The 288,358-nt window shown below is 50.2% G+C and overlaps 1 protein-coding gene, 1 long non-coding RNA gene, 1 other non-coding gene and 1 pseudogene across 14 annotated transcripts; all 4 read left to right on the plus strand.

Annotated features, from left to right (window-relative positions):
• Positions 1–2,176: 2,176 nt before the first annotated feature.
• EIF4G1 (eukaryotic translation initiation factor 4 gamma 1) lies at positions 2,177–135,149 on the plus strand. 12 transcript variants are annotated; one of them, XM_061566333.1, is made up of 36 exons: positions 2,177–2,347; positions 2,507–2,683; positions 25,529–25,601; positions 54,464–54,586; positions 56,448–56,555; positions 62,425–62,457; positions 70,924–70,944; positions 74,313–74,528; positions 82,172–82,277; positions 94,203–94,387; positions 96,920–97,042; positions 98,868–98,991; positions 104,788–106,443; positions 107,377–107,453; positions 107,780–107,966; positions 108,342–108,475; positions 109,465–109,611; positions 110,602–110,838; positions 111,217–111,414; positions 114,377–114,523; positions 117,316–117,552; positions 118,189–118,293; positions 119,534–119,714; positions 120,166–120,263; positions 120,931–121,021; positions 121,748–121,862; positions 124,198–124,445; positions 125,028–125,143; positions 125,506–125,678; positions 126,510–126,635; positions 127,278–127,359; positions 128,264–128,362; positions 128,653–128,799; positions 131,190–131,268; positions 131,797–131,943; positions 133,009–135,149. In XM_061566333.1, the coding sequence occupies exons 2-36, from the start codon at positions 2,622–2,624 to the stop codon at positions 133,188–133,190; spliced, it is 6,183 nt and encodes a 2,060-aa protein (XP_061422317.1). In that variant the 5' UTR covers positions 2,177–2,347; positions 2,507–2,621; the 3' UTR covers positions 133,191–135,149. The 12 variants fall into 12 exon arrangements, with proteins under 12 accessions (XP_061422317.1, XP_061422316.1, XP_061422315.1 ...); XM_061566332.1 differs by having other exon boundaries at positions 108,345–108,475; positions 110,581–110,838; XM_061566331.1 differs by having other exon boundaries at positions 2,178–2,347; positions 110,581–110,838.
• On the plus strand, positions 20,977–21,115 carry LOC133351288 (small nucleolar RNA SNORA84). Its single transcript, XR_009756170.1, has one exon. It is a non-coding gene; the product is annotated as a small nucleolar RNA SNORA84 (small nucleolar RNA).
• Positions 135,150–172,153: 37,004 nt separating the features above from the next.
• On the plus strand, positions 172,154–205,709 carry LOC133351243 (transient receptor potential cation channel subfamily V member 5-like; annotated as a pseudogene).
• Positions 205,710–241,457: 35,748 nt separating this feature from the next.
• On the plus strand, positions 241,458–257,915 carry LOC133351282 (uncharacterized). Its single transcript, XR_009756167.1, has 3 exons — positions 241,458–241,741; positions 256,647–256,731; positions 257,729–257,915. It is a non-coding gene; the product is annotated as an uncharacterized LOC133351282 (long non-coding RNA).
• Positions 257,916–288,358: the final 30,443 nt, after the last annotated feature.

Here is a 288,358-nt window from a genome sequence, read left to right on the forward strand (position 1 = left end):
CCACGCTTCGCTATTAATGATTTATTATATGCCACCTGCGAATTGATGTTGAATCAGTGAGTCGACGAGGCTGGCCTATTCCACTAAACCTGTACCTATTCCCTATTTATCGGCTATGATTCTAATTCCCCTTCTTACTCACTGTTAAGTGTCCACGGCGGTCCGCGGATCCTTGTGTTAACCGCGTGCCTCGGTGCGTCGCACGGACGTTCGGGTCGCTGGCTCGAGCTGCGTCTGGTCGCCTGGCGCTGGAGTAAGAGAGCGATTTCCCCTCTGCGCTCCTCTATTTATCCTCCCTACCTCCAAAGGGGATGCTGCGCTGAACAATGGGCTCGTGCACCCCAAGCCCGCGCACGGCAGTCCCCAGGCGCTGTTGATATGCTAATCAGTGTGCTGCGTGCAAGGCGTAAATCCTAATTACTCCCTTACCCTTCCTAACAATGGGGCTTGCGCGCTCAAGCGCAATTATCCCAACCCTCCATGACTATGCGCAACAGCCCCTGTGACCCCGCTATTCATGCTGTCCCGTGCCTCCCCTGCTTGCCCCGTCGACTCGTGGGGGTGTGTGTGGGGGGAAATGCGCCTCAACCGCGGTGGCCGAATGCCCCACGCCGCGACCACACCATATTAAGGCCGGCAGCAGCGCCGCGGTACCACGTAGCACGGGGGAGGTCATCCAATTCCCTGATCGCCGGAAACCGTGAGAATTAATCCCGATAAGGGTCTCTCGGATAAAAACCGGTCGATCAGGTAACCTTCCCTTCCAGCTCTATGGGGGGGGGGGGGGGGGATGCGTGCGGGTGTGTGCTTATGTGGGGCGGGTGATTGGGGGCAGTGCGGTGGGGGAAGCCGGGCGGCTCCCTGGCTCGGCAGAGCGGCCCCGTCGCTGTGGCACCACACTTTCGTGATCAATATTATCCATAATAGTTTTTTTTGTTAGATCGGGTAAATGTGTCGTTAAACCCACCACCACCCGACAGCCAATTAGGAACATGCCAATTCGTCACTAGTACAGCACACCGGTGTGTTGGAGAGCAAATCCACAACATTTACAATCTGAGTACGACGTTTCGCCAGTAATTAAAACCGGCATGTTATGGATTGATGAGTTCCTCCAGTAATCTGCCATTTCCAGCCCTGACCACGCAGGCGACGAAAGACGGATCACTGAATCGCGGCACTGTTCATGACGGCGTGGGGAGGCCTTCATCCAGCGGTGGATACAACATGTACAGTAGAAACATCATCATTGGCATCGGTGTGAAGAACCTCTCTCCCCTGGATATAGGGAGAGGCCATCGCTGGGCTGTCTTCATTCTAAAGGGCCTAAATAAATTGGCCAATAAATTAGCTGAAAGATCAGTCAGTTCCTCTAACTCCCTCCAGTATCCTCAAACGTGCCTGATTATTCCCACTAAAAGAATCCATTTGCTACAACTTTTTTTGGTAGAAAGAAGTCTCTACACGATGCTGCTCCACGATTCTGGAACACCTCTTCTGCTCATCGACAGCTTGGTTACTTTCACCTGTGCCTACTTTTTTTCTGGTACCTCTTACTCAAATTATATTTGTTTTGTGTGCTGTCTTTTACGTACCGAGTTTGTTAGTTTGGCAATATTCCTTAAGCACCCTGCTGTGCTCGCTCTCGCAATGTCGACGTTTCTGTCTCTCTTGTTTTTATTGCTGCTGCTGTGCTCACGTGGCACCACGGATCTCCCGTGTAGAAAAAAATAACAGCCGGGAAAACTGGCTGAACAGGATCATCCGCGTGACAGAACGTGTACACTTGATCCCAATAACATCCTGTTCTGGACATCTGTGACAAAGAGCTTCATAGCTCACCGGATTCCTCCAGATTTTCATTCTGCTCTGGGAAACACCACGGGAGCAGAGTCGTAATACCGGCCACCGGCCGCTAGGCGGCAGTGGGAGCCCCGCCCCGAGCCCCCTTGCTCCCCCCCACCCCTTTTCCCGCTCCCCCCTTTCCCCCTCCCTTGCCCCCCCTTGCCCCCCCTTCCCCCTCCCTCCCTTGCCCCCCTTCCCCCACCCTCCCCCCTCTCCCCCCTTGCCTTCGCGCTCCCTCCTCCACGTGCTCGGACCCACGCGCAACCCCCCGGCCACGTGGTGCCGCCACGGGGGAGACGGGGACGGAGAGCCAGGGGCAAGGAAGCGGGCGGAGCACGTACCGGGAGTGGGCGGAGCACGTACCGGAAAAGGGGCGTTATGACCCCCTCCCACCCCCCTCCCCCCCGCACGCCGGCGCGGGGCAGACTGTGACCCCGGAACTCATCACCTCCGTTTCCGGCGCCCTCCGCGCCCGTCCGTTTAATGGACTCTCTATAGAGAGGTACGCCATGTTGGGGCGCCCGGGACAATCCGCAACCATCCGTCGCGCAGCTTTCTCCATTTCTGGCGCCGCGCGACGCGGTCGACGCGCGGGACCCCGGCGCTCGGCGCGGCTCACGAATGCGTGCTCGGTGCGGTGCTCTGTGCGTGTGGCGCGCAGGTGAACGCGAGGCCCTTTTCCCCCCTCGCGGGCAGAGTGAGCACGGAGCTGTTCCCCTGCCCCCGCGTCTACCCGAGGCCGCCGCCGTCATTTCCCCCTGCCCTCCCCGGCTGCGATGAGTTTACCGAAAGGACGCTCGCCCCCCGCCTCGCAGGTTCGCCCAGGACTCCCGCAACAGTATCCTTGGCGCGATCCGAGCGCGGCCCCGTGGCCACCCGAGTCGGACGCCGGGCGGTAAATGGCGGCGCGCGGCGGCCCATGTGCACGCCGAGAGGGCATCGTCCGCGCGGCCCTCGGCTCGTGCTCCGCCCTGGCCCCGCGGCTCCCCGTGTCCGCTCACCGCAGCAGCCACACGTATCGGGACAAGCGCGGCTTGCCGGCGAGTCGGGGTGTGACCGTGGGTGACTTTGGGTGGCCATGGGGTGATTGCGCGTGGCTCTGAGCCGCCGGCCTGTTAGCTGACCGTTGACCAGACGATTAGTTTAATGGTTATTGTCGGTGACTTGGGGGCTGAATCTGCGCCAGTGAATTGGCTGGGGAACTGGCTGACCGTGGGCGACTTTGGGTGGCCGTGGTTGCTTCTGGGTGGCGGTGCTGGTTGACCGCGTGTGACTTTGCGGTGGCTGTGGGTGACTCGGACTCAATTGGAGACTGGGCCGAAGTGGCTGACCCGTGGGTGACTTGGGCTAGCCGTGCTCGGTTTTGGGGTGACTGGTGAGCTGGTTGATCCAGGGTGACTGGATCAACCATGGTTTATTGTGGATGACTGGGTTCTTCACAAGTCACACGTCTTCTGTTGTGTTTGGCTCATGGGGGTGGGTGGTGGCACTCGTGTGTATGTGATGGTGTGATTTTATGGGTGCGTAGACAAATATGGTTGTGTGGCGTTTTAACCGTGTGGCTTGTACGTGTTTAGTGAAGTGTGGTTCGGGGTCTGGTGGTGAATGCTGATGTGGCCAGGGATATAATTATGCCAAGAGTGTAGCTGTGGTTGGGCATGCGTGGTTGTATGTTACATAATGGGTGTGTGGAGGTTGTGGTACAGTAGTGAGTGGTTGTGTGAAAGGAGTCGATGGTTGTTGTGGATTGACATATGGTTGTTTGGTTTACGTATGATAGTCCTCTGCGAATGTGTGGTGTGCACAGTTGTGTGGTCCGCGCGTGGTTATGGGAGGCTGATTGTACTGTGAACTTATTTCGCACCGTACGTAGCCAACTGTGCTAATCGGTTTGTGCGGATTAACTGCGCGAGTTTCAGTGTTGCTGTGCCGTGTGTCCATTGTACACATCTGGCTTATCGGCGAGCCCGTGTGTGAGTACGTGAGGATGGCTATTAATCATTGTCGTGGTTGTCCATGGCATTTCTACGGTATGTGTGTGTGGTTCTGCGAGTTGGATGGATGGTTGTTAACGCGCGTTTGTTTCTTGGTGTCGGCCTACCGGCCGGCGAAAAGCCGCCAGCAGCAGCAGCAGCAGCTGCGCCGCGTGGTGTGAATGCTGATGGCGGCGTGGGGGGCGGGGTAAGAAGCAGAGCGCGCTGGGTGTGCCCACGGTGGGCCTTCGGCTTTTTGAGGCTGGCTGCCTGATTTTCCTGAGTGGCTGCTGCTGCTGCTGCGTGGATGATCTGCTAGCCGCATGGTTAGTGAGACTGGTCCCTTTGGTTGCCCCCCCCCCTCCCTCCCCTGTGCCCTCTCATCCTGACCATGCTGTGTCACCCGCGTGCATGGCTGTTGGGTCTGAGGGCCCAAAATAGCGTGGTCTGGTGGGTGTTGGTGGTGGGGGCTGGCTGGCTGCGTGTTGTGGTGGTTTTCGTGTCCATCCTCGTGCCCAGCCCACGCTTGGAAACGTATGAGCGTCGTCGGCACTGTACGCGTGTGCGCAGGGAGCGTGCAAGTGTGCGTGGCAGTACGCGCGTGCCTGCTTTGTCCCCCGCGGTGGTATTGCCGTGCGTGTGCTGTGGGGGCACGTACATGGTAAGGTTGTGAGGGTGCGTGTGCGCTGTAAGAAGAGAGCCACAAGGGCTGGCCTTGTCTGTGTGTGGGGGGTGGGGCCATAGCCGTATGTGACACGTCTTCCGTGGAAAATGTCAATACCCCAGGACCGACGCAAGGAGGAGTGTAGTGCCTGTGTTTTCTAAAAAAAAAGGAAGCCGCCACACTTCCAAGAGAGCAGTCGTAAAAAACGTGCCCAAAAGTGTGCTTACATTCCATGCGATTGTACTACACTGCTGAATGTGCGTTTGGCCCCCAACGAGCATGCTTTAAATGGCACAGCAAATGACAATGGTCTGCTTTTCTGAAGCCATCGGAATGTTGGGGAGGAACTCGTGAGACCTTTTTTTATGTGCCGCCACAGCCACCCCGCATTCATCCAAGCTTCGTTTAGATAATCATTAACGCAGTGGTTTCACAATTTTTTTGCGAGTTGGACGAAAGTGCTGGCTTTGCATTTTGGCGTATGTGCACACCACCAGTCGGCCCATACTCGTACAATGCCCACCCAATTTCTGGCGCATCGTTATGTAAGCCCCTTTTGCAGCGGTTTGATCCAAAGCCTTTGGCGCTTACCTGCATTTTTAGCTACCTTTGCGTTCGGTATCGGTGCACACGCTCTTTCACGGCAGAAGTTCTTCGTTGTTTGTGTGCAGTGTCCTGTGGCATGAAAAGTATGCAGCTACTATCGTGTCCTCTCTTGGGAAGAAATAAATTGGTTACGTTTCACTGAACTGCCGCTTGTCAGCTTGTGTTCTGTCAACGTATTTGATTTCAAATTTTGGTTGAAACTAAACAATCCTCGTAGGTTTAAATGTTTTTAGCATCACCGTTGTCATGGCAGCGCACTCGCAATACCCAGGTAGGTCACTTAATGTATGCTCTACCTCACGGAGCAAACGGTCATCGGCGCCCAATGACGACGACTTTTGCCGATGCTGCTTTGGGTGTGTGCAGCAACAGGTTAATTCCGTTTGTTCGTTCCCACTAGATTTGGTCATTGTCTTTTGCTGTCAGGGAAGAGCCTGCCCAAATCCGTTTTGGCAGGACCAAAGTGATCTTCCTTCCTGGGGTTCTTATCATTTTTGTCCGACTAATTTCTTATCCTGCACTTGTATTGTTTGTGCATCTTTGATGTGTTTTTGCAGTGTGGCATTGTTTTTTTGCTCCATGTGATGGATACTTTGCATTCGTAACAGACAAATCCACGTTTGGTCTATTTTCTTCCCCCCCCATTGCTTTTTTTACGAACCGTCTTACACTGTGACCCAGTATAAATGTCACGTATCCCAGTTTGTCACTGGCCACCAGCAGCAGTGTCAGCTCTGACATGTTGCTCCCCTGCTCAATTTTGGTCTTGCTATAATTGTGGTCTCTGATGCGAAGGTTGATTTTTGTTCTTCGATACTGTGACTAGTCCTTGAAATGAAATAAAACTGATTTAGTGAAACAGATTTGAATGAAACCGTTATTAACCTAGAATAAAATGGTGCTGGATTATTTTTTTGCTGATTGGCCAATGTATGGCACAAACATTTAACTATGTTAACATGGTTTTGGTAATTCATTGATAATGACAATTTGGCAACAGTAAGATGGTTAATTTGCATGTTCTAAGCTTTACTTTAAAATATGGTAATTCATTATTAACCATTAAGTAGACCTGCATACACTGCAAAAAACGTATGGACAGAGTAAGCGGCTTAGCTTCAAAAGTAAATGCAGTTCCAGGGTTAATTGTTGTCAAGCGTATTGAATAATGACAATGGTTTAGAGCCAGAGTAATACATGTGAGGGGGGCAATTGAGCATTAAAAGTGTGAGGTCGTGGTGTGCTTATGAAATGATAATTTTACGTCCCACCAAAATGACATCATTTCTGCTCTTGAGATTTTGTACCTCCTGTTGATACCCTTGCATTCTTTGCCTCGAGAGAGAGTGGCAGTGCTGTGATGAACCCAAGAGGTGGCCGAGGAATGGTTTAATGCATTATTGTGTTGTGTGTAAGAGGGCATGAATTCCTGCAAATGCTGTACCCCAGTCTACCGCTCTACACACTGGTGACCTCTTGATACCTTCTTGCCTGCATAACTTGGTTGTAATGGGCTGATTACTCACCCAGGTTGGTTGAGGACAGGCTTATTGAAGCTCTCTGTACCTTTTTTTTAGTTACTTTGTTCACATGCCCAGCTGAATTACATAGATCACAACTCAGTCGGTGGGGAGAATTCCTTGCAAATAGCGTCTTGTCAACTTTTAAGTTAATTTCAGCCGGGGTTGATGTATTTTGTTTGTTATTGCAAGAGGAGAAGTTCAATCACGGATTTCACTTTTTAGAACTAGGCACGTAATGTCGGCTTTAAATCCACTTTTTTGTAGCCTTTATAACTGTACAAACCATTGGCTATTTAAAAATGTCGAAGATATTTGCAAGTATGTGAAAGATTTAAAAATGTATTTGTGCGGGAGAAAGTGTACATTCTGGCATTCAATGATGCCGAAAAGTAGCTAAATTTCTGAAAAAGTCGGCAACTTGTTAATTGAGATGGACATGGCTGAACTTTCTAATGAAGGGATATTTAGACCTCGCACCTGATGAACCTTTAATGAAATTGTAGCGTTGCTCTTTCAATCTGCAATGATGAAAAAAGCCTTCCTGTTAAATTCCAGCACCATTATGAATGAATTAAGGGGCACCAATGTGGCTTTTATATAAACGCAACAATTTATTTTATCTTATGGTACCCTATGAAGAAAACAATGATTATCAAGTGCAATCTTTACTTGTACCATAACCGTGGTGCACACTCCTGAAGATAAACTAAAATGTGAACAAATAGATTTCCCCACAATTTTTTGCACAAAATCCAATTGTGGTGATGTGCCTGTAGGTATTGGCTGGTCGTAGATGCCGCACATGGATTTTGGGTTCAAGCAAGTCGATTCCCTGCTAGGCGTCGGGTTTCTCCATCCACTGGTCGACAGATGCCCTGGTCATTTGACACAATTGCGCCACATGGCCACCGTCATAAGCCCCAAAGCTTTGGTGGCAGCAGTGCTCGGGGGCGAATGCCAGAAAATGCCTCAAACAAGAGATGATTTGGTGCTTTTGTGGCACTGCCAGCGAGGATGTGCACCGAACCGCTGCAAAGGCTTGAGCAGTGGCTTCAAAGTCTGTCGTCCGCGGTGCGCCGTGCATTGTTTCCACATTGAGAGCCTTATTCCCTTGGGACTGACCTCGCTTAGCGGGACAAGACGCGTACAGCTAGCTTCGAAGTAGCGGTCACTCGGCAGCTCTGGAGCCTTATTCTTGGGGCCAAAGAGCCGATGGACGTCACATGATGCACGTGATGCACATTCAGCGCATATCCAGGGAGCACGTGACCCCGATTCTCATAGCCGATTGGACTTGGGCTACAACGGGCGAGGTCGGCTTTTATTACCCGCGTGTGGCGTAGTGCGACGTGGCCGATTGCCCAGACATGCCTCCTCGTGCCGTCACGGGTGACGCATTGCCGCAGCTCCTGCTGTATACCAGTGCCCGCTTTCCTCTGTGGCAGGGCATTTGTGGGAAGGACGCATCTTCCTCTTGACACAGAATGTCGCGAGAGTGCAGTGCATCCGCGTCTGTTCATTTTGCACTTTTCGTGGTTGATGTGCCCAACGCGTGTGTCGCTGAAATCGGTGAAATACTCTGCACCACTGCAGGTGTGGCATTCACACCGAGCAAGGCTGTGCACTCGGGTTTCAAATGTCAATCGTATTGATTATTGGTATGCGAAATGGTGTTTTGCAGCTGTCTGAAAAACGTTGCTCGTAAAATGATCATTACAACAGTTTTTTGGAACGGCCTTGTGCCACTTGCCAGGGGAATGCTGCTCCCCAATGTGTGTGTGGAAGGTGGGGAAATATTTCCTCAATCGGTTTTGATTATGAGTTTAACGCCCCTTGACTTCACCGTTGTATAATTGATCCAGACTCCAAAGGAACTTTTGGAACGATAAGCTATCGTCAAAAAAACCTCTTAAACGACTTAACGGCTTTCGATCTTTTGCGCTGCTGTAAATTTCTTATGCCCACGGAGTAGCTTACTTAGGGTGTGTGCCCATGCTGTGCAATTGTGGATTGAAGGGAAAAATGGCAAGTGTCCATGTTTTGGTTTCTGCACCCCAAGTTCATCTATTACAGTAATCATGACCGTACGCCCACAGCGTATCTGCGGGCTTCACATCACAATTCATCGTGTTTTGTTGCTGCGAAAAAAACGAATTACATAGAACGGCACGTCAACCGTTTCCTTGCTCAGTGAGGTGGCATTTTCAGCTGCAGGTATTCCACATTCCTTTGATAGTGGTGTGTGCGCGTACGATTATCTCTTGATTTCCTGTAAAGCGCTGCTCATTTCATCCTCTGCAGAGAGATGTCCAGCCAAGTTGACCCTTGACCGGGAATTCGGCTAACAACTTTTGCACTTGTGAATAATGTGATGCAAATAGAGTAACATCTTGACACTCGTGATTCAACTCCTTCGGTGTGCAGCATCGCAAGTAAAACACACCTTGTAGCGATCTTCGTGTTATAGGGACTTTTGTGGTTCCACGTGCACGCATCACCTTCCTCATACATTAATTACGCGGTCCACATGGCCTGGGGAGGCCCTTTGACCACAAGTTGATTGACAAAGGGCTGTAAATTATACATTATTGTTACAGTATTGGCTCTGCAACAAGCTGAATGGGATCCCTGCCCCCCCATTCTGGAATACAGTGGTAATAGCTAAAAGTACATTTTCTTATTGATAACGTGAAAAGCATATGCCAATCTCTTCATGTAGGGGCATGTACTGGATCATCCAGATTGTGTGGTTAAAATCTGCTTGGGATTCACAGATGTCCTATTCAGCCCGCTATTGACCACAGCAAAAAAAACGCACACATGTATTGTTTTTGTATAAACTGGACGAGTTACAAAGGGGGGATTTTGTTGACTTGATAAAAAACTGATTTAAAAGCCAATTCAACAAGAGACTGGATTTTTATTTAAGAGCCGTTTGAGAAGATGTTTGCATCCAAATGTAGTGGCCCATTGTAACACATGTCAGTGAGGCTCGCGCATTGCTTTAAACGAGCTCATTGACATTCAGAGGAGGTTTCTACTTAACATAATTGGCTACGTTGAAGTACAATGGATGTCGTTTGATGAAATTCCCCACGGAGTTAATTGCCACCAGGGTTTTGCTATTTAACCTTCTGTACTCAGTGCTGTAATGGATGCTACGCGAGTGGATGTTATTGGCAAGATTATGCTTTTAAAAACTGGAATATTTTTTCTCGAACCAGTGTAGGCACTCGCTTTTTTAGGCAGTGCACGTGATGTCAATGCAGCACAATGAATGAAATTGTTGGCGAATGGGTCGCTTGCCATTTGTGATGTGGCTATACAATGGCAAACAAATGTAGACGTCTAAATATATCTGTTACATGATTACATCGCAGATAATACTTAGGCATTTTTAAAATGGTTTTGGCTAGTTTAATTGTGAGGCTTAACGTGGGATCAACTAAGCACGATTGTCTTTCCCAATACCTGTGGTTGACAGCGGGTGCAAGCGCGTTGCTTGCCCCCGGGTGCATTTGCTGGGGGAGATGTAGGGTCGGAAGCAGCTTTTCCGACTCCAGTCATGCTCTCCGCTCATGGCCACCACCGGTGTATCGGGTTCACTTTGCCATTTTGCGTCACATCCAGAGTGAGGGAGAAGGAAGAAAGCTTCATGGCCACACCAGAACCCGAAGCGGAGGTATCGAGTGGGACTGCTGCCTGCAAGCAGGTGTGACGAGAAAGCCTTGTGTGAGGTGGCCAGCATAATAGCCACAATTGTGCCGCAGGCGCCGCGGTGGCGAGATGTTGACCACCTCGCCTGTTATGCAGTAGGTCGTGGGTTTGATCCCGACCCCTGACGCCTGTATATTTGGAGTTTACATGTTCTCCCTGTGGTCGCGTGAAATTTTCTCCGGGTCCTCCGGCTTTTCCCTTCACATTTAGAAACATGCGCGTCAGCAGAGTATTTGGCTGCCATAAATTTTCCACGTGATAAGCCACTTTGTTGAGCCATCATTTGTGGCCAGGTCGCTTCTAAAAAAGAGCTATTTTCTCTGCCTGATGAAGACCGATTGTGTTGTGATCGAAACATTGTACACGCTTTTATTTAACTCGCTCTGTTGTTGTATCCTCAAATCTTGTAACTCAATTTTAACCCACTTCCCAATGTGGTATCGACTGCAAACTTGGTATACTTTTGTCATACTGATGACTACTTTCTTCTATCATAAAACAATCTATTTTTAAACATTCTTTTTTATATGTTATGTTTTGGCTTGGGTCTAATTGTCCACGGTCAACTGACGTTTGCTGTAATTGGCCACGGTCCCTTACCTTATGGCAAACTTCGGGGCCACTTCCTGGAGTCGTGGAGTTCTGCCATTACTAGTACATTTCATAAAAGCGTGTGTAAAATTTTTTTAAAAAAAATATTACTTATTGTTTTTATTATTTAAAAAACATTTTTTACCCGATTTTATTTTCTATTTATGTGACTTTACCGAAAGAACCAAGAATAAGAGCTATACAGCTCAGTGGGCCTTCTTACCTGGTAAAATAAAAAAAGTTCATTTAAATGATCATTAATCGAATATAGGAAATAAACGTGAAAAGCTTTATTTGTTACAAGACGATGAGAAGTTCACCTTTTTCACCCTAAAAACATAGTTTATAATATTTAAACACTCAATTTTAATAAAAGTTTAGAACATATTAAAACATTTATATTAATAGAAACATTGATCAATTAGGAATAAAGAGAATAAAAAAGTGCATCAAATGAGCATAAAATAAGAATTACGTTATTGATCTTGTTTAACTTTTAAGTTAAGATCGGCCAGTTACTCTCAAAACGCGCATAACAGGGCAGGTCGCTGATTGGCTGAGGTCTGCTTCCGAGTCCGCTTAGAAGCGCTCCGATTGGCCGAAGTTGGCGGGAACCGCCTGATATTGTAAACATAGTTAATTGAAAAATGTATCGTTAGTAGAAACAATGGGGCACCCTATGGGAAGTGGATCGCGAATTGGAATATCGTTGAATCTGTAACAGATGGCGTAAAGGAGGCACGCGGATCACTGACTGCTTATCTATATTTTATCACAGCTTGGAGCCTGGGATTCAAACCTAGGATATCGATGGTGCTGGCTCGGATGGGTTAAGTTAGGTGACTTATGCTCCTGAAGCCACCAGTCCACTGTGCTCATTACCTTCGACAGTAGAACAACACATTGTGACACAAAGCTATCTTGAAACTAGATACCACCCCTGACTTCTCCTTTGTGTCTTGTGAACACCTCTGAGCAGCATTAATACTGTAGCTGAGCATGGCACGCTTGTGTTCACATGTTACTTAATGGTGAGGATATATTTGTTATTGAAAAACTTTCATTGACGATGTTAACCAAGTTCTTCATAATTGTGTTACTTTAAATATAGGTGCATGTCTATGCAGGCTGCTTTTGGAACTCTTTATCACTGCAGCGCTACGTTAAGCAGATATTCAGCTCAGGCCGTGTGACTGCTTTTGCCCTCCAAACGTTTTGCCGTGTATTTTTTGCATGTGCCTTTTTACAAGTGGTATATATTCGCTTATCTGCCCTTGATGGCTGGGCACTTATGAGGGAGAGTACAAAACCACATTTTAAAAACAAATTTTCACAATCATTTGCGACCAGGCTGTTGGGGGTTAATGATCAACTTTCTGCGCCTAGCATTTTGGGGTGGTTGGTCGTGCACTGAGCTTGCCTGACTTTTAACGCCTGGAGATGTCACTTCTTGGTTCAGGTCGTGAATTATGGAGCTTGGTTAACGTGGAGTTTAATCTTGCAGTACGAGAACATTTTTTATTGCTGGGGGCTTCAATCCACAATCCCAGAAGTGTGCGGTGCACTCAGGCAGAGGGTTGTGTCCCTTTGGAGTATGTGAGCATCATCGCTTGCGTCCCCACGAATCTTAACAACTTGGAAACAATAATGCCACCAATTCTGGTGGAGCAAACTGGCTCCATCGAGCAGAGCCTGCAGACCATGATGTTACCCAAAAAGAACGTTTAGTATTTGCATACAGATTTCCACTTGAAACCACTGTTTACTGGGCGAGGCATGTTAAGGTCAGCCGGTGTCTTAATCCACATCATATATGAGGTTATCAAGCAGGGTTTAGCACATGTGGATGGGCTTCTCTCCGAGGAATCGCCACGTTGCTGAGAATGAGTGGCATCAGATGTTTAGTTCAGCCTGCTTGAATTCCTTCTTAAGAGTTTTTAAGCACGTTCTTTTAGAGGACACTGATGAAAAACATCGTTAGGATTAGTCATTATTGGAATAAATATTGATACTGGAGGAATCCGATGAGCTATAAAGCTCGTTTTCACACATGTCCAGTGGGGGTATATATGGACGTTACAACAACAAACACTACAAAAACGCAAGTGCAACGTCGAAGAAAGTTAAACAAATCGGCCAAACACATACAAATCAAACAACCATTCCCATGCTCCCAAACATTTTTTTCAAAGTTAGGTTTTTTAAAATCTGTTTTGGGATTCCACTGTGTGAAATGGTCACGTGTGGGGTGTTGGACACGGTAGAATCTCGCCAGACAGAGGTCTGCGATCGCAGTCTTGTAATAGACATGTGCTTCCCAGTGGTTTTGTCAGAGTGCTGTTGCTTCGTAACATAACGCCTGTTTGTCATTAATTCGGCACGTGCGAATTTTGAGGGTATTGTATAAAAGACTCATAGAATCTTGATTTTGAAGCTTTCGTGACTGCAGGAATCCATACTCTGGTTCTTTCGGTAAAGTCACGTAGGTATAAAATAAATTAAATCACACCCATTTCAAACCTTTTAAAACAGTCTGCCTCAGCAGCAGGCCATGCTTTCCCACCTGATGACGGACGCTTGTGTTGCGTCTGAAACGTCGTGATTTCTTTTATTTTATACCTACGTGACTTTACCAAAAGAACCAAAGAGTATAGACTCATAGAAGTTGAAAGTTGATAAAATTTTGGGGACGGTGTCTCGCGTTTGATGCATTAGGCCGTAGCACACCGCTGCGTGCTACCCCCCCCCCCCCCCCAATTGGCATTTCTTAAAGCTTGTGCGAGCACGTGGAAAATGATAAGCTTTTAATCTGATGAGCTATTTCGGTGAAAAGGGCTTGCCTGTCGAGGGAGACTCAAAAATGTGACTTGCGATGAATAACATTTTCTTCACCCTCCCCCCCCCACTATCACCATTCCGCGATTGGTGGAGGTGTGACGCATATACACCGGAGCGAATACATCGTTTTTCATGTGTTTAACATCGACTGCACGTTGGCTGCCACGGTGCAGAATATGCCTCGCTAGGTATACCTCTCCACAGAGGTGTGGACTCGAGTCATGTGACTTGGACTCGAGTCAGACTCGAGTCATGAATTTGATGACTTCAGACTCGACTTGGACTTGCATAACAATGACTTTGTCCCACCTCTGAGGTGTGGACTCGAGTCATGTGACTTGGACTCGAGTCAGACTCGAGTCATGAATTTGATGACTTCAGACTCGACTTGGACTTGCATAACAATGACTTTGTCCCACCTCTGCCTCTCCATGGCAATTTTTCGAATTAAGCAAACTTCCGACCGCGCCAGCTGCTGCTGCCCACGCCGTCGTCCTAGCAAACCGCCGGCCAGGGTGTGTCCTACAATTGGCTTGAAATGCGTGGGAAAGTGCCCCCCTCTAAGCCCCCTCCTGTCTTGGCCACACCCGAGAACTTGTGGGTTGGCATACGATGCCTTGAATGGAATGCAGCTTAGCTGAGCCTGTGTGTTTGTGCGCGTGCACGTTTGCTTTCACTCATTAATTACACTCGAAGGTTGTATATATATTTAATGCCTGCTTTTCTGCCTGGTATTTGTTTTTGTTGTTATACATTCCTCGTTGCTGATCAAGAAGATCACTTTGCCATTTAAGTAGAGAATGCTGTGTACAATTTGCAGATGGTGTCAGTGGCCCCTTCTGAAGAGCGGAGGTTACAGATGTAAGAAAGTTGAAGACGTTGGCACGTTTATATTTTGGTAATAGTACAGTCAGTGGCCACTTGTTTAGTCCGGTAAAACACGCTGCACCAGTTGGTTGCGAGTGAGGGTGGGCGGTGGTGGGGATATACCATTGTCGGGTTGCTGTGTTGTCGTCCGTCATCACCTTTGTTTACTGTTACTCTGCAGCTGTTGCAAATGCGGCTTTGAAACGTGAGCACAGTGTATTAGGGCTGCTCGTAAATGGCTTTTAGGGGAGAGAACAAAAACACGTTTGATTGTTGCAAAGTGGGGCACTTCCTTGGACACCCATTTTTATCCGCGTGGTGCAGACTGGCTGAATGTGATTGGTAGGAGCGGTGGGACACAGCACTTTGCGCACAGCCGCTACGAACCTGGTGGACCCGAGGTAAATTTGTGGCCACAATTAAGATCGGTGGTGAAAGTTATCTGAACCGGTCCTGGGTACCACCACCATCACGTACTGACTATCGTGGTGAAGTATGGTCAAACAGCCCCCACGAGCGTTACAGCCTGGGAAGGCCTCTGTGCAACAGTGGAATGACGCTGTTCCGCCATGTTCCAGTGGATCTTTCTCTTAAAATGGCCAGCAGCGAGAATTACTTTGTACCTGCACCGGTGAGGGGATATTACTATCATTAAATGTAGTTGCAGTATTTGGGAATAGATATTGTGATAATATTGATAGGTGCCGTAATCAAATATGTAATTTGGATTATGAATGGACATGTAGCGGTTTAGTGTCGTAAATGACCCTGTGTCGATTAGCATCTGCCCTGCAGTAGATGGGAAGTTTTGGTCGTGATGCGCGCACATTTCCCGGGTGGGTTTGTAACTCTGAACAATGGACTTTTTTTTTCCTCCTCCAGGGTACTGACCGATGTTGTTCACGATATGTCGAGATTGTCTGACATTGCCCCGGTTGTCGTTACGAGCTTCTTTGTTACTTTACACTGCGGTTGTGATGCATCATAGCATGTCGTCGTCTCCCCCCCCCCCCCCCCCCCCCCACGTACCGTTTCGGCCTGTTGAGTTTAAACTACATCCAAGTGTACATCTTGCTCTCTGTGAAACCAGTAGTTTGTGGTGTGCATTGCAAAACAGCTTGTTGAATATGGTTTATTATCTCTTTGAATACAATCTCCAGAAGTCCTATTATTTGTTTCAAATAATAATTCTAATTTATAATGCGCATTCCATCCTAGGATCCTAATGTGCAAAATATGGAAAGTTCCCTTTGCCTACTGCAGCATATGCGATTGCGAACACTGCCCAATAATCTCCTCGGCCAAACAGGGCATGGACAAACCTATCTGGCCAAACAGAAGCTGGTTGATAGTACGTGTGGACCCATCCGACCCATCTTGACCGGGTGGGATTATGCCAAGATTTTTCAAGGATATGTGAGCTTTTTGCAACATCAAGCTGGCGCTGGAGTTCTTGTAAATGGGTCCCCCATTTTGTAAGCATAAAGAAGAGCGAGGGCACAATCGTGATCGAGAGGACCCAGAGCTTGTGTTGAGTGACAGGCCAGGTAACTTCCACACAGCAGTCCCAAGCAGGAGCCCAGGGCCACCGAGGCAAAATTTTAACTACCTCACCTGGTATACAGGAAGTCGTAGGTTCGATTCCGACCCCCGACGCCTGCTGTATATTTGGAGTTTGCATGTTTTCCCCGTGGTTGCGTGGATTTTCCTCTGGGTCCTCCGGGTTTTCACTCTGCATTTAGCAACATGCGTTTAGAGTATTTGGCTGCTATAAATTTACACTTGGTAAGCCACTTCCTTGAGCTTTGATTTGTGGCCAGGTCGCTTCTGAAGAGCTATGTAGCAGCTCAGTGGGCCCTACCTTTAATAGTTTATAATAAAATATTTTTGAAGAGCGAGGACAGTGAGAGATGTCACTTGACACACGAGAGAGCAACATGAGAGGAACATAGAGACACGAGAGAGGTACAGAGGAGAGATGCACGGGACGAGCGATGGGGAGTGAGATGGACCTTGGACGACCCCTCTGCCCGATCTCCCCCCCCTCCCCCACTTGAGACACTCTGTGTCAGAGTACAGTTTTCTTGAATCCAGTGCAAAAGACATCATGGTCACTTCCTTGTCAAGGATGTGGAAGCTTCCAATAGGTTTTCTTTATTCACATTTGCTGCTCTAGAAGAAGATGTCTTTGTTCTGAAGCTTATCATTAACATCGACTCTTCTGACCCATCCGACAGATGCAGCACACTTGAGGCTTGAAAGCCTCTTGATGGAGGGTTTCCTTGTCTCTCCAACACACTGGCATGGCAACAGACATTCTTAATTGATAGGCTCGTGGCATTTTTAGGTGTGAGCGATGATGCATTAGCATTTAGCACCAGCCGTGATGTTCTGTGTGCCCGTAAAGTGGCCAAGTCTGATTGTGACTGCCAGATGTGGCTGTCGTGCTTTGTAACCTTTGCTACCGAGTTCAAGGAATAGGTCGTGCCGTGTGTTCACGCCCAATGTGCTAGACCAGTTTACTCTCTCTGGCAATTGTTTTTTGAAGTTATGCCAAAAATAGGCGTGCGTAGGCATTCGTTAAAATATGTAGACAATCGGAATACAGTGATCCCTCGTTTATCGCGGTTAATGGGGACCGGAACCCCTCGCGATAGGTGAAAATCCGCGAAGTAGGATTGGCCCCCTAGGAATTTCCGTATGTGTGTGTGGGTACCAGAATGTTTAAAATATGTATATTTATACTTTATATATATATTTTACTTAAATCTATTTAATTATAAAACCTTAATATTATACATTCACTCTCTCTCATACGATACGTATTATGGTGTTTTACACTCACCAATGACAGTAGTATCTTGAGACTTGACTCCAGTAATGACGACGACGATGACAATGACGATGACAATGACAGACCTGTGCAGTTTGATGAATGTGATTATGAATGATGATGATGATGGTGTTACTGCACAGGTATAATGAGGCCTTTAAATCAGTTCAAAAAATCCGCGATGCACTGAGGCCGCGAAACTTGAACCGCGAAGTGGCGAGGGATTACTGTACTATTTTCTAGCATTATCTCCTGGGAAATATTGTCCTGCACATGTCCTATTTTGACCCCAATCCAGACAATTTTGGTTTTTGCATCAAACGTTCCGAAATTAACTTTAACCCCCGTTGGTTAATGTAGACGTGAAATCACCTGTTGGAGGGCTGGCTCTTTCTTGCATTTATGAGCTTCCAAAGCAATCGGCTGTGCTATAAGCACAAATGCAAAGTAAAGACTTGTTGTCACTAAAAAGACACTGATATATGTTTGTTTCCCGTAGGGTAGACATTGGCTCTGAGGTATTATCAAAGGCCCTGCTTGATGGGACATTTTATTACTGGATGTGCTTTGCTCCAATATTTATTCAGAGACTGCTGCAACAAGTTGTCTGTCTCTTGTCATGGCAAATCTGGTGGTTTATTGCTGTTGTTTTGTAGTGGGTTTAGTGTAACATTGAGGCCCCGATTTGAATAGGATCCCCACACGTATCCTCGTGTGATTTCAGGCAAGTATATTTCATGCCTGGTTTGTGAATTTAAAACTATAATTTCAAAGACAGCCTCTTCAATATTAAATTCCAGGTCAAGAAACAGAAGAGCCAGTGTTAAAAATACATCCTCGCTTGGGTTTTTTTATGAAATACCGAAATGTTCTTGTTGATAGGTACAACACATTCAATAAATATGAGAATATGTTTTCCCCTTTTTTCTGGCAACAAAGACAATGCATATATTATTAGAGTACGTTTTTTGTTTGCATTCTGACAACAAGTATTGTGGTTAATGCAGACATGATACCTTGTAAAAGGTTTCAGTTTGGTGTTTTAACATCTTAACACCTGTTTTCTTGTCAGAAAGAAGGGGAAAAACCTATTATCATATTTTGGTACTGACAAAGGAGGTCCCATGATGTAGATTCAATAAATACTTGGATTTTACAAGGTCAAAGGAAATTCAGATTACATTTTCATATCCCGGTGTAGCATAGTGTAGTAGATGCTATGAGAGTTGTGCAGTTCCTACACAAAGTCTTGTCGTCTTTGAAACAGTCTTCCTGTGTCACGTCCAGAAATCCAGTCTCCTGAATAAATACATCTTACCAAGGAGCGGTCTGTTTGCAGAGCATTGCGGACCGCTTGGGTCACCCCTTTGCTTGAATGGGCACTTGGACAAGAATATCCGGGGAAGTGGTAACAAGCGATATGAGCCCTCCATGTACTTAAAATTTGCAAAGAACACTTTGCACCTTAAATCTGTACCGATTGTTCATTGCTTTCGAAGTTCAGTTTTTGCTGAATCGTGTTGGCAAGGGGGAACCTGCTGTATTTTCTCCACCAATGGGTGTGCTTACTTTGAACAATTGTTGTCAAAGAAAAGCAATAAAGCAGATGTTCATTCTCACAAATGGTGAGCCGAGCACTGCCACAGTCCCTTGGAGACTTGTGGAGTCACAGGTCCCATGCTGCATTGTGGCAGCCCCCCCCCCCCCCCCCACCTTGACAGCTGCTGTCCCTGTGTCACTAACGTGATACTATCGGGATGTGCTCACTTCTGTCGTGGTCATGCAAAGCCATTCCTGCACGGGCTCCTTTTATCATTTTCTAATTTCTCATTGCCTCGTGTAAGATGGAGCATAACAACAGACAGAGGCAATTGAGATGGTCAGGGCATCTGAATCGTATGGACGAGAACCGCGTTGCAAGGCAGGCAATGAGTGGAAATGTACTGAAAGGAACACTGCAGAGAGGGAGACGCCAAGAAAGATTTCCGGAGGCACGATAAACGACGATTTAGAAGTCATTGGAATATTGTGGGGAGATGTGGCTCCACTAGCCTGAAAACTTGCAAGTTGTGGCCAAAGCCGTGTCGCGGAACTGCCTGCGTTGCAGGTATAAAAGGGGCCTTGCGCCGAAGGTAATTTTGACCAGGCACTGACCTCAAGGGGCCAGTCCACACAACTGCTTCCGTGATGGATTTGTTTTGGAAGGGCGGCGCTCAGTGTTTGTGTGTGGAAAGGCTGTGGTATGTTTATTAAGTTCTGTTTTCCAAAAACTGCAGGCTGCCCTCGTCGACTTAATTGTTTCATTTGATCCAATTCTCTCAACAACTGTTCTTGGTTATACCTTGTGTTCCTGAAGATCAGTGGGAACAGAATATGGACCATATCGAGGCCAAAAAACCACATGAGCAAAATTGGTTTAGGAAAAGTTTATTTAGGGTGCCTCGGGGTGTAGTTCTTCCCCACATCAAGTAACATGAGTAAAGTGCATGTTATTAGGTGACACGCCTTAATCAGAGTTAATCACAGCAGCCATTTCCCAAAATAATGTGATTCATAAACAAAGTCAAACAAATGGAGAAATATCACCATGTGAAGAGTTTTTGACGGGTGGACTATATCATGCGAAGGAAATTAACTGCAGGAATGTTAGTATAACTTTATAAGTGATACTAAAGTGGGGCGCGAGAAGTACGAGCAAAGCAAAAGTGGTGTGCAACCACGCTTGTAACGACCCTTTGAGTAATCAACTTAATCTCCATGGAACTGCCGGTGACTGATAACTGCCCCGCCTGTTGCGTCTGGGGTTTGAGTGAACGACCTCGGTCCCTCGGGCGGCATGCAGACCCCAAAGACATTCAAGTTGTCCACCCCTCTTCCTAGTCCCTTGCTAGCTCCCGCCAAGATCATTTGGCTGCTAGAAATTACCACGTGATTAACCACTTGAGCTACCAGTGGTGGCCAGGCTGCTTCTGAAAAATAACTAATTGCTCAGTGGGCTTTACCTGGTAGAATAAAAATGGCTTGGGTCAAGTTTATTAATGTATTTTTAGTGATTCGCTTACCTTTCCTAGACTTAGCACTCCTATCGGTTTATTTTTGTATTTGCTGTAACTTTCTGGCAAGCCCCCCCCTCCTTACTGGTCATATTTTTAAAAAAGAGCTTCATAGCTCATCGGATTTCTCCAGTCTGAATAAAGATTCTGAGTTCTAAAAGTTCCAGAAACAATATTTGTGTTCGAACCAATGCCCTCATATTCTGTAGCGCACACTGACGGCGGGGCGATGGTTGCAATAAATATAATCGAGCCTGGTCGTGTCTTTTAAAAGTCAATGCCAACTCCGGGTGTTACAGCTCTCTCTCCTCTACCTCGCGTGGGGAGAAGCCAACAAGGGCTGATGGGAATTCTCCGGGTCCTCCGGTTTCTCTCTCCCCATTTAAAAACTTGCGTTTAGAGCATTTGGCTACAATACATTTCCACGTGATAAGGCCCTTCGTGCAGGGAGGGGTGGGTATGATGTGCCTTGTGGTTGCCGGGCTCCTCTGCCTGTGTGGAGACTTACGGTTTATTTTAACAATGGCACAGAGTAACATTCTGGGGCATAAGCGTGGCGTTTGTTGCAACGGTACAGACTTCACAGCCCGGTCCCAGATACACACGGTTTCACAGACTGATGCGCAAAATCGGGGAATGGTTTAAAAAAATTATGTTTTAGAAACATGTAGCCCCATTAAAAACTGTTGTGTACTATTGTTATCCACACGGGAATATGGCATTCTGAACGTTCGGCTCGGCTCATTGTGCCCATTAAGCATATTCAATATTGGTTCAAGCAAATATTATGCCTTGCACGGAGTGGGCAATTGGAAGCAAAGAGGGTTTCCTTCTTAATTGGACTTTGAGGCAGCTTGTTTGTAAGTGGCCCCGAATCAGCGGTGGACAGGTGGAAACGTTATACATGACTATTCCAGGGGCCTGCACTCTATAGGACTGTCGCTGAACAAGCTGTAGCCTCGCGAACCACGAAAGCCCCGGGCCCTTTGATGAGTCATGCGGCACGGCAGAAGGTGACACGAGGCAGCAAGAGGGCCACTAAATGCTTCTGTATGTGTGCAGTTATCCCCTCCCCCCGCCACCAGCCCCTGTCTAAGTAGGAAGGTTAAAAATAGGGCTCCCCGCTGCACGTTGCTTTGGCTTAGCTTTTTCACGTGGAGGCGCTATTTTTAGGGCGTGTGAGTGCTGCTGTTTTTCCGCTGCTGTTTTTCCCCCGGTGGCGGCGGCGGTGGCGGCGGTGGCGGCAGCAGCGCCGCTGCGCGTGTGGTGGCATTGCCTCGTGTCTGGGCTGGGGGGGAGGGAGTTCCGCACGCCACCCGTCCTTGCTTCGTGTTGAGCTGCACGCTTTAGCACGGCGGTTTTGCAGCAAACTCTTTACAATACTCATGTCGTGTGGAATTCTGTGTGCTCTGATATCGCTCGCCACTGTTAACCTTGGCCTGGGAATCAAACTCTTAATGGCCCGAGTTTGTGCCAAACACTACCACCGCTAATCTGTGTGAGGAATGGAGTCGACATGGTTTTGGCCTGCCCGAAGATGTGTATGTTGACCATCGTATACCAAGAGTCTACTTTTAATTGTTCTTTTAGGCTACGTTTTTAGATGGAGTTTTTTGAGTGAAATGCTCCGGGGAAGGTATGTGTGGGTGGTTCCGTGAGTGCAAGCGTTGTTTTCTCTCGCGGAGCACTTTCCCCAACCCTTCTAGATGCGAATTCAAAAGACAATGTGTAGTTTTTGATTTCGCGCCCTACACGTGCTTTGCTTTAAATCGCGTCTCCACACATTTTAAAGGGCACCCCCAGTGGCGGCTGTCCCTGTGCAGCACATGGTGACTCGGCACCTGGCCCACATGGGCATCAGTCTGCCAGTAGAGGTCAATGATTGCTCTATAATCCCAATTGAATAAATTGCGGTGTAATTTTCGAATTTGGCGAATTTGGACCCTGACGCCCGGCACACGATGGGCCTACTCTTGTGAATGCCATTGGGGGAACTTTAACATCCACTGTGAAGCAGACTGCTTGTTACGTTTATTACATCCCGCGGTAATAATCGGGGGGCGTCCACCAGATTTGAACTAGGAACCTCTGCAACAGTCGGCAAATGCCCTACCGCAGCAAGCAAAGTCGTGTCACCACTCCCGTGGAAAGTCTCATTGGCAATTGTGGCATGGGTGTTGTTGATCCATCCTGGATTCAAATACATTGAAGGTGATGAACTTTTGATCGACTTCAATACAGACCATATCTAAACATTTAATCGTAAAAACCTAAAGCCTCCTATGGAATGTGAAAGTCTGACCAAGTTAATATTTTGGCTTCCTGTCTGCGTGTCTCATCCTGGGTCTGGTCCAATTTTTCACGTTTTTCTCCGGACAACAACATTGTTACCCTTTTCTGGCCTCCAACTTTGCTGGTTGGAAAATACTGGTTGATACGTGCAGATGGACAGATAGCCGTCCTTCTCACTGGCCTGGGGTCGAGTGTGTGAAGCTCTCTTGTCTTTTAGTGTGGTGTGGGTGGCCGCCTAGGCAGGTGTACACAGTGCTGTGTTTACCCAGCTGGGAAAATATTTCTCCTTCTCTTCCCGTGTTCTTTTACCCAGCAATAAATCCTGTGTCGTCTTTAGCCCTAAATTCCCATCTTGGAAGGGAGTAATTAGATATACGGGCAGACCTCAACCCGTCGATTTGTTCGTATCTCGGAACTCAATATTTAATCGTGCATACGGTCATTGTCACAAAATGTGTTGTGGTTCAACATCAAAGGGAAACATTGTTAAACTCATACATAGGAAGAAAGTGTACATTTTCATATCCTGTAATACATATTGTGTAGCAAATGAAACAAAGTAACATCAAAAGAAAATACATTTCATTTTCACTTGCCTTGAGTTGAACAGTTCACTGCCGTTGTGCATCACGCAGGATTCTGGTGGAGGATCGCTCCGCCGAACAAAATTGTTTCGCGGGTTCGGTTTGTAAGTACGAGCGAACGTTCGCAAGTCGGATGGTTACAAATAATATCTTATGGGCGGTTCGTTCGTAAGTGCACAATGATCGGCAGTTGGACGTTCGTATTTCGGGGACTGTTGACGAATTACATTTTCATGGCCACTGTAAAAAAAAACATTGTTGCGTTAACAATTATTTTCTAGGCAAGTGAGAGGGTGTTGAGATCCATATCAACTTTTTCCAGGGAGGTTTAGATTATCACTTGTGCGGTATTCTGCTCTTTGTGATTAGTTTGTTGTCCATGCTCCACACGTCCGATCAGCACGGTTGGCTACGTATGGTGCAAAATAAGTTCAACATACATACAACAGGAATGTCTGTGTAGCATTAGAAGCGGATCCTACGGTGATCGGCTCTGCTTTTTCTATGTTTGCTTGTCAGTATCAAGATGTGTTGAAAAAAAGGGAAGTTTGAGTCATTGTTGTAACTGCCTACAGATGTCCCCAAGCACACAGCTTGCGTAATGCCAAGTCTGCATTCAGCTTTAGGGTCAACTTGTGGTGAAACACGTGGCTGTTTACTCCCTCTCGTGTTTCCATACAGAAAATACACCAACTTAGTAGTTTACAAGAAGCCGACATGGCAGCATTAAAGCATTGTGGAAGCATGAAAATGATTCCCTTAAGCAAAGTACATTGGACAGCTTCAACTCGGAACGTCGTGTTGCTGTTATAAAAGTCTTACTCTTTGGTTCTTTCGGTAAAGTCACGTAGGTAGAAAAAAAAATAATAAAAAATTCACGACGTTTTGATCGCCACACAAGCAATCGTCATCAGGTGGGAGAGAGAAACAGACGGCTGAAACAAGTCCTTCTATATAGAGCCGGAGGGAGGGGGGGTTGCCACATCGGGCAAGAGGGTGGGGGCTAGAGATTGTGCCTAAACGAGTGGGAAATCCAAAGATGGGAACCGAGATGGGGGGGAAGGGGGGGTTGATGCACCTCCACAAAGAGCTGAGGTGGCAATTGTATTGTGAGAGATTAGCATGGCGATGTGTAGTGACAGTATGTCCACCACTAGGGGGATAGAGCGCTGAACAGGGCGAAGGAAAGGCAGCGCTGAACAGGGTGAAGGAGAGGAGCGCTGAACAGAGTGATGGAAAGGCGCAGAGATGATCGAGGGTCGAGTGCAACGACGGTTTATCAGCCACTAGGGGGATAGAGCATGCAACATGAGACGCACACAGAGAGAGAGACACACACAAAGTGACACAGAGAGACATACACACAAAGAGACAGAGGGAGACATACAGGTAGATGCACACAGAGACACACACAAACCGAGAGACACACATAGAGACACAACAACATCACAGCCAGTTATAGTCTGGTATAAAACCGCCACATCGAGGGAAAGGAGGCAACGTTGGCTTTGTCATTGAGACATTTATCCCGTTAAAGTAAAGACATTTAACTTGGTAATGTAACTCAGAGTCGGAAATAACTGCTGACAATGGCAGGTAGGATGGAAACATCGAACAACCAGTTAGGGCTTTATCTGGTTAATAACGTCCTTCCAATGATTTCTGCGTGGGGAGCGTGCTGCGTAGGGCTAGTGCTGCGTGGGGGAGCGTGCTGTGTGGGGGAGCGTGCTGCGTGGGGGAGCGTGCTGCGTGGGGCTAGTGCTGCGTGGGGCTAGTGCTGCGTGGGGGAGCGTGCTGCGTGGGGGAGCGTGCTGCGTGGGGCTAGTGCTGCGTGGGGGAGCGTGCTGCGTGGGGCTCGTGCTGCGTGGGGGAGCGTGCTGCGTGGGGCTAGTGCTGCGTGGGGGAGCGTGCTGCGTGGGGGAGCGTGCTGCGTGGGGGAGCGTGCTGCGTGGGGCTAGTGCTGCGTGGGGGAGCGTGCTGCGTGGGGCTAGTGCTGCGTGGGGGAGCGTGCCTCGGGGGGAGCGTGCTGCATTGGGCTAGTGCTGCGTGGGCCGCGGTGCTTTGCGTGGCGCTGCGGGTGTCTCTTAAGGCGATGCCGAGTGCGGCAAGCGACGTTTTCCTTGACGGCGCAAACCCCCGCAGGTCGCTGCCACGAGGACCCTCCCCGCAGACGAGAGACGACCGCATTTACAGCACATCTGTAGCACAGTACGCAGTGAGTACCGCCTGCACACACACACAGTCAAGCTGTTGCACTGTATTGTGAATGCACTCCCTACACACAGCCAAGCTTTTGCACGGTGCACAGTGAATGCACTGGATACACAGCCAAGCTGTTGCATGGCATTCGGTAAGAGTACCCTCTTTACGCATGTATTCAAGCTATTCAGTACATGGCGAGTACACCTTGTAAACACAGTCTGTTCCACAGTACTCGGTGAATGCCTTCTACACCACAAAGGCAAAGATCCCCCATATAGCCTTTAACAGACTGTTGGGGCAAGTGCTGTTAGTGAGCAACTATGAATGCCGGCACGGGGCATGAGCAGGTGGGTTACCAAGATCGCGGCTACTCTGTCTCACTCACTTAAATTGTCACAACCTTAACTCATCGACCAGTACACCTTGACCCTCGTTCATTTAATGTGGTATTGTCTTGAAATGTTGATATTTTGTGAATTCACCACTCAAAAAACATCACTGAATTTGGTGCGTTTATATTTAATGACACCTTCAAACTGCCGCTGTGTTCAGTTGATTCAAACGTTGTTACATTGACGAATGTAAAACATGCGAAAAGAACTATGTAATTTCTTTTTCTTTTTTAAATTACCAACAACAACCAAATATACAACGTGTCAGGGACTTGCCACTGCAGATTATCTTCTGACTGGTGCTTGGTCAATCTTTAGTAGGAAGCCGTGGCATTGCAGATGCTTGCAGACGCGATCACCAGTGGGCTAGGCAGCACACAACTTTTAGTGCGAGTGATGGTGTGGCACAAGGTGAGTTCATACAGCCACTAAATTTCTTCACCCAGTATTCATGAGTGGTGCATATATATAATATATTTACACACGTCATATATATTTTCTGAAAACCAGACCAAAGTGTGCTTGTGTTTTGTCAATGGGGGGTCCACGAACCAGAATAAGGCACCGTTAGAATGTGTTTTTATTCACTGCTAGCGAGCATAATTCAGAAACTCCAGGTTATGGCACCCTTGGGCTTTCCCCTAAATGCACTACACTAAGTATTGAACCAGGGTTAGCTGTAGCTTTAAATTTAAAACCCACCCCGTCACGAGAACAGCTGGCCTGCCAGCTAACAACCGACAGACTGACAGACAATTGAAGGTACTTGTAGTGTAGGTGAGCACTGAGAACTGGGGAACCAAACTTGAAATGCAAGACCACATCTGTGGGTTTTGTTCATTCTTTCTTCCCCGTCATGTTCTCATCGGCAACAAAGGAATTCGCATTTGTGTGTGTGTGTGTGCGTGTGTCAGTCAACCCATGGCACCTGGGTTTATGTCGTGACCTGCCAGCGAGTGTTCGACACATCACGTGGCCTTAAAGTGCACTTATCCTGGCACTAGTGTCATGGTGACGTCACCGCCACTTAGTGGTGAATGGCGGTTGTTGTAAATGAGGAGCGGTGACGCGGTGGTTAGCGCGCTGCACCACAAACCCGGCGACCCAAGTTTTCAATTCCCACTCATGGCCACCAACATCAGTGACGATTATTTGAACCAGTCCTGGGCCTCTCCAAGATCGTCTCCACTTCAAATGGGTACCTGGTGCTGTGTAAACATTGTCACTGGAGAGACGAAGGCGGCCGGGCATGGTGCTGGCTGCCCTCTACGCCCTCATGTGCCGTGCTCGCTTAACAGTAACTAGCCCTGAAAGTCTGTTATATAGGGGAGTCTGTCTTTGTGTGTTGAATAAACGCAAACGTTAATTCAATATTCTAAATAGCTTGGTGAACAGTGTGCTGGCCCCCCACCGCTCTTCCACAATTGATTACTTGTTGCACCCGCCTTCTAAGACGGCGACTGCGATACCACTTGCCGTGGGGTCGTGTGGGGGGCCATGCCACCCACTCGTGTTGCCTTCGACATGCCGTTTTCCCATTGCGGGGAGGCGTGTAAGGGATTGGGCCTAAAACTGGCCCTGCCGCCATATGACTAACTATAGTGGGGTTGGCACAAGCTCTCTCCGATGACAGGTGGATATTATTGGTCCCAACGGGCGATACAATTGTCAGTCTTGCGTGTGTGTGCGGCGTTTTGAAAATGTCGTGTTGGGCTCGTTCGTGCACACGGCCGCAGCTAAATTAATTGATGTGCCTATTAAGCATGTGATAAAAAGGCGTTGAACGGCTTGGCGTCTTTTATCGATGGTTCAATGACTGCACTCAGGGTTGTTCCTGTATTTGAAGGTTGGATGGGACGTGAGTGGGAACGATCACATTTTCGTGAATTGCATCCTTTGCTCGCCGACAGGAACTGTGTTGGCTGGAGTGAAAAGTGTTGTCGCCTACTGAGTATCTGCCAGCGTTGGATGTGGCCCCCAAGCAAATGTTGTCGATGAAATGAGACCATTCAGGACCGAGGGGGAGGTTGGCGCAGCGGGTTAGACACGAGAGGCGTCCTGTCCCGTGCATGCCTCGCGTGGTCATCGACGTTTGTGCGTGCGTCACTTGATCCCGCGATCGAGAGCGTTTGTAGAGAACATTGCCCTGGTTCCAGCTGCTGCTGCTACATGGCCATCGGATACCGATGGTACAGTTTGTACATATGGTCGGTCCTTGGACCTACCTCCTACAAAAGGTTCCGTAAGTCGAGGACCGCCTGTACGTTGTTAATTCTGTTACCGCCACTGCCCCCAGTGAGTTTTTTTACAGCCAATCGCCACCCGTTCCAGGACTCTGGAGTTATAATTGAGTGAGCCACTTTGAGTTTGCTTAATTTAAAATCCCAGTTAAAAAAAAAACATTTAAAAGTCACCATCGTAAAAGAAAATGTATCTGATTTGAGAACTTTTCTGGTTTAATGAAGGACTCTCATGTTTTAACCTAGCCCTATGAACGTAACTAGAGATTTTACAGGGTGCCGAATCAAATTGATATATTTTTTGTCGCAATCTCTCTGTTACTTTTTTAGAGAAGTGAAATGAAAGCTGAACGAAAGTGGGCAAAGTCTGCTGCGAGTTACTGGTTCAGTGTATGTTTCTAATTTGCCATACTCAAAAGCTGCTTGTGATTTTTGGCATGTCCACCGACATGTAATTTTATCTTTGTCATCACAATTATTTAGTTAGACGCCACGGTGGCGATATTAACTCCAATGCCTGGTATACATGAGGTCGTGGGTTCAATCCCAACCCTTCACTCCTGTATTTTTTGAGTTTGCATTTTCTCCCCATTGTTGCATGGACTTTTCTCCGGGTCCTCTGTTTTTTTCCCTCCACGCTTAGAATTAATGTGCATTTAAGAGTATTTGGCTGCTTTAAATTTCCATGTGATAATCCACTTCGTTGAGCTATCATCTGTGGCCAAGTCGCTTGTGAAAAAAGCTATTTGCAACTCATCCATAAGTGCTTTTTTTTGTTAGATTGCGTAAATATATTGTGTCTTTAAAACCCGCCGCCACCCGACAGCCAAACTCGTAAGGGTTGTCATGTAAACAGAACATGCCAATTCGTTACTAGTACACAATATTTACAAACTGGGTACGACGTTTCGCCAATAATTACAACTAGCTTCATCAGGCGACAGCCAGATTTGTGAAGTCTTACTGTTTCGTTCCTTATATAGAGGCGTAGATGTGTTGACCACCTTTCTGCGCTATTGCACAATGTGGGGGCGGGGGGGATTACTGAGGCAACGTACATTATGCGTGCGCATTATGCGAGTTCTTTGAACTTATCCTTCCTGTCTATTGTGTTTATTAAAATAGCCCTGCCAACGGTAATCCCTATTGAAGTACGCTGCCCTTTGTAGGCATGCATTTAAATAATGTATTATTTGATGATTCGCTTCTACGCAGCACTAAGGCGGTAGCTATCCGAACGGTTAAAGTTATTTTGATTACTTTCAATTTCGATGGCTTCTCTAATTAGGCTTGGCCAGTAGTAGCTAGTTTTGCACAGAACTTCAACATTATCAGAATCAATTGAGTATCTATGTTGGTACGCGTGTTCTGCTACTGTTGACAGTTGCATTTGGGAGAATTTAATATTTCTCTGATGTTCTTTTTGTCTTGTGCTGATGATTCGCCCTGTTTGCCCAACAAAACATGTAGCACAATCCTGTACACCTTCTGTTGATAGCTTCGGTAATATATCTTTTGTACCAGATATTAAACCTCTACTATGGATGATATTGGTTGCGAAAGCCTACGTGTTAAACTGATTTGCAACTCAATTGGGCTTACCTGTTAAAATAAAATGTTTTTTAATAAATTGCATTCTCTGCTGTAATTGCATAAAGAGGGCCTTAATGGGCACACAATCCCCTCAATATGTGGCCAAGCTTGATGAGAAAGCAATTAGGTGTGTCCAGTCTATGGAAACTGGCGCTTGGTTGCAGGCTTGCATGGTGGATGAGCCGCACTCGGTTTCATGGTCTGCCTCCAAGCTTTGCTTGTGTCACCCACCGTATAAGTCTGAGCTATCGACAGTGAAATACACGTTTGCTCAGGCCTCGGATATCCTGGCTTTGAAGGCAGGCGTGTTTGCTAACACGCGTGTAGGCATGTGGTGCACAGCTTTGCGGAGGCGCAATGTGATTATGATTCCACACTGTAAAAATTAACCCGTAAAAACAAAGTTTTTCACCTATGGGTCAGATGATTGTCTGGCAGCATTAAACAATTGGTAATTAAATATTTAAATTTTTTTCCCTAAACTGTCAAATTTTTGAATTTTTTTTCTCACGAAAATGCATTGTCACGCACAACGAGTCTGTGTGCAAAATGTCAGCTCGATTGGATCACGGGAAGTAGGTTAAAAAACGACCAAAAGATTTGCACGGTCCTAAGCAAGCAAGCGAACTTAATATAAAGGATTTAAAAGATGAATAAAAGTTTACCGCGTGAAATACTGTCGCATGGAAAACTAACAGTTCATTTGCTTCTTTGGCCGGAGAGTTTTCGCGTCTATGGTGTTCCCTAACGGCAGACTTGGAGGAGAGAGGCCTGCTATTAAAATAGTTGATGTAAAAAGTACAATAGGTGAGCATCGAAGCGCAAAATACTAACACACAACAGTTGTTTCACGAGATTGAGTGTGCAAGGTGTATGTGCTTAATGTATTAAATCCTGTGCTTAAAAATGTATTAATATCGTTTTGCACCTTCAGTTATGTTTATCCCCTTTTAAAACCATGTACAAGTTCTCAGATGTAGCCCATCGGGCAAACATTACACAGTCTGGTTTCTACAGCTTTAATATAAAAAACAAATTCAAAATCGTTGAGTTATAAAGCACCACTCAGATGCGTCTCATTTACCTGGTTGTCTTAACCCTTTTTGAGCAATAAATTATTGCAGCAGAGAGTTTGATTCTCTTGGATTAGGGCTGGGACACCGTCATTTACAACTTGGTGCTAATTTAATATTTCCGCACAATTCAGGTTGTGTGTGTATGTGGCGTTCATGACCTCAATTTCAAGGCTCACAGCTCACCCCACGGGTTCCATTGCTATTGACACTCTCAGCACAAGATGTGCTAAAAGTTGTCCCAGTTTAAGACTGCACGTCATGTGCACATGCGTGCTGTTATTAGTTAACTGTACTTTAAAAAAACCCCACTGACAAGCCAGTCTCCTAAAGGGAGACGCAGCTCACAAAACAAATTGGGTGACATTTAATTTTGTTACCAAAACAACATTGATCCGCAGCAGTATGGCATTCCCTGTGAATCTGCTCCTTTAAGTAATAGTTAAACTACTGCACTTGCACCTCTCTCAAGGCCCCCCCATGCTTTCGCCTCCCAGTGCGAGTGCCACATCTAATGTTCTCAGAGTGTGCGCCCCGCTGCGGGGGTCGCGACACAGCTGCCTCCTGCCATGCGTCGCTAAGTTTTTTCCAACGATTTTAACAGTATAGTTATTGTTCTCAGTGATACTGTCAACCAACTGCCGTGTCATAGGCACTGACTGCGTTCGCGCGCGCTCTGCATGTCGGACACGGCCGCATCGGCGTCTGGCTGCAGTACCGGATACCGATGCCTCCAAATAAGGCGACTGACATTTGGTTTAAGGGTGTATTTACTTCTCAAGCTATTCCATTGTTAATCAAATTTCCACTTACATTTTTGGGATATTTTTGGTTTGTTTTTCACGTGATGCCTTCAATTATAGACTCTTAATATTAAATTCATGTAAATATGTTTACTCCCCCAGGGCCATATATATTTTTAATCAATGGATGCAGATTTGCTTGGGCTAGCAAAGGCAGTGTGCAACTACACGGCTAAATCCTTGTGCCAATAGCACTGCACCTGGGTGTCATATGGTTTGAGTTAGTGGCTTGCAGATTTTGACGGTGCCGGGGGCCTCGTAGGGGGGGCGGTGATCTTGCTGTGAGCTCTGCTGTCTCTGCACGCCAAATCCCACTCCCACCAGTGCAAGGAAAGACCGGCATTCACTACTTTGGCTTCCTGTTTTGAGAGCTTTCTCTTCTATTTAGTATTTTATTTTATGTTACCAGGTAAGGCCCCACTGAACTACGTAGCTCTTTTTCAGAAGTAACTTAGTCACAAATGATAGCTCAATGAACTGGTTTATTACGTGAAAATTTATACCAGCCAAAATTCTCTAAACGCATGTTTCTAAATGTGGAGAGAAAAGCCGGAGGACCCGGAGAAAAATCCATGGCCGTGGGGAGAACATGCAAACTCGAAATATACAGCAGGCGTCAGGTTTGGGATCGAACCTATGCCCTCCTATATACCAGGCGAGGTAGTTAACACATCTCCACTCTGAACTACCTTCTCGTTTGCCTTGGTGCGACCGTGTTCTCGGCACCTTCCATCTCATGTGGTGTTCCTCTTTGTGTCGTGTATTCGCGTTTCCAACTGCAATCCAGCGTTCAAATGATTACACTAATAGGTGTTTCCGCTTCATCCACATCTTGAACATCTGTCGTGTAGCATCTGTGTAGAAGCGAAGGTCATGGACTGATAATTCAGAATCTTTATCTTGGAGAAATCCGGTCAGCTATGAAGTCTACATATATACTGTAGGGAAAGCCACTTCGGCACGTGGCTTTTGAAGCAGCCTGTGCTCTCTCGTTATGGTGAAGTATGCCAGACGCACGTGGGAGAACCGTGGGAGATCTGGTAGTACTGACTCCGCATGGCCAATGGTTCCACACAAAGTGTTGCACCACAGCTGCATTTCCTGGCAACATTTCTCAAAGAGCTAAAAGGGGTTTGTGAAACTGTATTAGTATAATTTGTGTGAAAAGGAGAGTTAAAAATTTACACGGCTGTGGTTTTTGCAGAGGAACTGCTCCTTATTCTTGACGATGTGTGGAAACCCCTGAAATAATTTCGAAGATATGAATCTTTCCCCTTCATGTCTGGGAGCAAAACGTTAAAACTCTTCTTCTCTCTGACTCTTCAATGATTTGTGGACAGTAGGATACAGTATACCTCGACTTGACAGGCTACTTTTGCAGGTAACAGGTTGATTTTGTCTGACGTTCGTGCTGAATGTCATCGACCGTTTCGCCACGGCGGGCAACCGCCATATCTGGCTGCTCTGCACTATTAGCACAGTTGGCTAAGTACGGTGCAAAATAATTTGTACGTTATGGGGACCTCATTTGCCAGTAAAAATATGATAATTGGTTCTTTACCCTTCTATCTGGCAGCCCAGACGCACTGGCGGTGGATGCGTTCACAATGTAGTGGGCCAAAGGCAATCCGTATGCCTTTCCTACTTGGGTGGTGCCCCCTTATCTCCAGGGTCGTAGCCAAGATCAAGATGGACCGACCTTCAGTTATACTGATCGCCCCCTCCACTAGTCTCGGAGACATTGGTTCTCCAACGTGTAGGACTTGCTATGCCAGCCAGCTTGGATGCTGTCAACTTCCTGGGAGAACAATTTGCAACAGCAGGGCATCTTATGTCCCGATGTCAAACATTTTCTGTGGATTGCATGGATGTCGAGGGTGAGACTCTCACCGTCAAGGGTTCTTCTTACGTTTAGACACCACCGGAAGTCTAGGAGGTATTCCACGGGGCAAGGTGTGTACTCGTTGCATTGGAACGTTCTAACCCATTGGTGCTTCCGAGCAGGCATGGACTTCCTGTCTTTGGACCTGTGGGAGCCACGGTGGTGAAATGTTAACAGCCTTGCCTGGTATACAGGAGGTCTTGGTTCGATTCCCGACCCTGACGCTTGTATATTTTGAGTTTGGATGTCTCTCCCCATGGTCGTGTTTTATTTTTCTCCGGGTCCTCCAGTTTTACCCTCCACATTTAGAATCAACATCACGCGTTTAGAGTATTTGGCCGCTAACGTGGCATCTACGTTCCACTTGGAGCTGCACATACCAACTTGGTGCTCCGTGCCCTCTGCAACGTTTGCAGCGGTGTGACTGCTATTTTAAAGGCGATTACGCGGTCTTATTTTTTGCTCTTTCTGCGCTTTGTTCTAAACGTTTGCATGGCGTTCTCGTAATAGCAATCGCTGTAAGGTTTATTTGTGAGCTTGTGAGTATCCTGATGAAGAGCTATTTTAGTGCGGCGTTATGCTGCGAAGGGGGGGGGGGGGTAGATTCCCTCTCCTTGATGCGTGTTCTCTGTGCGCTCGTGCTTAGGCTCTGCAGCTGGAACGCAAGCAACGTCCAGTGGCAATTGCTCTTAAAACATGCACGTGGTGGCATTGTTACCTTACAAGTGGAAACGTATGAATTTAGCAGTTGGGTGCTTAAAAAGTGAAGAACCAATGCAGAGCTTTTAAGCTTTCACCCAAACTGTGAGCCCTGCAGGAGGATGGCTTGGGGAAACGCACCGCCTTTAAAGCCGGCGCCGGGTTCTGCTGCCGGTGCCGGTTTACGCTGCGGTGCTACAGCAACGTCCCTTGGCTTTGACCGGAGTCCAATGCCTGTGCCACTGGAGGGGACTCCCTTGAAGCCAAGCAACATCCATAAATCCCCACACCCCTCCCTGCCCCCCAGTGCTTTTACAGGTGAGCGACAGCCTCGATATTGATGTGATTCCCCCCCAAATGGAGCTCGTACATTTTGACCCAGTGGGGTTTGACCCTCGGCCAATTTAGATGAGATCCTGACAATTCGACTCGCCCAGCAGCGTGGCAAGATTCCCAGTAATCCACCGTGATATGGGGGGGAGAGATCATTTTGCTGATTCCGGATTCTGCGCCGCACCGCAGAGGTTAGTCCCGGAATATGGGGGAGAAACAAACAAAGTGCTGGTGCGGTGTGCTACGGGATATAGGAGCAATTGGCCACTCCTGGAAGAAAATCGGCGATTTTTTTCATGGATTTCAGAATCGGCGGTTCGGTGGATTTTGGCAGAAGTCGCAAACTGTGTTATCCGTGATGTAAAGGAGATTGCGGATTATTGGAGCGATCTGCCTGCAGTTTCTGTATACCATCCATTTGTTTTATATGCAGTTGTCAGTGATAGTCTCATTCTTGTAGTTTACAACATGCATTTTATTAAGTTAATATCTCTTCAGCCATTTACTCTGGCATCATCCAGTCATGATGCAACATCACCGTCATCCACGCTTTAATGACATGATGAAAATAGTGCTTTGGGGACTGATGTTTAGTGAAATTTGTTGTTTCTATGGTAACGGTCGTACGAGTAAAATATGCCCTGCGTGCGGCAGGTGGGTGCTACATGCATGCATGTTGAACTTCTTTCGCACCGTACGTCGCCAACCGTACTAATTGGAGGTGGGAAGCCAAGATGTGGCCAGTGGAAGGGGGTAAACAAGGATGAGCATTGCTCTCATGGGGTTGTATGACCATTGGTTTTGCATGATGCGCGTTTTAATGACCCAGCAGTCATGCAAGAAGAGTAAACACATATTTCCTAATTCATGGCAATACATTTGTAGGTTGAGTTCAGCTGAAAGTACACTGTCCGGTTCAAGTACCAGGACATGTAATTAATTGGCCGGGCGTGCCACGCCGCTGTGATAGTGGTGCGTTGATTTTGAAGATTGAACGGGGTCTGCTATTCAGTTAATGATAATCGTGCAGTGGATGATGCCAGCTGTTGGACCTAAGAACAGCCACTTGATGCCACAAGCTGCCCTTGCAGAAATTGGAAAATTGCTTTGTAATGTAACAGGTGCTTATCTATATGATGTAGTAACCCAGTGTTTTTGTTGCTTTCATTTATACAGGATGCAATTTAGCTAATAACCATATTCGGGCACTGATGATAATTGAATGCCACATTGCATTGCCCGACAGCCATTGGAAGAAGTCGCTGTGGAGTGTTAGTGTCTTTTGCTGAATGGCAATCAATTTCCATAACACCAACGACTCGTAATATTACCACCTGTCTTTGCCTTCTACCAATGTTCCTGCTTGAATCGCGTGTCCTCAGAGCGACCAATGCCCACCATCGCCAAGCTCGTTCAGCCAGTGGCTTTTTTTTGTACCATTTCAAGCGACTTCTCCTCACAACGCCTCATTTGTTTGGCCGCCACTATGGCAACGAGCCGCACACGCCACTGAATGGGATGAATGGGGCAGCTCCCCCCCCCCCCACGTGCTCGCTCGCTCTGGCACCAGTGCTGCCTGCTCGCTTGTGCATTCACCGTGTCCACCGTTCTTAGCCACTGGCGGCTACCGTTCTCACGCCCGCGTAGCCGGCTTTGCATCGCCGTGCAGAAGAGGCTCCTCTTGTGCCCCTCGGTAAAACCGTACCGAGTAAATGTTGTGGGTGCCATTTTTTACTTAGACGAACCTCGGCAGTCATGGTGGAGGTTGCCCTATTTTCTCACGTCTTGGTGTGGTAAACACAGGCCGTGAATTCGGGCAGTGTCCACCGCACATCTACAGTTGACATGGCTACATCTCGCCACCAGGGTGCATGGTGGCGAGATGTTAATTACCTCACCTGGTATGCAGGAGGACGTGGGTTCGATCCTGACCCGTACGCCTGTATATTTGGAGTTTGCATGTTCTCCCCGTGGTTGCGTGGATTTCTCTCCGTGTCCTCCGGTTTTTTCCTCCGCATTTAGAATCAACATCGCGCGTTCAGAGTATTTAGCTGTTATACATTTCCACGTGATAAGCCACTTCGTTGCGCTGTCATTTGTCAGGTCGGTTCTGAAAAAGAGCTTTGTAGCTTGGTGGGTCTTACCTGTTACATTTTTTTTCATAGTTTTTTTTTCATCTTGGTAATTTATAAAGCGCTTTTGCCACGGCATGTTCTCCCCATGGTGCTTTACATTACAAAGGCACATCAATGTAATGATGAATGTAATCTTGATTTGAAGCTTTCGTGACTGCAGGAATCCATACTCTTTTGTTCTTTCGATATGAATGTAATATCGACAAACCTGTGCGCGATATGTTAAATGTGACATCTAACAGGTTTCATGTTTTAGCATCAGATTTCACTTTCCCCCGCCTTCCTTCATCCCTATCAGAGTACAAACTCTTGAAAATAACAGCATTATGCATATTCTTTGGGTCTTTTGGTGAAGTCACGTAGATAGAACAATAAAAAAATGAAATAAAAACACAAGCAATGATAATTGCTTGTGTTGTGATCGAAACGTCATGATATTTTTAAAATAACTTTTTATTCACCTTATTTTCATTTTTATTATTTTTCATTATTTTATTGTTCTATCTACGTGACTTTACCGAAAGACCCAAAGAACATGAATTCCTGCAGTCACGAAAGCTTTAAGTCAAGCATTATGCACTCATTGGTTTTTCAACGATATTTATGTGCATTGGCTGCACCATTGTATGTACTGTCTGTAGCCAACCGTGATAATCGGAGGTGCGGGGGTAAGGACAGCAAACTAAACACAAAGCAGTTAAGAAATGAGTTTTCAATCTTGATTTAAAGGTGCATAGCTCCAGTGGCTTCCTAACATTGGAAGGAAGACCGTTTCCAGACGTCCGCAGAAGCGCATCTGAAAGTGCGCGTGATGCCGTCTTTGTTCGATGGCTATCCAAAGGCCGCTGCGAGGATGACCGGAGTTTGCGTGATGGTTTATGCTCCTTGACGAGATCGGCAAGTTAAATACTCATACGACAGACCCATATTCCGTGGGCTGCTTGTCTACTGAGCGAGTTATTTGTTTAGAATGATCGAGTAGCTCGACCTTGTGCAGAAATGATTGGCCAGTGCAGTCACGGATGAAGCGCTAAATAGCTCAATGACTTTGAACCTGGAGATTTAATTTTAGTGTTCAGCTTATAATGGATGTTTTCTCTGATGGATCTAGTCATTGAGAGCCGAAGTGGAAATATGTCTCTGTAACATCTCAATGGAATTGTAGTCGGATTAGTCTCTTCGTAAGACAACATATCTAAATTCTCACACACTGCTGCATTAGCTAGCGTTGGTTATTTCAACTGAACACAGAGGGACGATTGTCTGACTTGACTCCAGCTGAGATTCAAATTCATGATCGTGTGAAATGGAAATCTGCTGTATGCTCAAGTGGGATGTCTCCCCATCTGGCCACTTGCTCAGCAGCACAGCGAGTGGCTCGCAGTTGAGTTCAAATCCTGGTTTTGGGTCGTTTAAGCCCATCATCCTCCTGGGGTTGATAAATTCGTACCACTTTGTGGGTAGGTCAAAAGTGTGTCCGGTGGATAGACGCTCCCAAGATAGGAGTGTGTGGAATATTTTTACACTGACTCAGGCCTCTAACCAAGATAACTACTGGGCATCAGTGAAACTACTGGACATTTGTGAAAAAGAGCTCTACAGCTCATCGGATGATTCCGATCAGCCGATGCTCATTTGAGCGGGAAATCACTGATATTTTTTAAGGCCAGGCAGGAACCCGGGAGTAGTCTCATTGAGCACTCGCCAGAATTCGTATTGGCTCGGCAAACACCATGAGGCCGCCATGCCAAGAGTGTCGCTTGCTGGCACTGAGCCTCATGGGCAGGGACTGCTGCTGCTACGTGTTGCCTGTAACCTCGGCGTGCCCTGCTGAGTAAACCCAGCCCTGCTCCCCTACCCAGGGGGCTCCGCATTCACCACCCCCATCTCCTGGACCCACCATTCACCATGCGTGCAGTTCACATTCCAGCCATTTGGGTGGAGTTGGCATCCCAGCCCGTCCGAGGGTCTTTGTTTACTTAACTATTTTTATGTTTCCAGGTAGGGCGCACTGAGCTGTATCGCTATTTTACAGAAGCGACCTGGCTATCACAAATGATAGCTCAACGAAGTAGATAATGTGGAAATTTATAGCAGCCAAATCATCTAAAATGCACGTTTCTGAATGTGGAGGGGAAAAAGCGGAGTATTCGGAGGAAAATCCACGTGACCACGGCAAGAGAGATATGCAAACTCAAAAATATACAGACGTCAGGGTCAGGATCAAACCCACGACCTCCTGCATACATGACTGCAGGCATCAGTTCAGTGGGCCTCTTAGCTGATTTTTTGTATTTAGTGTTATATATTGTGATTGTTTTACCCAGGAAGACCACACAGAGTCTCATGACTTCTAAGGTTTTTGCCGTAAGGGTCTATGTTGCTGCTGCACATGTAATCCCAATGGAGTAATTTGCAGGCAATTTTTCAGCATTGGGACGTTTGGTCAATGCCAGTTGCATTGTGCGTTTTTAGCGTTCTGTTCTGCCTGCAGCAGTGGTAGCAGCAGAGGCTCTCGATGGGGGTGAGAGGGGGAATGAGATGATGTCATGGTGCCTCAGACGCCGCGTGCCAGTGCGAGGTTGACGAGTCCATAGCACGCGTTGTCCGCTCGTGCGTGTCGCCCCTTCGTTGGCCGTCGTCAATTGTCTCCGTGTTACGACGTGACCAGCAGCCCGGCGTTGCAGATGAAATAAATATTGAAACGCTCCGGCTGGCTCTAAAGTCCACCTCATGGTGGTGAGACTGTATGAGAGTGCACGGTTAACTGCGGGTTTTCAGTGCGTCATTGTATGCGGACTCCGTGCACATAACCAAATGAACAATTCTTGACAAATTTTAACGGCTCTGAACAAAATGCCTGATGGTGGGGGGGGTGGGGGTGCGGTGTGGAGAATCGGGGGAGGAGGGGAGGGTGCTGGCCTGGGTGGGTTCCCGCGCGTTTGTTGGTCCCCGTAGTCACAGCGACGTGAGTGCCCGTCTCTTCGCTCTGAAAATAAATCTCCCGGCGCACACGTGCCCGGGGGGCTGTCTTTCTCGACCGAAGTCGGCTGCAGCAAAATTGTCACGAAGGGGAGAGCGATGACCTCGGAACAGGAGGCGCATCTTCTCCAGGCAAGCTGTACAGGCTTGTCAAGACGCGACTGCAGTGACGCTGCTGCTCCTCGTTTCTAAATTGGGGGGTTGCTAGGAAATCTTTGTTATCAAAGCGGGGGATGATTTAAAAACAGGCAGCCCCTGGGTTACGGAAGACCCGACTTATGGATATCCCACTTTACGGAAATAGTCCCACAAATCATGTAAAAAGTGCCAATGAACTCTATGATTAAATGTTTGTTAGTTAGTAGCGCAACGCAGTGAGGTTGCGGATGAATACAGTGGAGCGAGGCGTCAGGCGGGGCCGTATCTTCCCCACGCTGTTACATTGTTACCGCGAGTACACTGTACCCGCCACATCGTGGTATTCGTAAACAATTGGATACAGTACAGTATATGTTCCATTAGTTTAATTATGGGTAGTGTTAGGGTAGATATTCGATCAAATGAAAGAATCGTAGCAAGTGCAGAGCGTATGTACAGCCATACGATATAGCTAGCGATAGAAAACAGACGACAGCACGGTACAGTACGGAGAGAAAACGAACCTAGTAATCAGGTAGCGGAGGCACAACTATTTTCTGTTATGGAATTTTATTGTTGATTTTGGGGGGAAAATTGTTCAGTTTCCGACATACGGAAAATCGGGTTACGGATATTTCTCGGGAACCCTAACCCTTTCTGTGACCCAGGGATTGCCTGTATCTATGAAACCAAAATGTATTTGTTCCAGTGCATTTATCAGAGCGTTCAAACGTAGGTCATCCCACTCAACAAAGATTAACCATTTTGATCCCGAGCCGCACTTTATGCAACCCTTAATCTGGGGAGAATCGAACTCTTAAATGACTGGACCAAGTTCGAATGGTTAACACGTGCCGAAAGTGCCCTAAGGGCAAGCCCGTTTGTCTAGATGGAGAAATTGCTTCGTAAATTTACCGCTAGAATAGGTCACTGTCACTGTGCCAGTCCTGTGACCAATTTCTATAACTTTTATTAATGTCTCTTTCCAAAATGCTGTCTCGCTGTCCCCATGCCATTATTGTAAAGTTTATATTTGCATATAGATGTTAGCGACGCCGCGCTTGATGATATGTGGCGCAAAACAACTCGTGACATTTCTTGACACAGCGGCCGCCGACACGCTCACGACTGCATTGCACGTGAACTCCATCCTTTGTGCGTGGTACCCCGAGTGCTGCAAACATCACGTTTCTCTTCAATAACCCGGAGTGTGGGCTTCAGGGCCTCTTCCCCCCCCTCCCCGGACTCCAGTGTGGGCTGTATCACACGCCCGAGTTATGAAAGTTAAATGTGATGTTTGTAGTTTTCTGGATGCGAGCTTGGAGTTCACATGTGATGGGATGCCCTCGGGAGTGTTTCTGTTTGACCACCTTTTGTAAAACGGCATTTCACGAAAGAGCTAAAGTCCCTGCTGTTCAAAAAAACGTTCTCAAAAGCAGGGAAGTGGTGTCCATTTTACCCTTGGATCTAAGCCAAAGGGGTTAAGTGGAACTAGTATTATTGGGCTTTGTTCGTGGGCTGTTATCAGTGATGAATTTAATGCATTTCTTTTTACATGCCCGGTAAACTCCACATGCTTAGGTGATGTAGTCTTTGGGTTAGGGGAGATTCTGGTTTAACTCATCCTGTCCCTTGTGGAGGCATCGTAAAGGACAATTAGGCCGCCCAGTTTCCTGTGTTTTAAGCCATAACGGTCCGTGTCAAAATTGGGTATTTATGCGAACAAAAGTAATTGGAGGAAAGCAGCATCGAGTTTTGTTTCTGAAATGGAGCCCCCACCTCGTCCGGCAGGTATTGACCAAAGGCCTCCACTATGACCTACGCCTGCACACGGCAGATTATGGTCTGAGAGTGAACAGGCATGCCGTATGAATACTAAGCTTAACTATGAACTAAACTCTTTTTATTTGACCAGGTAAGGCCCACTGAGCCATGTAGCACTTTTTCAGAAACGACCTGGCAATCACAAATGAAAGCTCAACGAAGTGGCTTATCACGTGGAAATTTATTGTAGCCAATTACTCTTAAATGCATGTTTTTAAATGTGGAGGGACAAACTGGAGGACCCGGAGAAAGATGAATGCGGCCACAGGGTTAATTACAAACATACAGCAGGCGTCGGGATCGGAATTGAACCCACGACCACCTACATACCAGTTATCATTTCGCCACCGTGGCTTCTCACGAGTTTTTATTTATTTATGCAAATGAAGCGCGCTTTTTCCTATTAATGTGCCACTTAAAATATGAAGGAGTGACGTGTCAATGTATGTCTAACTACTGTGCATGAAAAGGATGAGTGAATAAGGTGAAAGGTAAAATGATTTTGTTACAGAGGAAATTGAATTCCATTTCGCATGCTTTAAAAATAAGTAAATTAAATTGTGAAATTTTATCGCCAAGTGCATGCCTTTTCTTGGCAAGAAGCCTAGACTCGTGGACTTAGTGTCAACACGGAGTTTAAGCAGCAGCGGCGCAGATGGCATGACGCACCTTGATGCTCTTCTGTCACGCAACGCAGACGTCTTCCTGGCCGAGAGTTCACCGTGTCGTCCCGTGGGGCTCGAAGCACAGCCGACATGGGCTTCAAATGCCCCTCTCGTGGTCTCGGGCCATGCAGCTGAATCACAAGCAGACCAACGTCACACACAGTAACCGTAAAATCATAGCAATTCATTCGCAGCATTTTTTAAAGATATTTAATCACAATAGCTGGGAACTGTGGCCCCAAGGCGCAACATGCCGAGCTACGTGCAGCATGGCTAAAGTTGTAAAGGATAAAGAGTTAACACCTTTCTTAAGCCTAGTAAGCTGTACACACTTGAGATAAGAAATGGAGGGAATTCGAAAGTGGAGCATTGCGAGGGAAGCAGGTTTAACTCATCCGTGGATAACATGAAAGCTCGGCACCCCCGATTAGCGTGGTTGGCTCTGTGCGGTGCAAAAAGTTCTACATACATACATGACACAGTCGAAGTAGGCCGAGCCCTCGACATGTAACATGTCTACACATACAGCCTGGCCATTGACGCTGTTGTGACAGAGAGAGCGAAAGTGCTTGCCTCGTGATTAGGTGGTCGTGAATTCAAATCCCATGTTTGCAGCAGACTTGGTCCATCAGTCCTCGAGGCGGTCGGTAAAAGGGATACCTTTATATCTTTTCCAGAAGTAGTCCTTGGAAGAGAGCCTGGCTCCCCACCATAGAAATGTGGAATTTTCACCACCGATTCAGTCACCTACAAAGGTTGAGTGCTGCATCTTGGCACGTTTGTCATAGGAGGAAACTTGAAATTGACTACAGTGGCATGTATGTTTAACTTATTCTTTTGTGCTGTACATAGCCAACCTTTCCGATTGGGAGGGACAACAAACTAAACACAAAAAGCTGTTTCTAAATAGTGCTAACAAGTACAATTTCATAATTCACACCCTTGTCACCTCGATCACAGTTCGTGGGTGGGGTGTGCACGGAGTCACTTGACCTTGCACCAATGATGGATGACTGGAAAACTTGGGATATTTCACCTCGTACTGTAATCAGGCTGTCATTTACAGCCTCCCACAGCTGCTCGCTCCCCTATGTCTCCAATCACCATTCATGCAAACATTTTTCTTTGTTTACTCCTGCAAACCAGACCTTTTAGTTCAGTGGGGCTCGAATCTGGTTCTTTTTAAAATTCTAAATACGATGTAGATTTGAAGGTTGTAGAACTAAAGATATAATGCAGTTTTTACCGGTTACATTTTTGAAGGCCACGGTGAAAATTACATTTTGTAGTTAAGGGGGTAGCTGCCCATGTGTGAGAATAATTTGGAGTACGAAGGTTTTTTTTTTAATTCTCCCGGTATAAGCAGGAAATCACCCCCCCCTCAATGAAATGTCACCAAGAGTCGACAGAGGCTGGATCGAAGCGAAATGCGAGCACACTCACGGTCGGCCCCCCGGCTTGACAAAAGTCAACGATGCCCCCCGTCACCGTTGTTGCCCCCCCCCCCCCGCACCGCCTTCCGATTGGCACGGTTGGCTACGTACGGTGCGAAAGAAGTTCACCCTTGCCGTTTTGTCCCATTGGCGTTGGCACATTTTGTTCTGTGAATTGGACGAAAATTCATATTGGCCATCGCTTGAATCTGGCGCCGTTTTGTATAACTAGGCCTGGGGTGGAGGTGGGTACGTTATATTACAAGCCTGTTTTGTCAGCTTGTAATACGGCGAGTGGTTTGAATGAATCCCTGAGCATTGCCAAAACACTTTGTATGACTTGCACGGTGGACATTGTTTGTGGTGTATTCGCCCAAATCCATTATTAAAAAATGATCCTCATGCATGAGGAAATAATGCTGAAGAGGATTATTTAATTGCGCAGCCAAGTAGCCTTTCCTTGAAAAATGCGTCGCATCTGAAGTTTACCTCACTTTGTCCTGAACAGAGAAGTATTCATCATTAGCAGTGGAAATTGGTAAACCTGTTAATTTGAATCCTTTTGAAATGTCCAATTGCATTCTAGCATGATGCCCATAAACAGCACAAAGTCCTCCAGGATTTTAGAATAGATCACTCGGGTCTTTAGCAGTCCCAGACTGGACTCCAGCCTTTGGCTGTGTGGTGGCTGATTAACAGAGAAGCCTTAAATTACCCCGAAGATAAGAGCGCTTTTAAGGAATCGGTGCCCAGCAGAGCAGTGTGTCACGGATAGCACTGCCCTCTCGTGTGGTTGTGCCACCGCTCCCTCTCACTGCTCATCCTGTCCAGCCTCTGTCCGATGTCCTCGCGTGACACCACGCAACACCGGTCCTGCTCTCTCCCTGCTTGTTGTCGTTGTCGGTGTTCACCGGCAGGCCACATGTTTGCCAGTCAACTCACGTCGGTAAACTAACGATGGCAATAGCAGTTCCAATTATGTATATAGCGGCTTAATGCAACTCCTCATCTCCAGACACTCACATTAGGGGGAAGGAGGTGAAATGAGTGTGAGGCGGTTAGCGAGTGCAGGGACACATGGGAGAGACAGAGCAGCACTGGCTTGGTCCGAGAACATCAAGGCCACATGCCAAGGGTTGAACCTCGAGTGATATTAGAGGGGGGGATGAGAAATGCAGTTTGAGAAACACTTTGTTGCCGTACCTCCTGACACTGCGCGCTCGCTCTGGCATTTGTTTTAAGGTCTCTTTTGAAATCACCGTATTGTGTGGTGACGCTGCTGGGCAGTGCGTTCAGTTAAAAAAATCGAAGGTCACAAGTTCAATTCCTGGTCCTGCAGGCAACTTGCCCCATAAATCCTGCCACGGGTGAAAACATGATGAATTTGTGGGAATTCTAGATTTTAAGCTTTCGTGATTGCAAGGATTCATACTCTTAGGTTTTTTTGGTAAAGTCACGTTGGTAAAAAATAATACAATTATAGAAATAATAATAGAAATAAAATAATAAATCACGACGTTTCGGAGGCAACACAAGTCTCCGTCATCAGGTGGGACCGTCACAGCTAAATTTACTGTATCAAGTGAGGAAAAATCCAAGAGACAAGCTCTTAAATACAAGTTAAGGGGGAGGGGGGGCTTATCTGAATGTGGTAGCCAGGGAATGGCATTGCGTTTCATTGAAATGTAAAGACAGCAGTGCATATTGCAATATTTCGCAAGAAGCCTAAGAGCGCATGCAGGCTGATGACGAAGATTTGTGTTGCCTCCGAAACGTCGTGATTTATTATTTAATTTCTATTATTTATTTTTACCTACGTGGCTTTACCGAAAAAACCCAAGAGTAATTTGTGGGAAGTTAACAGTTGATAGCTTGAGGAATGTGCACCATTGCCTTGTGACCACCGAAATAGATGACCCACTGCCAAATGATCATTTCGGCATTGAGATGCTAATTCTTACTCTGGTTCTTTTGGTAAAGTCACGTAGATAGAATTTTTTTTTATAAAGAAAACACGACGTTTCGGTCGCAACACAAGCGTCTGTCTTCAGGTGAGAAAAATTATCTGCTGTTGTGGCTTTATATAGGCACGGATGGGGGGGGGGAGTTTGGCTGTAGGAGTTTACAGGGGAGAGGGGGGGAGGGATGTGCAGGGACAATGTGAAACTAACAACTTTTTGTGGAATTTAGTATAGAAACTTTGCATTAGAGCCAAGTAAGTTAATCTTGCGTTTCATTGAAATGTAAAGACAGCAGTGCATATTGCAATATTTCGCAAGAAGCCTAGAGCGCATGCAGGCTGAGAGAACGCGTGCGTTGTGGCTCTAAGAAAGGGGAGAGAGGGGGCGAGCCCTTCGTGGTAAGCCAGCCACGGGTTCGGCTCAAAGCAAAATGTTTCCATCTGCTGCTGCTGCTCCCAGCCGCTGCAGGGACCGCCGCTGCGCGAGTTCGCCACCTGGTGGACTGAGTCCGCGCTGCACCCATCGCGCTCCATCTGCCATCAGCCGAGCGCTTGGGGCTGGCAGGGGTCCTGGGATGCACTGGTTGTTCGTGGGGCTGAGCTCCGCGTCCGACGCGGCCCAGCGCAGACGGTCGGCACGCTTCTGCTCGTGCCGCCGCCGCTTGAGTATCCGCTGCTGTGGCACTCGCCGAGTGAGACTGCCCGCGTGGACAGTCTCACTCGGCGGGCTGTGACTTAGTTGTCTTCACTGTTTCCGTTTGGAAATTTACAAAGCTCTTCACACAAAGCAATCAGTGGGTGGCTGTTTGAGACTTTGTCCTTTGGACAGAACACAGAGGCTGCGTGTGTTTGTTGACATATTTATAAAATGAAAACGTTTTACCAATAGTATACGTGCAGACTAATTGGGCTCTGCAATTGGGGAGTTTATGTAATTAATAAGGAAGTCTATATTTTTTTAAAGATAATGGCCACATTCATTTGCACAGGTTTACGGATGACATGTAGTAATTTCCAGTCCAGCTGAGCTGGCACAGAAATGAGAAACCCAGTGATGTGCTGTGCCAATATAAGCGATCCTACCCATAGCTACTTGCTGTGTTGTGGGGTGGTTCTTGTGGTTGGTTGAATTTTTTGAGTGAGGACCAGACTTGGAAATGGATTCTGAGTGAGCCTCACGGTACAGTTACAGGAGTGAGTTTTATATTTCACCTCTGCGTGAATTCTTGAGATGTTGCCTAGAAAACAAATGCAGAAAGTGAGCACTTATTTTTCGTACATCATTTACCACCTAAGGCCTGTTAACATGTGCGCCAAGTGACGTGGCAAGTTATAGGAGAGGCGAGGGATTTGCCATAGGTGATGGAGGATAAGTAGGTCCAGAACAGAGTAGGTCGTGAGTTTAGATTCACACTGAGGGACAGCACTTCCCAGTTGTTTTAACAGCTGGGGCAGCATAGAAAAAGTAGAGCAGGGATTGTGATTATTTAAGTAATTAATTACTCTGATAATTATAGGTTCGATTACCCAACTAAATGAATGTCATGAAAATTGTTGAAAACATCACCTCCTGATTTAAAGCTTTCGTGACTGCAGGGATTCATATTCTTGGTTTCTTCAGTAAAGTCACGTAGAAGGGAAATAATAAAATAATACAAATATAAAACAATAAAATTCTCACAAAAATATGGAACGCTTCACGAATTTGCGTGCCATTACAAATTTGTGAAGCGTTCCATATTTTTGTTGCGAATTTGATTGTTTGATACTTTTATTATTTTATTATTTACCTTCTACGTGACTTTACCGAAAGAACCAAGAATAAAACATCACCTCCATTCGCACGTGGTGCAACTGGACGAGGGCTGATGGGTCGTGCTCGGTGAAGTTATTGGCATCGTCAGCCACGGCAGACTCGGACTATTTATTTATACTGGAGGAATCCAATAAGCTATAAAGCTCTCTTTCACACATGTCCAGTAGGGGCAGATTAGAACGTTACAACAACAATCAATACAAAAATACGACAGGAGTGCAAATCACAAGAAAGGTAAACATCACCCAAAAACATACAAATAAAACTGAACCCTCCCCATCTTACCAAGCAAAACGCACTGAGGTATTCACTTATTTTTCAGAAGCTACCTGGCCACATATGATAGTTCAACAAAGTGGCTTATGTGGAAATCTAAAACGGCTAAATTATTTAATCTAAATGCAGGATTGCAGGGTGGACACCATTTTTTTTAATGACCGAGTAATTAAGCACAAAAGAAGTAGTCCCTTTATGATTTATAGTGTGAATCGAATGAATCGGCTCATCTTCCCTTCTCGCAAAATGAGTGACCGCTTGCTGCGCCCTGAGATTGCTAATTTGAAAGGTGCTTTGTAAAACTGAGTTTATTGTTGAAGAGAAGAGAGGGCAGTGTTTTCTGGGGCGGACGGTGTGTTTGGGAGATGGTAAAGATCGATGAGGTCTGGTGGTAGGAATCGGTGACACTTTGAAGAATTGTTAATGGAGCAATCTTGGAGTAGCGGATGGACGATAGGACGCAATTCGGTGCCGTTTATCGATCATTTCAACGCAGGTGTTGCTCTTGGGGTGTTTTATGGTCATGATTGTCAGGTAGAGGAAAGGTGTCCATCCGTGTGGCCCTAGTGGTTGGAATATTATATAATTTCGATTAGTAGTCAACCAAAACGTTTTATTTTACCAGTTAAGGCCCAATGAGTTGTATAGCTCTCATTCAGAAGTCACCCTGCCTACAAATGATATCTCAACAAAGGGGTTTGTCACGTGGAAATGTATTGCAGTCAAATAATCCAATCGCATAGTTCTAATATGGAGGAAAAAAGCAGAGGACCCGGAGAAAAATCCACGCGATCATTGGGGGAGAGACACGCAAACTCCAAATATACAGACGTCAGGGTCGGGATCGAACCCAAGCGTCCTGTATACCAGGCGAGGTAGTTAACATCTCACCACAGTGGCGAGATGTTAAATACCTGGTAACGTCACCAGAAGACTTTAATGTTATTGCCCACAATGTTAACGGTTTTAACGAGTGTTGGCATCCTTCTGTTGAAGGAAATTGTGTTTTTTCACACCATTACAGCTTCCTGCAGGGTTTTATTAAACAACTTATTTTGGCAGGTAGGGGAAATGTGCGGTGTTTTATTTCTGCTGAAAGCCAAAACGTGTAGATGGCATTTTCTCCATGGCCGTCACTTAATACACTGTGAGCTGTCTTTACACTTAATGTGCTGTGGACAATTAGTGGGAATATTCACGTAAATGTTTATAGTGTGCTGTAATCCACGTGGTACAGATGAACCACGGCCTGATATGTTAAAAAAGTTTTGGTTGCAATGTGGAGCAAAAGGGTGTCATGCCCGAATACCGTGGGCCAAAACTGCTTGTGTGGAAACTTGTTTTACGCTCTCGTATACAGTGTGGTTTGCACCCATTGCTACTACACCTTTGTCACCTTTATCTGTCTTTACTTCCTTTGAAATGTTGAAGAAATATCCTGGCAGCAAAGAGATCATTCCATTGCAAATTTTGGGCGAACCCAAGTGAAGGGCCGGCAAAATTCGGCTACACCCACGTGAAAGGCGTGAAATCTGTCGGTTGTCTCCCGGTGGGCCTGGTTCTCCAACTTGCCGAGCCTCTGCCAATGGGACTGGTCCAGTATCACGCACTTGTACGTGCATTTGGCATGAATCTTGTCTTCCCTTTGGGGAAGGGTCAGAGCTGGAAGTTGACAAACAACACTCGATAGTGCGCACGAGGCATTTGCGACAGAAGCCACTGTGGTTCCTGGGCTTGGTTGAACTCGTCTGGTGTCAGAAACAAACTCGGGAGGCAGGGAAACATCCCTTCGCCAAGGTAAGAAGTGGGACCCTAGACGTTTCGGACGCATTGCACGCACACTGAGGCCAAGCTGCTGCCATTATTTTCGAAGCCATTTCCTGAATATATTACGAAATTTATTTTAGATTTAGGAATATGTCAAATGAGTTAAATAATTGTTTTTCTACAAACTCGGGTGTTGACTTAATTACTCTAGGATGTTCTATTTCCATTAATATGAACACTGATTCTTGTATCTATTTATGTACGGCCCTTATGCAGCCACAAGCGTGTTGTTCAGCTAAACTCGCACCTGCTCCTCGCAGTCACGGGGATGAGTTTATATTTTTTGTTTTTAGTTTTCTCTCCTCCAACCCACCCCTACCACCTCCCCCCCATGTATATTCTAGTTGCTGCCATTCTCGTACGTTGGGGTTGATAAAATAGTTACCACTTTGTGGAGTTGAGTAGTTGTCGTGCAAAGTGAATGGCCCTAACAATAGCAGTGTTAATTTACACCTCTTGCTCAAGAGTCGTACAACATTAGGACCGGCCCACACTATTTTCAGTGTGGAAACATTTCAAATATTAAAAAAATATTCATAAAATACTCAAACATTTTGTCATTTTTGAGTCCCTGTTGATTATAGTTGGTGGAAATATTGCTGCCATTTGACACATTACTGCAGACGTGGCAAGATCGCAAATCCTTGCAATCCTCAAAAACGCTAAGACACCTATTAGCAACATCAGTAAAGATGAGCGCTTTGAGCTTTTACAATTAAAAAAGAGAGATGACATCGTCATCCTCTCAGCCGACAAGGGCAATGCCACAGTTATCATGGACAAAACCACATACAATAACAAAATTCAGGACCTACTTAATGATGGTAGCTATTCCAAAATTAAGAGATCCCACCAACCGCCTTGTTACGAAAACCAACAATATCATCACTGATTCGACATCTTTGATCGAACCAACCAAGCGGTTTTCCTTAAAACCCTCTTCTGCTAGACCACCCAGATTGTTTGGCTCACCAACAATCCATAAAGATGGGACACCTTCGTCCTATCATCTCCACCATTGACTCACTCGTCTACAAACTGGCCGATTTCTGTCTGAGACCTTACAACCATTCACTGGTAAGACCACCTCAGCTGTACTCAACTCGGCTCACCTGGTATCGTTAATTAAGGACATCTCCCTATCTCCAGGTGATTTGCTCGTTACTTTCGATGTCATATCTTTGTTTACCAAAGTTCCTGTGCCTGACACCATTGCAATAATTGAAGATTTGGTCCACCAAGGACTGAATGCTGATGTATCGGCCCTGGTGAGACACTGCCTCACCAACACTTACTTCACCTGGAATGGAACATTCTACGAACAAGTGGAAGGTACCCAAATGGGGTTCTCCCTTATCTCTAGTTGTAGCCAATGTTTTCATGGAAAGATTTGAGACAGATGCCATCCAGGCATCCACTCTACGTCCGTCCTTGTGGAAGAGATACGTAGATGACACGTTCGTCATCTGGCCACATGGCCTACCAGCTCTGAACCAATTCCTCAACCACATCAATTCCACACACCCAGCCATCTAATTCACCATGGAAGTGGAAAAGGATGGCAAGTTACCATTCTTGGATGTTTTAATCAAAAAGAGACCAGATGGCTCAATGGGACACTCTGTCTACAGGTAAGCCACTCATACGGAAGCCTATCTAAAACCTGACTTCCACCACCATCCATCCCAGAAGAATTCCCTCATCAAAACTCTACACCATAGAGCTCGATTTATTTCCGACCGTCATCACCTAGCCAGTGAACTGGAACACGTACACCAAGCTCTCAAGATGAATGGATATTCAGACTACACAATCTGTAAAGTTATCACCCTAACCATTGGGAAATAACCATCTTGAGGACCCAATCAAAACCATCACCTTGCCATACAGAGCAGGGGTCACTAATAAGATTTCCAAAATCATGAGCAAACATAACATCCAGGCTCTATTTAACACAGTACATAAAATGCGTGATCTGATCCCATCTGTGAAAGATGTGATCCCTGACATGCAATACCCCGGCGTCTACAAACTAAGCTGTGTCTGCGGCAGTAGTTGATTTGGGGAAACTAAGTGACATGTCTCGGACCGTGTTCATGAACATAAGGCAGATCTGAAACATGGTAGGACCAATACCTCGACCGTGGCTGATCATTGTTTGAATGCGGTGGGCTCACGCGAAATTGATTTCTCTTAGATGAAGGTACTTGCAAACCCACTGGCTATCAACAAAGATTCGTTCATGAAGCCATCTACTTATAGACAGACACAATTGCAACCGAGAAGATGGGTACAAACTGAACACTCATTGGAAGTACATTATCAACCAGTTTTAGGCAGAATTGGCTATGATGTTCCCATCCTACCACCTTCCAACCACAGTCGGGTTGGCTGCCCAACACTTACATTATCATTGGCTGCTGACATTTGGGCTACGCCTGTTTCAAACCCCTATAAACAGTTTGCCTTGGAAGCTAACCCCCCTTTTTCTGAAGACGACCGCTTGTGTTGCGATCGAAACGTCATAGTTGTTATTTTCTTTGAACCTATCTACGTGACTTTACCGAAAGAGCCAAGAATATGAATATAATAATACAAATTATACTCATGCTACTTAAAAAAATACGTAATGTCAATAAACAACTTAATTCAGCCAAGAGCATCTGAAGGACCCTCAGTGATGATGTCATGGTGGCCATCATGAATGGGGACTTCATGGTGGCCTTGTTGCCTGAGGGTTGTTTCCTGCCAGCTGATTGTCTTGTGTAGTAGCAGCGATGACACAATCCCTGGCAACCACTGCCCCGTGCCCAGCGTTGCGATCTCACTGGGATGGGCACAAATACTGTCTGCTTTTCACCTACGCTGTTTCGGAGCCGAAGCCAATGGCTGCCTGGTGTATTTTACGCATATTTTCTGTACTCAGGCCCCAGGTTATCTCGAGTGCTTACGATGAACGGGTCCCGTTAGAGTTCTCAACAATGACAAGTGGGACTTTGAGACCTCTATTAGCGAGCTGCTGTACGTTGTTATATTTCTAGAAGAGACCCCCCCCGCCTTGCCTCATGTAGGGGAGCACAGGACCGGCTGAAAATAGGTGCTGTTGATGTAAAATAATAATTCCGTGCCTCAATCAATTGGTTTACTTGTTATGTAATGCAGACGTCATAATAACTTTCCAGATGCCTCCGATGAGACAGATTGGTGTGATGTTGCTGTCCTTTGCGTCTGCCCCATCTTCATGGGGTAAAACTGCACGCCCCACGTGATGCCACATGCTTGGCACACTGGGGGGTGGATACCATCCTATATGGTTGTTTTTTAGCACCCGTGTGTGTGTGTATGCATGTGTGATAGCACTTTATTGCTGGAAATTAAGATTTTTTTCTGGTCCATTATCATGTCAAGATAATGTCTGGGTGAATGAATGGGAGGGGGATGGCCCACAAAATAGAGGGATACTGCTAAATATTAAAATTGGGATATTTACAAAATCTATTGTTTACCTGCATAGCATTGGGAGAGAATATGTAAAACGTAAATCTACATGGCAGTGCAGAAAGTCACGTGCGTCTAGTAAATTATCATGCACTGGAAAAAGCAAACAATTTCAAGTTTATCTTCTTGGTTCTTTCGGTAAAGTCACGTAAAAGGGAAGTAATAAAATAATAAAAATAAAACATAATAAAATAAAATAATTCTCACGACGTTTCGGCCACAACGCAAGCAGCCGTCCTCAGGTGAAGAATGAAACCACCAAGCTTGGAGCGTATATTTAAGCTGGTTTGGAGGGGGGGGAGGTGGGAAGAAGAGCGCCTTGACAAAATAATTTGCATATCAAGAGGAATTTAGCATATGGAAAATGCGTAGGAGGTGGGCGGGGGGGTTCAAATTAATATTATGCCCGTGCATTATGCAGGATTAGCAGCATCAAAGGGAGGGGGAAGGGGGGTAGCATTAACAAAGGAAAGGAATGTTAATAGTATGTAGCTGCAGTTACTAAACAACCACGTAGAAAACTAAAGTATTAACTACATAAACAACTAAAGTATAAACTACATAGCAGTGAAATTTGCCGAGTCATTGTCCCTCAGAGTGAGCAGCAGCCAATAATAGATCCGGCACACCCACAAAATAGTTGTATCATTATTCATTATTTTTATATTTCCGCATGGATAGTTAATTCATAACCCAGATACAATGTCCACGGATAATCAAGCGTCATCTGTATCCATTCACTAATGGAACCCTTGCAAGGATTCTTCCATAAAATGACTCGTCGATTAAAATCCCATAATTTTCTTGGTTCCAAGGATTGAATCGCAGTTTGAGGAGAGGGATGCAGGAAATCGTCGTTGACACGAACGGGGAGATTTCGTGACGATCGGCTATTGTCACGGGGGTGGGGGTAGGAAGGGGTAGTGGAGCGGTTAGCGCGCTGCACTACGAACCCGCTATAAACCCGAGGTTCGATTCCCACTCGTGGCCACCACTAGTGACAACTTTGAACCGGTCCAGAGCCTCCCCTGGTCGACGCGGCCTGAAATGAGTACCTGGTGCGGTGTGTTGTAAACATCCCCACTGGGGAGACAAAAGCGGCTGGTCGCAGTGCTGACCACCCCACTCCCCTCGTGTGCCGTGCCGTCCTTCGTAGGCGCTCGCTTAACAGCACTTGTCCCAACAGTCTGTGAAGGCTATACGGGGGATCTTTGTCTTTTGGGGTGAGGGTGGGGTGGTGTAGAGCACGAGCGGTGAGTTGGATTGCTCCCCGTGTGCCTCACCGCCGCTTGTGAATGTCGCGCAGGTTTCCAGGCAGCAGGGGCCACCTCAGGCCTCATATGGTGCAGCCCATGATATGAGCAAGGCAGCCCAGCCCCTGGCCCCGACGCAGCAGCCCCCACACGCACCCTCACCCGGCCTGCAGCAGGTGTGTACCAGTGTTCTACGCGTGTGCTCACTTATGTAATATACACATGCGCACGTTTGTGTGGGTGCGGAGAGCGGTATGCGCTCCACTACGAACCCGGCGTCCCGAGTTAATTTCCCGCTCGCGGCCAACGTCGGTGACGAATATCTGAACCGGTGCTGGGCCCACCCGAGGTCATAACGCCCTCAAGTGAGCCGTTGGCACATTGTGTGTAAACATTGCCACTAGGGAGACAAATGCGGCCAGGCGTGGTGCTGGCCACCCCTGACACCGTTAGTGTGGCATGCCGGCCTTTATAGGTTGATACTCCTCGCTAACAGCACATGTAGTGGATCTTTTGTCATTCTGGGGAGCGTTAACCACTACAAGCCTCGTTCTCCAGCTTTCACTTTTAGTAATGGCGAGTTATATCTGAATCGGTTAACTCTGGGGAGATGAAGTTAGCTTGTTGTGGTGCTGCCTGCCTTAGTTAGAATCTGAATATTTGTACTGGAGGAATCCGATGCGCTATAAAGCTATTTTTCACAGATGTTCAGTAGGGGCAGGTCAGAACATTAGAATAATACAAAAACACGGTAAGAGTGTAAAGTATAGGAAATGAAAGCAAATAGAGAAATAAAACTAACCAATTTTTTATCTTAGCAGATAAAGTTCACTGAGCTATTAGCTTTTTTTCAAAAGTAACAGAGGGAGATCTCATATTTTGTGGCACTGTGGAGAGCTCTGACACTGGCGAAATTAAGTTATATTCCTGGCCGTGTACAATAACAGTGGCAATTGTTATTTTTACCTGGAGTGCGACTCCCTTTAGTCAGCTCAACTCCACCAGGTGGGGGGGGGGGTATTAGTGTCTGCCACGGGACTAGCCAAGACATCCCTCTGCATGCCGTGTGCTTGCTGGAACGGTCTTTTATGCTAAACAGAGGCCCCCTTTGTGTAGTGGGTGGTAGGAGCACGGTGGGTGGACAACTGGGCCATGATCCCAGCAGTGATCTTAAATGCCTCCGTATCGTTCACAAGTGGGTCGTGTTCTTCCCTTGGAGCTTCTGTATAACGCCCTCTTGTGCAGTGTGAATGTTAACGGCAATTGCCTCTGCAGTCTACCTAGGCTAACGAATGTATCTTTTTGTTGTAATTGTGTGCGCATATCATTACGTGTCTGCTATATAGGCTTGGCACATTTCACTCTGATGGCGAGGTCTCTATGTCGGGGTTTTTTATGTGCACCATTACGAACGCACACCTGTGCAACATCAGCACAGTGTCATTTTACATGTGATGCGGCAAAGATAAAGATCCCCTTTATAGCCTTTGACAGACGGTTAGGGCAAGTGATGAAGGCCGCCACGGTACACAAGGGGGTGAGTGGCCAGCAACACGTTCGACTGCTTTTCTCTCCCCAGTGGCACTCATTTGAGACTGAGTCGACCTAATGTGGTGAGGCAGACGTACTGCCATCTACAAAAGATTAACCTCTTTCGGAAATTGGCTTACAAGCATACCTTCCTTTTGTGGGGAGCGGTCGTGTAGTGGTTAGCGCGCTGCGCTATGAACCCGGCTACCTGAGTTTGATTCCCGCTCATGGCCAACACCAGTGACAATTATTAGAACTGGTTCTGGGCCTCCCCTAAGTAGACTCGGCCTCAAATTAGTACCTGGGGCGTTGTGTAAAATATCGCCACTTGGGAGACGAAGGCGGCCGGGCGTGGTGTTGGTCACCTACCCCCTCGTGTGCCATGTTGGCCTTCATCGGTGCTCGCTAACATCAATTGCCCCAACAGTCTAAGGCTATACGGGGGGGTCTTTGTCTTTGTTTTGTGTGTACGTGTGTCAACCCGTGTGTGTGCGTGCGTGTGTGCAGCACCCGTACACAGCCAGTCAAGCTGGCCCTCCGTCCTTAGTGTTCCAGGCTGCCCCGCCGACACAGCAGCCGCCCCCCATGAATACGCAGGCTCCCCAAACGCGGCAGGTAACGTTGCTCCCCACGCTTCCTACACCCCCCCCCCCCACGCTGCCGCCCGACCGGCAGACTCCCGCGCCTCCACACGTCTTCGTTTTTGCTTTTCGAGTCTGGAGGGTTCAGGGGACAGGGTGCCGGAAACCCAAAATAACAAAGATCCATTTTCTTAGAATTCGGTAAAAAAAATTCGAAAGCCGCAATGCGTGCGAATACAAGACGGTACTGTATGAATAACATCAAACCGTACGTTTTGTAACCCCTATTTTAAGAATGGCACATGCACAGTGATTTGTAATGACGCATTACAAATAATTGTTGGCTTTTTTACGTTCACCGCTTATGTAAAATAATTAGGAGGGGTTTTTCACTTGGAAATGATGGTGTCGGGAGCCACAGAGCAGTCCTTAAAGAGCCCCGCGTATGGCTCCGGAGCCGCACGGTGCCGCCCCTTGTCCCCATGGAGTGTTCCCTCGCGAGTGTGACACCGCTCCCTCCTCTTTTAATGCTCCGTGTGTGCTTTCAGAAGCCATTCCTATTCATGCATGTAGGCACCAACACTCATTCTCTCTGGCTTATCAGCTGAGGTCCACTCTGCTGCCTCATTGTTTCTTCCCCCCCCCCCAAATCTTGGGAAAGTTGTGAATGGTGTTAACTCTGGTGTGGAGGGGTGTGACACGGTCGTGTGCTCCTCCGCTGTGGACGTGATTGAGACGCTTGTTTTGCAGCAAAGCCTGGAGGAGACGTGCAGAGCTAACGCATTCTGGGCAATGACTGCTTCACGAAAAAATGAGGAAGACTGACTTGCCACGCTCAGACTCCCCCCACATCCCCTCAGGGCCCAAACCAGCGTGGTGATGATAGCGCTTGAGGCTAAACTGAGCTTACCCCGAGGCCTGTAAGTAAAGCTCTCGCTGAATCTCGACAATCATACCTGAACTGTCACTGATTATCTTCCGGGTCGATGCTAGACCAGAGAGTAGCCACAGGCGTGTCGAGTAGCCAGAGACGGCGAGAGGTTCCTGGCTGCTCTTGAGTTGCCGATTCCGACGGACTCGGCTGAAATGTATCCCTGACCTCAATTGTAGTAGAGTAAGGGGTTTAGTGATAAAAAGAAACACAGCGAATTAACGGTTGTCTTGATGAGGAGTCCACAATTACTTTAGTCTTATCCACCTTTCGATCCCAATGGGTTGTTGTTGCCATCGATACTTGCTTCTAGGATGCTCCGGAAAGTCTGGTGCACCCTAAACTTATGGGCGATGTGACTAAAGTTGGAAAAATCCGCTAGAATACAAAGTTAAGTTATGAGACCCGTCCCTAACGTGAGCTTTAAATTCACAGTAAAAAGTGTCATGTGGAGAAAAAATATATAAATTTTCGAACCTGTAAAGCCAATGTGAATGCCCATTCAGTATAATGCCACCCGTACACGTGTGTATAAGCGCACTGGGTGTACTGTGACGTACATACCGTGTGTTCTCATCAATGCAGTTCATTTCAATGGGAGGCATCCCACCTGCGCATTCGGATACTCTGCGTGGCATTCAGAACGATGGCCCAGTTTCCACCTAGCCATCTCGTCGCAAGTGCCCAACAATCCAACCTCCCTTGCTCTGCAGTATTCCCTGAGTATTGCTGAACAAGGCTACAGTTCTGGATGCTTGCAGGGGATGCTTTGATTACTCGGGTGGGGGTTGGAAGGGGTGTGGCATGTAAACAAATTCCAGTCCCAAGCAGGAATGTGTGTAATGTGAATCATCTGTTGGCAGTAGAGACATTTGGTTTGATCCCTGCCCCACACACACAGCAGGGAGGCTCAAGCAGCTTGGTGCCTGTCCTGATGTCTTGTAATCGGAACTAAAACTATGAAAACTGCTATATAGCTCTTTCAGAAGCGATGTGGCCATCACAAATTATAGCTCAACAAAGTGATAGCGCCCAAATGCTCCCAACGCATGTTTACTAAATATGGAGGGAAAAACCGGAGGACCTGGAGAAATATCCACGCGACCAAGGAGAGAGACACGCAAACTCCAAATATACAGGTGTCTTGTCGGGATTGAACCCACAACCTCCTGTATACCAGGTGAGGTAGTTAACATCTCGCCATCGTGGTGCCCCAGATGGCACGGACTTCACGGTATTTCCATTTGGCCACATTAAGTCTACAGCCACGAATTACACCGTGCTCCTTCAACCTTGCCCTGAATTTGCGAGACCTGCCTTCAAACGCACGGAGCCTGCTTCTGCTCGTCTTATCTCCTTGAAATGAGGCACCTTGGCCGATTACGCATTGCGTAAGACGTCAGGGGGAATGGGAGCCACGAGAACGCTCATGGTAGGGGCGTGATTAAGACATGTCGGGGATTATTCTCAGGACGGCGCTTATAATAAGTGGATGCGGGTGACAAGGGTACAGTCGTCGTCACGATGCGGGAGCGCGTGTCTCATTTAATATTCTGCGGTGGCTCTGGCCAGCCAGACCTCCTCGTTATTGTGATGGATACACGTGTTAAAAGGTTGTACTTGATACGGTGTGTGTGCTCTTTTAGTTGATATTTGGGGTGCGTAACCTGAAGTGTTGTCGCTTTAGTGGCTTCTGGTTTAGAATGCAGATGGTTCCTCAAGCGTTTTGGGAGTTCTAAATGTGCTTTGGTGTTCTCTCCTTAATGGTTTGTGTGGATTAAATGTTGAACAAAATGCAACACTTCAGGAACGAATGCATAAACTCATAAACAGATGACACGTCGTTTGATGGCTTGGGAAACTCTTGCCCAGTGGCGTAGCACTGAGCCCCCCCCCCAGCATTGCAAAGAGCACGAGTGCGAATCGAGAGAGCCACATGGTAGTGGTTATACAGTGCTAAACAATCAGGCAGTCGACGGAGCATGAGAGAGTGCCACATAGCGGTGGGGTAGGTGATGTTCGTTGGTTTCCGCTGGGACCTAAACGTGTGGACACATGGCTGCTGACTTGCGTTCCAGAAACCAGTCTCCATCAACTTATTCTCTTGACCGGATATAAACATCGCTGTATTCTGACAACAACCGTTAAAATGTAAACCATATTGAGAATTAGAAAATAATTAAATCCCGCTTAAAATCAACATTAAATATTTAAAATACTAATCCACGTCTGAACGTTGAAAAATGCAGCAATTACCCATTGTTAATTAGCGGCGTGTTCCATGTTGACTCTCAAATATTTTCTTAACACTCCCCCAAGTGCATTCCAAGTGTCCCGTGGAGTAACAGCTGTGGGCGGCGGCAGTGGCTTTCCCTGTCGCAGGCTGTGGCACGACACGGATGGATTCCCGTAAACCATGCGGCGTCGATGACCAAATGAGATGACAGAAGCAAAGCAATCTTGTGCGTGGTGGTCGCCCATGCGAGCGCTTTCCAGGCTAAAGATTTTGCTTAGCTTATGTCGAAAAAACTAAGTCCACTGAGCTATATAGCTCTTTTTCAGTGACGCAAAGTCTGAAGGCTTGGGCACCCGATTCACAAGGGGTTTCAGTAGCCGTGAGCAGCGTGGTGTTTTCCCCAAACCTATCCTCCTGGATCGTGCACATCTTGACGCCGCCGAAGTCGAGTTGAATGAGCCTGGTGGTTTTGGCTGTTGCGGTGGAGAGACGATGGTGCCGATTTAGGTTAGTGCCAATCCCCTGAAGACTGGGTGGGTAGCAGGGCAAGGTGTGATGACCCTCACCCTGGCCGAATGAGCTCGCACGCGCACATTCCTGGGGCATTGTGCGCGATTGATTGAGCGACCGGGGCGTTGCCGTTTGTCCGGGCGCCGCATTGCAGCAGTGTGGGTGTGCGAAGCAGCAGCGCGTGATGGTGAAAAGGATTCTGTTCAAGATGGATTCCACACCCGTGCGAGGAATGTCACGTGGTGGATGGGGGCCGTTTCTAATTGGGAGATGTAGAGGGAATTGTTTTAACGTTGCAGTCCGCAGATGAGAATTATGCACATGGAGGTGTGGGGATTATTATCGAGGCATGCGTGACTGAGCAACTTGGTGTATGTAGCAAGACTCCACTAATTTAGACTTTCAATCACTGTAGCGGAGGCCAAGTCCTGTGACCCCTGGTGTCACGTACATTCACGCGACCCACCTACTGCCCCTAGTTTGGCTCTCCATTGTGCATCCCTAGCACCCAGAAGGTAATCTCTTTAGTGAGCTGCTGCACCTGAACCAATAAGCATAGATATTTTTGTTGAAAAATAGTGACACACCAGGGGCTGATGCCGTCTGTATGGAGCACGCTTGTAAGGCGACTTCTGCAATTTGCTTTTTGTTACCGTGCGGTGATCTCGCTGCACGGAGAGCGAGCGTCGCAACCGTCAAGGTGAAGGTCCAAATGCGGCTCTGTGCCAGCAGGATCCCGTGCCTGCTACTCGCAGCGGCTTCCCTGTCGCGAGCAGTGGCACAACACGGACGGATTCCCTAAACCGTGCGGCGCCGATGACCAAATCGCCGAAAATGCACTCAGTCTTAATCAGATAACAAAAGTTGGTCAAGCTTGAGAATAGGTTTTCCCCTTTTTTCTGGCAACAAAACAGGTGTTAAAACACCAAACTAAAACCTTTTACAAGGAATCATTTTCTGCATTAACCACAATACTTGTGGTCAGAATGCAAACAAAAAACATACTCTGAATATATATGCATTCTTTGAAACTGATTGGTCCATACCAGAGACAGCTTTCTTTCGAGCATAGTCTTGAACGGTGTTGGACCAGAGGACGCCAAAAGGCGTTCCTTGTGAAAGGTTTCAGTTTGGTGTTTTAACATCTCAACACCTTTTTTGTTGCCAGGAAAAGGTGAAAACCTATTCTCATATTTTGATACTGGCAAAGGATGATGTTAGTCAAGCTTGTGCGTGGTGGTCGCCCATGTGAGTGCTATCCAGGCTCAAGTTTGCTTAGTTTCTGTGTTTAGAAGTGACCTGGTCACAATAGATAGCTACAATGAAGTATCTTATCACGTGGACATTTATAGCAGCCAAATACTATAAATGCATGGAGATTCTAAATGTGGAGGGAAAAACCGTAGGACCCGGACAAAAATCCAAGCGGCCACGAGGAGAACATGCAAACTACAAATATACAGCAGGCGTCAGGGTCGGAATCGAACCCACAGCCTCCTGTATACCAGGTGAGGTATTTAACATCTCGCCATCGTGGCGCACACGGTGGTAAGATGTTACTCGCCCCGGAGTTACCATCGGGCTGCAGGCCTTCGTGGTGGACAGCAGAGGGCACTGCAGGAAATTCCACTGTTGTGCTGTACTTGGCTTCCCATGTCCGCCATGTTCACTGACCAGCGTGGTGAAGTATGTCAACTAACACCCACGGTGCGGGAAGGCCCTCAGCTAGCAGCGAATTGACAAAGTGGGTGCGCACGTACGTGTCATGTAACGAGCTCATGGGGCCGGAGAGATGACTGGCTCGATCTAAGCTCCGCTGTTTAAGGCTCCCCCTGATGGCTTGCCCGGTCTCTGCCGCAACCAGAAACCCAGTCGCATGAATCCAGGTCTGAGAGCGAGAAGTGGCTTTGTCTTTTCCACAGGTTAAAACGGTGTTATGGCATTGTAATGGCGTCACAGCGACATTATGGTTTGATCCAAACGGGATTTGCCGTCGTCGCGGCGTTCCCACAGGTGTGCGTACGGTGTGGTTGTGATGCGCTGCGTAACTAACCTGCTCTCTCGAGCGCTTCCAAGAGGTTTGTGACAAGTGGTTTAAATCCTGTTCCCACCTGTTCCACCCCCTTCTGTCCTCCTACCTGTGGTGTTCTCTTGCCCTTGTCGTTACCCTGGCTCCTCTGCTCTCTCCCCCACCTGCCCCCACCCCTTGTGCTCCCTGGAATAAAGCTCCCACATGGTTCCCGTGCGCTGCACCACCAGGTACTAATAACCCTCCCTCTGACCCTCCTCATCCCGCACCACCCTATCGAAGCACCCAGCTGCCTCTTAAACCTGCTGAATGCTGCGATGGTGTAGGCATGATGCGACCATGACCGTACGCTCAGGTAATGGGGAGAAGGAAAGGCTGGCTGAGTTGGCAAGCAAAGGCCTCCTTCAGAAACTCAGAAACAGGAAGGGGGTGAGGCAGTGAAACCTTTGGCCTTTTGCTCGGAGAGCATCCCTTGATTTGAAAGTGGGGGTTTCTCATCAAAGACCCACGTGGTTGTTGTGCACTGGCTGACTGCCTGTGTGGGTGGACGTCTGTCGGCACCCTTTTGTGCGGTGCGAGCTGCGTCTCGTCGGTGACTGGGGAAGCGGTTCAAATCAAACAATTGAATAAAAACTGAAGTGAGCGATCGCGGTCGTTGAAATTCTAGAGCCCCCCACTGCCCATGAATACAAAACCCCGTTGCCGAGCGGTAGCATTTCTCGCTCGCCAAGTGTCCCAATTTGAACGTGGACCACGGGCCGTAAGGCTGCACATACCATGCGATGTTGTTTACCGGCCGCCTGCTGAAGCCAATGCCCACGTTAGCATGGCAGCATGATCAGGGCAAGTGTTTAGGACTGCAATGCGTTATTAACTCTCTACTTTATCCCCGGACACATGATTTTTTTTATATAAATGAGATTTCTCTACAAACCCCAATTTTTACGGCTGAAATATCTATTAAGACCACTAATGCTGACTGATCGCTTGAGGTTAGGTTGCGTTAATGATCACCTGTGAGCACCCGTTGTTTTTGCTGAGTGTGGCTTTTGAGTAAGTGGGTGTTTGGACGAGTCTCTCAGCTGTGATGGCCTCAGCATGAGAAGCAGGTAAGCTCTCTCAAAGCCGAGGATTCCTCTCTCCCGATTACCGCTAGTCAATGTACACGTGACTTTTGTTTAATTTGGGTTGATGAATTAGTTTACATTCACATTTTTCTCTCTGGGCATGACACCATCGCCAAGCTCGTATTAGCCAATGTGTTAAGCGTGTGTTAGAGTTTCTGTGCGTACAGTGTATATATAATATGATGACAGATGGTGTATATTTTTTAGAATGCCCTGTGTTTGTGGGAAATGGGGGGAGACCTCTTTGTGAACGCTCGAACCAAGCTGAGCTTTTAATTGGTAAAATAAAAGCTGGGGCTGTTAGGGGTCCGGTGTGGGCGATGGAGCGAGAGAGAGGTGATTGAGCGAGAGAGAGGGGCTTTCCCCTGTGGGATCGGCTGCTGTAGGCCAAGATGACAATAATCCTCAGGGGGAGATTAATTGCACCAGTTGTCTGAAAGGAAATTAATTTGGGGCCTTCCTTTGTGAGCCACCCATCTAGATCTTCACAGGGGCTAGAAGCTCCCTGTGATGTAGCAACCTAAGAAGGCCACTTGAGCACTTATGGGAAATGCGTGTGAATAAAAATTAAATGCAATTTGCAACGTGTCACCGTTATGTACTCTGGAGGTTAAGGATACGGTGTAAAGGCTCTTATGGCATTAATATTTAGTCATGGTTATTTAAGTCCGCGGCATTTTCTCTTTTGCCCATGTCCACAAATGAGCTGTGAATGAATGGTGAAATTATTATCAGATGAAATGACGAGTATTGAATAGGTTTTCATTTGTGCGAGATCTTAACATGGGACTATAATTATTTAATCAAAGGGTCATTTGTCATAGATGTTGAATCGTTTAACCATCAGCAATAAAGTTAACATTTATACTGCATCCAACACGTGCTTTGAAAGGCTTGGTGAGGTGATTTTGTTTAACATCTTCCTCATCTGGTATTCAGGAGGTTGTGGGTTCGATCCCGACCCTGATGCATGTCTATTTGGATTTTGCTTGTTCTTGCCGTGGTTGCGTGGACTTTCTCTGGGTCCTCCAGGTTTTTCCCTCCATTTCGAATGTGATGGCCTTGTCGCTTCTGAGAAAGCTATGAAGCTCTGGGCCTTACCTGGTAAAATTAAAATAGATTCGTTTTATTTGATTGGCACATGAGCCCACGTGAGCTTTTTCTGGTCACCACCACCACGGGTGCTGTGTGTTGTATGGAGGAGGAGGAACACGTGGATACTGCTGCAGCCAGGTGTGGCGAGGTTGCTGCTCCAGAGGCGTCTTGGCTCGGCATTGCCCTAAATATAATTTGGTTAATTCTTCATTATAGGAATGAGTCGGTGGAGGGATCAACGCATCACAGGCTCCACTTTGTTCATTCGTCAAATGTTTTAGAATCAGAATCTTTATTTATACTGGAAGAATCCAATGAGCTATGACGCTCTTTTTCACAGATGTCAAGTAGGGGCAAGTCAGAAAGTGACAAGAACAAACGAGACAAACACAACAGTAAAAAGTATAGGGAAGCTCAGCCATTCACCAAATTGAAATTAAAAAAAGCCAAAAATGATTGTGATTAACTCGGTTTGGTATTGTATACATTTGTTATGCAGCCAGCAGGTGGCTGATTTTATTTGTTGTGTTTTGTTGGATTGCTTTTAAAAGCGCGCACCTCTGGCAATCCAACATATCAAATTGATAGTGCATTCGGGCGTGAGTTCGGTACCGCCTGTAGGCAGTTTTTAGTTCCCACGGAGCCTTGTGAGTAGCGTGGGGACATCTCCGTGGTGATGACATCAGAAGTAAGCATTGGCTCGTGTTGCTGTTTCTGCATCGCTTGGGCTTGTGTCATCAGGCTTTCATGAATATGTTTTGGATTCAACCGAGTCGCAGACGTACTCTTTGGAGGCAAAACATTTATTACTACTATTTTGTTCTTTAGGTAAAGTCACGTAGGTATAAAATAAAATAGATCACGACGTTTCGAGCGCAACACAAGCGTCCGTCATCAGGTGGGAAAACATGGTCTGCTGCTGATGCAGACTGTTGCAGACTTTTAAAACAGTATGCATCAGCAGCAGACCATGCTTTCCCACCTGATGACGGACGCTTGTGTTGCGCCAAAACGTTGTGGTCTATTTTATTTAATTTTCTACCTACGTGACTTTACCGAAAGAACCAAAGACTGGATTCCTGCAGTCACGAAAGCTTCAAATCAACATTTATTAATGCCTCTGGCGTGGCTGGCTCCACCCTTGGCCACGACCACCTTCCAGAATCTTCTAGCAGGATCTCGGACCTGACACGTGACCACCCCTCGCCCCCACTTGGGGGCCCTGTGTAGACTTTACCAATCACGTGTCCTTCGCGGTCAACCAGAGTGCAATGGCCCTTAGTTTAACCCCATTCCCATGGCCGGCACTCTTACGACCTGTCCTGTAGGGGTCGGCACTGCACGCAGAGCGTGGTGCCATCCAGCGCTGTCAGTCAGCACTCACCGAGCCCCTCCAGGGCCGGTACTGCACCCACATACGTGGTGCCCGCGATGTCAATACATCGCACGCCGTGCCTCTCTCGGGCCGGCATTACACAGTGACGTCCGCGATGTCACTACAAATGTATAACATTTAGTGAGCGTTTAGCAAATAGTTAACCCTGCAGTGATGTCTCATCACACCCTATGTGGGGCCTAAGAGGAAGATTGGCCCAGCTAATGATTACTTTCTTGTTTGGCACTGCCATCTAACTTGTTTACATGTTTAGCGCCGAATAAAACACCATGATGCGTTTCTCAAGTCTATTTTGACCACCCAAGGTATGACACGCCACATCGTTTATATTTCCAACGGACTTGTGTTTGACAAGCCGCTAGCCGTGTGGAGCCCCCACGGTATTAACGCTGCTAAGGTTGGTTACCACTCTAATATCCAGACTGCACACGTGTTTGGAAATGTCAACGTTGCTTTTAAGCGGCATCTGTTGAGGTCTGTCCTACACTCCATGTGAACACGATCATACAGTGTGCATATTCGCTCCCATTTTGTACGGTAGCCAGGCCCGTGTGAAAATATGCAACGCGTGCTCGTGTGTGCGAGCACGTGTGTGCGTGCGCGTGCAAACGCACGACAACCTAATCTCTTGCCAGCTCTAAATGACATGGTGCCAAATAATTACGGAGGCAGACACGGCTTTAGTCACGGTCTATGTCGGCAATTGTTTAGTAATCGTACAATTTTACAGGCGTTAGAAAGATTACGTGACCGCCGAAAAGGCCAGCGGTGCATTGTAATCAAGTGACCAAGGGTTTCGAGTTGAATCGCCGTTTGCTCGCAGCTCTTGTGATCCAGACAAAGATTTGCAATTCTCCTAGCTTGGCAGTGTGCGCATGTCTTGTGCAAAGCTGTCGGCCGTTGGGTGAGAAGCTGGCTCTGTGACCCTCGTTCCCTCCACACATGGTCTGTGCTGTGAGATTATTTGAGACTTTTTCGCACACGTGTACATGTTTTCGCAGGACAAAACTGCTACGGTGAGACACATGATTTGTATTAGTTTTTTTGGTACTACTTGTTTACCTGGGAAATCCTCAAGACTCTCTCTAAGGGAGGGTGCTGCCAGGTGTTTGCAGTAGAGGGCAATGTTGCTGTGTGTAATCCAAGTTTAGGACATTTTCAGCTAAATTTTCAACATTGGGGATGTTTGGCCAAGACCAGTGGACATTATGGTTTATTTTAGCAATTGGAGGAAACGTACATGCAGTGTTTATGTATGTACAGCCCTTTGTCAATCCACTGGATGATGAGGTCCCCCTCACACCATGCGGCTCACGCAGGATATTTGACTTAACGTTGGACAGTGTGGGTTGGTGAAAGCGGTTGGGAGAGGGCGGGGGGGATACATGCGAGCTTAGAAGTACAGTACAACAAGTGGAGGACAAGAGTGGTGTTTGCTGCGCTGCCCCTCTTGATTCTCACCAAGCAAAACAGTTGTTGTTGTTGTGAGTGGTCCAGTCTCCCCAGCTGTTTAAACGTGGCCATGCCTGTTCCGAGCGATGCTGATGCATTAGGCACAAGCTTCCAATTTGGGAACGATGTCACTGCATTTTTAAATGTCCGTATATAACTTTAAAGCTTTTGACGATTTCCAAATGGTGTTTAAGCGTATTGATGTCAGAACTGGATAATGCTGACATTTTGTAGCTTGAAAGGCACCGAAGGGAATAATTTGGGATGGAGTTGAGTTCATTAAGGGTTGCAGATTATTGGTATCTACAGCGGGCATGTGAAGCAGTGGAGAAGGGGTTTCTTGGCATTGAGTGTCGAGGACTCGTGGAGCATTGGAATGAGGGTATGCATGTTGAACTTCTTTGTCACCGTATGTAGCCAACACTGTGGTGGTGATTGTGGTCATGATGGTGGTGGTCATGATGATGATGGGGGGTGGTGGTAATTTTGATGGTAATGCACTCGCACGATCTATTGGCATGCGTAAAATCGTGTGAATGACCGTGAATTATTATTCAAGCAACATTTCACTTCACCAGGTGGGAGCCAGCGTGCACCGTGGGTTGAGATGCTCGGGCTCCCTCTCCAACCGTTTCCAGCCATTAAAAGGCAATCCCTCCGTGAAGCTCTTGAGTGCTGCCCCCCCCCCAGTGTGCCCCCCCCCCCCCCCCCAGTGCTGCAGGGTTTGCGTTTCCCTCGATATAACTAGAGCGGTGTTTGTCCTCCGCTTGCACCTGTGTTCCGTTTCGGCACCCTGCGTGTCCCACCCACTTGCACATTGTGACCCATGCGTCTCGATTTCTATCGTGCCCTCTGGTCCACTTGCCCTGCCTCCATTGGTCCCCCCGTGTAATACCACGTGCGCATTCCCCTTTCCCCGGCTTCCACTCTTCGCATTATGCCATTTATGCAGCCTCTCAAAGGAGATTTTCTTCAGAAAATCCGGATGCTTGGACAGAAAATATAATTGCACCATGGGTTGTGAACAAATGTTGATGTTAAGGTGGTTTGTTTTAAAGGTTCCCGTGTCACTGCCAGAAATCTGGGTTCAAACCCAGGAAGCTGCTCATGTTTAGAACAGATTGTCAAGTGCATTGAGTTAGTGTTTTATTATTATATTCATGCATTTTTATTTTACCAGGTAAGGCCCACTGAGCTATATAGTTATTTTTCAGAAGCGACTTGGCCACAAATGATAGCTCAACAAAGTGGATCGAATCCACGACCCACTCTATACTAGGCCAGGTAGTTGACATCTCGTGACAGGACAATGTTTCTATCGTGTAAACACTTGATTTTTTCTTAATTAGCCTAGCATATGACCCGAGAGCTAAGATGGGACTCGGCCCATCAGGATGTGTTGAGCCACTCTGTGGGACACAGTAGCGCCACCTGCTGAGTTGACTGCAAATGCCATTTCCTTGGAGTCCATGCCACGGAGTTTCTGCGTTGTCACGATGCTGATGACTGCAGTAGCTCCAGAAGTGATCGGTCTCCACAAGGCACCGTAGCACGAGTATATGAGCTCGGTTGGCTCCGTACGGTGCGAAATAAGTTCGGCATGCATACATTAGACACGTGTTTGTTATCGGCCTGTGTCATGAGTCAAGTTGGGTGGGGTAAGTGGGGCAGAGTGTCGCACGGCCCCGGCGGGACGGCCCACCGGTTGGCCTGTCCTTGAGCAAGCGAGCTGTGGCCAGGAATGCCGCGTTGCAGCTGCACGTGACAAATCCTCGGGATTAACGGCGAGTGAGGTGTCGTGTCCCATGCTTCCCTTTCACGCCGATTGATGCGTCAGCCCAGGTGGCGCAATGCAGCTCTACTCTGCTTGAGTCGGCGGGGAGCGGCTGAGGCGAGCAGTCAAATGCACGAGCCATCAGCCGGTGTTAAATTCGTTAACGATGAGTGCACCGAATCCACCAATATACCATTGTGTGGTCAGGAAGGTGGCTCGTCAAATCAAATGTTTAGTCCTGTCTGAAATGCAGCTCCCGTCTCTCTCGCTCTTTGTTTCAGCTGCCCAAGATCCCCGATGCATCACGAGACTCCCATTGATTCTGTAGGTTGGCAATAGTCTTGCCAGTTCTTTAGCCCCGAATGCAACGACAGTAACTCAACCGTTCGTAATGTTGGTGTATTTGTCTTCGAGCATGAAAATGTCTAAACCCTAGCAAAATGTGTATCTCTCCCTGTTATGCAAGACTTGAAGCAAGGGTGCAATAGTCCAGCAGCTCTGTGATTTGGTATCGCGATGCACTGGCACCCCAAGGTTGCTGCAGTAGTAATGGCAGTTATGTATTGTAAGTGATAGACATTATTATCATTGGATACAAATTATAAAAGTGTGACACCTACAGTAAAGGCTTTGGAAGCCAGACGGGAGAAAAATAATTCGGGTTTAGCTGGAGATAGGCCGTTGAAATACATACCCAGGGAAAAAAAATAAGGCCTGTGAACAGCGTACATGTGCCTAACAACTAGGCCTTGTGCACATAACGTGCAGGTCTAGAGTTAAACTGTGGGAAATGAAGTCCAAACCAAAAGAAATAATATTCTAGATTAGTGGGAGGTTGTGCGTATGTTGAACTTTCGCACTGTCCGTAGCCAACCGTGCGAATTGGAGGTGCAGTTAGTTTTTTTATCATTGTGGGCAGGGCTACCATGGCAGCGAGTGAGGCAATGAGTAGCTAATTGCATCTGAATGAGTTTGTTGGCTGAGCCGTCGTTTAAGTTGGTGTGGAACGTGAGTCTAGTCGAGACACCATGCAGAATAAGAATATACTGCAGGAATCCAATGAGCTTTCAAGCTCTTTTTCACTGATATCCAGTATGGGCGGGTAAGAACGCTACAACAGCAAACAGTACAAAAACATGAGAGTGCAAAGTACATGCAAGCTCCAAATATACAGCAGGCATCAGTCGGGATTGAACCCACGACCTCCTCTTGCATGTTGCGCGAGGTGACGTTTTGGAGAGGAGACGTTTGGGCAGTGTCTTAAGAGGAAGAAACTCGGCTTTGTGATTTATTTTCCACGTCACCCTCCACTGGTGGTGCAATTGGAAACGTTTTTGTCAAAGCAGGCAGACCAAAATCACGATTGTGTTTGGCCACCGCTGTGGCTGACCATGCTGCATTGCAAAAGGGGCTGTTGTGAGCAATGCTTTGGGAATTTCACTTTTTTCCAGCGTAAGGAATCGTTTGGTGAATACTCGGTCCCAGTGAGGGTGCTGCTGCCCCTTATGCTTTTTTTTCCCAAAACAACCTCGCTGAGACCCCTTTTTGTCAGGAGAAGGTCCTGCCAAGTGTTTTTGTATTCGGAGGTGCGGGGCAATGTTGCTGCTGTTTGTAATCTCAATCGAGTGATTTGGAAGGTGTTTTTGTAGCTATGAGAGGGGAACCCAGTGCCCTTGTTGCCAGGATTTCAACCCGCTGCGCCACGCTGCCGCGTGCTGTGCGTTGCTTCGCTGTTTGTGTGTGCGGTGCTTGGGTCTCATTGTGGCTTCTCTTTCCTGTCTGTCCTCTCCTTTGCCGTGTGACCCCCTGCCCCCCACCCTCCTCCCCACACCTGCCTGCTCTTCTCTCAAAGGGAGGATTCAGGCCAATCCAGGTAATGACCCTTTATTAATTAACACTTTGCTTATCCTCAGGAGTATATATATAATTGTATTTGTTGACTATGGGAGTGTCTCAATGTTGTCTGAATTTTTGGCACCCACCTGGGTCAGATGTAGCACTTGTCCAAATCTTGCTTTGCTTCTTGTGAGGTGCATTGAGGTGGTATTGCTGAAGTGTTATTTTTTTACATGATCCCATATTTTAAAAAGGTTTTATTTTATTTTGTTCACATCCTCCCCCCCCCCTCATAACAACCACCACCACCATTCCTGTTCCATCTTCATATTCTCATGATGTGATCATTCATTCACCTTTCATTCAATCCTTTAATCATCGTCATCATCCTTCAACAATTTCACTTTCACCGAATTCACACAGATTCGCCCCATTGCTTCCTCTCCTCTATTTAATTCACCTCATCTCTACCATTACATTCGCACACATTGTACCATTCTTAATTCTCTGAAGCGCCTTGGTTAAGGCGCCTATATAAATTCCGTTAAGATAAGATGCGTTTGTTAGATATTCCATTATGATGCTTGTTTACCCAGAAAAGCCTCAACTTGTGGCATCGGGTCCTAACCAAGTTGTCACAGTGGGGCGACATTGCTACGTGTAGTCCCAATTGAGTAGTCACTTGTGGGTAATATTTCGGCATTGGGATGTTTTGGCCAATACCATTTACTTTGTGTATGTGTGTTTGCGCGTTTTAGGGTGGATAGGTAGTGTAGCGGTTGGCGCGCTGCGCTATGAACCCAGCGACTCGAGTTCGATTCCCGCTCACGACCAACACTGGTCCTGGGACTCCCCTAGGTCGACTCAACCTCAAATGAGTACCTGGTGCGATGTGTAAACATCGTAACTCGGGACACAAAGGCGGCCGTGCGTGGTGTTGGCCACCCACCCCCTCTTTGGCCGTGCCGGCCTTCAAAGGTGCTGCTCACTAACAGCACTCGTCCAAGCAGTCTGTTAAGGCTACACGAGGGATCTTTGTTTTTGCTATGGGAAGAAACTGGAGAACGCAGAGAAGTGAGGGGGATATACCTATGCAGAAACAGGAAATATAAACTCGACACAGAAAGGCACCCGAGGTGATGAATCGAACCCAGGCCCTTCTTGCTGAGGCACGAGCGGCTACTACTATGCACCACTCTGCCACCCATATGCCGAGTGAGCAATACATTTTCAATAAAGCGAAATAATACCCTATTACGAGCTGGAGTTTCTTGAGACTTGCAGATGATTGCATAGCCTTGATAAGTTCCCTGGTAGTTCTGTTTCCTGTCCATTGATTAAAACTATTCTGCATTTGCTTCTCCTGTTTCTACGTACTCCATTAGGTTTATCATGTGATTTTGTGTATATAGACACAGTACTTGATATTGACTTATGAGAAAATATTTGAAAATCTCAAACTGTAAATCTGTGACAGCGTAATTATTTTTTCCCCAAGATATATAAATTGATTTTCTGAATGGTAAAAATCACGAATGTGATGAGGTTGATAATCTCGAATGCATCCTTCTCTGGGATTTGTCATGTATGGATGGGTGCACTTGCACGAGTGTGCAAATGTCCCAAACGCTGTGGCAGCAAATTTTAAACATTGGTTTGCGAACTAGCACGGCTGGCTGTCGTGGGCTGGGAGCCTTGCGGCAGCTCGAAGTGGCGCGTCGGCCACGAGTCGGCACCACGCTTGCCCCGTTTGCCGTACGAGGGAGCCTCGTGCAAGCGGTCGCATCTCACGAGTGCTGGTGCGGCGTTTTTTTGCGCGCGTTTGTCCCTGTCAATTTTGCGGTGCGGCGTCGCGACGGGCGACCGTTTCACGGCACTCCGCTCTCTGGGGCGGCCGTCCATGCGGCACGAGTGGAGTTTTTTTTTTATTTGTCGCCAAGTACTTTTTCCGAAACGCTCGGCTGCCGGCCCTGCCGCTCTCTGAAAAAGAGGTTTCCTCGTAGAACTTTTTGGCTCTTAAGAGATCGCATGCTGCTCGACGAGAGGGATCGGGCTAATTTGCAGGTGCTTTGCGCGAGCGTGGCGCTGTCGCCGAGAGTGCTGACACGCTGACAGCAGCTTGGAGTTTTGGTGGCCTTTGTGTGGCACCCAAGTGAAACGCCACATGACTGAAGTGGGGCGGGGGGGGGAGGTATTTAGAATGATAGAACTAATTCCAGGGTGGTCAGAGTATAGAGCTTGAGCTGTGGCCAGAATTTTGATGCGAGCATTTAAACGTTGCCGATTGTGACTTAGGATAGTCGGCGTTCTTGTCAGAATGAGTCTATTAATTTTCCTCGTTTGACATTTATTTTTACTTCATTTGAATGTCGTGGTTGAAATGAAATATGGCAGTTAGAGATTACTTTTTTGTATCAAAAGGCCAAGGTATATGAACCGTAGTCATGTTTTAAAAATATATCTCCGTTATGGCTGCACACGTGTATATACGATTGTTTAGCCGGACTGATAGGTCGCTTTTGGCAGCATATACTGGGTACCCCATTGGCCTGTGTGGCAGAGTAAAACAGACTCCCCTCATTGGATGGGGAATGCCTCAACTGGCAGTGACGAGGACTACGTGGAGGTGAATGCACACGTTCCGATAAGGTAATAACGTTCACGTGGTTGTGTATTCGGACGGGCACATTTGCTTCTCTGCGATTGGTGAAGCGAGACTATGGGAGTCGTAAGGATTATACCGTGGGAAAGACTTCTATTTGGAACAACTTCCTGAGAAGCCACGTTGAAAGTTTTTGGACCCCACATTCATCACAGTTCTACAGTTGGGCAAGGCGTAGACCGTGTGCCTGCTGTTAGACTACCTCTCAGCCTTGGCACCTTTTGTCATGGAGTTTTTATTGCAGTTTACAATCGCTGATTGATGCGTAGGTTTACCGACTCGGAGCAATCGCCCCTCTACTGTAGACCAACCCCCCCCCTCGCCTTTCCTCGTGCATCGCAACACCTTGGCCCAAATTGTCTGCAATTGCAGCAGGAACAGTGCTGTCCTCCCCGTCCTGCATAGCGCACGGAAGCGGTTACACGTCGGCCATTTTGAGCGGAGGGCCTGTGCAGATCGAGTCAACAAAGCAGCTGCTCTTCTACTCGCACACGAAGCTGTATACCCTGCTCTCCTTGTAAATGGGTGGATTCCGAAACGAACTCACGCTTTGGAAATGCGCCTTGAGAGAGCTCGACGCCTCTCCCACCCACCCGTTCATTGTAGGCCTTGCACGGGGTCGAAGGTGCAGTGTCGCCAAGAGAGGGGGCGCCGTGTTAAGTCGGTGTGTCTGTGCACGCGTGTCCCGACCCCCTCTCTCTCCCCGTGCTACCCCCCCCTCCCCATGCCGCCCCCCACCACAGTTCATGCAGCCGAGGCCCGTGAGCCAAAACAGCGGACCCCGCGTGGCCGGCAGCCAGCCCAACATGCGCAGCATGGCCCCGGCGCCCGCACCCGGCATGTACCAGCCCGGCACGCAACAGGCTGCACCCACCATGATCAACCCGCTGTCGTACAGCATGCAGTACTCGCAGGCCACCGGCACGGGGCCCCAGTACTACTTCACCACACAGAACCAGGTGCGTGCCGTCTCCGCAGCGCACCCCCTCCTCCTGTTCTCCCCTGCATAGTCCCGCGCTTGGCTCACCCTCGGCGCCGGCACACGGGTGCCATTCCTCGTGGAGCCTGGCGGGTAAGTGTGCGTGACGGAACGATGGAGAGTTCAAACAGCCCAATTGGGGGACTGCAGATGGTGCAGATACATCAAAAGTTGGGGATTTGGAACATAGCCACACCGTATCATTGTGTTTTATATATGTATTTTTTTTATTATGTGAGCGTGCATGACTTTACCGAAAGACCCAGAGAATATGAATTCCTGCAGTCACGAAAGCGTTAAGTCAAGAATAAACAAAGTCTTCATTTCAAATCGTTATCATCCCAAATCGTTATCATCCCACGTAAATTGTATAATTGCTGTAAAGCGCCTTAAAGGCACTTTTAAAACTAGACCAGATAAAGACAGCAGGCGCAGGCAACCGCACTCGTGCGATCAGTCAGGGGGTGAAGTCGTCGTGATCTCCGCATTGTTAATGGATAACGCCGAGGTGTTTTGTGTCAACGCATGGCCCCTGCCAGAGGGTAACCCGTGGGTTCTAAATCGGCCCTCTGTTGAAAGGTAGAAGTTCCCCCACCCCTGGGAGGCTGAAGCGGCGGTAGGCTTCAATGACTTGGCAAGAATGTCGCTTGGTTTTATAAGAGTCCTGCCCAAGCGTGGTCACAGGTCCCTGGTAAGGCCAAAGCGTTGCTCTGGCACCGAGGCGTATACCGGCGCCGGGAGCGGGCCCAACTGCCTTAAAGATGGTGCTTTCTTCACGGCCTCGGCCAGGATGTTCAGCACAGGTGACACGGAGAGCGATATTCTTTTTGCACAAAGGGGTTACATGGGCCTGGAGGGAACTGTCAATGTAATGGAAGCCAATGCAATGGAAGTCGCACTATAGAGAAATAAATCAAACCTGGCCCACTGGGATTGTAACACAAAAGCCACTGTGTGGGTTTGTAAAGCAGCTTCCTCTTAGAGAAATCAATTTCGTGAGCCAACCGCATTAAAACAATGATCAGCCACAGCTGAGGTATTGGTCCTACCGTGTTTCAGATCTGCCTTATGTTCATGAACACGGACCGAGACATGTTGCTTAGTTTCCCCAATGTAACTACTGCTGCAGACACAGCGTAGTTTGCAGAGTCATAACTGTCTGTAATGTTTACACTTTAGACCTGGCAGCCCTTTAATTAGGGGAAGCCCACCACCATCACTACCCACTACGACCATCACCTCTAGCAGCAACATACCTGACATTAACATTAGCTACCCTGCCCGTTTTAAACCTTTATAAACAGTTTGCCTTTAGAGGCTAACCCCTTTTTCCTGATGACGATCGCTTCTGTTGCGATTGAAACGTCGTGCTTTTTTGTTATTTTCTTTGAAGCTATTTACGTGAACGTACCAGAAGACCCAAATAATACTTTGTTTATTGTAAGCGGTGGTGTAGTTTTGATTACGGTAGAGCAAGAGGGATTGATAGGGAGTGGTTGGGATAGGCCCTTGTGGTCGTAGCTCCGGGTGGGGGGGGTTGTTCCGTAGTGGGGGGGGGGGCGTGACAGAGTTGGCGGAGGGGGTGAATGGGTTACTGGAGGCGGGGGGGGGGACAGGCTTACCCGTTGCGGAGGGGGTGAATGGGTTACTGGAGGCGGGGGGGGACAGGGTTACGCCTCCCCCACCCACCCATGACAGTGCCACCACGAGGCCCCCCCCCCACATGGCGAATGACACGCATGCAGGCAGCACAGCTGGTAAACATATCTGCGGGCCACGGTGCCGCCCCCCCCCGGCCACCATGGGACGCTGTCGATCGCTTGTTTACGCGAACATTTGTTTTGTGAACAAATTGGTCGAGATTCCAATTGGTCATGATACAGGTGACCCCCCCCCCCACGCACCTACGACCGAATTGGTTCCTGGACAACGGTCGTAAGTCGAGCCCTCATCTCCCATAGGTACAATATTATACATTGGGGTTCCGTTCCTGGAAAGCCATTTCATACCATAAAAACACTAAAATTGACCACGAAAATGAATAAAAATAACCCTAACAAACATCTATTGTAGCTTAAAATAACTTTTTCAAACATTTAAGTAAACACAAACACATTTGAAAATCCTTTAGTACTTTTCTGCTCGTGCATCACATTTCCTCTTCTAAGACAAAGCGATAGGCAAATCTTTGAAAATGTGAAGAAAATTTGCTAAAAAGTGAAGGGCGTTGCGAAAGATATGCGTTCGCTCAAGGCGCAGCTTCAGACAGATGGGCTATACTGTACATATGCATACGTTGGAAATACAAAGCAGTGCCATCTGGCGACGAGCGTGGCGATGCTTAGCACATGACATGTGCAGACTCGTCAGTAGCAGCCGTTAGCGGTAGTAGATACGAGTAGGGGATCGCAAGTCGAGCCGTCATAAGTCGGGGATCACCTGGATAGCGAATTCTCGTTAAATCGTACATTTTTGTAGTAAGAGTGCTCGTTAAGTGAGACGCACCTCGAGTTAGCGGATGTTGCCTCCAGAGGCTCCCGAGCAAGGGGCGTCGGGAGCAGCGCTCGAGTGAGTCGTGTGTGCGCACGGGCGAGGATTGCGTCATGGAAAGGCAATTGGGGATAACAGGTTTGCGGGGAGGTCGATCCTGATGTAGTTATGGAGTACCGTGTCTGTGTGTGGGGAGCAGCAGTGTGTAACGGTTAGCGCCCTGCGCTCGGAACCCAGCGATCCGAGGTAGATTTCTACTCACGGCCAACACCAATGACGATTATCTACCCTAGGTCGACTCTGCCTCCAATGAGTACCTGGTGTGGTGCGTGAACATCACCACTGGGGAGACAAAGGTGGCCGGGCGTGGTGCTGTCCACCCCCCACTCCCGTGTGTGCTGTCGGCCTTCATAGATGCTCGGTAACAGCACTTTCCCCAACAGTCTGTTATAGGCGATACGGGGGGGTCTTTGTTTTGGGAAAACACACCTGTAGTGACCAAAACACTCGACAGGGTTATATACAGCAAGCGTCTTCAGTTACTGGATGCAGCCCGAGGAATCTTAGAAGCCCAAAATTGACATTAGATGAAATAGAGGATCAGGCCATTCATCGGCTCTGCTCCTGTGTCAGGGGGGGGTGACGTTTGGCAAGATGAGAGCAAGTGTCGCTGGGGTTTCAGGGACACTTTTCAAGCGTGGTGTGAACCAAAGTTTATCCGTGTTGCAGACCCGAATGCAAACTTTTACTTCCCCGGTGCCGTGTGTTACCCGGGCCGACGTAGACGACACCTTTGTTTCCAGCAAAAACAATTGCAGTAAAATTTCACCATTTAAAGTCGACTTTGGCTGTCATCCAATAGCAATGTGTGTTCATTAATAGGTCACCATCAACAATATAAAACCACACAGCCACCATGGAATTGATCAGATAAAGTTCTGCTGTATATAGCATTTTTGACTCGTTTCAAATTTTCATCAACGTCTCTTGAAAATGTTTTTCCATTCCCACCCCACCCCCCGTCTATATATGGTTACCATCTTAATCTATAGTCGGGAGGAAGAGTTTTTTTTTAAATAGCCGCCTATCGATTCCCTTTATTTTTATCCTCTTAAAAATATATTTTATCGATTGACCTGTGAAAAAAGAGTTAAGGGCCACCTCTTTCCAGCCTCTCCTCCCCCGTTAAGCAGGTGAGACGCTTCCCACAAGAACCCTTCTATGTATAGCCGTGCCTAAGATTCCCCCGTGCCCACCAGACGATCTTGGGTGAGGCCTGGAAAGGACGCGGCAAATGCGCAAGGTACTGTGGTGCACGTTAATAATAAAGCTGCTTAACACGTAGGAGGCTTTCATGACCAATATTATTCATAACAAAGGTTTTTTTTTGGGTTAGATGGCTTAAATATAAATATGACGTGAAACCCTTCACCCGACAGCCAGTTAGAAAGGTTTATCACGTGCACAAAACGTGCCAATTAGTTACTAGTTCAGCACACTTGTGTGTTGGAGAGTAATCCCACAACATTTACGATTCGAGTACCATGAAGTTTTGCTGGTGATCCTGGTAGAAGCTGGTTGTAATCAGAAACATGCGTTTAGAGAATTTGACTGCTATACATTTCCACGTGATAAGCCACTTTGTTGAGCTATCATTTGTGGCCAGGTGGCTTCTGAAAAAGAGTTTATGTAGCTCGGTGAGCCTTACCTGGCAACATGAAAAATAGTGACGCATGGCCTACTGTTTCTGAATATCGCTGTACGGGATCTTTAACGTCCGCTGTGAAGCGGGCGGCGTGGATCTTTGATAATGTCTCTGCAGGACGAGCCAGGGAACTCTTCATTTCTCGAAGAACCCAAATCAGACCAAGTATTAATACCACCTTGGGTACTTGTATAATAATGTTACGATTTGCATTTATGTGGCGCTTAATTGCCCCAGCAACTGAAAAGCGCCTCGCGTCGCATCGTGTCTCGCACACTCGGAGGACGCTTACCCCCTGGTGTAAACTGCTCGTGTGGCACAACGCAACTGAAAGCCAGCTTGTGAGTGGGGAGTGAGTCTGGCAGTGAGGGGCGATGATTTTGCTTTGTGCCATCTCAAATCGAGGAGCATCCCTGAACCGCGCCACTCCCTAATGTAGAGGTGGGGCGGTGGGTATAAAAAAATAAACCTCCAGGTTAATTGAGCCGTAGGAATTTAAACTCGTAAACAAGGAGCAACATCATCATTGGTTTAGTAATGCAAGCTGGCCGCTTCTGGTAAACCTATAAGTAGGAGCGGTTGCCGTGCTCTCAGCTGACGAAGTTTGCTGCGTTTGGTTGACGTTGCCTGGTGTCGCGTCGTCGTGGCTCGGGAGGGACGGGGCGTTGGGTTTCGCAGTTGAGCCGTGCGGCACCGAGGTGCTCTGTCGACTTCTGCGGCGTGGCCACCGAAAGCAACTTCTGGATGTCTTCTACTCGGCTGCGGTGTCAGCTGGTCGAGTAACGTTTTAATTGCTCGATTCCAACTTGTTTGGACTTCTTTGCCGCCTCCTGTGTTGACCGACCCTGCTTTTCACTCGCGGATGGCGGATGTTAACGGTGTTTTTGTTTCTGAGCGTGGAGTTACCTCAATTGAGTTACTGAAAAGAACGAGGTCCTGTCGACGATGCTGGAGACCTGACAGTTGTGTGGCACTCTTCATTCGGAACGTGCTTGTTGACCTTGGTGTCCCATCAGCCCCCACCCCCCCAGCAAAGTTAAACGAGAACCACTGCTCTCTCCAAATCACCCGGGCACCTCCAATTTGTTAAATATATTGTTCCCATGTGAAAGTCATCCATCCATGCAAATAGGACGCGCACATCAGAGGAAGGCCTCGTGTAGTAATCCCTCATGGGCTCCACCTTAGATCCCACTTTATATTTCAATGGAGAGTGGAGCACATCCTGTGGATGGGGGTATGTCCGTCCCCCGCACGTCCGATTAGCACAGGTGGCTACGTATGCTGTGAAAGACGTTCTACATACATTCCTGATCTGCAACAGATACTTGTCACACACGCCCGCCACTTGCCTGCCCCACTGACAAAGGGAGTGTCTGCCCACAGAGATTGGCCTGCCGCTGGTACTGGTATAGCCAGTGGCATTGCACGGACTCGGTAGCACACTTTGTCCAGCAGACGGCACTCAAGTGATGGTGCGTTAGCATGCAGCGACACTTTATCTGACCTGAGGTCAAAGGTCATAGATGCCTCGGTGAAATACCTCGGTGCCCCTAAATTCTTAAGGTAAGAATGAGGCCTCGCTGGACGCTGTACGATGGGACTTGCAACTAGATTCTGTGAAAGTTGGACGGACGGTGAGAGATTAACAAAGTTGTGCGTGTCTGTGAGATCAATATGTGGGGGAGTGGAAGTGTAGTGGTTAGTGTGCCGTGCTATGAACCTGGTGACCCGAGTTCGATTCCTGCTCACGGACACCAACACCAATGACGATTATTGGAACCGGTTCTGGGCCTCCCCTAGGTCCACTCAGCCATTTTAAACGTGACACTTCATGTAAGTGGCCATTTATTGCTCAGTGGTTCTGTTTTTTTGCTATTTTATTAAATTGTGAAGAGTGAGCACATTTTTGTGAATTAACTTAATTGGGAGAAACAACACTTACGTTCTTAATCGCAAACTCAAGTTGACGGTAGAATAGTTGAATGTTAAGTTTTGTTAAGGCACAGCATATGGAAGGGATCGTGCAAAACGGACATTGTGATTTCAGTGCTGCACGCCAACCTTCCAGAGTGCTTTCCACACAGACTGTACAGAATAATCCCGATGAATGAATAACCAGTTGGGGAAATGCGGTAGAATTACCTCACTGGGCAACACTCATTCACTAATCCGTGGGCTGTGTTGATATTAATTGCGTGAATCGCTCCAATTAACACGGTTGGCTATGTACGGTGCGAAAGACGTTCAACATACGTACGAGAAGGGAGCTTTGTCGAGCTGCGTGCCTGCGCTCTGGTGTGTGTGGACCTTTGCTCAATGTGTCGCTATCGGTGGTTTTGCGACACGTCTCTCTCCGTGCGCTCTCGCGGCCGCCACGGTGGTACAATACAATGCGGTGCCACAATACTACAATGCTATCTCCGTTCACTGCAAGGCGACCCAGAATAAACATTGTTTGGGCAAAATAATAACGGTAATTAATTCGATGTTGATATAAAATATAAGTCGGTGTAGATTATGGTGCAATGCAACGACATGAAGCATTTTTGGGTGTGTAGCATTCGGTCTCGTCCCAGTCGAGTGGTCGAGTTGTATTCACTGGCCAACTAGATACCACAGCAGGGAACAAAACCTCTGATCGAGCAGAGGTTGGTGAGCGATTGCAAAAGAGAGGGTAGTTCTATTTGCGGCACGGATGTGCGGATTGCAGGGGGAGGAATTTGTAAAAGCATAGATGGGAAGTAAGACGCAGGGCTGTGACCACCATTAGAGATATAATTGAATATCAAGGGAGTGCAAGGTAACAGTTGCCTGAGAATGGGAGATCCAGACACCCGGGCTGTGCCGTGAGAATCTGTCTCCCTGCGGCACATTGCGTCCCATGCGGAGAAAGCCAAGGCTCTTGCAGGCACTCCTCCATCAGGGTCCCGGGCAGCTCTCCCGGCCGCAGAGTGCGGACCCCACGGACACGCGCCACTTCACCCGTTCCGATGATGTGCGTGTGCGTCATCGGTCATCGGGACTGAATTGGAATAATTCTTAAATTAAAAAACCTATTCGGTACTGAGGCTCCCACAAGGGAGGGGGGGTTGGGGGCATGTGCCACAGTTTGACGCCAGCAGTTGTAGAGTACGGTCGTGCCGCTACAGTTCTCTGCAGTAAGTACAATGTCTTCAAAAACAACGGCGCTACTACGCTTCTGAAGAAAATTAACGCCGAGCCGCTTGCACGTTCTGAGATTCGGTGGTGAACGGGACCCCACCCGGCAACCTGCAGACGTCATCGGAACGGTGACGGTGTGGAGGGGTGTACGGCGCACTCTGCTTTTGTCGGCTGCGGTGTCCGTCGCTGCCGTGGCACGTCACCGCGCATTTCCCTTAATGGCGCCTTGCCCTCCACCTTTTCGCTCTGTGTCCTGCGTGCAGTTCCGCCCGCCGTACGTGAACCAGACGCCGCAGTACCCGGTGCAGCCGGCGGGCACTGCGTCAGCGCTCTTCTCCGGTCCGGGGCACGGCACGGAGTACCCGTACGGTGAGAGCGACCGCACGCAGCCTCGGGGTGGGGGGGGGGCTTCCACCGTCCAACCCACACGCCGAGGGAGGGTGGGGGTTGGTACACCACGTATGCATGATGAAACATGCGTAGCGAACTCATGGTAATGTATATCCATTTATCATTTGACTGCTGGATGACGGCCACTCTACCTGTGCAGGTCATGATGGATTGCCTTTAAAGTGCAGTAGGGATTTGCCAGTGATAACACTTGTGACCTGCAGCAAGAAATACATCGGGGTTCGATTCATGACTCGGGCGTCTTTCTGCGTGGAGTTTATTTCAGCCCCTGTTCTACACGGTCTTCCTCCCGACGCTAAAACACATACAATATCATTGTTTTTGGCTAAACATCTCACTGTTATTGTCAGACCCTCCTTGACAATAGTTGTTTGGACTCGGTGTGGCTTTCCTGGGGAAATACGCAACAATGGTTACTTCTCCATGCTGGTCAGTGTGGGTTGATATCACTCGCTACTTGCATTCGTCTTGGCCGGGAAATGAACTCGGGGCATATACACACACGTCTGTATTAAAAACAATACCCATTTCAGAAAGGATATTGCTTTGAGCTTCTGTGTCAATCTCCTCATTGAGTATTTCCACGCGAGAGGAAGCCTGAGGTCTCGCGCATGAGGATAATATTGAGAACGTGCAGGTAAGTTTGCAGCCGACCTACTATACCTCCACCCGACCCGTCGGCCCCCCCCTTTAAAGATGGGCGTTACACACATGAACCACCGCACATGGGACTACCCAGTTGCCAGTGTAACTTGGCATTGATTTGCCACCGCTTTTTATTCACGCAGCCTTTTAATTGGCTTCTACTCCGTTGTTAAGCGCGGTAAATGGATATTCGGAGCAATTTGGATTTTCCTCGAAGCATTTTTCCGGTTTCCACAACACAATGCAAACTGCGCTTGAGAGTGCGGCACACCTTAATATAGACAATTTAATGATTCACAAATTGCTTTCTGGAGGACCGTGTGAATTCAAGAAAGTGCCTTTGCACATTAGACCTCACTGGTTTTTTAAAATCTTAATTTACCTGCAGAGACTGCAAGACAAAAGTTCAGTGCCACATTTTCAGCGCAATAACATTTTAGCTGCATTGCAGCATCGCGGCAATGCACTACAAAGTCCAGAAGCCTCGCGGGGCGAACGAAAATGATGTTTACTCACCGACTCCTAAAACGGGTCACAGTGACCCAGCACATACGCAGACACATCACAGTGACCCCAGCACATACGCACACACGTCACACACATCAGCCCGTGAGCTTGGAAAGGGCTTTGCGCCTCGAACAGTCCTGAAATGAAATTCTGAAGATTATCTCTGTACCTTTGCCTCGGAGACCTCCCGTAACAACCTTTGATACGCGTCTGGTGTTTTTTTTATGTCACAATTAAGTGAGGCTGTCCTTCCACAATGCGAATCAGCGGCAGCAGCAGGGCGAGAAATGTGCAGTTGTATGAAGCTGGCAAGACCAGAAGAGGCGGGGAAGGGAGTTTCTTCAAAGCTGAGCCGTGCAATATTAGATTAAGACGGCTACGCCGCTTTGTGCATAGCAGAGGGGTCTACTGTACGTGAAGATTGCAATCTGGAAATCACAGGACGTGCATTTTATGAGGAGCGCCCAGTTCCTCAACTTTGAGTGCTGGTCATCGTTGCACGTTAACCGTGGGGCTACGTCCAGTGCAGCAAGGCCCATTATTACACTGTACTACTATGCTCCCATGTTTGCACCTGGGGCGTTCACCAACCCAGCAATGATGGGCGTCTACTCGCGTCAAAACAATCCCCATGACCCGCGCACGGCGTAGGGGGGAGGCCCCCCTGATCCGGCAGGGGAGTGAAGGGCTGTACATCACTGCTGTTGTATCTGCATTTTGCGAAGATGCAAACTTATGTGGATTTTACTCAAAAGGTGCTTCGTCTGCTCTTTGATGAAACTGACTGCGTCGTGGGCTTGCTACGTGCTCCAGAGGCCAGTTTTTTTCACCACAATTGGCTTAAGAAATATAAAGAACTAGCTTTACTACCCGGCTTCGCCCGAGACTGGGATTCTTGTCTTGGATTAATACACGGCCTACGCGGAGGGTGGGGGGGGGGGATGCGTGACGCTGCTGCATTCGAGTGACATCACAGATGTGATTGTCACCGCTCACTTGCCCTGCGAAATATATCCATTACTGTGTACAGTCTGGAAGCTACCCACATGCCAAATTTCAAGTTTGTTGCATTTTGGGAAGTATGCTAAACCTTTCGAACAATCACACATTCACAAATGTCTCTTTTTTATATAGATGTTCCCTAACGACCTTCTTTTCCAGCCTGTCTTGCTGTCCGCCTATGCCCAAGAGATATCTGCATATCTATTTTTTGCCGAACCTAAAAACAAACCTTCAGGGGCTATTTTAAAACGCCTCCCAGCCATAGAATGAACGTGTGCGCCAAGACGCACTTTTACGCGTAGGAAGCAAAACTTGTTTGTGCCATTCACGTGTAGGAAGCCAAACTTTTTTTGTGAAAGTTATTTTTATATTTATAAGTTATATTTCCAAGCATTTTATCCAAAAACGAAGGGCATGGAAACTCAGGATCCCTGAAAATATCACTGCAACTGAAAGGTTGAGAACCTCTGTTTTAAAACAATTGGACCTCCTGGTGATTTGATTGATCGTGTTGATAGGGCACAGCGATTCGATTCTTGCATCAAATTGCGTTTTTTCACATGATAGTGAATGATAATTTTTGGCGACGTTATATAGATGATTCGGTGCCACGGTAGCGAGATGTTAAGTACCTCACCTGATATACATGAGGTCGTGTGTTTGATTTCGATCCTGATGCCTGTATGTTTGGAGTTTGCATGTTCTCCCTGTGGTTGTGTTGATTTTCTCCAGGTCCTCTGGTTTTTCCTTCCACATTTAGAATCGACATCATGCCTTTAGAGTGTTTGGCTGCTATACATTTCCACATGAAAAGTCACTAAGTTGAGCTATCATTTGTGGCCTGGTCGCTTCTGAAAAAGAGCTACATAGCTTACCTGGTAAAAACAATGATTGTTAGGCTACTATTAATCATTGCACATCGCATAAACCTCTCAAGTTGCTTACAATAAAAAATAAGGGTCATGCTGTCGCTGCACAGCGGCCCCTTAGCATTTCCGCCATCTCCAGGCAGTCTGAGTTCACCGCAAGGTGGGTGCTGCCTTCTCGCAGTGTGCATCATGCGTATGCGATGCCTCCTTTGGACCACCACCTATTTGATCCTCGTGTTGTCTGTAATGCGGGTTTTGCATAACATTTTGTGCTGTGCGTCATTGCATATTCTGTACAATCTTGTCCCATCTCTCTCACAGATTTTGTACCGTCTCTTAAAGAGTGTCCCTCATTGATATTTGGTTTTTTACCCTTCTATTTGGCAACAAAACTGACACCTTTTTTTACAAGGAGTCATGTTTGCATAGACCACAATACCTGCAGCCATAATGCAAACAAAAAACATAACTGATAATATATGCACTGTTCTTGAAGTTGATTGGTCCACACCCGAGACAGCTTTCCTTAGAGCCTAGTCTCACATGGGTTGGACCAGATGACGCCAAAAGCGCACAACTCAAAGACAATGCACCATCAGAGTATGAGAGCTCGGGGTAAGCATTTACACTATTGGAACCTCATTTGTCAGTAAAAAATATGATAGTTGTTTTTTTACCCTTCTATCTGGCAACAAAACTGACACCTTTTTTTACAAGGAGTCATGTTTGCATAGACCACAATACCTGCAGCCATTATGCAAACAAAAAACATAATATATGCACTGTCCTTGAAGTTGATTGGTGATTGGCCAAGAAGGGTAAAAAAAACAATTATATTTTTTACTGGCAAATGAGGTTCCAATGGTGTAAATGCTTACCCCGAGCTCTCATACTCTGATGGTGCATTGTCTTTGAGTTGTGCGCCTTTTGGCGTCATCTGGTCCAACCCATGTGAGACTAGGCTCTAAGGAAAGCTGTCTCGGGTGTGGACCAATCAACTTCAAGGACAGTGCATATATTATCAGAGTTATGTTTTTTGTTTGCATTATGGCTGCAGGTATTGTGGTCTATGCAAACATGACTCCTTGTAAAAAAAAAAGGTCAGTTTTGTTGCCAGATAGAAGGGTAAAAAACCAATTATATTTTTTACTGGAAAATGAGGTTCCAATAGTGTCCCTCATTGTTTTGTCCTTATGCGTCCTGTGTGTTTTTGCCTCTCTTGTTAGGACCCAGTCACATTGCCCCCCCCACTCACTCCCCTTTGCCGTGCCAGTCAATCCAGGCATTCCGGTTAAATGATTGTATTTGTGCAAACTTTGCCGTAATCATAAATAATATTATCGATTCCTAGCCAAGCGATTTTTTGCGTGTATCGTTCGTCACACAATTGGGGTTTCATCGACGCATTCTGATGCTACTTTATAATACGGTATCCCCGAACACTGGTAGAAGATCGGTTTAATTTTGGCCCAGAGCAGAGAGAGTAACCAACTGATAGTTTGACACCATTTGACCACAGCCTCTGGGTTTTCCCCAGTTTAGCTGCAGAGGCCCCAACATGTTAAGGTCATGTGGTAGTGTCGCTAATCTGCACGCTGCCGTGAAGCTTAAAATGCTTGAAACAAAGTGGTTAAGCATCGATACTTGCAGTGCTCGAGACGGGCATGCGAGTTGAATTTCAGCGTTACAGTGTGCATATAGCTGAAGGCATAAACACACAGGACAGAATGGGAAACTGTGGAGGGTTTACAGCGTTCATAAAACGTTACATTCAACCAAGCTTGCTTCCGGTTAAATTGGGTGACAATATAGGTCCTTTGTTCATTGCAAGAGTTTCCCTGAAATGTTATAGACCTGGACAGTGTCATTGAATTGTCGCTTTTCTAAATGCTTGATTGGGTTATGTTCCCATGCTCAGAGATGGAGGATGCTCCCGACTTGCTTAAACTCACAGTAAAATGTATAACGTGCAAACAACAGTGAATCCTCAACAGGTCTTGATCTCAATGGATGAGTGTGAACAAAGTAAAAAAAAATTGGGGATTCAGAATCGGAATATTTATTTATACTGGAGAAATCTGATGAGATAAAGCTCTTCACAGAAGTCGAGTTCGGGCAGGTTAAAACAACACAATTTCTAGGATTGAAGCCGGCACGATTATTGGTGGTACGTTCCTTGCCCTGTTGGCTGCGTGCTGTCTGAGTGTCCCGTGCGCTGTTTGGATGTGTGACTGGTGAAGCGTTCTTCTCCTCTGCATCAGCTGACTTGCATGTGTTCACGTGAGTCGTCCTGTCAAGCACGTGGTCAGCTTGTGTTGTGCAGTGTTTATTGTCGAGACAGCCTATGTTTGGACAGCCAACAAAACAAACGGGCAGTAACGTCTCCTTCCACGACCTCCGTTTATTTGCGTCATTGTTTTTTCTACACCGACGGGCGAATGTTTAGTTCATAATTAGATGGGCGTCTTAAAACTGTACAAGTAGTATTAAATTTCACTTATACGTTTAAATTTGTACTGATTGACAAAACCCTGCGGTGCATGTTTTTGTTGCCATTTGTACGTCGGCGGGGGAGTGCCAAAAGGCTTTGGTGGGATGTGGTGGCGTCAGCGGCAAGATGACATCTTGATCGTGGGGGAGATTGATACAGTGTCGATGCGAGCCACGTGGTGTTACTCAGGATAGTGCAAAAGAGGGAATGGAGAGGCGCGCAGTCTGTCGATTTTTTAAACAGATATGCCAGAGCTGTTTTAACTCATAATTTAATAAGTGGGATATTTTTTTAAATCGGTCACAGCCACGGGCAAACTTTGGTTGGGTCCTTATTCCCCAAACAAGTGCTCTCCGTGCGTGCCGTGGGCGGCGTTGGCGGCACACGACTCTCTATTTGGGTCCCAGCTGTGGGTCCGCGGGAGCAGCGGGAAAGGGGGGGGGGCTTGTCAGGGGCCAGGTAAGGGAAGCTCGTGTGACCCGCGCCCGCCACCACCGTTTGCCGCCCCAACACCGTACGCGGCTTCCCACCGTACGCGGCTAACCGCGAGAGAGCGCCCAGTGCCAGAAGTCCACGCTACTGTACACGGGGGCGTCCTGACACTTGGCTTGCGCAACTCTATTGGCTGGGGGTGGGGCGAGGCAGCACTGAGCTGGGCCGGGGGCCTCTGCTGGATATGCGAGGCGTGCGCGGGCATGTGTTACACATTAACCAGAATTTTGGCATGGGGAGCGCAAATCGGCTGACGAGGCAGCGCGGCCGCCCCCAGTGTCGACACGCCGCCGTGGCGAAATTCACCGAAAGGATCCGCGGCAACAGCGGCCGCTCGAGTTACAGCCCCCCCCCCCTCATCCTCCTCGGCCCTCGGCGCGTATTTTACTCTCCCGTTGGCGCCGCCGCCACCACGTGACGTTCGCCCTCCCCCCTCCCCTGCGGATGCCCGCAATCTGCTGTGCCCGCGACTGCTTACGGCGTTAGAAAGTGCGCGGCACGTCAGAGGATTGCGCGTCGGTTGCCTTTGCTGCGCTGCCTGCATTGGGCCGCACCGCTCCGCGCCCTGCCTGGGTGTCCGGCTTGCCGTGCGGGGCCGCGATGAAGACGGCATGTAGGTGGGTCGGTCCGCCGTCCGTGAGTAATGGACTGGGAGCAGTGACATGGTTTACGTAGGCGCTTGCTCTCCCAGCCTTGTGTGTGTTTTTTTAGTCTGTTCTCTGGAATGATTGTGGCAGTTGAGTTGAGCTTGTATTGCAGCTTTGCTTGCCTGAGCATTCGTCAGAACAGAGATGTGTGTATGTTCGTTGAACTTTCGCATCGTGTGTAGCCAACCGCCGTGCTAATCGAGAGGTGCAGGACAATGTGTGGCATCGGTGGTAATGCTGCTTTTTATGTCTTGTTGACGTGCAACCCTGAACGTGTTTTTGTGGGCGGGGCTGGGGAGACTGAATAAACACTGTGTAGCTGATAGTTTGTTAGTTCACAGCTCTGTCATTCCACTGTTGGATGGCAGCCCCCCCCCCACACCTCTCATCAGTGGCGGCAGTTGTTGGACCGGTTCGGATTTAACTCATGAAATTAATAAAGCATGCTTGCTCGGTGGTAATTTTATTCAACGCCTTGAAAACAAACTCAGTCCTGTGCACGCCCCTCCCGATTGCACACCACTGGTAGCTTCTGGGTCAGGGTAATACATTGTAGTCGACGTTGTGGGCTCTTGTATTTGTCCTCGGTGACTTTTTTTAACCTCTAGAAATGTGAAAGGGATTTACATTGATTGTCAAAGGCACGCCCGAAGGATTACTGAAAGTTGCGCACACTCCTCTGACTTCCTGAAAGAAACACGATTGGGAATCCCCCCCCCCCCCCATGCAGTAGGGAGCAAGAAAAGTTGCCCGACTGAATTTTCATCGTTGAGCAAGATGTGATGGGGTTCTGTGGGACAAAACTCCTAATGGATTGCGCCAACCAGACGATGTCGAAGTCCTGGCGCACTAACTGGAGTGATGGAGCCGTAAATCGGGCATGAGATGGAACGCAGCGCGCGGTTGTGAATGGTGGAGATGCCTTCATCGAGCGGTGGATTGAATTGGATAATTCTGTTGGAATAGGTAGATTTAGATGGATATTGTTTATTTCAGCAGGGAGTGCCCATGCATTAAGCTAAACAAATGCAAACATGGCATCAAATGCAATTGAGAGGCTTTAGAAACCCGGTTGCAGCGTGCAGGACAGTTGGTGTTTTTTCATATCAAGTGTGAATTTTAATTTTATCCCATAATTACGTCTAAATGACTACCACCGAAGCGAAAGCGTCAATTGTGGCGAACTGTGCTTGGGCTCATCGTTCGTATTCACTCAACACAGGGCAGTTGTGGCTCAAAGTGGTTCGGGATTGTTTAGAAGGTGGCCACATGAATGTAAACAGCCACTCTAAGAGTTGGTTATTCCTATTCATCCCCTATGGGATGTAAGGCCACGGATGAGTTCTCTCCACTTCCCATCGGCCGCTCTCGACTTCACCGCCGACTTGCCGATGAAGTCTGCATTTCCGAAGACGAATATCCCCCTGCTGCACACCGTGGCATGTGGCACCAAATATATACGCCCCCAGTTGCAAATACCCAGTTTGTGTCGGTTATAATATTTAGAAGCATTTATGAACGTGAACATCGGTGGAGTTGCTTATCTTAATCTTAGGAACTGTTTATCTTGGGTCAGCTTTTTCCTGGCGGTTTGAGCCCTCCACAGTGCTCTGTAGTGTTGAGACTGAGCCTGGTATTCCACACTGGTACACATCGATGAGCTGACACGAGCCAAAAGAGTTTGCACACCCGCACACATTGCTTGGCGATAAAGTGTGCAACATGCGTGTATCGCATGCAGTCCGCCACGTGGCAAGAGGGGGCGGGTAGGGGGAAGCGAGTGACCTTCGGAGCCCTCGTCTTGTAGCCTTCGCCGCATCAAAGTGTTGAGCCGCTTCAAAGCACGCACCCACTCGGCCTTCGCTGCTGGATTCCTGCTGCTGCATTCTGGCCTTGTTATTGCTGCAGTTGAAAAAAAAAAACACTTGGCGGTCAGCATGGATGTGGACAAAACCAGTACGGTAGTGGTGGCGTCTGGCTAGATCGGTCTTTCGTAATGGTCTGGTTTCGTAATGGCGACGGGGCTGGCAAACCAGGCCGTTTAGCTGCTGCGTTATTGCGCGTTGGCCCCTCTGTTAAATGAACTGGAAGTCGGTACAGTATTGCCTCGTTATTCACGAATTTGCTGTTCGCGATTTTGTCTATTCGCGAATCGCATCTGGAACTTTACACGACCACTGCATTGAGCGAAAGTGATGATGAGAGAGAAAGTGATGATGAGAGAGAAAGTGATGATGAGAGAGAAAGTGATGATTAGAGAGAAAGTGATGATGAGAGAGAAAGTGATGATGAGAGAGAAAGTGATGATGAGAGAGAAAGTGAGATAAAGAACTTCTCTAAACTTTAGAAGCGTCTGCAGATGTTGCGAGTACGATATTCGTAGACCAGTATCTGCGAAATTTGCTATTCACGAACATCTCTTGAACGTATCCCTCGTGAATAACGAGACAATACTGTGTAACTGTACTGGCTGTTTTGGTTTCGTGCTGGCACGTGCCGGAATGCTCGGTACAGTACATTGATGTGGGATATTCTACCACGCAAAATACGCAACTAAGTACTCGCTTTTGACGTTGAACAGTTCAACATCTAGGCCCAAATTTAATGGATTTGGTATTTTTTGTATAGTAAGGTAATGTTGGTTGCTTTTGACTCTGGGATTTATTTTTCTGTATGCGTGGAAGTGTTGGCCATGCACGCGCGCAGGGCGAAACTAGTCTGATAAGTCTGGCTGCGGATCCTCAATAAAAACACTGATGGCGTCGAGGCTTGAAGATGATATTCTTACATCTGAACGTGTGAATCGTGCACCGTACTTGCGGTGTTTTAGAATCGCGCAAACGTGTATATATATAACCAGCCGAGGGCCCGGCGTCCATGTTGCAATGGGAGATCTGCGGGAAAAGCTATTGCAAAACGCCACGGCACGAGCAGAGTTGATCTTGCAAACTCCGTGGAGGCGGCTTGACTCATGATTTAGAGTCAACGAAGCCGTCGTGTGACACGCATGGATGGGGCCAGTCATGGGCTCGCCAGATTTAGACGAACTGGCAACCCTAGGAAAATGTAACTTTTGTGTTGGCCACTGCCCACTACAAACAACTTTTCAGGGTTTATTAGAGCACGTATAAGGCCGGTAAAAGTATTCCTCCTGCCTGGCGAGTGATATTTGAGTTGGCGGCCAGGGACATTGATTAATCCGGAGTTGAAATGGCTGCTTGTCTCGCCTGTCTGTCGAGTTGAAGCAGGTCTTGCTGGCTGCCTCTGCTGGGTGCGGCTATTTGAGTTAATGGAAGGGCATATGTGGGCATCTGATAGCCGCCACAATTAACCGGCGGTTTTAAAGCGGACAAGTCATTTTTTATACACGGACAAAGCTGTGTTGGACTGTTGATGAGGTCTGTCTAAAGTTGAGTTGAGGACATATTCAAAAGCGGTTACGGAACAATGCTTCCGACGCATCTAAAACAAGAAGCATGCTTCTGCTGTTGTATATCTCAATAAAATGAATACACCGTTTGCATAAATGGGGTGGCGCTGTTTTTGGTTTGTGCCTGTATTCCCATGAATTTGTCCTCTATGGTGGTTCTCCCATTGTGGAGATTTCTCTTCCCCCACTGTGCTCTGGGGGGTGGGGTGGCTCTGACTGCCCAGTGCCCCTTGTGGAATGCTTGGAATTTTGTTGCGTTTGTGTGCACATTGTGCACGTGGAAGTCATCGACCGCTCTCGCTCGCTCTGGGGCTTGTGGGCTGTGCGCCTCGTGCTGATGCCAATGTGAGGCATTGTGGCAATGCGGCCGGTGGTGAGTGAGGGGGGGGGGGGGGCTCGAGAGAGTAATGTAGGAGGGGGTAGGAAACATGCGGGTTGACTTCTTTGACCTGTTTCTTTACCATAACAATGGCTAATCGGGTGCTTTGTTAACGTCCTTACTTTTATCCGTTATTCAAGCCGCCCCCCCGCCACGTGTAACCTTAGTGGTGGTGGCTCAGTGGCTTGCAGTCAGGTTTCGAGTCCAAATCCTGGTTTGGGGGGGGGGTGACCCATCCCCTCAATCCTCCAGAGGCAGTTAATAAAGTGAGAGAACCACCTTATGGTTTGAGTAGGGCGGTGCCTGTGGACAGTCTTGCTCCCCATCATAGGAATGTGAAATGTTCACCACTGGCTTGGGGATGTAAACAGGAGATGAGACCACTGTCTCTACCCAGTTGAGCAGGGGAATCTGTGACTTTTAATTGTGAAATGTAGGAATTGTACGCAAGTGTTCGGTTTCCTACAGTTTGCCGTGTTATTGTCCACTGGTTGTTGCTCACTTGAGGTCGGACGTGTTGCTCCATCCTGCGGTTGTGGAACTTAAACCCCCAGTGCACTGTGACCTAGTGCTTGTGCACATTTAATCTGTAGAGAGTCACGCTTGTGTTTACCGGGGTCGTTTTAACCACTCGCTTGCTTGTCGGTACAGTACTTTTGAGTCGCGAAGCAGCCATTAATCAGAGTTTCTGTTGGCTGATTGGCATCCATAGCTCAAAGCACTGACCAGCGTGGTGTGTATCACATGCTGTGGCATGTGTCTCGCTGTAATATGCCTTTGAATATTACACTTGAGACACAGGAAGAGGAACGCATGGATTATGGAACGTTTGCAATTTAGAAAGTGGGAAACAGTCGAGCAAGGTCACCTTAAAACCAGTCACAAGTTCAAATAATGTAAATCACCACTGCCCATTAATTCATCCGCTGCTGAATGAAGACACCTCTAAGGCATTTCACTCTGTCATGCTTTCACAATGCAATGATCCAATTGGCTATCAATGGTAAGTCGAAGTTTGAAAAGGAATCTTGCCTGAGGTTTTAGTTTTTGATAACTGATGTGTTAATTAATATAGCCGCCTTTAAAGACGAGAGGAGAATATCAGAATTTCAGAAGCTTTAGCTTGTAAATAATTGATCACCTTTGTTTGTATGACAAGGATACGAAAAAATTGCATACTTGCCGTACCTGATGAAAAAGTATCTTAGCGTAAGATCATACCGTACTAAACCAAAGAATCCCATACTGTAATTTCTTACCGTACTGTACTGCCACCCTTGCTGTCCAGTTCTGTGACAGACCGGTGTCATTGTGTAGTTCCTCTTCTTGAGAGGAGCCCTTCGGCGCACTCACTGACCGTTCTCCTCCCGCCCGTGTGTGCGCGCTCCTGTGTGCGTGCGTGCGTGTTTCTGGCTGTGCAGGCAACACATTCTACTCCGGAGCGGCCGCGCAGGCCGTGCCGCCCTATAGTCTGCAGCAGCCGCCCTTTGTGCCCATCTCCCACGCGCAGCAGCAACAGCAGCAGCAACAGCAGCAGCAACAGCAGCAGCAACAACAGCAGCAGCAAAATGCCATGGCATCGCAGATGAAGCGGGAGAGAAAGCAGGTACAGACGTCACGCATTCGGGTCGCCGGGGCACGTCGCGTAGGTCTCTGTTTGGGAGTCGGGTGCCATGTACACGTTGGGCCCTTTCACTACTTCACATTCTGGCCAAGTGCGCCAGCGCTGAAGCGAGATGCCCTGCAATCGCAAGGTTTTGGGGTGGGTTGACACCAGCCCATCATCCCTTTGGGGTCTATAAAATATTCTTTAACAGTCGTTTTTCGAATTATGAAAGAGACTCTCCGCCTCCATTGGAACATGGAACTTACACAATTGTTGCCTTTTAGGCAAGCTAATGGGTCCCGGAGTGGAAAGGTAAGTCTTGTACGGGACTCCCAGAGGCATATAACACCTGGTATACAGGAGGTCATGAGTGTCATCCTGACCCTGACGCTTGAATATTTGGAGTTTGCATGTTCTCCCTCTGGTCGTGTGGATTTTTCTCCGTGTCCTCCGGTTTTTCCCCTTCACATTTAGAAACATGCCCTAAGAGTATTTGGCTGCTATACATTTCCACGTGATAAGTCACTTCGTTGAAATATCAATTGTAGCCAGGTCGCTTCTGACACATTGCTGCATAGCTCAGTGGGGCCTTAACTGATAAAATAAAAATAGTTTATAGTTTTACATGGATGACTACTGCACTGGTGCGGCCTAATGAGGGTGAAACTGGTCTCCATTGGTTTAATTGCTGCTTGTTGGGACAGCCACATGTTTGCAACTCTTTGAGTTGGGGCAGCCTCAGACAATGTGCCCCACCACTTCAAGTTTTTTGAGCTGTGGTGGTCTGGGTAAGTTTTGAGAGCTTTTGCACATGCATTGCAAATCTTTGCGTATTCAATATATTTTTGACCATCTAATTTTTACAATTGACATCGTGTGGCTGGGCGATTTCCCAATGGATGTAGACAATCCGAAGTAGTTTTGCAGCCTCGCTGTCCGCAGGGATTGCGAGACATTTGCGGTGCTCTCACTTAAGGGGGGGGGTGGGGGGTCACTCAACTGGAGGCCATTCTTGCCGCTCGTCCACATTCCAAGCATGTGCAATTGTGGAGGAATTGGTAGGTTGAAAGAAAAAAAAGACCAAAATATATTTACCATAACGAAATTAATGGCAAACTTGGAGCCGGGACAACGTTACGTCTCCACTCGGCTCTTGGAGCCCACGGGAGTGAACAGTGGGGGCACTCGGCTTCGTCAACCCAGCAAGGGCTTTCAACTTCCGAAATTGCTCGTGCTGCCTTGAACGCTCCCACTGTTGGGAACAGCCAGCCATACAGTACAATTCGTATTAAACTGTAATTTTTTCGGGCCAGCTTCAGGCTCGCTAACGGTGATTGGTCTGGATGGAGGCATGTTCCCACTAATCATCGTCCTGGGTTCCGCAACTCCGCTGTGGGGGAGGCTGTGTTTGCCTGCACGCTCGCAACTAAAAGCGCCGTCATGCTCACGACATCAAAGTGGTGGTCCCCTGCCTGCGTCGTGCTGGGATTAAATTGGCAATTGGCCCCCGAGTGATGGCCTTGTTACCTGTAATGTTTGTCACGCCAAACAACCGACGTACTCTTAACGTGTAAATGTAGGCCTCGCGTCATGGTAATTAGAACGGCCTTAACGCATTGTACGGCGGTTTGTGAGGTTGGAAAGAATCCGCGTCTTTCTGCTATTGCCATTTACTGTGCGAGTGTTTGTATGAATGCTTGATATGCCCTCGGGAAAGTATGGTGTTTTTACGCCACGCATGCGATTGTCTTGGGTTAAATGAAGAAAGGGGTGCTGTTCTCTCTAACGTGTTGATTCGTGTGATCTTAATTACGACATAGCCCAAAGTAATCTTGCGTTACTGTGCGACAGATGGTCACGTCGTGTTACGATGGGATGGGAGTGCCAGGCGCCCATTGGCACGGGGGCGCGTGTAGATGGCACGAGTACGGTTGTAATGATGTGCACGCGCACATTTACGCATGGAACGCGGCAATGTTCGCATGCCCATTAACTTATTGGGAATTCGGATTAAACGAGGTGCTTGGTTAGGAATGCCATGCCGAAAAAGGAATGCCGCAGGCAGGATTTACAGTGCGATGATGAGCGGGCCCGCGTGCTGTCGCGGTTGAAACGCAGCATTGAGTTGCGACAGTTGGGGGGAGGGGGAGGGTGAGAGTTGCATTCCTTGGGGCGCTATTTTCTGGGTGGGTTGCAGGGAACGCAGAGGGAGGTCGCGGAGTTGCTCTGATTGATGTGGGGGGTGGTTGTTGGTTCTTGTGTGGTGTGGCTTTGTTAGAAGGACTGGCTGTAAACCAGCCCCATCCAGTGACTGTACCAGCCGTGCAGGATGTAATGCTCGCGGTGCCACACAATTTGCATTAATTCGGTGGGGATGCACCCGCAGAGTGGGTGGTGGGGGGGCAGCCCTTTTTTTTTAATCTGTGCCGGGGCATTTGGTGTGTGAGCGCCCGTTGATGAAGCTTCATCTCTGCAGTTGTGTGAACGCAGCTGTGAGCCAGTAGCTGATGTAGTTGTTGCATTTTTCTATAGATTCGAATCAGAGATCCAACACAAGGGGGCAAAGATATAACAGAAGAAATCATGTCCGGGGGCGGAACCACGCGTAACTCTACCCCTCCGTCTCGGTCCAGCTCGACACCTACACCGCCACAGGTACCCCCACACAGGTCACAGCATGCACACACACCACCTACACCGTCACAGGTACCCACACACAGATCACAGCATGCACACACACACACCACCTACACCGTCACAGGTACTGCCTCATGCACACGGATCAAAACAAACCGGCATACAAAACAATGCTGCACACAACATTTCACCGTGTACCCCACACATTGCAGCACAACACAAATGTCCACGCTCCCATATCTCTCACTGTCCTGACACAGTACCGCTACCCTGCATTATTCAGCCTTGATTCATATCTCCAGCTACACTTAGTGCCTTGAAATGTAATTCGTCGCGTTAGAGAAAAGGGAAAGGCTTGGTTACCATTTACTGCACCATGCTGTTGCAGGTTCACCAATGAGTTCTTATGTTTTTCAACGTGTGCGACGGTTGAGTGGCCAACGTGCCGCGTCCCCGGCTAGCTTCGCCTCGCCCCCCTCCTTTTGAGGTTGGGTGTTGAGAGTCACATTATTTTAGGCATTAGTGAAAGATGCGTTCGTGACGTGTTGCACGTTTTAACACCTGACGAATAAAGGCGAATAGATTACGGTCATGCATTTGGCGAAATCACTAAATGTTGTTGGCGCAATTATTTTATCACCTGTTGCCTCCTTTTTTTAACCGATGCTTTCTTAAAACGGCGATTGCTGAATTTGGCACGTGGCAGCATGGCAGTCACGGCGTGTTGGCTGCTGCTGGGGTGGGCGAGTAACGGTTTTCCGCGTCCACGCTGCCGTCCACCGGTCACTTGAACCATCACGCTAACTCCGATCATCCTCGCAGCAGCGGCAGCTTTTGACTAACCATCGAACAAAGACGGTCACCGCATCGCGCGCTTCTGGATGCGCTTCTGCGGCCACCTGGAATGTTCTTCCTTAGAAAGCCAGTGGACCTATGCACTTTTAAATTGTCCACAATGAAAATGAATTTCTTTCGAATGGCTTTTTATGTTTAGTTTGCTGTCCTTCCCCCGCACGTCTGATTAGCACGGTTGTCTACGTAAAAGAAGTTCAACATACCTCCTTCCAATATACATACATACTTAGTTCATCTTTACTTCCTACGCGTGCCCCAGCAGCCACAGTCGCTGGCCATGAGATGGGCGCAGGGCTCTGCTGTCAGAATCCCACAGGCAGGAGGAGGGTGAGGAAGAGGAGGAGGATGATGTGTCTTTATGTGGACGTTCCGTCATGCTTATCAAAAAAACAGCCTCGTCGTTGTTGATGTATGCGCTTATTGAATTTGGCTCTGTGCGCCGTGAATGCGCCTGGCTGTGTACCGAGTAGCGCTGCTCCGTGTGTGCTGCTCTTTGTAGCGATCTGGTAGCTCTATACTAGCAGCTCACGTCATGTTCTTTGCTTCAAAATCTTCGTAGTTAATGTTGTCCCGTCTTGTTCTCTCTTGCATCTCATCTGCACAACACATCTCCCTTACGATTAATTTCGATTCATGACATTTTGTTATGTTGAATTCTACCGCCTCTTCTTTCTCTTTATTGTTTCCATTATTCGTTTTTTTTCTCCCCATTGACGACCTATAATTTGTAACAAAACTCTTAACGAATCTGACAACGCATCATTGGCTGTTTTTTTCCTTTCTATGATTTCCCTGTTACGTTTTTGTTGCCGTTTCCTCTCTCCTCCCCTTTCCTATCTCTCTCCTCTTTCTCTACTCTCTCCCCTCTCTCTCCTCTCTCTCCCCCCCCCCCCCCCGACTTGCTTTGGTTCCGTTGCCGTCGTGGCTTTTTACGTGCCCGTGTTTGGCGGTGCTTTTTGTTGCTTGCCGGCGGTTTGGTTGGAGGCAGTTTGTTTACGCTCACCCCGCTCCTCACCTCTTTTACCTCAAGCCACAGCCCCTGCTGCTGGCGCCGCCGCAGAGCAACGGGGAGAGCACCCTGCCGCACCCCATGGGGCCACCGGCCCGCCCAGGTACGTCTGCGTTGCGACACAAACGCTCATCTCGTCACACCGAACGTCAGCCACGGTTTACCCCAGCGAGTTAACCCGTTCTGCGTACAATGAGGGGGAGGGGTTTAATTAGTGGTGTCGGCGTCCGTAAGATACGATTGCAGAAGGGAGTCCGAATATAGCAATGAAACAAGACAGGACGGACTCACCCAACACCTCAATGTTTAGCACCACGTGCCACATCATTTAGTGCCATATTTCCAGTTTGAGGTCCGTGCATTCTTACTCGCCAAAGCAATCTTCGTATTGCTTTTTGACATGCTATTTACAGGCACATATTTTCCTTTGCTTGGATATGCCAACTTATATTTGGGCAAACGTGAAAAATACTAATCCCCTCCAGCATTCAGCCTGGTTTTTCTCTTGATAAAGGCAGTCTTTAAGTGGTCAAGAGGCTGTAATTGGTATTAATTAAATATCAGTAAATGGTCTCCACCACTAACCATTAATGGTGCAGACCGTTCCCTGGTGGTCATAGTGAATGAAGTGTGGAGACCGCTTACAGTGACGTGTTGAGCTTAACGTGCTTTTACTTTGGGTGCTTTTGAAAAAAATGCCATTCATTTGATCTGGAATAATTTAGATTACTTGGCTGCTATACATTTCCACACGTTAAGCCACTTAATTGGGCTATCATTTGTGGCCAGGTCGCTTCTGAAAAAGTGCTATGCAGCTCGGTAGGCTTTACCTGGTAAAATAAAAAATAGTTTAAAGTTTAGTTTATTTCGAGCACATACTTTAGAACCAGATGAGGACAATTTATAACATGGATATGGTTTGGTGTGTTCTGTTGGATATATGTTACCGTTGCTGGTGGTCTACACAATCTATCGCGTGATCATAGATTTTTACATTTGCATATCCGTTTTGTGTATGAATGAGATTGTATTGGCATTGCGAAAGGCAAACAATAGCGCAGGACATGAATGACTGGCAAAGGTGGCTGGAGATTTGCGCATCGCTCACCAATGTGAACCCACGCTGGTAATAAACATGGGGGCCTCCCGTCGAGTCGCGTAGCGCCACGTAGCGTTGCTCACCGGTGGTGACGCCTACATCATCGGGTTATCTCGGTGGATGCGAGCCGTTGCTTGCCGACAGCGAACTTTGCTGAGCCTCCCATGTATCACAAGTTAGAATTCGTAATACAGTAAAACCTTGGATTGCGAGCATAATTTGTTCCAGAAATGTGTTCGTAATCCAAAGCACTCGTATATCAAAGCGAATTTCCCCATAAGAAATAATGGAAACTCGGATGATTCGTTCCACAACCCAAAAATACTGTATTCATATAAAACTTATTAATACAAAATACCATATATTTTTATTATATATATTTAATATAAAGTAATCACATTTGTTAATTAAATTGAATCGTGGCTGGTGTGAGGGAGACGAGAGAGAGGAGGGTTATTGTGTAGGACGACTTTCATTTGCAGTATAGTTACTAAAGAACAGTCACTACACTTGGACACAAAATAAAAAAAATGCTTTACGCACACACTCGTAGTCACAACGCTATAGTAAACCGTGTACGCTCGCACGGATATTGACTATACGAGTGAGGAACGCTGGCTGAGACCGGGCATGGGAGACGATTACCCACAATCCCGCAGCGAGAGAGAATAACCATTGGCTCAGTTGTGATCACGTGACGCTCGGCAGACAAAGTGTATACTGTACGTACTGCTCGTATTGTAAGACATCGCTCGTTTATCAAGTTAAAATTAATTACAAATTTTTGCTCTTGAAAAACACTCGCAGACCAAGTTACTCGCAATCCAAGGTTTTACTGTAGATGTTTTTTTGTGTTAGATCGCGTAAATATATAAATGTGTCGTTAAACCCACCACCCGACAACCAACTAGTCAGGGTTGTCACGTAAACAGAACGTGACAATTCGTCATGAGTACAGCACGCCGGTGTGTTGGAGAGCCACGCCACAACATTTAGAATCCGAGTTAGAATTGTGTGAAAATGAATGACTGCCGTTAAATGCTTGGCACAATGGTCATTAATTGTAGTTGCTCACCCTTCGTAATTGGGTAGCAATGGATGCATAAATTGAAGTCAATTGCATTCTTATGCTGTCCACACCCAGGGGTCTGTGGCTTTGGCCGCCACAGAGGTTTGCTCATTCCATGCGTTCTCATCAAGGGCACGCCGAGTTGTTAGACACGTGATCGCTGATCCCTGTTCTTGTGGCCTTCGGTGTCACCGTCCGTCGGACGCCATTGGCATTACGGCTTGAGAAAGCGATGGCGCCTTGGCCACGTCACCTTGCAGACGACGGTAGTCCGAGGAGAGAAATGTTCCCTAGAGCACATGTAGCTCATGTCGCCATCAACGCAGCATCTCTCTGCCAGTGCAAGAGCTTAATTTGGATTTTGTTTGCATCAGCATCAGAATATTTATAAATACTCTAGGAATCCGATGAGCTATAAGCGCTTTTTCACAGATGTCCAGTAGAGGCGGATAAGAACGTTACAACAGTACAAAAACACGACAGTAGTGCGAAGTACAATAAAGGTAAACAAATCACCCAAATACACACAAATACAACTAAACCATCCCCATCCTACCAGGCACAGCCCACTGAGATATTCATTTATTTTTCAGAAGCCACCTAGCCACAAATGATGCCTCAACAAAGTGGCCCATCATTTGGACATTTATAGCACCTAAATAATCTAAATAATCTCAATGCATGTTTCAAAATGTGGAGTGAAAATCCGGAGAACCCGGAGAAAAAATCCACGCAACCACGGGGAGAGCATGCAAACTCCAAATAAACAGGCGTCAGGGTTGGGTTCGAACCCTCGGCCTCCGGGTGGTATACCAGGCGTGGTTGAGTGACAACTCGTAAACGATCCATTCCGATAGTGATGCGAGTTGTTGTAGAGTATGTTTTAACAATGTGATTTAAAAATCAGCTATGGCCACTCTCGTTACATGAGAAGGACTGCTTTGAAAACGATAATTAAATGCCATGGGAAACAAAGATGAATTTGTGAGTGATGGGAGGGGGGGGGATAATCTGTATTATGACAAGGTTTTATATATCGTGGCACTAAATGTAGCAACGGTTGCTGCTCATAGATTTCAGTCTGGCAGTTTAGTTGGCATAAAGTTAATGCAAAATAAATAAATAAACGGCTTCATATTCTCAATTGTGCCTTAGGCCTTAATGTTTTTCTGACCAGGGCAATTGAAGCAGGATTAATGTTTCGAACAGAAATGCTGTGGTGATCTTGCGATGGCTGTGAGCCCATCGTGCATGTAGAATCAAGTCAGAGGCCCCGTCACAAAAGAGAATCTTGATCACAAAGCTCACGGAGTCCATTGCAGAAAAGTTTCTAAACAACCTGCGAAAACCCACAGCTCCGTGAGACACGATGCCAGCAGAATATTTTCTGCTGAAAACATCAATTTGGCTTAATGGGATAAAGTATACGTTCAGTTGCTTTTTGGGTTAAATTATGTAGGTACATACTAATTATGAATCAATAATGGCCGTCAGAGCCTACGTTTAAGATTAAAGTGTACCGTTCCTCATACGGCGGTTGCCGCATGTTGGCAACTGCCCGGCATACGACCAGCACCCAGAGAGCTCAGCATTTTAATAATGTACCGGCGATGTTGGTTAGGTGGGATTCTACGCCCCCCTCCCACCTACCCCATCGCACATGTGACCCTGCCACCTACATTTTTATTTAGTGTTTAAGTTTTCTAGGCGAGGGCAAGGAGTTTTTCTTTCACGCTCTTATAAACTTGCTGCAGAAGTAAATTGTAAAGTAAGTGCTGTTAAAGGCACGTCCGACCATTACAAACAAGCACGCGGCGCATTACTTGCCTTGCTCTGCCCTCTTGAGTTTCGTAATGACAGAAGCAGTGTTGCTGCATTTTTAGCTGCATTGTCTGCACACGCACTGAAGACTAACTTCGTGTAATCTTCCCTACGGCTGCATCCTTACCCCACACTTTCTCCTGAGCTCACACGTGGCTTTTTGAAAGTCTGATCGGAAGCCACTGCCCCCCCCCCCACGTCTTATTGCTGAGCCTGCGGGGTTTAGAGTGGGCTCCAGCCTGGGCCCATGTGCTGGTGGCCATAACCAGAGCTGTACAAAACGCAAAATCACCTGACGTGAAGCCGATTTGATGTCTCACCGCTGAGTCCATGATCATGGAGACGTCTGCACACATGTTCAAGAGAATGCTGCTTTTCTGCTCACGGCAGCGTTTTCCTGTCCGTGAGGAGTCTGCGATGACGAACTCGCGAGCACCGTTTCCCGGTGACGTGGTGAACGCCGAGATTTTTTAGCACAGGAATTTGGACTGTTTGAAAATATGGAAAACGATCATCCAAAATGCGTGATAATCTGGGTTAATTGCGTGCCAATACAATGTCTACTTGTTGCCTGATTATCGGGTGTAAAGGTGTGCACGGCTTGTTAACCGTGACGGCAGTAACGCTTGCATTGTGTGTTCGCCTCGTACAAACATGAAAGTCTTCCAGCTTCACCTGGATTCACCTGCCTTGTCTGGTTCCTATTCTTCCTGATAGGCTGTGTTCTGGTTACTTGAAAAAAATCAAATCTGCAGTTGTGTGGCTGTAAAGGAGAGGGTGTCTATGGGACCCTTTTGCCAGTATCAATAATGTCGAAAAATAACAATAAGTTTTACCCTTTCTGGCAATGAAACAGATGTTAAGATGTTCAAACACTAACTAGATACCATTAGCAAGGCATTCAGTCTGTATTAACCACATACTTTTGGAAAAATATGCAAGCAAACATGCTCTGATATTATATGCATTTAAGACTGATTGGCCTACACCAGAGACGGCCTTCTTTACGGCCTTGTCTCACCAGTGTTAGACCAGAACACTACAGGGTGTAATACTATTCCACTTGTGCGGATGTCAAGGAGAGGGTGTAATACTATTCCACTTGTGTGGATGTCCAGGAGAGGGTGTAATACTATTCCACTTGTGCGGATGTCTAGGAGAGGGTGTAATACTATTCCAGTGGGGAGCTGGTGCACTTTGGGCATGGCGAAGTTCGAGTCCCGCTCACGGCCAACACCAGTGACGATTATCCCAACTGGTCCTGTACCTCCCGAGGTCAACTCAACTTCGATTGAGTACCCTGTGCCATGTGTAAACATCGCCATTGGGGAGACAAAGGGGGTCGGACGTGGTGCTGGTCACCCACCACCCCCTCTTGTGTACTGTGGTGGCCTTCATAGGTGCTCGCTCACAGCAATTGCCTTAAGTCTGCTAAATGGTATACGGGAGATCTTTGTATTTTGTTTTGTATTATTTTCCATCGGGTTAAATCTCGCTGCCGGTTACGACTGCCAGCACACAAACAATAAAAAACTTTAATTTTTCCCCAAGTACTTTTGCTAAAATATCAGCCCTGACAACTAAGTTTCACATGGACTGCCATGTAATGAACGTGTTTACTGCAGTGTGTGTTGGAAAGTACGCCACCCGTAAACATGGACGAAAGAGGACACTTGAAGGAGTTTCAGTGTTGCACCTCCTGTGAAGCTGTTCTCTCTAACGTAGTGGGACCCGGTGTTTGGCAAGAGACCCAAAGGATTAAATTTGCCTTGTGCCATAATGCTGGTCGTACGGTTGGAATAAAGTTAGGAAGGATACAGGTATCTTTTTTTCTTAAACAAACGTGTTGTCTCTGCTTTGTAACAATGCCTGTGTGTATATATGTATGTCATCGCTTGTTTGTGCAACAGAGGGAAAGCCGCGGTTGTCTGCGGCTGTGACAACGATCAAACCCCCTCCTCCGGACCCGACTCCTCCGCCGGCTCCCACTGGCTCTGACCAACACGCACCCGATGTCCAGCAAGACACCAAACCTCAGCAGCCTCAGCAGCCGCAGCCTCAGCAACTGCAGCCTCAGCAACCGCAGCAGCAGCAGCCGCAGCTGCATCTGCAGCCGCAGCTGCATCTGCAGCAGCAGCCGCCGCAGCAGCAGCCGCCGCAGCAGCAGCCACCGCAGCAACAGCAGCTGCAGCAACAGCAGCTGCAGCAACAGCAGCAGCAGCAACAGCAGCTGCAGCAGCAGCAGCAGCAACAGCAGCTGCAGCAGCAGCAGCTTCAACAGATGCCGCAACAGCAGCCACCACAACAGCAGCCACCACAACAGCAGCCACCACAACAGCAGCTGCAGCAGCAACTTGCACTGCAACAGCAGCAACTGCAACAGCAGCAACTGCAACAGCAGCAACTGCAACAGCAGCAACTGCAACAGCAGCAACTGCAACAGCAGCAACTGCAACAGCAGCAGCATCAGCAGCAGTTGCAACTGCAACAGCAGCAGTTGCAGAATCCGCCGCCCGCACTGGTGACTGCTCAGCTAGAGGCTGTGGCGGTCACACCGGAGTCGGACCCAGAGCCGGAGGCCGAGCCATCTCCGCCCCTGGAGCAGACGGCCAATGGCACGGTGCCTCTTGTCCCCGCCGCCCACGTGGAAGTGGCGCCGCCCGTGCCCGCCACGTTGGCAGCGCCGCCCGCGCCCGCTGCATTGGCGGTGGTGGCGGCAGTGGAGGTGGCAACGGTGGAGCCCACGGTCCCGGCCCTGCTGGCCGTGGAGGAAATCGTGGTGGAGGTGCCGCCTCCGGCCTTCCAGGAGAAGGAGCCCGCGGCACCCCCCGCCCCCCCCGCTGTTGCGGCGCCCGTCGTCATCGCCACCGCCCCCGAGTCGGCCGCGCCAGCCGTCGCCCCTGCCATTACTGCTGCCCCCCTGAACGAGAAGGACACGGACATCTCCGCGCCCACAGAGGTGGCGCCTGAAGCGATAGACAAGCCTGCTGCTCAGGCAAAGGCCATTGCGCAGGCACAACCGGTCGCACCCACGAAAGCCGCGGCTGTTGCTGCGCCGCAGCCACTGCCTGTAGAACAGCCTCAACCTGCCTCGCAGGCTCAACCGACGCCACTGGCCCAGCTTCCCGTCGCTGTTGCCGGCCCCGCTGTTAAGGCCGTTTCCCCAGCCACCGTTGCTGCCGCCCCCTCTCCCGCGGCGGCGGTTGTGGCGCCGCCCCCGCCCGAGGTTGTGGAGCAGGAGCAACATCAGCAGCAGGAGCCGCAACAGCAGCCGCTGCCGCCGCCCGTGGTGGTCATGGACTTGAAGAAGCCCGAGGTTCCGGCCCCCAAGGAGGCCACCGCTCCCACGGTGACCGAGGCAGCGGAGGTGGAGGCGCCTGTCGTGGAGCCGAAGGCTGCGGAGCCGAAGGCTGCGGAGCCGAAGGCTGCGGAGCCGAAGGCCCCCGAGCAGCCGGAGGTGGAGGAAGAGGAAGTGGAGGACATCCCCACGGCGCAGCCGGCCTCCCCACCTGGTCCAGCGACAACTGCCACTGATGGTATCCAGGGTGTGGGCTCGGTCTTGGAGGGTACGCGGTCGTTGTTTGTGTGTACTTGCGCAGCCCATGCGCCGCTGCTTTCCAGTGTGCGTGTGAGGGCAGTGGCGTAGTGGGGGGCTGCATTTTGATCCCGTGAACCTGAGATTGACTACTTGCCTTGAACAATGCCATTGGCAATGAAATTTGACTCTCACATAGTTTAAGCCTTAAATTGTGTAACCTGGTGCATGTGCATTTTAGCATTGGGGAGTCTCGCGGTTGTTTTATAACCTTTTGTTAAATTTACAAAGATGTGTCACGATTGACCAGAACAGCTGCATAATAGTGTGCATCTTGGCGGGAAAATTAAAAGACATTTTTGCTAATTTTAAATTTTAATATCATGCTGCTGTGTGCATCCATATAACGGCATGCAGACAAGGTGTGCTGTTCTTCACTTTCAGTGTTGGGACTGTTGAGATATCACCAGTCCAGTGTAGGTTCACCTTTCACGTGGTTTCATGCGACCACTAATGTTTCCACTTCACGCAAGGTAAACTCAATGGCTGACGGTAGAGAAATGCAGATGAATGGGGTATCTGAGGATGCAGCTTACTGAATGTTGTATCCGTGAATGCTGGGTTTGTCTTCCGTTCAGTGTGGAATCGACGGCTCAATGTGCAGTCATAGCAGCCCCCCTGTTCATCCTCTTTGAGTCGGGCCCTCTGCCCACTGTTAGATCCTTTTGGTCAAACTCAACTCAATCCTTACCCATCTTGAGCTTTCTTCTTCATTTCCTGGTAGGCCCCTGCCACATCTGAAATCTCGCTTTCAAGCTATCAAGCAAACGGTAGTTTGTCTTTTAATGTCTCTTGGCCTTTTTCTTAACATTCTTGTCCGTTCCAATAACTTCCCTCAACACATGCTCACCTCTGAAAATCTGCCCAACTTTGTCACGTGCTCTGTGCCCTCCGCACCCCACAGCCGGTGCCCAGAAGAAGGTGAAGAAGGACTGGCACAAGAAGGAGCTGGACGGAGACCTCATGAGCGCGTTCAAGGAGGTATAATGGGGAAGTTGGGCTCGTGTGGCGGCTGGGCTGCTGGCGGGAGGCGAGGGCTGTAACACGAAGCGCAATCCATAGTAGACAAGCCGCCCGGTGCTCTCTTAATGTTGCCCTTCTCGACGCGGCAAACAAATTGAACCTTGTCAAAGCGATCGCTCCATGTGCTACACAAGGGAGATGTTAAATGGTTCAATGTGTTTATTGAGATAGATTGGAGACAACAATGTTTTCTCGTTATAAAAACAATATGGAGTGTAATTTTATCACCCTGTATGATTACCAGCATAACCAGGCTTGCCCCCCCCCCCGCCAACGATTTGCAGCCAACCGCCAAGGAGGAGCCACCAGTCGTGGAGGCGGCCGCTGTGCCCCCTAAGAAGGGCGCTGAGCCAGAGGCGACCTCAGCCGGCAAGCCGACACAGCCGCCCGCAGAGGAGAAGGACGAGACGTGGGAGGAGAAGGAGGATAAGTCCGGCACTGGCTCCAACTCCAAGTATCAGTACAAGAATGGTGAGGGCTTGTGAAGGGCGTTTTAGTTTGAGCGAATGAGTTGGTTTTGGGGTTGAGTGGTGGATAGTTCTCGACGCTTGGGATGCGCACGTCGACACGCCCACACAATAGGTGGCATTGGCTACGACGAAGAAACGGCATCGCCAACTCGATGTTCACCACTCTCGTCATTAACGCTGCTGTGTTACAAAAAACTGGTGCATATTTATTGTCTGCGAGCAGTGTGAACGAGCTGCGGTTTTGACGCAGTGTTGAACTTGGACTGTCGACCTCTTGCTGAGTGAGATCACTTGGCCCTTAGCGAGTGTGGCGAGAGGGCTGCACGGAGACGTATGGATACTCCTTGGCTTCATAAATACATGATGTTGCTTTCAGAAGACTGGAAACCCCTTAACGAGGAAGACAAGAAGAGGTATGACCGTGACTTCTTGCTGCAGTTCCAGTTCCGCCAGGCGAGCACAAAAAAGCCAGAGGGTCTCCCAGCCATCAGCGATGTTGTATTAGACTCGGTAAGTGTTTGGTGTGTGCCTGTCTGCATGTGTATGCGTGTTTGTCAGAAGGGGGGAGTGGTCGTGTAGCGGTTAGCGCGCTACGGACCCAGCTACGAGAGTTTGAATCCCGCTCCCGGCCAACACCAGTGATGAGTTTTTGAATTGGTCCTGGACCTCCCCTAGGTTGACTGCTTCAAATGAGTACATGGTGTCATATGTAAACATCACGAATCAGAATATTTATGCTGGAGGAATAGGATGAGCTCTTTTTCTCAGATGTCCAGTAACTCGGCAGACAAATGCGGCCTGGCATGGTTCTGACCACCCCCACCCTCGTGTGCTGTGCCGGCCTTCATATGTGCTACTCTTGCTTAACAGTACTTGACCCAACAGTTAAGGCTACATGGGGGGGGGGGGGGGGGAGTTTCTTTGTGTCAGAAGTGGCGGGTGCAGTGAGTAGTGCAATCTGGTCCTGTCGCCTTGACATTAAATCTCAGGACTTGAGTGGCAAGCTGTTCTACCTGACCTGGCCTTCTCCCCCTCGGTAGTTTCGGCCTTCAGTGAATGTCTGCTACAGTGGGCGAACATTGGGCACAGAGGAGAAAAGTGTGGCACTATTGGCACCACAAGTTCCGCCACCCAATTGTGTCTGCGTATGCTGCCCACTCACCCCAATGACAGAATGATTTACCGTGAAAACTATTAAACACTTTTTTTTGGGGGGGGGTGTCCTTTAAATTCTAAACCTATTAAATCACATTCATTATATGCTCTGATACCAGGTTCCACCTATGACTGGTTGGTCACGTGGTGGCTGACCAGCTGGCTCCCCCACCCCATTGTTTCAGCAAAACCTCTTGTGTTTAATGGTGACACGGATCGAGTGTGGCAACAGCAGACCGAAACGTTTGCTGTTGCACTTAAAATGTGCGCGACGGTGCAAGTGTTTCCCCCCCCCCCCCCCCGTAACCACGTTCTTCCGTGCCTGTGTGTGTGCCTGCGTGCAGATGAACAAGGCACCCCCCCCACGCCTCGACCACGCGCGACTCATTAAGGCGGGGCCGGACTTCACGCCCTCCTACGCCAACCTGGACCGCCAGCAGATTATGGGCGGCCATGCCGGAGGTCCTGGGCCTGGCCCTGGACGCGGCCCCGTGAGTACCTACATGGTGCTGCTGATCACACCCCAGGGTGGGGAGTCTACAGCCTGCACGGCCAGATATGGACCTTTATCCATCACAATACGGCCTGTAGCCACATGAAAGGGCATGAAAGCAAAATGTATATATCACTGCAAGGATCTTAGCCATACTAATTGGGTACTAGAGGGGAATATATTTGACCTGGCTACACCGAATTGCTAATTTTAATCTTGGCACCCCGCTCATCACAGATACAATGTTTTCTCCTATGACCGATTGGGCAGAAACAAAGTACAAGGAGGGGGTGGGCATAGTTTTACGTAAATTCTGTTGGTTGGGTTTGTTGTTTTCGTTGTACTTAAGTACTAAAACCCGCTTATAATATACTAGGACGGACAGATCATTATTAATTGGCCGCACAGCGGTTGCTTTTAATGCCTGTTATACAGCACTGTGGAGGCGGCGAGGTTTGTGGATCTCACACATAGTGAAACTCCCTTCTCGTGGGCATCGAGAAGGTGCCATACCCTGGCTCTCCAGGAGAGGGCGGTACAGTAAAGGTGTTTCCTCGACCTGTTCCGTCCATATTCCATAGTGTTGCCCCCGCTCGCACCAGTATGCTTCTACATGTAAACGTCATTAATTGACCGATAACGCCTTAATATATAGATGACCGCAGAGCTTGGGCAACTGTTGGTGCCAGCTCATCGCGTGGCTGCCCTTCCTGCTTGTCCGTGGTTCCTCTCGCCTCCGAGTCGTGCTCTCTCTCTGTACCCCTCCGAGAGCGAGCGAATACTCCGCGGCATGTTCTAAGTTTACATTTTTTCTTACATTTGAGCGGAAGACCTTGTGTGCGACTAGTTTCTAGGTGAACATTGCTTGAGTATTTGAGCTCGGGGAGGCACTACAAAGGGCTGTGTGCGACTCGTCCCCGTGCGAGAACGAGTGATTTATTCGCTGCTCTCCCGGCTCTGCTCTCTGTGCCCCGACTTCCGTATCCAGAGCATGGGTGGAGGAGGAGGGGGGGGCGGTGGAGGGGGGGGCGGCGGCGGCGGTGGCGGCGGTGGCGGCGGTGGAGGCCCCCGGCGCTCGCAGACGCAGCAGCGCAAGGAGCCGCGCAAGATCATCACCATCTCGTCCATGTCGGACGACGTGAAGTTGAACCGCGCCGAACATGCCTGGAAGCCCATGCTGAAGCGCGAGCCGCCGCCGAGCGACCCGGAGGGTGGTCGTACGCAGGCACGGCGACGCGCTCGCACGGGGGACACATGCACACTGATACTGGAGGGATAACTCTCTCACATGGGGACACACAGACGTGGGGACGCACGCCGACACGGAGACGCATGCAGACGGTGAAGCAGGGATGCACGCGGACATAGGAACACATTCACATGGCTACACACTGACACGGAGACGCATGCACAGAGTGAAATAGGGATGCTTACTGATATAGGGACGCAGACGTGAAGACACGCAAACACAGACTCATGCACACAGGAAACAGAAATGTACGCTCACATCGGAGCACATTCGTGGAGACACGCGCAGGCGCAAACGCAGCGACTCACGCTTTCGTGTGTGTGCATCCTGTGCCATGCGTGTATCTCCGCTTAGGATCTCTTCAAGAAGGTGCGCAGTATCCTGAACAAGCTTACACCGCAGATGTTCCAGGCGCTCATGAAGCAGGTGACCGACCTCAAGATCGACACGGAGGAGCGGCTCAAGGGCGTCATCGACCTCGTGTTCGAGAAGGCCATCGACGAGCCCAGCTTCTCCGTCGCCTACGCCAACATGTGCCGCTGCTTGGCCATGGTAATCTTTTATCATCCGCGGCTGCCTGCTGCCACCACCCGCCAATGCTGTTTTTCGTCCTCTGTGTATGTTCAACTTCTTTCGCACCATACGTAGACAACAGTGCTAATCATAGGTGTGGCGGACGGACAACAAATTAAGCACCAAATGCAGTTCTAAAGAAATGCCTAGCTCCCAGTGGCTTCCTAATATTGGAAGGAAGAGCGTTCCAGACGGCCGCAGAAGCGCATCTGAAAGCAGTGGGATGCAGTGACTGTCCAAGGGCCATTCATAGTCGTTATTAACGAGTCGCGTTCCCGTGAAGGCCTTGGTACGTGATGCAGAGAGAGCATTGAGTTGAACACTGAATGTACACCCCTGCCACGTAACTTCCCCCACCCACTAACCCATAAGCCCCACTGTTCTGTACCTCGGTGAGAACTTCAGGGAGGGCTTTAGCCACCCAGCTCAACAGTTGTAATGCATCATAGCCTGAAGCACGAGCAGGAAACTGTAAGATACTCTTGGATACTCAGTTGTCTCTACTTTTCTCTTTCATCTTACCTATACATGTCATGTTTTGTCTGTCTGTCCGTCTGTCTGTGTATGGAACTTGCGAAGGATTTGGCTTGCAAACCGTGGGGTTTACGTTATAAAAAGTAGCCAGGTACCACGCCATAAGCCCCGTGGTGAGCCAGCGCTATTTCATTATCCCATCCAGCAACTTTAAAGTAGTTAAATTAGCAATTTAGCGCTATTTATTCTTTATTTTCTTGCACCACTCAGCGCGTGCCAAAGCTGACCCGGGGGTTGCCCCTAGCAACGAACACCACCACAGTCGGTATGCACTGCTTTAGTGATAGCAGGTACCACCACAGTCGGTATGCACTGCTGTATTAATAGCGGGTACCACCACAGTCGGTATGCACTGCTGTAGTCATAGCAGGTACCACTACAGTCAGTATGCATTGCTGTAGTCATAGTAGGTACCACCATAGTCGGTATGCACTGCTGTAATCATAGCAGGTACCATCACAGTCGGTATGCACTGCTTTAGTGATAGCAGGTACCACCACATTCGGTATGCACTATTGTAGTCACAGCAGGTACCACCACAGTCGGTATGCACTGCTGTAGTGATAGCAGGTACCACCACAGTTGGTATGCACTGCTGTAGTGATAGCAGGTACCACCACAGTTGGTATGCACTGCTGTAGTGATAGCAGGTACCACCACAGTCGGTATGCACTACTGTAGTCACAGCAGGTACCACCACAGTCGGTATGCACTGCTGTAGTGATAGCAGGTACCACCACAGTCGGTATGCACTGCTTTAGTGATAGCAGGTACCACCACAGTTGGTATGCACTGCTGTAGTGAAAGCAGGTACTATCACAGTCGGTATGCACTGATGTAGTGATTGTAGATACTGCTATCGAGTTGGTAGATACTTAAACAGTCAGTATAGACCACTACGGTCAGTAGATATGACTACGGTCAGTAGCTACTGCTCTAGGGTCAGTAGATGCTACTATAGAGTCAATGGATACTGCTATCGAGTTATTATTTACTACTATAGAGTCGGTAGATACTACTGTAGGGCCAGTAGATACTACTATGGTCAGTAGTTACTACAGTCAGTAGATACAACTATACTCCTTACTCTATTGTATGTAGGGTGTGTAAATATTTTTTTTGGGGGGGGGGGGTCGACAATTTTTGGAAAACCTTTTATATCAACTATTTACCCCCCACTTTCTCAAACTTTTTGGACTTCTGCAGAAATGGACAAACGACTCACCGGGCTTTCACAATAGCTTAGTATCTGTGTATGTATATGTAATGTTTTTAAGAGAAACTTGATTTGAAGCTTTCGTGACTGCAAGAATCCATACTCTTTGGTTCTTTCGGTAAAGTCACGTAGGTAAGAAAAATAATAGATCACGACATTTCGATCACAACACAAGCAATCGTCATCAGGTGTGACAACCACAGCAAGAAACAACTGCTGAAGTAGGCGAGAGATCTGCCGTGGCACGAGGTTATATAGGCCTCGGCAGTAGGGGGGGGAGAGACGTTTTGAAATATATTTTTCGCCCGGGCAACGCCGGGTACTTCCCGCTAGTTTATCATAAAAGGAATGTCCCTTTCCCACCCGCTATAAATAAATAATTTCCCACGTGGCGCCCAAGCGTTTGCTTCGGCGCTGTATACACGGGGTTGAGGTGTCCAGCACCGACTCGCTTGGCGATTCACGTGCCTTGCAGGCGAATACAATATGGGAACCTGTTTGAATTCTTAAAAACCTCTTCCCATCCGCCTTTAAACGGGAGAGGTGGCGTCGGCTATTAAATGGGCACGGTTGCGAGGCAGCCCATGGCACCTCGAAAATAACCTTAGCCAGCGTCTCGGCATCGAGGGCGCCCCCCTGGCTTCTGTGTACAGTGTGCCGCGACGGAAGATGGGTCCCTATAATAGTGTGCCCCTTGGCATGACGCTGATCCCATTGTCGTGTGATGGCCAGCGGCAGGGAACCGTCATCTTGCGGCCTACGGGGCCCGCTCAGCTTGCCAGTGACTGAGCACCATGCTGCTTGCGGCTGAGGCTCCATGTGTGCGCCGATGCGGGTCTTGGCAGCGCTCACGTGACCGGCTGCTCTTAGACGACCTCTAGGCTCAAGATTGCTCTGTTGCCGACTGCAGAACGAATTTCGGGTCACGGCACGCGTGGCGATCGCATTTGCGATGGCTACGCTGTCGATCGCAGCACGGAGAGCGATTGAGAACTCGCGTGCTCTCTCAATGAGATTACACCGCCAATCACGGCACTGCCAAGAATCGTGCTGCTGTGAAGGATGCCAGCTACCATGCCGCAGTCGTCTGTTTAAGAGAGCGAGCAAATACTGTGCGCGTTTACCATCTGAAATTATTATTAAACAACTTCTTTCCCACCCTCACTATTGCCGTTGTGTCTCCAAAAACAGCTCAAGGTGCCGGTGGCTGAGAAGCCCGGCGTGTCGGTGAACTTCCGGAAAGTGCTGCTCAACCGCTGCCAGAAGGAGTTTGAGAAGGACAAGGATGATGACGATATTTTCGAGCGCAAGCAGAAGGAGATGGAGGCAGCTGCCACGGTAACCAGCGCGCACACGCACGCGCCATGGAGCTCACCTAAAACTCAACGCCGTTTGAGATTTAGCTGGCAAAGTCGAATAATTGTCTGAGAATCTAAACAAGGTTTATTGACCTAATGGCCTTTAACCTTGGGGCATCCCCCCCCCCCCCCACATCGTAATCACAGACGGGGTAGTAATGAGGAAACTACTGCTGCTGACTTGTGTAATTCATCAACTTTGCACGATAAAACCTTATTGATTGAGTGCATTAGCGTTTGTAATTGGATTTGTAAACTGGTCACGTCCGTGTCGTGCTGTCGGCGTTGCAGCGACGGTGAAAGTCGACATTAACGGAACACCATCGAGACAGGGGCAGGCTCTTTCCCCCGCCGCTCTGGGAAATGACCCTGAAAGAGAGACGCCGCTCAAACTTCACTTGTGTGGCGTTTCTATCCACTTCCCATTCATCACTGCATAGGACTCATTCTTGCCCTGTGTCTGAACGGCCCCTGCTGCACAAGATGGTCTCAGAGATGACAAACTGATGAAATGCTCAATAGCACATGTAATTTATTGTTGTGCAGTCCATGGGTCCTTGAGCTGCTATAGATAGATCTTCTTACGTTTGAACCTATTTGTGAAAATTAGACCGATGTGTGCTGATTGATTGAATTCGACAGACGCTGCAGGCGACCAAAACCACCATCTCGTTAAATCACTGCTCCCTTGGTATTTTTGTTTATCGCTGCAAGATGTTTATGATGTTGGTGTTCAAGTGACGATAAAACATTGTCAAACGGTTAATTCTTGGCAATGGAGCATTTGAGACGTTTAACGTGCGCACTCGTTGCGCCGAACTCAATGCCATGGGGGAATGTTTCGCGAACGAATCAAACAAATGAAGAGAACCACACGGCAGGCCAGCGTTTGTATTTCCACAACACAAATCTGCCTATCCTGTGCCCTTGCACTGCAGCAACCCATTTAGCTGACTTCTATAATCTATAATAGATGGATTTTTGGGTTAGATGTCTTAAATATAAATGGTTCATTAAACCTGCCGCCACCCAACATAGCCAATTCGTGAGGTTTTGTCACGTAAACAAAATGTGTCAATTAGCTACGAGTTCAGCACACCGGTGTGTGTTGGAGAGTAAACCCACAACATTTATTATTTGAGTACCGTGGCGTTTTGCCGGTAATTACAACCAGTATCATCAAGCGACACCCAGAATTGTGGAGAAATCCTCTTGTTTCGGTCTTAAATATAGGGGTTAAATGTGACGTCACTTGTGAGCCAATCAGGTGCGAAGACCTGAAAGCCTTCGTGTTAAACTGACTTCTAGAAGTGAGTTATTTAATTCGCCTCTTTATTAAATCCTCCTGACGCCTCATTTGTGACACCGAAGAGAACGACACAGTGTTTGCACGCGCTGTAATAAAGCAACACAAATTAGCACAGCCGAGTGGGCAGTAATTGAATTGGCAGCTGGCTGCTTAGGCTGCTGGGGTAGTGGTTCAGGCTGGTGAGGGCATTCATTCATTTGCTCTGGCACTGGGCCAGGGCATCTTGCCCAGGGCGAAGGCAGCTTCTGCAGCAACCGCGCCCTCCCACCACCGTCACACCGCCACCACTCGTGCTTCCAGGTCACACCACCACCACTCGTGCTTCCAGGCCTCATGGTCGCTTGCTCCCAGCCTAGTTAAGGGTTTCTCAAGCTCCAGATCCACCACGGGTCTGCACCTTCCGTGTTTTCCGGTCGTCTACAATCGCATGCAAATGAAGAGACGGCATGCTCTAACGTGGCTAATGTTTGCTAACCATTTGTCCCACGAGACGTGGTGGGAGCGCTCCTTTACGAATCCACTCAACGTCGCATATGCAATCTCTCACACAAGATCTCTTATTGGATCGATTGGCGTACTGTCCATTATTTGGTACGTGTTTCGCAATTGGTGGAAGTGTGCAGCTTGTAACCGCATACTTTTTACACGAGTGGATGTAAATTGGTAATTTTGGCAAGGAACCATGCTGCGCTGGGTGGACTGGAGTTTTTCCGAAAGTATTTTATTGAACAAACAATTCGTGTACACACTGAGGGCATGGTATGGGAATTTGACACCAGTATAAACACAATGCGAAGTACAATGATATTTACCAACAGTTTATATTTTTTAACCTGTAACCCTGCCCTAATTAGGCCATCTCAATTCACACCCTCCAAATGTTGTGAATGTCAACCAGACATTGGTTTTCTGATGACCAGAGATCCCTTCAGCAGCTGCTGGCCTCCGCTTGCTAGCGCTAAGTGCTTGCCTGCCTTGTCTAAGCCATCTATAGCTCACTGACGCAAACTACTCTGCCCAAGCACCCTTGCTACCGAACCCGCCTAGGCCCATTCACCTCCTCCACATTCCCACTGAGCTGTTTTAGCTCTTTTTCAGAAGTGACCTGGCCACAAATAATTGCTCAATGAAGTTGCTTATCACGTGGAAATTTAAAGCAGTAGTCGATTACTCGAAACGCTTAACTCTTAATGTGGACTGAAAAAACCCGAGGACCCGGAGAAAATCCACGACCCCGGGAAGAACATGCAAACTGCAAATATACAAGTGTCAAGAGTTGCGATCAAATCCACGACATCCTGTATACAAGGTGAGGTATTTTTATAAATTGAGGCAATGTGCGGGCCCGCCTTGCGCCCCAAATCCAATTCCAAGCAAATCCTCACGCGTCTCTTCTGCCGCCGCTGTGTATGCACTCCTGTCCGCCCCCTCCCGTCCCCTCCTGCCCTCCTCCCCCCACGCAGCCCGAGGAGCGGACGCGGCTGCACGACGAGCTGGAGGATTCTCGCGACAAGGCGAGGCGACGCTCGCTGGGAAACATCCGCTTCATTGGCGAGCTCTTCAAGCTGAAGATGCTGACGGAGCCGATCATGCACGACTGCCTCGTCAAGCTGCTCAAGACGCACGAGGAGGAGTCGCTCGAGTGCCTCTGCCGTCTGCTCACCACCATCGGCAAGGACCTGGACTTCGAGAAGGCCAAGGTGGGTGTGTGGCCGACACCGCGGGGGTTCCCCACCGATTGTGGAGCGCGCGCAAGAGGGACGTACCTTGCCGTCACGCGAACTCCGCTCATACTCTCGCAGCAGCAGCGTCTTTTGGCTGCTGGCCATCAAACAAAGACGGTCACCTCATTGCGCACTTTGGGATGCACTTTTGCAGCCGTCTGGAACGCTGTTTTTCCAAAATTAACAAGCCACTCGAGCTATGCTCTTTCAAATCATCTCGATTGAAAACTCGTTTCTTTAAATTCTTTTAAAGCTACCTTTTGCGTTTAGTTTGTTTTTCCGCACCTCCATTGATCACGGTTGACTACGTACAGTGCTAAACGTGCATACGTTGCTCATGAGGTGCTTGCCGAATAACCGCCATGGTCGCAACTCTTTTTCCGGCACGTGAACCGAGTGATCAGGAACAACCACTTAGCACCGTAACCGTAATGCAGTCTTAACTTGTTGAAACTGCCACGATAAAAATGCCCTCTGAGTAAAATCGCATTGAGATGTATTCCCTTTGTCGGAAAGGATACACATATGTCATCGGAACGGGAAAGAGGTGAATGCAAAATGTGATGACTGTTGTAACTACAATTGCAATGGAGGCGCTTTGCATTGTTGCAGCCTCGCATGGACCAGTACTTCCACCAAATGGAGAAGATTGTGAAGGAGAGGAAAACGTCGTCGCGCATCCGCTTCATGCTGCAGGACGTCATCGACCTCAGGAGGGTTCGTGCCCACCACCCCCCACCACTCCCCACCACCCCCCACCATGGCACGGGCGCGAGCGGAGGGTAGGACGGGAGGGAAATGCAGGTGGCTTATGCAGGGTCACCACAGGCGTCGCTATCATCCATCGGTGGTAAGGCGGCAGGCGGGGGACTGCGCAAACATGCAGATCACGTGGACCTCTGGAACCTCATCCTTCTATCGATATGAATGGCAACGACTTGAACAAGAAAACCCTTAAAAGTTCTGGATTTCACGAGAGTATTCATAATCTTGACTTTAAAAAAATGCATGTGCTTAATGAGGCAGCTAATTTTCGTGGTCGGTCACGTTCTTGAAATGTCTGCTCTGTCCGCCCAACCTCCAATGACTGCCCACTTAAAATTTGGCTCTTCATTTAATGTTGCTAAATTCCATCTCTGGGAGTTAAAAATATCAGGTTTCCAGTCGTGCAAAGATAATTACACTCATGGCAGAGCGAGTAAGAAAGTGCTGCCCCCTACTGTGTTATTTAGAAACATTTATTTCAATTACTCAGATTACTTTGCTTTGATGAATTTCCACATCATAAGCCACTTTTGTTGAGCTATCATTTGTGGCCAGGTCGCTTCTGAAAAATAAATTAATATCTCAGTGGGATAGTTTTATTTGTACGTTTTTAAGTGATTTCTTTACCATTATGCTTTACACTCCTATCGTATTTTGTATTGTAACGTTCTTACCCACCCCTACTGGACATCTGTGAAAGAGAACTTTATTGCTCATCGGTTTCCTCCAGTATAAACACATATTCTTATTCTCAAAGGTATCTCTCTGATATCCACTTCTGCGGGCTGTTGTTTTACATGAAAGGTTGCACTCTGCAAGAGATCCTGCTTGTATTGTTCATCTCTTATGTGACATTGATAGCAACAAATTTGAGAAAAGGATATGTTTTTGGCTACCCTCGCCATCCTTACTGCAGTATAGCCAACACTGCTATTCTATTTCTGATTTGACCGCCCTTCATTGATTCCAGTAACGAAGGGTCCTCACGAGACCGATTCTCCCTGCACACGTGACCACGGGACGCACTGACCTACGCTGCTGCTGCTGTTACTCGCGGTTTCTATAAGCACGACGTCATTGCGACAGCAGCGGGGGGGGGGGGGGCGCCTCTGCGACGCCGTCACTCGAGTCCGCCGTGCCGCTCGTCGATAACGCGGTGGTCCGCGATTCCGTTTGTCTCACGTGCGTGCAGAATACCTGGGTGCCGAGGCGAGGAGACCTGGGACCCAAGACCATCGAGCAGATTCACCGCGAGGCTCAGATCGAGGAGCAGCAGCAGCAGATGAGGGTGCAGCAGCAGCTTAAGGGACAGAGCCAGCAGGTGGACAAGCGTGGGACCGGCCGAGGAGGCCCCAGCATGCACACGGCACCGGGTAATTGCCTCGCAGCAGCTCGCGGTGACGCAGGTGTCTGCGGTCACGACCACCACGCGCCATCGGAGGGGTTCGCCGCTGGCGGCACAGTTGGCACCTTTCTGCCACTTGAAAATAAGTTGGCTCCACGCACACGTACTCTCCCCCCTTTCCCCTTGCCTCCATCGCTCAACTCCCCCCCCCCCCCCCCCCTCCACAAGCACGACGTAATTGCGACAGCAAAGGCGCTGGAGCACATCGAGACTGACAAGCAGATATTATGCGCCCACATCTTGTGTGTCTCTCAGTAGTAATTTCGGGGTGCGTCTAACCATCCTATTTTGTACACTTATCACCATTTGTTCAATTTCCTTTGTCGCTGTCGATATTTCTGCTTGAATGCATGTGCGCTTGCATGCTTGTCCCATGCATCTGTGTTTACCTGTGTGTGTGCCTGTGTTCCTGTGAATAGCGGTGCGTGGGCCACCCCAGCCAGATGAGGGCTGGAGCACAGTCCCAATTAACAAGAGCTCCCGAGGTCTCGACCCCTCCAAGCTCAAGCTCTCGAAGGTAATCACCCGTCTCCTCAATCACCTTGAGCAGCGATGTCTAAAACTACGCGGGATCTCGCTATCATCGATGTCAGTGACCACCCTGTTCATGCGCTTGCTTCCAGCTGATACGGGTGGCTCGGAGATAGATTGAACGGCTCTCGATCGCAAGGTTGATTTAGCAGATTAGCTTTCTGGGGTCAATAAAATGAGCTCCACTTTGTGGGGAAGCCAACACTATGGATAGACTCGACCCCTGCCATAGGAACGCAGAATTTCGACCACTGGCACTGGGATGAAAACTGGAGATAAGCACCGCCTTAAAATGCTCACTTGAGCAGCAAATCTCCGACTTTTTGAGTTCACGCCTCGAGGTGGTACAAGCCACGAGGAAAAACCTGTTGCCGTTTCCCTGCGTGTTCTTATCTCCGTACAAAACTGTACGACGAGCGGTGAAAGCTGGGTTACATTATTACACGTCGTTCACGCATGCCGATGCCACTGCACCGCTTTTGGGGATAGCCACGATTGTTCACTGATACTTTCCACGCACAAGCGCACGCCACCGTGGTGCCGCCCGCGAAAGCGGAAGCTGTGAGCTGTCGCCGATTTAAATGTTCACCCGATCGGCGCGAGCAAACGATGCCGAGCGCTGTGCTCTGTCCCGTCCGCTGTGCGCGCGCTAGCCGATGTCGGATGACATTCAGCTGGGACCTGCCAACCGGCACTGGGGAAAGGGCAGCAGCGGCGGCATTGGATCCAAACCCATTGAGACAGGTAAGAGTCCGCAGCACCAACCTTGAGTTCGATTATGGCTGGGGGGGGTGGGGCGGGGGAGCCACGGGGAATGCAGCACAACATCATCATCATCCTTGTCACACAAAGATCATAGCACACAGGCGTCTGCTTGTTTACCGGGCTAAGTTTATGTGCGTGATCACGACTCCTTCCCTTGGTGCCGTCAGCTGCCTGGCGGGCCAGACGTTCTAGAAATAATTAAAGAAAACACCACGAGACTACTGCTGAAATCCAGGAAGCCACCAGGCTACCCATACTGGGATATTCAATTTCACAGTCCCAGTCTTGTTGATTGGGACTGTGCTCCAGCTGTTGTTTCTTGAGTTCTTGGAAGCACTTGATGCCTTACTATCTTGCCTTTCTTTAATCCCACCCGTCTAGAATTATGCAGCCTCTCTCCGCTCTCCCTGACACAGGTCACTAAGGACTCCCTCCGCCAATTTACTTTAATTCTTGTCATTGGTGGCATCTCATTAGCCCCGACTGGACATCTGTGAAAAATAGCGTCTTAGCTCATTGGATTCCTCCAGGATAAAGAAAGATTATAATACTGTGTATGTTGCACTTCTTTTGCACCGTATGGAAAGAGCCTTCTGTGTTTTGTGCACTTTTTTGGCTAAGCGACTCACACTCACACCGCCTTTCCTCACGCACGCGTGCACGTGTCTGTGTGGGTCTGTGTGTGCGCACGACGCACGCATACAGAGTTGGGCCAGAGCAGCGGCGGCGTGGGCACTGCCCCGAACCGCTACTCGGCTCTGCAGAACCAGATGGCGCAACCTCCCTCGGAGAGCAGCGACAGCCGGAGACCAATCAGCAGGTCAGACAGCGGCGTGCGTGCGCGTGCTAGTACCGCCCCGGCGTGCCGGGTGGCTAAACGGCCCCAGATGTCGGCACTCAGGGGGGTCTGCATCTCGGGTTTCCATCAGCCCGTCGCCTCTGCGGGGAGTTTAACCAAAGTGAACATCGGGGTACTGTGGCCAATAGCATTGCTGACTATTATTGAGTGATTATTATTTGTGGCTCCACATACTTCTCTGGGGCTGAGTTGATGTAGAGGAGGCCCAATGCAGGGTGTACGTACAATATCCCCCTGGGAATTTTACACAAACAGACTTTTCATCCTGGGTTTACCAGAATGGGGAGCACAATGTGAGAGCCACGATTACGCCTCCCCCCGCTTGGCACAGCTCCGTCGTGCATCGTAGCTCCAGCTCGTACTTGTCTGCAGGGTGGCCTCGTCTCGAGTACTTGATACCAAATTGTCTCAAATACGTAATCGCACACTAATAGTCTGTACATCACAGACACGGTTAGCGCATAGTTTAGGAGTTTCCTCATGCACAGGCCCTGTAATAGCATGGCCCTAGCAGGCAAGTAACGGCATGCTCGGATGCGTCAGACCATGCGCAGGCATAGCTTAGCATAGCACACCTGGTCATGAGAGCAAGCAGCCATTAATCATGCCTTACCTTGCCGCATAAAAGCACCAACAAAGACAGACATATTCAAATTGTGGCACCATTGCACAGACATACAGGGCTATGCATCCTTAATAGAGATTTTTTTTGGGTTAGATTGCCTAAATATATAAATGTGTCGTTAAAACTCGCCACCACCTGACAGCCAGCTAGTAAAGGTTGTCACGTGAACAGAACGTGCCAGTTCGTCACTAGTACAGCACACCGGTGTGTTGGAAAGCCAAGCCACAACATTTACAATACGAGTACGACGTTTCGCCAGTAATTACAATTCGCTTCATCAGGCGACAGACAGATTGGTGGAGAAGTCCACCTGTTTCGTTCCTTATATAGCGGCGTAGATGTGGTGACCACACTTATGAGCTCTTGCGCAAAGTAGTTGGGGGGGTGAGTCAACGTACATTATGCATGCCCATTATGCGAACCCTTTTATTTTGTCCTTCCTTTTCATTGTGTATTAAAATAGCCTACCAACGCTTAATCCCTATTGAAGTATGGTGTCCTTTATAGGCATGCATTTAAACAATGTTTTATTTGACGGTTCGCTTCCACGCAGCAATAAGGCGGTAGCTATCTGAACGGTAAAAATAATTTTTATTTCTTTCAATTTCGGTTGATTCTCTAATTAGTCTTGGCCAGTTGTAGCTAGTTTTGCACAGAACTTCAACATTATCATTAGGGCTATGCACACTGACACAAAAAGCATGAAAATACACAACCACCACCATTCACCATTAAGTTGCGGTGACATCATGATAGCGCTCGTGCCAGGCTGGGTACACTGAGGCCACGTGAAGTGTCGAAGGCTCACCTGCAGGAGTAATGGCGGAGCCAGGATTTTCAGGGAGGGGGGCAACCCCTCCAGCAATGAAAAATTATAGGAGTTGTTAGTTAGGAAGGACTTTTCCCATGCTTTTTATTTGACGCGTGTGCGGCGATGGCACAGCAATCGATCGAGGGTCGAATTCGAACCGTGTGTGATCGGAATCGCGCTCGCTGAAGGTGTTGATGCCTTCAGGGAAGTAGTGTACTATATATGCAACTGCGCACAATTCTGAGTCGCTTATAACCGCTTTGCCGTTACTTATTGCCAATTATGGACTATCATCTCATAGAGTCCCTGGCACATAATAATAAGCTACACAGTGGCGGTGGTGGTCACAAAATGACGATTTATTACTAAGAAACCCCCAACGATCCGATCGATATTAGAGATTTCGATCGGATCATTGGGGGGGGCATGTGCCACCCCACCCCCCCCACTGGCTCCGCCAGTGTGCAGGTGGTCATGAGACAAGAGTCCGCGTGACAGTGCACACACACAAACTCGCGAGCAAAGCTGCAGTCTCAGTTGGGGGCGTGTGGACTTGCCGCTGTCAGCGAGTCCTGTGTGAGCGACGCCAGATGTAGCTACGCGAGCCCCCCGCCCCCAGCCAACCCCCACCCTCCTTCCTCCGATTAACGTGGTTGGCTACGTACTGTGAGAAATAAGTTGAACATGCATACAAGCGTGCACCTCTCCATGTTTCGTGCACTTTTCAGCTTCTCTTTCGTGTCCATATTTGCAATCCATACGTCATACGTTTAAACTCCATCTTTAATTTGTTTCAACACTTTCAAAGCGGTGCAATTATCCACGGCGTACGTACCGTCTCGCACGCGCGCGCACCGCAGGGGCAGCACTGGTCGCGAACGCCCTGAGCGCGTCGAGCGCGGCATGGAGAGGAGCGCGCGGCCGCCTGGTATCACGAAGCGCAGCTTCAGCAAGGAGCAGCCGGACGAGCGGAGCCGCGAGCGCAACAGCGAGCGCGAGGGAGCGGCGAGAAGGGCGGGCGGCAGCGGCGGCGGCGCCGGGCAGCACGAGGAGCGGGCGCGGGAGCGTGACGACGAGCGCAAGCAGCAGCACAGGACGCCCAGCGCTGGTGCGTGTTTCGCCCCGTGTCCTCCACGGCTGTGTCCCGACCTCCACAATATTCACGCATGCACCTGCACCTACTCCTGTCTCCAGCTTGAATATTGAATGAGTCGAGTTGAAAATGTAATATCCTCCAGTAGTATGGCTGTTCTGGCGGCTTACTGGATTTCGACAGAATTTTCATGGTGGGGTTTTGTTCAGTTTAACCCAGAGAATAATTTTTCAATGAATATTTTGCAGGTTTGCTGGTTTACTCGAATAGGTGAGAAGTGGTAGCTGCAGTCATATCTAGAGGTATATTGGATGTGATTGTGGGTGAAATTTCCTGGGTTCGTCGACCCAGACAAACAGTTCCACTTTGTGGGAAGTCTGCAGTGGCAGTGTTATTAATAAAATGGCCCTCACCATAGGCACGTGGTATATTAACCACAGTTGGCTCGGAAGAGCAGCACCCTCCGAGGCTTGTTTTTTAGCATGAAGACAACAGACGGCGCGTCGCATAAACCCAAGGTCGCCGCTCACTTGCGGTGTGCTTTGAGCGAAGTGTGACGCTCGCGCGCGCGTGTGTGTCCCCGTGGCTGTGATGCAGGCAAGGAGGAGGTGGCGACGCCTGCCGCGCCAACCAAGCCGGCCCTCAGCGAGGAGGAGGTGGAGAGGAAAGCCCAGGCCATCATTGACGAGTTCCTGCACATTAACGACATGAAGGTACGCATGGGCCTCCAACGCTGCTGCTGCTGCTGCTAACTCGATCCCTCACTATATGTGAAGTGTAATGGAGAGCAAAGCCCCAAGTCCTCACCCTGATGTGTGGTGACCCATACCATGATCTGTTTTGTTTCTGTAACTTAATTGTACATTTGTGATAGCCAGGTCACTTCTAAAAACAAAAAGAGCCGTATAGCTCAGTGGGACCTTACCTGGTAAAATAAAAAATTGTTCAGTTTGTGGTTTTAGTTTGTCAGACGGCTCTGGTGGAGGGGGGGGGGGAGCTTGAGCGTGGCTGGGGGCCTCGGCTGCCCCTCATCACTGACATGGCACGTTTGTCCACACACGCTCGTCCGGAGCAGGAGGCGGTGCAGTGCGTGATAGAGCTGCACTCTCCCACACTGCTCTACGTGTTCGTGCGGACGGGCATGGAGTCGACGCTGGAGCGCAGCACCATCACGCGCGAGCACATGGGTCAGCTGGTGGCCCAGCTGGTGCTCAGGGGTGCCATGACCAAGGCGCAGTACTTCAAGGGGTGAGCCGACCACGCGTGTGCCCGGTCACGTGCCTCTTCCTGCTAATAAAACTCTTGGTCTTCTTCAATCACAACCCCCCTGTTGGGACACCGACCGCTCTTGGCGACTCAACGTATCCTGGCTGCCACCGCTGCTGACCAAGAATGTTTTGCGATCTTCTTGCCTGTGTCTCTCCACTCCAGCTTGTTCCATTCTTATCGCTTGCCCAGCTCATGCGTGGTGTCTGCCTCGTCCTTATCCGTCTAGCAATATGCACAGTGGCCTGTCCACCGCTCCCGATCACCCTCTGTACACGTTCATAACATCGGCGTTTTGGTGTCCGGAATGCATTCATTGGCCCGAAAACTTGGATACCCCCTTTTAATGCCGCACCCTGCACTTCCGTGTCACACGGCTCTTGATGAAATTAATATCTGCATTAAAATTTTCACGCGTTCATTGCGGCACCATTATTCACCATCGTTCCCTGTGCTGTCGTTTGACCATACATCACCACTCTGGTCAGTGCAGGTTGGTGATGAAGGGGGGGTGGGGGGGGGGTGGCGCCGATCCTTCTATCCAATGATGTTGGCCGTGACGGCCACTTCAGCTCAGGTCACTGGCTGGGTTCATTACGCAATGCACCACCAACCCACTGCGCCACCACTTCCCATCCAGCGTGCGAAACCTTTCTTCCCCAGTCACAGCCCCACGTGAATCAGAGCGGCGAGAAGTCGATTCCTGACGCAGCACGGGGTGGCCTAAGCGTGAGGAGCTTCTGCGGCGGGCGGCACGCGTGCGGCACGCGGTTGGCACGCGGTGTGCTAACGCGTGGCTCGTGCGCTTTTCAGGCTGGTTGAGATCCTGGAGTCATCCGAGGACATGGAGATCGATATTCCTCACATCTGGGTGTACCTGGGCGAGCTGATCGTGCCCATGGTAACGGAGGGGAGCATCACCCTGGAGGAGCTCTGCTCGTGAGTAGCGCCATCGCCCGACGCACATCCACGCAGGGAAATCTTGCAATGGAACTGCTCCCCCACCCGACCTGCCGATGTCTCGGTGGCGAGATGTTAACTCCCTCGCCTGGTATGCAGGACGTAGGTTTGATCCCGACCCGGACGCATGTATATTTGGAGTTTGGCATGTCTCTTTCCCCATTGTCGTGTGGATTTTTCTCCAGGTCCTCCGGTTTTTCCTTCCACATTTATAATCAATATACGTAAAGAGTATTTGGCTGCTATAAATTTGCACGTGATAAGCCACCTCATCGAGCTATCGTTTGTGACCAGGTCGCTTCTGAAAAAGAGCTCATAGGTCAGTGGGCTTTACTTGGTAAAATAAAACTAGTTTAGTTTAGTCTCATTTGCGCACACTCCCACCATCGCTGTTCACGGCTGTCGTAGCACTCGACTTGCGAGGCGCCTAAGTTAATATCCCCGCGGCTGTCTACACAAGAGCTTTGCGAATTATATTTTGACCTATGAACCTGGGCTGGCCTTGGTCTCAGCCCAGGCTAGTTCCAGCTCCTGAGTGAGGCACGAGCTCCTCGAGGTAGGTGGATGTGTCGTGACGCTCACGCCGGCCGCCCCGTGTTTGTCTGGTGCCACCCTTTGCAGGGAGGTGGTGAAGCCTCTGCGTCCTGTGGGCAAGGCCGACGTCCTCATTGCCGACATTCTGCTGCTGCTGTGCAAGCAAATGGTGAGAGGCTTAGTGCGTGCCTGTGTATCTTTGTGCACCCACCTGGCACGGTGGGGGGGGCATGGCTGGTGCCTCTGCCAATCATCAGTCAACCCATAACACCTCGGTCCATCTCCTGACCTCCTGTCAGTGAGCATTCGACACTTTCACGTGGCCTCAGAGTGCACCTTATCCTGGCATCAGTGCTGTGGTGATGTCACCTCCACTTTGTGGAGAACAGTGGCTGTTGTGTTTGCAGGAACTGTGCAATGTGTACTGTGTATATGGGTGGAACCCGACGACGCAGCCATGGTTCACATCGGTCGCGAGTGATATCAAAACCGGTCGTGAGCCTAGCCTATGTCGACTCAACCGTAAAGCAGGGGCCTCTGCGCTGGCCACAGCCGCCACTCCTGCGCTGTTCTGGCCTCAGTAGGTGCTTAACCCATTGGTGCACATTGGATGTGCACGCGCCAGCGTCATTGTGCACGCACCTGCGTCGTTGTATCACATTTCCCACTTGTTAATTTGTTCTGGTTGTCTTTTCATTCATTTTGTGCTGGGCAAATCCAGTGGCCTCCAACGAAGTTGAAATTGTGGCCCCATGTGCGACACTTCGTTTGTCATTTTCCCCGTGCATCGGATGTCCACGTTTGGCTACGTACGGTATGAAAGAAGTTCAGCGTACATACGTCCAGACACTGAACGTGTATAGAATTGGACACATTTGTATTTCAGTTAGGCGTATTTGTTAGCGATCCAGCGTGCGTACCGACTCAAAAGCATTCGGTGCAGCTTGGCTAAATGGCATTCCCATGTTGTCGACCTGAGGAGAGGTGTGCGTGTGAAACACCTTGTGTGCACGCTGTGTGGTTAACCGTTGGCGCTGTGTGCACCCTCTTTGCTGCTTACCCTGCTTCTGCAGAGCCACACCAAGGTGGGGGCGATGTGGAGGCAAGCGGGGCTCAACTGGGCCTTGATCCTGCCGGAGGGAGACAACGTGACCAGGTTCATCACGGAGAAGGTGCGCACAGACGGCACCGCGGCGCCCCGCATCGCGCCCACATGCTCCCCCTCCCCGTACCCTCGTGCGCCTCCCCCCCCCCCCCCCCCCCACTGAGCTATACAGCTCTTTTTCGAGAGGGGCTATGGGCTCGGGGTTACCCTTGACCTTTAACGTGATAAGCCAGCCATACGCTGGAGGTACATTTCAATCATCCACACGCGGCAGTCGCGGTGCAAGGGCTGTCTCGGTTGCAGCGCCGTGGGGCTCACCGCGTATGCGATTCCGCCTTGTCTCTCGGCGTCGCGCAGAAGCTCGAGTTCACGCTGCCGGAGGCCAGCGCCGCCGTGGAGGTGCCCGTCAAGAGAGCGGCCATGTCCATGGAGGAGGTGGAAGAGCACCTGAACCGGCTGCTGCAGGAGAAGGTCGACAATGAGAGGATATTCGACTGGATCGAGGTGAAGAGGAGTGGGGAGGGGGACCCATGCACGCACATGCACACACACACACACGCACAATAACAACCGCCATTCTCCACTAAGTGACGGTGACGTCACCACGACGCTTGTGCCAGGCTATGTGCACCTTAAGGCCATGTGAAGTGTCGAATGCCCGCTGGCAGGATGTCACGGGGCAGACCCAGATGCCGCAGGTCGACTGACTTGGACAACTGGCTGATGCACCACCTGTGCCCCCTACTGTGCCAACTGGCTGTGCTTTAGCCACCCGGTGCTCCGCTCATTGTTGTGAGCGTCGCTCCTCCGCCCTCCGTTCTTGTTGGAGGGGGACTGCCTCCAACTGCCCAGTAGCGTCCTTCACGAGCCTCCTCCACGGAGGCCGATCTTGACACCGCTGGTACCAGTCATCGGCAAGTCCACTCAGCTCCACGTCCTCCTGTACCACGTCACTCCATCTCTTCTCTAGCCCGTGCCGCGCCCGTTTAGCCCCCTCGATCCAGCCAAACAAAAGCTGTTTAGGCATGCGGTGGTTGGGTATGCGGGCTACATGACCCAGTCAACGCAGCCTTGCCTGCCGGAGGAGCTCTCCGATGGGACTTTGTCCACATCTTTCAAGGATTTGTGAGCTCACACAATCGAGCCTGGTTAAACCCAGGATGGATCATAGGCAGGCCAGCCTAAATGTTTATAACCGGCGAAGATGTTCCATTAGGGGTGTCCATGTTTCGCAAGCGTAGAGAAGGGAGAGCATGACCGTGGCCGAGAAGACCTGAAGCATCGTGTGGAGTGATAGACCAGGTAGCTTCCACACAGCATTACGCAACCGATGAAAAGATAATGCTGCTCGACTGATTCGGAGTGAGACCTCTGCTGTTAAACTAGAGCCGGTCATGAGCACACTGCCCAAGTATGGGAAACTCTCCACTCTCTCCACAACTGCCCCATCACCAATTGGGAGTTGTGGGGGTGGAGTGTCCGATGGTTCAAAATACCCAGGCAGGTGCTTAGTTTTGGTGGGGCTGATGGTAAGGCCCCACCTCTTGGTGGCAAGCTCTAGGTTCAGCAGCAGCGCCTCCAACTCCTCCTCTGAGTGAGCAGCAATTACCAGATCATCGGCATACATAACGTGGTTGCGCAATAGGGAGCAATCCCTTGACGCACCCGGGCATCGATCAGCCTCCCATTGTATCTGTACCAGATGGAAATTCCTCCGGTACAGCTATTGAAGGCTTCAAGAACTACGTGGTCGAAATAAATGTTAAATAATGTGGGAGCCAGAGGACATCCCTGTCGCACCCCAAGGTATACAGGGAATGGCTCGGACTCCTGGCCACGTAGTTTTACCCTTAATGATCGTTAGCAAAGGCCAATTGGAATTGGCCCTCCCCTCCACAGCACTGTCCACGACAGCGTTGCCCGTCCGGCACCACGAGGAGGTCGGGGGTTGTTTTACCGCACCACACACGCACGCACACGCACACACACGCACATGCGCACACAAATGCATGCACACACTCGCGCATGCAGAGAACATAGATCACCCGTGTAAGCTTTTATATAAGCCGTTGGGACCTTCTTGCCAGTATCTAAAATTAGGAAAAATAAGAGTTTTACTCTTCCGAACAATAAAACAGGAGGTGTAAAGGTGTTCAAACACCAAATAAATAAGGCTCTTTCTGGTGTTGGTCAATGCATGTATTATCATGTTTGTTTGCATATTTTTACGTGTGGTTAATGGAGACTTGATGCCTTGCAGAAGGTATCTATTTGGTGTTTGCATCCTTATTTAACACCTGTTTGATTGCCCGAGAGGGTGAAACTTATTCATATTTTTCATCATTTTACATTCGCTGTTGGCGGTCACCTGTGAAGGCCACCACGGCACACAGGGACCTCCCCACTGCTGTCTCAGGGTCACAAAGCGGCGATGAGAAATGGCCTACAAGGCCCAGCTGGTTAACGCGTTTACCCGCCAAAAATCTCTGCCCAGCAGCAGCCTTGCACATTAACTGTTGTGTGTGTGTGTACAGTGGCTGCTCCCTTGCTGCTGCCATTTACTGTCTCTGGAACGCTCCCTCTGGCTGCGTGCGTGATCCATGCCTTCCCACTCCTTCACTCCAGTCTGAAGACTTGTGCTCACGACCGTTATCTTCCGTGTCGTAATTTATCTTGATTCGCACAATAACGGGCTGCTGTACACACAATTGATGTCCCTGCTCCCTACATTTCATCATGCGTTGTCTTGAGATGCGGTTAAATTGTGTCCTCGACTGCGCTAATTTTAAGTAGTTTTTGCGAGTCCGACGTCCTACAGTTGTGATACGACACTGCCCTCGCCACCCCTGCTCATCGTGCGTGTGTGTGCCCTCTGCCGCTCGTTGTGCTCGCAGGTTAACCTGGAGGAGAGCCAGACTAAATCTTCGGCATTTATCAGGGCGCTCATGACGTCCTTGTGCCAGTGTGCGATCGGTGAGTTCCTTTGCATACACGCACGCACGTTTTACTCCGTCCGGGCTGAGGTCGACGTTGCGCCTGCTTGGATCGGTGTGGATTAAAGCCCCTGCGGATAGGACCGGAATGAGAGCCTCACTGTGCCCATGATTCACCACCCCCTGCCCCCGCACTCCCCATGTGCTTTGCGTATACATAGCCGAATCTCCGTGTCTCAGTAAGCTTCTGACAAGGCCGACCTTTATAATTGTTGTCCCAAAATAACCGCCACGTTCTGGGCATGGACACATAGGTTGCTCTTCATCCATTTGGAGTGGTGTATAAGTCGATTGCCAAATTCTGCGTTGCGTGTGGCTGAGACGAATAGAAACTTTCAACGTCTATTGCCTAGGAAGTGGATTCGGGTGACGTGCGGTGGATTGTTTAAATGGTTCCCCAGCTGTAGTCTTCCCGGATGCCGCAGTGCTCCTCCTCGCGCCGTTGTAACCCCCCCTACCCCCCTCACCCCCTCCCCCGTTTCTTCCACGCCGTGCCCCACCCCCACAGAGGACCATAGAGCCCAAGTCACCGAAACCCCGACCATCACGAGCAGAACGCGGATACTGATCAAGTACCTGGATGGAGTTGCCACGCGGGAGCTGGAAGCACTTTATGCACTACAGGCTTTGGTTTTCAAGCTCGATCACCCCCCAAGTGAGTAGCGCGCCCGCTCGCGTCGCTCGGCTCCTCTAGGCGCCGTGGCGATCCGGCACGACGAGATCGTGCCCGGGCAACCGCAGCCCGTCTCCCTCTCTTAGGGAGAGTGTTTTTGCCAACGCGAGGAACTACGAGGAGGAGGAGTGTTGCCTTGACACTGCTTCATAAGTCCTGGTACCTGCCCGTGTACCAAAGTCTTCAGTGGCCCAAGCGAGGCCCATTTCCCAATGTGGAATTTGGTTGATGGCTAAAGCTCACATTAGCATGCCGGAGTGAATCATAGCGGGGCTTGTAACTTGAGCCTAACAACGGGTGGAGTGACCACGCAGTGACCCCAGCCGACCGGCTGAATTGAACTTGTCGTGCCTGTCCTCGTAGCGATCGCTGTTCTGGTAGCAATAACTGGCGGCGGCGGCAGCAGCATCCCGTCCGTCGACAGAAAGGCACTTTCGTTCATTCAGCCACTGTGCCTCACATGAGCTGGGCTTATCTTCGCTGCGAGTGCTGCTCATGCCCTCGTCCAAACTGCTCTTTTCTGTTGCACTGCTGAGCCATGCGTTGGCCTGGGAAGGGGGCTGTTCTCATGGGATAAGTGGGTTCAGTTTGTTAGCCCCCCAGGAGTGATGGGTCTGAGGCAGCATTTCTGAAGCTCTTTCTCGCACTGCCAAACTTGGGAATTGATGCATTTTTGCAATTTAAACTTTATGCTGATATATTTATTTTTACTGATGTGCTTACCCTTCCTATACTTTGCACTCCTATTGGCTTTTTTGTATTCTAACTTTGTGACCCGCCCCTACTACTACGCATGTTGAACATCTTTCGCACCAGATGTAGCCAACCGTGTTAAGCGGAAGTGCGGACATCTTTGGATAAAAGAGCTTCATAGCTGAGCTCATCGTATTCATCCAGGATAAAATAAAGATTAATATTCCGCACTGCGCCAATCTGTTGCTACTTGTGGGCATGTTGCTGAGCAGCCGTGGTTGAGACAAACGCGTCACGGTGACCTTCCGCCGCCCGCCCGTGTCTCCCTCGCCCCCCACCGTTGCACGCGTGCAGAGGTCCTCCAGACACTGTTTGACAACCTCTATGACGAGGACATCATCTCCGAGGACACTTTCTACCAGTGGGAGACGAGCAACGACCCAGCCGAGCAGCAGGGCAAGGGTGTCGCGCTCAAGTCGGTCACCTCCTTCTTCAAGTGGCTCCGCGAGGCGGACGAGGAGTCCGAGGACAACTGAGAGACAGACGACGGCGGATAAATCGTTAAATAAAAAAAACTACGCATCCTGCCCCAAGTTTTATTTTTGGCTTTTTATTTTCATATTTTGGGGTGTTTATTCCTGTTGTGTTGCGGCACGCGCGCGCCCGCCCGCCCGCACCTCTCGGATCCCGACCTGCGCTCTTCTTTGTCCATCAGCCTCTGCCGCCCCCTTCTAAGTGGTCGACCGCCCCCCCCCCCCACTACCCCCCCGGGCCGCTTGGCGATAATGGCCGACACAAGCGAAACTGTCACTCACGATACGTTTTGAGGATTTTGCGAGGTACAGGTGGGGAGAGGGAGGCCCTCTCTCTATCTCTCCTCATCGCCAGGGCTGGAGTTTCCAAATTACGAGTTTCCCCGAGTTGTTTAAAACATTTCCTGACTTCATTTCCACTTTTTTTGTTCTGATTTTTGTTTTTGGGTTTTTTCCTTTGTTAATTTCAGCCGAACAGATATAAAATGGTCGCGGAGGAGTCGTTAACTAATGATTAGCGCGCAATGAGATCAGTATTTATGTAGTTCCAACGGCCAGGCGAGCGGCTGCTGCAACTGCCGCCGCACCATCCCCCCCCTCACCGAGCTGTAGTTCGGCGTTGTCTGGCGAGTGCGCGCTAAGCATCGGCAGAAGCGGTTTAGAATTGTTGAACCAGGAGTCTTAACCCCCCCCCCCATCACCGACCGCAAATCAAACCATTTTCACTTTTTAATATAGATTGACTGATTTATCGTGTTCGTTTGCATCTTTTTTTGACAAACTTGAAAAAGCCTGAGGATTGTCAGGATAACTAATCATGATTACTCTGCATTTTTGTTTTTGTTCGTGTTTAAAAACAGAAACGTGATTGGGTTTTTTTTCTCTTCCCTCCCCCTCGCGTCGCTCCACGCGAAAGCTGTCGTTGAACGTGACAACGACGGCGCCTTAGGGCGGGGTGGGACGGTGAGAGATGACATCACAGAGCTGTATTTATTATTATGGCAAAAAAAAGTTTTAAGAAATATTTGTTTTCTCTTTGTTAAGTGCTGGTTAAATCGCAAAAAAATTCCAGTTCTCTGAAGCTTTATGAGAAATAATACGTATGAAAAAGTATAAAAAATACAAAAAAGAAGTTAAAACGTAAAAAAATATAATAAAGAAAATTAAGGGTTACCTTAATTTATTTTTTAAAGTCCACACTTGCTCAGTTTGTTCGATCAATTTAGAATTTCTATTTAAGAAAAAAATAAGTGCTGTAAAATAGACCTTTCCCAGTTTTCGCCTTGAAACAAAGATGACTTCAACCCTAGAGAACGACGCAACAATAATGAGCGCAAGGAAGAGGCTGGACTCGATAGAATTTTTTCGCTTATTTTTATGATTTCGATTTTGTTTTTTTAGATCCTCGATCCGCTTGGGCTTTTCTTTTTTTCGTGGCTTTTGGCGACAGAGGTTAATAACTCTGTCTAAAGACGATGCAACAGATGAGAGGCGAGCCATTTGATTGTGAGAAAGTCGTGCTTTGGCTTCTGTGGAGAAGACCCCCCCCACACACCCACCCCGGAGAGACAGAGAGAGGGTGGTTTTCTTGGTGCGTCGCAGCGGTGCGCTTTCTTTTCTCTCTCCCCTCCCCCGTTCCTTGACCCTCCGACCTTTATCCGACATTAATCATAAAAAAGAAAACAACAGATGCAACAGATGGGGCAGTGGGGGTGGGAAAGAGAAAAAAATTGTACATACGAGATGCTGAATCGAGAAATATTTAATAAAGGTTATAACCCTCTTTTCACTTTGGAAGCAACACAAAAATAAAAAGACGCTCTTGCAAAAGAATATTTTCAAGTGTGCGGGGTCTGCTCTTGGCAGCGTTCACTGAGCTAGTAAAAAGTGGATTAATGTGCCTATCAGTTCTTACGATATATGTAAAACGAATAAAATGACATACGATGAGCATGTCCCGTTGATTTGTATCTGCAGTCATTTTGCTCACGACGAGGGGGGGGTCGGCACGTGGGGGGGGGGGGGGGGTCCAGCAGCTTCACGGGGTGACGCAACGGTTTACCGTGGGGGCACTGAACTCTTGGAGGGGAGCTGGGGAGGGCCGCCATCGCTTTGCGTGTTTCATCGGCGAGGCTGCTGCCACCTCCGTGGTGTTGTGTACACACGGATTCCTTGTGCTGAAAAAAACGACTGATTTCTAGTTTCTACTCAGGCACTTTTATTTCATCCTCAACCCACCCTCCTGGTTAAACAACCGACCGACTGTAACGATCAGGCACTCGTCTGATTGTTCGAAGAGGTGGCTCGTTTTGAGTTTCCGTAATTCTAGGTTGAACCCAAGGGAGAGAGGGGGGGGTCATGTGAGATGCGCCGAGTTCCGCTTGAGCGGTCGCTTTAAGGGGAAACCGCTGGAGTTGCGGACCTCACTTGAAGGGGTCCTTCCTGGGAGACGAGAGCACATTTCACTGCTCACTTCAGCCCCCCCACATCTACGCATTCTCGTTCGGTTTGCGTGATTTGCCTTTGCTGTGAGCGCGCGTGCGCCTCGCCGCCCTCCTGCAATGTAAATGTGCCAAATCACCACTTTAGTTTCCCCAGACTTTGTTGCGACGTCTCTCCCCCCCCCCCCCCCCCCCGAGACAAGGGCAACGTTCTACTGACGTTATACTGACGTTCACGGCGGTAACGTGTACAGTGCTGTGCTGTCTTCTCTTTTTTTGCAACCAATACACAATTGAAATGCCATTTTGTTAAATAAAAACAGATAAATGGTTTGGCTCTCGTTGACAATTTTTAATAGCCGCCCATAGGTTGCAGGTTGCAGAGACGTTACGATGCCAATGGCGTTTGCCGATAACCAGCGTCGCGGACGCGTCTTGCATTGCAGATGATGTCCTTTAACTCGGGTTTATTCACATTTAGCACAGTACGAGTGAGAATTATCGCAGAGTTGGGTATATCGTATATGCAATGCAACGCTCCCTGCTGAGAGGCGCGAGTGTGGAGCCAGTGTCGTTCATGAAACAATAAAATGTTCCCAATTTGCAGTCATCGAGCGAGCACGGACAGTGGGGGAGGGGAGGCAGTGAGCCGGCGCCACCAATATTTGCCCAAGCTCTCTGCTGTATTATATGGTAAGATGCTCTCGGTCAATGAGGGTTTCACGTGGGATGCGACGAGCACGTGGAGGAAAATCCCACGTGGGTGAGGGGGGTGTCGGCAGGCCTGCCTCGTACAGAAGGGGGCGCGGTGTTAGTCTGCCCTGAGCGCCTTTTCCTGGCGAACCTGTGGTATGGCACCTCACCACTCGTGTGTCAGCCACCAACCCTCACCACCAATGCTGGATTATAGGCGCGCGCCACTAGAATTGCATCCGCATTAGATGGAACAGTTAATTGAAACTTGGGTTTTTTTACCATCCTCTCCATGTATTCATTCTCTAGCGGCGTGAACCAAGAGTCATGGATGGTGCTGAGCAAGGGGGGGCGGGGGGGGCGGCGTGATTTTGCTTCATGCTGGAAAGTCTACAAGGTAAAGGTGTGGAGAATCTTCAGAATTTATTTTCAGGATTGGGCGAGGCACAAAGCCCCTTTCAAATCTCACTGGCTAATGTGTACACGTGTGCTGGGGTCACAAACCCATTTCAGGAGTTGGTTAATAAACATTATTTTTGCCCTGCAAGGACCAAAAAAGCTAAACGCAAAAAGCAGTTCTAAAATGAGTTTTCAATCTAGATTGAAAAGTGCAGTGCTCCCAGTGGCTTCCTGATATCGAAAGGGAAGGAGCGTTCCAGACGGCCGCAGAAGCGCATCTGAAAGCGCCGCACGATGAAAGAACGGGGCCCAGTGTGAAACCTGGCGCTGCGTGGAGAGAGGGAGAGCTCCGGGGAGTTATGACCAGCGAGGAGTATGACGACCAGCTCGTCATACTCGTATGTGAAGCGTCACAGTACAGGTGTGTCTGTCGAGCTGTTCCGTGCACTCGCGTGCAATTGAGACTCGCCTTTCTAATCTCTACCTCGCTGCTTCCAGTGTGTCGCATAGTGCAGCCGCGATAGGTGAACGCGATTATACCAATTCAACGTTGTTGCCCGCTATTTCCACTTCAGGCAATTGTGTGGTTTGCTCATCAGTGGTCTGTGTTTTTTGTTTTAGCCCAGTTTATTTCCAGACCAAATGGGAGGGCTTTGCCGTGCGTGTGCTCCAGGGCTAGGAGTAAACCTTCAAGCATTTCAGCATGCAAGGTGACATCTTCTGCATAGTCCAGGCCGGTGACTGCCTCGTTGCCAAGGGTTACTCCCAGAGAGGCCTTTGTGGGACCCTGCGCTGCTGTATCCAGTCCAGTCGGGGGCAAGGACCAGGTTCGGGGCAAGGACCAGGTTCGGGGCAACGGTTGCAATCTTGCCCCTTATGACGCTTTTAGTCCATGGACCCAGACCAACAAAACACTTATTGGTACCACGTAAGGTGGCAAAGTCTAGTAATTATTTTTTTGTAATACTCCATGTGTGTGGGACATTCTGATATAATAACCTTTGCGGAGTGGCAGCTTAGTTGTAGTTACCATGACTTTTATACCCATACCCTATGACATGCGTCCGGAAAGATGAAATGGACATTATTACTGAAAACTACCTAGACCAAAGCCAGTTAGGTCACCAACTGATCTTTATTGGTTTAAATACACAATGAAAACACAGGATAATAAGGAATACCATAGTGAGGTAAGGAACTACTTGAATATTATAAACATTGACATTCGCATATACTTAGTCAATCTAACCTATAAATGCCATTGTCTGGGTGTGTGCGGCCGGAAACTTGCAAAGTATTTGGCTCGCAAACCGTGGGGTTCGCGTTAGAAAAAAAGAAGCCAGGTACCACGCCATGAGCCCCGTGCTGAGCCAGCGCTATTCCGATTTCGCGTCCGTCACCTTTAAGCTTAAAGCTTTAGTGACTGCAGAAATTCATATTCTTTGGGTCTTTCGGTAAAGCCACGTAGATAGAAAAATAATAACAATATCACGACGTTTCGATCGCAACACAAGCAATCGTCATCAGGTGAAAAATATAGCGGGAGAGCTGCTGATGAAGGAACAAATATATGGCGGGAGTACTGCTCAGGCAGGAAGTTATAAAGGTTTGAGATGGGGGTAGCCCAAGGGTCAGTGGGTGGGGCTAGAGATGAAATTCGAATGTAAATGTAAGATCGGAGAAATCTTGACAAACGAAGCTGTGGGGGTGGCCATTGTATTGTGAGAGATTAGCATGTCAATGTAAAAAATGTGCTTGTAAATATAAGCTCGGAGAGAGCTCGGAAAGAGCCATCGTCACACGGAGGTGGAAAAGGATGGCAAGCCGCCATTTACTAACAAAGCTAACGGTGTCTGTGTTAGTGAATGTAACTCAGAGATTGGAAAATAACTGCTAACATAGGTAGGTAGGAAGGGAACAACAGCCAGTTATGACGTAAACTGGTTAATAACGTCCTTCCAATGATTTTTCAGTTTGTACCCATCTCGGTTGAAATTGTGTCTGTGTTTATATATCTGGATGGCTTCATGAACGAATCTTTGCTGATAGCCAGTGGGTTTGCAGAGTACCTTCGTCTTGGCAAAATCCATTTTTTGTGAGCCCACAGCGTTAAAACAATGATCAGCCACGGCTGAGGTATTGGTCCTACCGTGTTTCAGATCTGCCTTATGTTCACGAACACGGTCCGAGACATGTCGCTTAGTTTCCCCAATGTAACTGCTGCCGCAGAGAGCTTAGTTTGTAGACACCGGGGTATTGCATGTCAGGGATCACATGCTTCACAGATGGGATCAAATCACTAATTTACGTACTGTGTTGAAACGTACCTGGATCTTGTGTTTGCTCATATTTTTGGAAATATCTTTGGTGACCCCTGCTATGTATGGCAAGGTGAGGATTTTTATTGGGTCCTCAGATGGTTTTCCCAATGGTTGGGATGATAGCTTTACGGACTGTAGTCTGAATATCCATTTTTGAGGGCTTGGTGTACGTGCTCCAGTTCACTGGCTAGGTGGTGATGGTCGGAAATACAACGCGCTCTATGGTATAGAGTTTTGATGAGGAAATTATTTTGGGATGCATGGTGGTGGGAGTCAGGTTTCAGGTAGGCATCCGTATGGGTGGGTTTCCCGTAAACAGTGTCCCATTGAGCTATCAGGTCTCTTTTCGATTAAGACATCCAAGAATGGTAACTTGCCATCCTTTTCCACCTCTGGTGAATTTGATGGCTGGGTCTATGGAATTGATGTGGTTGAAGAATTGGTCCAGAGCTGGTAGGCCATGTGGCCAGATGACGAACGTGTCCTCTACGTATCTCTTCCACAAGGAAGGACGTAGGGTGGATGCCTGGATGGCATCTGTCTCAAATTTCTCCATGAAAACATTGGCTATAACTGGAGATAAGGGAGAACCCATTGAGGTACCTTCAACTTGTTTGTAGAATGTTCCATTCCAGGTGAAGTAAGTGTTGGTGAGGCAGTTTCTAACCAGGGTCGGTACATCAGCATTCAGTCCTTGTTGGACCAAATCTTCAATGATTGCAATGGTGTCAGGCACAGTAACTTTGGTAAACAAAGACACCACATCGAAGCTGACAAGCAAATCACCTGGAGATGGTGAGATGTCCTTAATTGAAGATATCAAGTGAGCTGAGTTAAGTACAGCTGAGGTGGTCTTACCAGTGAATGGTTGCAAGGTCTCAGACATAAATCGGGCCAGTTTGTAGGTGGGTGAGCTCATGGTGGAGACAAAAGGACGAAGTAGTGTACCTTAATGGATTTTTGGTAAGCCGTAACATCTGATATAATTTTTATTCTTATTTTTCTATCTACGTGGCTTTACCAAAAGACCTAAAGAATATGAATACCTTTAAGGTAGTTTAGCGATTTAGTGCTGTTTTCGGTTATTTATGTATTAGCTAGCGCACGCTTGACCATACCAACTCACACGTGTTCCGTGGGGGTGAGGAGGATTTTTTTCTTTCGCGTTAAAAATACAATAAAAATACACAACGCCGAGGTAAATTATTCACAGTGTGATGTTCTCTTATCCCCCATACCCCAATGCGTGCAGTTACTACTATAGAGTCGGTAGAAGCTACTACTATAGGCCGTAGATATTACTGCAGAGCGGGCGGAGGGATTGTGGGTGGGGGGATGTGTGTTAGTCGATATGTCTGTGTGTGTTCGTCGATATGTCTGTGTGTGCGTAAGTCCATATGTGTGTGTAGGTCTATCTGTGTGTGAGTCTATGTATGTGTGTATGAGTCTGTGTAAAGTCCGGCAAAACAACCCCCTACCTCCTCGTGGTGCCGGACAGGCAACGCTGTCGGGGGCAGTGCTGTGGGGGGAGGCCCAATTTCGATTGGCCTTTCCCCTCATGGCGTTTGTGACCACGACAGTGGCCAAAAGGGGGCTTTGGACGGGTGCGAGGGGCTGGTAACCCCTCCACCTTCAATGAATTACCACTAAACCACGACGGAAATTTTTAATTAATAAGCTTGTGCCGAAGGCACCGGGGGGACAGGCGTCTATGATGTCTCCTGGCTAAACCCCATTTGGCAGGATTCAGGAGACTAAATCCTTACCCACGGGGCTCCTCCAGAAACAACAAAAAACCACGTGTGGTCACGTGGAATGTTCGAACGCTCACTGCGGAGGAGAGGCTGTCACTTCTCTGTCGGGAGCTGGACCGGTACCGCCTGGATCTCTGGTATTCAGGAGGCCCCGTGGACCGGCTCTGGCTCCTGTCACCATGAGGGGTGGACAGTCCTCTTCTCGGGGCAGGAGACTGCCAGACAACAGGGAGTGGCTCTTCTTCTGAACAAAAGAGTGAAGGGGGCATGGGAGCGATGTGGTGAGGTGTGGGAAGCTGTAAGCCCCAGGCTACTTTGGGCTCGCTTTCCCATCAACCAGAGGCAAGGAGTGGTGGTCGTGGTTACTTATGTAATAAGCGAGAGCCATCTCCTGCATTATTGTGGGGTTACGTTTACATACTGTCATGCAGTCCACGCACTATCAGTAGTACGGATTCTATCTAGGGGAATGGTAAATGGGCGGATCTAGTATGGAAACCTCTGGAACACTCCCGAAGGTTCCTTGAGGGGCGTGGCCAGAGGCGGGGCTTAGCCTCGGAGAAGAGAATATAAGCCGGGGGCACAGCAACGTGCGGGGTCGGTAGAGGAGCTCCCTGCCGCTGCTGCCCCGCCATCTCCACCTGCCACGTGGCGGCTCGACCTCCAGCCGCTCAAGCCGCTCCCCAGCGCGTCGCCAGCCGGCGGTGCGGTAGAGAGTGGGGAGAGCGCCACGTGGCATGGGGCAGCGCAGCCACGAGAATGGGGCGGCATCCGCGGAACGAGAGGATTGGCTGTACCGAACCTTGAATAAATATACTGAAGTTACTTACCGTGTCAGAGCCACTTATTACACTTATACCCCCATTGAAGACGAACATCCATGGAGGGATGCAGGCAAGGCCGATGAGTCAGATGCCTTCTATGACCTCCTGTCACAGGTGCTAGCTAAAGTGGCCCCTCGGGATAGAATCATCTTGTTTGGGTGACTTTAATGCCTGAGTTTGTCATGATGCTGGCACCTGGTCTGGAGTGATTTGAAGGCATAGGTCAGATCAGCTCAGTAAACAACGGCAGGAGGCTGCTAGATTTTTGTGCAGCCCATGGGTTTGTAATTACCAACACGCTGTTCCGTCATCGGCGCATCCACACAACATCATGGATGCATGCCAGGTCCAAGCAAGAACATCTCCTGGACTACATAGTGACGGAGCAGCGGATTCGGGCCCATGTCCTTGACACCAGGACCTACTGCGGAGCTGATCTGCCCACTGACCATCTGTAAGATGCGCCTGTCATTCTTCCACTCCGGTGGTGGGTGTACACCCAGGACCCCATTCAAACCCTTAGTGGCATGGTCTCAGCTAGCTGATGAAAGTTGCAAGCGAGAATGTAATCATCGCTTGCGGTTGGGGTTGGCATCGTCCCCACTCCTGATGTCGAGAGGAAATGGGCGAGGTTTAGGACTATGGTTCATGCAGCTGCAATGGTTGCTTTGGGTACACAGTCCAGACCTCCCCAGAGATCCTGGCTGACAGAGGAGGTGTTCAAGCAAACTGAGAATAAGCGACAGGCCCACTCTCATCGGCTACAGCATCTCACGTCGGAGAATGAGGAGGCTTACCGCAGCCTTCGCTCGGAAGTTCGAAGAGCCGTGAGGCGCTGCAAGGATGGGTTGTGGTCACGGGATGCTAAGGAGATGGAGTCTGCCTCAATGGCCCACGATCACAAATAGCTCTTTAATTCCATAAGAAAAGTAATCTGCAGCGCCACACCTATTACAATAATTATGGGAAAGAACGGTGATCCAATCTCCGACTCCCAGGAACAGGTTTGCAGATCTGCTGAGCATTTCTGTGAGGTCCTGGGGGAGGGGACATCCCTCAGCCTGGATAATAACGTGAGACAAAGTGGGGATGCCCCTGCTGAGGCTGCGGTGCCTCAAATTTTGGAAGAAATCACCCCCTGTGAGTGGCTGGCTGAGGTGCCATCTGTTGAGGAAGTACTGAGGGCGATCCAGAGTCTGAGACCAGGAAAGGCACCGGGCAGAGATGATCTCCCAAGCGAAATGCTGAGGGAGGGTGGCGTTTGTGCACAGACTGCCCAACATGACATCATAACAACCGAGAAGATGGATTCTGGCTCAGCAATCATTGGAAGGACGTAATAAACCATTTCGAATCTTAACTGATTGTGTTCACGTTTACGGTGACTTTCAGACCGCAGTCCACTCACTGGCATTGACTATATATCTTTTATTCTCCGCAGGGAATGGATTTTTTGCTCCGCTGCAAGTCTTCTACCACCACTCTCCCATTGCCATATTTCGTTGCTTCCTCTTAGTACCTTTCACGCGAAGGTCAATGGTATAGTGTATAGCAGATTATATAATAATAAATAGTATAAAAGTGTAATGTTTAATATAATGTATAAGGTAATATATAGTATCGTAATTGTATAGTGAATATACAGCAGTGTGGTATATAGTAGGGTAGGTAGAATAATACATAGTGTAATATTACAATGTATAGTCTAAGGTATAGGGTGGTGTATAGTAATACAGTATATTATTTAATGTTGGGTTTGTCTATGGCAGTATATAGTACGGGGTAGACCCGTGTGATGTAAGAGAAAAAAGTTTAGCTGGAGGCATATTATATTTTTTGCGACATAGAATTTTAATGTATGACTAGTTGTTAGTAGCTCAGCTTATTGGAGAGTATATTTAGTATACTGATGATACTGATGTAGTTTATATTTGAGTTTTTTACGTGGTGGTTTAGTTGCTGCTGCTCTATACTAATAGCATTCCTTCCTTTATTAATGCTAACTCTACTCCCTCCCTTTGATGCTGCTAATCCTGCATAATGCACGGGCATAATATGACTTTGAAACCCCCCGCCCACCTCCTATGCATTCCACAAGTAGTGAATAATCCCATATCTGCACATAAATATGCTAAATTCCTATTGATATGCAAATTATTTTGTCAAGACGCTCTTCCCCCTCCAACCCAGCTTAAATATATGCTGCTAAGCCTGGTGGTGTTCATTCAGACGCTGTTTTTCCGACAGACCTGTTCTTCACCTGAGGATGGCTGCTTGCGTTGTGGCCAAAACGTCGTGAGAATTATTTTATTATGTTTTATTTTTATTATTGTATTATTTGCCTTCTACGTGACTTTACCGAAAGAACCAAGAAGATCATAACAACAGTCTGGACCACTGATGGGTTCCGCAGGACTGGAAGGATGCCCTGGTGGTCCCCCTCTTTAAGAAGGGGGACCTATTTAAGAAGGGGGACCGCACAGACTGCTATCTGGTCCGTGTGGCGATGGATCTTTCCGAGCTCTCTCCGAGCTTACATTTACAAGCACATTTCTTACATTGAGATGCTAATCTCTCACAATACAATGGCCACCCCCACAGCTTCGTTTGTCAAGATTTCTCCGATTTTACATGCGACACATTATTTAACATTTATTTCGACCACGTAGTTCGTGAAGCCTTCAATAGCTGTACCGGAGGAATTTCCATCTGGTACAGATACAATGGGAGGCTGATCGATGCCCGGGTGCGGTCAAGGGATGGTTCCCTATTGCCCAACCATGTTATGTATGCCGATGATCTGGTAATTGCTGCTCACTCAGAGGAGGAGTTGGAGGCGCTGCTACTGAACCTGGAGCTTGCCACTTAGAGGTGGGGCCTTACCATCAGCCCCACCAAAACTAAGCACCTGCCTGGGTATTTTGAACCATCAGACACTCCACCTCCACAACTCCCAATTGGTGATAGGGCAGTTGTGGAGACAGTGGAGAGTTTCCCATACCTGGGCAGTGTGCTCATGACCAGTTCCGGTTTAACAGCAGAGGTCTCACTCCGAATCAGTCGAGCGGCATTATCTTTTCATCGGTTGCATAATGCTGTGTGTAAGCTATCTGGTCTGTTTCTGCGCACGAAGCTTCAGGTCTTCTCGGCCACGGTCATTCCTTCCCTTTTATACGCTTGCAAAACGTGGACCCCCCTAATAGAAGATCTTCGCTGGTTAGAAACATTTAGGCTGGCCTGCCTACGATCCATCCTGGGTTGAACCAGGTTGGATTGTGTGAGGAGCTCACAAATCCTTGAACGATCTGGACAAAGTCCCATTAAAATAAAACGTAACGATGTTTTATTTAGCACGTAAGGCCCACTGAGCTATATAGCTCTTTTTCTGAAGCGACCTGGCCACAAAATAAATATAGCCCAACGAAGTGGCTTGTCACGTGAAAATGTATAGCAACCAAATACTCTAAACGCGTGTTTCAAAATGTGGAGGGAAGAAACGGAGGGCCCGGCGAAGAATCCATGCGACCACGGGGAGAGAAACACGTCAACTCCAAATAATCAGCAGGCGTCAGGGTCGGGATCTAAAGCACGACTTCCTGTGTACCCGGTGAGGTAGTTAACAATCTCGCCACCGCAACTTGAACGCCATTGATCTGGATGAGGAGTGGGGAAGGCGGTACATGTTCCCTTCAGATGTAATCCAGAGACTTGAGACGCAAGGGTTCGTGATTGGCGTGGGTTTGTGAAACGAAGTCGCGAGTGGCGAGGTTATGCTCTGGGCTTATCGATCACCTGCTTTTGCTGCTTCCGTGAGGGAAAACAGTTCCAACATTTCAATGCAAGACCCCGCAGTAAAGAAATTGACGACTCAGAAATGTATGTTTGTGGAATTTTTTTCTCACCGGACGTAGCCAACGTTAATCGAAGATGGATTTTGTTAACAGTTCAGTTTATTTTGAAGTACCTTGAGAGCTAAGAAGCTCTTTAGTCGGGTTTCATCAATACAAACACCGTTTCCGTGACAGACATAAAACATCAGAGAAAAATTAACGAATCATACAAATAAACATCTTTTTAAAAGGGTAATGAATCATCTACTTTCAAAAATGTTTTATTTTAAAGGTTTTAGCCAAGTAAGGAATCAGTGCAAGATTAGGCATACAAAGTGCCAGTGGAAAACAACGTTTTAAAGAAGCACAATTTTAAATCTATTTTAAATAAATATAAATGCGCCAACAAACACAAAGTGGCATTGATTACTCTTTACATCGGGGTGTTTCTTCATGGGGTACTATATTTACTGACGATGATAATATAAAGTCCCCCTGCCAATAAAACCTAATCGCTGCACATGCAGACAGAATTGCGCAATTGAGGCTATGACATTGGGAATCGGACCCAGAGGCCAAGAATACCTTTGCCAATGCAGTACATTTACACACATTGCCCAATTAACCGAGAAGCAAGCCAATATCACTTATAGTTGAGAGCAGCGACTCTTCGCTGGGCGGAGTTTTTGGCTACGCACGCCTGTAATCCAGCACTGTGTAGGTAGCGAGGGCCGGTGTATCAGACGAACGTGTGGAACTCCCCTTCCTCTGGGGCGTTTGTGTGTTGGCCATACCGTCGGAGAGACCGCAGCAGAGCAAGTGGGATTGATCTCTGTCTGCACAAACACAGTGTTGCCTCCCTTGCAGGCGTGGGTTTCCTCCGGGTACTCCGGGTTTCCTCCCAACATGTGTAGTGGATTCAACAGAGTCGCAGACGTGCTTCTTGGAGGCAACACATTTATTTACACCAACACATTAACACAACGGGGTTACTGCCCCTTCACCAGATGACCTATGGTGGTGGACCACGGGGCTAACTACGCTTGTTACTAGGAGTAGCTCCAACGTCCACGTGTTGCTGACTTCTTCTCTTGGACGTAGATCGTAGATCTTCAGATGATGACAGTAACGCAGAGCCCCGGTCCCTGGTGGGGACCCCGGTTTAGATGCTCCCGGGTCGTGGCTGGCCCCGCCCTTGGCCACGACCACCTTCGAGAAACCTCCGGTCGTTTCTCGACCCTTCCCGATAGATCTTTCCCCTGACACGTGACCACCCCCGAACCCCCGCCTGGGACCCCTGTGTAGATCTTACTGGTCACGTGCCTTCCAGGGTCAACCAGAGTGCCATGGGCCAGGGTAACCTCATCCCCTGGCTGACACTCTCACACTCTCTCCTGTAGGGGTCAGCACTGCACGCCACGCGTGGTGCCACTGCGCTATCCCAGCGCTCACCGAGCCCCCTCTAGGGCCGGTACTACACCCACCTACGGGGTGTCCGCAATGACAATGCATCGCACGCCGTGCCTCGCTAGAGCCGGCATTAATCAGCGACATTCACGATGTCGCTACATACGTGATGTCCTCGATGTCAGTACATCGCACGCCGTGCCCCGCTAGGGCCGGCACCACACAGTGACATCTGAGATGTCACTACACATGTATAAACACGTATTCGTATAGTTGGCCAAGCATGCTGATTTAGGAGCCATAGCCCTTTTGGGCAATTGTTGGCGCAAGTTCTGGTGGCCCTTGCACACACCTCTGGTTTCCCCGGCCACAGAATCTAAAATGGGCAAAATATTGGGACGTGGCAGGGCCACCAGTTGCTTTCCTCCATGCTCTGAAGGGCCACGGCTTGGATAATGGACTCATTGCTTTGTATATTCAGCTCACGAGGTACTAAAATGGCAAAGAGTCAACTAAGTCTTGTCAGTTGACGCGAGCACCACGTTATAGACGGTCAAGAGTGGTCCGAATGCGCTGACTGATCCTTGCCATAGGACTATGGAATGTATACCACTGGGATTTCTCTAAAGAGTGATGCCCTAAGCGGGTTTGAGCAAGACATCACTCGGTCTACATTAATGTCGGTGCAGTCAATGCAGTTGTGTCTGATACATGACCGCCACTGAGACATGCTGAACATCATTAGTCCAGTCCAACATTGTTAACTGTGGCGAGTAAAGAGCTGCTATCGTCCAGACCCTTCTTTCTTCTGCTACTTCAATCACAGACTCCAGGTGTGGTCCAACGTCGTGCAATAACCGCGTTAAATTATGGGCACGTTCATATCGACATTTCATTTCAGAGAGTACACATTAGCTCGTGGCAATTGCCTCCATTAGGAAATGTATATTCTGGGGGGGGGTTTATATACAGAGTACATAAAACTCAGAGCCGCCAGCATGGTTAGCTCTGTAATGCAGACCCAGAATTTTACTCCCGTGGAGAAATTAGACCAGAGGCCTTGCCACCTGTGTCTGAAAACCTCACGACCGACCCGTGGGGGGTCCTTGCCTGTCAGAAACTGCGCGCTCGAAAGTGGTTCAGAAAGCTCGTGCAATTACACCATTCGAAGCGTGAAGATCATGTGACGAAATATCACAATTGAAAGTGTCCGTTGTGCACACGCCTAATGAAGCGCGACCTTTTAATTGAAGTCGGCTCAACTGCTCCCTGACGGGGGCCCTGGGCTATCATGTGCTGCAGAGCGTCACCGGCTGGCAGCCTATCGGAGTGAATTCCAGGGCGGGGGCTATCGGGCCATTTGAACCCGCTTCACCCAGTGCCTTGCTTGTAAGCCGCGGGTGGCTGAGCGCGCATATGCCTTAGGGGCAGGAAATTCTCCGTGTTCACAGGGCTGCAATTCTCCTCGTCTGCTGTGGTGGCCTGTGGTAGAGTTTATAAACGTGCCTCCACTCGACTGTGATATAACAACAAAAAATCTTTATTTTTTATATGTAGTGGTTTTTATTTTGTATTTGTTCATGAGTGCCACATTTTGATGTAGTTGTTTAACCAGTGGCATGGCTATATTTAATATACATTTGTAAAGTTACAGTATGGTACATTTTCATTGCGGGTTATCGGTGTGCAGTTTCATGCCTATTTAAAAGGGACTACACGAGGATTTGAAATGGAGTTCAGTGCTTTTGACAATCTGCTGTTGGATCAAGGCCTCCCACACAGTTTCCGTCATGGGGGTTGTTTGACCATACTTCACCACGCTCGGGGAGGAGACATGGAGCCTGGTTCAGATCATCATCAACAGCAGCCGTGATCAAGCCATTGCTGGATGAAGGCCCCCACACATCATTATTGTCATCTCTCGCGGTATTGCAATGCTGAAATCCGCCTCGCGTCAGCTGATCTCATATCGACACGGTGGACGTTTTCTCGGGCACGTTTCCCTCCTTTGGCTGCCATTCCATTCTCGCCTTGACCATCGGTGCATCCCCGCCCGAGTCGATGTCTTCTCCTCGCGAGTCCATACGACGTGCCGGATGCGCCTGTCGTCCCTGCGCCACGTGCTCCTCTTGTCTGCGGCGGTTCCATTTCGAGTATCCATCGCTCCCTGCCCTTCTCTGCATTATTTTCGGTCATTTCTGTTCAACGTTTTTCGTCACTGCCCGGTGTTTGTGTTGCACATGCCATAGCGGGCAATACGCACTGATTGAAAACCCCCCATTCTTTAGGCATGTTGCTCCGTTGTATTTTTTTCCTGCCCCCACCCACAAAATCTAATTGCATAATTTTACAAAAGCAATGCAATTGTGGTTCGAGCGATTGGCTGAATTCTCACGCACAGTGTCCGGTGAACGTGTCCCCAAATGGCGTGGAAGTTGCTGCTGCTGCTGCCACTGCTGCTGCGGGCTCAGAGAGCGCACACTCTGCCAGTGAGCACGAAACAGCCAGAGGCGTCTCCCTGACAAAGATGATCCGGTAAGGCCCGCGGAGCTATACGGCTCTTTTTCATTAGTGACCTATCACAAATAATAACCCAACGAAGTGGCTTATAACGTGGAAATGTATAACGGCCAACTACTCTAAAAGCATGATGTTAATTCTAAATGTGGAGGGCAAAACCAGAGAACCTGGAGAAAAACCCACGCGACCACGGAGAGAGACACGCAAACTCCAAATATACAGGCGTCGGGATCGGGATCGAGCCTACGGCCTCCTGAATACCAGGCGAGGTAGTTAACATCTCGCCACCGCGGCGCCCAAGTCACTGTGGCGGCCAAGTCAATGCAAATAGCGCCACGGTGGCTACGAGATGTTAACTACCTCTGCTGGTATACAGAGAGGAAGTCGTGCGTTCGATCCCGACTCCGACGCCTCTATATTTGAATTCTGCATATTCTCCCTATGGTTGCGTGGATTTATCTCCTGGACCTCCGGTTTTTACCTCGACATTGAGATTCAACGTGCGTTTCGAGTATTTGGCTGCTATAAATATCCGCGTGATAAGCCACTTCGTTGAGATATAATGTGTGATGGGCAGGTCGCGTCTATAAATAGCTGTATCTACGTGGCTTTGACGAAAGACTCAAAGACTATAATAGCTATATAGTAGCTCACTAGTCCTTACCTGGTTGACTTGACGAAGGCGGCATTGGAATCGCATGAGGACATCCCACGGGGAATACAGTGAGTCGCCACTTTGACGGCTTTACATAAACTTTATGAGGGCCCTTTCCAACCTCCGCGGGGACACAAGGCCATACAGTGCAGATGTGTACCAAGTCACGCTGCAGTTTCAAATAAAATACGTTGGGACATTGCCGGCAGTAAAATAATGCGCAATTGCGAGCAAAACGAAGTCATCCAGTTTATTTTTTTTATAATAATTATGAAACCGTGCAATACCGATTATGTTCGCCATAAATGATTCACTGTGTTTTTTTTTGACTGGGAAGAGAAACATTGCTCATGCTTTACCAGCAATCCCCACAGCTAATTAAGTGAAAGACTTAAAAAACACAGACAAATATAAAACAAGGAGGGCAAACGTTGAAACCTTTCCCAGCATGGCTCTATCCAACGCGTGTTTCGGCTCAACAGGGCTTACCTAACGAGGTCTGTTTTCTCGAACACGAGAATGATGTTTCGTCTCTACGCCGTTTAACGCTGCGAGGATTCTCATATGAGCATCAAAAACGAGTGTCGTGAGTGCGCTGCGTCCGTTTGTCGGTGTGAAGGAATCGACCGTGAGGACGATCTATTTACCACGTGTGTTTACCACGTAAACCACACGTGTGTTTTTGTATGACAATGCAATCCACTCAACACCGCACAATGGCAACAAAAATGTTCACACATTACCGCCGCGCATCAAGCAGTCCACTCGTTGAGGACGTCAGTGAGGACGGACGCTTTGATGGTGACAAGTGTCGTTGTTAGGGGCGATCGTCGGGCTGGGAATTCGGTGTTAGGGGCGAGCTTTGGGTGGGCGTGAGTGCCGCGATGCAGGAAGATGAATGGAGGCGCGGGTTTTGTGTCGAGGTGTAATTAAAAAGGTGCGAACGCACACGAGATGGGATATGGACTCGACATCCTTTAGTAGAATAATAAGGGCGTACATTTTGTAGAATTAACTCAACAAAGGGGGAGGGTGGTGATGACTTCGGACCCAGGAACGCAACCCTATATTTCCCATTCGGTCCATTATTTTCCAGGAACGTCACCCCCACGTTCGGCGACGCCTGCCTGTATACATTTTAGAGAGTATCATGTGTGCCTGATTCGCGTGATGGTAAAATCTTGCTTATCCTGTTGATTTATATTGTAAAAGTTACCAACTTGAGTGAAATCAGCGTAATTGTGGAATTTTTCCACAAAATATTAACGAAAAATGTCCGAATATCAACGGCAGTAAGTGAGCACACTGTGACCTCTGTGGTTGGAGAATCAAGCTTTGGGGATCTGCTGCTTCACGCAGAAATATGATACCTCCTGGATTCCATTGCAAAAAATATTATGTAATACCTCCAAGAATATAACACCAGCCAGGAATATATTACCTTCAATTCCACTGAAAGGCGTAAGGGCCCACCCGTGGCATTTCCGCGCCACGGGCGAGAATGCCCCATGTCCGGCCATGAGGTTCTGGCAGTCATTGACAGCGTTTCCTCCTTGATGTCATGCCAAGCAGAAGCATTCACCCCTGGGAGTATTTACGATAGTAATTTACAGTTTGTTGTCAATCCACTGCTGGGTAAAGGCACGGTCAAAAGTTTGATGTCGGCTCAGACAATCACCTCCCTCCGGCTGGATGAGGGGGGGGGTGTCGGTAACACCATGTAATTAGTACTTGCTCGGCATTTAGTCAGTTGCGCTGGTACCGGCATGATCGCATAAACTACGAAGCTATTTGTTAGTTTACCAGGTAAGGTCCACTGGCTGCTACGTAGCTCTTTTTCAGAAGCAACTTGGCCATAAAATGTTAGCTCAACGAAGTGGCTTATGTGGAAAGGTATAGCAGCCAAATGTTCCAAACACGTGATGTTGATTTTAAATGCGGAGGGACAAACCGGAGGACCCGGGGAAAATCCACGCGGCCATGAGGAGAGAGACACGCAACAACTCCAAATAAACAGCAGACTTCAGGGTCGGGATGGAACCCACGACCTCCTGTATACCAGGTGAGGTAGTTGGCATCTCGTAGCCACCGTGGCGCTCACTGGCCAAGACGGAAAAAACAAACCGCGTGCAATCCCCTGGCCCCCCCGGGGATTTTCCACACCCGCAGAAGGATTCCTAAAAATGCATCTCCAGAATGCTGCCCCCGTACGAACACATGGGGCTTGCTGTGGCTGGGAGCCTCTCTCTCACCCGGGGGGAGGGGGGGGGGGAATTCGACTTCAAGCTGCCGCTGTCAGTGCTCTGCGTGCACTCTGCCCTTTGCCGATTATAAAATAACGACGCGACGGCTATTAGTAGAATAATTTTAATTATTATTAAAGGACATTGGCCTGGCGTCTGCTAACGCATTTGTTTATTGCGCATAGACGTGCGTGGATGATTAGGAGTATAAACATCGGTTATGCAATACAAAATATATTTCAATAAATTAGGAGTGTAATTCGCGCTTACGCAACAGTTCAATAAACGCGAGTTCGCCGACGGATTTCATCGTCGCAGAAAAAGTGCATTTCACTCTCGCTTTGTGAGAGATATTTGATGAGCCTCGAGCGAGTGGCCGACTTTTAGTTGCGGCCCTTGACGCTTGCGGTGGGAGATTTACGCGAGTCGTTTGCGAGCCGCTTTTGAAGTGGTTCAGGCCTCGTCGGGAGCGAAGTCGCGGGCCGCGAGTTCCTCTCCCCGGCCACATTCAGTGAAGCTCCCCCACATTGAGTCAGTACTCAGTCGACAGCAGTGGTTCTTCGTCTGCTTAACCTGTGCTGCCCTTTCTGGGGGTGCGAGACACGGGCAGATTATTTTCGAAGGCGAATAATTGAAAACACAAATTAAGCACGGGCACGTAACGACTACTTTGTTTCACCAAGCGCTATATACGTATTAACATACTGTTTTAACGATTGCCAATCAAAGGGGTACAAGGCTACAGTAAAAGTTAAGGCCCTACTGGTCTATATAGTATGCGGTATGTACTGTATACAGTCTAGATGCTGTGTACGGCACATTGGCTACGTAGTATACGGTAGCAGAAACACGCTCTCAGAAGGGGCCAACATGCGTATCGCACAAACCAGCAAGCGTCCGACACGAACCCACGGCGCATGCGCCAGACTGAGGTGCGCTCTGAACATCGCGTGAAGTGGTGCGGTAACCTCGTCCTGCCACGATGACAGACCCAGGTGTGATGGGTTACCTAAGGTGGACAGACCCACACTGCTATGGTTAATCTGAATTCGGTGGACAGACCCTGGTGTGATGGGTTGCATGACTGAGAGGCGACTGGAAGATGCGTCACGTGTAATGAAATTACCGCAAAGTTGGTTAATTTCATAAAGCAATTTACTTTGATTGCGATGTTTTAAAACACCGTCGATGCAAGACCCAAGGCAGGGGTCCCGCAGCCTACGACCTGGAGCCGCACGCGGTGGCTCTTTACGGGCTGCTTCGTCACGTCCCTTATGAGTGACCACATTATTTCATATGGATTAATAGCAGCAGATTGCAGATGCGATTGTAGATGTTATTATCCACCCAATTGTCTGTTTAGAAGCAAGAGTGGATCTCGTCCATTCACTCCTTTAAAGGAGCAAAAACAGCAGCAGCAGCAGCGGAGTGTTCACGACGCGGTCGACGGTTTGGGATTCGAGGCCACTCCACTCGCAGGCCTCCGAATCTTTGATGGCGCCATTTGTGGCATCGGTGACCCGCATTGGCCACACGGCCCGGTCCTGATTCGGTCGATGGTCGACCACGGCGGCGTGGAAGGTTGTACAAGAGATGTTAATTTTTCACGTTCGCCGTAGTCCAGAGTCTCGCTTGCCGTCTCTCGCCTTCATTGTGTAGTTGTGGCTTGGGAGTGAGAGGCTGCTGCTGCTACGATCCACAAGCGGTGGCGACGTGGCGTGATTCCACGCGACCAGGCAGCGCTGGGTTTATGTCCCGTGTCTCGTATTCATCACGTTGCACTGCGGCTCTTGAAATGTTGAGTTTTTTTGTTTCAGCGAATTCCTCCACTTCGTTGTGTTGGTTGCTGACCCCTACTCAGGCGAATGCATACGTGGTTAATTAGCACGGTTTAATTACAGCTCCTAACACCCAGGTGATGCTCAGAGTTAACCATCTGAGGTTCTGGATTAGGGGGTTGGCTGCCTTAGGCTGAGTAAATAGCAGAGGTTAACAAAGGAGACAATGGGACATTTAACCGACTTATAACATATTGGCAGAAATAAGTCACAAAGCAGGGCTGATTACGTTGGTAAGCGTGGTCACTGGAGGACGGTGGGTGGAGGAGAGGATGTGAACTATCTCGCCTGGTACGAAGGAGGTTGTGGGATAGATCCGGACCAACACGCCTTCTGTATATTTTGGAATTTGCGTCTCTCTCTCTCTCTTCCCGTGGTTGCGTGGATTTTTCTCCGGGTCCTCCGGTTTTTTTCCCTCCACATTTAGAATCAACATCACGCGCTTTGAGTATTTGGCTGCTGCTATACATTTGCATGTGGCAGCCAGGTCGCTTCATAAAAAAGAGCTACATAGTTCAGTGGGCCTTACCTGGTAAGATTAAAAATCGTTCAGTTTACGGATTAAATGAATTGAGGTTGAGTGTGGAGGGAGAGGTGGCGGTGCTGTAGCCGCTCCTGCGGCAAAGAGTGGCAACAATCTGCGGGTCAACCCACCGCGTGAACGCCACCTTAGCAGCCTTGCTGTTCATTGGCTTTGTATTATGAACTGTATGTTGAACTTCTTTCACACCGTACGTAGCCAACCGTTCTAACCGGAGGTGCGGGGGGAAGGATAACAAACAAGCACACGCAAAAAGCAGTTCTAAACAAATACGATGTTATTATCTTGATGGCTTTATCTTGCTGCTGCTGCTGTCATCCTTGTGACACCACTGGAGCTATGCACTTTTAAATATAAATTGAAAACTAATTTCTTTAAAAGTTACGTGTGTGTGTGAGTTGGTTGTCCTTCCCCCGCCCCTCTGAGTAGCAAGTTTGGCTCCGCACGTTTTTCTTATTACCATCGTCGCAGCTGTTTTTCCCAAACAAACTTTGAATCGAAGTGACTCATTCGAACAAAACAGAGCAACAATGACAATCGTGACCGTAAACAGCGTGGCCTGAACGTACACACCCGCCTGGAGCGGTTTTCAGTGAGTGCTCGTGGAAGTTCTCGTGATGAGACTTTTATGAAGAAGGGGGGGGGGAGGTCTCTAGAAGCTTACAGCTGCCCGAGCGATACCCCATCCACTGCTAGATGATACCCTACTGCCATAATAGGCGGAGTTTGACGTCTATATTTGGGGAGACGGGGGGTCAGGCGTTCGCTTTGTCCCTCAGATTAGGAATTGTGGATGCATATATTTTTTTAAAATCTTAATTGTAAACTGCTGAAAATAAATTAGTAAAGGTGTCCGGTTTAGGGGAGGGCGGCGTTTCCCCCCCTTGCCCCCCCAAATTCCGCCCAAGGATGAAGGCCATCCCAAGCCAACGCTGCCACCGCCTCTTCACCCACTTTGCTCGTTCGTCCGTTTCTCAATCCGCTTGTCCTGGCGAGGGACGCGGCAGCATCATGTTGAGTCGGGCGGTCCAGACCTCCCTTTCCCTGGTGACAGACTCTCGCTCTTCCTGGGGAATTCCCAAGCATTCCCAGGCCAGCCGAGCGGCATAGTCCCGCCAGCGTGTCTGGGGCCGGCCCCGGGGTCTTTGCCCGGTGGGACGTGCTGCCCGGTAGAGTTCCAGGGGAGTCTACCAGGGGGCATCCTCACCAGATGCCCGAACCACCTCAACTGGATCCTCTCGATCCGGAGGAGCAGCGGCTCGACTCAGAGGCTCTCCCAGATTACCGAGTTCCTTACCCAATCATGGAAGGTGAGACCGGCAACCCTACAGAGAAACCTCATTTTTGACCCTTGTACCCGTGCTCTCATCTTTTCGGTCATTACCCTAAGCTCATAACCATAGGTGAGGGTGGGAACGTAGATCGACCTGTAAACTGAGAGCTTTGTTTGAGAACTCGGCTCCCGCTTCACTGCCATGGAGTGGTACAGCGCCTGCATCACTGCGGAGGCTGCATCGATCCGCCGTCTGATCTCCCACTCCCACTTACCATCACTCACAAAAGAGACCCCGAGGTACTTAAACTCCTCCACTAAGGGCAGCTGTTCCCTCCTCACCTGGAGAGCACAATCCACCGTCTGCCAGGAGTGAACCATGACCTCAGATTTGGAGGTGCTGATCCTTATCCCAGCCGCTTCACACTCAGCATCAAACCGTTCAAGTGAACGCTGGAGATCACAGACTGACGAGGCAAAGAGGACAACGTCATTTGCAAAAAGCAGCGATGCCACCTCCATGTCCCCATACTGGATACTCTCCATACCTCAGCTGCGCCTTGATATTCTGTCCATGAAAATCACAAACAGGAGTGGAGGCAAGGCACACCCTTGGCGTAGTCTAACACCCACAGTGAACGACACCAAGAATAGGGACACAGCTCTCACTCCGGGATTAGAGTGACCGGATAGGGCACAAAAGCAGCACCGGTACATCATACTTCCGCAGCACCTCCCACAAGACATTGCAGGGAACACGGTAATTTGCCTTCTCCAAGTCTACAAAGGAGATATATACTGGAGAAAGATACTCCCATGACCCCTTAAATATCGGTGAGAGGTATAAAAGCTGGTGCATTTTTCCATGACCATGACGGAATCCTCATTGTTCCTCCTGAATCTGAGGCTTGACCACCGGGCGGAGCCTCCTCTCCAGCACTCTGACATCGGCTTTACCTGGGACGCTGAGGAGTGTGATCCCTCTGTAGTCGGAGCACACCCTCTGGTCTCCTTTTTGAAAAATGGGAACCACTACCCCAGTTTGCCAGTCCAGAGGTACTGCACCCGCCTTCCATGCAACATTGCATAGGCGTGTTAACCACGACACTCCTACACTGCCCAGTGCTTTCAACAACTCTGGGCGAATCTCTTCCACACCAGCAGCTTTGCTGCTGCAAAGGCCCTCGACCGCCGCAGCGACTTCAGCAACCGTGATGGATCCGACCCCCCAGCTGTTTCCAGAGCTGCCTCCTGAGAGGAGGGCACGCCCACCGGGTTGAGGAGCTTCTCAAAGTGTTCCTTCAACCTCTCGACTATCTCCCTAGTTGAGTTCAATGTTACGCCACCCTTACTCAAAACAGCCTGGGCCACTTCCCATTGACCCCTCCTAAGGCGTCTGATGGTTTGCCAGAACATCTTTGAGGCTGCCCGGTAGTCCCTCTCCATGGCCTCTACAAACTCATCCCACACCTGGGCTTTCGATTTACTGACTGCTGCAACTGCCGCCCTCTTGGCAAGCCGGTACCTCTCAATAGAGTCAGAAGACCTTTTTCTGAGCATAGCTCAGAAAGCCTTCAACTTGACAGCTTCCCTCATCACTGGTGTCCACCAGTGGGTCCTAGGGTTGCCACCATTACAGGCACCAACTGCCTTCAGGTCACAGCTTTTTGAAGCTGCATCCACAATCGAGGTCCTGAACATCGTCCTCTCAGGCTCAATGTCCACGACTTCCCGTGGAGTGCAGGAGTTTTCCCAGAGGTGGAAGTTGAAATATTTCTGCACTGGGTCTTCCGCCAGACGTTCCCAGAAGACTCACATTATTTGTTTGAGCCTTCTACGTCTATCTGGCCGGTGCCTCAAGCGTCGGATCCAACTTACCACCAGGTGGTGATCAGTTGACAGCTCTGCCCCTCTCTTCATCCGAGTGTCCAGAACATATGGCCTTAGGTCCGATGATACAACTGTAGTAAGTCCAACTGAGTCGCAGACGTTGTCTTGGGAGCAACACTATTTATTTCAGTAACTGAACATAACATAACGTAACCTACACTTGGGTATTCATCTATCCACGCTACGGCAGAACTAGACATGGTTCGCTATCCCGGCCCGGACCACAAGTTGGGTCCCGGACCGCATGGCTAGAGGCTTCTTTAACCCGATGTGGATCTTCATCACCAGCAACACGAAGAGCCCTGAGCCCCTCACGGGGCCCCCTGTTATATCGGCCTGGGCTGTGGCTGGCTCCGCCCCTCGCCCCTCCCACCTTCTAGATCTCTCTGGCCCTTTCCCCAAGGCTCCCGAGAGCTCTTTTATACCACGTGACCACCCAACGGCCCCCGTCCACCGGTGGTCCCCCTCCAATATCATCCGGTCACGTGTCGGCAGGTCAGCCAGCATATCATGCTCCAACGTAACCCTGGCTGGCACTCCCTCTCGCTCCCTCACCGGGAGCCCGCACCGCACACTGTATGTGGTGCCTCCGCGCTGACCAGCGCTCAACCAAGCCCCGCTAGGGCTGGTACTACACCCAGTAAGCGGGCTACATATAATGACAGCACATTATCTGCCGTGGCTTCATAAGCCCGGCACCACACAGTGACAATCAAAGTCACTAGACAACTATAAAGTCAATCATTAACCATCGGCCCAAGGTGCTCTGGTACCAAGTACACTTATGAGCATCCTTGTGTTAAAACATGGTGTTTGTCATTGGCATTCCGTGACTAGCGCAGAATTCCAATAACATCTCACCATTTGGGTTCAGATCAGGGGGGCCATTCCCCCCAATCACGCCTCTCCAGGTATCTCCATCGTTTCCCACGTGAGCATTGAAGTCCCCTTTACTATGGAGTCGGTAGGCTGCACTCTATTGAGCACTGCACCCACCGTCTCCAATAAGGCCGAATGCTCTAAACTGCTGTTTGGTGCATAAGCACAGACAGACTGTTCCTCTCTGAGACCCGAAGTCTCATTAAGGCGACCCTCTCATCCACTGGGACAAACTCCAGCCAAACAGAACCCAGCCGGGGGGTTGTGAGTATTCCCACACCCACCCGAGGCCTCTCACCAGGGGTTACTCCGGCAATAGGAGAGAGACCACCCCCGATCGAGAAGTTTGGTTCCAGTACCAATGCTCTGTGTGGAGGTGTGACCGACTATATCTCATCGGTACCTTTCCACCTCTTCCACCAGCTCTGGCTCCTTCCCCGCCAGTGACGTGACATTCCACGTCTTAATAGCAAGTGTCCATCGCTAAGGTCCAGTCCATCCGAGACCATCCCTCTCCCTGCCACACACTGGCATCGCACACCCGCCCCTCACCCTTCATCCTGTGGATGGTGGGCCCACGGATGGCGCCACGTAGCCATTTCGGGCTGGGCCTGACCGGGTTATGTGGGAGGGTCACCCAGCCACCAGGCGCTTGTCGGCGAACACCACCCCCATGCCTGGCTCCACAGGTGTGTCCTGGTATCTCTTGTCTGGGCAAGGTTCTCTCATTTTGGTATTTTCCCCTCGAGTGAAACATGACCACCGCACTCTCACCCCCCGGGGCCTGTCGCGCGTTAGTAATTGGGCGTGCGAAGCTCCACCCGATGCCCCGGGTTGGGAGTTTAACCGTGGGGCCTCAACCGCGGTTAAGCGAAAGCCAAGCAAAAGTGCTCATCACCAAACGCCTGGGCGAGTCATCTCCGTCACTCCGCTCCGACGATCCATTCATCCTCTTTTATCTCACCACACCGCATCCTGCACGCTTTGTTGTTGTACCATCCCGAGAAATGTTACATTTGAGGTTATATAATTTCTTACCTTTCTTTTTCAATGTATTCATTCGTATTCTTCATTTATTATTCTCCAATGTGTTATGTCTATTCTTGGGTCTTTTGGTAAAGCCATGTAGATAGAAAAAATATAACATTTATAAAATAATAACAATATCACGACGTTTCGATCGCAACACAAGCAATCGTCATCAGGTGAAAAATATAGCGGGAGAGCTGCTGAGGCAGGAAAAATATATGGCAGGAGCGCTGCTAAGGCAGGGTGTTATAAAGGTTTGAGATGGGTGTAGCCCAAGGGTCAGTGGGCGGGGCTAGAGATGAAATTTGCATGTAAATGTAAAACGAAGCTGTGGAGCTGTGGGGGTGGCCATTGTATTGTGTTCTGTCTGTCATGGAAACGGTGTTTTATTTTTAAGTGATGAAACCCGACTTAAGAGCGTCTTACCTCACAGGGTACTTCAAAATAAACTGAAACTGTTTGTATCAGAATATTTTTTGGACACATTGATGGAATCCGATAAGCTATAAAGCTCTTTACCCCCCACAGATGTCCAGCATCGTTTGCCCACTGCCTGCGCAGCATCCGCTGTAAATGACCATCCCAGGTGGTGGCAGGGGGGGGGGGGGGTCCCGGGAGATGGTGACCGGCTTAGGAGGCCGTCATCCAGCAGTGGATCGATAACGGTTGACCAGTGATGAAAATTTGCATGCGTCGAGAAACGTCAGTATTTTAACTCGCCGCGTTCCACGCGCGCATCGCGTGAGCCTTTGATAATCGATGAGGTACGGCGCAAAAGAAGTTCAACATTCTGTACACACAACCACCCACTCACTGGCCCGCTCCCTCACGGTCGGCTACGTACGGCGCGAAAGAAGTTCAACATACACTCACTGACCTGACCAACTCACCCACCCACTCACACACTCGTTCACCCACTCACCCACTCACTCACCCACTCGTTCACCCACTCACGGTCGGATAATGTACGGTGCGAATAAAGTCCAGCATACACTCACAGACGAGGTGCCGATGATCGTGACAGCCCTCCGCTCGGTGCGTGGCGGAGTGGGGGAGGGATGGGGGTTGGATGTGGCCGCCTCCTGTCGTCATTTACCTAAACGCTGCCAGGGACTTAAACACAGACGAATCAACAATGCAATCCGATGTGACGAGACAAAGAGACAAAGACCCCCCTATAGCCTGAACAGACTGTCGGGGCAAGTGCTGTTAGCGAGCAGCACCTATGAAGGCTACCGGCACAATGGCACACGAGGGGGTGGATGGCCAGCACCACGTCGGGCCGCCTTTGTCTGCCTCGTGACGATGTTTGCACACCGCACCAGGTACTCATTTGAGGCTGAGTCGACCTAGGGGAGGCTGAGGACCGCTTAAGATAATCGTCACCGGTGTTGGCCGTGAGCGGGAATCGAACTCACACTTACACACACAGACACATATACAGACACACAGACGCACACACAAAGACACACAGAGCAGTGTGCGTCCGTCCCCTCCGCAGCGGTGGGCGGGAGTGCAGAGTGTGGGTAGAAGGGAACCGCTTTGGAATTGGCGTGGGAATTGTTAATTGTGGCACGTGCCGCTCGCTCTGTGGCTGCGAGGCTGAACGCGGAGTCAGGGCGACATCTGAAATCTGCTCAATTCGTCAACCTGGGCGCACCCACAGGCAGCGCGAGCGACTCCCGCCCGGCACAACAACCACCACCACCACCACCAATCATCATTACCACGACTACACTCAGGGACGGCAGCTCGGGGGGTAGGTGGGGGATACAGGGCTCCTCCTAATTGGTCTCAAGGAGCGAGAAGAACCGGCCAGCAGAAAGTACCACGACCGGCACCACCACAATTTCCCACTACCATTTACCAGCACCACCACTACTACTAGCACCAACAACAGTATCAACAAGAGCAGCACGGCCACGCAGCAGCCGCTGTTGCTGCTGTTGTTGTTGTGCCGTTGTTGTTGTGCCGCTGCTGTTGTTGTTGCTGCTCAGCCATGTGGTGGTGGTGGCGGCACCGGGGTTGCACACGCGGCGCCCTCTGCGCGGCCTCCAGCGACCGCCTCCACCTCCTCCAGCAGAAGAGGTGAGATCGGACCCTGTGTTGTGGAAGAGGTGAGATCAGACCCTGTGTTGTGGAAGAGGTGAGGTCGGACCCTGTGTTGTAGAAGAGGTGAGATCGGACCCTGTGTGGTGGAAGAGGTGAGGTCGGACCCTGTGTTGTAGAAGAGGTGAGGTCGGACCCTGTGTTGTAGAAGAGGTGAGGTCGGACCCTGTGTTGTGGAAGAGGTGAGGTCGGACCCTGTGTTGTAGAAGAGGTGAGGTCGGACCCTGTGTTGTGGAAGAGGTGAGATCAGACCCTGTGTGGTGGAAGAGGTGAGGTCGGACCCTGTGTTGTGGAAGAGGTGAGATCAGACCCTGTGTGGTGGAAGAGGTGAGGTCGGACCCTGTGTTGTGGAAGAGGTGAGGTCGGACCCTGTGTTGTAGAAGAGGTGAGGTCGGACCCTGTGTTGTAGAAGAGGTGAGGTCGGACCCTGTGTTGTAGAAGAGGTGAGGTCGGACCCTGTGTTGTAGAAGAGGTGAGGTCGGACCCTGTGTTGTAGAAGAGGTGAGGTCGGACCCTGTGTTGTAGAAGAGGTGAGGTCGGACCCTGTGTTGTAGAAGAGGTGAGGTCGGACCCTGTGTTGTAGAAGAGGTGAGGTCGGACCCTGTGTTGTAGAAGAGGTGAGGTCGGACCCTGTGTTGTGGAAGAGGTGAGGTCGGACCCTGTGTTGTAGAAGAGGTGAGGTCGGACCCTGTGTTGTAGAAGAGGTGAGGTCGGACCCTGTGTTGTAGAAGAGGTGAGGTCGGACCCTGTGTTGTGGAAGAGGTGAGGTCGGACCCTGTGTTGTAGAAGAGGTGAGGTCGGACCCTGTGTTGTAGAAGAGGTGAGGTCGGACCCTGTGTTGTAGAAGAGGTGAGGTCGGACCCTGTGTTGTAGAAGAGGTGAGGTCGGACCCTGTGTTGTGGAAGAGGTGAGGTCGGACCCTGTGGGGCAGGGCGCTCACTGCTCGCTGTGCTAAAGATTATTGATGAAGGCGATCGTGATGATGGCTCCCTTGATGGTGGTAGTGATGATGGTGGTGGTGATGCTCGTGCGGGTCACTGATGATGATGCTAGTGCGGGTTGTTGATGAAGGTGATGGTGGTGGTGATTGTGTTAATGCGATCCACTGACGAAGGTGATGTGATGAGACTCGCGTCTATATCTGCAGTGGTCACGACCAGGAATTTACCACCGCCTCCACCGCCGATGACCAAATCACCCGGAATATGCCAGAACTCAGGAGCTAAGCAGCGTTGAGCCTGGACAGTGCTTGGATGCGCGTAAAAAAGACATAGGTTGTCGTCCTGCTTGCTGCCGGATTTATTCTGGCCTGCAGTGGGCAGTGCAGATAAGCCATTGTTGTACAGTACTGCGCTAATTGTTTATTCTACGTGACTTTACCGATAGAATAAAAGGATATGAATACTGCGCTATGCTATGGCATTGAATGCATCGGGCAGTGCCGGTGAATGTGAAGGTGAATGTGTCTCACAGGGACGAGTGGGTGAATTCTGGTAAGCCCAGTGGGGGTTCCACCGGTGGTTAAGGGCAGTGGCACTTTCAATTCCATCAGAACATCAACAGGGCCGATGACTGTAACATTTAAAATAAGCCACGGGAGTGTAGTAAACCCAGAGGCTCGTCGAAATACATAGAGACCCACAGAGATACTTTAAATACAAAGCTACGGCATTGTGATTGTGGCCATGCAACACAAACTCTGGGACCGTATCGTCACCCCACTGTGGTCTACGCTCCTTCAACAGAGGAGGAAGATCAGCAAAACGACACGAAATCTCTCTCTCTCCTGATGCCCTCTCGTCGTGGCTAGCGGCAGACTTCGGACATTGGCATCTCACTTCTGAACCTATTGCTCCTGCCATAGGGGCGCGAGGACAGACGAGAGTTGGAGTCCGCGTGTGGTGAAGTGATGGAGTCTAGGTGTGGTGAAGTGATGGAGTCGAGGTGTGGTGAAGTGATGGAGTCGAGGTGTGGTGAAGTGATGGAGTGGAGGTGTGGTGAAGTGATGGAGTGGAGGTGTGGTGAGGTGATGGAGTGGAGGTGTGGTGAAGTGATGGAGTCGAGGTGTGGTGAGGTGATGGAGTCGAGGTGTGGTGAAGTGATGGAGTCGAGGTGTGGTGAGGTGATGGAGTGGAGGTGTGGTGAGGTGATGGAGTGGAGGTGTGGTGAGGTGATGGAGTCGAGGTGTGGTGAGGTGATGGAGTGGAGGTGTGGTGAGGTGATGGAGTCGAGGTGTGGTGATGGAGTCGAGGTGTGGTGAAGTGATGGAGTCGAGGTGTGGTGAAGTGATAGAGTCGAGGTGTGGTGAAGTGATGGAGTCGAGGTGTGGTGAGGTGATGGAGTGGAGGTGTGGTGAGGTGATGGAGTCGAGGTGTGGTGAAGTGATAGAGTCGAGGTGTGGTGAAGTGATGGAGTGGAGGGGTGGTGAAGTGATGGAGTCGAGGTGTGGTGAAGTGATGGAGTCGAGGTGTGGTGAAGTGATGGAGTCGAGGTGTGGTGAAGTGATGGAGTCGAGGTGTGGTGAAGTGATGGAGTCGAGGTGTGGTGAGGTGATGGAGTCGAGGTGTGGTGAAGTGATGGAGTGGAGGTGTGGTGAAGTGATGGAGTGGAGGTGTGGTGAAGTGATGGAGTCGAGGTGTGGTGAAGTGATGGAGTCGAGGTGTGGTGAGGTGATGGAGTCGAGGTGTGGTGAAGTGATGGAGTCGAGGTGTGGTGAAGTGATGGAGTCGAGGTGTGGTGAAGTGATGGAGTCGAGGTGTGGTGAAGTGATGGAGTCGAGGTGTGGTGAAGTGATGGAGTCGAGGTGTGGTGAGGTGATGGAGTCGAGGTGTGGTGAAGTGATGGGGTGGAGGTGTGGTGAAGTGATGGAGTCGAGGTGTGGTGAAGTGATGGAGTCGAGGTGTGGTGAAGTGATGGAGTGGAGGTGTGGTGAAGTGATGGAGTGGAGGTGTGGTGAAGTGATGGAGTCGAGGTGTGGTGAAGTGATGGAGTCGAGGTGTGGTGAAGTGATGGAGTCGAGGTGTGGTGAAGTGATGGAGTCGAGGTGTGGTGAAGTGATGGAGTGGAGGTGTGAAGTGATGGAGTCGAGGTGTGTTGAAGTGATGGAGTCCAGGTGTGGTGAGGTGATGGAGTCGAGGTGTGGTGAAGTGATGGAGTGGAGGTGTGGTGAAGTGATGGAGTCGAGGTGTGGTGAAGTGATGGAGTCGAGGTGTGGTGAAGTGATGGAGTCGAGGTGTGGTGAAGTGATGGAGTCGAGGTGTGGTGAGGTGATGGAGTCGAGGTGTGGTGAAGTGATGGAGTGGAGGTGTGGTGAAGTGATGGAGTGGAGGTGTGGTGAAGTGATGGAGTGGAGGTGTGGTGAAGTGATGGAGTCGAGGTGTGGTGAAGTGATGGAGTCGAGGTGTGGTGAAGTGATGGAGTCGAGGTGTGGTGAAGTGATGGGGTGGAGGTGTGGTGAAGTGATGGAGTGGAGGTGTGGTGAAGTGATGGAGTGGAGGTGTGGTGAAGTGATGGAGTCGAGGTGTGGTGAAGTGATGGAGTCGAGGTGTGGTGAAGTGATGGAGTCGAGGTGTGGTGAAGTGTTGGAGTCGAGATGTGGTGAAGTGATGGAGTGGAGGTGTGGTGAAGTGATGGAGTGGAGGTGTGGTGAAGTGATGGAGTGGAGGTGTGGTGAAGTGATGGAGTCGAGGTGTGGTGAAGTGATGGAGTCGAGGTGTGGTGAAGTGATGGAGTCGAGGTGTGGTGAAGTGATGGAGTCGAGGTGTGGTGAAGTGATGGAGTCGAGGTGTGGTGAAGTGATGGAGTCGAGGTGTGGTGAAGTGATGGAGTCGAGGTGTGGTGAGGTGATGGAGTCGAGGTGTGGTGAAGTGATGGAGTCGAGGTGTGGTGAAGTGATGGAGTCGAGGTGTGGTGAAGTGATGGAGTCGAGGTGTGGTGAAGTGATGGAGTCGAGGTGTGGTGAAGTGATGGAGTCGAGGTGTGGTGAAGTGATGGAGTCGAGGTGTGGTGAAGTGATGGAGTCGAGGTGTGGTGAAGTGATGGAGTGGAGGTGTGGTGAAGTGATGGAGTCGAGGTGTGGTGAGGTGATGGAGTCGAGGTGTGGTGAAGTGATGGAGTCCAGGTGTGGTGAAGTGATGGAGTCGAGGTGTGGTGAAGTGATGGAGTCGAGGTGTGGTGAAGTGATGGAGTCGAGGTGTGGTGAAGTGATGGAGTCGAGGTGTGGTGAAGTGATGGAGTCGAGGTGTGGTGAAGTGATGGAGTCGGGGTGTGGTGAAGTGATGGAGTCGAGGTGTGGTGAAGTGATGGAGTCGAGGTGTGGTGAAGTGATGGAGTCGAGGTGTGGTGAAGTGATGGAGTCGAGGTGTGGTGAAGTGATGGAGTCGAGGTGTGGTGAAGTGATGGAGTGGAGGTGTGGTGAGGTGATTGAGTCGAGGTGTGGTGAAGTGATGGAGTCGAGGTGTGGTGAAGTGATGGAGTCGAGGTGTGGTGAAGTGATGGAGTCGAGGTGTGGTGAGGTGATGGAGTCGAGGTGTGGTGAAGTGGTGGAGTGGAGGTGTGGTGAAGTGATGGAGTGGAGGTGTGGTGAAGTCATGGAGTCGAGGTGTGGTGAAGTCATGGAGTCGAGGTGTGGTGAGGTGATGGAGTCGAGGTGTGGTGAAGTCATGGAGTCGAGGTGTGGTGAGGTGATGGAGTGGAGGTGTGGTGAGGTGATGGAGTCGAGGTGTCGATGGTCCACGTCGCGTTCGTCCGTAGCACTCTCGCTGCGCGCTTGACAGTGTCGGCACAAACTGGATACGAACGCCTAACATCGCGTCCCATTGTAAAACAGAATTGTCACATTTCAAATGAAAATTCGCTTTTGATCCAGACGACAGTGTGTCGGGGTGGCGCTTCACTGTGCACATAGGAAAGTGAAGTATCGCTTTTTTAAATCCTTTATATTAAGTTCACTTGCTTGCGCGCTTAAGATCGTGCAAATCTTTCGGTCGTTTTTTAACCCACTTCCCGTGATCCAATCGAGCTGACATTTTGCACACAGACTCGTTGTGCGTGACAATTTATTTTCGTGAAATTTTTTTCCAACATTTTCCACTTTTTAGGAAAAAAAATAATATTTAATTTAAAATACCAATGTGATAAAAATGAAACTCTTACTCAAGAAAAACAGAAATGAATAATAAAATAAAACCGATGCCACGCATATAAAGGATTTATAGCAAAAAACTTTGTTTTTACGGGTTAATTTTTTTCCTAAATTAGTTTTCTTTTTGGTGTAAAAGTGAACGCATGAGAATGTCGTTATAATCGTTGACGTTTGCAGGCTGCTTCTGGGTCTCCTTTTGCATTCCTTCTGCGTCTTCGCACTATGGCTGGTGATGTTGCTGGCGAGCAAGAGCTACAATGTTACATCGGGGTGGTCGAGCGAGACGCTTGTGGCGGGAGTGGTAGAGTCTATTGCTGTGATGCCTCCTTCCTGTTGACTTCTGTGTGGGTCTGAAGGGTCTCTGTGTGTTTATGGTTGTCTATGTGAATCTAAGGGTGTCAATGTGAGTCTAAGGTTCTGTATGTGAATATAAGGACCTCTATGTGTGTCTGATTCTGTATGTGAATCTTCGTGTCTCTACGTGAGTCTATGGTTATGTATGTGAATTAGAGGAGGAGATTGTGAATTCTTCTTGTGACCTTCATTCGGCTTTCCAAGTTTCATCATTACTCGGTTTGAAGTGGCTTTGTTGAAGGTTGGGAGCGTGCGTCCAAATGGACTCGTGCGACTTTAGGCGGCTGTAGTGTTGGTGGTTGTGGTAAGGGATGTGATTGAGATCCCCCTGGTGGATGTGGAGAGGCACCGTGTCCCACCGTTCCTTGGACTTTCTGGAGGGTCGCGTGGTGAATGTGCGACAACACGGGGCGACGACGGGAGCTGGGGGTCGACGAGACTGCGACACCATTTTTCCCCTTCGTTGAGCACCCCCTAAATAGTGAGGGGTCGTTGTTAACCTCGCAGGGGCTTCCGTTGAACAGGGATACGAACGGCCAGGTAGTGGGTGGTAGCTGTGCATGCGGGCCTGTAAATCAGCACGGTGGTGGATCACCGCACGAATTACACTACAGCCATGTTCCCTTACCATGGCCACACCCTGGTCTGCTATCAGAATGTAGTCCAGCAAAGTGTGGGCTGATGTCATCTGTCTCTTCTTTACGGGGATAGGGTGTTGCTCCTTTGCATGCATGGGTTTCTTCCAGGTACTCCGGCTTTTCTCCCACATGTATGATAGACAGTTACTAATTGGTTGGAAACACCTGAATGAATAGAGAACTCCAGAGCAGATGTTGGTGCCGGCTGACCGTCTGGCAGCCTTCCAGCTCGTCTGTGGTTCCTCAGCAATTGCGAGATGCAGTTTGCATGAACGACGCGATATAAAACTAATCAATGTTTTTTTGGAGACGTGACCTTGAAGATAACTAACGTGATTTTTTTGTGAGCATCAGCACCCTAATGTGTACACATTCCACAAAATAGAAAGTTAAAAGATTAATTTGCAAAGTTTTATCTTAAACAGATTCAGTACACGGCGGTGTAAATTATCAATTGCTTCGGCAGAGGCCGGGATTTTTGCTTTTGGTCAACAGCTGTTGCTTTGTCATGAAGTGGTATTCATTGTAGCCACTCCACTGGGACTATGAGCTGATTTGTCCCCCCAATGTGATTCAAACTCCAGATGCAAATGCGCCACGGTTGACTCATGCAGGCGGAGTTGGGTTAATTATTCGTGAGGGTCTTCACGAGCAGGGGCATGTTACGAATGAGGCCTTAGGCCTAAGCCTGCTCATGATCTGGAAACAGTGCAGAACGAAATAAACTAAACTATTTTTTTTATTTTACCAGGTAAGGCCCACTGAGCTGTGTAGCTCTTTTTCAGAAGTGGGCTGGCCACAAATGATAGTTCAACGAAGTGGCTTATGACGATGAAGTTGATAGCAGCCAAATTCTTTAAATGCGTGATGTTGATTCTAAATGTGGAGGGGAAACCCGGAGGGGCTGGAGAAAAATCCATGTAACCACTGAGAGAGAGACATTCAAACTCCAAATATGCAGCAGGCATTACGGTCGGGATCAAACCCACGACCTCCTGTATACTAGCCGAGGTAGTTAACATCTCGCCACCATGGCACCCAGTACCTCACGTATCCGACTCCAGGGGGGGGCGATGTATAGGCATTACTTTGACAGGTCAGATTCGTGAACACGGGTAAAAAATTAACGTTAAACCCTGAGGCACAAAGAGATTACCGGACGGCAATCTATGGCGCAGACTGCTTAATTTATAAACGTGGATAAATGTGTAACACTTTCCTGTTTCGAAGACCTACACGTACGTCATCGGTTCTTTCAATTCCGTTCAAGTGAAGTATACACGTACATATCTGTACGTCGGCGTACGTGTACGTCATCAGAACATAACCGGAAATGAAAATGAAATAAGTAACTATTGGTACCGAGGCTGCCACAAGGCCATGCAGGAGGACGTGTGGCACAGTTTTGGAGCCAGCTATCATAGAATGTGGCGGTCGTGTCGTTACGGTTCTGCGGTCAGCACAAGTCTTTAAAAGCAACATCGTTAGTACGCCTCTCTAAATACAATTAACGCCGAGCCCCTTGCGCGTTTCGAGATTTAAACGGTGAATGGAGCACCCACCCTGCAACTTGCAGACGTCTCGGAACGGGAAAGGGTTAACGAGTTGCTGCTGTGCTGAGGATCGAGATCAAGATCGCACGACCGCACGTGTGAAGGGGGTCGGATGAGTGAGCGCTCGGAGAACGCGGCCATTCCACAGCTGCACATGCCGTGCCGGGTGTGGCCGCTTGCTCGGCCATGACGGGCGGATATGCGATGTCGTTGATGGCACCAGACCACGACCTACTGAGGCATTGGGTTTTTACCAGATTGTGTCGGAGACATGGCACGGACTAAGTACTAAGTACCCGTGCCAAATCACAGGAAGAATATTTCGGACTTCCAAGTCGGCGCCCTGCGAACGATTGTTTAAGGGCGCTTCATAAATTTCAATTATTATTATGTATGTATGTTGGACTTCGTTCGCATCGTACGTAGCCAACCGTGCTAATCGGAGATGCGGGGGAAGGACAGCAATCGGTTAATCCATGTGACCGTTTTAGGTATTTCTGTAAATCGTCAAAATAAATACTTTGCGTCAGGGCATGAAATTGAACCCTGCGTGTTTGCATGAGACACCGCAGAATCGCAGCCCACCTGTACCCGAGTCGGTCGGACCGAGGATGGCGCTGATTTTGTCTGAATGGAAATATTAATCGAGTTAGCCGTCCTGTGCATGCACACTTCAGCAAACTCTGACACGATTTGTTCATTCGGTTTATTAACACACGCCACATACTGGCCAGGCTGGGTGGGGGTGGTTGGTGAAACGGCCGGATTGGGGGTCACCAAGTAAAATTTTCCAAGCCCAATCTTGCTGCCACCTTGCTGCTGCTGCTGAGCCACGGGGGAGACGTTTAAACAAGCTCGACAGGCTCGCGGTCCAAGCGGACACCACCCTGCATGGTGACGTAAGCTCGTGCATTCCGAGCAAGCTGGAGTAACAAAGATCCCCCACCCCCCTATAGCCTTAACAGACTTTTGGGGGCAAGTGCCGTTAGCGAGCATCTATGAAGACCAGCACGGCGCACGAGGGGGTACGTCGGCCAGCACCACACCCGGGCGCCTTTGTCTTCCGAGGTTTACGCAACGCACCAGGCACTCATTTAAGGCTGAGTCGACCTCGGAGAGGCCCCAGGACCAGTTAAGATAATCGTCACTGGTGTTGGTGGCCATGAGCGGGAATCAAACTCGGGTCACCGGGTTCATAGCACAGAGCACTAACCCCTGCACCACCGCTGGACTAACACCCATGCTACCACCCTGGCTTGTTCTCACGTAATACAGCGGAATGTGGAGCCCGATTCCACAGTTGGATGCAAACTTATATAGTACACACAGTGCAACGTGGTCGCCAGGCACCATTGTGAAGACTATGAAAGCGAATAAGAAAGACATTTCACCTGCTTGTCATGATAACGTTGTTTTGGGTTCCGTCGTGTTCATGTAAATGTGTCGTGCACCCACCTCCACCCGACACAGCCAATTAGAAAGGTTGTCACTTGAACAGAAAGTGCTCATTTGAACATGCTAACAGAACCTGTCGGCAGGAGGTAAGCGCACGACAGATTTAACATGCACGATCTAACTCAAAAAACGTCGTAATTAATTCACCTCCTTAACGTATTCCTCCCAGGTAAAACAAAGTATTCTTTACATTTCCTGTCAGCCACTGGCTGCTGATGAGACGCGTTTCTGTCGAAGCCTGGTCCAGAGTTCGCCTCACGCTTGGCCACTACCGCTGACGGCAGGCCTCGCGGCCTCTCGGCTGACGTGCGGTGAACGTCGCATGAAGGAGGTACACCCTCTGATCTGATCTCTTTGTGCACGCTCGATGGATCCACTGCTACTCGCAGAGCGCAGTGAGCGACCGGCGGCTTGCGACTTAATCAGTCGCGGGGGTGCGAAGCGATTTCCTTGAGCGGTTGTTGACTTGTTTTCGGTGCCCGATCCGTTCTGGCAACACGGTGGCATGCGGGAGAGGCGTGCGTTGCTTCGTTGGAGCTTATCGCGCGCAGAAAGCAACGTAGACAGAAACGACTATGAACAGCTTCGCGAGGAGTCAAGTTAAACAGCTCGTGAGATTCGTGTGAATGTGCCGCGCGTAGCCAACCATGCTTATCGTGGAGGTGCGGCGGGTCAGGGACAACAAGTTACTCGTTTGAGGCAGCGTGCATGAACAACGTGCGGCACCGTGTGTTTGCAGTGTTTGCGCCTTAATTGTGTTGTGGTTCTTCTCACCGTTGACCTTTTGAGGCGACTATAAATAAAGGGCGCCCCCCCCCCCCCCCGTCAGAGGTCACCGTGAAGCTTCTGGAGGGGTCATCGTGGAGGCGTCTTCTCTCAGTCTCCCCCCCCCATACCCCGTGACGTCCGTCTAAAGCGATCGGCACCTCCGTGCCCGAAAGAGCGTCCCATTGCTGCTAGCATTGGAAATTCCACGTTCCCATGACGGGGGCGGTGAGAAAGGTGGGGGGGCTAGTCTCTCCACGTGACAAGAAGGCATTCTTAAAACATGAAAACCAGAGGTGGAGGCGAGTGACTTTCACTGGACAGGCGTGGGTCTGAATGACCATGCTGACCTCTGCTTGTCCCGCTGGCCCATCTGCGCGCCAGCGTCTGTTGCCCGTCAGTACGTCTCGCGATGGCCTCCGTTGCTGTCGGCAAACGGTGCCGTGTACCTCGGCGCCGGTGGGGGTGGTGCCCTGGCCCCGTGGGCCGATACTTTGGTGGAGATTTGCGACCTGTGCCTCGTGCGGAACTTCGACCTTTGTCCGCCTGTGGTGTTGGCATGAGATTGCAGTACAGCAAGTGGGTCCTTGATGTTTTTGTTTGCGTGCAGACTTTTTGGACGTTGGTCTCAAGTTTAGTTTTTGTCTAACCAGGTGAGAATTCAAGAGGCCATGATGGTCTAGTTTACAAGAGCGACCTTGGGTCACCAAAGTGACAGATCTATAGAAAGATACATTGAGACCCAGAGAGATACAAAAAGACCCATAGAGAGACCCATAGAGACACCCATAGAGACACCCATAGAGACACCCATAGAGACACCCATAATAGAGACACCCATAGAGACACCCATAGAGACACCCATAGAGAGACCCATAGAGAGATACCCATAGAGACACCCATAGAGACACCCATAGAGATATATATAGAGACATAGAGAGAGATATATATACATAGAGATACATAGAGACTCGAAAATCCCGCCGATGTGAGTCAATATTTCACCAAAGCAGCGCCAGTCGACTCGAGCGGATTACCTCCGGATTGATTGCCGCACAAACCACAAAACACAGCCACAGAAACATCGAGGGGATCTCGGGTGACCGTGCTACCGATATACAAACAGATAAGGGTATTGTACGTGACGTCCAAAGCAATTGGCTGTGAGGTTACTCCTCCGTAGGCACGAGATGTTCCTTGCTGTCTTCCGAGGGCTCCATGCCGTGCCCACAGCGGCGCGGAGCGGCGCGGAGGAGGTGCGGGCGGTGGTCATGCCAGCCGGCGGCACCTCGCCGCAATCCGGCCGGTTTAAAGCGCAGGCTGGAGGGGCTCACCTGTTAGTCGGTGTGTGTGGTGTGTGTGGTGTGTGGTGTGTGTGGTGTGTGTGGGTGTGTGTGTGTGGTGTGTGTGTGGTGTGTGTGTGGTGTGTGTGGTGTGCGTGTTGTGTGTGTTTTGGCACATTGCACCACGAGCCGACAGATCTCCATTTCTTCGGTGAGGGAGATCTGATCTGCTCCTAGGCCTCCCCGAGGTCGACTCAAATGAATGCCTGGTGCGGTGTATAAACATCCTCACTGTGGAGACAAAGGCGGCTGGTCGTGGTGTTGGCCACCCACCCCCTCGTGTACAGTTCCGGCCCTCATAGGTGCTACTCGCTAAAAGCACTTGCCCCAACAGTTTGTTAAGGCTACGAGGGGGATCTTTGTCTTTGTGTACAGATGTGTCAATGTGTAGATGTGTGTGCTCTCACGATCATTAAGGACCTTCATGTTGGTGAGCGGGCCCGGGTAAAATTACGTGGCCGGGAATCGAAGCCATTCCCTGTACACCTTGGTGTGTGACAGGGATGTCCTCTGGCTCCTTCATTATTTAACATTTATTTTGACCACGTAGTTAGTGAAGCCTTAAAATAGCTGTACTGGAGGAATTTCCATTTGGTACAGATACAATGGGAGGCTGATCGATGCCAGGGTACGGTCAAGGGATGGCTCCTTATTGCTCAACCACGTTATGTATGCTGATGGTCTGGTAATTGCTTCTCACTCAGAGGAGGAGTTGGAGGCGCTGCTGCTGAACCTGGATCTTGCCACCAAGAGGTGGGGACTTACCATCAGCCCCACCAAAACTAAGCACCTGCCTGGGTATTTTGTACCATCGGATACTCTACCTCCGCAATTCCCAATTGGTGATAGGCCAGTTGTGGAGAGAGTGGAGAGTTTCCCATACCTTGGCAGTGTGCTTATGACCAGCTCTGGTTTAACAGCAGAGGTCTCAATCCGAATCAGTTGAGCGGCATTATCTTTTCATTGGTTGCATAACGCTGTGTGGAAGCTACCTGGTCTATCACTCCACACGAAGCTTCAGGTCTTCTCTGCCACGGTCATTCCCTCCCTTCTCTATGCTTGCGAAACGTGGACCTCTCTAATGGAACATCTTCACCGGTTATACACATTTAGGCTGGCCTGCCTACGATCCATCCTGAGTTTAACCAGTCCCATCGGTGAGCTCCTCCGGCAGGCAAGGCTGCATTGGCTGGGCCATGTAGCCCGCATGCCCAGCCACCGCATGCCTAAACAGCTTTTGTTCGGCCGGATCGAGGAGGCTAAACGGGCGCGGCATGGGCTAGAGAAGAGATGGAGTTATGTGGTACAGGCGGACGTGGAGTTGAGTGGACTTGCCGATGACTGGTACCAGCGGTGTCAAGATCGGCCTCTGTGAAGGAGGCTCGTGAAGGACGCTACTGGACAGTTGGAGGCAGTCGCCCTCCAACAACAACAGAGGGCGGAGGAGTGATGCTCACAACAACGAGCGGAGCGCCGGGTGGCTAAAACACAGCAAGTTGGCACAGTAGGGGGCACAGGTGGTGCATCAGGCCGTCGTCTCAAGCAGTCGATCTGTGGCATCTCGATCAGCCCTCCTGCCAGCTGGCGTTCGACACTTCACGTGGCCTCAAGGTGCACATAGCCTGGCACAGACGTCGTGGTGACGTCACCGCCACTTGGTGGCGAATGGTGGTTGTTGTTGTTGTGTGTAGATATGTGTGTGTGTAGAAGCTGCCTGGCCCGCACTCCATACGTCTGTGCTATATTGAGCCATTCAGGTTGGCCTGCCCACAATCAACCCTGGCCTTAACCAGAAAGGTTTGTGTGAGGAGTTCGTTTGTCCTTGAAAGATCTGGACACGGTCCCATCGGTGAGCTCCCCCGGCAGGTGAGGCTACCTTGGCTGGGCCATGTAGCCCACATGCCCAACCATAGCATGCTCAAGTCGCTGCTATTTTGCCAGATAGGGGGTGGTGGGACTAAATGGGCATGGCACAGGCTGGAGAGGAGATGAGCTGATGTGGTCCAGGAGGATGTGGAGCTAAGTGGACTTGTCGTAGACAGATACCAGCGGTTGTCCAGATGGGCCTGTATGGAGGAGGAGGCTTGTGAAGGACGTTAATGGGCAGTTGGAGGCAGTTGCAACTCCAACAACAGCGAGGGCAGAGGAGTGACGCTCATAACAATGAGCGGAGCGCCGATAGTAGCTAAAACGCAGCAAGTTTGCACAGTGGGGAACACAGATGGTGCATCTGCCAATCATCTCAGTCAACCCACAGCAACTGAGTCTGTCCCGTGACCACCTGCCAGCGAGCCTTTGACACTTCACACGATGGCCACAAAGTGCACCTAGCCTGGCACAGCACTGTGGTGTCGTCACCGCCAATTTGTGGCAAAGGGCGGCCGTTGTTGTTGTTGTTTGTTGGTGTGTGTACGCCGACTCGTCAGGAGATTAGACCCTCGGGTGGCCTGACCTGTGGGGATCTTTCAACTACCCAATTATTTGTGTTTCTGAATGTAATTGTTTTGCTGTCGGAGCCTCCTGGAGTTTGTTTTGTGCACAGTGCTGATGCTGTTGGGGTGCTGGTGTGGTGGCTGGACGGAGGGGGTGTGTGGTGACCGATCCGTGGTTTGATGGACTGACCGAGGGGGGGTGTGTGGTGGCCGGTCCGTGGTGTGGTTGCCGGTCCGTCGTGTGCGTCAAGGCTACGTTACTGTGTGTTGTGGTGGAGTGCACGTGACAAGGATCCATCCGTGTGGGTTTGCGCAGGATTAAGGAGATTCCGCTGTTTCTCGCGGCCATGGAGAACGACAGAGAGTCCATCCTGAAGCTCCTCAACAACCCGGACACCGATCCCTACGTCACCGGTACCCTGCGCCCGCTCGCTCGCCGTGCATGCATTGTGTGTGCATTGTGTGTGCATTGTGTGTGCATTGTGTGTGCATTGTGTGTGCATTGTGTGTACATTGTGTGTACATTGTGTATCCATTGGGGAGTAGTTGGTAATGTTGCACTGTATAAGTGGCGGCTGCTTTTGTGTGTGCGCATTTATTTTGTGGGGAGCGATGGCGCAGTGGTTAGCGCGTCTCCGCTACGAACCCGGCAGAGACCCGAGTTCGATTCCCGCTCACGGCAAGCATCAGTCGCCATTATCTGAACCAGTGACGGGCCTCCACTAGGTCGACTGAGCCTCAAATGTGTGCCTGGTGTGATGAATAAACATTGTCACGGAGGATACAAAGTCAGTAAGGTGTGGTGCTGACCACCCACCACCTCGTGTGCGGTACCTTGCCTTCATCGGTGCTGCTACTTGCGAGCAGCACTTGTCCCTACAGTCTGTTAAGGCTACACGGGAGATCTTTGTCTTCGGTGTAGGGGCATTGGGTGAGACGGCACTGCACATCGCCGTGCTGTACAACAGCAACGACGCTGCGCTGGCATTGGCTGACGCCACCCCTCAGCTCATCAACCTGCCCGTCTACTCCCACGTCTACAAAGGTATCATCACCATCGTCGCTATCATCACCACCATTATCATCATCACTATCGTCATCACCATCGTTATCACCATCATCTTTGTCATCATCATCGCCATCATCACCATAGTCATCAACTTCATCGTCGTCACCATCTTTATCACCATTGTCACCATCGCCACCATCATAATCACCATTGTCATCTCCCTCCCTCCCTCCGTGGTTCCGCCGCAGTCCTGGCGGTGCCCTTGCGCCGCTCCCTTTACACGGCCGGCCGGCAACCCCCCCAACTCCCCTTCCCTGCCTCTGTTGTGCCGCGTCGCCGAGTTCTGGCGCCAGGCGCCGAGCTCATTCACGTGGCGAGTCCACAACCACTCTGTCTCTCTCTCTCTCGGACCGTATTTGAAACGCAACTGGCAAAATGTAAAGTGAAATGACAGTTTCGTTTAAATAGTTTATCGAGTCATTCACTCGAATTGGCCGTGTGAATAAATTGCCGTGACTAAGTAAGCTCCCCGCCACCCGAGTGATATCGACTAAAGCATTTGGGCTCGTTACAAGGCCTACCGCTATGCTTGTCATGGGATGACTGTTCGTGTCTCCCCATAGCTCCTACATTCCTACAAGATCGGACTGCACACGCTCACAGTTTACAAGAAACAGCCATTTATGTCTCCACATTTATGTCTCATCATAATTTGTTTTGTCATGGGAGCATTAGGTTGACAACACGACTGCGCATGCTTATCGCTGGAGAAACAAATTCGACCGGAAATTGAAAATGTGAAGTACTGCGGGTGAGTAAGATAAGATGACGCTGATGCCGTGGTGACCCCGTAGTGACATCATGGTGACCTCATGGTGACCCCGTGGCAACGACCGTGTTGACCTCATGGTGACCCCCGTGGTGACCTCGTGGTGACCTCGTGGTGACCCGTGGTCGACTCCCGTGGTGACCCCCGTGGTGACCCCCGTGCGGGCGTGCAGGTCAGACGGCGCTGCACATGGCCGTCCTGCAGCAGAACGTGGCGCTGGTGCGGGCGCTGGTGGTGCGCGGCGCCGACGCCATCATGCCCCGTGCCACCGGCACCTTCTCCTCGCTCAAGGGCAGCGGTTGCTGTGGCAGTGGTACACCAGGCCGCTACTATGGTGAGAGCGGTGACCACGCAGCCGCATGCACGGCCACCACCACTACCATCAACAACAACTAGAGCACTAAATTTCGATTTAAAGCTTTCGTGACTGCAGGGATACATCTTCTTGGTTCTTTCGGTAAAGTCACGTAGAAGGGAAGTAATAAAATAATAAAAATAAAACATAATAAAACAATTCTCACGACGTTTCGGCCAGAATGCAAGCATCCGTTCTCAGGTTAAAACCAGTTCTGTCGAGGCGACAGCGTCTGAATGAAACAGCACACGTGCTTGGAGCATATATATAAGCTGGGTTGGAAGGGGGGGAAAAGGGCGCCTTGACAAAAGAATATGCATATCAAGAGGAATTTTAGCATATTTATGGGAAATGCAGGTATGTGATTGATACTACTTATGCCCGTGCATTATGCAGGATTAGCAGCATCAAAGGGAGGGGATAGGGGTAGCATTAATAAAGGGAAGGAGTGTTAATAGTATGTAGCTGCAGTAACTAAAACCACCACGTAAACAACTAAAGTATAAACTAGATAGTATCATCAGTATACTAAATATACTCTACAATAAGCTGAGTTACTAACAGTAAGTAATACATTACAATTCTACGTCGTAAAAAATATATAATATGCTTCCATCTAAACTGTATTCTCTTACATCACACGAGTCTACACCGTACTATAATATACTGCCATAGACAAAGCCAACATTAAATTATATACTGTATTGCTATAAACTACACTATGTATTATTCTACCCACCCTAATGTATATCACACTGCTGTATATTGACTATACAATTACGATACTATATATTACTTTGTACATTGTATTAAGCATATAAATGTTATACTATTTGTTATTATACACTGTACCATTGACCGTCGTGTGAAAGATACTAAGAGGAAGCAACGAAATATGTCAATGGGTGAGTAGTGAAAGGAAACTTGCAGCGGAGCAAAGAATCCATTCCCTGCGGAGAATACAATGCCAGTGAGTGGAACGCGGTCTGAAAGTCACCGTAAACGTGAACACAATCAGTTAAGATCCGAAATGGTTTATTACGTCTTTCCAATGATTGCTAAGCCAGAATTCATCTTCTCGGTTGAAATTGTCTCTGTGTTTGTATATGTGGATCGCCTCATGAACGAATCTCTCATGGTAGCCAGATGGCTTGCAGAGAACCTCTGTCTTGGAGAAGTCAATATCATGTGAGCCCACTGAATTGTAACAGTGATCTGCCACGGCTGAGGTTAGTCCTACCATGTTTCAAGTCTGCTTTATGTTCACGGATGCGGTCCGAGACATGTAGTTTGGTTTCTCCAATGTAACTGCAACCACAGAGGCAACTTAGTTTGTAGACGCCAGGGTACTGTATGTCTGGAACCACATCTTTTATAGACGTGACCAGATCACGGATTTTATGTATTGTGTTGAATCGGACCTGGATCTTGTGTTTTATCAGGATTTTGGAGATCTTTTTTGTGACCCCAGCAATGTAGGGTAAGGTGTTGGTCTTGAAAGGCTCCTCAACAGGATCCTTCTTGATGGTTGGAGTGATGGCTTTGCGGATTGTGTAGTCGGAGTAACCATTAGCCTTAAGAGCTTGGCGTACGTGTTTGAGTTCACTGCCAATGTGTTCCTGGTCGGATATGCATTGGGCTCTATGGTATAGAGTCTTGATGAGGGAATTTTTCTGGGATGGATGGTGGTGGGAATCCGGTTTTAGGTAAGCATCCGTATTGGTGGCTTTCCTGTAGACAGAGTGGCTCATTGAACCATCAGATCTCCTTTTAATTAGGACATCCAAAAAGGGTAGCTTGCCATCTTTTTCGACTTCCATGGTGAATCTGATGGCTGGGTGTATGGAATTGATGTGGTCGAGAAATTGGTCTAGAGCAGGCCGGCCATGTGGCCAGATGACAAAAGTGTCATCTACGTACCTCTTCCATAAGGTCGGGTGTAGAGTGGCAGTCTTGATGGCGTCAGTCTTAAATTTCTCCATGAACACGTTGGCTACAACCGGAGATAGGGGGGAGCCCATTGGGGTGCCCTCAGTTTGCTTGTAGAAAGTTCCATTCCAGGTGAAGTATGTATTGGTTAAGCAGTGTATCACCACGGGGGGTACCCCAGCGTTCAGTCCTTGATGAACCAAGTCTTCAATGATTGCGATGGTGTCAGGTACAGGAACTTTGGTGAATAAGGAAACCACATCAAAACTGACAAGCAGGTCGTCTGGGGACAGGGAAATCCCCTTGATTGTTGATATTAGGTCAGTAGAGTTTAGTACCGCAGAGGTGGTTTTTCCAGTGAAAAGCCGTAGGATTTCAGACAAAAAACGAGTCAGTTTGTATGTGGGGGAGTTGATAGTAGAGGCAATGGGACGAAGAGGTGTATCTTCTTTATGTATCTTTGGCAAGCCGTATAATCTTGGTGGCCTGGCTACTTACTGTTAGTAACTCAGCTTATGGTAGAGTATATTTAGTATACTGATGATACTATGTAGTTTATACTTTAGTTGATTACGTGGTGGTTTTAGTTACTGCAGCTACATACTATTAACACTTCTTCCCTTTATTAATGCTACCCCTATCCCCTCCCTTTGATGCTGCTAATCCTGCATAATGCACGGGCATAAGTAGTACTAATCACATACCTGCATTTTCCTATATCCCTTCCCTTTGATGCTGCTAATTCTGCATAATGCACGGGCATAAGTAGTACTAATCACATACCTGCATTTTCCATAAATATGCTAAAATTGCTCTTGATATGCATATTATTTTGTCAAGGCGCCCTTTCCCCCCCTTCCAACCCAGCTTATATATATGCTCCAAGCACGTGTGCTGTTTCATTCAGACGCTGTCGCCTCGACAGAACTGGTTTTCACCTGAGGACAGCTGCTTGCGTTGTGGCCGAAACGTCGTGAGAATTGTTTTATTATGTTTTATTTTTATTATTTTATTACTTCCTTTCTACGTGACTTTACCGAAAGAACCAAGAAGATCAACTAGAGCACTGTCAACATTCATAACAACACTTTAACACGTAGAAGGCTTTCACGACCAATGTCATCCATAATAGAGGTTTTTTGGTTAGATCCTGTAAATATAAATGTGTCGTTAAACCCGCCACCACCCGACACAGCCACCACCCGACACAGCGAGTGGTGGAGGGTTGAACGACACATTTCTATGTACGCGATCTAACCTAAAAAAACGATATTATTGATTTATAACACTGCCAGTACCACAACCACCACCACTATCAACAACAACATTGTCATCATTACTAACAACAACACTCACAGCATCTTATAGTCCTCTCTGTAAGTGAAACCCACAGCACTTGTGTCTGTCCCGTGAACGCCTACCAGCAGCGAGAGGCTTCCACATCTCACGTGGCCTTAGAGTGCACAAAGCCTGGCACAAGCACTGTGGTGATGTCACCGCCACTTCGTGCCGAATTTCAGCTCTGATGTGTGCATGTGTCTGTGTTTGTAGGGGCAGCGATTAGTGCAGCGGTTAGCTCTCTGTGTTACAACATCGGCGACCCGGGTTCGATTCCCGCTCATGGCCAACACCAAGTGACGATTATCTGAACCGGTCCTGGGCCTCCCCTAGGTCGACTCAGCCTCAAATTAGTACCTGGTGCGGTGTGTAAACATCACCACTAGGGAGGACAAAGGCGGTCGGGCGTGATGCTGGTCACTCACCCCCTCGTGTGCTGTGCCGTTCCTTTATAGGTGCTCGCTAACAGCGCTTGTCCCAAAATTATATTCGGACTATGCAGGGGATCTTTGTGTGTGTCTGTGTGTGTGTCCATTTGCATGGGCGCGTGCGAGTAGCGGATTGCCCGGGTGCAGTGCTGTCCACCCACCACCTCGGCCTTCGTGGGCACCGCTGGCTAACGGCACTTGCCCCAACAGTCTGTTAGGGCTATCCCCGGGGGGTTGTGATGGTGGGGGGGGGGTCTGTGTCTTTGCAGGGGAGCACGTGCTGACGTTTGCCGCGTGCACGGGGAACGAGGACATCGTGCGCATCCTCCTGGAGAACCACGTGCCCGTGCAAGCCCAGGACTCCCTCGGTCAGTCGAGTCCCGTGTCTGCAGCGTTCCGGGTGGAATGGCTCGGCGGGGGGCGTGTGTGCCTGCGGCACCGGGGGTGGGCGACGATGGGTGGCTCGGGGAGGCCGGCGGCTCGTGGAGACGAGGAGGGTTTGACGAGAGCGATGTCCGTGCTGCGGTATTGTATGCACATTGAACTTCTTTCGCACCGCACGTAGCCAACCGTGCCAATCGGAGGCGCTGCGGTATTGAGCCAGGACCTTGGCTCCTCCTGGGTCCGGGCACGAGGGTCTGTCTCTCTGTGTGCAGCTGCTTGAGGGCCGACGTCGGCTGCACAAATACGCAGCCTCCATTCACGATCAACTGTGCAGCGACAGCCAGACACGCACGCAAACCCATCGGCCTTTCCTGAGCAAGAGCATTGTGGGGGTCTTCTCGTCTTGGGTTGCCACCAAAATACATTTGAGCAACACATGTGACAGCAACAGCAGCAGCGCGAGTGATGCGCCGACGGAACGAGCGCACGTGTGGGCAGGAGATGCACGTACGTGTGTTTCAATCTTAATTTTGGAGCTTTCGTGACTGCAGGAATTATTCTTTGGTTTTTTCGGTAAAGTCACGTATAAAAATAAAATAATAAATTAAATAATAGCATACGACGTTTCGATTGCAACACAAGCAATCATCATCAGGTATAATGAAATAGCGACATAGAATATAACCAGAAAACTATAGACAGACATATAAGCAGACAGATATCACCAAGATACATAGAGAGAGCAACCCAGGTACAGAGAGAAGTGATCGTCTCTGTGGGGTGGCCTTAAATAGACAGAGGGGGGCGGAGGCAGAGAGAGGGAGGGGGTAGGGAAAACATTTACATGTCAATGAGTACGAAGGGAGGGGAGTAAGGTAAGCAGGCTTAGAGGGAGACAGAACACACTGAATTAAATAACCTAGCAAAGTATCAAAATGTTATGTAAAACGACACAGAGAGTCGGTCAACACACAATTAACGCATTGCCTGGTCGATTACGTATTTCAAAGATTGCTAAGTTAGAATTTAATTTAGTTTACCTTTTTCTCTCTCTCTGGGTTTCTTGTTCTCTCTCTCTGCCTGTATATTTAGTGTAATTTTCTCTGTCTACACTCGTTTTGTATCGTTCTTAGGTTCTGCTCTGTCTGTGTGTCTCCGTTCCTTTTTTTTATGTTTTGTCTTTCTTTGGAATTTTCACACTTAAATTCTAACTTAGCAATCTTTGAAATACGTAATCGACCAGGCAATGCGTTAATTGTGTGTTGACCGACTCTCTGTGTCGTTTTACATAACATTTGAAAAAGTGTGAGGGAAAGTCACACGCCGTGCGCATTACAACGGTGCATCCCAGCGTGACATCATCGTGCTGCATGACGTCATTGCCTCGAACCTGTGAACGCGGGAAGCCATCGATCAATTCTCGTTGTCGCCGCCGCGCAGGGAACACGGTGCTGCACGTGCTGGTGCTGCAGCCCAACAAGAACCAGGCGTGCGCCATGCACCAGCTGCTGCTGTCGTGCGACCGCTCCGGGGCGGCCGCCGCGCTGGAGACCGTGCAGAACCACGATGGCCTCACGCCCATCAAGATGGCCGCCGCTAACGGCAACACTGTAGTGAGTGAGCTTGCATGGCCGCTCGTTCGACCGCTCATTCGGTCACCCTTTCATTCGGTCGCTCAACCGCTCACTCATTCGGTTGCTCGCTCACTGCATTGCTTACTCGGTCACGCTTTCACTCGATCGCTCACTCAATGGCTCAACCGCTCGCTCAAACGCTTAACCGCTCACTCATTGGCTCACTCGTTAATGTGATCGCCCAATCGCTCACTCATTCACTAAATTGGCCACTCAAGCAAACACTCGCTCAATCAATAACCCGATTGCTCATTCACTCACTCGCTCAATTGACCACTCATTCGCCCGATCACTCACTCGTTTGCTCAATTGCAAATCCGTTTGCGAACTCACCCACGCGCCATGGCTGCCACCACCATGTGGCTCTACCAGGAGCCTGCACTGCTCGAGCACCGGCTGGTGCTGGCCGTGGCCTAGCTTTGGAGAGCGCAGGCCATGCAGCTGCACCGAGGCCTACGGGCCGGAGGGGCCCCAGGCACCGAGCTTCAAAGATGGGCACAATCGGAGGAGGGCGGTGCCCACTGGGTTTCTTGCGCCAGCGCCCGTGCCAACCAGGGCCCGTGCCAACCATGCCACCAAGCGATAGGGGAGTGGACAGTGAGCGAAGGGCGCTGCGGTGGCGAGATGTTAACTATCTCGCCTAGTATGCAGAATATTGTGGGTTCAATTCATTGCCCCAATACTGGCAGTTGACTCGTGCCCGATTGCAGGCCACTGTGCCGAGTCGCCTTGTGCCACCGCACGGGGACAGCTGCCGCTGGGGGTGCCCTCTCGAATGTGCCGAGACGAGATGGAGGGCGCCCGTGAGACTCCGCCACCCTGGCATGGTACAGGAAGGTGGCCTCGATCGAGAGCAACTCGTGATGATGGTTGTTGCTATTATTGTTGTTATTGCTGTTTTTATTGTTGTTGTTGACTCCGACTGCGACCCTCTGCAGATGTTCCAGAACTTGGTGACGCGGCGCCGCGCCGTGCAGTGGGTGTTCGGCTCGGTGACGTCCAGCATCTATGACCTCTCCGGCATCGACTCGTGGGACGACGAGCAGTCGGTCATCGAGCTCATCGCCTCCTAGCCGTCGGCGCGAGGTCAGCGCTCGCCCGCTCGCTCGTTTGCTCGTCCACCCGCTCGTTTGTTCGCCTGCTCGCCAGATCGCTCGTTTGTTTGCCCGCTCGTCCGTTTGCTCGCTCACCTACTCGTCTGCTTACCCACTCACTCTCTTGCCTGCTCGCCTGCTCTTCTGCTCGCTTGTTTGTTTGCTTGGGTTGCTGCGGGAGTTTGGATCTCACAAAAAGGAAGACTGGAATAGTATCATCATCACCTCAAATTGTTTCGTACTTCAGTCTGCGTTGACCTCTTGATGTGTGTGCATCATCACCGATTCATTATCCTGCCTCTCCGATCAGCACGTTTGGCTACATGCAGAACGAAATAAGTTCAACATACGTACATCCTCGTCATTATCATCATCATCATCTTCACCTAACGAGTGGTGGTACAAGGGCATCCCCCCATGCGTGACAATGCCACCTATTGAATAGTTTCATCACGTGATTAGGAGAGTCTGAATGTGAATTCCATAACATTCGGGTTGTCTCATCTGGCAGTTTGCCCACAGTCTGTCAATTGTAAATCCACACGTGATGATTAACCAGTATAACAATTAGACCAGCTGGACACTGCAGGTAACAAGATTCATGGGTAAGAGGATTGGTGGATAGCCGGGTTGGTGGTGGCTCTGCACGCTGGCCTCTAATCAAGCACTGTGGTGGCATGGGTCAGTGGATCGTCGTACGCACAGATGTTGCGAAATCCCCTTCCCGTGGACGTCGATGAGGAACCACACTCTTATCATCTGCCCTCTCTGTATGGGATAGAACGTTGCCCCCTCGCACGTGTGGGTTTTCCCCGGCTGCTCCGGTTTCCTCCCGCAGGCAAGCACACACTCATTGGCCAATAACACCTTTGCATGTAGAGGAGCTGCAGAGCTTGGGCAATCGTTGGCGCTGGCTCATCGCCGCGTGACTGATGCCCTCTGCCGCTCGTCTGTGGTTCCTCCTCCTGGCGCCTCCGAGCCGCCCCCCATCTCTCCCTCTCCCTCTACGGAAGTGAAGAGCAAATGCTGTGTGCCGCGCGAGTCACAAGTTGTTATTAGTTGTTGGGAGCCACTGGTGGCGAGATGTTAACTACCTCACCTGGTATACAGGAGGTCGTGGGATGGATCCCGACCCTGATGCCTGCTGTGTATTTGGAGTTTGCATGTCTTTCTCCCCGTGGTCGCGTGGATTTTTCTCCGGATCTTTCGGTTTTTAAATCCTTTATATTAAGTTCGCTTGCTTGCTTACGACCGTGCAATTATTTCGGTCGTTTTTAACCCACTTCCCGTGATCCAATCGAGCTGACATTTTCCACACAGACTCGTTGTGCGTGACAATTAATGTTCGTGAAATTTATTTTCCAAAATTTTACACTTTTTAGGACAAAAATATTATATTTTATTACGAATTGCTTAATCGTGCAATGCAGTCATCTGACCCATAGGTGGCAGCCATCTCAAGCCAGAGGACGAGAGGACTCTAGCCGCCACGCATGTAAAGGATTTATAGTGAAAAACTTTGTTTTTACAGGTTATACTTGTTCCTTCCTGCTATAAATGGCCACGTAATGAGCCACTTCATCAATCTATCGTTTGTGATGGCCAGGTTGCTTCTGAAAAAGAGCGATATAGCTCAGTGGGGCCTTACTTGGTAAAATAAAAAATAGGTAAAATAGTTTTAAAGTTTTTTGTTATGAATATGGCTGGCAGAGCACAGTAGCCTATGCAGTGGAGGGGAGGGCTGCCACCTGCTGAACGCTACCGCACGTGCACACACACGTGCCTTATGGGGAGCGTGTTGTGTCTATACCCCTTTTTTTATTAAGAACAATTAAAAAACATTTTTTTATATCTATATATATATTTAAATTAAATAATGACAACAACCCACTAGTCCTCACAAGCACACCAGGAATCTGTGAAACATGGAGGGCCATTAAAACGGTAAGAATTCGGGCACAGAGAGGTCATCCAGATGGACAAAGGTCGATGGCCTAACCTCCCAAGACATCTGGAGATGCACGGATAAGGTGCAGAGCAGAGAAAAACAACTGTTGCAACTCGCGTTTTCTTTAACGTTTTCCTTACCGAAAAGTAGAAACTTAACAAAAAGAATTAACCAGCAAACAATAGGGGGGTTTTATTAGTAATTCCCTTATATTACTCGTATTCACCGCATATACATTATTTAGTATGGAATGTTTTCTATCTATATGACCTTCCTAAAAACTAAAGAATATGAATTCCGGAAAGCTTAAGTGGAAACTTAGTTACACTTAACCTCAGGACATTAAAATTAACTCAGAATAAAACACCAATCCCTGGAGGCAAACGCATAACTAGACTTGGCAAGACCCTCAAAATAATGATGTAACGAGGATCATACGAATATTCATTAAACATAGACCGATTAATAACTACGATATACTAAGACCAAAGGAACTCATAAGAATATCAAGAATAAATGTAACACACAGGACCACATAAATGTATTGCAAAAATCTCCTCAGCCACCTTTGTCTCCAACGGTCCGGCACAAACAGATGGCCCAATAATACTTAGGGAGTCAAAGGGTCGCGAGGGGGGGGGGGGGGTCTGTGCTGGCATAGCTGGGACGTCTATTTTTTTTGGTTTGTTGTTCCTCTCGCAAGAGATGCGCAGAGAGGGGAGTCACGTTTTGAGTTTAAGCACAAGCACACATCACGAATGAGCAGTCTGGTTCGAGTCGCGCTCCGTCTCGCAACTCGGCTTGCGACGTGGCGTTGCGACGGGGCTCGCAAGGGAGCTGGGGCGCGTCGTGCCTCGAGAAGTGATGGAACAAGGAGGGGTCGTTCGAGTCGCAAAAATCTGAGTTCAACCTGGCTCGAGGCTGGGTTCAGCCGTGCTGCGGCTGGCGGAGCGTCGTGAGGGAGCAAACACCGATGCCGATAGCAGGTATCGCTTCTCGCAGAACGAAGTTAAGTGCGAGTGAAGCTGGCAGCTGCATGAACAAAGGGAAGCACGGAGAAGAGAGAGTAACGAGTGACGACAAGCAATCAACCTGTTAAAGGGCGGAAATCGCCAAGCGTCGACCAAGCGAGCATCGAAAAGGACGAGCAGCAGCGGATGAGCAACAAGAGCCATCGTTCATCGCTAGAGCGCTTCAAGCCGGTGAGCGTGCACAGCCGCGTCGTCCAGAGCCACAAGCCAACACAGCCTGAAGCAAGGGCGAGTGTCCGTGTGAAGTTGGCAGCGATCAAGGAGAGAGCGACGACGATATCATCGCGCACCGCCGAAGGCGAGCAGTCGTGCCGACCCAACAATCATCCAGCAGTGGAGAAGCCTGGAGCTGCCACCAAGAGAGAAAGAGCGCCATAGAATGCGCCGTGTGTTTGATACACACACCGACCAACACCCAGTGAGAACAGACAAGACGTCCAGCCGCGACGACGGAATCATCGCGCACCACGCCGGCGAGCGTCGTGCCAACTCGTCGTCCAGCAGTGGAGAGTGAGAGCGCACGAACAGAGACACGCCCGAGCGAGGGAGCCACAGCAAGCAGGCTGCGACCACGCCCAAGCCAGAGAGAACCTGACCGCTGTTTGTATATTCCCTCCCACACTCCACAAACTAACGACACAACGTCCCGGCTCTAAGAAAAATTTAATTAATTTTACAAGGGGACAACGCACACACAACACGCACACGAATAAGACTTTCAAAAAGTTATCTTTGTGTTTCAAAAAGGGTTGCCATTTCAAGGTGGTGCGTTCAATATCAACTGATCGTGCAAAGCAGTTGTTGCCGTCGAGTTACATGAATAAGAAATGTTTTAGTCATTCATTTTCGTTAATTGCATAATCTTGCCGATGAATCTATTGACGTATACTTGCCTTTGCATACTAGAATATCACATGTTTGTTTAGAATTAAAATTGTTAACACAGAAGCATATCGAGTGTTCCTTCCAAGTCCATGCAAAACTGTCTTATTCATAAGAACTGTTACCTGCGATGAGATATGAAGTTGGAGACCTAAAATAACATAACACACTAAGATGATCAATAAATGTTTAATCAATGATAATCGTGTTATCCTGATTGATACAACTCTGGATAAACGAAACTAAGCCTAATTAGCATAACCGCACACATTAACATAATCGCAAGCATCCACATAAATTACTACGATTATCTACGTGATTATCATAATTTAGCATATATAATACACACATTATCATAATTTATGCGATTTACGCATTTTTTGAAATTTCATTAATTTTTATTATTTTTTAATCAAAATTTCACGACACAACACATATGTAGTGGTGATACGCGCTGGGGTGGGAATCGTGTGCCAGCGCGTAGTGATTGGCTGTGTGTGTTGGTGACGCGCGCTGATGGTGAAGGATCAGGGGTCAGCGCGGGGTCAGGGGTTATGAGGCAGTGATTGGCTGGGTATTGGTGATGCGCGCTGACAGCGATGGGATCCTGGGACAAGCGCGCGGGGATTGGTCAACTAAGCGGGATGCTCACATCGAGGTCCGCATACGCTCCGTCTCCCGAGAGCGGGGGCTATATAAGGTGGTGCGCACAGGCGCACGGGGAGTTTGTGACCAGCGAAGACTGAAGACGGAGGAGGAAGAGATAGGGCCCTGCGGCACCTAGTCCCGCTGTCCTTGTAAGGGCCGGGGCTCTGTGTGACACAGAGGCGGGACCCTGGGACCGGGGCCGAACGTCCGTGTGAGGGCCGGCCCTCGGGACCCAGAGGTAGTGACCCACGCCCAAGCTGGGGTGGGCCTGGAGGCTCCACGGACGTTACGGGGCTGGAGTGCAGTGTGAGCATGCAGTGTGAGCATGCAGCGTGAGCCATAGTAACTACACATGTCAAGTGGAGTGTGTAGTGGGAAAGGTAGTGACCACACGTGTCAAGTGAAGTGTGTGTAGTGTGAGGAATAGTGACCACACGTGTCAAGTGAAGTGTGTGTAGTGTGAGGAATAGTGACCACACGTTGTATCGTGACAAGTCAAGGTTTAATAAAAAGTGTGCTACCCGTCAAGTGGTTTCCTGCCGTCATTCCGAATACTTCAACTGGCGTCAGAAGTGAAACAGTCTTCCAGGCATGGATACAAGGAACACCCGTCGGACTCACGGGATTGACCGCGAGGATAACCTTGACGACTCGGGCCAACTGGCATCGGGGGGAGAGGACGAGGAAATGCCGATGCCGCAGGACCCGCCGAGGGCGCCGGACGAGCGACTGGGGACCGATGCCGTACTCCGCGAGGCGCACTCCCGTCTGGCAGAGCTGCTGCTCGCCGCCGCGTCCATCCTGGCAGAAATCAACTCGTTGGGAGGAGCGGGGACGTCGGCGGACATTCAACAGGGTCGCCCCGCAAATTCCCGCCAAAATGACTTGGCGATTCCCGCCATTTCAACTGCGCGGACATCTTTTGGCGGGAACGGCGAGCAACACGTGGCGGCGGTTCTCCAAGTGCGCCCGCTTACGTCATCAATGCGCGCTGCGGACCGCCATCAGCCACCCGCCATTGGGGCCGCCATCTTGCAGACCGACGGTGCGGCGGAGAGGAACCACGTGGCAGAGGACAACTTCATCTTCCAGCAGCGCCTTCCCACATTGTCAGCCTTCAAGGCGGAAGGCGGAGACTGGGGCGCATTCCAGCGCAGGTTTCTGGCGCATCAGGAAATGTCGGCCTGGTCCGACGCTACGGCGCTGCGGGCACTGCCTGCCATGTTGGATGATGACGCGCTCGTGGCCTTCAGGTCCGCACAGAGGTCGGACCGCTCCACGCTTAAGGCTGCGCTGGGTCTCATGGCCAAGGTCTACGGACCTCCCTCGGCGTGTCGCCATCACTTTTACGCCCGACGGAAGGCAGGACACGGAGACCGCGCTCGCCTACCGCACGGCGTTGTTGGCTCTCGCCGACGCCGCGTTCCTTCGTATGGACGAGGAGGGCCAGGACGCGATGGTCTTGGAGCAACTGCTCAAGTTGGCGCAGGACCTGGGGGTCCCCATCAACACGGCCGACGAGGTCGATATTTCCTCTTTGCGGGTCGCAACAAGTATACAGGCGCACGAGGTCCTCCAGCGTAAACAGGGGGTCGTCTGCACTGCTGCCGTGGCCTCAGCTCCGGGCCCGGTGGTCACCGAGCCCCAAGTCGTCAGCCCACGAGAGGAGGCTTTCACCGCGGGACGACCGGGGGACTGGAGATCGGGGGGTCGTTCGCCTCTGCGATCGGCCCGCAAGCTGGAGCAACCAAGACCTCTGACGTCCCTCATCACGTGTTACAACTGCGGCCTCCGGGGCCACGTGGCGTCCGGTTGCCGCGCTCCACGTCAGCGCGCCATGGGACCTCGGTTGGACGACGACCAAGGCCCCAAGTCATCCCTACTACCCCCGGCAAGTCGCGGCACTTCACATGCTCGGCCTACATGCACGACACACATGGGCCGTCGCGTTGCGGCGGAGGAAGGCCGGTTAGGGATCGGGGATTCGGTTCGGCGAGGGGGGTTCGTGCGGGACCGAGGAGACATTAAATGGTCTGAGTTGGGGCACAGGATAGTGGCTGCGTCAGCGGGATCATCGGTCGTTACGGGATCCATTGACGGGGTCGAGGTCAGGGTGTTAGTGGACACGGGGGCGTCGGCGACTATTATATCAGACCTCATTTACAACATTCTCCCCGTCCAATGTCGACCTCTGCTCCCGGTGGACGTGCCATTTTACGCGGCAAATGGGGGCTCGTTGGGCATTGTCGGCCAGATTTGGGCGTCCATTTGCATTGGAGATATTAAATTGTCGGGACCCGTTTTCGTTTCTTCTTCCTTAGCGGTTCCTTGTCTGTTGGGCACAGATTTTTTTGGCTAAAATGCCCATTAAAATTCTCATCAATCAGCGTTGCATTGAGCTACCATCGGGTCGCCGTATTTCATTCTTGACGAATCCTACCGAAATTCGGACGGCGTGCGCTACGATACAAGCGCTGGCGACACAGACCGTGCACGTGCCCCCGGATTCACAGATGTTAATTCCCCTCCGGTTGAGGAAACCATTGGTTGGGGAGACCTCGGAACAGGGCATGCTTTTGGGTCCTTCAAATAGGGCTGTCGGGGGTCTCGATTTGTCGGTGGCTCACACTTTGGTTCGGGCTGACAAGGACCCGTTCGTGATGGTTTTAAACGCTGGTTCGCGGCCGGCCGTTATTCAGCAGGGCACTGTGCTAGCTCACGCGGCACGGGTCCCTGCGGAAGAGCGCCTGGTTGCGCATGTTGATCCAAGCCCGACGCAGAACAATCCATCGAGGGAGGACCTTGAATGGGTCGATTCGCTGTGCGCGGACTCGAACGATTTGTCAACGGTACAGTTGGGTGCGCTGCATGCGTTGCTGATAGAATTTTCCGATGTGTTCAGTAAGCATAAATATGACATTGGGTGCATGGACCTGTTGCGCCACCATATTGAAACAGGCGATGCGGCACCGGTCAGGCTAAACCCCTTCCGGCTGAGTCCGGCGGAGAAGTAACACGTTCAGTCGGCCGTCAACGATATGCTGGCGGCCGACATTATTTCGCCTTTTTCCAGTCCTTGGGGAGCACCTATTGTGCTGGTTAAAAAGCAAGACAGGTCCTTGCGATTTTGCGTAGATTTCCGTCGCCTGAATAAAATATCCGTGGCTGACGCGTATCCGCTCCCCAGAATGGACGAGTCTTTCGATGCATTGTCTGGTGCGCGATATTTTTCTACTCTTGATTTATTATCGGGATTCTGGCAGCTGCCACTCGACGACGAGTCTAGACCTAAGACAGCATTTCGGAATCCAGGGGGCCTGTTCCAGTTTAACCGGTTACCCATGGGACTTCACTCCGCTCCCGCGACGTTTCAGCGCCTTATGGAGTTGGTTTTGTCGGGCTTGCAATGGGACACTTGCTTGATTTACCTAGACGATGTCATTATTTTCAGTAAAACGTTTGAGGAACACCTCCAGCGGTTGAGGGGGGTGTTCTTGCGGATGCGATCGGCTAAATTAAAGTTTAAACCGGCCAAATGCCACCTTCTTCATAAGTCCGTGAGATACTTGGGCCACATTGTCGATTCTTCGCGGGATCTCCACCGATCCCGCGAAGACGAACTGTGTCAGTTCATGGCCAACGCCCACGTCGGTTTTGGACGTGCGCAGTTTCATCGGTTTTGCTTCTTACTACCGCCGATTCATTGAGCATTTCGCCACCATTGCAAAACCCTTGCACGCTCTAATGGCAAAAGGAGTCAAGTTCCGATGGGGACCGGAGGAGGAGGCCGCGTTCTGCTCCCTCCGGGACGCCCTGGTGGGCGCGCCCCGCCCTTGCGCTATCCTGACTTTACAAGTCCCTTCTTGCTGGACACGGATGCTAGCGACACGGGCATTGGGGGGGTGCTCTCACAGGTCGTTGGGGGAGTCGAAAGGGTGGTCGCCTATGGTAGCAGGGTTTTGTCGCTGGCGGAGCAGCGCTACTGCGTCACCCATCGCGAGTTGCTGGCTATTGTTTTTTTTGTACAGCAATTTAGACCGTATCTCTATGGCCGTCACTTTATGGTCCGGACGGACCACGCGGCGCTTCAGTATTCATTGAGGGTCGCCCAACCCTCGGGCCAATTGTCACGGTGGTTGGAAGTCCTCCAGGACTATCAGTTCACGACCACATACCGTAAGGGGTTGCGCCACACTAACGCTGATGCCCTGTCGCGATTGTCGCCTTGTCACAAATGTGCGTGCTTAATGGGATCGGCGCGCTGTAAACCGCCAGCTGCGGAAAGTATGGGGGCGTTGGCCGCGACCGCGGATGCACCGATCGGTGATGTTCCCGCTACCCCTGAGGGAGAGGACTCGCTGCTCTCACTGTCGCTGATTGAGTGGGGCCGTCTCCAAATGGCTGACAGCTCCCTGCTAGCATTGCGTCGCAGGGCGGGGGGTCCCGAGGAGGGCCGGGAGCGAACTGGCTCCTGGGTACTCAAGCAGGGCCTGTTAATGAGATGGGACAATTTGTCCCGGCGGTACGCACTCGTGGTGCCTTCCGCTGTGCAGGGGAAAGTTGTCCTGGCCGCACATGACCGCCTCTTGCAATTTGGGAGTAAACAAAACGCTTGCTCTGCTTCAGCGTGACTATTATTGGCCGGGGATGGGGAGTGATGTGGTGAATATTCTAAAGGGGTGTGTTGATTGCGCCAGACTGAAAACCGCCGCCCGTGGCGTCAAATCCACCGCTGCAATCTATTCAGGTCTCGCGCATTAACGAGCTCGTTGCGCTCGATATTTTGGGGCCTTTTCCAGTCATGCCTAGGGGAAATAAGTACCTGTTGGTTGGTATCGAATACTTTACCCGGTGGCCTATGGCGTGGTCACTCGCCAACCAGTCGGCGGCGGCTGTGACTGGACGCCTTTGTCCAGGGCTACGTTCTGGACAAGGGGGCCCCCGAACGCTTGCTGACCGACCAAGGGAAAAATTTTTCTAGTAAATTGCTGCAAGAGGTGTGCGACCTATTGGGTACTAAGAAGGTGCGTACCTCCCCGTACCACCCACAGACAGACGGGATGGTGGAGCGACTCCACAGGACTTTGACTTCTATGCTGTGCCAGCAGGTGTGTGAGGCACATGTTGACTGGGACCTGCAGGTCCCGGGGGTCCTCGCCGCGTATAGAATGGCCTCCCATGCAGCAACGGGATTTTCTCCATTCTATCTGATGTATGGTCGGGAAGCCGACCTGCCCATGGAAACGCAGCTGGGACTGTCCGCGCCACGAACGAATTCGAAATTGGCTGAACATATTAAATTTAACATTCATAAGCTGACCGAGGCACGGGAGGCCGCACGGCTTAATTCGCGGGCTCGCCAAATTGCCAACGAGCGTTTGCGTGCACGGAAGGTGTCCGTGCACAACTGGAAACCAGGCGATAGGGCTTGGTTGCACTGCCCTCAGGCACCTTTGGCTACGTCGCCTAAATTGTTGAAGCCATGGCGGGGACCCGTGAAGGTCGTGCGGGTTGCACGCCCCCAGTGTGTTCAGATAAAATGGGGAAAGCGCCGTTGGTACGTCCACCCCTCCCGACTGAAACCGTTCTCGCCTCCATATGGCTTCCCTTTGTGTCGTGAGGGCCGAGCATGTGATGTGACCGACGACCCAAGGGGGGAAATGTCTCCGCCTGATCCTCACATGTCTCCGCCTGATCCGCTCCCAGGTGTCTCGGAACTGACAGCTGCCGACCACCGGCGGCCGGATCCCCGCGGCGCGGCCGGTCCTTGCAGGCCCGATCCGCGCCTTCCAGGGATGCCGGAGCCACCAGACGGTCGTCAGCGTCCCGTCCCATACGATGGACCGGCCAGGCGGACTCGCGCTAAGTCGCGCAACTTTTCATGACCAACCGAATGAGGGGCCGATGCGGCCGGAGCGCCTCGTCACTGCGTTCCTCATCCGCCCGACCACTCTATCATCCCGGTGGAGGAGCGAGCGGAGGGGGGGGATCGATAGTCACAGAGACACTGGACACGTTCTTTTTCTTGGACTTGCTTTTATTGTGTTGTTCGTCGCTTTGTACATAGCTTGTTGTCTAGGTGTTGTGTGTTGTTGTTGACTTTTATTGTGTTGGTTGTCGGTTTGTACATAGGTTGTTGTCGGGTGTTGTGTCGTTTTGTTGTTGTTGCATTACGGGGCACACTGGGGGGCGGGGTTTTGTTGTGTTGTGTTGTTTAGCAGCCGGGCCGGCTGCGAGCTATGTGGGAGGGGGTGATGTAGTGGTGATACGCGCTGGGGTGGGAATCGTGTGCCAGCGCGTAGTGATTGGCTGTGTGTGTTGGTGACGCGCGCTGACGGTGAAGGATCAGGGGTCAGCGCGGGGTCGGGGGTTATGAGGCAGTGATTGGCTGGGTATCGGTGACGCATGCTGACAGCGATGGGATCCTGGGACAAGCGCGCGGGGATTGGTCAACTAAGGGGGATACTCACATCGAGGTCCGCATACGCTCCGTCTCCCGAGAGCGGGGGCTATATAAGGTGGTGCGCACAGGCGCATGGGGAGTTTGTGACCAGCGAAGACTGAAGACGGAGGAGGAAGAGATAGGGCCCTGCGGCACCTAGTCCCGCTGTCCTTGTAAGGGCCGGGGCTCTGTGTGACCCAGAGGCGGGACCCTGGGACCGGGGCCGAACGTCCGTGTGAGGGCCGGCCCTCGGGACCCAGAGGTAGTGACCCACGCCCAAGCTGGGGTGGGCCTGGAGGCTCCATGGACGTTACGGGGCTGGAGCGCAGTGTGAGCATGCAGTGTGAGCATGCAGCGTGAGCCATAGTAACTACACGTGTCAAGTGGAGTGTGTAGTGGGAAAGGTAGTGACCACACGTGTCAAGTGAAGTGTGTGTAGTGTGAGGAATATTGACCACACGTGTCAAGTGAAGTGTGTGTAGTGTGAGGAATAGTGACCACACGTTGTATCGTGACAAGTCAAGGTTTAATAAAAAGTGTGCTACCCGTCAAGTGGTTTCCTGCCGTCATTCCGAATACTTCACATACAACAAGCGGTGGGCCAGCAATTAGCGCTTGGTGCTACGAACCTAGCGGCCCAAGTTTGGGGAGTAGTAGTGTAGCGGTTAGTGTGCTGCACTACGAAGCTGGCGACTCGGGTTCGATTCCCGCTCGTGGCCAACACCAGTGACGAATATCTGAACTCGTCCTGGGCATCCCGTAGGTCGACTCGGCCTCAAATGAGTACCAGGTGCAGTGGGTAAACATCGTCACTGGGGAGACAAAGGCACACAGGCGAGGTGCTGGCTGGCCTCCCACCCCTCGTATACTGTGCAGGCCTTCGTAGGCGCTCGCTAACAGCACTTGACCCCAACAGTCTGTTAAGGCTACACGAGCGATCTTTGTCTTTGCTCCGCGCAGGCACGTCGCATCCTGGACATCACGCCGGTCAAGGAGCTCGTGAGCCTCAAGTGGTCGCTGTACGGGCGCCGCTACTTCTGGCTCTGGGCCCTCGTCTACATGTGCTACATTGTCGTCTTCACGCTCTGCTGCATCTACCGGCCGCTCGATCTCCGCGCCGACTACAACGCCTCGTTGGCCACGCTGCAGCCGCCCGGCCTGGGAGACTTCGTCATGGAGCAGCGGCCCCTTGCGGTAGGACCTGGCTCGGGCTCCGGCTCGGGCTCGGGCGGTAGGACCTAGCTCAGGCTGAGGCTCAGACTTGGGTGGTACGACCTGGCTCAGGCTGAGGCTCAGACTTGGGCGGTACGACCTAGCTCAGGCTGAGGCTCAGACTTGGGTGGTACGACCTGGCTCAGGCTGAGGCTCAGACTTGGGTGGTACGACCTGGCTCAGGCTGAGGCTCAGACTTGGGTGGTATGACCTAGCTCAGGCTGAGGCTCAGACTTGGGTGGTACGACCTGGCTCAGGCTGAGGCTCAGACTTGGGCAGTACGACCTGGCTCAGGCTGAGGCTCAGACTTGGGCAGTAGAACCTGGCTCGGGCTGAGGCTCAGACTTGGGCGGTACGACCTGGCTCAGGCTGAGGCTCAGACTCGGGCAGTACGACCTGGCTCGGGCTCCGGCTCGGGTCATAGGAACTGGCTCGGGCTTGAACTCTCACAGCGGCGCTTCAGCGATCGTCTCGCTTGCGCACACCACGAGGTGGCCGGGCGACCGGGACGACGGTGGCCGTGTTGGAATGCCGAGCCGGCACACGCGATGCCTTTCCCACAACTGGCGGCAACCGGGATGGGCCAGGTCCAGCCAACAGGGACGGCAGCTGGTTCCGGGTTCGTGTGCCTATGCTGCCCTGCCTGCCCCCCTCCCCTCCTGTTATATTTGAACGTAAAGACGGCTCTTCGTTCGAATATAATAATAGGTTAATGATTTTCCGCTGCGTGTGTACGAAACACAAACGCAGCCGGGAAGTTGAACTGAGCGACGTCTCAGCGCTCGGCGCGCTCCACGAGCCCCTCGGCACCACAGATGGCTACCAAGGGGGGGACGTCGTAAGCTGCACGTCGAGCGTGCGCCGTTGATCGCCGCGCGTGTGGGGGTGCGTGTGGGGTTGCGTGTGGGGGTGCGTGTGGGGGTGCGTGTGGGGGTGCGTGTGGGGGTGCGTGTGGGGGTGCGTGTGGGGGTGCGTGTCCCGACAGGCGTGCTATGACAGCTACGACGACTTCCTGCGCCTATCCGGGGAGATCGTGGTCGTGGTGGGGGCCGTCATGATGCTCGTCTTCGAGGTGAGGCACCGCCTCTTGAACTATCGGCGCGTGCGGCGCATGCAGAGGGTGGATCCACGTTCGGAGCGATGAGTTGGACTCCGGGTGTGGGGACACGGTTCTGCCGTACGTGCCCTTTGAGCGCTCCGTTTGACAATTTTTTTACGTAGGGCCTGGCTCTGCGGCCCTCTTCAGCAAGCCCATCGATCGTCGTCTGAGTTCATGTCGGTCATTACAGTTGGCTTGCCATCGGCAATATCTGAGATGCTTTCACAGGTTCGTGGCTTCATTTCTCCAGTCCACTGCTCAGGAGAATTTCTCTTAACGCCGGCGATGAATGAATGTGCTGAGCGTGCTGTCACCTTGCTTGCGTTCTGCTGCTGTACGCAGGCAATTTCCAACCTAGATAACTTGTCTATATTTCCCTCCCACCCCAGCCAGCCTCCCTCCCACCGGCGTTCAACTTTCCACAAAACAGTTGTATTTTCTGAACGTCCTATGCATTTAAAGCAAGTCTAGAGGTCTCGTGTAGAGGTCCCGTGACGGCGCCATTCCCCGTGACGTCTCGATGTTGTCCGATGCGCAGGTCCGGGACATGATCCGGACCGGAGTGAAGCGCTATTTTGGAAGCACAGGTCACCGGAGGCCCCTTCCACATCATCATGTGAGGAGCCACGCCCAGTTGATACGGCACCGCCTCCACGCATGCCCCTGCCTCTCCCTCTCAGCTCTCTCCACTCCCCTCTCATCTCATTCCACTCCCTTCCACGCACTCTCCTGCCTCTCCCCTCTCATCTCACTCCACTCCCCTCCACGCACTCTCCTGTCTCTCCCCTCTCATCTCACTCTACTCTCCTCCATGCACTCTCCTCCTCCCCTCTCATCTCACTCCACTCTCCTCCACGCACTCTCTTACCTCTCCCCTCTCATCTCACTCCACTCCCTTCCATGCACGCTCCTGCCTATCCCCTCTCATCTCACTCCACTCCCCTCCACACACTCTCCTGCCTCTCCCCTCTCATCTCACTCCACTCCCCTCTGATCTCACTCCCTGAACTAGCACCCAAGGCTATCTGTGGAGTCCCCCATTCTCCTCCCCTCGGTGTGGTAGTTCTGTGTCCTACTCCTCTCCCTCCCCCTCCTCACACGAGTGGTGTTCTCTCCGTGGCTCTTCTCCACTGGTCACGTTCTCAACATATCGCTTGAATAATGTCTCATTTTGTCTAGACACCCTTTTTAATTCACTTCGTATTTATCCTGAGTACTTTTTGTACATGCAAGGCCCGTTTTGTCGGATCCACTGCTGGATGAGGCCCTCCCCCCGTGCCATGCGGCTTGCCGATAGTCTTCATTATTTCCCCTGCGTGATCCGTGGGATTATCCAGGATGTCTCTTGGCAGCCACGTGGTCTAAAACACTGCAGGGGCGGCGGGAGGGGACCTACCAACTTAGCATTGAGTTGTTTAGCCAATAGCAGTTACATTGTACGTGTGGTTCTTGTCTAGCTACGAGAGGAAGCCCATGCATAATGGATGGAGAAGTCACACACTCCCCACAGAATGGAGCCCCAGTCGGGAATCGAACCCAGGGGCCCTTCTTGGTGCGTGGTTCTAGTGTTGCCACTGCGCCACCACCCTGCCGCCCGACGATCAGACCGATGCCAACCTGGTAGCACATCACTCCAAATGTGTTTCACGTGAACCAGTTCACGTGAACTGGTTCACGTGATCCGGTCGCGTGAACTGGTCACCTGCGCTCACCAGCAGTCGAGCAACCCTCGTGAGCAGCGCGACGCAGAGAGCAAGAGGAGAGAGAGAGGCCTTCATCCAGCAGCGGATTGACAGTGGGTTGGGGGGTTGTTGTGGGTCTCCACGGGTGCACTGGCGGTGGTGGTGCAGGATCTGCTACTCGTGCCTGGTGATGCTGTTGCTGGTGATGCGCCTCACCGACACGCACGGCGAGTACGTGCCCATGGCCGTGGCGCTCGTGCTCGGCTGGTGCAACACCATGTTCTTCGCCCGTGGCTTCGAGATGCTCGGCCCCTTCACCATCATGATCCAGAAGGTACGGTCCGCCGGCCCCTCTGTGCGCTGGGCACTCCCCCACCTGCCCCGTGGGCCCCGGTCCGGTCGCGCGGCCCACACGCTCTGTAGCTACGCTGAAGAGTGCTAGCACCACCCTGTTTGCCAGCACGTGGAGAGCGGCAGTGAAGCGCTTAGCGTGCCGTGCTATGTGACCACACCCACGCGACTTTGATTCCCGCTCGGGGAAAACATCGGTGACGAATATCCAAAACCGTCCCGGGCCCCTCCGCTCAGCTTCACTCCATCGTAGGCAGGGTGTGCAAACGTCAGCACTGGGGAGACAAAGGCGGCCGGGCGTGGAGCTGGCCACACCACCCTCTCGTGCGTCGCACCGCCCTTCATAGGTGCTGCTCGCTAAGGGCACTTGCCCCCGACAGCCTGTGTATGCTGAACGAAAGATATTTGCACACATATGTCCATAAATTGTGCAGTAGGAATGCCCCGTTCTCATCCACACAGATGCTGTTTGGAGATCTGCTGAGGTTCTGCTGGCTCATGCTCCTGGTGCTCCTGGGATACGCCTCAGGTAGGCATGGGCACCTTGGAGATGGGGAGACGCGCGGATCGCTGCTCCTTACACAAAGTATGGGGCCACCCGTCCGGGTTTTCGTCTTCATTGAGACAGCAGCTGTCCTGGGACGTTTCACAGCATAGCCACAGCCAGTCGCATTGTACGGCAGTCCCTCGTTAGTCACGAATTTGGCCTTCCGCGATTTTGTCTGTCTGCGAATCGCATCTGGAACTTTGCATGGCTTCATCGAGAGCAAGTGAGAGAGAGAGAAAATAAAATGTGATGAGATAAGGTGATGAGATAAGATGTTTATTTAGAAACTATTTGTATTTACTGTAGTTTATTATAACCAGCTTATTTATGTATTTATTTAAGGGACTTCATTAAAACGATTGGCTTTTCGGAGGCCAATATCCATATCCGTGAAATGCGCTATTCACGAGCATCTCCGGAATGCATCCCTCTCTGCGAATAACGAGGGGGGGAACGCTGTAACAAGAACTCCGACGCCACTCGGGACGACGCGATGGCGTGTGGTATCTCCCTTCGTCTCCCCATGCTGGTTCCTGGCTACCGGGAGCCCGAATGTCGCACTCAGTCCCTTGGGCGATGAAGTCTCTCGAGTTTTTCGTGGGGATTTCCGGCGGCGCTCGTCCACGTGCACACTCGCGGGCCTCCTTTCGTCACTCCACTGCTGGATGAGGACCCCTCTCCGCACCGTGCGGGGCATGGGGGTGTTGGTCACTTGACCATACTTCTCCACTCCGGTCAGGATTCTATTGTACAAGAGTCACCCACCTGCAGGGGCTACAGCATTTCCAGAAGGTAGCAGTATGGCAAGTGGGCTGTCAGCGTATTGGCGGGCGCTCTGCTTTGCTCGCAAGCCGTAAACAACTTGAGACTCGGCGTTATTCCAAAGCGTCCCGAAGCAAGGCCCTGCTGAAAACGGGGCTTGAGGCACAAAGTGCAAGTGGCTTTTTTCCTCGGCAATAATGCGAGCTACGATTTTAATTTCCCCCCGTCACCGATCACTCTGAGACCCAAGCTACACTGCGACACACGTGCCGCTAACGCCGTTCTCCTATCAACCACGGTTGAGGACCCTATGAATCGCTGCTTCATTTATTATGGCCGGTGGCCATAAGAGGCCCACCAATTTGACAAGGCCCATGAATAATGTTTCTCTGTCCACTGCAAGCATCCTATTCGATTTTTTATTAAACTATTTTTATTTCAGCAGGTAAGGCTCCACTGAGCTATGTAGCCCTTTTTCAGAAGTGGCCTGGCCACAAATGACTGATCATCATGTGGATATTTCTTGCAGCAAAATACTCTAGACGCGTGATGTTGATTCTAAATGTCGAGGCAAAAACCGGAGAACCCGGAGAAAAATCCACGCGACCAAGGGGAGATAGAGACATGGAAATATATACAGTGGCATCAGGGTCGGGATGGAACGAACGATGTCCTGTGTACCAGGCAAGGGAGATAACATCTCACCACCGCGGCGCCACTAGCTGCACAAATCGGGTACTAGAGGGGGGGGGGGAGGGATAATTTCGACCTCCCAACGCCCCACATTTTCGATGGCAGCGCCACGCTCAGTCACTTTTGCCATTGCGACTGCTTCCACCGAGTGACTGAGGTGTCACCGACGTGTGAGAGTGTGAATGCGTGGTTGTGTGGTTGCCCACCAAATGTCTTTGAAACTTCTCTTTGGCCCTTAGTCGGCAAATCCTCGTTGTATGTTGTACGTAGCCAACCGTGCCAATCGGAGGTGCGGGGGAAGGACAACAAACTAGCCACAAAGAGTAGTTCTAACACAGTGAGTTTTCAATGTCAATTATTTAATAAAAGTGCATAGCTCTGGTGGCTTCCTAATATTGAAAGAAGAGCATTCCAGATCACCGTAGAAGTGCACCTGAACGCGCCGCGCAATGCGGTGACCGTCTTCGTTCGACGGCTCACCAAAAGCCACCACCGCTGCGAGGACGATAGAAGTTTGCGTGAGAGGAGTTTGCGTTGACCCTCTTTGAACTCTGCATGGCCCATTCCGCCCCCCCCCCCAGCCTTTCACATTTGCTTCCAGCTGCTGAGAAGGGAAGACTTCCTGCACTTCTCTGGCTTCGAGATGGTGCTCTTCACCATGTTCCAGCTCTTCCTGGGCCTGCTGGACATCCCGATCCCGTACGACAAGCAGGTCCCCATCATCATCAAGCTCGTCTACATCTCCTACATGATCTTCGCCTTCCTGCTCATGGTGAACCTGCTCATCGCGATGATGGGCGACACGCATTGGCGCGTGGCGCACGAGCGTGACGAGCTGTGGCGGGCGCAGGTAAGGGGGGCGTCTGTGCCACCAACAGGGGGGCATTGAGTGGGCGGTGTCGAGGTTTGGTGGGCGGGCTGGCAAGCCGGGCTGCGTTCAGACGATGCGCAACGCCGTGCAGCGAAGCAGCGAATGATCAAAGCGTAATAGCCCCTATGCACGTGCCGGGCACGTAGATGTGCACCGGATGTGCTCTGCACTCACCGGTTTCTCGTTGAACCAAAAGGGACCCAAACGAACCATGCCTATGCGGCCTTGCCAAGCTTGCCGTGGGCGAGCCTTGCAACTCTGTCAAATACACGCATCGCCACGTATTCTACCCAACGCTCAGTTACCCCCCCCCCCCATCCCCCCGTGTACGCCTGCTGGGAATGTTGCGGTGTGTCGATTCATCTTCATTTTCATGCTCGCGACACACGTGCTGCGAGTCGTGCGCGTAAATATCTGTCGACACAATTTCACGAGTGGCAAATTGTCCGCACGTAATGTCACAGACAGGAAATGCCCCAGCGCGTGTTGCATTCGAGCCTCTCACTGTGTTTGCTGCGCACATACTTCCCTAGATATGAGGGGCACTCGGATTTTGAAGAGGAGAGAGCAGAGAAGCAGTGCTGCCCAAGGTGGCCTCCCAGCTGCTATGCTTGTCACGTGAGCTCTCTGCCACAGTGACGAGATGTTAACTACCTCGCCTGGTCTACATGAGGTCGTGGGATTGAGCCCGACCATCATGTCTGCCGTATAGTTGGAGTTTGCGTGTCTCTCTCTCTCTCTCTCCCCACGGTTGCGTCGATTTTTCTCCGGGCCCTCCGTGTTTTCCCGCCACATTTAGAATCAACATCACGCGTCTAGAGTATTTGGCTGCTATTCATTTCCACGTCATGATAAGCCGTTTCGTTGAGCTATCATTTGTGGCCAGGTCGCTTCTGAAAAAGAGCTTAACCTGGTAAAATAAAACAAATGTTTTAGATTGCTTGCATTGGGGCCTACAGACTCCTGCGGGCCTGTAGACTCACACGGGGATGAGCAGGAACATGATCATGCAATCTCACATGCACATGCACTCACGTATGTTCGCATGCGTGTGTTGTGATATGTCTCTGTGTCTGTGTGTGTTTCTCCATATATCTTCGTACGTCTCTACATGTGTCTGTGTGTGTCTCTGCGTGCCTCCGCGTGCGTCCCCGCATGTTTGCTCGTGCCGCGGGGCAGGTGGCCGCCACCACGGTGCTCCTGGAGAGGCGGCTGCCCCGCTGGCTGTGGCCTCGGCTGGGCTACCGCGGGGAAGACTTTGGCCTCGACAACAACAAGTGGTACATGAGGTACGTCCCTCGCTTGCAGCGGCGCGGCCGTCCGTGGTTCGCCATCGCTGGCATGTCCGGTAACGGGCTCCATCGCTCGCTCCTCTTTCGCTCGCTCCATTGCTCGCTCCTCATGCTCCATCGCTCGCTCCTCACGTCCGGTAAGGGGCTCCATCGCTCGCTCCTCTTTACAGTCGTCGTATCGCGGGCAATGTCGGGGGCTGGGTGAGCGTTTTCCACTGCTTCCCTTCCTCCGGATGGTCACGGGCGATCGCTTCCTCTTGAGCAGTGTTTCTCAAAACTTTTTAGGCCCACAGATCACTCGGCCGATTTAAATACCCAGCACCCCCCCACCCCATTTTTCACGAACAATTGTCTGTAAATACAGGTAATACAAAATTATTCACCTGACTGCTTTTGTGTTTAGTTTGTCGTCCTTCCCCCCTGCACCTCCGAATAGCACGTTTGGCTACATACGGTGGTGCGAAAGCAGTTCATCATGCATACCATTTTTTTTAAAGCAGCTATTAGGTTTATTTTTAGGACAGGCATTTAGATCTTAGTGTTAGGGTAGTTTAATCAGGGTTAGTTTACCCTAACTTCATTTTTTAAATTATTAAATATCAAGTTACATATGAATTCATGTCTGAAACAAAACGGGTACAATACGCGTTGTCGTCATTTGTTCGGATCGACCTTCGTCTGCATCACAGCCACAACGCACTACCTGGAGAACCGTCACCACGTGCCACCGATAGTTGCGGTGACCACACTCTGAGAACCATAACTCTAGACCTTTGTGTTTCGCTTTAAAGCCTCTCCTCTGTGCTGTCAATCCACCACATCAAGCACACTTGTTGTATTCCATCATCGTTATTGTTCTGATCGTTCCGCTCGTTAGCCTAGGAACGCCTCGCTGAGTCTCGAGACTCTTTCTCGGCAGGGTCCTGCCAAGCCTTCGCAGTCGTGGGGGGCGATTGATGCTGCTGCGTATGTGTGTGATCCCTTTTCAGGAATGAGCAGGTCATCTTTCAGAATTGGGGTGGTTGGCCAGTACCAGTTGTATGTATGTACATCGCTCGTGTGTCGCGCCGTACGTAGCCAACCGTGCTAATCGTTTTTGGGAAAGCCACAGGATGCAGAGGAGACCCATGCAGACGAGAGAGAGGACAAACAACTTCCACTCAGAAATGCACTCGAGTTGGGAATTTAACCCATGCTACTTCTTGCTGTGTGGCACAAGTGTTCGCACTGGACCACCCCTGCTGCCGGATGATGACGGTGGAAATGAAGGCCTTGTCGTATTTAGAAATATTAAAAATGCTTCGCCAACCACCGAAGTCGCCATTGAAATGCGGCCGTGCCGACGGTCTCCGTGCCGACGGTCTCCGTGCCGACGGCCGCCGTGCCGACGGCCGCCGTGCCGACGGCCGCCGTGCCGACGGTCACCATGCGTGTCCCGCCCCCCCCTCCTCCTCCCCGTCAATCGGCACCCCAGGGTGGAGGACAGCAACGAGAGCACCATGTTCAAGATGAAGAAGTACGCGCGCACCCTCAAGAAGGCCGAGGCCGATGACTGCCCCGTCGTGCGGCCGCCATTGTCCAAACTGCAGGTCGGCCCCGTGCGCCAGTCCGGCCGCGGCTGGCGCATCGTGCGGCGGTCCACCATGGGGGAGACGGGGTGCCCGGCCCGCGAGGCGGTGACCACAGGACCGGCCTACGACAACGAGGAGGCGGAGATGGTCTACGACGTGTGAGACTACGCGGAGCGCACGCTCGCTCTTCAAATCGGTGTGGTCCGTGCCCGTGCGATCGCTCGCTCACTTGCTGTCGATGGCCCGCAGCCGAATTGCCTCCACGCGTCGCGTCCGCCGAAACGAGCGGCGAGCCGTCGCGCAAAAAAACGGATCCCTTTTGGCGGACACCGACGAACCCCCACCGGTTAGGCGGGCGGGTCTGCTCGCCAATTTGAAAAGCGACGCGTTTCTAAACGGGTGGAGCTTCACCGGAGAGGTGCGGGGCTCCGCTGTGAAAGTGCGTGGCTCGACGTCCGTGTGGGCTCAACTACTCGCCCGGATGTGGGCAAAACGGCTTGCGGGGAGCGATGATTTCGGTTGAAGCGATCTGGTTGCGCAACCTGATCGCCCGGGCGTGGGGACCTGCCTTCGGGGAGGGGGGGGGCCTTTATTACCGGTGTTTAACGGCAATCACGTGCTTTATCCTGCGGTTGTTTTTGATGTACACCTTCGGTCTCCGAGGACGGCGCCGCCGATGGCTAGGGTAGGGCAACTCGCGTTTACCGTTACTCCGAGAATCGGTCCTGTTTGTTTTACGTCACCGTTGACTGCTTCGAACACACTTGGGGGGAAAAAAACACCGGCTAATACTAGTTCGTGCTGGACACGTGGCAATCCCTCGAGCAATACAACGTGGGATTTTAAAAAACCGATGTTTTATTGAAAAGCAAATGAAAATTTAGCACGTGGACACTCGGCCCGTTGTACCGTTTGTAAGTTCGCGCGCGCTAATCGGGGGCGCGTTCGTCGCTCGTGCTTCCCCACAGACGGCGACCGCCGCTGTCACCGATTCTGAAACCCGCTGTGAGCGGCTGCCGCTTAATGGCCCCTCAGCCAGCTGTGGGTCACTGAGACGCACGCATTTCTGCGCAAGCACGGGGGGCGGCTGGCGGGGGGTTGTTGTGTGCAGGTGTCGCGTATTTTACGTTTGTTGCATTACCTTGTTCATCTGGCCATCTTTGTAGGGCAAAATGGTGAGTAATTAGTCATTATTATAATTATTTTAAATCGCTGCCTCCACTCAAACGGGAGAGCAGAAAGTCGAAGGATTTGTGGGACCATGGTCACGCTTCAGCTGCGCACTTTAACCATAAGCAGTCGCCGCCGAGCCTCGTCTCAGAAGTGCTTGCCAAACTTAGACCCCGGCACGAGAGCTCCTGTTCAATATTATCTCTGACTTTTTTTAGGGACAATTAGGTTCGTGTTTTTTTTTGGGGGGGGGGGGCGAGCGCGGGGGGTGCGGCGGTTCGTGAGACAAAGCCGGGAGGCAATACTTGAGTGATGCCCCCATCCTGTGTGGGCTGCTGTGTCCCTGCAGACACGATCCGCCGGAATCGTCCGTAATGCGCCCATCGTAACTCGCAAGCCGAGCGGGACTTTTGAGCCTGGACAGCGCTTTGATGGGCGACCACCGTGCGCAGCAGCTTGTGGTATAGGCTGCCCTTCCGGAGTGGGTCACAGAGGGGCAATGCAACAAAATACATTGTTGTACTGTACTTCTGTGCCCCAACCTGCCTATCCCACACCCACGCTAACTGGTTCAGCGTGGCGAACGACGGTCAGACAGCCGCCCGTGACCCGCTGGGTGTGGGGAGGCCCTCGTTCAGCGGTTGAGTGATAAAAAAAAGTCTGTACAGGTGCACGACTCGTTTGCCTCGGTTCGGTATTTCGTTGTTTTGAGTTGGTGATTATTTCGAGGTCTGGAAGCCAGCGAGGCAATTGCGGCAATAGCGAAGCCGCAATGTCGAATAAACACTCAGCAGCTCCAGACTTGGAGCCTTGGACTCGTGTTGTTAATAATACTGCGTTTGCCTTCGCTGTCCTGGCACCAGATGTCTGAACTTGAATTGTGCCTCAGATTGTATGTTTTTGCACGCTGCAGAACTGCACGTCAGAGCGAAGGTTCCGAGACCCGTTCGTGATCACTGAAACGCTTAGCTTTATAACATATTCCCGAATACTGTTCCATAAAAAATAAAGCGCCAATGGACGATGATCCCATTCGTTTGAAGCTCGCACTGCACGCACACAGCGGTGTTGCACGGTTGGTTTGTTCAACTTTTGGAAGGTGACTTTGTGAGATGTTTCAGATGATTGTGTTTTTACGCCAGTGGACTGAACCACGTGTCTGCAAATGTTTTGTCCGTGGGGTTGATGTTTCTATGGGGCCCGCGGGATACGATTGCAGTTAAGAGGTTGTCCCATCAGTTGAACATGTAGTAGGCTTTCGCAACCAATATTATCCATAACAGAAGTTGTTGAATAGAAAAAGAGGTTTGTGAATGTACATGTGTCATTATACCCGCCACACAGCCAATTAGTAAGGTTTGTCACGTGAACAAAACGTGCCAATTCGTTACTAGTTCAGCACTCTCGTGTGTTGGAGAGTAAACCCACTACAACATCTGCAATTTGAGTACTGAAATGTAAATGAGTAATTTGAAATGTTGTCGTGGGTTTACTTTCCAACGCACCGGTGTGCTGTGCTAGTAACGAATTGGCCACGTTATGTTCACGTGATAAACCTTACTAGTTGGCTGTGTATGGTGGTGGCGGGTTTAATGCCACATTTTATATTTACGCGATCTAACCCAAAACCCTCTTAAGGTTGTCCTATGCTCGTACGAGATGCTGGTTCCTGATGATGTGTGCATTGCAAACCAACAAGACTGGGTAACCTAAACACTCCTTTTCACCAAATCCATGGTAATTTGTCAAAATAAATTGTGTTTTTTAGCTCCACATGTACGATGCATGATCATTAAAAGAGTCGCACAAAATATTTAACAATAAATATGTGGCAACGCTGTTTTCCGCAATCTACCGCCTGACGTCTTGATTTGCCTGTTGTTGTTAAACATTTCTCCTGTGGTTTCGTGTGGCATGGGTAAACGTGTCCGTCTCGTACACTTCGTGAATACAATTTGCTTTCATAGGGCGCTTTTAAAGTAAAATACGTACAATAACCGGAGAGCCATTGGCCCTCTCAATCTGCCATCCATGGAACTTGGCTGGCCATCGAGCAAAGACGGTCGCTGTGTCGCTCGCTTTCAGGAGCACTTGTGCGGCCGTCTGGAACGCTCTTCCATTCCATATATTGGGAAGCCACTTGAGCTGTGCACTTGTAGACCATGTAGATTGACAAGCTCACTTTAATGAGAACCGCTTTCGTGTTTGTTTTGTTGTTCTTCCCCCGCACCTTCGATTGGCATGGTGGCTAAGTATGGCGCGAAAGAAATTCAACATACAAACATGAATAAGTTGTCTAATTCAAACGTGTTTTTAAATCTTAGTTCACATATGTCATTGTGCCACATCAGCGTCTCTGATGTGGCTTGAGATAGCGTGCCGGAGGCAGGAAACGTAACCACTTCAGACCTCTGATTTTAGATGGTTCCTCGGAGAGACTGGGAATTCAGCGTTCTCAGATATCCAACGGCGGAGTACGGGGTGGTTGGCAGTTCCTGTAAATATAAAAACGCAAGACGAAGATGTTAAACCCCTGAGTAGTAAGCAGAATGTCGTACAATCGTGAATCGAACGAAAATCAATCGCATTTGTTCGGGGAACGACGAGACCCAAGAAATGGATCCGGGTCGTTCTTACGCAGATCAACATCCAGACGGGGGGAGTGCCCTGGCTGTCTGGCACGCGTCAACTGCGTTTTGAACGTCGAGCGGCGCTCATGGTCTGCACCACAGCACACTCCGGTGACCTCCCCGCGGTGTTCACTGCTGCATCAACGGAGTTTGCGGGTCTCTCTCTCTCCCCCGGTGGTCGCGTGGATTTTTCTCCGGGTCCTCCGGTTTTTCTCAACATTTATAATCAATATGGGCTTTTAGTGTATTTGGCTAATACTGTAAATGTCCATGTAATAAGGAGCTGTCCATAAATGACGTCACGCACCTGGGGGGGGGGCATTGTGCGATGTGTGACGAGGGGGGTGAGAAATGTGACGTCACATCAAAATGCGCAACTTTAAATAAATATAGACAACACGTTCGACTTAATTAAATAGACGTTTTAATAAATGTTTTCTCCTACAACATCAGAGTACAGCGGTACAGTAAATACGCACTACAATGACAATAGTTTAAAGCGATTTGAAGCATGTTTTTTTTTGGGGGGGGGGGGCAGAGCTTTGTGACGTCATATTGGGGGGGGGGTCTGACTTTTTGTGACGCCGTGTGACGATGGGGGGTCAAAAATCGTCCAAAATCGCGTGACGTCATTTATGGACGGCCCCTAAGCCACTTCGTTGAGCTATCATTTGTGATCAGGCCGCTTCTTGAAAAGAGCCACATCGCTCAGTGGGGCCTGACCTGAACAGGACCCTGCGGGGTGGGCTGGTAGGAACGAATAACCAAAGAATATAAACATAATGTATTATTACACTTGTTTAGCCAGGAAAGCCCCACTGAGTCTAAAGGTTGTTGTAGGGTCCTGCCAAGTGTTTGCGGTAGGGGGCGATGTTGCTACACCAAATCGGACGATCCGAAGGGAGATTTTGAGGCCTAGTTCTAGGCTTTAGGCCTAGCTGTAGGCTTTAGGGCGCTGTGAGTTTTTTATTTAATTTAAATGTTTTAATTATTAATGTATAATTTAAATGTTATAATTATTAATGTAAAAGCTTTGAATGTAAATGTTTCTATTTTAAAACATCAGGGAATGTAACATTGTTAAACATTAACTCCCTTTCACACACGTGGGGGTACGATACGAAGGGAGACTTTGAGGCCTAGTTCTAGGCTTTAGGCCTAGCTGTAGGCTTTAGGGCGCTGTGAGTTTTTTAAAATTTAATTTCAAAGTTTTAATTAAAAGCTATCTCAGGGAATTATAAGGGAAGGTTACACGCGTTTAGCCAGGAAAGCCTCATTAATTAAAATGTTTTAATTAAAAGCTATCTGAGGGAATTATAAGGGAATGTTACACGTGTTTAGCCAGGAAAGCCTCACAGAGTCTTAAGGTTTTTGTAGGGTCGTGCCAAGTGTTTTCAGTAGGGGGCGATGTTGCTACACGTAATCGGACATCGGACGGATGGACGATATACTCTATTGTAGGCTGGTCCACTTCGTTCCTACCAGTATAAGGACAGTTTCTGTAAGTGGCTTGGGTGAGACAGGGCACTAGCAGGGACGTTGGCTGGTGGTCGAGACCGAAGACGGGACCGGCTTCCCCAGGCCTGACGGTGGGGACGCGAATTCCAGGCGACGTGGGTCACGGGACGCGGCGAGACGAACGATGTCAAAACAACAAAACGAGCCGTACAATTTATTCTCGCACGGCGAAACAAATAATTGTCCACCGCTGGATATATTTAGCACCACGTGAATTATCGTCGACAGCGGGGTGTGTTATGATCCTCCCAGTGTCTGCGCGATGAGTCCTGCGATGGACTGAGCTGTTGTGGTTGTCGAATCGTGTGCTCCGGGGGGGGGGGGGGGGGGGGAGTGAGGGTCGTTATTCCGGGTTTCACTTGGTCGCGGAGACTGCCCTCGTCAAGGTCGCAGCAACTATTTAGCTCGCAGCTGCCGACGACTCTGGCGGTGGGCATTGTCCATGGATGGCCCCCAGAGGAGGGCAGAGGAGCGACGCTCAACAGCAACGTGCGGATGCTTCCGGCCGGAAAAAAACACCGCGAGTTGGCCCAGCAGCAGGGGGAGCAGGGGGGCACACAGGTGGTGCATCTGCCAGGCGTCTCGGGCAGCCTACCCCACGGCACCTGGGTCTGACGCCGTGACCTCCTGCCAGCGGGCGTTTGACACCTAACGTGGCCTTACAAGTGCACACAGTCTGGTACAACCGCCACTTCGTGGCGAATAGCGGCGGCGGTTGTTGTTGTTCCATACTCTGTCTGACCTGAGGGCAGTGTTCGACACTGACGATCACAGTGCACTTTTGCACAGCCTCGAGTCCAAAGACAAAGATCCCACGTGTAGCCTTAACAGACTGTTGGGGCAAGTGCTCTTAGCGAGCACCGATGAAGACCGGTACGGCACACGAGGGGGTGGGGACTGTGGGTCTCTGTGCGTGGCCGCTTTGCAAACGAGGCTCATGACCTATTGAGTTGTCATCACCTGGTTACACTAAATAAACTCGAAACTTAAACGGCAGCAATTGCTCCGAAATGAAATTGGTTTTGGTGCATTGGCACTGAACCCAAAGTAGTGTCAAAGCCCCGTGGGCCTACATAGCCTGGAGAGGCCTTCATCCAGTAGTGGACTGATAACATCAAGGCTGACAATCATTTGTATTATTAGAATGTAAAAGGGTTGAACTGAGATGACAAGTATTAAAAATAAGAATATGTTTAACCCTTTCTGACAATAAAAGAGGTGTTCAGATGTTCAAACACCAAATATAATTTATTTTGCAAGGAATCAAGTCCGCATTAACCACACCTCCTTGCGGTGAACATGCAAACACACATTCCCTGAGAATAGATGGGCCATTGTCTTTGAAACTGATTGGCCTACACCAGCGACAGCCTTCTTCATGGCCCGGCCTCACCAGTGTCGGTAGACCACAGGACGCCAAAAGGAGGACAGTACAAAGACGATGCACGGTGTCACAGAGTAATGATCGGTCCCTACGATGACAGTTTAGCATTCGCGATGCGATGCAGAGACTCCACACTGAACAGCAGGGGGCAGCTGAGGCAAAGTGTTGGTCACGGGTTCTGGCATGAGGATTTGGCGAACAGACCCCACCTCGCCTTCAAAATAAATGTGCATGTCCATGTCACCTTTTGAAGATATTAAAACATTCCTCCTGGATAACTTCCTTGAGGCGGAACATGTGGTTTGTAAGTCTCCTCGGCGTCAAATTATCCACACGCACATCAAACCCCTAACGACAGAAATACCCCGATTTACGCCTGCCCCTTGAACGTCGTTTGGCGAGCACGTCGATACCTTCCCAACACCGCGACCCGAGTTGCGTCGCCTCGATAACCCCGCACTCACGTCGTCGCCGACAGCGTCGTCGTCGTCGTCCGCTCTCGCTGTCCGTCGCCTCTCAGCCTTCACCACCACTACCACCACCACCCAATTACCCCGCACATCGCTTTGTTTGACGTCCTTTCGATATTTGTCGTCTGACCTTTGAGGAACGCATCGCTGATGTAAACCGGGACATTACCAGGGCTGTAAATGGGAAGACCTTACTGGGGTGGGGGGGGGGACTCGTCAATGATTTCCTCCACCCAACTCGATCTGGACCGTGCTCTCGGCCTGAGGAGGAGGAGGGGAGGAGCTTCGCTTCGTGTGTGGGTCTCTGTGCGTGTCTGTGGGTCTCTGTGCGTGTCTGTGGGTCTCTGTGCGTGTCTGTGGGTCTCTGTGCGTGTCTGTATGTCTCTGTGCGTGTCTGTGGGTCTCTGTGCGTGTCTGTGTGTCTCTGTGCGTGTCTGTGGGTCTCTGTGCGTGTCTGTGGGTCTCTGTGCGTGTCTGTGGGTCTCTGTGCGTGTCTGTGGGTCTTTGTGCGTTGTCTGTGGGTTTCTATAAGTGTATGTCGGTCTCTGTGCGTGTCTGTGGGTCTCTGTGCGTGTCTATGGGTCTCTGTGAGTGTCTGTGGGTCTCTGTGCGTGTCTATGGGTCTCTGTGAGTGTCTGTGGGTCTCTGTGCGTGTCTATGGGTCTCTGTGAGTGTCTGTGGGTCTCTGTGCGTGTCTATGGGTCTCTGTGAGTGTCTGTGGGTCTTTGTGCGTGTCTGTGGGTCTCTGTGCGTGTCTATGGGTCTCTGAAAATGCCTGTGGGTCTCTGTGCGTGTCTATGGGTCTCTGTGCGTGTCTATGGGTCTATGTGAGTGTATGTGGGTCTTTGTGCGTGTCTGTGTGTCTATGTGCGTGTCTGTGGGTCTCTGTGCGTGTCTATGGGTCTCTGTAAGTGTCTATGGGTCTCTGTGAGTGTCTGTGGGTCTCTGTGCGTGTCTGTGGGTCTCTCCGTTAGTCTAGGGGGGTCTATCTGCGAGTCAAATTAAAAACAAAGACGAATCCTTTTCTTCTTTCCGGAACACCGTCACAGGGTTCACATTTCCACTCCCGCCGTGGCGTTCGGGCCCATTTCCACCACTGGCTATTGCTGTCTATAACTTTCAAATACACAACACCGTACGCATGCCTACAGTGAACGTCGCACCGAGTCGAACGCAAAATAATAACCGGTTCACGGGAAATGCTGGAGCGGTCCCTGCTGCAGATGCCTTTCATATCCGCTACATCTGGGCCAATATTCTTATCTGGAAAGCAGCCAGCCTTGAAATGCCACAGGACAGCCCTGCTTTATAAAGTTATACAATATGTATGAAGTCGGTACTCGAGAGTGGGAGTGTATGTGGTGCTTAAAGATAGAGGGTAGGGGGGGGAAAGGCATTTATAGATCACTCAGTTGGGCAATTTTGATAAATAAAAAAAAACCTTTCAGCTGCGTCTCACTACGGATCAGATGGCTTTTAAACACAAACAGAGCCGGGGCCTTCTTCGTTTTCATCGCGTGAGCCGACCTCAGAGTGATGTCTTGAAAATTGCATTTCAGTTTGCAGATGTGCACTGTTACCTGCATTAATTTTGTGCAGCATTTTCAGCGGATGAATGTTGATAAACAGCAACATTGGACGGCGGAAATGCACGAATACGCGGGTCCGACAGGCCCTGGTTTCTTACTTTTAACACCAACCTGAGTAAATGTGTCCACTTCACGATGCGTTCGGTGTCTTGAGAGGCGGCCCTTTGTCTCGTTGCCGCGACGTCTGCCTCTGAGGCCGCTGGCAGAACTCCCCCGTCGGCTCTCCGTCGTCCCTTTCTCTCGTCGGTCGTTCGCCCATCGTGGGACTTCGTCTGTGGCTGTCTGTTCTGTGAGAGGCGCACGGGAGGGGAGGGGAAATTTCTCAACCCTTGAGCAGACGAGTTTTGTGAAGGGGATAATTTGTTAAAACGTACGTACGGTGCGAAAGAAGTTCAACATACGTAGATGCTCTTCAGCTCTTTAGCGGGCGAGCCGCCTGAGTCACCACTCTACTCGCCATCTGTACTTCCACTGAACGTTGTTGTTGTTGTAACAGAATAAGAAAAGCAGACGATTTACCTCCTTCACACATCTGTCCTTTCACGTCAAAGATAACAGTGTTTTTTTTACACATTCTATCAGCCACACGGCTCACTGCAAATGCAACATTTCAGCAGAATTAAACTCTGCACTGGTTTCGACATACATTATCTCATCAGCAGGGCCACGTTTATTTTGACAAATGCTGGTGAACTGCCTGCAGATGTTTCTAGGCAAGGGTCCTCTCTGGGTACTAAGTTTTGTTGTTGGTGGATCGCTCGCGGGTTGGGCCCACGGGGGGTACCCCCCAGTCGGCATTGAGGAGGAGGCCAAATTATTCCTCAAAGGGCAAGAGGAGGGAGGGCCCCTTGGTTGATCCGAAGTGGAGTGAGCACAGTGTGCAGCGATGGACTTTAACTCACAACACCGACGCCACGTCTACTGTCGTTATTTTAATAGCTTAACTACATACAGTACATATAAAAGGAAATGTATGCATGTGTGTCTGTTAGAAATGTTTAGCATACTTCCCAACATGCAACAAACTTGAAATTTGGCACGTGGGTAGCTTCCAGACTGTACACAATCCAAAAAGTATAAACATAGACTTTTGTATTGGGGGGGGGGGGGGGGCGCAATAATGGAAAGCATCTTCTTTTTTTTACCATATTTAGGTTCTGAGTTCAAATTCCGATTGGGGTGGCTAACGTGCATCTCATTCTTTTGAAGGCAGGAGCAGCGGCGCAAGAGATGAAACTTCGCTGTGGTACAATCAACACAACGCCCACTGAGTGACAGCGCCCGCGGCCACAGTGCCGACTGCCTGCCCTGTGCCAACGCGGTGCCTATGATATGTTAACTCCCTCGCCTGGTGTGCAGGAGGTCGTGGGTTCGATCCCGACCCTGACGCCTGCTGTATATTTGGAGTTTGCGTCTCTCTCTCATCATCATCACGATGGTTATGATATGTTAACTACCTCGCCTGGTATGAAGGAGGTCGTGGGTTCGATCCCGATCCTGACGCCTGCTGTTGTATATTTGGAGTTTGCATCTCTCTTTCTCTCACCATCATCACGGTGGCTAGGAAATGTTAACTACCTCGCTGGGTACGCAGGAGGTCGTGGGTTCGATCCTGACCCTGACGCCTGCTCTATATTTGGAGTTTGCGTCTCTCTCATCATCACGGTGGCTAGGAGATGTTAACTACCTCGCCTGGTACACAGGAGGTCGTGCGATCGATCTCGACCCTGCCGCCTGCTGCTGTATATTTGGAGTTTGCGTGTCTCTCTCCCCGCGGTCGCGTGGATTTTTCTCTGGGGTCCTCCGTCTTATCCCTCCACATTTACAATCAACGTCACGCGTTTCGAGTATCTGTCCCCTATAAATGTCCGCACGACGAGCCACTTCGTTGAGGTATCATTTGTTGATTAACAGGTCGCTTCTGACGAAGAGCTACGCAGCTCAGTGGGGCCTTACCTGGTAATAAAAGCAATCGTTTCGGTTTATAGTTGAGGGTGCGACTCGCTCACTCCGCCACATTCCACCGCTCCACCGCCTCTCGGGCACCGCCGCTTTACGCCTCAACAGATTTTTTTCCAGACGCTATTGAGAAGAATCCGCCGACGAACACTGACGAGCACTGCTTGGAGCCCACCGCTCTCAGCGCGTTGTATCGCTGCGAGATCCGACCAATGTCCGTCCGGTGCTCGCCGACCTGCGTTGGCTTCCGGTCGCTTAACGAATACATTTTAAAGGTCGCAATTCATTGCACACACACACACAGTGCTTGCCACACATGTACCACAATACCATTGCTGAGCTTGTCAAGAAGCGGACAACATCACACGAACTCTCGCAGCGGCTTTCGGCTGGGCCATCGAATAAAGACGGTGACTGCATCGTGTGCGCTTTCAGATGCGCTTCTGCGGCCGTCTGGAACGCTCTTCCTTCCGATAGTAAGAAGCCACTAGGAGCTATGCACGTCTAAATCTAAATAGAAAACGCATTTCTTTAGAACTGCCTTTTGTGTGTTAGATTGTTGTCCTTCCACCAGCACCTCCGATTTTGCACGGTTGGCTACGTACGGTGTGGAAGAGGTTCAACATTCATACGTCAACCCCGCACACGCAATGGCTTTTCTCTCTTTATCTCTCTATCTCTCTCTCCTCGTCTTAGAGCTTCAAGTGAAAACAAAAGCATCGCGCGCATTGCCTAAATATCTCTCCTATTCTTGTGCTGAATGTGAACGGGCAGGACGCCGCAGCGAGCGATGAGTAAAATGGACCCGAGATCCGGTGGCGAGTCCGCGCCTCCGGGTGACCTCTTGCTGCTGCCCCCTGCGATGGCTATCGCGCGTCAGCCACCGACGCTTATCGCTAAGCTGATCACGTCGCCCCCCCCCCCCTGAAAGGAGCTGGTGACTTTTGTCTTCGCCTTTCGAGCTTTTGGGCTTGAAGCGGCCTCATTGTCGCGGGGAGGTGGGGGGGGGAGTGGTGGGGGGCTGCTGCGTGTCGCCACGGTGGGCGGCGTGCACTGCCAGTGAGCCGACTCGCAGAGTCGCATGCCCCATCCGTCCCCGGCGCCGTGGCGTGGAGGGTTGCCGTTGAGCGCGCGCGCCTCGCGAAGGGCCGTCGCGGCTGCACGCGAGTCGCCGCGCGCGTTGCGCTCATGTCCGTGCTGGAGTTGTGTTGGACTTCTTTCGCGCCGTGCGTAGCCAGCCGTGCTCGTCGGAGGTGCGGAGGTTGGGGGGGGGGGGCAACAAACTGAACACAGCAAATAAAGCCGTTCTCAATAAATGAGTTATACATATAGATAATCTAAAAGTGCATAGCGCCCAGTGGCTTTCCTGTTATCGGAAGGAAGAGCGTTCCAGACGGCCGCTGCCAGTGTGTGCAGAGGCCACGCTCCGTGTCTTCCATTTGTCTCCGTCAATGTCGACGGTTCTGATCCTTCTGTCGTCGGACCCGCGGCAACAGAGGTTGCTTAAAGGCGCCCCAGGACCTCGGATACATTCACTCCGATTGCCCCGGTTCCGCATCAGTCATTTTTTACCACGAGTGAGAAATATGCAGGAAATGTCCACAATGACACCATGCGGACAGTTGAGAAAAAAAGAGAAGTGAGCCTGGGCATGTTAAGCTTCTTTCGCGCAGCGCGTAGCCAGTCGCGACCGTCGGAGGCGCGCGGGAAGGACGACCACGCGTCTGTAATCTACGCGCTTTCAAAGCGAATCGCTCTTTCACAGGGCGCCCACTTTTGACCTCGCACAGAGCGGCGTCTTCACTGACCTCGCAGCGGCGACGTTTCGAAGAACTGACCCCGACTGGGCTTTCGAACTCGCAGCCTTTCGATCTGCGAGTCGCCGCACCAACCTGGCCACGGCGGCGAGAGGGGCGCTGCGGTGGCTATGAGATGTTAACTACCTCGCTTGGTACGCAGGAAGTCGTGGGATCGATCCCGACCCTGACGCCTGCTCTATATTTGGAGTTTGCGTCTCTCTCATTATCACGGTGGCTAGGAGATGTCAATTACCTCGCTTGGTACGCAGGAGGTCGTGGGTTCGATCCCGACCCTGACGCCTGCTGTATATTTGGAGTTTGCGTCTCTCTCATTATCACGGTGGCTATGAGATGTTAACTACCTCGCTTGGTACGCAGGAAGTCGTGGGTTCGATCCCGACCCTGACGCCTGCTATATATTTGGAGTTTTCGTCTATCTCATTATCACGGTGGCTATGAGATGTTAACTACCTCGCTTGGTACGCAGGAGGTCGTGGGTTCGATCCCGACCCTGACGCCTGCTGTATATTTGGAGTTTGCGGTGTCTCTCTCCCTGTGGTCGCGTGGATTTTTCTCCGGGTCCTCCGGTTTTTCCCTCCACATTTAGAATCAACTGCTGCTTGAAATTTCCATACGATAAGCCACTTCGTTCAGCTATCATATGTGATGGCCAGGTCGCTTCTGAGAAAGAGCGACATAGCAGCGCAGTGGGCCTTACCTGGTAAAATAAAAACAAATACAAGTTTTAGTCTAAATAGTTGTAATAGTGCACCGGGCGCTGCGGCGGGATGCGCTGCCAGGATGCGCATTTCCATTTGCGGCTTTTTAATAATGAATGGAGCCTGAGCCCCCGACACGGCCGAGGCACCCATCAGACTGAAACCTTCTTGGCATCGCACAGTCGTGAGCGGAGCTCACCCACTCAGAGCTGCGCGCTGCCATCGCCGGCTTCAACCGAGTGGTATTCTTGTTGTTGACATACCACCGTTACGCTCACCACCCCCACGCTCACCACCGCCACGCTCACCACCCCCACGCTCACCACCCCCACGCTCCCCACCGCCACGCTCACCACCGTCACGCTCACCACCCCCACGCTCACCACCCCACGCTCACCACTGTCACGCTCACCACCCCCACGCTCACCACCCCACGCTCACCACCGCCACGCTCACCACCCCCACGCTCACCACCCCCACGCTCACCACCCCCACGCTCACCACCTCCACGCTCACCACCGCCACGCTCACCACCCCCACGCTCACCACCGTCACGCTCACCACCCCCACGCTCACCACCTCCACGCTCACCACCGTCACGCTCACCACCGTCACGCTCACCACCCCACGCTCACCACCGTCACGCTCACCACCCCCACGCTCACCACCGTCACGCTCACCACCCCCACGCTCCCCACCCCCACGCTCACCACCGTCACGCTCACCACCCCCACGCTCACCACCGTCACGCTCACCACCCCACGCTCACCACCGTCACGCTCACCACCCCCACGCTCGCCACCGTCACGCTCGCCACCCCCACGCTCGCCACCGTCACGCTCACCACCCCCACGCTCACCACCCCCACGCTCACCACCGTCACGCTCACCACCCCCACGCTCACCACCCCCCACGCTCACCACCGTCACGCTCACCACCCCCACGCTCACCACCCCACGCTCACCACTGTCACGCTCACCACCGTCACGCTCACCACCCCCACGCTCACCACCCCCACGCTCACCACCCCCACGCTCACCACCGTCACGCTCACCACCCCCACGCTCACCACCCCCACGCTCACCACCGTCACGCTCACCACCCCCACGCTCACCACCCCACGCTCACCACTGTCACGCTCACCACCGTCACGCTCACCACCCCCACGCTCACCACCCCCCACGCTCACCACCCCCACGCTCACCACCCCCACGCTCACCACCCCCACGCTCACCACCCCCACGCTCACCACCCCCACGCTCACCACCCCCACGCTCACCACCCCCACGCTCACCACCGTCACGCTCACCACCCCCACGCTCACCACCCCCACGCTCACCACCGTCACGCTCACCACCGTCACGCTCACCACCCCCACGCTCACCACCCCACGCTCACCACTGTCACGCTCACCACCGTCACGCTCACCACCCCCACGCTCACCACCCCCACGCTCACCACCCCCACGCTCACCACCGCCACGCTCACCACCGCCACGCTCACCACCCCCACGCTCACCACCGCCACGCTCACCACCGTCACGCTCACCACCCACACGCTCACCACCCCCACGCTCACCACCCCCACGCTCACCACCGTCACGCTCACCACCGCCACGCTCACCACCCCCACGCTCACCACCCCACGCTCACCACCCCCACGCTCACCACCCCCACGCTCACCACCCCCACGCTCACCACCCCCACGCTCACCACCCCACGCTCACCACTGTCACGCTCACCACCCCCACGCTCACCACCCCACGCTCACCACCCCCACGCTCACCCCACGCTCACCGCCCCCACGCTCACCGCCCCCACGCTCACCGCCCCCACGCTCACCGCCCCCACGCTCACCGCCGCCACGCTCACCGCCCCCACGCTCACCGCCCCCACGCTCACCGCCCCCACGCTCACCGCCCCACGCTCACCACCCCACGCTCACCACCCCCACCCTCACCACCCCACGCTCACCACCCCCACGCTCACCACCCCCACGCTCACCACCCCCACCCTCACCACCCCCACGCTCACCACCCCCACGCTCACCACCCCCACGCTCACCACCCCCACGCTCACCACCCCACACTCACCACCCCCACGCTCACCACCCCACGCTCACCACCCCCACGCTCACCACCCCCACGCTCACCACCCCCACGCTCACCACCCCCACGCTCACCACCCCACACTCACCACCCCCACGCTCACCACCCCACGCTCACCACCCCCACGCTCACCACCCCCACGCTCACCACCCCCACGCTCACCACCCCACACTCACCACCCCCACGCTCACCACCCCCACGCTCACCACTCCACGCTCACCACTCCACGCTCACCCGCCCCCACGCTCACCACCCCACGCTCACCACTCCACGCTCACCACTCCACGCTCACTGCCCCCACGCTCACCACCCCACGCTCGCCGCCCCCACGCTCGCCACCCCCACGCTCGCCGCCCCCACGCTCACCACTCCACGCTCACCACTCCACGCTCACCGCCCCCACGCTCACCACCCCACGCTCACCACTCCACGCTCACCACTCCACGCTCACCGCCCCCACGCTCACCGCCCCCACGCTCACCGCCCCCACGCTCACCGCCCCCACACTCACCACCCCATGCTCACCACCCCACGCTCACCACCCCACGCTCACCGCCCCCACGCTCACCACCCCCACGCTCACCACCCCACGCTCACCGCCCCCACGCTCACCACCCCACGCTCACCACCCCACGCTCACCACCCCACGCTCACCACCCCCATGCTCACCACCCCCACGCTCACCACCCCACGCTCACCACCCCACGCTCACCACCCCACGCTCACCACCCCACGCTCACCACCCCACGCTCACCACCCCACGCTCACCACCGCCACACTCACCACCCCATGCTCACCACCCCACACTCACCACCCCACGCTCACCACCCCACGCTCACCACCGCCACGCTCACCACCGCCACGCCAAACGATGTTTTATTTTTACCCGGCAAGGCCCACTGGGCTGCTATGTCGCTCCTTCTCACAAGCGAACTATCACAAATGATAGCCCAACGAAGTGGCTTATCGCGTGGAAATCAATAGCAGCCAAATACTCTAAATACGTGTTTCTAAATGCGATGAAAAAAACGTGAGGACCCGGAGAAAAATCTCCGCGACCACGGGGAGAGAGACGTGCAGACTGCGGAGCTTTTACCGGCCTCCCCGTCCCGCCGTCAGCCAGCGGCGAGGCCGGGAGCGGAACGGCGGAACCCGCCGTGCGATCAACCGCGTGCGTAGTCTGTAGAACGTAATAGCTGAGTGTGTACTTTGAGAGGAAGCCGATACCGTTGGCCTGTGCCGTGCCCGTGCGTGGACTAAAGAAGAGTGCCCTCTACACGACGTGTCGCGGAAGTCGATCACTACAGATGGACTAAAATACTACATTAATGAAAGCCGAGTGCAGGATTAATTATAGCCCGTTCCTTTTCGCTTGTAGACGGTAGGACACATTTTATTCACTTCGTGGGGGGCGGGGGGCTTAGTGAATCGTAGACATGCCGGCGTGAACGCTTCTCACGAACACCGTGGCTCCTCGCCTGTAAATGAGCGTGTCCATGGCTGACAGGTGTGTGGGTGGTGGTGGTGACAAGTGGCAGTGCAGTGGTTAGCGCTGCGCTACGAACCCGGCGACCCGAGTTCGATTCCCGCTCACGGCCAACACTGGTGACGATTATCGGAACCGGTCCTGGGCCTCCCCTAGGTCGATTCGGCCTCAATGAGTACCTGGTGCGGTGTGTGGGGAGACAAAGGCGGTCGGGCGTGGTGCTGGCCACCTACCCCTTCATGTACCGTTCCAGCCTTCATAGGTGCTCGCTAACAGCACTTGCCCCTACAGTCTGTTCAGGCTATATGGGGGATCTTTGTTGTTGTCTTCGGTGACGACGATGAGATGTGAGCGATCGAGCGAGCTCGTCTCGCCGGTGAGAGCTCTGAGTGTTTCCCACGGAGCGGATCTCAAGGTCACTGCCTCCTTCCCACAGAGAGCGGCCGAGGGAACTCACTCGCTGACAGATAGATGCCGTGTACACGTGGCATTTACAACAACAAACCCCCCCCCCCCACCATCACGTTCAATTTATTTCTAAGTTAAATGTGGATACATCCCAGCGCTGAGAATTTAAACGAAGTATACTCTTAGGTTTTTTTCGGTAAAGTCACGTAGGTAAAAAATAAAATAAAAAATTACTAAAAGTAATAATAGAAATAAAATAATAAATCACAGGTAGGATATGTATATATTTCGGAGGCAACACAAGTCTCCGTCATCAGGTGGGACCGTCACAGCTAAAATTACTGTGACGGTCCCACCTGATGACGGAGACTTGTGTTGCCTCCGAAACGTCGTGATTTATTATTTTATTTTTATTATTACTTTTAGTAATTTTTTTATTTTATTTTTCACCTACGTGACTTTACCGAAAAAAACCTAAGAGTATGAATCCTTGCAGTCACGAAAGCTTCAAATCTAGAATTAAAACGAAGGTTTGAACTACCACACGACGAACATTTACTCTCACGTTCAGCACATTGTCTGTGAGCAGGCCCGGACTGGTCACAGGGCAGCAGCGTGGGCGGTGGGGTGGTCTGTGTTGGGGAAATCGCAACGTGACCAGAGTAAAAATAACGAGTGTGTTTTTTTTATTCAAAAATTTGTACGCCTCATTGCTTATTGGCGCTCTCAGTTGCCACCAAGTCCCCATTCATTCGGCAGCTCCAGAGATTCTCCCCCAGCGGCCACCCCAGATGGGCCCAATAAGGATCACGCGGCGATTTGGGCCCGGTGCGTTCACTCCGTGCCTGGGCCGATTGGTTTTAGTCCTCCAGTCCGTCGCTGCCCGTGAGTGGTGACCTCACAACTAACTCGTGGCACAGTCACCAAGATCACCGCTTTCCCAATGAGTGCCCGTCTGGCCCCTATGCAGAATCTGCACGGCGTGTACGCAGGCACAGGAACAGACAGAGAAGACCAAAACAGGACAAAACGGCCCCGCCAGCATGTGTGTGTGCAGAGGCCACTTTAGTGAAATCAAACCGCCTGTCACGGGAAGATGCTGCCAAGCCGGGGGCATTGGCGCTGCAGGGGTGAGCGGTGGTGAGCGTGGGGGTGGTGAGCGTGTGGGTGGTGAGCGTGTGGGTGGTGAGCGTGTGGGTGGTGAGCGTGTGGGTGGTGAGCGTGGGGGTGGTGAGCGTGGGGGTGGTGAGCGTGGCGGTGGGGAGCGTGGGGGTGGTGAGCGTGTGGGTGGTGAGCGTGTGGGTGGTGAGCGTGGGGGTGGTGAGCGTGGGGGTGGTGAGCGTGGCGGTGGTGAGCGTGGGGGTGGTGAACGTGGCGGTGGGGGCGTGTGGGTGGTGAGCGTGGCAGTGGTGAGCGTGTGGGTGGTGAGCCTGGTGGTGGGGGGCGTGTGGGTGGTGAGCGTGTGGGTGGTGAGCGTGGGGGTGGTGAGCGCGGGGGTGGTGAGCGCGGGGGTGCTGAGCGCGGGGGTGGTGAGCGCGGGGGTGGTGAGCGCGGTGGTGGGGAGCGCGGGGGTGGTGAGCGCGTGGGTGGTGAGCGTGGTGGTGGGGTGCGCGGGGGTGGGGAGCGCGGGGGTGGTGAGCGCGGGGGTGGTGAGCGCGGGGGTGGGGAGCGCGGGGGTGGGGAGCGCGGGGGTGGGGAGCGCGGGGGTGGGGAGCGCGGGGGTGGGGAGTGTCGCGGTTTGCGCGCTGCGCAATGAATCCGGCCTCTCCGAGTTCGATTCCTGCTCACGGCCAACACAGATGACGATTATTTGAACCGATCCTGGGCCTCTCTCTAGGTCGACTCAGCCTCAAATGAGTACCCGGTGCAATGTGTAAACATCGCCACTGGGGAGAGAAAGGCGGTCAGGCGTGGTGCTGGCCACCCACTCCGTCGTGTGCCACAGTGCCAGCCTTCATAGGCGCTGCTCGCTAACAGCACTTGCCCCAACAGTCTGTTAGAGGCTATACGGGGTATCTTTGCCTTTGTTGGTGAGTGTCACCCCTTTCCCCCCGTCACTCCACCACGAGCCACGGTGGATGCGCTCGTCTGAGCGATTCCGCGTCGCGACAACGAAATCTGAGCGCGGCCGTGGCGCCGTCCGTGCGCCTTTGCTCGGCTGCCGGAGCGTCTATCCAGGAGGGAGGATATGTGTACATTTTAAATGCGACGTGCCTGTTATTGTCGCGGCCTTATCGCTCTGGCCCATGTTGTCGTTATATTGTTGTTGTTATTTTGTTGTTGTTATGTTGTTGTTCTGTTGTTGTGGTTGTTTGTTGTTTTTTCAGACGGCCTCATCAAGCCGCTGCCACGCGCGGTGTGCTGCCGCAGGGCAGAGCTCGCAGATGCGGATGTTGTTGTGTCCGCTTCCTCCACAAAATCTCCGCAATCCTCGGACGCCGTGGATGGCTGTCGCTGCCTCTCCCCCCCCACCCCCCACCCCCCCCGTGTTGCTCGTCCCATGCCCATCGGGCTTCGTCTCGTCGCAGCGACACAATGGCGGCATTTCCATTCAGCTTCGAAATGCTTTTGGTGGATTTCAAAAGAAATATTGTGTGGCTCACGGTATCCGTCGTCGTAGTCGTCGTAGTCGTCGTCGTTATCGTGGAAGGGACGCGCGGAATATGTTTTGTTAATCTGAAACTTAAAAGGGAAATTTGTGAATGCGTGTCTGTTCGAAATGTTTAGCATACTTCCCAACATGCAACAAACTTGAAATTTGGCATGTGGGTAGCTTCCAGACTGTACACAACGCAAAAAGTATAAAAATAGACTTTTGTATTTTGGGGGGGGGGGGGGGGGCGCAATAATGTATATACATATTTTTAGGCGCAGAACCAAATTGTACGTGGGCATGTTTTCGCGTATTAATTGGTAACCGGTTCGAGACCCATCAACTCCCCTTACCCTTGACAGCCCAGTTTCATCGCAGGTGCCTGTCCGGTGTTGAACTCGGGGGTCTCGGCGGTGCGGCGCAGTGCTTTGACCTTCGAGACGCCCGGCCACCTCGCAGGGAGTGGAGGTCACGTCACCGAAGATCGATGACCGTGGTCATCCGGAAGGGACCGTGACAACGTACAACGACGCAATGCCCCGATCCGCACAAATACGAAGGAGACATCATCACAGCGGTGCACTCTGCGGCTCCTGTCTGACGCGGCTTTCTGGCTTGAGACCATCTCAATGTGACATTGTAGTTGTTGCTCTGCGTCGAAGAAGAAGAAGAAGACTAGGAGGGATAATAGAAAGAGGGGGGGGGGGCTGGAGGAGGGGGTAGGAGGAAGGGGGTGGGGGAGGAGGGACAACATCAACAAAACCAACAACAACAACGACGACCACAGCTGAGGTACACGTGACTGTGGCCTTGGCATTGAGTCCCATTGTGTTGTTGGCGAGAGAGAGGAATGCTGACCCTGCCGTGGCCCAGGCGCGGCTCACTGGGCTCTCGCGTGGGACAGCGAGGCACCTCCACACGACTGCCTTTGTTTTCCCTCTTCGCTAATGGTTAACGGCGCGTATCACTGCCCTGGTGTTCTCATGTCGAGGTTTAATATTACATGCGGAGTTTTCTTCCTAAAATGTTACTCATTCACGAGCCCCTGGATGGGATCGTGGTTTCTGCCGCTCGCCGTCGGGACAGTTTGCGACAGTTCGATTCCCATAAAGACGGCGGGACATTTGGTCAAAGTGCTTTTCTGGGAGTGACGTTGAGGTTGTTGTTTTTGTTTTCGTTGCGTGCACAGCACGAGGCCATTATGTCCCAGTTTGAGAGCCAAGAGCCGGCGTGTGACACTCTCAACTGCGTCCTTGCAAACTAGGCGCGGTGCGGTAGAGCTACGGTTTTACAGTAAAACATATAATAATAATGAGAAGAATGTTTAGTTTTTTTATACTACGTCATCGCTCGTGAAAAATTGCATCTACCGATCGCTGGGGAACACGAACAATTTTGAATGCAGCCAGGCAGTGCCTGCGGTCGCCTAAGCTCTGCGGTTTTTTGTGTATATGAAGATTTGTCAACCACCGAATGAGCGTTTACACAATTTGGGGTGAAACCGGAGCACCCGGAGAACACCCACACGTGCGAGGGGGCAAGGCTCTATCCCATACAGAGAGGGCAGATGATAAGAGTGGTTCCTCATCGTCGTCCACGGGAAGGGGATTTCGCAGCATTGGTGTGTGCGAGATCCACAGACTCACGCCTCCACAGTGCTTGACTATAAACTATTGGGCAGCAGTGAAACAGATGGAGGCCGGTTTCACCCTCGTTAGGCTTCATCAGTACAGTAGAGTCATCAATGTGAAACGATCAACTATTTTTTATTTTTCCAGGTAAGGCCCCACTGAGCTCTGTAGCTCTTTTTCTAAAGCGACCTCGCCCCAGATGAGAGCTCAACGAGGTTGGCTTGTCATCGTGTGTGCATGTTTCTAAACGCGTGTTGTTGATTCAAAATGTGGAGGAAAACCCCGGAGGACCAGGTAAAAAATCCACGCGACCACAGAGAGAAAAATGTTAACACGACATCTACAGCAGGCGTCAGGGTTAGGATGGAACTCACGACCTCCTGTATACCAGGCGAGGTCGTTAACATCTCGCCACCGTGGCACCCTATATAAATACATCCATACGTATTTATTTAATTGGTTATTCCTCTGGTGTATCCGGTACTCTGACTGGGTAGAGCCAAAGCATTCGCTAAAATAAACAAAGCGGAGGAAAACGCGCGCGCGTGCGTGCCGCGTGCGTGCGTGTGACGTGTCTCTTCTGCTGCGTGGGACCGTGCAGCACAGGGACGGGTTGAGCCATCTCGGCGTGGCTGCCCATGCATGGGTAACCTTGCCCGCGCCTCGGACGATTCACTGTGGCAGATCAAAGTCATTGTAAGCAATTTTCTCATCCCAGTTAAATGTGCTTTCGCAGTTGTGCTGCTGCACATCTGACAGGTGTGCTTTCGGCTTAGTACCGCGTAGCTATGCGGCACAATATCCGACGTTTCGCTTCCAGCACCGAAGGCGCTCACAAGCACGCGGGAGCGAATCATCCTCTGCAACATCGCGCGTGAAATTCGCTCGGCCGCGAAGACCCAAATACGGCAGAGGAGAGGCTGTGGATCTCACTCCGTTGAGAGACACCGTGCCAACCTTGTTACTGGCTAATACACCGACCCACGTGTGCCTGCAAGAGCCGACCACAGAGTGACTGTAAACAATCCTGATAATAAATCACGTTTATTAGACAACAACAGCGCCTTCACAAACACACACGTACACGCGCATATGAATGTACGAGCTGAAATATTTGCCGGGACGTGTCGCCTTGACCTGGCACCGCGACCCCCTGTTTCTCGAGCTTGGCACCCATGCCCCCGCCTCCCACTGCTGCCCCACCTATCCCACTCTGCACTGCGGGGGGGGGGCAGCCCCCCCTCCAACCTCTTCACGCGTGAACACGGCAACACGACTTAACGGTGGCGTAAAAAGAAATCGCACACACACGTTAAAGAGTAACAATGTTGTTCATGTCGCCTAGGAGATCGCCTGACCCACTCACCCGGAACGCGGCCCCGCTCCCGTCGGTTCTCTGAAGCGAAGCAGCCCCGAGTCTGCGTAGGGGCGGTTACGGGTGGGAAGGAGCTCATCGCTCAGGTTTGACGAGCTGGCTTCGCTCTGAAAGCGAGTAGCGTACTGCAACCTTAAACTTGAACCGTTTTTATGCTTGCAGGTACTCAAGAGAGATACTCAGGTTGAATTATAATCTTTTTCTGCGACTCGCAGATGGCAGTGAGGTGGCACTCGACGAGGCGTTCTCTCGTTTTTGGCCGCTCTCCAGGTCAGGTGACGCCTTTTCAAACACAACTCTAGCATTTTGTCAAAATGCTTTTAATAGCCATAATAGAGGTGGGGGGGAGGGGGTTAGATTGCGTAAATATGAATGTGTCATTCAACTCGCCAACCACCCGACACAGCCAATTAGTAATGTGTGTCACGCAAACAAAGATGCCAATTAGATACTAGTTCAGCACACCCGGTGGGTTGGAGAGTAAACCCACAACATTTACAATTTGAGTACGACGTTTCGCATTTATACTTACGCGATCTAAAAAAAATCCCTCTAATATGGATAATATTAGTCATGAAAGCCTACGTGTTAAACATACTTTTATAGCAGACAGGCATTTCTGGGTTGGGTCATCCTCCTACAACACTATCAGTTCCCGAGTTATAAGAAGAATAGTGAACGTATTTTCCTACATGAATAGTTTATTTCGATAGATTCTTTTTTACACGACCGCTTTGCTGTTTTTGAAAGTGACACTTAAAAGGTGCCGCTGATACGCTGATTATCTTAGAAAGCCGATGGAAGTTGTGACTGGGCTTGGACATTTCACGGCCAGCGGGAGACTGAACCCACGAATTAAAATCTGCAAACCGTGAGAAAATTCACGACAGAAAAAATTATTGCAAGCCAGAAAAGAAATACCTTTTTTGTTGTTTATACATCATACGCACATCTTTGTGTTGTTAGATCTGACTGAGCCGAAGTAAAACTCATGGCCTGTAGAATGACGTCCACTTGCTACTGTCACTTGCAATCGGCACGACTCCGGGGCGTGGGAGCGGCCATCAGATCGGAGCAAAAAAAATGGAACAAATCAATCAGGATCGCCACCGCCACTTTCTCTGTGTATCGGGTGCTCACCGCTCCTTGTGCATCAGGTTAAAATTCATCAGAATTAATTTGCTGCTTTGCCGGATCCAACGGAATGTTTAATTAAAACTGCAAACCGTGCTTCTTTGTCAGCCTTCCGATTAGACGTGGGGGGTGGGGGGGGAGGGTAAAAGCTTCCATAAACCGAGCCGTGGTTCGATATTTGTCGACAGCGTGGAACATTTACACCCGCAACTGCCGAGGCTGCTCATTTTCATTTTCATCCACGGCCAAATCGGTCAAGGGGCAGCTAAAATGCATGCGCCTTTGATAATGATCAGGGATAGCCCCACTGCTGTTTCTCCATAATGTATTGCTCCATTTTACTTCTAACGCTACCGACGTCCTGTATTTTATTTGTATTTTAACCAGGACAGCATCACTGAGTATCAATTAATAATAAAAAAACATTATCGGGAGAGTTCTGCATTGAGTCGAGTGCCAAATACATACGTAAGTATTTGTCAACGACAGTTTTGTAAGTGGGAGAAAGCCAGAGTACGCCCCTTACACATTGTTCTCCGTTATGTACGTTCAACGTCTTTCGAACGAGCTGCAGATGCCACCGTACAAAAACAAATGCGACTCCTGCCCACGACCCGACACCAACAAAAAAAGGGGCCACGCTTTTTCTCTTCTTGGGAACGTGAGCATCCTAAACCTTGCCAGCGATGGGCACGGGTCGAGCCTTTCCCCACCGTCTCCACCCTTCGGATCGCCCGCGCCGTGTCGGCCTTCGTAGGTGCTGCTCGCTAACAGCACTTGCCCCGACAGTCTGTTGAGGCTATACGGGGGATATTTGTGTTGTTTGTGCGAGCTGTCTCCCTCCGGTAGCACGTGTCCCTTTAGCACTGCGCCACTTGCCCATGGTATACTCGGATTTGCCTTGACGATGGCAGGGGCCGCTCTCTTGCAGTAAAATGGACCAGCTCCCAAGCGGCGCATCTGGTACAGCCGTTAATATTTAACTGGAAATCGTGCCACGGTTTCTATTAAAGTGAAAAATAAATAAATAATTTTGCATGTCAAAACTCGCTAATATTTCTTTATATATTGTTCTTCTTCAAACTGACACCGTTATCCAGAGTAACATTGTAAACCAAATACAACCTGCGAACAATGAACCCTTGTATGATCGTATTAATATAGTCGGTATCTTGTTTATGCTTGCGCAACATATTTTGAGTATGATAAGAGTTTTTTTTTGTTGGGTAGCAAATAGAGGTTTGTTTAACAAGTCTTGACTCCCCCACAGAAAAGTAGGCAACGCTTGCTTCCGGAAGCGTGTTTCGCTGCTGCTGCTGCTGTGTGCAGCACTCCCCGGCCAAAACAGCAGCAAGCAGCAGCTTGGAGCATGCCACGACCCCTGTGCAGCATCACACGCGCAGTGCAAGGCATGCTGGGAGGACCGATCCAGCAGTAAATTTTCTTGTCTAAATGTATCGACTTGAATATTGGTATTCTTAATCATAGCAGCGTGACACAGCAAAGACAAGGCAAATTGCGAGTCCAATTCCCGTCAGAGCAGCGATGAGGAATTGCAGATTGAGGTCTGTTTTTGTTGTATTTCCTGAAGAACACCGCGGTATGGAAAAATCGCCTCATAATAAATAATGTATAATGCAGGGTAAAGCACAGTGCGCAATAACACGTGAGATGCGTAACGCAGGATGAACAAACACCAAGGCTCGTGGGTAGCATCTAGAAGCATCCAGCAGCATCCCGCTGCCTCGTGCGACGCTACGCCGAGGCAGCCGCACAACCGCTTGTTCCTGTTCCCGTTGCGACGTCGTTCTGTTCGCTCGATCGTGTTATATCCAATTCGCATCCACGTTATTAAAAAGATGTGTTCTCTAATAGATTAATTGCTGTATATCTAATTCGCGTTATGAAACCAACACGCAGCGTTATAGGAACACAGACTGTCTGGCATAAATCTGTGCAATGAACAGTGAAGCCCGCGACGTCATTCACCTTGTGCCGCACAGGGGCAGCTGCCACTGTGGCGTGCCCTCGGCTGACCTGCAGCAGGGCAGCGGAATGATGAGATCTAATTTAAAGCGTTTTGAGTTTGCTCACGCTTTTAAGCAAGTTTCATGTACAGTAAAGTCCCCGGGTTGCAGAAGACCCGACAGTATATGTCGGAAATCCGATTTTAAAGGAAATGCTCCCATAAATCATGTAAACAATTCAATATGTATTAGTAGGTTGTTACCCTTTTAAACTGGTACAAAACTGACACCTTTATTCAAGGCATCATGTTTGCAATAACCACAACACAAGCAGTCAAAAAAGCAAACAAAAATAACCTACTACTATATTTTGCCACTGGTAAAATAGATCTCATAGTGTAAATGCTTACCCCGAGCTCTCAATACTCTGATATTGCATTGTGTTTGAGTTGTACGCCTTCTGGTGTCATCTGGTCCAACACCAATGGGGACTAGGCTCTAAAGAAAGCCGTCTCGGGTGTGGACCAATCAACTTCAAGGACAGTGCATATTATTATCATTATCAGAGTTGCTTCTTTTTGTTTGCTTTTTTGACTACTTGTGTCGTGGTTATTGCAAACATGATGCCTTGAATAAAGGTGTCAGTTTTGTACCAGTTTAAAAGGGTAAAAACCTACTACTGTATTTTGCCACTGGTAAAAGAGATCTCATAGTGTAAATTCAATATGTGGAAATGTCTGCGTTAGTCACGTAAGCGCAAGTAGTTGAGGTTGTTGATGAATACCGTGGAGCGAGGAGGCGTAAAGCGGTCCACCTGACGCCTCGCTCTACCAAGATGCCACCGTCACCGAGGTCGGGTTTCACTCGGATTAGGGTAAATGGATATTTTTTGTAGCGTTACGTAATTATTTTGTTGCATTACGTAATTGTTTGTTTTCTATGCTTAGAACTAGCAATATAACTGTATAAATTGCTAGTTTTCTTGATTTTAAGTTTATTTCATGACTTATTCACTGTAGGTACTCTATTTAACACAATTACACTTCAATTGTTTGTTGTTTCAGCCAACAATGATTGGAGAAGTCTAGGCCTAGCCTAATGCACGGTCAACAAACATTCGAAAGTGACCGCTTTCTGTAAGCCATTCATGTTAAAATGTTTCATGGTATTCATAAACAACTGGATACAGGATATGTTCCATTATAATAATAATGGGTAGTGTTTGCGTAGATATTCGATGAAAATTAAAGAATCACAGGAAGTGCAGAGCGTATGTACAGCGATACGATACAGGTAGCAATAGAAAACAAACGACACTGCGATGCGGTGCCGAGAGAAAACGTAACCTAGTCATCGGGTAGGGGAGGCACAACTATTTCCGGCTAAGGGATTTTATCGTTGCTTTTGGGGGGAAATTGTTCAGTTTCCGACATACGGAAAACTCGGGTTACGGATCGTCCTAGGAAACCTCACCCTTCCGTAACCCAGGGACTGCCGGTACACGCAAATCCTTACCCGTAAACGGAAGGTTCTGATCTATGGGACCACTATTACTGTCTTACTCCCCAACCCGAGCTACTGATGCTTTGATGTTTGCATTGGCTTTGTACTGTCCCTCTTTTGTCACTTGCTGGTCGAGCACCGGTGGGGAGACTAGGCCATAAATGAGGCTGTCTCTGGTGTAGGCCAAAACGTATCAAATGCAATGCCTACATTATTGTCTAAGCAGGTTTGCATGTTTTACCACAAGCATGTGTTATTAATGCAGACTTAATACCATGCTATAGGTTTGTCTATTTGTTGTGGGAACATCTTAACATCTGGATTGTTGCCGGAAAGGGTAAAGCCTATGCTTATTTCTCATAGGAGGTTCTGATTGGGGTGGATAAAATGCATTTCATTTTGTGGGAAGTTTGGTCGTATTTGTCTGATAGAAATGACGTCCATCATCAGCCACTGTCTTGGACTCCACTGCTAGATACAGTAAGGTCTTCCTTTGATTTCCCTCAGTCCAACTGTAATAAAGGACTCGACCACGGTATCTGGCTTGGTGTCCTTTATTCGGGTTCGTGGTTTCTTCCCCACACGGCTCTCTCCCAGAGACCCTCCACTCCGCTGCCGACGCTGCTGCTCTCTGCGTGCAGCCTTCCGGCTCTCCTTGACGCAGCCCCACCGCTGCTGTCTCTCTCTCTCCTCCGAAGCAGCCCCTCTCTCCGTGCAGCCTCCCCGGCCGCCCTTGCTGCGGTCTCACCGCAGCTCCCCGTTTCCTCGGGGTCGGTCACCGCTGGCCGACGGTGCCGACCGTACTCTGTGTGTGTGGCGATCTCGCCACTCCTCCTTCCTTCGCCCTACGTGGCCTCACACTCGCCCAGTCTCCAGTCACTCCCCTCCTCTTCCGGTTTCACCCCTTTAATACCTGAACCCTTACCCCCACGTGACGTAACTCCTCCCCCCCATGACGTCACATCCGGAAGGTCGTTTACGCCCGCATTACACCACCCTCCCCCGTAGAGAAAACCCAGCCGACCTCGGCTGAACAAAAACTCCAACAAGTAATGGGAGCGAACTGACTCAACCACAATAAGGGACACAAAGCATGCAATAATTATAACAGTAAGAACAATAACACAACAAGAACAATTAACGAAACGTGAGTGATTTAGAACGTGTGCGGGTCGCCGGACCGTCCCGGACGGTCAGCGGTCCTCCTGCAGAGCGGGAGCGTGATGGGGTTTTAAGAGCGACAGGCCACAAATCTCCTGTCGCTGTTGGAGGCCCACCAACGTCCCGGTCCCGTGTCCCCGAAGGCTCAACCTCGGAGGTGTCCCGCGATTGTGCTTGCAGCGGGGTCGGTAGGGCTGCAGGGTTCGGAGTTCCCGCAGTCCTGGCAGGCACCCTCCGAGCAGAGCCCTTCGTCACCCGCGGTGTCACGGCCGATCTGTCTGCCTTAGAGGTTCTTTCTTTGGAGCGTCCGTTGACGAGGCCTCCTGCTGGGGTGGACCCGGGATGCGGCCCCAACAGTCCCTGGCGTAGTGGCCCCTGCGCCCGCAGCGGAAGCAGTCAACGTCTTTGCGCCGTAGCGCCGGCCCTGCGTCCCGACGGCCCCGTGCCGGCGGTGCAGCGCGTGGAACCTGTTTACCCCGGCCCGACCATGGGGCCGAGGCGGCCGTCAGCTCCTGCGGCCCCCTTCATCCGGCACGAACACCGCCTTCTTAGGGTCCCAACCCATGGCGCCTCCCTCGATGATGGGCCCCCCCATCCACGCCGCGACTTGCTTCCACCGGCGCAGGTTAAATTGTGCGTCGAGACATTTGGCTGCTGCCCGGGACGTTAGCTTCTCGTGGCCGCATGCCGGCATGGGAATCCCCAGATCTCGGGACAGCTCGAGCATCTTCCCTAAGATGAGAGGCTCGAGCAGGTCAGGCTTCGTCTCCGGATATGCGGCCATAGCCAACTCCAGTACCGCACCCCGAAACGCCACCGGCGATTCCTCGGGCGCTCGCTGTCGTTGAGCAAACCGGCGATGAGCGTCATCAGGTGGCTCATAAGCATCTGCCATTTCGTCGAAAACTCCTCGCAATGTCTTCTTCTTCTCAGCCGTTATCGAACGGAAAAATCTGACCGACTCGTCATCCAGAAGAGTCGGCAGTACTTCCAAAGCCTCAGCGTCAGTCCACCTTGCAGAGCGTACCGCCGCCAAAAATCTGCAGGCGAAAGCGCTCCAATCGCCCCCGATAGAGAATTCCTTGACCGTAGTAAGGTGACGACTGCGACTCCACGGCGCGCCGTCTTCGAGCGATGATTCCTCCGGTGGAAGGTTCAAACTGGCGTCGCATCGCGGCGTGGTCAAGATGGCGGCTCCCCGTCGCGGAGAACGCAAGATGGCGGCTTCCCGCCGTTCTTCCCCCGCCACGCCCAAGATGGCGTCGTCGTGCCGCGTGGCTGATGGCGTCGACGACGAGGTGGCGGCCTGTGGAGCACCCTCAGCTCTCCCAAACGCCGTCTTCGGCGTGACGAGGGCACACAGCTGCGCCAATACATTCTTGAGCGTCTCAAGCTGCTCCACCATCTGTGCCCATCGGGCATCCGCGTCCGTTTGTGCTGACGGGCCCGCCGATGCGGCAACATCTTGAACTCCTGCACTCGCTCCAGCCTGGTTCTCCTCCATCAACGCAGCTGGGTCCATCGCCGGAGGAAGACCGTCGTCGTCAGATGATGAAGCAGACAATGGCGTCGGAATATTATTTTTTCTCAATTGCTTCGACATGCCGACCCCACTTCTGACACCAATGTAATAAAGGACTCGACCACGGTATCTGGCTTGGTGTCCTTTATTCGGGTTCGTGGTTTCTTCCCCACACGGCTCTCTCCCACAGACCCTCCACTCCGCTGCCGACGCTGCTGCTCTCTGCGTGCAGCCTTCCGGCTCTCCTTGATGCAGCCCCACTGCTGCTGTCTCTCTCTCTCCTCCGAAGCAGTTCCTCTCTCCGTGCAGCCTCCCCGGCCGCCCTTGCTGCGCTCACCTCAGCTCCCCGTTTCCTCGGGGTCGGTCACCGCTGGACGACGGTGCCGACCGTACTCTGTGTGTGTGGCGATCGCGCCACTCCTCCTTCCTTCGCCCTACGTGGCCTCACACTCGCCCAGTCTCCAGTCACTCCCCTCCTCTTCCGGTTTCACCCCTTTAATACCTGAACCCTTACCCCCACGTGACGTAACTCCTCCCCCCCATGACGTCACATCCGGAAGGTCGTTTACACCCGCATTACACAACGATGTCACAACCAATCTCACTGACACAACATGAGCTTCACGAGTTACAGATTGCCATTGCAAAAGCCGCTACAGAATTATGCTTTTGCATTGTCAGATGCAATGAGGGGCCGCCATTGCTACACCAGTCACCGTGCGTCACACCGCCATTGCTACACCAGCCACCGTGCGTCACACCGCCATTGCTACATCAGTCACCGTGTGTCACACCGCCATTGCTACACCAGTCACCATGCGTCACACCGCCATTGCTACACCAGTCACCGTGCGTCACACCGCCATTGCTACACCAGTCACCGTGCGTCACACCGCCATTGTTACACCAGTCACTGTGCATCACACCGCCATTGCTACACCAGTCACTGTGCATCACACCGCCATTGCTACACCAGTCACCGTGCGTCACACCACCATTGCTACACCAGTCACCGTGCGTCACACCACCATTGCTACACCAGTCACCGTGCGTCACACCGCCATTGCTACACCAGTCACTGTGCATCACACCGCCATTGCTACACCAGTCACCGTGTGTCACACCACCATTGTTACACCAGTCACCGTGCGTCACACCACCATTGCTACACCAGTCACCGTGCGTCACACCGCCATTGCTACACCAGTCACCGTGCGTCACACCGCCATTGTTACACCAGTCACTGTGCATCACACCGCCATTGCTACACCAGTCACCGTGTGTCACACCGCCATTGCTACACCAGTCACCGTGTGTCACACCACCATTGTTACACCAGTCACCGTGCGTCACACCACCATTGCTACACCAGTCACTGTGCATCACACCGCCATTGCTACACCAGTCACTGTGCATCACACCGCCATTGCTACACCAGTCACCGTGTGTCACACCACCATTGTTACACCAGTCACCGTGCGTCACACCACCATTGCTACACCAGTCACCGTGCGTCACACCGCCATTGCTACACCAGTCACCGTGCGTCACACCGCCATTGTTACACCAGTCACTGTGCGTCACACCGCCATTGCTACACCAGTCACCGTGTGTCACACCGCCATTGCTACACCAGTCACCGTGCGTCACACCGCCATTGTTACACCAGTCACCGTGCGTCACACCACCATTGCTACACCAGTCACTGTGCATCACACCGCCATTGCTACACCAGTCACCGTGCGTCACACCACCATTGCTACACCAGTCACCGTGCGTCACACCGCCATTGCTACACCAGTCACCGTGCGTCACACCGCCATTGCTACACCAGTCACTGTGTGTCACACCGCCATTGCTACACCAGTCACCGTGCGTCACACCACCATTGCTACACCAGTCACTGTGTGTCACACCGCCATTGCTACACCAGTCACTGTGTGTCACACCACCATTGCTACACCAGTCACCGTGCGTCACACCGCCATTGCTACACCAGTCACCATGCGTCACACCGCCATTGCTACACCAGTCACCGTGCGTCACACCGCCATTGCTACACCAGTCACCGTGCGTCACACCGCCATTGCTACACCAGTCACTGTGCGTCACACCGCCATTGCTACACCAGTCACCGTGTGTCACACCGCCATTGCTACACCAGTCACCGTGCGTCACACCGCCATTGTTACACCAGTCACCGTGCGTCACACCACCATTGCTACACCAGTCACTGTGCATCACACCGCCATTGCTACACCAGTCACCGTGCGTCACACCACCATTGCTACACCAGTCACCGTGTGTCACACCGCCATTGCTACACCAGTCACCGTGCGTCACACCACCATTGCTACACCAGTTACCGTGCGTCACACCGCCATTGCTACACCAGTCACCGTGTGTCACACCGCCATTGCTACACCAGTCACCGTGCGTCACACCACCATTGCTATACCAGTCACCGTGCGTCACACCGCCATTGCTACATCAGTCACCGTGTGTCACACCGCCATTGCTACACCAGTCACCGTGCGTCACACCGCCATTGTTACACCAGTCACCGTGCGTCACACCGCCATTGCTACACCAGTCACCGTGCGTCACACCACCATTGTTACACCAGTCACCGTGCGTCACACCGCCATTGCTACACCAGTCACCGTGCGTCACACCACCATTGTTACACCAGTCACCGTGTGTCACACCATCATTGTTACACCAGTCACCGTGCGTCACACCACCATTGTTACACCAGTCACCGTGCGTCACACCACCATTGTTACACCAGTCACCGTGCGTCACACCACCATTGTTACACCAGTCACCGTGTGTCACACCACCATTGTTACACCAGTCACCGTGCGTCACACCACCATTGTTACACCAGTCACTGTGCGTCACACCACCATTGTTACACCAGTCACCGTGCGTCACACCGCCATTGCTACACCAGTCACCGTGCGTCACACCACCATTGTTACACCAGTCACCGTGCGTCACACCACCATTGTTACACCAGTCACCGTGCGTCACACCACCATTGTTACACCAGTCACCGTGCGTCACACCACCATTGTTACACCAGTCACTGTGCGTCACACCACCATTGTTACACCAGTCACCGTGTGTCACACCGCCATTGCTACACCAGTCACCGTGTGTCACACCACCATTGTTACACCAGTCACCGTGCGTCACACCACCATTGTTACACCAGTCGCTGTGTGTCACACCACCATTGTTACACCAGTCACCGTGCGTCACACCACCATTGTTACACCAGTCACCGTGTGTCACACCACCATTGTTACACCAGTCACCGTGCGTCACACCATCATTGTTACACCAGTCGCTGTGTGTCACATTGACATGGTTACACCAGTCACCGTGCGTCACACCACCATTGTTACACCAGTCACCGTGTGTCACACCGCCATTGCTACACCAGTCACCGTGTGTCACACCGCCATTGTTACACCAGTCACCGTGTGTCACACGGCCATTGTTACACCAGGCGCTTTGGGTCATAGTCACGTGGAATCTTCTCCAGCAGACGCTAGTGGAGGCGTCCACCGCCTGCCATGTGCTCATTAATGTCCATTAAAGTCATGCCGTCGATGAACGTCGAAGAAGGCAGAGTTCCACGTGGTAATAATGCACGCCCTACGGCGAGCTCCTCCATCTCACCGAGAAACGCGGCGGCTTTTCGTGTGAACGGACGGACGGGCTAAGCATGTGTTCATGACCATGTGTTTTGCAGCAGCCCATAGCCAACAAATATGATGTTATTAAAGACGGACCTTGCAAACGAAGTTATTCAAGACGGGGAGGGAATGTGCCAATTTTCCAGCCGAGCTCATCGCAGCTTTGATCGTCAGTCTGCGTCCACGTGCATTCACTTGTGTGCCAGACGTAGCCAGGCTTTCAACTGGGATCTCTCTATTGAGCCCATGTGCTTCCTGCGAGGCTGAAGATGATCGTCACGCCACACGGTGCCCCCCCCCCCCACCCGACACCCTCCTTGTTGTTCATCAGAACTTCCCTGAGTCGACAGTGTAGACGGAGGGGGTCTCGTCAAATGGTTTTAAGAGGACCCCGGCTGGCGATGTTTGGCCCGGCTAAGTTGCTGACTCGAGACAGTGGTGGGGTGCCACGGTGGCGAGATGTTAACTACCTCGCCTGGACTTTGTGGGTTTGATCCTGACCCTGATGCCTGCTGTATATTTGGAGTTTGCATGTTCTCCTTGTGGTCGCGTGGATTTTTCTCCGGGTCCTCCAGTTTTGCCCTCCACATTTAGAATCAACGTGCATTAGAGTATTTGGCTGCTTTAAATTCCCTACATGTTCAGCTTTTATTTGTGATTGCCGGATCGCTTCGGAAAAAGAGCGACATAGCTCAGTGGGCCTTACCTGGTAAAATAGAAAATAGTTCTTTTTAGTTGTTTTGTTATGGCAGCAAAGAGCAGTTCATGCAAACGCTATCACGCGTTTGACGCAATGGTCCTTCGCTGACCGCGCGTGATGAATGAATTAATGATGCTGTTGACCTCAGAAGTAGAATTTGTATTTATCCTGGAGCAATCTGTACATTGATCACCTCAACATATTGCCATCATACGCAAACATCCCACTTGAGGGCCACAAAACTTTGGCTAATTGTTTGCGACCGGTCCTGGCTGCCTTCCCCCAATCTGAGTACGACGTTTCGACAGCCAGATTTGAGGAGAAGTCCACCTGTTTCGTTCCTTATATTGAGGCGTAGATGTGGTGACCACACTTCTGCGCTCTTGAGTCAACGTACCATTGATCTTGTGTGTATTAAAATAGCTGTACCAACGGTAATCCCTATTGAAGTATGATGGCCTGTATAGGAATGCATTTAAGCAATGTATTATTTGATTATTCGCATCCACACAGCACTAAGTCGGTAGCTATCCAAAGGGATACAATTATTTTTACTTCTTAAAATGTCGATAGATTATCTAATTAGTCTTGGCCAGTAGTAGCTAGTTTTGCACAGCACTTCAACATGATCAAAATCAATTGAGAGTCCTTCTTGGCACGCGTGTTCTGCTACTGCTGACAGTGGTGTTTGGGAGAATTTTATATTCCTTTGGTGTTCTTTTAGTCTCGTACTCATCATTCGTCCTGTTTGCCCAACAAAACATTTACCACAAGTGCAGTTAATCCGATGCACACCTTCTGCTGATAGCTTCGGTAATATATCTTTTGTACCAGATATTAATTGATGTATTTTATGCAGCGTGCCAAATCTGACTCGGATGCTTTGTTTTTCCAAACATCTGGCTGGTTTATCAGTAACTCCCGCAATGTACGGTATTTTGATAGTTTTAATTACTTGGGCAATTTCAATGCTCTTGTTATTTGATTTGGTTTTGGCATTAAATGCTCTGTTGATTTGTGCATCATTGTAACCGTGCATTTGCAGTGCTTCTTTAACATGTTTAATTTCACCTCTCAGACTGTCACCATCTGACACTGTTAACGTGACAACCCTTACTAGTTGGCTGTGTCGGGTGGTGGCGGATATCACGACACATTTATATATTCACGCGATTTAACCCAAAACACCTCTATTATGGATGGAATTGGTCGCAAAAGCCTACATGTTAAAGTGAAATACTCGTGTAAAGGGGTGAAATACGCAGTGTGCACAGTTAGCCGAGGGCAACTGAGGGCAAACAGGTGCGCGTGTGCAACGTTGGGGTTGCACGGACAAACCGCCAGTTGCAGGGGGCTAAGCAGGTGCAAACGGGGTCGACCGGTTGTGGACGTTGACACCGGAGGTGTTACCAGGGAGACGGGAGATAAGGGTTCATTAATGGGCATCCAGGCGCCAGCCTGACTGAGCCTAAAGAGACACACGGGAGGTCTCGGATAATTGGCAGCGGGATGTAAGGGCGTGTGCGTGAGCGGAGCGGGGTAGTTGTTGCTGGGGACAAGAGTGAAGACGTCTTGCCGCTGCCGCTCCAGCCGTCAAAGGGACCTCAACCCTCACGCGTCGCCGGGCGGGTGATGGCTGATCCCCCCGGCCAAGACAGACGGGTGAGCGGGTCTGAGGGAGCGTAGGTGAGGGCAGCGGTGGAGCTGTAGAAGCTGCTGTGTGCAAAGTTGCTGAGTGCGGAGTCGCTGTGAGCAGAGTCGCTGTGTGTGGAGACGCTGTGTGTGGAGACGCTGAGAGCAGAGCTGCCGAGGGCAGGATAAGTGAGGTGTAACATAGATACGAGTGGGAGAATTTAGATCTAAGTGACAGTACAGACAGTTCTAGGAGTGTCTACAACTGGTGCAAGAATAGATCAACAAAGTGTAAGCAGGTGACTTGTTACAACGTGTCAGTCTGAGTGATTGTGAAGACACTACACTCGTTTGACTTACACACACACTCACACTCTCTGTGTTTTTATATATTTCATGTAAAAAATAGAAATAAATCCAGCTACCGATTTCAGAAGAGCTCATTTACGATAAGATATCCACTGCAAGGCAAACACGGTGGGGTAAGCTACCGGCAGTGCAACCGCAGCATTAGCCTCTGTCTGGCTTGTACATTTAAAATGGATGATTGATTAAAACGTAAAGATCAACATTATGAAACTGTTGCAACCGAACCCCACTATATTTTGAGCTGAGCCGAGTGTTTAGAAATATTTTGCCATGGCCCTCGCTCCTCGGGTGACACTGGCTACATTTGCATCGATGGGCACTGCAATTGTCCTTGACGATGACACACAGCGGTGGGATGACCGGCTGACTCCGGGAGTGAGAGCGCTGAGTCGGCACTGGCGAAATCTTCGTCTCAAATTGTGGGCTTCCGCCGCCCTCTGTGCTTAAACCGGGCTCGTAATTGCAGTGAGCTAATAGTCTCGGCACTATTCCTAATTCATTCACAGATGAAATAAAACGTCTGGTTCTGAACTTAATTAGGCCACATTCCAGATCTGATGATGATGAAAACATGACGGTTTGGTTCAACCGACGATCTGTGTTCTCGTGTGGACCAGAGGTCGCGTGAATCGATCTCTCAAGTAGTGGCTCTGTAGTATCTGCTTCCGCGGGCCGCAGAGTGGCGCAACGCGAACGGCCGCACTGCCCTACGAGGATTCCGAATCTTCGTCTCATAACGCGATGCCATTGGCACAATCAGGGGGGGAGCAAATGTGCACCGTCCCATAACCTCAATGTGCTCGCATTGTGGGAAAGAATTCTCGACTTACAGTCTCAAGGTTGCGAGTTCCAATCCTCGCTGGGGTTGACTCAGCCCATCATTCTGCTGGGATTGATTTAGAAGGTTACCCTTTGTGAAATAAATTTAACTAAACTAAACTATTTTTTTTTATTTTACCAAGTAATGCCCACTGAGCTACGTAGCTCTTTTTCAGAGGCGACCTGGTCGCAAATGTTAGCTCAACGAAGTGGCTTATCATGACGTGAAAATGCATAGCAGCCAAATTCTCTAAACACGTTACGTTGACTCTAAATGTGGAGGGATAAACCGGAGGACCGGTAGAGAAATCCATGTGACCACGAGGAGAGAGACGCAAACTCCAAATATACAGTAGGCGTCGGGGTCGGGATCAAACCCACGACCTCCTGCATACCAGGCGAGGTAGTTAACATCTCGCCATTGTGACGGAGAGAGCGTGACCAGCATATCAGCTGGGAGGCCACCTTGGGCAACACTGCTCTCTGTTCTTTCCTCTTCAATATCCGAGCTCCCTTCATATTTAGAGAAGTATTCGCGCAGCAGGCACAGTAAGAGGCTCGAATTCATTTGAGGATCAATCCTTTGAGTTCTAATTTGTGTGTGTGGTTTTTGTGTCATTGGTTCGTCTCGTTTGTGCAGCTGTCTACTCAATTATCCCGAAGGCAACAGGCGCCGGGTCATTTCCGCTGGTAAAATTACGTGCGTATAATTTGCCACTCGGGAAATCATTTGTCGACAGATATTCACGCGTGCGATTCACGGCACGTGTGCCGCGAGCGCGAGAATTTTAACGATTCGACGCACCGCGACATGCCCAGCACACGTGTAAGGGGGCGATGAGCGTCGGGTCGAATATGCAGCGATGTGTGGATCTTCTCCGCCATGGGGAGGCAGCATTTGACAGAGTTGCGAGGCTCGCCCATGGCAAGCTTGGCAAAACCGCATAGGAACGGTTCGTCTTGGGGTCCCTTGTGGTTAAGCGAGCAACCGGTGAGTGCACAGCACATCCGGTGTGATGTGTGTGGAGGGATGTTTGTTCGATTCCCGCTCACGGCTAGCAACACCAGTGACGATTATCTGAACCGGTACTGGGCCTCCTCTAGGTCGACTCAGCCTCAAATGAGTATCCAGTGCGGTGTGTAAACATCGCCACTCGGAAGACAAAGGCGGCCGGGCGTGGTGTTGCCGACAGATCCCTTCAGTGTGCCGTGCCGGCCTTCATCGGTGCTCACTAACAGGACTTGCTCCAGCAGTCTGTTTCACGCTATACGGGGGAACTTTGTCTTTGGTTGCGGCAAGATGAGTAATTTGTGCACCGCTCAGTAAACCTGGCGACCTGACATCCCCATGCATGTAAATGTATCAGTGTCGCGTAGTATCTAAAGCCGCAGTATCTAAACCCGTAGTATCTAAAACCGTAGCATCTCAAGCCGTAGCATCTCAAGCCGTAGCATCTCAAGCCGTAGTATCTAAAGCCGTAGTATCTAAAGCCGCAGTATCTAAAGCCGCAGTATCTAAAGCCGTAGCATCTCAAGCCGTAGCATCTCAAGCCGTAGTATCTAAAGCCGTAGCATCTCAAGCCGTAGCATCTCAAGCCGTAGTATCTAAAGCCGTAGCATCTCAAGCCGTAGCATCTCAAGCCGTAGCATCTCAAGCCGTAGTATCTAAAGCCGCAGTATCTAAAGCCGCAGTATCTAAAGCCGTAGCATCTCAAGCCGTAGCATCTCAAGCCGTAGTATCTAAAGCCGTAGCATCTCAAGCCGTAGTATCTCAAGCCGTAGCATCTCAAGCCGTAGCATCTCAAGCCGTAGCATCTCAAGCCGTAGTATCTAAAGCCGTAGCATCTCAAGCCGTAGTATCTAAAGCCGTAGCATCTCAAGCCGTAGCATCTCAAGCCGTAGCATCTCAAGCCGTAGTATCTAAAGCCGTAGCATCTCAAGCCGTAGCATCTCAAGCCGTAGTATCTAAAGCCGTAGCATCTCAAGCCGTAGTATCTAAAGCCGTAGCATCTCAAGCCGTAGCATCTCAAGCCGTAGTATCTAAAGCCGTAGCATCTCAAGCCGTAGCATCTCAAGCCGTAGCATCTCAAGCCATAGTATCTAAAGCCGCAGTATCTAAAGCCGCAGTATCTAAAGCCGTAGCATCTCAAGCCGCAGTATCTAAAGCCGTAGCATCTCAAGCCGTAGCATCTCAAGCCGTAGTATCTAAAGCCGTAGCATCTCAAGCCGTAGTATCTAAAGCCGTAGCATCTCAAGCCGTAGCATCTCAAGCCGTAGCATCTCAAGCCGTAGTATCTAAAGCCGTAGCATCTCAAGCCGTAGCATCTCAAGCCGTAGTATCTAAAGCCGTAGCATCTCAAGCCGTAGCATCTCAAGCCGTAGCATCTCAAGCCGTAGTATCTAAAGCCGCAGTATCTAAAGCCGCAGTATCTAAAGCCGTAGCATCTAAAGCTGCAGTATCTAAAGCCGTAGCATCTCAAGCCGTAGCATCTCAAGCCGTAGTATCTAAAGCCGTAGTATCTAAAGCCGTAGCATCTCAAGCCGTAGCATCTCAAGCCGTAGTATCTAAAGCCGTAGTATCTAAAGCCGTAGCATCTCAAGCCGTAGCATCTCAAGCCGTAGTATCTAAAGCTGTAGTATCTCAAGCCGTAGTATCTAAAGCCGTAGCATCTCAAGCCGTAGCATCTCAAGCCATAGTATCTAAAGCCGTAGTATCTAAAGCCGTAGCATCTCAAGCCGTAGCATCTCAAGCCGTAGTATCTAAAGCCGCAGTATCTCAAGCCGTAGTATCTCAAGCCGTAGTATCTCAAGCCGTAGCATCTCAAGCCGTAGCATCTCAAGCCGTAGCATCTCAAGCCGTAGCATCTCAAGCCGTAGTATCTAAAGCCGTAGTATCTAAAGCCGTAGCATCTCAAGCCGTAGCATCTCAAGCCGTAGCATCTCAAGCCGTAGTATCTAAAGCCGCAGCATCTCAAGCCGTAGCATCTCAAGCCGTAGCATCTCAAGCCGTAGCATCTCAAGCCGCAGTATCTAAAGCCGTCCTATGACTGATCGATGTAACTTCAGCCTCCATTGAGTACTGGGTGTGGGGTGGGGAAGCATCAGAACGGAGGAGACAAATGCGGCAGGGCATGGTTCTGACCACACAATATCTTTACGAGATTTAATACGTGCTTGCTAATAGCACTGCCTCAGCAAAGTCTAAGGCTATACGGGGGATATTTGTGTTTGTGCGTAGTAGCGCTTGTGTAGCGGTTCGCGTGCTGCGCTACGAACCCAGCGACCCGAATTATGTTCCCGTTCACAGCCAACATCGGCGATGATTATCCGCACTGGAGCTGGGCCTCCACAAATCGACTCAGCCTCACATGTGTACCTGGTGCGGTGTGTAAACGTCACCACGAGGGAGACAAAGACGGCCTGGTGTGGCGTTGGCCACCCATCTTCTTGAGTGTGCCGGGTCGAATTTCATAGCTGCTCGCTAACAGCACTTACCCCAAAAGTCTATTCCGACTATACGGGAAGGGGGGGGGGGGGGTCTGTGTCTGTGTGTCTGTGTGTAGGTGCATGGTTAAACACGCATTTATTCAGTTGTTTACTCGCAACCTTTTTTAAGCGCATGACACGTTCTAATTTATGTTCGTGGCGCAACGCGGCTCAAGCTTTGGGCCATATCCGACTGCCTTCTCAGTGACCCGACTCCCTCCCATCAGGCGAGGCTGGGCGCTGTTCCATTATTTCCATGGTGGTGGGAGGGGGTGTCAGTTGCCATTGCTCCTCCACACCCCTCTCTGTCGCACCGCTCAAAACGTTGTCACCCCCCCACCTCTTTCCCCCACACCCACCACCCCCACTCGTGTGCGGTGGCCACACAGACCGGACCAGCATCCCCTGGGGGTCTAAAGGCCTGCAGCCACAACCCTCCCTCCCCCAAAAAAACATCCGTGGGTCCAATGTGCTGGGCACGGCGCTACCGGGGGCAGCATCCCCAAAGAAGAGGCTATTAATGATGCAAAAATAGACCGTGAATGCACCAGTATGAAAATAATAGCCCTGACCCCTGCCGTATGGAAGGCATCCGAGTGGATATTAATGTCCTTTCTCACGACGCGCTGCGGCTCCTGTGGGCGCAGTGTTTAGATGAACGGCACCGTTAAAAAGGATATTCACAACCGTTAAATGTTAGATTCTGATCGTCTCTTGACGTGACTGCAATATTGCTGTGACAGCAGTGAGGGCGATACACATATTTGCAGTGTAAATGTATAAAGTGCCGAATCATACTTTGACTGTGAGAAAATAAATATCTCTCTGCATTGACTTCGACCTCAGGCGAGAGGATCTCAGCCTTGACTCGCCTTGACTTTGGCACCGACGTGAAAGGCTCTCGGCCTGGTGCCTCGCAGCCTCGTCCTGCTGGCAGTGCCGGATTATCCTCGGAGCAAAAGGAGCCGCACATGCTACGGGCCCCGCACTAAATGCTTCCAAGCAATCAATTCCGGTGCAGTGATTCAACGCTTGCTCTATTACTATAGTACTATACTGCCTTCAACTTTTACGAACGACTGGGTGTTTAAGGTTAGAGATGTGTCGTATTATCAGGCTGTATAGCAAATGAAGAAAAAATACAATCACTTTACTATGCAAGTGAAACATTTGTGTTTTAATGTTTTATTTTTACACTCTTTGGTTTTTTCGGTAAGGTTACGTAGGTTAAAAAAGAGAAAACAAATACATTTATTTAGGGCCCCTTTGTAACGTATACTACAGGCCCCGCAAGAGCTGAATCCGGCACTGCCTCCTGGGTATGGACGTGCAAGCCAAGGCTGCCGACCAGCGCAGATGAGTCACCACTTCCTGCTCGGTTTTCAACTCGATTAGATTATTTAGAGCAATCGGCCGCTATAAATTGCCACGCGATGGGCCACTTCGTGGAGCTCATCATATGGGGCGGAGGCCGCTGCTGGAAGGGAAGCTGATAGCTCGGTGGGCTTTACCTGGTCAAATAAAAAATATAGTTTCTTACCTTTCCTATACTTTGCACTCGTATCGTGTTTTGTATTGTTTGTTTATTGTAACTTTCTCACATGCCCCCACTATGGACGTCTGTGAAAAAATAGCTTCATAGCTCATCGGATTCCTCATCCGCTATGAATACAGATTCTCATTTTCTTAAAAGCTCAAGATGCCATTGTGGCCCAAAGCCATTGAAGCCCCCACCGCCAATCACTCCGCACCGACGCGTTCTCCCCTCCACCAGACCCCCCCCCCCCCCACACACGCAGAGCGGCTGCGCGCTCGGCACGCAGCTGCGACGACCTCCAGGAGGTGCGCTCCCCGTGTCCCCTTCACTGTCCGCCCCGAGGGCTTCTCTCGCGACGGCGGCCTCGGAGGCGCGACCCTCGCCCCTTCCTGCCACCAGCCAATCCCACCCGGCGCCACCGTTCTTTGACCGATCACATCTCTGTGAGATTGAGTATCTCTATTGGCGCCTTATGTGCACTGAGTGCGTTGCTAATTTTCAGAATCTAAATCATGAGTTATTCTGGAGGAATCCGATGAGCTGTAAAGCTCTTGTGTCAATTCCATCTCACTTTGTCCATGTACACTATTTGGTAAAATGAAATCTGTCTCGATGCATATAATGATTGTGTAATCACAGATATCGACACTTCTGTTCTACACAAACGTAACTACACGATTAGCACGGTCGTCTAGGTACGGTGCGAAAGAAGTTCAACAAGCATACGCACAACAGTCGTGTTCGCTTGCGCGCGTGCGAGCACGCGTTTGAATCGCCCGGCATACATGAAGACAAAGCTCGCGCTAATTTTCATTCAGCAGGAGTAAAGGCGAGAATGTGCCGTCTAGAAGGGGCTGAGAAACAAAAACAACAACGGGGAGCGCGGTTCGCCTCGCCCTCAATGGGCAGCGCTGCGCGGCGACGCTGAGAGCCCGCGCCCCCCCCACCCCCCCAGGTTGATCCAAAATCTCAATCCGCCTTTTCCCTCGGTTCTTGGAGAGCGGCGGCTTTTGTTCCGGTGGAGCCCGTTGTCCTGCTGGGCAGCCCCCCCCCCCCCCACCGAGAATGGAACGAATGAATAAACAATGAGTCGCAGGAATAAATAAATAGCTCAATGAGAGCCGTCTCCATTGATATGTTAGTGGTCGCATTGTTGGAGGCGACCCTTGAGGCGCACGCGCGAGTATGTGCCCTGCATGCTTCTACGCGCGCGTGCGAATGTGAATGCAGATCGTCGCAGAGCTATACACACGAACCGGCGTGGTGAAGTATAGTCAGACGTCAAACTCCACTGATCAACACGACGTGGGGAGGCCTTGAATCCAGCAGTGGCGTTGCCAATGGGGCTGCGAGTGTAAACTCAAGATGCAATGTGTTCACTTTAACGTACGCGCAACGCAAGTTTATGTTTATACCACGCCGCCTGGTAGGTGCTGTGGTGGCGAGATGTTAACTACCTCGCCTGGTATACAGAACGTCATGGGTTCGACCCTGACGCCTGTATATTTGGAGTTTGCATGTCCACGCGTAGTCCCGTGGAACTTTTTCCGGGTCCTCCGGTTTTTCCCTCCAAATTTAGAATCAACACACGTTTAGAGTATTTTAGATTTCCACGTGATAAGCCACTTCGTTGGGCTATCACTTGAATGCAGGTCGCTTCTAAAAAATAGCTATATAGCTCAGTGGGCTTTACTTGGTAAAATAAAAAATACTTTCAATAGTTTAGTTTATGTTAGCGAAGTAGAGACTGGCCTCCAGCAAAATAATGTGGAATTTCCACCACCGTCTCGAGACTTCCAATGTAGAGATGAGTACTGCCAGGATGATTTGAGCACCCAGATGCTGTGCTTTGGCTTTTGACCCTTGGAATTTTGACCACAAGCTCAGGACTCCGATGCACACGACTGCTGCTCAGGTGCGGATAGAAATGGGCGTGTGCGTATGTGTAGAAATGGGCGTGTGTATGTGCGTGGGGAGCGGTGGTGCAGTGGTTAGCGCACTGAGCTACGAGCTTAGCGACCCAAGTTCGATTCCCGCTCACAGCCAACACCAGTGACGATAACACTATGTAACACAATTTTTGTTCCTGGGTAATTGCTTATGCCTAAAAAGTATAGAAAATGGATATTATTGCCCACAAACTTTGCTTTTGTGACCAGGACAGTGATATTTTTTTATTTCCCTATTTTCAATGAGAAAACGGGCGAATTTGTGTCTTTTCGTTCACATAAAGTCAGAACAAAACAACATATGAATACAAATTTACATGTATGTATACTAAAGTAATACAAAAATTACTACAAAAGATTTAGAAGTTAATAGTTTTTCGAGATTTACGATTATACAGTAAATCACTTTCACGAATCAGCCCCCAAATGTAGTCTCCCATCATGTTCTCGTTATACTGTCCTTGGTAGCGGCGTTCAAAGTCCAGTATATCCTGGTAGTAGCGCTTGCCTTGCTCCTCCGAGTACGCTCCCACGTTCTCCTTGAATTTATCAAGATGAGCATCAAGGATATGGACTTTGAGGGACATCCTACAGCCTATTGTGCCATAGTTCTTCACCAGTCTCAAACAGCCCCACGTAGTTTTCGACCTTGTGATTGCCCAGGAAGCCATGAATCACTGCGACAAAGCTGTTCCAAGCCGCTTTTTCCTTACTAATGAGCTTCTTGGGGAATTCATTGCACTCCAGCATCTTCTTTATCTGTGGTCCGACGAAGACACCGGCTTTGACCTTTGCCTCAGACAGCTTAGGGAAGAAGTCTTGAAGGTACTTGAAGGCTGCCGACTCCTTATCTACAGCTCTCACAAATTGTTTCATAAGGCCCAATTTGGTGGCATCAGCACCTTCCGGGGGTCCCGGAAAATTATCCGATTCATTCCGGGACTTTCCTTATGTTGATTCTGCCTTACGTGAGTACCTAGTGCGATTAGTACACATCGCTGCTAGAGAGACAAACGCGGCCGGGCTTGGCGCTTGCCACCCACCACCTCGTGTGTTGTACCGGCCTTCAAAGGTGTTCTCTAACAGCACCTGCCCCAACAGCCTGTTAAGGCTATACGGGGGCCTTTGTCTTGTGCGTTATAATCCTTTTAATTTTACTGACTTGACCAATGATAATATTAAGCAAGTCACATGATTACCCTTGTTATAGTACAGTGCTCGTATTCATCCAACAAATTAACTGGTGCAAAAGCACCATTAATAAAAAAAATGAAAACATTTGATAATGAAACTGTAGACCTAATAGGGAAAAAATATTTGATATTTATATTATCAGTTTTTTTTCTATGGATCTTTCAGTAAAGTCAAGTAGATAGAAACATTTATAAAAAATAAATGAAGTGATTCAAAATATCACTACGTTTCGTCACAACACAAACGGACGTCATGTTCCTGATGACGACCGCTTGTGTTGCAATCGAAACGTCGTGATATTTTTAATCACTTTATTATTTTTTATTATTTGTTCTATCTCCGTGAATTAACCGAAAGATCCATAGAATATTAATTCCTGCAGTCACGAAAGTTTTAAGTCAAAATTATTCATTTTTGTGCTGGCCTTTCATTAATTAGCGACAAAAATCCATACAGTATTCTAGTAAGTCAGAATATGTATTCATACTGGAGAAATCCGATTAGCTATGAAGCTCTGTTTCACAGATTTCCAGTAGGGGCGGGTAAGAATGTTACAACAACGAACAGTAAACAACACGATAGTAGTGCTCAGTCCAAGAAAGGTAAACAAATCACCCACACACATCCAAATAAAACAAACCATTCGATCCTAGCAGGCAAAACCCATTGAGGTATGAACTTGTTTTTCAGAAGCAACCTGGCCACAAATGATAACTCAACAAAGTGGCCCATCATGTGGACGTTGATAGCACCAAAATAATCTAAATAAAATCGGAGGACCTAGAGTGTCGAACCACCGACCTCCTGCATACCGGGCGAAGCAGATAACATCTCACCACCGTGACACCTCTTATATAAATAAATAAAACATACAAGTTCAAATTGTGTCTCTCTAGTTCTATGTTTCTATAGTTCTTTGTAGATGTCACACACACATTTCTCTCCCGAGTGTTGATGTTTTTTCATCTGCACCCAGTGATTCAAGGCTGAGTGAACCTCGGTAAAAAAAACTCAGTTATTCTATACAAAGTTCACGTTAAAGTTTCATGCCGTTTCAATCGCAAGACCTGTAATCATCTTCTTGTCGCGTCCCAAGATGTCGCATTGTGGGGGGGGGGGGGGGGGGGGGGGGTGAAAGTTGGTGCTTTCACTCGCGAATGGTTCCCGGTGGTTATTGTCGTCCCCTCCACTGCAGAGTTAAAATTTCCACATGATGATAAGCCACTTTGTTGAACCAATAAGTTAATACCTCAGTGCGATTTGCCTGGTAGGATGGACATGGTTTTTTTTTTATGTTTTTGTGTGATTTGTTTACCTTTCTTGTACTTTGCACGGCTATCGTGCTTTTGTATTGTTCATTGTTGAAACGTTCTTACCCGCCCCGACTGGACATCTGTGAAAAAGAGCTTTATAGCTCATCGGATTTCTCCAGTATGAATAAATCTGATCCTGAGTTGTACCGTAACTATTATTGCATTAAATCTATGCAACTACTCGTCTATTGACCAATGAACGCTGAGCCTATTTTGATCCGGGCAGCATTCTCAACAAAAACCAACGTGATGCAAATCATGTAGCAAGCGGTCAGTAGGTTTATATTTTAATGGTAATTTAAAGCTCCCACTTTGACCACGAGCGTTGCTGTTGCCAAGTCGAATGTTCAAAGTGAAGCTCAGAATATAAAATGGCGGCCAAGATGGCTGCCAATTCTAAAACAATTGTAACGACATCGACAACTGTGTGACTGGAAGCCTTTTTATTGTTGACACACAACAACCACCCTAGGCCCGGCTTCCTTCTGGTCTTGAAGCTCGTCCCTTACCTCGACCATCCTCTCTCCTCGTGCTTCTCCCCTTTTATCCTTCTCCAGCCCTCTTTCTCGAACATTTTCTCAATGCTTTTACCCTCGCTGGCCGGTTCTTAACCGTCGCTTCCCATTTGAACCTTTCTTCCAATCCCTTGAAACCTCGCCTCCTGATCAATCATCTTAGAGGCCCCTTTACACCAATAGGAGGCTTTGGTCTACTCTCTGGAAGACCGTTTGGCTGCACTTTTGCTTGGGGTGAGTGTTTTCTAATTTAGTTCATGACACAATTGTGATTTATTATCCGGTTCTAAATCAACTCGACGGGACATTTTTAAAAATAAACTTTTCACATCTGTTGAAAGTCTGGAAAGCCAGTGGAATGTGTTTCTGAAAGTGTAGAATTGTCCGAGATTTTACATTTCACAAAAAATGGTAACCAAATATTAGGAAAAAAATACGAAAATTTAGATTTACAAAAATGTGAGCTAATTTTGTTAAGCGACATTTACTTTTACGCATAAGACCAACATTATGTTGTACGGAAAGTAAATGAACAAACTCCGGTGTAAATCTACTGCTACACAGCTGTTTTATAGAAAAAGTTCCGTGAAGGTGACTGCTACCAAGACTAAATACCCCCCAATATAGGTGATATTTAAGCATCTGGCGCTTCAAGGCGGTATGGTTGTTGCGCGCGACAAACTGCATATTGCGCATACGGCCCCCCTGCACTGGCCGTTGCCTCGCAAGAACATGCAATCACAACAATGGAACCCATCCGGAAGAACATTCAAAGTTGTTGTCATAACCGGGGGGGGCGGCAGTTTTCCTCCAGCGTGGAGTGTGATGCTTGCGGTGTATTTAAATGTTCCCGTCGTCAGCACACTAAAAGTGTCTCGCTGTCACCTTGCCGAATGGGGAGAAAAGCACGCGTGCAAAAACACTTGAGTGATTCTTTTTTTGCGTGTACAAATGTTGGCGGATGTGTCCCGAGTCATGCTGAAATGTTTTTTTTGGGAGGGTGGAGGGGTGGTAGGGTCGTCCGGTCAACTCACGACATCCAACAGGCCAGAAGCTCCTGATAGGCACGGGGCCGGATGGCACTTTGCCGGGGGAGGGGGGCCCGGTGGGGAGCCCTTTTTTGGTGTTAAGGCCCCCCGGGGGAAAGTCCCCCCTTTTGCCCCCCCCCAGCCCCCATGCCCTTGACTGTAGCGCAGTCACAAAGCCGCCCACTGCAGCAACGCTCGCACACACGCAGGCGCACGCACAAGACAAAGATCCCCCGTGTAGCCTTAACAAGCTATTTGGGGCAAGTGTTGTTAGCGAACAGCACCTTATGAAGGCCGGCAAGGCACACGAGGGGGTGGGTGGCCAACACCGCACCCAGCCGCCTTTGTCTCCCCAGTGACGATGATTTTTACACACCGCACCAGGTACTCATATGAGGCTGATTGACCTTGGGGAGACGCAGCACCGGTTCAGATAATCGTCACTGGTGTGTTGGTGGCCGTGAGCGGGAATCCAACCGAGATAAGCCGGGGTTCGTAGCAGTTACCGTGCTAACTGCTGCGCCACCGCTCCCCACGCACACACACGCGCACGCACGCGCGCGAGGTTTCCCACCAAATCGGAAGTGCCCGCGGAACCCGAGTCCGGTGCGGGGGCCCTGCCCAGTAGGACAGCTGGGGGGGGGGGGTCTGTGTCCGGAGCCCCACGCGGAGACGAACGCGGCTTCCCGTCACGACTATTTATAACCCTCGAGTCGGCGGCTCGCGTAATTATAGACTCGCGTGGGCGGGCAGGGCCACTGGCGCTCGCTGCGTCGCGATGACAATCGCGACGCAGCGGCGACCGTGGCGTGAGCGTACGCAGAGTACAGTAACGCAGTGGATCTCATAGCCTTCACTGCACCCCTTTGGTTCTCAATCCGTAAACAAGAAGAATGTTAATAAAGACATTGGTTTGTTGAAACAAAGTAGTTGTACTCCGTGCCCGTGCTTAATTTGTGTGTTCCACCTTCTCAAAATGAATCTGCCCGTGTCTCGCACCCCAGGCGATGTGAATGTGTAACCACCAGGTGATGTGAATGTGTCATCACCAGGCGATGACACATTCACATCACCAGGCGATGTGAATGACTCATCACCTGGCGATGTGAATGTGTCATCACCAGGCGATGTGAATGTGTAATCACCAGGTGATGTGAATGTGTAATCACCTGGTGATGTGAATGTGTAATCACCAGGCGATGTGAATGTGTAACCACCAGGTGATGTGAATGTGTAATCACCAGGTGATGTGAATGTGTAATCACCAGGTGATGTGAATGTGTAATCACCAGGTGATGTGAATGTGTAATCACCAGGCGATGTGAATGTGTAATCACCAGGTGATGTGAATGTGTAATCACCAGGTGATGTGAATGTGTAATCACCTGGTGATGTGAATGTGTAATCACCAGGCGATGTGAATGTGTAACCACCAGGTGATGTGAATGTGTAATCACCACGTGATGTGAATGTGTAATCACCAGGCGATGTGAATGTGTAACCACCAGGTGATGTGAATGTGTAATCACCAGGTGATGTGAATGTGTAATCACCAGGTGATGTGAATGTGTAATCACCAGGTGATGTGAATGTGTAATCACCAGGTGATGTGAATGTGTAATCACCAGGTGATGTGAATGTGTAATCACCAGGCGATGTGAATGTGTAATCACCAGGCGATGTGAATGTGTAATCACCAGGCGATGTGAATGTGTAATCACCAGGTGATGTGAATGTGTAATCACCAGGCGATGTGAATGTGTAATCACCGGTGATGTGAATGAGTCATCACCAGGTGATGTGAATGTGTAATCACCAGGTGATGTGAATGTGTAATCACCAGGTGATGTGAATGTGTAATCACCAGGTGATGTGAATGTGTAATCACCAGGCGATGTGAATGTGTAATCACCAGGTGATGTGAATGTGTAATCACCAGGTGATGTGAATGAGTCATCACCAGGTGATGTGAATGTGTAATCACCAGGTGATGTGAATGTGTAATCACCAGGCGATGTGAATGTGTCATCACCAGGTGATGTGAATGTGTAATCACCAAGCGATGTGAATGTGTAATCACCAGGTGATGTGAATGTGTAATCACCAGGCGATGTGAATGTGTCATCACCAGGTGATGTGAATGTGTAATCACCAGGCGATGTGAATGTGTCATCACCAGGTGATGTGAATGTGTTATCACCAGGCGATGTGAATATGTCATCACCAGGTGATGTGAATGTGTAATCACCAGGCGATGTGAATGTGTAATCACCAGGCGATGTGAATGTGTCATCACCAGGTGATGTGAATGTGTAATCACCAGGCGATGTGAATGAGTAATCACCAGGCGATGTGAATGTGTCATCACCAGGCGATGTGAATGTGTAATCACCAGGCGATGTGAATGTGTCATCACCTGGCGATGTGAATGTGTAATCACCAGGCGATGTGAATGTGTCATCACCTGGCGATGTGAATGTGTAATCACCAGGCGATGTGAATGTGTAATCACCAGGCGATGTGAATGAGTAATCACCAGGCGATATGAATGTGTAATCACCAGGCGATGTGAATGTGTCATCACCTGACGATGTGAATGTGTAATCACCAGGCGATGTGAATGTGTCATCACCAGGTGATGTGAATGTGTCATCACCAGGCGATGTGAATGTGTAATCACCATCCGCTAGGTTTTGAGTGCCATCACTCCCACCCACCCCGCTAGGTATCGGCTCCACACCCGCGGCCTGGACTGGCCTTGGCTACGTGACCGTGGCGTTGCCACTGCTGGTTTGAGCCGGTTAACGGAGGTCAGCACACGGAGGCGCGTTCGTATGAGTCGCGAGACGGAGGGCGATATGAAATTAGCAACCAACGACTCTGAGCGCTGCCCACCGCAATACTTGTTTGGGCAGGGCTCGTTGACATCGACGAGACGAATTAGGAAGGCGGCGGTGAAGAAGAAAAAGAAGAGAGTTTGATGATTCTCATGGAACACCAGGGGCTACTTGAAACGGCTTGAGATGCTGCCCACCAATGACATTGCATATGTAAACGGGATTCATTTAAAAGTTCCGTATAGTAAAACATTTTCAGGAAATCTTTGGTCGATTTAGTCTTTGTTCTTAAAATGTAGAATGAAGAAGTCATCAAAGGAAGACAGCACGATTTGTGCCTCAAGCAGCAGTAGTGTAGCGGGTAGCGTGTGGCGCGACGAACCTGGGGGGATGCGAGTTCGAGTCCCGCTCACGGCCAACACCGCTGGCTATTATCTGAACCGGTCCTGAGTCTCCCCTAGATCGACTCAGCCTCTAAATGAGCACCTGGTGCGGTGTGTAAGCATTGCTACTGGGGAGACAAAGACGGTCGGGCGTGGTGTTGGCCACCCACCCCCTCGTGTGCCGTACTGGCCTTCATAGGTGCTCGCTAACAGCACTTGCCCCAACAGTCTGTTCAGCCTAGACGGGGATGTTTGTCTTTATAGGCACTGGAGGTGCCTGTGCCACACTCAAGGTGCCCGTGGGGCCTGTCCCACGGGCACCGTGAGTGGGCAAGTGGACAAGCGGACACACCGTCCAGCTGCAAACAGCCAGGCGAAATCGCTGTCAGACTTTCCTCTGCCAATTGCTATGCTCCATGCTCATTGTAACGATTGAACCTTCCTCCCTGGCACTGTACATTCACTCTGAACTCCAACTGTGGTCAGAGGTCCCCAGGAGGACAGAAGAAACGGTTAATGGACGTTCCTGTTGCCTCGTTTCATGAAAATAAAGTGTGACATTGACACCAACTCGTGCGAGTCCCCAGCTCAAGATGGCACGGACTGGAGGAGGAGCGTTGGGGGCTGGCATCGTGCATCTTGAGTCACGCCGGTTGGCGCACGAGGAAGCCAAACGGGTGCAGCGACAGGAGCGCCCTGCAGCTCAACCCACCCACCCTCCCAACCACTCAACCCACCTACCTACCCAAACCACCCACCCACCCCTCAAGCAACCCACCTCCATCCACCCACTCAACCCACCCTCCCTCCCAACCACCCACCCACTCAACCCACCCACTCAACCCACCATCCCACCCATCCACCCACTCAACCCACCTACCTACTCAAACCACCCACGCACCCTCCCACCCACCCATGCACCCACCCATGCACCCACCCTCCCACCCATCCCGTCCCTAGCAGCTGCTGTCCCACCTGCGGCAGAATCTGTGGATCTCGCATTGAGCTCTTCATTCATTTCAGAACACACATAACTCCAGTAGAAGGGAAGTCATCCTTGGCCAACGAGAGGTTGCCAAAGAAGAAGATGAGAACGCTTGCATACACAGCACCCGTAAAGTCCGACACCCCCCCCCCCCCCCCCGTGAATAGATTCGCTGAATGAATTCACTCGGTGCCAGCCACTCTTCTATCTGTTCCTCCCTCTTAAATTCTCTTTTGTGTTCACAAACGCCCCCCTCCCTGTCCTCCCCTCCTCCAGAGGAAAAAGGGAAAACAAAACGAAAAGCAAAAACAACAAATCGAGGGTTCGTTGCGTAAGAAGATCAAAATTGGACGGCAGCAGGGGGCAAGACGCGCAAGATTTGTCTATGGAGTCCGTGCACAACCAAGGCCACTGCGTGCCCCTGCTGGGAGTCCCCAGCCAGCGGCGTGGAGCTTTGTGCTTCCTGGACGTACGTCCGGAGGCCGCTGCGCTGTGCCACCGATGGATAGAGCCTGACCTGATCGTCTTTCTGCAAGGCATCCAAGTGCTCTGCTCAGTGAACGATAACGTCCGCGGTTGAACGTGCATCTCTACGTGAATTCTTTCGCGGTAACGCAATGTTACATTGAATATCAATGTCGATTAGCACGTGAGTGTGTTTCTAATCCTGTCAATCCTTGTTTTTTTTGCATCGTATTTCAATTCACTGCAAAAATCATAATAAAATCCTTATCCTTTCTGGCAATAAAACAGGAGGAGGTGTTCAGATGCTTAAACACCAACTATCTGTTTCAAGGAATCAAGTCTGCATTAACCACACGTACTTGTGGCAAAAGATGCAAACAAGCACGCTCTGATGATAGATGGGCATTGATTTTGAAACTGATTAGCCGACACCAGAGGCAGCCTTCTCTACGGCCTAGTCTCAACCAGTGTTAGACCAGAGAACGCCAAAAGGCGAACAGCACAAATACAACACAAGGGCATTGATAGCTCGGTTAGAGCAGTTATATCTAAAACCTATTCATAATTTTCATACGTTGATAGTGACTAAAGGTACCATAAATAGTGCAGACATCGCCATGGTTGAAATGCTGTGCTCTGGCGTCTATGCTCCCTGCCTTGACCAACCCGCGGTGACCAGTGTGGGGAAGTATGGCCAAATAACCTCCACAACCGCTTTAGCCTAGGGGAGATTCTCATTGACAAAAAGAGCTGTTCACTGAATTGTTGTTTTTGTTGTTGTTGTGTTGTTGTTTTCAGTTTAACACGCAGTAGGCTTTCGCGACCAATATTATCCATAATAGAGGTTTTTTGGGTTAGATCGCGTAAATATGAATGTGTCGTTAAACCCGCCACCACCCGACACAGCCAATTAGTAAGGTTTGTCACGGAAACAACACTAACCGGTGTGTTGGAGAGTAAACCCACAACATTTACAATTCGAGTACGAGGTTTCGCAAGTAATTGCAACTAGCACCATCAGGTGAACAGCCAGGTTTGTAGCTGTCTGCCTGATGATGCCAGTTCAACGCACCCGTGTGCTGAACTAGGATCTAATTGCCATATTTTGATTGTGACAAACCCTATTAATTGGCTGTGTCGGCTGGCGGCAGGTTTAACGATGCATTTATATTCACGCGAACTAACCTAAAAACCTCTATTATGGTTGTTGATTTTTTTTTTACCAACTTAATCGTTGCTTATGCACACAGTACGTCATTGATTGCATTTGTACGGCAGTATTAAAATGCGACGTTTTCGCGTGAGGCTTCGTCAAACACCATGGGGGCAACATCCAAGACGAGAGAGAACAACAATCCGGGAGGTAAGAATAACTGCGCGAGCGTGAATCGTCTGCCGCAAAGCCAACAGCGAGAATTTGATATCGAAAATACCAAAGAGCATATCACGCAAAGGCAACGAGTTACGCGTAGATGCCACAAAGAAATACGAAAAACTTAAAACTATGAACATTTTTTTTTATTTGACTAGGTAAGGCCCGACTGAGCGATATAGCTCTTTTTCAGAAGCGACCTGGCCACAAATGACAGCTCAATGAGGTGGCTTATCATCACGTGGAAATGTATCGCAGGCAAATGCTCTAAACGCGTGATGTTGATTCTAAATGTGGAGGGGAAAACCAGAGAAGAACAATCGCCGTGATCCCACGTGACCACGGGGAGAGAGAGACGCAAACTCCAAATACACAGCTGGCGTCAGGGTCGGGATCGAACCCACGACCTCCTGCATACCAGGCGAGGTAGTAAACAGCCTGCCACTGTGGGTTGTGTTGTCAGATGATTGGATGACAGAACTCTGCTTCAGTCAGCAGTGAGCCTGGAGCTGCTGAGGGTACTACCACAGGTCCCGTTGCCCGGCTGCAGAGCCAGCATTGTGTCAGTTGGAATTAAAATTAAAATGATGTTGGACTTATTTCGCACCGTAAGTAGCCAACCGTGTTAATTGCAGTTGCGAGGGAAGGACAACAAACGAAACTCAACAAGATTTGAGATTTTAATCTAAATAACAAAAAATGCTTGCTAGTATTGGAATGAAGAGCATTCCAGACGGCCGTAGAAGTGCATCTGAAAGCGCGCGATGCGGTGACGCAAAAAGCAGTTTTAAAGAAATGAGTATTGTAAATCTTGTTCATGTCAGTAATGAATGATTGATTGTGAAGGACATCATGAAGCTGTCTTATAACACAGTCAGTCCCCACGTGGTCTGGACTGCGGGCCGAGTGAGGGAGAGAGGGAGGAGGAGACACTGTTGTTTGTTCTCGGGGCTTGGCTCTCCGAGTGGGATTTGTGAAGTAATGGGTCACGCTCGGTAGGGGTCACGCTCGGTAGGGGTCACGCTCCGTAGGGGTCACGCTCTGCAGGGGTCACGCTCTGCAGGGGTCACGCTCTAGGGGTCACGCTCCGTAGGGGTCACGCTCCGTAGGGGTCACGCTCCGTAGGGGTCACGCTCTACCACGACTCGCCTCGTCAGGCCAGCGTGAGTCTGTGCCAAGGGGCCGTCGGCAACATGCGGCGCCTCTTTCGGGAGACTGCTTCGTGACGTCATTTACGAAGGGACCTCCACCGTCTGCGTATTCACCACCACAGTGCATTGCGGCTCTGGAAATATTGAGGGTTTTTTTGCCCGTATGTTCGGCAACAACAACAATAATAACAACACGTGCCTCGGCCCCACGTGCCCGCAGGCCCCTCTTGCAATGAAGAATCTCCCCGGTGACAGGTGAATAAGTGCGCGTGGGGCTGGTGGTGGTGGTGATGGTGCAGCAGGAGGTGGAGGGAGAGAGGGTGGTGCTGTTGTTGACCTGTGGGCTGGGTTGTCACTTCCTTGTCAGGCAGACCCCTTTGCTGGGGGCTGATCCCCCCCCCCCCTTTCCCCCCCCCTTTCACCCTCCGGTCGTCTCATCCACGTCACAAAGACAAATATCTTCCCAGTGTAGCCTTCACAGACTGTTGGGGCAAGTGCTATTAGCGAATAGCACCTATGAAGGTCGGCATGGAAACACGAAGGGGGTGGGTGGTCAACAACCACGCCCGGCCGTCTTTGTCTCTCCAGCGGCAATGTTTTTTTCCCCACATGCTCAATTGGGGCTGAGTCGACCTAGGGGAGGCACAGGACCGGTTCAGATAATCGTCACCGCTGTTGTGGCCGTGAGCGGGAATCGAACTCTGCTTTCCGCGTTCGTAGCGCAGCGTAGCGCTAACCGCTGCGCCACCGCTCCCCAAATAACACTCCCTCCCCCACCCCCTTCCGCTCAGCACGAGCGCCCTACCCCCACCACCTCTCCACCACCCCCCAAAATCCCCCCCACCTCCACCCCCCCCGCCCCCCCTTTCTGCCAGTGACAGTTTTACGAGTTGCGGCTGCTGCTGCTGCTCGCGTGGTTTATGCGATGAGGACGTGACCGCAGTGCGGATCTCTGACTCAGCAGCCAGCGCACGCGTCGATGCGCCGATATTATTGCCGCGTACAAGCAGAGGCCTTGCTAGGGTACGGCGAATCGGGGTGAACGCCCCGGGTCCCGCGCTTTGGGGGGTGGCGCTGCGACGTCATGGTGTCAGATGTAATAAGTCCGGTGTGTAAAGTCGGAGCCTAAAGTCAAGGTGCACCCAACTGGAGCAGGGGGCTAAAGTCAAGATGTACACAACGAGATTCAATGTAGAATCAGGGCTTAAAGTCAAGGTGCACCCAATGAATCGGAGCCTAAAGTCAAGGTGTACCCAACGAGTCAATGTAGAAATCAGCTTCAAGTCAAGGTGCACCCAAAAGGTGTAATATGAAGGCGTCGGGGGGGGGGTTCCCGCACGGTGTGATTTGCTCCGGGCCTTGCCACCCTTGTGGCCAGCCCTGCGTACACGAGTGGGGATGGGGGTTCGTTGTAAACTCAAGTGGCTCGTTGGGGATTTGCTTTAATTACTCATTTCCGCACGTGTCCGCACAGGCGTCAACATACGCACGCACGCCGGTAACGCGCGGCCCCCTTGTCAACACAGCGGCTGAATGAAGGCCTCCTACCCACAGGGTTTCGCGTGTGGGTGGAGTGGGGGGCTATTTAACCATACTTCACCAGGTTGGTAATTGCGGGTTAGTGAAGTGGGCAGCGAGGGGGGGGGGGCGGTGTCGGTGGAGTAATATCGACACTGATGTTAGGGGCATCACGGTGGGCGAGATGTTAACCACCTCGCCAGGTGTACAGGAGGTCGTGGATGCAATCCCGACCCTGACGCTTGCTGTATATGTGGTGTTTGTATGTCTCTCTCTCTCCCCGTGGTCGCGTGGATTTCCCCCCGCGTCCTCTGGCTTTTTCCTCCACATTTAGAATCAACATTACGCGTTTTGAATATTTGGCTGCTGCTAGACATTCCACGTGATAAGCCACTTCGTTGAGCTACCGTTTGTGGTCACCTCGCTTCTGAAAAGTGCTACAGTGAGGGAAAAAAGCATTTGATCTCCTGCTGATTTTGTACGTTTGCCCACTGACAAAGAAATGATCAGTCTATAATTTTAATGGTAGGTTTATTTGAACAGTGAGAGACAGAATAACAACAACAAAATCCAGAAAAACGCATGTCAAAAATGTTATACGTTGATTTGCATTTTAATGAGGGAAATAAGTATTTGACCCACTCTCAATCAGAAAGATTTCTGGCTCCCATGTGTATTTTATACAGGTAACGAGCTGAGATTAGGAGCACACTATTAAAGGGAGTCCTCCTAATCTCAGCTTGTTACCTGTATAAAAGACACCTGTTCACAGAAGCAATCAATCAATCAATCAGATTCCAAACTCTCCACCATGGCCAAGACCAAAGAGCTCTCCAAGGATGTCAGGGACAAGATTGTAGACCTAGACAAGGCTGGAATGGGCTATAAGACCATTGCCAAGCAGCCTGATGAGAAGGTGACAACAGTTGGTGAGATTATTCGCAAATGGAAGAAACACAAAAGAACTGTCAATCTCCCTCGGCCTGGGGCTCCATGCAAGATCTCACCTCGTGGAGTTGCAATGATCATGAGAACGGTGAGAAATCAGCCCAGAACTACACGGGAGGATCTTGTCAATGATCTCAAGGCAGCTGGGACCATAGTCACCAAGAAAACAGTTGGTAACACATTACGTCGTGAAGAACTGAAATCCTGCAGTGCCCGCAAGGTCCCCCTGCTCAAGAAAGCACATATACATGCCCGTCTGAAGTTTGCCAATGAACATCTGAATGATTCAGAGACAACTGGGTGAAAGTGTTGTGGTCAGATGAGACTAAAATGGAGCTCTTTGGCATCAACTCAACTCGCCGTGTTTGGAGGAGGAGGAATGCTGCCTATGACCCCAAGAACACCATCCCCACCGTCAAACATGGAGGTGGAAACATTATGTTTTGGGGGTGTTTTTTTCTGCTAAGGGGACAGGACAACTTCACCGCATCAAAGGGACAATGGACGGGGCCATGTACCGTCAAATCTTGGGTGAGAACCTCCTTCCCTCAGCCAGGGCATTGAAAATGGGTCGTGGATGGGTATTCCAGCATGACAATGACCCAAAACACACGGCCAAGGCAACAAAGGAGTGGCTCAAGAAGAAGCACATTAAGGTCCTGGAGTGGCCTAGCCAGTCTCCAGACCTTAATCCCATAGAAAATCTGTGGAGGGAGCTGAAGGTTCGAGTTGCCAAACGTCAGCCTCGAAACCTTTATGATTTGGAGAAGATCTGCAAAGAGGAGTAGGACAAAATCCCTCCTGAGATGTGTGCAAACCTGGTGGCCAACTACAAGAAACATCTGACCTCTGTGATTGCCAACAAGGGTTTTCCCACCAAGTACTAAGTCATGTTTTGCAGAGGGGTCAAATACTTATTTCCCTCATTAAAATGCAAATCAATTTATAACATTTTTGACATGCGTTTTTCTGGATTTTGTTGTTGTTATTCTGTCTCTCACTGTTCAAATAAACCTACCATTAAAATTATAGACTGATCATTTCTTTGTCAGTGGGCAAACGTACAAAATCAGCAGGGGATCAAATACTTTTTTCGCTCACTGTACATAGCTCAGTTGGCCTTTCCTGGTAAACATTTTAAATAGTTTAGCTTTAGTTTAAACGGGCATTACGTTATACCTACACTGTGATATAACGCAGAAGAAACTAGGCATCGTAATGTTTGTTTCGAAAGTTCGTGTAATAGAACCTGACCAACTCGACTCTCCTCCAAAAAATGCGACGTTAGCTCTGAATTAAAAACGATCGTTTCTTTCTCGTTCGTCGACAAACCCCACGACCAAGAGACGCACTTCGCGTGGCATCATTCTGTGACCGCGCAGTGCTGCTGATGAACCTCCACCGAGGAGAGCAAGCGACTAGAACAGCGCCCTTCACTCGTTTCAGAAGGTGGGGTCACTTTCGCCGTTTGGACATCATCAGTGTGAGCAGGGCCGCCACACCATTTGAAACCATTGGGGGTTTGTGACAGCAGCACAATGATGGGGGGGGGGGGGGAGTCACCATTTGTGTATTGTCAGGGGCCGCACTAAAGGCCACAAGGGGCCGCCAGTGGCCCACGGGCCTTGCAATGGAGAGCCGCCGGGCTAAAGCGACGCTGCACATTGAGTAGGCATGCTTGGCGTGGTAGGGGCCCTGTTCGGCGAGACGTGGACGAGCGGACACGGCTGTGATGGCGAGGGAGTTGACATCAGCTTTGCAGTGGCGGTGGAGACTTCTTTACATCTTGGATCTTCAAAGAGGTGTGCGGTGGGGGGGATTGAAAAAGGACAGCTTGTACTTGGGGGGATTGTAGAGAAGATATCTCCCGTGTAAACATCGTGTAAACATCGTGTGAACAAAGAGCGAATGAATAACCATTTAGTGCTGTTTGTCAATCGACTACGTGGATAAAGGCCTTCCCATGCTGTGTTATGGGTTATCGGGGGTTGACCATGCATACTTCACCACGCTGGTCACTGTGATTGGTGAAAGGCAGGGGGGGCGGGTGTATCAGTAAATACTTTGCCAGAAGGCAGTAACTGTATACATCCTCGAGTGACTTTTTAGTTTTTTTATTAGAAGTTTCTCGAGCGGTTCAGATCTCACTGACCACTAATGTTAGCCGTGGCTGGGAACATAACATCAGCAGGTTCATAGCGCAGAGTATGAACTATACTGTGCCACCTGACACCGCCTTTAACGAAGGCTTTAATAGGAGCATGTAAAACAATAGCATCTGTAAAAGGACGAGACAAAATATTGCTCAGAATCACTACAAAGTAGGAATGCACAGCTTTGCAGGGCATTGTTCTCGTCACGGAGCAAAAACCATCACGCGAACTGCAGGCATCCTCGCAGCAGCAGCGGCAGGGGCGTTTGGGTGGCCACCGCATCACGCGGCGCTTTCAGATGCGCTTCTGCGGCCGTCTGGAACGCTCTTCCTTCCGATGTTAGGAAGCCACTGGTAGCTTGTGCACTTTCAAATCATCTCGATTGACAAACGAATGCCTTTGCAACTGGTGTGTGTTTGGTTTGTTGTTCTCACCGACCTGCGTTTCCGTTTATCACGGTTTGCTACGTACGGTGCGAAAGAAGTTCAACATACGGTAACACTGGCACTGTGCAGACGGGGCCATAACGCTGAGCAAACACACGCGGTCTATTGGCAAGTGCAGCTCATTAATCTGACGCCGTTGATTCACTGGGGACTGGCTTGGCGGGTAGAGGGAGAGACACACACACACAGACACCTGCTCCACACTCCCACGTACCCACGGCAAGTCTGCTCGGGTTAGGCACGCGTGCATGCACACGTGGGGATCGAGCTGTGGCGCAGCGGTTAGCGCAGTGTGCTAAGAATCCGGGCCGACTCAAGTTCGACTCCCGTTTACAATTAAATTTAAAACTCATTTTTATTTCACCAGGTAAGGCCCACTGAGCTATGTAGCTCTTTAATAGAAGCGACCTGGCTATCACAAATGATAGCTCAACGAAGTGGCTTATCACGTGGAAATGTATATCAGCCAAATACTCTAAACACGCGATGTTGATTCTAAATGTGGAAGGTAAAACCGGACGAGCGGGAGAAAAATCCACGTGACCAGGGGGAAAGAGACACGCAAGCACCCAATATACAAGCGTCAGGGTCGAGATCGAACCCAGGACCTGCTGTATACCAGGCGAGGTAGTTAACATCTCTCTACCATGATGCGCGTGTGGGCGCGCGCATGCAATTGGGAAGCGGTAGTGTAGTGGTTCGCACTCTGCGCTACATATCCGGTGAAGCGAGTTCGCTCACGGCCAACAGCAGTTACGATTATCGTTACCGGTCTGAGCCTCCCCTCGGTTGACTCAGCCTCAAAAATGAGTACCTAGTGTGGTGTGTAAACATTGTCACTATTGAGACAAAATTGGCCGGGCGTGGTGCTGGCCACCCATTCCTTCGTGTGCCGTGCCGGCCTTCAGAGGTTCTCGCAAACCGCACTCGCCCCAACAGTCTGTTAAAGGGGATCTTTGCTTGAACTGAGATGTGAACCCGGCGACCCGAGTTCGATTCCCGCTCACAGCCAAGGCCACTGATGAATATCTGAAACTGTTCTGGGCCTCCCCGAGGTACAAAACCTCTCACGTGCCGTGCCTGCCTTCATAGGTTCTCGCAAAACCGCACTTTCCCCAATAGTCTGTTAAGGGTTACAGGGGGGATCTTTGTATTTTCGTGCAAGTGGGAAGGTGGTCTGGCAGCGGTCACAAGGTTGTTTAGTTTATTCAAGTATTTCATGATGGATGTTAGCCACACAACTAGCGTACGTCTCCCCTGCAGCTGACAGCCGCCCGCCTCCACACCGCGTGATGCATGCGCCGAGACTCTGCTGTTTGCATGGCTCTTGAGCATAAATCACCGCAGGACACTCGACAGCAACAAGAAATTCATATCCTTTGTTTTTTTCAGTAGAGTCACATAGGTAGAAAAAATAAAAGTAAATTAAATAAAAACTACGACGTTTCGATCACAACACAGGCGATCGTCGCTTGCGTTGTGATCTATCTACATGCTGTGATCTATGTGAAAATATCTACGTGACTTTACCGAAAGAACCGAATCACATGAATTCCTGCAGTCACGAAAGTTTCTAGTCAAAAGCAACAACAATAAACCCCACGTGCTGTGGGCCGCACAGCGCCGCTGTGGGTTCCCTGGACAATAGCGCCGTTGTGTGTGTCGGTCCCCGACGCGCGCGGGGGTTGTCCCCTCGCTTGGCCAACGAGGACCCGAAAGCTGCCCAAATGACTTCGAAGCAGTCCCCAGATCTTGACCAGAGGCAGTCGGCTACGAGAGCTACGGACGCGGTGAGCACAGCGGCGGGTTAGCGTGCGAGCGAGGTGTCTGTTCACACTCCCCCCCCCCACCACGCGCTGACCAGGCGTGGTTGAGTTTTTTCAGAAGAACCTCGTTGACCGACATGGCGTGGGGAGGGAGGCCTTCGTCCAACGGTGGATTAGGAATGGCTGGGATTGAGTTCTATAATCGAGAACAAAGTTATGCTTTGGCCGCAAAATGTTCCGGATCGCTGTTGCAAGTTTGGAGACTTGTTGCAAATGGAAGACTCACTGTTGCAAGTTGAAGACTGCCTGTTGCAAGTCTTAGACCCTCTGTTGCAAGTAGAGATTTGGTGGTGCAAATCGGACACTCGCTGTGGCAAGTTTGTTTTACAAAGGGCGCGCGTTGTGTGCACGCTTTGGCATTGTGCCCCAAACGCACGTTGCCTTGTGAATTCGCTGTCAACACAGCAGCAGCAGCAGCAGCGCGCTCGTGCCTGCAGGGCACGAGCCTGCAGGGCGCGCGCGATGCTGCTGCAGCCAGCGCGGCCTGCAAGTCGCTATATACCGTCATGTTAAACAACAGCATTAAAATAAAAACGGAAACAAAGTGAAATGTGTTTTTTATTTTACCTGGTAAGGCCCACTGAGCTATGGAGCTTGTTTTCAGAAGCGACCTGACCATCACAAATGATAGCTCAACGAAGTGGCTTATCACGTGGACATTTATAGCAGCAGACACATTCTCTAAACGCGTGATGGTAATTCTACATGTGGAGGGGGAAACCGGAGGACATAGAGAAAAATCCACGCGACCAAGGGGAGAGAGTAGAGAGACATGCAAACTCCAAATATCGTCAAGGTCAAGATCGAACCTACGACCTGCTGTTTACCAGGCGAGGTAGTTAACATCTCGCCACCGTGGCACTGACACTGGCCCCACCCCCCACCCCCCCCAAAAGAAAGCACATATAACAAGTGGTGTTTCGAGTTATGAAGGGTTATGGACCGAAATGCCGCCTGTTGCATACATCTCATGTTAGCGCCCGCAGCGTTACTGGCGGATGCGTTGACATGCGTTTGTTTATGGTTTATGGTTTTGCATCGTGGGCTCATGCAGCAGCAGCCTAATGGCACATTCTAACTATAGAAAAACAAATGCATTCATTTAAACTTGAAGCGTTACTCATTAACAAAATACTCCCCCCTCCCCACCCCCCTCCCCCAGACAACACGGCCGGGTGGCGATGCGTTGGGAGCAGCGCCGCGTTGTTCGCGACCGCGAGGCGCGTGTTGACGGCGCCGTGACGCAGGTCAAGGTGCACGGCAGGAGGGCCTCTCTTCAGCCTCACCTTCCGCTCTGTTTGCCCTGTTGCATGTGCAACAACAACAGCGCGGCCTTGGCCGTCGTGCGCGCGTTCTCAATGCACGGCGATCGATGTCCCGCACAGACAGCGGCGGGCGAGTAAGTGAGTAGATGTTAACTACCTCGCCTGGTATGCAGGAGGTCGTAGGTTCGATCCCGACCCTGACGCCTGCTGTATATTTGGAGTTTGCGCGTCTTTCTCTCTCTCCCCGTGGTCGCGTGGATTTTTCTCCGGCTCCTCCAGTGTTTCCCTCCACATTTAGAATCTACGTTTAGAGTATTCGGCTGCTATAAATGTCCACGCGAGTCGCCACTTCGTTGGGCTATCGCTTGTGATCGGCAGGTGGCTGCAGAACAAAAAGAGCTGTAGAGCTCGCTGGGGCCTTACCTTGTAAAATAACAAATAGTTTTAGTTTAGTTTGTTTCACCATGGGGTGCAATTTCCATTGCCAACCCATGAGCACCGTGACATACCTGTACAGTAATTGTGTTTTTTGTTGTTGTCTTTGGTTGAAAGGTTACAGGTAAAGGCCGCAGCGTTCATGAGAACTGTCACGCAGGGAATGTATGAGGTCACGGGGGCAGCCCGTCAGCGAGTGGTCCTCTGGGTCAGGGTGGTTTATCTCTCTCTCTCTCTCTGGGCTTTGCACCGAGGGCTCTTGTGCCACGTGCTGCCTTATTTGTCATCGCTCGAGTCTGCGTGACGCGCCGCGTTCACGAGAAGTTTGTTGTGCGGCGATGGAGCCCGACTTGAACCGGGCATTTCTTAGTTGGGTTTAGTTTTGCTGCGTTTAAAGGTGTCCATGCAACTCTCCCCCCCCCCCCCCCCCACGTCAGACATCGCAAATTTAACGGGAGGCACTTTAAATTATACCTTTTAATAATGTAAGAATTATAAGAATCTGTTATGCAGCACAAATTACAATGAGTCCACGTAACTATTAAAGTTTGCTGCTATAGGCCAAATGCTAGATTCAGCTAGTGTATGGCCTGTAGCATATGTTATAAAGAGGCCCTAGATATTTAAAAAAACATCAATATTAAAAGAAAATGTTTTTGCTTGCATAGTAAAGTAATTGTATTTTTTATTTGCTATACAGCCAGATAATACGACAAATCACAAACCTTAAACACCCAGTCGTTCATAAAAGTTGAAGGTGGTATAGTACTCTTGTAATAGAGCAAGTGCAGAATCACTAAACCGAAATAGATAGCTTGAAAGCGTTTAGCGCGGGGCCCTTGAACGTGCGGGGCACGTGGCATTATGTAGCTACTTGTGCTACGAGGATAATCCTGCACTGTACCAACGGTGTCATGTCAAACCCCACTGCCCAGATCTCCCAGCGACAATAACTCTCCCGAACCAGACAAAGTTGCCCGCTCGTGACGAGCTCTTCAAGCGTTGCTGCTTTGCTTCCCAAATGTGTCCCACATCTGAAGTGGGGCAGCTCGTGCCAACACCACGCGTCAATTGAGCAGCATTTGTTTGACACGTCTACACCGCTGATGAGAGACGAGAACGCAAAAAAACACAACACGTTCCAGAGTGGGTGTGAGTGTGTGAGGCTATACGGGGGATCTTTGTCTTTGTGTGAGCGGGGTTAGCGCACTGCGCTACAAACCCAGCGATCCGAGTTCTATTCCCGATCATGACCAACACCATTGACAATTATCTTAACCGGTCATGGGCCTCCCCTCTGTCGACTCAGCCGCAAATGAGTACCTGGTGAGGTGTGTAAACATCGCCACTGGGAAGACAAAGGCGGCTGGGCGTGGTGTTGGCCGCCCACCCCCTCGTGTGCTCTGCCGGCCTTCATAGGTGCTACTCGCTAACAGCACTTGCCCCAACAGTCTGTTCAGGCTACTCGGGGGATCACATTTATTTATTAAAACACTCACCGAGTAACCCATCTATTCACTATCGGGGCTGTCGTCGGTGGGTTACTGCAGGGATGTCTATTGGTAAAAAATTGCAACTTGCACAACAACAATATTGTTGTTAATTAAAAAGAGCACGCGCTTGCTTCGCGCGAGACCGTGCGCCAAGAGCCGGGCGCTGGCGGGGCGCGGAACGAAGAAATCGCGGGCGCGCCCGCCGAATATTTCCGCCACCGCTTCCTTCTTCACCTCCCGTCTCTCTCCTTTCTCCCGTCTCTCTCTTCCCTCCCTGTCCGCGAGCGAAGAGAGCGCCGCTGTTGCTCAAGCGCACGGCTCTGCCGAGTTCGTCGAGGACGCGAGGTGTAACGATGTTAACCCCGCCCCCCGTCTTCTTAGTGCCTCTCTGCAAGCTTGCAGGGCAATCACCAACACAGACGCAGTGGGTGTCGATACTAATCAGCGGGCACCTGTGCCACCAAGGGACGCGTGGCTAGTCACTGGCTCTTCCTCTCCGCCTCTCTCTCTATCTCTGCGTCTATTTAAGACTGTGTGTCACTCTGTGCCCTGAACACCTGTGGTAAGAAGAGCTTTGTATCTTGATTTGAAGCTTTCGTGACTGCAGGAATCCATACTCTTTGGTTTTTTCGGTAAAGTCACGTAGGTAGAAAATTAATAGATCACGACGTTCCGATCGCAACACAAGCAATCGTCATCAGGTGAGACTAACACGGCAGGAGAACTGCTGAGGCAGGAGAAAGAGCTGCCACAACAAGAGGTTATATCGGCTTGAGGTTTGCTCAATTCTCTGTGTGTGTGTGTCTCTCTCTCTCCATGTGTCTCTCTCGTTGACATGCTGGTCTCTCCTCGTAGTTGCTCTTGCCGTTGTTTTGTTTTTGTTGCCCGGTTCTCTGACATTGACATGCTAATCTCTGACATTGACATGCTAATCTCTGACATTGACATGCTAATCTCTGACATTGACATGCTAATCTCTGACATTGACATGCTAATCTCTGACATTGACATGCTAATCTCTGACATTGACATGCTAATCTCTGACATTGACATGCCAATCTTCTCATTGGCACAGCCCCCGGTTGCTGGAGCCGTCTCACATTGACATGCTAATCTCTCACAATGACATGCTAATCTCTTACATTTACATGCAAATTCTATCCCTAACTCCGCCCACTTACCCTTGGGTTGAGGCCATCTCAAGCCTATATAACCTCGTGTTGCAGCAGCTCTTTCTCCTGCCTCAGTAGATCTCCTGCTGTGTTTGTCTCACCTGATGACGGTTGCTTGTGTTGCGATCGAAACGTCGTGATCTATTAATTTTCTATCTCCGTGAGTCAAGAGCTTCATAGCTCACCGGATTCCTCCAGTATAAAGACAGATTCTCATTCTGTCTCTCGCAAAATCGTTTCTTGTCCGTTCCTCGCAGCGGCTCTTGGCTGCTAGCCATCGAACAAAGGCGTCGACTGCATCGCACGGCGCCTGTAGGGGCACTTAAATCGAGATTGATTTGTGATTTCTTGAGAACTGCTTTTTGTGTTTAGTTTATTGTCCTTCCCCCGCACCTCTGATTAGAACGGTTTGCTGCGCACGGTGTGAAAGAAGTTCAGCAAACGTACGGACATGTCAGTCTTTGTGTAGCTTAGCCTCTCACTTTGTCAATGCCGACCCATCCTGACTCGGTGTGACTATTTCTCCCTCTCGGTATTCTGACCTTAAGTTGTAATAGTTTGTGAGTGACCTTCTCCTGGCTTTATGATCCTGCTCGGGCGCCACGGTGGCTATGAGATGTTAACTACCTCGCCCGGTATACAGAAGGTTGTGGGTTCGATCCAGGCCCAGACGCCTGCTGTATATTTGGAGTTTGCATGTTCTCCCCGTGGTCGCGTGGATTTTTCTCCAGGTCCTCCGGGTTTTCCCTCCACATTTAGATCAACGTCACGCGTTTAGAGTATTTGGCTGCCATATATTTCCACACGGTAAGCCACTTATTTGAGCTGACATTTGTGGCCAGGTCGCTTCTGATAAAGAGCTACATAGTTCAGTGGGGCCTTACCTGGAAAAAGAAATAAAATTGTTTATAGTTTAGTTTTAATAAAAATAATGATAAACTGGGCACAGCAAACTGCCGTGAGCAATAACTGTGAATGCAATGCAAGTGTTTAGCGACACACACACACACAGGTCGTAATGTGGATACTTCTTAGAACAATAAATGTCGCGACTTCCTGACAACGACCCTGTAAATGGGCCACGCGAATCTCAGCGGAGGTCGTAACCGCGCCGTGCTGCAGGGCTATGGCCAGGCTCGTGACTCGAACGAGCGATCGAGTCGACGCAAAACCCCTTCCACTCGCTCTGTGTGATATTCATTTAAATTATAATTTCGTTGCCCTGTTCAGAGATTGCACCCTGCCATGGGAACGTGGAATATCCACCGCTGGCTCGGGGGGGGGGGGGGGAGGTCACCGAGGGAGTCGATGAGCGCTGTGTCACTTTCGTTCGGGCGAGAAGACAACAACTGTGACTTGATCTCAGTTGCTTACTGCCGGCTGTGTTTTCAAGCCGCGCTCGAGTGAATTTGCAATAAACTGTGATGGAGGTGAAATGCAGCTCGACCGGACGGAGGAATGTTTCTGTGTCCTGGCTCGAGGTGGTTTTTGTTATGCTGCTATTTCCGGTCCCTTGTGGTAACTTTGTGGTCTTTTGTGGGAAGACCAGTTTTGTTTTAGGTTTTTTTTTCATTTTAAAAATTTCCAGGGAACGTAGCCTTGGGGGTGGGGGTGGGGTTGGGGGGGATAATCGCTGGACCTTTAAGCGGAGGGTAGCAAAATATTTGCAACCCCCAAAAATATAATGTCTCGCAATAATAAAAGAGGGGGGGGGGGGAGGGTCACACGAAGGTGAACGCGTTTATGCACTGCACAGGGGAAAAGCGCCCAGAAGCTGCTCTTGCATTTTTGAAGTCGCTGATGAGTGTCAAACCGTCTTCGCTAATAAGGCAATGAATGCCCTTTGACTGGTTTTAAAAAAGTGAGTGGTTTAAAAAAAATGTTTAACGGTGACAATAAACCTACGTAGATGTATTATTCTTTCACGTAATCACACTACTCTATATGTTTTACAGTTGTGTTGTATATCTCTCGTGTACTTTCGCGTGGTGTACAGCTGCGCCCGTCAGTCTGGAGGAAGCACGTGGATCGAAACATCGGACACCGTGCCAAACAGCATGCGGTACGACCAAAAAAAAACACTACAAAGATCGGAGCATTGGCACTTAATGAAAAAAATAATTCCTATGCAGCTCTTTTTGTTTCAGAAGCGACCTGGCCACAAATGATCGCTCAACGAAGTGGCTTATCGTGTGGAAATGTTCAGCAGCCAAATACTCTAAGCAGGTGATGCTGATTCTAAATGTGGAGGGAGAGACCGGAGGACCCAGAGAAAAAATCCACGCAACCACGGGGAGAGAGAGACACGCAAACTCCAAATATACAGCAGCAAGCGTCAGGGTCGGGATCGAATCCACGACCTCCTGTATACCAAACGAGGGAATTAACATATCGTGGTGCCCCGCAGTTTAAACCCATAGAGACCCGTACAGATAGGTAGAGACTCATAGAGAAACATAGGCATACATGGAGATTCATAGATACATAAAGACCCACAGAGGCCAAATTGACAGATAGAGATACATAGAGACTCACCGAAACCCACAGATACCCACATAGAGATACATAGAGACTCATAGAGACCCACAGACACCCACATAGAGATACATAGAGACTCATAGAGACCCACAGACACCCGCATGGAGATACATAGAGACGAATAGAGACCCACAGAGACCCACAGAGACCCACAGAGATACATAGAGACTGAAGGTGGACGGTCAGCTTGTGCACCAGGCCAAGAAGCCGCAGAGCGCGTGTTCGACGCCATCGCCTTCGGCGTGAGCCTCCGGGCAACGTCGGAGGTGCCGTCAAAAGTGTGTCGGAGGTGCCGTCACAGCGCACAAGCAAACTCCTTCTCCGCGGGTCGGTGCCGCGCGGGACGTTTCGCTCGCGGCTCCGTCGCCGCGTTCACGGAGGGGCCGCCGTGCGGCTCGTCCCGTGGAGGCGGCGGCGGCACCTGCAGGTGCTGGCGCGGCGGCACCTGCAGGTGCTGGCGCGATCGTCGGGAGGAAAACGCGATCACGCCCCGAACGACTTGGCGGCCCTTTAGAATTGGCAGAGTGTGCGATTGAGTGGCACAGTGCGATTTAGGTGCCGAAGGCGTTTGACGAGCGAACGGTGCGGGTCTCTCTCGTGCGCAACGCAAACTCGTTGTCAATGTGGGCCCTCCCCCTCCTTCTCCTCCCCCCCTCCTCATTCTTCTCCTCCTCCCCCACCTCCCCCTCCTCCCCCTCCTCCCCCTCCTTATCCTCCTCCTCTGTCCCCTGCTGGGTGTTGACCCTCGCGTGCAGCGGACGCTTTTGGCAATTATGCAACCGACTCTGATGATGAGTGCCAAGGGTAAGAGTCTGGCCCAAGTCTGTTGTGGTGTGCAAATGGCATTGTAAAGTATTTACATTCTTTTACTACTATCGGTATGCTTGTTTACCCGGGGAAGCATCACTGAGTCTTGAAACTCATATGGTGGCTGGAATATGTTAACTACCTCGTCCGGTATGCAGGAGGTCATGGGTTCGATCCAGACCCTGACGTCTGCTGGCGTTTGCGTGCTCTCTCTCTCTCTCCCCGGGGTCGCGTGGATTTTCTCCGGATCTTCCGGTTTTTCCCTCCACATTTTCTGAATCAACATCACGCGTTTAGAATATTTGGCTGCTGCTGTAAATTTCCACTTCGTTGAGGCTGGCCAGATCGCTTCTTTAAAAAGAGCTATATAGCTCAGTGGGCCTAACCTGGTCAAATAAAAAGTTGTTTAGTTTTTTCAGGAGGCTCCTGGCAAGTTTTTCGGAGCAGGGGTCATGCTATTGCTGTTTGTGATCCCAATGGAGTAATTTGCAGGTCATTTTTTTCAACATTGCGATATTTTTGACCAATACCAGTAATATTGCTGTGTGTGTGCGTGTTCTAGCTATGGGATGAAACTGCAGAACCCGAAAGAAAACTCATGCAGAATAGGGGGAGAACATACAAACTCCACGCGGAAAAGGCGCCAGAGACAGGGATCAAACCCAGGATCCCCTTGCTCTGAGGATGTTACCACTGTGCCACTCTGCCGCCCAAAAAATATTGGCAAAACAACGTAGGCCGTTATCTTTCGGTTTAGCACGACGTACTCGTGGGCTTTCGCCGCCAATATTATCCACAGTAGAGGTTTTTTTGGATGAGATCGCGTGGCTATAAACGTGTCGATAAACCCGCCACCATCCGACCCAGCCAATTAGTAAGGTTTGTCGCGTGAAGAATTGACACGTTTTGTTAAGGTGACAAACCTTTCTAATTGACTGTGTCGGATGGTGGCGGGTTTTAACGACACCTTCGTATTTACCGCGACATCAACCAAAAACCTCTGTTATGGACGTTGCCTTTCTTTGCAGTGAATATGAATCCAGTAAGTTGACTTTTTCTGGGTGCGGCACGCGTAGATTATACACGTACATGGTCCAGCCCTTAGCGTCAGCCTCAAGGGTTGTGTGCTGTATCACGTGACTGCCTCGTTATAGTGCTGTATTGTGGTTCTGTTTGTGAAAAAGCTGTATCAATACTACCAAAAATTGCCTTTATATAATGCTGTAGTCAATGCGTAATTCGTGTATATTAGGCCAACCTGCTATGTAAGGTTTATTTAACCAGAGCATGGCATTAACCCAATTGAGACCCATGGAACAGCATAGCCTTCATTGCAAGAGGCGACCTGTGGCCTGGCGATGACACTTCGATCTGAAATGTGGACAAACACAACGTGGACATGAACAAGGAGATGGAACAGAAGCTGCGAAGTGCGCAGATACGCATTGAGAGGTGCATGCTGGGAATTACCCTGAGAGATGTTGAACTTCTTTCGCACCGTACGTAGCCAATCGTGCTAATCGGAGGTGCAGAGGGAAGGACAACAAACGAAGCACAAACCCCATTTATATAGATTTAAAATGCATCGCTCCAGTGGCTTCTTAATGTCGAAAGGAATGAGTGGATTACAGAGAGCAAACGCATGTTGGAGACGTATCACATTGACATGAGGATGTATATATGCATGCACGTTGAACTTCTCTTGCACCGTACATATCCCACTGTGCTAATCGGAGGTGGGGGGGGGGGGACAACAAACTAAACACAAAAAGGTGTGAGTGTGTACGTGTTTGTTTCGTATGGGTAAGATTTATTTTTGTATTCTTTACCAAATGGCTACGTATTAAATAAAGATGATGCATTTTCCAAAAAACCACATGGCTACGTATTAAATAAAGATGATGCATTTTCCAAAAAACATACGCACTTGTGTAAAATAAAATAAAATTGAAATAACGCCGAGCCAGGCGGGAGTCGAACCGACTCCAACCTTCTGACATTTGCGACGCAGCGGCGGTTCAGAAGCCACGGGCTCGCGCTACTTGCATCGAGCGACGCTTCCGCTCATGGTGTTGGCAGGTTGAAGTGACTCGTTGCGTGCGCGCCTTCAAAGTAACTAACCCCCCGCCGCCCCCACTGCCACATCTCACACAACAAAGCCTTTGGTATGAGACTCTACCTGAGCGTACAGGTACGTTCAGGCGGCGCACAGGCAAAAAGCTGTCTGCGATTGGCACGGGAAGTCACTGTGTCGGCAGCAGCGACGGAGATGTTATCGTCAGACGCGTGCTGTGGCTATCAAAGCCAGCGCGCGCGCGTCTCCTGTTGCGGCCAGCTGAGCTCGAGTTCAGTAAAACACAAAACAACAACATAGCACTTGTTGAGAAGTAACCAGGGTTGATTCACAGTCGATTGCAACAGTTCGTCGATAAACCGGTGACTCGGCTTTCGAAAGAAGCCCTCGGTGCTGGTGCGGCGACGTTGTTGCAGGTGACTCAGCATGGATGCTACAGCGCGCCTAGACAACTACAGTATTTTATTATAGATCGCAAGATGACCAAGGATACGCCGCTGCTTAGTGTCCAACGAGCGAGAAGCACTGGGGGTCTGCTATCCCGTTGGGGACCCAAAGCGAAAATTCCTAATCCCATATGCTGGACTAGCAACGTTGGCTTAAGCGAGTCACAGTTGCGTGAAATGATCAAGGTAATGGACTTGGCTCAATTAATATTAATTGTAGTTTTGTTGCTGGAATGATGAGCGGTTTATTCTCATTAGGGTGAATCCAGGACCCCTTGAGCTACTTGTCTGCATGAATGTTGAACTTATAATCGGTTCTAAAGAAATGTGTTTGTCAATCTAGAGGAATTAAAAGTGCATAGCTCCAGTGGCTTCCTAATATCGTAAGAGCGTTCCAGACGGCCGCAGAAGCGCGCAATGCAGAGACCGTCTTTGTTTGATGGCCAGCCCACAAGCCGCTACTGCTGATTCGAGGATGACCGGACACTTGGGCCCTAAACATCGATGCTGTGGCAACGCGCCACGTGCTGTGTCATGGGGCTCTCTCATGCTGCTCCCACAAAGAAGTCGACAGACGGATCTCAGCAGAAATGCTGAGGAATGGCCTGTGCCCCCCCCCTCCCCCAGAAGACAAAGATCCCCTGTGTAGTCTTAACAGATGGTTGGGGCAAGTGTTGTTAGTGAGCACCTAAGCAGGCCGGCACTGGCACACGAGGGCGCGGGTGGCCAGCACCACCCCTGACCGCCTTTGTCTCCCCAGTGGCGATGGTTATACACCACACCGGGTACTCATTGTAGGCTGAGTAGACCTAGGGGAAACCCACGGACCGGTTCAAATCATCCTCACTGGTATGGGCCGTCAATCATTGTTGACAACCTCAACGCTTTTGTTGGAGCCATCATCATCATCCGTTTTGCCCTCTTATCGGAGGGGAAATGGCGGGTAGGATGACATGAGCGCCGCCCTTAATCTCACTTCCAAATTTTCGCGTGAGACCAAAGGCTCAGTTGTAACTTGAATTAACAGCACCTGCACCTAAATATCCACAAAGTAACGTAGAGAGATGGACAGTCGAGTGCAGAGGTTGGCACGAACCAAAATAACAAGAATAGACATTTTTCTTTTTCGAATTCGGTAAAAGAAAAGATAAAATCCGTCAATATTTCAAGAGCCGCAATTCCCTCTGTGGTGAACACGATACGATGATCATACTGGTAGGAACCACCTGGTTCCACCAGCCCACAGGGGATTATTGTGTCCGTCCGTCCGTCGTGTAGGGAGGGGCTGGGTGGGGAGGGGAGGGTGGGGAGGGGCTGGGTGGGGAGGGGAGGGTGGGGAGGGGCTGGGTGAGGAGGGTGGGGAGGGGCTGGGTGGGGAGGGTGGGGCTGGGTGGGGGGTGGGAGGGGTGGGGCTGGGTGGGGAGGGGCTGGTCACCCCGTGGTGCCCTTATAAAACTCGTTTAACCTACTCACGCCGGCTTGTGCCCGCTCTCACAGTCGGCCATATTTGCGGAATACACCACGCCGCCGTTGACCCTGGCCATTGATCGAGCAACCCAACGTTCCTACCAGCTCGAATGTGTAACAGACAACTGTCATTGGGACCGGGAGGGGGGGGGGGGTGGCGATTTTTCCGCTCTGCCATCTCCCCTCGCCACCTCGCAGCCACCCGTGGGGGGGGGGGGGGGGCGGTTTGGAAAGTTTCTTTTTGCACAGATTTGTGATCGACCAAACTCGTTGCTCACGCCCGTTGACGGGAAGTTCCTTCCTCTCATCCCTGATTAGTCACGAAGAAGTGAACCATGGGACGAGAATTAGCTCCTCTCGTCGGTGAATGTTGTTGATCTGAACTCAACGCTCCCCACCTCGATAGGGACCCCCCATCCCCGTATAACCTACGAGTTTAGCAGCCCGAGTTCAATTCCCACTCACAGCCAGTTTATTTTATTCAGCAAACGCTATTTCTCTCGACTTCCCACAGTCCAAAAACACCAGATACATTTACTCCATAGAGATGAATCGATGTTTTTTGTGTGGACGTCAGCACCGCCCACGCCACGTAGCCACAGAGCCACCACTCTGCAGCATCATCCTCCTCCTCCTCCCCCAGCGCGTGCACGGCCACCAGGTGAGCGCGGGCACGCCCTGACGCCACGCACTGCCAAAGACGACGGCGCTCCCCGCATTCGCAACAGTGACGGGGCTCTCATCGGTGGTGTTCGCAAGCAGCAGCAGCAGCAGCAGCGCACTCACTCCCCGGTCGCACCGCCAGCGGGTTGACTGGCACCACTGGCGCCTTGGGAGGTCGATCCTCGTGCAGCACTTTCACGGCTCTCCCGTTTCGTCGCTCCAGGCCAGGGGTCCTCAAACTTTTTAAACAGGGGGCCAGTTCACTGTCCCTCAGACCGTTGGAGGGCCGGACTATAGTTAAAAAAAACTATGAACAAATTCCTATGCACACTGCATATATCTTATTTTGAAGTGAAGAAACAAAACGGGAACAAATACAATATTTAAAATGAAGAACAAGTAAAGTTAAATCAACAAACTTGCCAGTATTTCAATGGGAACTATGGACCTGCTTTTGGCTAATGAGATGGTCAATGTCCGGTTCCATATTTGTCACTGCTAGTCGTAACAAGTGATGCAAGTGTACATCCGTTAGGCTAGATCTGGTTGGAGATTTCAAATGTTTCATTCTGGAAAAAGTCTGTTCACAGACATAAGTGCTGCCAAAGATGGTTGCCATTTTGAGTGCATGGTTCCTGAGATGAGGATATGTCTCAGAGGGGAGAGATGCATAGAAATTATGAAGGCTGCTTGACTTGAATGCGTCTTTCAGAGAGTCACAATTCTGCAGTTCAGCCAGTTCCATTTGGTAAATTGTATCCACATTTTCAATGTCAATAGAAAATGGGTTACGGAAAAGCTGTATGTCCTGTTCATGGAGATGAAGCTCTTTAAATCCAAATTGGAATTCCTTTTGCAATTGTTCCAGTGAATCCACACATGTTTTGTTTGGGAATGCAACCAATGGTTTTTCCGCTAACAGATTTTGAGTTGTGGGGAGATGGCAGAAGTTTTCCTCCTTCACTTGTTTGATGAGGAGGCCTAATTTTACTTCAAATGCTTTGACATGTGATTGCATATCACAGATGAGCTTCCCCTTTCCTTGATATGCAGCACGGGCATATGTAGTACTAATCACATTCCTGCATTTCCCATAAATATGCTAAATTCCTCTTGATATGCAAATTATTTTGTCAAGGCGCTCTTTCCCCCGCTTCCAACCCAGCTTATATATGCTCCAAGCTCGTGTGCTGTTTCATTCAGACGCTGTCTCCCCAACAGACCTGGTTTTCACCTGAGGACGGCTGCTTGCGTTGTGGCCGAAACGTCGTGAGAATTATTTTATTTTATTATGTTTAACTTTTATTACTTCCCTTCTATGTGACTTTACCGAAAGAACCAAGAAGATGAATCCCTGCAGTCACAAAAGCTTTAAATCGAAAGATATTCTCTCCTGTAGTTGTTCCTTTGATGCTTTGCAGTGCAGCAAGCTCTTCTGTGACTTCGAAATAGTCATTCGTCCCACGAATAAAAATTAGAAGTTGTGCAGAATCACGAACATCATTGCTTTCGTCGAGTGCCAAGGAAAAATAGGAAAGTTTTTTTGTGGAGTTTTGCAAATGCTGATGCAAATTGTCTCCCATTTCTTCAATCCTCCGTGTAATTGTAGGTCCTGAAAGACTCGCTGTACTAAATAAATCGGCCTTCTCTGGACACATCTCTTTGGCAACAGAAAGAAGGCATTATTTAACAAATTCTCCCTCCACGAATGGTCTGCCAGTGCACGCTATTAGCTTGGCAACTTGAAAACTTGCTCGCTGTGATGAAATATTTAGCTGCTTCTGCTTCACAAAAATATTTTGCCGAATTGTTAATGTATTTTTCAGTTTTAATATTTTATCTTTTCTCACTTCTCCGACCAAACAATCATATTTATCTTTATGTTGAGTTTCATAGTGTCGACGTAAATTGTATTCTTTGAACACAGACACTATATTCTGGCATATCAGACACACAGCTCTTTCCTTGTACTGCATGAAAAAGTAATCATAAGTCCACTGTTCTTTGAATATCCTACACTCCGAGTCAATTTTTCTCTTTCTTGACATCATTGTTTACTAGGGAGTCAAAATTGCTATTAGTAAAATACCAATATATATACAGCGCTACAAAAACAATATACCAGCAATTACTTTGCCCAGACTGCACTGGCCATCAATGCAATCTGATTGGGGGGAACTCCGCCCCCTCTCCCTCTTCCACCAATGACCGTCCTTCTCATGTAGAAAAAAGTAACAGACAGGCAGCGGCGGCAAAAACACCCGGCGGGCCGGATAAATGTCCTTGGCGGGCCGCATGTGGCCCGCGGGCCGTAGTTTGAGGACCCCTGCAAGTCCAGGCAGTGCGGTGGTCCCGCACGCTCCACTCGTCGCACTCTGGCGCTGTCCGCACTGGTTGTCGGGACTTCAGCGGCGAATATTTGAACCGGTTCTGGGCCTCCCTCCCGGGGTCGACTCGGCCTCAAGCGAGAACCCTGAGGGTTGTGTGAACTACAGCACTGGAGAGACAAAGGCGGTCGGACGTGGTGCTGGCCACCTACCCACCCCCTCGTAGGTGCTGTTCCTCGTCACGCTTACTTGCTTCAGTCGGACATCCATCCACGGCACTTGCCACGGGGCACGATGTGCACTCGCATATTTGCCCATAAGTCACAAAAGCCGCACATAAAAACACACACACACAGTGCGCCGACGCCGCGACGCCTTACATCATCAACATCATCATCCGTCCAGCCCAACGCTCACACGTGCCACGGCTCATGCGGCTGTGTGCCGTCAAAGAACAAACCACCCCCTCGGTTCGTGTTTACTTATTCAGGAACAATCAACAACCTCATATATTGTTTTTCCTCTCACCGGGGTACAATGAATCGATAACAGACTTGGTGACTAAACCGGGCCACTGTTTGGATAAACTCCCGCGCACGGCACGGCGGTCTGTGGCTCAGCTCAGTGTAGAGCCCCCCCCCCCTCCCCCAGGGCTCTCGTATTGGCCCCCCAACTTGTGCGAATGTTTGGCATTGGTAATCAGTGAAGAAATCTGCACCGTGTCATTTCACTCCACGTGTCTCTCTCTCGTGTGTTTGTGTTGCATTGTGTGGCGGTGGTGGTGCAATGAGTGAGATATATTGTGGGCGCCTCGGTGGCGAGATGTTAACTACCTCGCCTGGCATGCAGAAGGTTGTAGGTTCGATCCCGATCCTGACGCCTGCTGCTGTATATTTGGAGTTTGCGTGTTCTGTATCTTTCTCTCCCCGTGCTCGCGTGGATATTTTCTCCGGGTCCTCCAGTTTCCCCCTCCACATTTAGAATTTGGCTGCTATAAATGTCCACGTGAAAAAGCCGCTACGTTGAGCTGCCATTTGCGGCCACGTCCCTCCTCAAAACAAGATTTCTGTAGCTCAGTGAGCCTTACCTAGTAAAATAGAAAATAAGAGTATTAGTAGAAGATATTTGCAAGGTGAGGGCGCAGCCCTGCAATTTCTTGCGCATGCCCCTCTGCTGGCGGAAGAGCTTCTACGGCACGGCCATGTCCACACAAACGTCTCGGATAATGATCGGGGTACCCACACTTTACCCCACCGCTCACGACGTGCTCATCGATGGCGGCTGGACAGAGTCGGAGGGGGGGGGGTGAATTTAAGAAGCTTGAACCATTGTTCCAAACCGGTGACCTCTGGATTGCAAGTCCAATGTCCTCGCCATCCCATGACAACAGCAGCAGCTGCTGTATCAACATGATGGTAGAGCAGCACTCAGGCAGAGCACACGTCTGTGTGTGTGTCTGTGTGTGTGTTTGTGTCTGTGTGTGTGTCTGTGTGTGTGTCTGTGTGTGTGTCTGTGTGTGTGTCTGTGTGTGTGTCTGTGTGCGGGGATCGATAGGGTAGCGGTTAGCGCTACGAACCCGGCCACCCGAGTTCGATTCCCGCTCACGGCCAATTCCGGTGACGATTAACTGAAACGGTCCTGGGCCTCTCCTAGGTCGGCTCAGCCTCAAAACGAGTACTCGGTGTGGTGTGTGAACGACACCACTGGGGAGACAAAAGTGGCCGGGTGTGGTGCTGGCCACCCACCCCCATTGGTGCTCGCTAACATGACTTACCCCGACAGTCTGTTACGTGGCAAAATTTGTATTTGCGTATGCCGTGTGTCTTACACGTGTGTATGCTGTGTATGCTATGTGCGTTTGACAGTTCATGTGTATGTATGTGTGTTTGTACTCTATGTGTATGGCACGCAATTTAGTGTTACACGCGTTTGCTGTGTATTTGACAATTCATGTGTGTGTGTGAGTTTCCACCGCGTGTGTGTGCTGTGTGTGTGTGCTGTGTGTGTGCGCTGTGTGTGTGCGCTGTGTGTGTGCGCGCTGTGTGCGCGCTGTGTGTGTATGTGCTGTGTGTGTGATGTGTGTGTGATGTGTGTGTTTGATGTGTGTGTGTGATGTTTGTGTGTGTGATGTGTGTGTGTGTGCACTGTGTGTGTGCTGTGTGTGTGTGCGCGCTGTGTGTGCGCGCTGTGTGTGTGCGTTGTGTGTGTGTGTGCTGTGTGTGTGTGTACTGTGTGTGTGTGTGCTGTGCGTGTGCTGTGTGTGTGCGAGCTGTGTGTGTGTGTGCGTGTGTGTGTGCTGTGTGTGTGGGTGCGCTGTGTGTGTGATGTGTGTGTGTGCTGTGTGTGTGTGTGCGCGCTGTGTGTGTGTGCTATGTGTGTGCGCGTGTTTATTTGTGAATGATGGGTTGGACACAGCGGAAGTTTGTGGTTCGCACCAAGTTCACGTTCGCTTCCGGACTTCGCGCGCCCGACAGGACGAATCACACATCACACACAGCTCGCCTCCAGCTGGCGTGAAGCACAAGCTGTTGGGGCAAGTGCTGTCAGACTGTTGGGACAAGTGCTGTCAGACTGTTGGGGCAAGCCCTGTCAGACTGTTAGGGCAAGTCCTGTCAGGCTGTTGGGGCAAGTCCTGTCAGGCTGTTGGGGCAAGTGCTGTCAGACTGTTGGGGCAAGTCCTGTCAGACTGTTGGGGCAAGTCATGTCAGACTGTTGGGGCAAGTCCTGTCAGCCTGTTGGGGCAAGTCCTGTCAGACTGTTGGGGCAAGTCCTGTCAGACTGTTGGGGCAAGTGCTGTCAGACTGTTGGGGCAAGTGCTGTCAGACTGTTGGGGCAAGTCCTGTCAGACTGTTGGGGCAAGTGCTGTCAGACTGTTGGGGCAAGTGCTGTCAGACTGTTGGGGCAAGTGCTGTCAGACTGTTGGGGCAAGTGCTGTCAGACTGTTGGGGCAAGTCCTGTCAGACTGTTGGGGCAAGTCCTGTCAGACTGTTGGGGCAAGTGCTGTCAGACCGTTGGGGCAAGTGCTGTCAGACTGTTGGGGCAAGTCATGTCAGACTGTTGGGGCAAGTCCTGTCAGACTGTTGGGGCAAGTCCTGTCAGGCTGTTGGGGCAAGTGCTGTCAGACTGTTGGGGCAAGTCCTGTCAGACTGTTGGGGCAAGTCATGTCAGACTGTTGGGGCAAGTCCTGTCAGCCTGTTGGGGCAAGTCCTGTCAGACTGTTGGGGCAAGTCCTGTCAGACTGTTGGGGCAAGTGCTGTCAGACTGTTGGGGCAAGTGCTGTCAGACTGTTGGGGCAAGTCCTGTCAGACTGTTGGGGCAAGTGCTGTCAGACTGTTGGGGCAAGTGCTGTCAGACTGTTGGGGCAAGTGCTGTCAGACTGTTGGGGCAAGTGCTGTCAGACTGTTGGGGCAAGTCCTGTCAGACTGTTGGGGCAAGTGCTGTCAGACCGTTGGGGCAAGTGCTGTCAGACTGTTGGGGCAAGTCATGTCAGACTGTTGGGGCAAGTGCTGTCAGACTCTTGGGGCAAGTCCTGTCAGACTGTTGGGGCAAGTGCTGTCAGACTGTTGGGGCAAGTGCTGTCAGACTGTTGGGGCAAGTGCTGTCAGACTGGTGGGGCAAGTCCTGTCAGACTGTTGGGGCAAGTGCTGTCAGACTGTTGGGGCAAGTGCTGTCAGACTGTTGGGGCAAGTGCTGTCAGACTGGTGGGGCAAGTCCTGTCAGACTGTTGGGGCAAGTCATGTCAGACTGTTGGGGCAAGTGCTGTCAGACTGTTGGGGCAAGTCCTGTCAGACTGTTGGGGCAAGTGCTGTCAGACTCTTGGGGCAAGTGCTGTCAGACTGTTGGGGCAAGTCCTGTCAGACTGTTGGGGCAAGTCCTGTCAGACTGTTGGGGCAAGTGCTGTCAGACTGTTGGGGCAAGTGCTGTCAGACTGTTGGGGCAAGTGCTGTCAGACTGTTGGGGCAAGTCCTGTCAGACTGTTGGGGCAAGTCCTGTCAGACTGTTGGGGCAAGTGCTGTCAGACTGTTGGGGCAAGTGCTGTCAGACTGTTGGGGCAAGTGCTGTCAGACTGTTGGGGCAAGTCCTGTCAGACTGTTGGGGCAAGTGCTGTCAGACTGTTGGGGCAAGTCCTGTCAGACTGTTGGGGCAAGTGCTGTCAGACTGGTGGGGCAAGTCCTGTCAGACTGTTGGGGCAAGTCATGTCAGACTGTTGGGGCAAGTCCTGTCAGACTGTTGGGGCAAGTCCTGTCAGACTGTTGGGGCAAGTGCTGTCAGATTGTTGGGGCAAGTGCTGTCAGACTGTTGGGGCAAGTGCTGTCAGACTGTTGGGGCAAGTCCTGTCAGACTGTTGGGGCAAGTCCTGTCAGACTGTTGGGGCAAGTGCTGTCAGACTGTTGGGGCAAGTGCTGTCAGACTGTTGGGGCAAGTGCTGTCAGACTGTTGGGGCAAGTCCTGTCAGACTGTTGGGGCAAGTGCTGTCAGACTGTTGGGGCAAGTCCTGTCAGACTGTTGGGGCAAGTGCTGTCAGACTGGTGGGGCAAGTCCTGTCAGACTGTTGGGGCAAGTCATGTCAGACTGTTGGGGCAAGTCCTGTCAGACTGTTGGGGCAAGTGCTGTTAGACTGTTGGGGCAAGTGCTGTCAGACTGTTGGGGCAAGTGCTGTCAGACTGTTGGGGCAAGTGCTGTCAGACTGGTGGGGCAAGTCATGTCAGACTGTTGGGGCAAGTCCTGTCAGACTGTTGGGGCAAGTCATGTCAGACTGTTGGGGCAAGTCCTGTCAGACTGTTGGGGCAAGTCCTGTCAGACTGTTGGGACAAGTGCTGTCAGACTGTTGGGGCAAGTGCTGTCAGGCTGTTGGGGCAAGTCCTGTCAGACTGTTGGGGCAAGTCATGTCAGACTGTTGGGGCAAGTGCTGTCAGACTGTTGGGGCAAGTCCTGTCAGACTGTTGGGGCAAGTCATGTCAGACTGTTGGGGCAAGTGCTGTCAGACTGGTGGGGCAAGTCCTGTCAGACTGTTGGGGCAAGTCATGTCAGACTGTTGGGGCAAGTCCTGTCAGACTGTTGGGACAAGTGCTGTCAGACTGTTGGGGCAAGTGCTGTCAGGCTGTTGGGGCAAGTCCTGTTAGACTGTTGGGGCAAGTGCTGTTAGACTGTTGGGGCAAGTGCTGTCAGACTGTTGGGGCAAGTCCTGTCAGACTGTTGGGGTTAGTCCTGTCAGACTGTTGGGGCAAGTGCTGTCAGACTGTTGGGGCAAGTCCTGTTAGACTGTTGGGGCATGTGCTGTTAGACTGTTGGGGCAAGTGCTGTTAGACTGTTGGGGCAAGTGCTGTTAGACTGCTGGGGCAAGTGCTGTCAGACTGTTGGGGCAAGTGCTGTCAGACTGTTGGGGCAAGTCCTGTTAGACTGTTGGGGCAAGTGCTGTTAGACTGTTGGGGCAAGTCCTGTCAGACTGTTGGGGCAAGTCCTGTCAGACTGTTGGGGCAAGTACTGTCAGACTGTTGTGGCAAGTGCTGTCAGACTGTTGGGGCAAGTACTGTCAGACTGTTGTGGCAAGTGCTGTCAGACTGTTGGGGCAAGTCCTGTCAGCCTGTTGGGGCAAGTCCTGTAAGACTTTTGGGGCAAGTCCTGTCAGACTGTTGGGGCAAGTGCTGTCAGACTGTTGGGGCAAG

Source organism: Lethenteron reissneri, chromosome 36, assembly GCF_015708825.2.
Source record: "Lethenteron reissneri isolate LAM-NWPU_2019-01 chromosome 36, ASM1570882v1, whole genome shotgun sequence".
Classification (NCBI taxonomy): Eukaryota; Metazoa; Chordata; class Hyperoartia; order Petromyzontiformes; family Petromyzontidae; genus Lethenteron; species Lethenteron reissneri.

Bases quoted from the DNA above. Each gene is read 5' to 3' on its own strand.
- EIF4G1 (XM_061566331.1), top strand. From the start codon at position 2,622: ATGAGTTTACCGAAAGGACGCTCGCCCCCCGCCTCGCAGGTTCGCCCA. The intron at 114,524-117,315 runs GTAACCAGCGCG...CCCCCCACGCAG, and splicing joins AGATGGAGGCAGCTGCCACG to CCCGAGGAGCGGACGCGGCT. The intron at 121,022-121,747 runs GTAAGAGTCCGC...GCACGCATACAG, and splicing joins ATCCAAACCCATTGAGACAG to AGTTGGGCCAGAGCAGCGGC.